The following is a 288,358-nucleotide window of genomic DNA, read 5'->3' as shown; positions in this document are numbered from 1 at the left end:
TTGTTATTTTCTTTTTTACATATATAATGGCCATGATAATGAATATGAGATGGTATCTCATTGTGATTTTGATTTGTACTTCCCTACTGATTAGTGATATTGAATATCTTTTCATGTGCTCTTTGGCCATTTGTATATCTACTTTGGAGAACTATCTAGTCAAAACCGCACAATATTTTTAATTGGTTTGAACTAGGAATCCTAGAGTAGGCTTAGGACAGAGACATCTACTAAGAGATCAGAGCTTCGACCCCAGGGCTTCGAAGATTATCAATTCTGGCAGGTTATGAGGGAGAGAGTCATCTGAGGAACCCACTGAGGGCCATGAGCCACCCTCCACCTCAGGTGGTCTGCAAATTTGAAAGGATTACTGTCTCAACTACCCCCTCGCCCTACCCTGAACTTCATGTATATCATCTCCATTCATTTTAAAAAACATTTTGGCCTAAGGCAAATGAGGACCTTGGAGAGCAGTTTGAGGATAATCTTTCAGAGCCCTGCCTAACCTAAAAGAAGCTATCAATATCTACCACCACATTTTTTTACATATATTTCCCTATTCCCTCCCACCAAGCTCAACCTCAATTCACTGGAGCTCAGTAGCATCTGTTCCTTTTGGAAGAGGCTTTTGTGCTCTACTTCAAGGCTCTGTCTACCAATCCCAATTGTATTCTCTACTGCTTGCCCTGTTATACTAAATTTGGTCTGTGTATTAGTCTCCTTGGGCTGCCATAATAACATACAAAAGTCTGGGTGTCTTAAAAAATAGATATGATTTTCTCACAACTGTGGAGCCTGGAAGTTCATGGTCAAGATGCTGACAAGTTCAGTTTCTGCTGAGGGCTCTCTTCCTGACTTGCAGACTGCCACCTTCTTGCTGTGTCTTCACATCACCTTTTTTCTTTGTATATGCAGATCTCTCTCTTTCTCTCTCTCTCTGTCTCTCTTCCTTATTCTATAAGGCTACTAGTCTTACCAGGTTAGGGTCCCATTCTTGTAACTTTTTTCACCTGAGTTACCTCTTAAAGATACTATTTTCAAACACAGTCACATGGGGATTTAAGGGAGTGAATTTTCAGGGAGCACAATTCAGTCCAAAACAGCCTGCATCCTAATTTATGTTTGCTGCCTAGCCTTCGTAGGCTATTAACTATATAACTTCTGAAATACAGAGTCCAATTTTACTACTTACGTTACTGTATATTACACTTGTGAATCACCCATTTACTAGCTGTGACAACTTAATTTCTTTGCCTACCCATTTGGTTACCTTTTATCGTTTGCTGCTGCTCATCAGTATCTATGATTCACTTCCTTTAGTCATCTCCTATGTTTTCAATAATAAACTACTGGTTATGTTTTCAATCTCTTCATTTCTGTTTAGGTGAGCCTCGGAGAAAATCCTAAAAAATTTAAGGATCTTTAGCCATAAACTCCAAAACTCAGCATACACATCTTTATGTCCACCTATCCAGTTTCAATAAATGTGCTAATGCTTTGTCCCTAATATCGGATACACATCTTTACTCTAATCAGAACGAGATCTCTACCTTGGCCTTTGCACTCACATCCTCATCTTGGAAAATATCTCAGTATTCCGGCACTTCTAGAACTAGAACTCTGCTTGCCTGTCTAAGTTGCCAGTAGCTAGGGCCTTATTCCCTGTTAATAGACTTTCTGGTTGCTTGCCCTCTGCTGGCCCAATTCCTAAGCCCTACAAGGCCAGGAACTGCGTTGTGTCTGCCCTTGTCTCACTAATGCTTCAGTCCCTGGAGTATAGTGGTCCTCAATATCTGTTTGATTAATTGTCTCTTGGATTTCTGAATATCATCAGTTTTTTATTCCCCTGTTGGGATACCTAGTTATTAAACACTGAACTGCAGACCAACTCATGTGTAAAACTACCACCTGTTATCTGTTGGCTTACTTTCTGGTTATCATTACCTGTTCTATCTTCTGGACTTCCTACCAGCATCTGTAGCAATGATTCCTGGGTCTATTCCAGTTGGACGATTTCATTTGCAGAAACTGGGTTATTCTTTAATGGATCCAAAGCATGACACTAGCCACAGTGTGACTGTAGCAATTTATTTGATCTCTCTAGATCCTGGCTTCTTCATCTTTTGAGGGAAAATGTGAGACGAGGTGATCTCTATATTGCCTCCTCCTCTTCAGTCTGCGCTCAAGGACTGTTTTGACCAACAGAATATGACAAAGGTGACAATGTGCAGACCTTTAGACTTAGAAATTGGTAGCTTCCACTTCTGACTCTAGGAGCATTTACTCTTTGAGCCCTGAGTGATGATGTTAAGAAGTACAGTGATTCTGCTGGAGAGATCATAATGGTGGGCTGTGAGACTATAGACAGATAGAACAGAACAAATCAACTGAGATCAGACTTTCAGCTGTCCCTGCCAAGGCACCAGAAATGTGAGTGAAACCCTCTTGGACCCTCCAAACCAGGCAAGCCTCCAGCTGAAAAACACAAGTGAACAAGCTGATACCATATAGAGCAGAAGAATTACTCAGCTGAGCCCTGTCCAAATTCTTAACCCACAGATCATAAACATAATTAATTGATTGTTCTTACAAACCCTAAGTTTGTAATATTCATTATGCAGAGATAGATAACCAGAAAAGGTGTATAGAATTTTAGAAATTTAAAATGGAAACTCTGCTTCTAGAAATATTACAGTCTACATATCCTCAAAACCTTTCCATTATAAAACACTTTAAAACACTGTATAAACATTTTTTCACAATTATTTTAAATGCATAGTTAAGCTCACAAGAGAATAAGAAAGTATTCAGAAGTGAAGGATCCCAGAATGAATCTAGACTGGTAAGCAGGCGCCAAAGCTGGCAGCCAGCCCAAGGGCATTGGCTGACCTCCAAAAAGCAAGAGCCTTGGGTTTTAATAGCTGAAAGTCTTAAGCCTTCACAAAATAGGGAATTGAAGTTGAAATGCTGAATAAAGCCAAGAGCCTAAAGGGCTACACTCTGAATGGGAGGCTGAATAGAAAAATATCAGCCTTGCAAAAGGATATAACTGGGAACTATTTTTGGCCTTGAGTGAAGGAAAATACAAAAAGAACTTCTCCTTTGAGAATCTGTTAACAGAAGCAGTCCTCCCACAATGTATACATGTATCAAAATATAACATTTTAACCTATAAATATATGCAATTAGTTATGACTGTCAGTTTAAAAAAATAAAAACATAACAAAAAAGAAGCATTCCTCAAATAAATTTGTGGATCCAACTCAAAACTATCTACATGCTCCAAAAAAGCTAAGAAATTAATATAAAGTGGCCTGACATTGGGAACAGTTTCAGGTGCTCAACAAAAGCAAAGTCAAATTCCCTATAAAGAATGGATTCTCAATCCTAATGTAGTAGGATTTCTACAGATAAAGGTTGTGGTGGGCTGGAGCTGTCTCTTGCAGACCTACTTGAGAAAGCCAATTGTGTGCACCTGTTTTCAACTTCACATTCAGTGATGTCAAACTAGCAGTACTAACTGGCACATAGTATCAAAATTGACTATATGGGAACATTTATACCATATAAATTGGCAAACAAATTTGGCTTTTTATAATGGGAACCAGTTTATTAGCACAACACTAGGTAAAGGCACTGTATGTATATAATAAGCTTACTACTAGAAACAACACAAAAAAGAGACGTTAGAAAGATTTTTTAAAAACGGCATAATTAAACCCCTAAAAGATTCCTATGTTAAATTATAAGATAAAGAATATAAAGTAGGAGGCCAGACATGGTGGCTCACGCCTGTAATCCTATCACTTTGGGAGACTGAGGCAGGTGGATCACTTGAGGTCAGGAGTCCAAAACCAGCCTGGTAAACATGGTGAAACCCTGTCTTTACTAAAAATGCAAAAAAATTAGACAGGTGTGGTGGTGGGCACTTGTAATCCCAGCTACTTGGGAGGCTGAGGCAGAATTGCTTGAACCCAGGAGGCAGAGGTTTCAGTGAGCCAAGATCGTGCCATTGCACTCCACCTTGGGCGACAGAGCAAGACTCTGTCTAAAAAAATATATATATACATATATATGTATATATATGATGTGTATATATGTACATATGTATATACACATATGTACATATATACACATATATACATATATACATATATATTTTTTAGACATATATATGTATATATACACACATATATGTATATATATAGTAGTAATCTTAGATATGCTTACACAAAAGAGAAAAACATAGACATGGACAAAGAATAAGAGATGACATATAGTGGTACTCAAATACCTGTTTATTTGATCTGTTTATTTGGTACTCAAATATCTGTTCCAGAGAAGTGACTAGAAACACCTAAAGCAAAGAAGGAGAAGGAAGCAAGGCAGCCTGATCATCTGGGATCTGCTGGGAGCCTAGGGAGGCTCCCTCATGCAGGTAAAGAGTGAGTGGCCCTCGGCAATCCACATTCCCACCGTGGACTCCTGTAATCCTAGCCATAGGAGAGCTTCTAGATACTAGCAGGCCCCAAAACTTACCTAGGCAGCTGCCTGGAGACTGCATGAAGGCATTGTTCCTGAGAGGGAGCTCATGCTGGGTCCCACACACCCCTGAACCCTAAGCAGCTACAGTAAGACACCCTATTGAGAACCCAATCCCCACCAGACTACATCCTGGCTGAAGAGCCCAACAGCTACTGCATCTCCACATTGCTGGAGCTCCATTGACATTCCGGGCCTGCAGCCACTGCCATGGCCGAAGTGTGAGCCACTGACAATTCCCTGCTGCCCCCGTAGCAAAGCAACTGTGCATTTTACATGTTCCAAGGAAATACTCCCCTACCAACAGCAACTGCCACTGTGGCCTACCACCACCTTGAAAAAACAAGAGAAAACAAGTATTCCCCATGCACCTAAATATAGCTGCTGCCAATGAAAGCAGTCCCAGTCTTGCAAGCAGCAAGACTAGAGTACAATCACTGCCACTCAACCCAAGCATTTTGTCAGAGACCTGGAGATCTCCTCCTGACTACCACAGTCAGTACCTGCATACACCATCATAGGGCTTAAGAACAGTCTTCCCGGCTCAGCTTTGATTTTCCAGTGCCTAAGCATACCATTCGGGGGCCTGGGGACCACACAGATCAATCCATCATCATTAGCACCTGAGCATTCCTTTTGAAGGTCTGAAGTTTGTCCCACCCAACCTGCTGCTACCACCACAACTGGCATCCACTCACACACGCCCCCAAGCCTGGGAATTGGCTCACCCAGCCCATCACAGTCACCACCAACACCAGCACAAATTGCTTGGGAGCCAGAGAATTATCCCACCACTGCTACTAACATCACCAAGACCACACCTGCTGTCCAGTGGCCCAAGAACCTGCCTACCCTCCTAGCCCAGGACTGCTACCACTGGCACCCAAGTAAGACTCCTTGAGGCCCAAGAATCAGTTTGAACTTAGAACACTAGTGGCAGTATACAATACACTTGGACCCAAAGACAAGAATGTGTGGCCCACTGCTACCACCACTGGGGCCCAAGGAGAGGCCCACCTGGTGTCCAAGTCCCCAGCAAAACTTCACCACAGCCTCCACTAACCACCGCACTCTAAGCCGCTGAGGAAATTACAGACATTATTGATGCTTTTTACAACTAAGAAATCATATGGAGACTACATCACTGTGCATATCCAGAACTGAAGCCAAGTACCCTACCCAATCAACACCAGAGATATATCTTCAGGAAAAAAGTCCTGCCCTATGATAGCAAAATCAGAAAATTGAAAGAAGCAACTGTTACACCAAATGTGCAGATATCAATGTAGGGACACAGAAAATATTTTTAAAACAAAGAAATAAGATGCCTCCAAAGGAACACAGTAATTCTTCAGCAACAGGACCCAATCAAAAAACAATTTTGAAATCCCAGAAGAATTCAAAATAATATTAGAGAAGCTCAGTGAAATCCAAGAGAATTCAGAAAAACGATACAAAGAAATAAGAAAAATAATTCAGGAAATGAATGAGAAAGTTACCAAAAAGATATATATTATTTTTAAAAACTAGAAAAAAAATTGGAACTGAAGAATTTATTAAGTGATATACAAAATACATTCAAAAGTTCCAATAATAGGGTGAATCAAGCAGAAGAAAACATTTCAGAACTTGAAGACAGGTCTTCTGAAATAGCATAGTCAGACAAAAATTTTAAAAAACTAGAAAGAATGAACAAAGCCTATAGGAGATATGGGATATCATAAAATAAGCAAATGTTCAAATTTCCAGAGTCCAAGAAGGCAAAAAGGAAACAGACGGGATAGAAAAATTATTTAATGTGTTAATAGCTGAAAACTTTCTAAGTCTAGCAAGAAATTTGGATATCCAGATACAAGAAGCTCAGAGATCTCCAAACGGATACAATTCAGAAAGATCTTATTCATGGCACATTATAGTCAAAGACAAGAGAATTCTAAAAACAATAAGAGAAAGTTATCTACTTACTTGTAAGGAAACCACCATCGGTCTAACAGCAGATTTCTCGGCAGAAACCTTACAAGCCAGGATAAAATGGTGTGTTGCATTCAACGTGCTGAAAGGAAAAAAAAAACACCTGTCAGTCAAGGATAATATACCCAGCAAAGTTATAATTTATGAATAAAGGAGAAATAAAATCCTTCTTTCCCAAAAAAAGTAAAAGCTGTAGGAATTCATTACCACTAGACTGGTCCTATAACAAATGTTTAAGGGAGTTCTACGCCTATAAACAAAAATACAATATCTATTATCATGAAAACACACAAAAGTAAAAAGCCCATCACAGAGCAAACACAAAAATAGAAAGAGAAAGGACTCAAATGCTACCAGTATGGAAAACCACCAAACAACAATATTAAACACTTGTCTATAAAAGGATTTAAATGCTATCACTACAGAATACCAGCAGTAATGTTAAACAATAAATTCAAATTGTCCCTTTTTGCAGCTGACATAATCTTTTATCTAGAAAAAACTAAAGATCCAACCAAAAAACTCTTAGACAAAACACATAAACTTAGTAAGTTTTCAGGATACAAAATCAACATACAAAAATCAGTATTTCTATACACAAATAATGAACTGGCTGAGAAAGAAATTAAGAAGGCAGGCTGGGTGCAGTGGCTCACTCCTGTAATCCCAACACTTTGGGAGGCAAAGGCAGGTGGATCACCTGAGGTCAGGAGTTTGAGACTAGCTTGGCCAACATAGTGAAGCCCCATCTTTACTAAAAATACAAAAAATTAGTCGGGCATGGTGGCAGGCGCCTGTAATCCCAGCTACTCAGGAGCCTGAGGCAGGAGAATTGCTTGAACCTGGGAGGTGGGGGTTCCAGTGAGCTAAGATTGTGCCCCTGCACTCCAGCCTGGGCAACAAGAGCAAATCTCGGTCTCAGAAAAAGAAAAAGAAAAAAACGGAAATTAAGAAGGCAATGTTACTTATGATAGCTATAAAAATAAAAATAAAATACCTGGGAATAAATTTAACCAAGGAGGTGAAAGACCTTTCTACAAGGAAAACTACAAAATACTAACAAAATAAATTGAAGAGAACACAAACAAATGGAAAGACATCCCATGCTCATGAATCCGGGGAGTTAAAATCATTAAAATGACCACACTACCCAAGGGAATTATTATATTTTATCATTATTTTTCATAGAAATAGAAAAAAACAGTCCTGAAATTTGTGTGGAACCACAAAAGAGCCCAAATGGTCAAAGCAATCCAGAGCATGAAGAACAAAGCTGAAGGCATCAAACTACCTGACTTCAAAATATATAAAAGGCTATAATAACCAAAACAGCATGGTATTGGTATAAAAACAGACACAGAGACCATGAAACAGAACTGAGAACCCAGAAATAAATCTACATATTTACAGCCAACAAATTTTCAACAAAAGTGCCAAGAACATATACTGAGGAAATGATACCTTTTCAATCAATGGTGCTGGGAAAATTGGATATCTATATGCAAAAGAATGAAAGTCTACTCCCGTCTCTCACCATACACAAAAATCTACTGAAGATGGATTAAATACTTAAATGTAAACCCCAAAATTTTAAGTCTATAAGAAGAAAGTATGAGAGAAACACTTAAGGACATTGGTCTAGGTAACTATTTATAGCTAAAACCTCAAAAGCACAGGCAACAAAAGCAAAATAGGCAAATGGGAGTATATTAAACTAAAAAACTTCTGCATCGCAAAGGATATCCAGAATATACAAGGAACTCAAACAACTCAACAGTAAATAATAATAATAATATTCCCATTAAAAAGTGAGCAAAGGACATGAATAGCATATTGCTCCTAGGCTATAAACCTGTACAACATGTTACTGTACTGAATACTGTAAGCAATTATATTTCAATGATACGTATTTGTTTATCTAAACACAGCTAAACACAAAGGTATGACTTGAGCTATGATGTTATGACCGCTATGATATCTCACGAGGCGACAGTAATTTTTAATTTTCATTATTATTATTATTATTATTATTTGAGACGAAGTCTAGCTCTGTTGCCCAGGCTGGAGTGCAGTGGCACGATCTCAACTCACTGAAACCTGCGCCTACCAGGTTCAAGCCATTTTCATCCCTCAGCCTCCTGAGTAGCTGGGACTACAGGCACCTACCACCATGCCTGGCTAATTTTTTGTATTTTTAGTAGAGACAGGGTTTCACTATGTTGGCCAGGCTGGTCTCGAACTCCTGACCTTGTGAGCCACTCACCTAAGCCTCCCAAAGTGCTGGGATTACAGGCGTGAGCCACCACGCCTGGCCTCAGTTTCATTATTATCTTATGAGACCAGTATCATATATGCAGTCCACTGATCAAGATGTTATTATGCAGCACATGACTGTCTATGCATTGGAAATATTTTCTGCCAGTTCATGGCCTTTTATTTTCTTAACGTTATCTTTCAAAGAACAAAATATTTCATTTTTATGAAGCCAAATTAATTTCCCAGGTATTTTTTCTTCTGTAATTCATGATTTTTGTGGCCTACCTAAAATATTTTGCCTATACCAAGACCAGGAAGTTTTTATCCTATGATTTTAGTTTTATAGCTTTATATGTAAATGTTCACTTTATTTATATTGATAACTTTATATTTTATGTTTCATTTCAAGTAAATTTTTGTGTATGGTATGATATAAAGGTTGTGTTTCATTTCTTTTCTTATGGATATCTGGTTATTTTAGCACCATTTGTTGAGAAGACTATTCCTCCCCCTTAATTCCTTGGCACCTCATTGAAAATTGATTAAACTTGTGTGTGTATGTGTGTGTGTGTGTGTGTGTGTGTGTGTTTACATATTTCTGAACTCTCTATTCTATTCAATTAACGTATTTTTACATTCTAATGTTAGAACCACATTGCCTTGATTACTATAGTAAATCTTGACATTGGATAATGTTAAGTCCTACAATGTTGTTCCTTCTCAAAATGCTTTTTGGCTACTCTAACTTCTTTGCATATACGCTTTTTTCTTTTTCTTTTTTTTTTTGAGAAAGGGTCTTATTCCATCGCCTAGGCTGGAGTGTATTGGCACAATCTCAGCTCACTGTAGCCTCAACATCCTGGGCTTTAGCGATTTTCCCACCTTACCCTCCTTAGTAACTGGGACTACAGGCACACACCACCACGTCCAGCTAATTTTTGGGTTTTTTGTAGAGATGGGTTTTTGTCATGTTGTGCAGGCTGGTCTTGAACTCCTGAGCTCAAGTAATCCTCCTGCCTGCGTCTCCCAAAGTGCTGGGATTATAGGCATGAGTCACCATGCCAGTCACAATTTTTAATACATTTTTTTCATTTCACTAAAAAATTTTCTGATTTTTCTTATGATTTATTATTTAACCCATGGGCTGAATTTCCATATTTGGGGATTTTCCCGATGTCTTCTGTTATTGGCTTCTAATTTAATTTTGTGTGGTCAGGGAAGATAATATGTATGAACTCTTTTACTCACGATACTTCTGACACTGAATATCTGCCCCACACCAACCAATTCTCCAACTCTCTAGGCACCAACTAGGTATCCTACAATTTAATTCAGTTCCGACTTTATACACCCAGAGTTAAGGCAGACCCCACAAGGCTGCCCCCACTACAGACACCAGTTGAAATCCTGATCCTCCTATACTTTTGAGCAGCCAGCTATAAATCAGGGGGTCCTATGAACCCCTCTTTGGATTTGATAATTTATTTGGACAGCTCACAGACTTCAAGAAAACACTTCACTTAGTATTACCAGTTTATTGTAAAGAATATAACTCAGAAAGGGCAAAATGGAAGACATGCATAGGACAATGTATAGAGGGTGTGGGGTGTGGCCCAGAGCTTCCATGCCCTCTCTGGGCATGCCACCATCCCAGCACCGGGATAAGTTCACCAACCTGGATGCTCTCAAAACCACATCACTTAGGGGTTTTGTGGAGGTTTCATTACGTAGGCATGATTGGTTAAATCATTGAATATTGATGATTAACTCAACCTGCAAGCCATCTCCCTTCCCTGATGTCAGGGTGTGGAGCTGAAAGTTCCAACTCTCTAATCATGCCTTGGTCTTTCTGGTGACCCGCCACCATCCTGGAGCTATCTAGGTGTTCCCAACCACCAATCATCTCATTCACATACTAAAGACACTCTTATCATTCTAAAGATTCCAAAGGATTTTAGGAGCCATGTGCCAGGAACTGAGGACAATGACTAAATATTTATTTTCCATTATGTTACAATGTATAATTTCAGTTCTTTAAGATGTATTCACACCTGCTTTATGAACCAGCTTATGACGCATTTTAGTGACTGTTTTGTGTGTATTCAAAAAACATTTGTGTTTTGATTTTGTTGGATGAAGTCTTCCACAAATGTCCACTAGTTTAATTTGGTCAACAGTAGTTAACAATTGAAGTCTTCTCTATCCTTCCTGATTTTCTGCCTTCTTGCTCCATCAACTAGTAGAAGTAGATCCTTGGAACCTCCAGTTATAATTGTGGATTTCTCTATTTCTCTTTTCACTTCTGATAGTTATTACTGTATGAAATTTAAAGCTCCCTTATTGATATATATTCATTGAGGATTTTTATGTCTTTTTGATGGATTAATCCATGTATTATCATTATAAACTGTCACTCTTCATGCCTGGTAGTATTCCTTGTTCTGAAATCTATTTTATGTGCTATTCACATACACGCTTCTGTTTTCTAATCTTAGTGTTTGCATGGCATATCTTTTGTTCATCTGTTTCCTTTAAATTTATATATGTTTTATATGGAAACTGAGTTTCTCATAGACACCATATAATCAGGTCTTGTTTTCTTCATCTAGTCTGATAATTGATATCTTATAGTTGGAGTGTATTGAAGATTTACATATAATGTAAGTATTCATATGGTTTGGTTTATATTTACTACTTTTTTATTTGTGTTTTCTTTTATTCATCTGTTTTTTACTCATTTTATCCTTTTTCCCTAACTTCATTTGATATTTTGTATATTTTCTTTTTTTATTATGTACATATTTTTTTCTTTATTTCTTCTAAAAAAAAATGGGATACATGTGCAGAGTGTGCAGGCTTGTTACATAGGTATATGTGTGCCAAAATGGTTTGCTGTACCTATTGACTTGTCCTCTAAGTTCCCTCCCCTCACCCTCCACCCCCTCAACTGTGTCCATGTGTTCTCAATGTGTCCATGTGTGTTCTCAATGTGTCCATGTGTTCTCAACTGTGTCCATGTGTGTACTGTTCCCCTCTCTGTGTCCATGTGTTCTCAATGTTCAACTCCCACTTATGAGTGAGAACATGTGGTGTTTGGTTTTCTGTTCCTGTGTTAGTTTTCTGAGGATGATGGCTTACAGCTTCATCTATGTCCCTGCAAAGGACATGGTCTCTTTCCTTTTTATGGCTGCATAGTATTCCGTGGTGTATATGGACCACATTTTCTTTATCCAGTCTATCATTGATGGGTGTTTGGGTTGGTTCCACGTCTTTGCTATTGTAAATAGTGCTGCAGTAAACATACATGTGCATGTGTCTTTATAGTAGAATAATTTATAATCCTTTGTGTATGTACCTAGTAATGGGATTGCTGGGTCAAATGGTATTTCCGGCTCCAGATCTTTGAGGAATCACCATACTGTCTCCCACAATGGTTGAACTAATTTACATCCCCACCAAAAGTGTAAAAGTGTTCCTATTTCTCCACAGCCTTGCCAGCATCTATTGTTTCCTTACTTTTTAATAATCGCCGTTCTAACTGGTGTGAGATGGTATCTCATTGTGGTTTTGATTTGCATTTCTCTGATAATCAGTGATGTTGAGCTTTTTTTGTATGTTTATTGGCTGTATAACTGTCATCTTTTGAGAAGTGTCTGTTCATATACTTTGCCCACTTTTTGATGGGTTTTTTTCTCTTAAATATGTGTAAGTTTCATGTAAATTCTGGATATTAGACCTTTGTCAGATGGGTAGATTGTAAAAATTTTCTCCCATGTTTTCATATTCCATTTTATCCCCACTGTAGGCTTTTTAATAACTATCTCCTTGTTTTATTTTTTAATGGTTGCTATAGGGTTTTAAATAAACATGTTTATTGAAACTCAACTTCAAATAATACTATATTACTCTCACATATAGTGAAAGACTCTTAAAACGATATACTTCTATTTCCCCCAGTTCTACATTTTGTGCTATTGTTGTCATACCTTAGTCATGTATTAAAATCTATATACATTTTTGAATGTTGTGCTATGTACAGAAAAATAATAATTCTACATACATTCTATACCCCATAATATGTTGTTACCCTTTAAATAATTGATTATATTTTACAGAAATTTTAAAATTAGAAAAAGTATTTGTTTACTTGCATATTTATCACTTTCAGTGCTGTTTATTTCTCTGTGTAGATCCTAATTTCTATCAGATACCATTTTTTTCTTTCACCTAAAAAAATGGGTAATTTAATATTTCTTTTAGTGCAGATTTGTCTGTAATGAATTCTTTCAGCTTTGCTTATTCAAAAATAATTTTATTTGCCTTCACTTTTGAAGGATATTTTCATTAAATATAGACTTCTAGTTTGAAATTTTCTGTCAATGCTTTAAAGATGCCAATTTATTTTCTTCTACCTTGCACAGTTTCTGATGATAAAACTTTAATAACTCTTATTTTTGCTCTATTGAATAGACTGTGTCTTTTATGCTTGCACTGCTTTTCGGATTTTCCCTTTACCGCTAGTTTTCAGCAATTTGAATATGATATGCCTTGGTATAAGGGAGTTGATGGAGTGTTTTTATGTTCTTGGGGATCACTGAGTCTTTTGTAGCTGTGTGGTTATACTATTCATCATATTTAGACTATTTCAGCCATTATTTCTTCAAATATGTTTTCTGTCACCTCCTCCTTGTAAGATTCCAATTAATAAAGGTTAGACCGGTTGACCCTGTGCATATATATATATATATATAAAGTGTCCCTGTATTAGTTTCCTAAGGCTGCCATAATAAAATACCATAGGCTGGATAGCTTAAACAACAGACATTTATTTTCTCACAGTTCCAGAGGCTAGAAATTCAAGATCAAGATGTTAGCAGGTTTCGGCTGAGCATGATGGCTCATACCTGTAATCCCAGCACTTTGGAAGGCTAAGGTGGGTGGATCACTTGAGGTCAGGAATTCAAGTCCAGCCTGACCAACATGGTAAAACCCCATCTCTACTAAAAATATAAAAATTAGCTAGGCATGGTGGCAGGTGCCTGTAATCTACTTGAACCCAGGAGGTGGAGAGGAGGTCATGCCACTGCACTCCAGCCTGGACAACAGAGCAAGACTCCATCTCAAAAACAAACAAACAAACAAAAACCTGTTAGCAGGTTTGGTTTCTCCTAAGACTCTCTCCCTGGCTTGCAGATCACCACCTTCTGACTGTGTCCTCACATGGCTTTTTTTCTGTGTATACACATATCTAGGACCTTTTTAAGGCCATCAGTAATATTGCATTAGGGCCCCAGACTTATGACGTTATTGAACTTTAACTACCACTCTAAAGGCTGTAACTCCAAATACAGTTCCACTGGAGTTCAGGACTTTAACATATAGAGATGGAAATCTAAGCTCAGAAAGCTGGGTTTATGATGCCAGAGCAAAACAAATTTCCAAACTCACGGAAAAAATAGCCCCCCCAAAAATCCCTAATTCAGATGTCAATGCTAGAGTAGCTAATTCTTGTTATATAAAAGAAAATATTATAAGCATACAATAAATATGCACTAAAACAATGTTTGGGGTCCATCAGAATATATGAAAAGCATCCTTGCTCTATTTACAACATTGTGTTCTTATGCAGATGAAAAATAATCAGCTAATACATATTGAATATCGTATGTCTTCCTTCATCTTTCATTCTCCAGCAGGAAGCACTGATTTCTAACTAGACACTCTGCTGTGTGTACAAGAAGAAAAAAAAAGAAAAGAAAAAAATTAATTTCATGGTCTACAAGATTTATTGCACTAAAAATTTAAGTCAAATTGTAAGCTTAAAAGATATAATAAGGTTCATAAACCTGTTATTACCCTGAGTTATTGCCCTGAAGCCTCAAATTTTACTATATAAAAATCTGTGAGGAATGAGGAATATTTTCAAAAACAACCTTAATTTGTTTATAATTTTTAATGTATATGTTGTATATATCCTAGATTTACTCATTGTTTTGCAAATTATCCATTTATGCATTCCTAATATGTGCAAGCCCTGAAGGCTGATATTAGCTCTCTGATCTTTGTGAACCTCTGAAAATGTCATTTTCAATGGAGATTTTCTTTTAAATAAATGTATAATTTCTGTTATGACCAGGTAATGCCATTGCTTAAGAGTGACAAGATAAAAACAACTTTTAATGTATCTATTAAAAGCAAAGCTTGGGAATACATTATTTCAAAGTCATTTCAAGAAGCTACTAACTACAATTTTTAAATTAAGTAAATTTACATAGTCTAACATATTTCATTTCTTAAAAGAGTTATATTTTTAAAAATGGACTCTGGAGAATATCAGGCTTTGGACAACCATTTAAATTAATGTTCCATAAATCACAATTAATCTTATTTAGAGGATTAGCTCATATAATTAGTTTACATACACATTATTAGAACAATAAAAGGCTCTCAGTTATGTAGTTGTTCATAATTAGAATATTAAGTTACTGCCCTAGTTTTTTAAATTTCCAAACAAGTTGTCTAATAATTATTTGGTATTTACTCAGCTTATGTTTGCATTGCAAAACTTGGATTTCTACTTGCAAAGCTCAAACATGATTTGTTTAATGGGAGGAAGAAGATAAAACATTTAGGTAAATGTCAGTATAGTTGAATATGTAAATTTTGGAAGTAGATGCAAAAGATTTGAATCCTCTGACAGCACCCTAAAACATAAAATGGAAAAAAAATCATATCATCTTAACAGCATTATCCATGCAGAACAGAGACTTATTAGAGTTTTGTTTGAATCTGACTTTAAAATCTATGGTAATTCTAAACCATTTGTCTCTGACAGTCATATCACCAGTGAAGAATTAATCTATCAGAGTTGCTGTCTCTTTCTCTTCTTTCTCTACTTTGTCTACTGCTCTCGTTCATTCTGTCTCTCCCACTTTTTCACTTTCCTTTCCTTTTTCTTTCTTTCTCTCCCAATACAACAAAAGTTTACTTACTCAAACCACAGCTAGTACACCTGACATCCCCTAGAATTCCATTATTATAAGCGTTTTCTTCATAGAATTATCTGTTCTAACCATCATAAAGAATAATGGGTGTTAGAATATATGGCAGTTAGTTCTTATCTAGACTGTTTCTAGCATCAAACAAAAAATTTCAAATATGCAAAAATTAGTATTTTACCTTATTCCATGAATAAGAATTAAATACTGTAAATATGGAAATATCATTTTCAAGTTTGTTATTTTAAAGCTTCTTTCAAGGGTTTACCTGGAAGCTACAGAAAATAATTTGATTCACTTCTCAAAGGATACCTGTTTGGGTTGAATTCATATGTTGAAGTCCTAACCTTGAGGAACTCAGAAAGTGGCCTTATTTGAAGACAGAGTCTTTATGGAGATAATCAAGTTAAAACAAAGTCATTAAACTGAGCTCTAATCCAACATCTTCTGGTGTCCTCATAAAAAGGAGAATTTGGGCACAGAAAACACCATGTGAAGCTTCTGTAAGCTGAAGAATACCAAAGATAGCCAGCAAACCACCAGCAGATAAGGAAGAGGCATGGAACAGATTCTTTCTCACAACCCTGAGAAGGAAACTACCCTGTTAACATCTTGATCTCAGACTTTTGACCTCCAGAAATATGAGACAATACACTTCTTTTGTTTAAGCCACTCAGTTTGTGGTACTTTGCTACAGCAGCCTTAGCAAACTAATGCTGTGGGCCAACTTTTGTGTGATTTCTATTTTTAACTTTGGGGCTTATAATTCTCATCATATTTTCATTTGAGTTGAAAATTTCATTGCTACATGAGTAAAAGAAAATGAAAATGGGAACACAAGTAGGAAAATAAATCTCAATTCACAGTTGAAATATTAAGGTATATCCAGTCTTCAGATTGAAAAACCTCAAAAATCCAAGCATCATAGAGTTGGTTCCACCATGTTATAACAAGCTATCTGGCATTATTAATATATTTCAGCATTATGTGTCAAAAGAGCACTGACTCAGAATTTTAAAACAAGATTTGCCTCAGAATGCAAAGTTAACGCAACATCCAAAAGTTAATGAACGTACTACACCATCCACATGAATACAATAAAGGACAAGATTATCTCCACAGATGTAGGAAAAGCATTGACAAAACCAACAACATTTTGATAAAAAGTATCCACAAACTAGGAATAGAGAAAAACCTTCTCAACTTAAAGGGCATCTACAAAAAAACGCAGCTACCATCATACTTAGTGTTGGAGGATTGAATGCTCACACTCACACTTCCCAAATTCAAACTTACTACAAAGCTATAGTCATCGAGATGGTGTGGTAATATAACAGTAGACACATAAGTTCTTGGAATAGAATAGAGAGTCCAGAAATAAATACCCATATTTATGGTCAATTGATTTTTGTCAAGGGTGCCAAGACAATTCAATGGGCAGTAAGAAGTGTTATGAATCAATGATGCTGGTAAAACTAAATATCTACATATAAAGAATAAAGTTGGAATCATTTCTCACAGTATACACAAAAATTAGTTCAAAAAGGATCATAATCCTAATATAAGAGCTAAAACTATAAAACACTTAGAAGAACATATAGGCATTAATCTTCATGACTGTGGGTTATGCAAAGCCTGTTAGATATGACACCAAAATTATAAATAACAAAAGAAAAAATAAGTTATATTGTATAAGTCAGGGTTCTCCAAAGAACCAGAACCAACAGGATGCATATAGAAAGAGATTAATTATAGTGAATTGGCCGACATGATTATGGAAGCTGAGAAGTTTCAAGATCTGCAGTTCCCAAGCTGAAAACCCAGGAGAGTCATTGGTATAAATTCCAGTCTGAAAACCAGCAAGCTTGAGTCTCAAGAAAGCTGATGTTCCAGTTCAAGTGCAAAGGCAGGAAAAGACCAACATCATTGCTCAATCAGCCAGGGAGGAGAGGTGGGTCCCCTCTTAGAATCAGCCAGTTTGTTTTAGTTTGGCCTTCAGCTGATTGAGCGAGGGTCCCCCCACATTAGGGAGGGCAATCTGTTTTACTCGGTATATCAATTCAAATATAAATCTCATCCAAAAACATTCTCACAGATACACCCAGAATAATGTTTGACCAAATAATGGCACCCTGTAACCCGGTAAAATTGACATATAAAATTAACCACCATATAAACTTTAACAAAATTAAAAACTGTTGTACCAGAAACATTATAATCAGGAAAGTGAAAGACAACCCAGAAAATGGGAGAAAATATATGCAAATCATATGCCTGAGAAAGAACTCATATCCAGTAAAGAACTCTTAGAACTCAATAATAAAAAGATAAATAACCCAATTTAAAAATGAGAAAAAGATCTGAATAGGCTTTTTCCCAAGGAAGATATGCAAGTGGCCAATAAGCATATGAAAAAAATGATCATCATCTTAGCTTATTTTATGTTTCTATAATAAAATGCCACAGACTAGCTAATTTAAAAGGAAGAGAAATGTATTTACCTAATAGTTCTGGAGGCTGAGAAGTCCAAGAGCATGGCACCAGCATCTGGTGCGGGCCTTTGTGCTGCATCATTCTGTGGCAGAAGGTGGAAGAGCAAGACAGCAAGAAAGCAAGCAAGCAAGAGGGGGCCAAACACACTTTTATAAAAACCTACTCTCAAAATAAGAAACTCACTCCCATGATAAGGGCAGAGCTCTCCTGGACTAATGGGGAGATAATGGTCCCACCACTTAATACTATGACAAAGGCAATTAAATTTCAACATGAGTTTTGAAGGGGACATTCAAGTCATATCATTCTGCCCCCAGACTTCTAAAACTCATGTCTTTCTCACATAAAAAAAATACACTCATCGCATCCCAATAACCCTAAAAGTCTTAACTTTGTTCAAACATCAGCTTAAAAGTTCAAAGTCTAGAGTCTCATCTAAATCAGATATGGATGAAACTCAAGACACAATTCATTCTGAGGCAGATTTCTCTTCTGCTGTGAGCCTGTGAAATTAGCATATTACATGTTTCCGAATTACAGTGGTGGGACAGGCATAGGACAGACATTCCCATTGAAAAAGAAAGATACAGGCAATTTAAGGAGTAACCAGGAGGCTGAGGCATAAGAATCGCTTGAACTGGGGAGGTGGAGGTTGCAGTCAGCCATGATTGCGCCACTGCACTCCAGCCTGGGCAACAGAGCGAGACTGTCTCAAAAAAAAAAAAAAAAAAGGAGTAACAGGCCCCAAATGAGTTCCAAATCCCCAATAAGGAAAATGGCATTAAACTTAAGAACTCCAGAATGATTTTTCTTGGACTCTGTGTCCTGCCTTCTGGGTTCATTAAGTTGAAAGTTGGGCCCCTATGGCCTCAAGCAACCGTATCCCTATGGTTTTGTGCACAGTGCACCCAGCAACTCCCACAGGTTGGAGTCTCTGTCTGCAGCTCTCCTAGGCAAGTGTTGCATGGCGATAGCTCTACAGTTCTGTGGTCTTGGGGGCTGCCCTGGCACTGCTCCAGGGCTCCACTAGGCATTGTCCTAGTGTGGGCTTTCTGCAGTGGCTCTATCTTTGTGGCAAGTCTCTGCCTGGGCCCCCAAGCTGTCCTTAATATTCTCTGAAATCTAGGTGGAGGCTGTTGTGGTACCACAGCTCATGAACTCTGTGTGTCTTTAGAGTCAGCACCATATGGACACTGCCAAGGTTTATAGCCTGAAGCCTTTGGAGCTGTGGCACGAACCATACCTGGGCATGGTTGAGCCATCTCCAAACCAGCCCTGGGAAGCAAATGCTGAAGTCCAACCTGACCTCTCTAGAAACCTTGCCCTCAAGGTTCTAACCTGCCTCCAAGATCTCTGAAATGCCTTCAGAGTCATTTTTCTATTATTTTATGAGTAGTAATTGGCTCTCTTCTATCCTTACTAATCTCTGTAGAAAACAGTCACTTGGCCACACCTTTGGTTTGCTCTCATAAACACACCTTTTTACTCTTTACATGGCTAGGCTGTGAATTTTCTAAATCTTTCTGTTCTGCTTCTCTTTTAATTACAAATTCCATCTTTAAATAATTTTTCTCTGCTTGCATCTTACTATATGCAGTCAAAATGCGTGCAGCTCCTTCAATATTTTGCTTAAATATTTCTTCTGCCAGATATCCCAGTTTATCACTTTTTAATTCTATCTACCATAAAGCCCTCAAGCATGGAAACAATTCAACCAAGTCCTATGAGACTTTATAATAAAGACAGCCTTATTCAGTTTTTGATTCCTCATTTCTCCCTGAGACCTCATCAGACTGACCTTTACTGTCCATATTTTTATCAATATTCTCATCATGACCAGTTAACTGATCTTTAAAAGGTTTCAAATGTTTCCTAAGCCTTTCTTTTCCTCTAAGCCCTCACCAGAATTGCTCTTAATGCTCCATTTATAGCAATCTATGCTTTTTCTAGTCTGCTCCTTCAAATTCTTTCAGCCTCTACCTGTTACCCAGTTCCAAAGCCCTTTCTACATTTTGGGGTATTTGTTATAGCAACGCCCACCCTTTGGTACCAATTTTCTGTCTCTGTCCATTTTGTATTCCTATAACAGAATACTACAGGTTGGGTAATTTACTTTTTTAAAATTACTTTCGACAGTTCTGGAAGAACTAAGTCCAATATCCGGATGCCAGCATGTGGTGAGAGCCTTCTTGCTGCATCATCCATGGCAGAAGTTTGAAAGGCAAAAGAGTGTGCAAGAGCAAGAGAGAGCTGAACCTGCTTTTATAACAACCCACTCTCATAATAACAAACCCACTCCCTCAATATTAACATTAATCCATTCAGAGCCCTCAAAGTCTAAAAATCTCTTAAGAGTTCCACCTCTTAATACCTTCATAATGGCAATTAAATTTCCACATGAGTTTGGCGAAAATATTCAAACCACAGCAACATCATTAACCATTAGGAAAATGCTAATCAAAATCGTCTCCTACACACAAAGATGGCTATAATAAAAACAAAAGACAATAACAAGTGTTAGAGATGTGAAGATATTGTAACCCTCACACATTGCTGTTGAGAATGCCTAAAGGTGCCATTCCTTTAGAAAACAGTTTGGTACTCCTCAAAATTTTCAACATAGAGTTACCACATGACCTAGCAGTTCTACTCCTTTGTACATTCATACAAAAATTTGTACACAAGTGTTCATAGCAGTATTACTCATAATAGCCAGAAATGAAAACAATAAAATTTACATCAACTGATGAATGTATAAGTGTATCCATACAATAGAATATTATTCAACAATAAATGGAAATGGATTTGTACATGCTACAACATAGAGGAATCTTGTAAACATGGTAAATGAAATAAACCAGACACAAAAAGTCATGTATTGTCTAATTCTAGTCATGTGAAATGTCCAGAATAGATAAATCTGTAAGGACAGAAAATGAACTATGTTTTTAGGGCTGGGGTGAATTGGAGCAGGGGAATGGGGAGTGATTGTTATTGTGTAAAGGTTTTCTTTGGGGGCATTGAAAGCATTGATAATGTTTCAGAGTGCAGGAAGGATTTGAACAGCGGAAATGCTTTATGAGCATCAACAAATTAATCTACCAGATCCTTTCTCTCAGGTAACATAAATGCCACAGACTCAGGCTTAAGTATCTTTTACTGTCAGTATGTCAAGATGTGGCTCAGGAGGTATTCAGGAATTCATTAGCATGATATTTACAATATTGCACATGGCAGTTGGTGGATATTTTGTAATAGTTATTAATATTATCTCAAATTTGTATTACGTTATCTTAGACATAACATGTGTGAAGCTTAATGACAACCTTTAATTAGCAATTTGATGGACGAGGAATACAAGGAATGTGAATAGTTTCATTTTTGTAACTGTATTTAAAAATAAATGAATTTCAGGTTTAATGAGTAATTTTGAATTAAAATTTTTATGTCTGTTATTCATATTTATATTTTGAGTAATCTAAGATAGAAATAAGTTTTTGAAAATATTTAGACTTGAAGATATTTTGAAAATATCTTACATTTAATTTGTATTTTAATGAAAACATATTGAACTGCATTTATTTAGAATAAAATGGAAATTTTTACTCTTTTAGATAATTGCTATCAATGGAGTATAAAATGGGAAAATATTCACTGTAATATAATTGTTGATACTCCTGAAATGGAGAAAATAAAAAAAATTTAGGAAACATATACATAAAAATTTACAAATTTATATTTTATCACTCATCCTAACATTGTTATTTTATCAAGAAGACACTGAGGCATATGCAATTAATAATTAAATTCAGTCATCTTCATTATTTTGCTACCAATCATATAAAAACCATAGTTTTACACATATGTTCATGTTTTCTATTGTAAAGGTGTATTTTTCAAAGCAGGCAATTGGTATATCTTTTATATAACAGTTTGTTAATTTGTATTTATAACTTTCAGATATTTAGGCCTATGGTAAATAGACCTCCATTTGCACTGTTCTCCAGAGCCCACAAATGTTAGGGGTAAGCCTATTTCCTTCTAGTTTGGACAACTTGAAGGTCATATTTGATTTGTACCTTGTTTTGGTGGTGATTGTAACGTGATTGGACTCATTGACCATGAGTCTCTGGCTCATTATGCAGAGCAGACATTGAATGAGCTGTGTTTATCTAAGATAATGGGCTGTTGTACCATACAGCTATGGAGGTTCATAGGCTGAGCCAGCTGGGTGCAAGGCAGGTATTTCATTGGAATTCCTTTACATAGACTCTGGCTGCAGATATGTATTGATATAAAGTCTTCTTGGCTGCCCTACACCCATGATGAAAATGAACTTGGATTGGCACTGCATCTTTGACAGTGACAACAACCTGTCTGCCAGGTGTTGGAGAGAAACAGTGGAAATAGCAACTGCAACCTTCATGGCCCATCTAGTAATAATTCCATATGTTCTAAGCCCCATAGTTCTTTGAATTACAGTTCCCATGTTCACTGTGTTAATTGAAAGTGCCTCAGTCCTCTTATAGTCTGTTTTCTTGCAAAGGTACTGTGGTACTTTCCTAAGGTTACTGTAACAAATTAGCACAGACAGTGGCTTCAAACCACAGGAATTGATTATCTTTGATTTTACAGTGCTCTTTTGGGGGGCTACAAATTCCTTTTAAATTTATAATATATAACATTTTCTTCCCATGTTAATAGCTCATGCTCTGGATTCTTATACCAAGATTTTCAGTATATAAATTTAAGTGATCCTCTGCTGCGGTCAAAATGTTTGTGTACCCCTTCACCAAAACTCATATGTTGAAATCCTACATTTGAAGGTAGGGCCTTTGGGAGGTGGTTAGGTCGTGGGAGAAGAGACCTCATGATGAGGTTAGCGTCCTTACAAAAGATTTCCCAGAGAGACTTTGAGGAACTAACAGAGCTGGAATTCACTCATTACCACAAGGGGACCTCACTCATGTGAGGTCACTGTGAGAAGGTGCTATCTATAAGCCAGGAAGTCAACCCTCACCAGAGAGTTGACAGTAACTTGATCTGACAGTACCTTGATCTTGGACTTCCCAGACTCCAGAACTGTAAGAAATAAATTTTGGTTATTTATAAGCCACTCAGCTTAAGGTATTTTGTTACAGCAGTCCAAACAGACTAAGATATCCTCTTAATTAGTATTATCTTGCTCAAGAAGAGTGTGCTAGATTTAAATATTTCTACAAAGGCTTCAATTCTTCTTTCTTTGAAAGTTGGAGTTTAATTCCCTTCTACTTGTGGAAGCCTGACCTTAGTGACTAACTTCTAGCAAGTAGAATACTGTGGAATGATGCTGTGTGACTTCCAAGACTAGACTACACTTCCAAGGCATTGTGGCTTTCTGCCTGCTCTGTCTTGGACCACATGCTCTGAAGGATGTTAACTGACATGTTGAGCTGATACTCAAGCAATCCTATGGAGAGGTTCTCATGGCCCTGAGACCTCCTGCCATCAGCCCTGAAGAACAAGGCATCCAACCAACAGCTTCTTGAGTGAGCTGCTTGGAAGTGGATCTTCCAGCTTCTGTCAAACCTACAGATGACCCTAGGTCTGATATGTTAGTAGTGAAATGAGTAACTCTGAGCCAAAACCACCCACCTAAGCTGATCCCAGATTTCTGACTCTCAGAAACTGTGTGAGATAACAAATGTTTGTTATCTTTAGGCCTAATATCTGGAGTAATTTGTTATGCAACCATAAGTAATAAAACCAATTAAAATCTTCAAAATTTTCTGAGGGGAAATCAGTGATGTACCTTGCATCTTATAATTGCATATGATTAACAGGAAATAATTCATGTAAATAAATGTGAGCTGTTAAGACTTTGCCCGAAATATTGTGTGACTCAGAATCAAATATAAGATTTAATTTATATAATCAGTATCCTTATTTTAATTATAAATAAATCAAATATAGAATTAAGAAGCCACTGAATATATACAAATATTATTTTTATGTCATACAAATTCATATTTGCCACTAAAATAATGTTATAATGTTAGATAATATTAACCACACTATATCAGAACAAAACACAACCCCTCAGATATCATCGTTTCATTCAACAACATTTCATTTTAACACAGATTAAAAAAAAAATCTCTTCCTAGCCATGCCCACTGTCTATATGTAGTCTGCAGATTCTCCCTACGTTTGTGGGTTTTCTCCAGTCACTCTGGTTTCCTCCCACATCTCAACGCTGTGAACATTGGGTAACTTGGCATGTCTAAATGGTTCCAGTCTGAGTGAGGGTAAATGTGGGTGTGTGTGAGTGTGCCCTGTGATGGGATGGTGTCCTGTCCAGGGCTGGTTCCTGCCTTGTACTCTGAGCTGCCTAGACAGGCTCCAAGAACCAGCAGCCCTAATCTGAGATAAAAATTGGGTAAATAATAATCATACTTGTTTTTATTAATCTTTCTTAAGTATGTATATAGCACATATTTATTTTAATGTTTACTATTAGAAGTCTTTTGGTCTTTATTTAGGACTTTGGTGATGTTTTTGTGACCAGAAATATGCCATAAAAGCTTAATCACCTTGCCTATAGCAAAACTGGCTTTGTGATACGTCATTTTGCTTAAACTCACTGTTCCCAAGATCCCATTGATGACTTTAAGTGATTTACTGTACAATTAAATTTTTGAAAACTGAATATTATGTGAGAAATTATACTTCCATACAATCCTGTTACGTGCACCATTTTGCCCCACTCCTTCCCCAAAATTCGCATGTTGAGGCATGAACTCCCAGAACCTCAGAATGTGACTGTATTTGGAGATATAGCTTTAAAGAGATATTGAAGGTTAAATGAGGTCATGAGGGTGGACCCTAATACTATCTGACCAATGTCCTTGTCTGAAGAGCAAATCTGGACATAAAAAAAGAGAAACTAGAGATGCACGTGCACAGAGAAAAGGCCATGTGAGGAATAGAGAGAAGGTGGCTGTCTGCAAGCCAAGGAGAGAGGCCTCAGAAGAAGCCAAACCTGCTAATTCTTTGATCTTGGACTTCCAGCCTCCAGAACAGTGAGAAAATTAATTTATGTTATCTAAGCCACCCAGTTTGTGGCATTTTGCTATGGCAGCATCAACAAACTAATATACCAAACCAAGAAAGGTCAAGAGGATACATCTCTGTACAGTATTCATTTTTCCAGATTACTTGGGTGCTGCCCAAAATATTCTACATAAAGAATTAATTTTAGGGCAAAATTTTCAAATATTTCATGGACTCAAATATACAGCGTCCCAATACACAGCATCACATTTTGTAATAACTGTACTTACCACTATAGAACTGATGAATTTCCCAACTTTTAAAATCACATTTTGAAACGTAAAAAAAATTATTTAAAAAAATCTCTACTGTGAGAAGGAGAGATGTAAACAGAAATTAGTTCTGAGGGCCCAGGAGAAAGAGAAATTAGCTTTAGCTAAATATATATAAGCCACACAGAGGAAGAACCATTTGAATTAGATCTTAGGTCGAACGTGGTGGAGCATGCCTGTAATCCCAGCACTTTGGGAGACCAAGGCGGGTGGATGACCTGAGGTCAGGAGTTCGAGACCAGCCTGGCCAAAATGGTGAAACCCCATCTCTACTAAAAATACAAAATTAGCCAGGTGTAGTGGCACATCCCTGTAATCCCAGCTACTCAGGAGGCTGGGGCAGGAGAATCGCTTAAACCCGGGAGGTGGAGGTTGCAGTGAGCCAGGATCATGCCACTGCACTCCAAACTGGGAGACAGGGCGATAGTCCATCTCAAAAAATAAAATAAAATAAAATTAAATTAAATTAAAAATAAATTAGACCTTAAAGCCTGAGAAAGGCTTTTATAGTTAGAGGAGAGGGCAGAGCATTTTAGAAAAACGATCAAAGTCAGGCAATGAAAAAAAGTTTGAAATTTCTGGAACAAAGGATGCATGGTGGCTTCTGAACTTGGATTTGGGTAGAATTTGAAAAGGATCTTAAATGTGAAAATAAAATATTAAATTAAGTCTTGCACCTGATTTTGTATGCAGTGAGAGTAAAAAAAAAAAAAAAAAAAAAAGCTGTATAAGAAATGGAATGGGCCGTGCACAGTGGCTCACGCCTGTAATCCCAGAACTTTAGGAGGCTGAGGCAGGCAGATAACTTGAGGTCAGGAGTTCGAGACCAGCCTGACCAACATGGAGAAACCCCATCTCTCTTAAAAATACAAAATTAGCTGGGCCTGGTGGTACATGCCTGTAAACCCAGCTACTTGGGAGTCTGAGGCAGGAGAATCGCTTGAATGCAGGAGGTGGAGGTTGCAGTGAGCCGAGATCACACCATTGCACTCCAGCCTGGGCAACAAGAGTGAAATCCATCTCAAAAAACAAAACAAAACAATAAAAGAAATGGAATGGTATAATCATTTTTGTTTTTTGGAAGGATGACTCTGATATGACCCTTTAACTACAAACTGCAATAAGAATGGAGACCAGATAGGACAAAATTTTAATAGTCCAGGTGAGAAATAATCAAGTTCTGGATTAAGTTCTTGACAACACATTAGAAAAGGAGAGATTGAAATGCAGAGATGCTTCTGAATATAGAACTGACAAGATTAATAAATGATTGAAGAAGCAACATTGAAAAGTAGAAAGAGTGCTGAATTTGTAGCCTGGAAGAGTTAGCTCAACTCTAGGTTTTGTCATTAATTTGCTTTTTGATCTTGGACAAATTATTTCCCCCTTCTTATTAATAAGATATAATAATAGCTATACAATGAGGTTATTGTGACAATTAGATATAATATTTATAAATCTCCTTTATGTCATTAATTTTATTGTCATTAACATTCAGAGCGTGAGAGAGAAGGAAATCTTGGGACGCCCCCTAAATTTTTGACTTAGGAAGCTACATAGATGATGAGGCCATAAACTTAAAGGGACAGAATAGGTTCTTGGAAATCAGCATGAATTCACTTCCAATCTATCTAGGACTCTAGGTCAAGATGGCCAGAGGACAGGTAAAATTAAGGAACAGAAACTTGTGGAAAGAAGTTTGAAGTGTAAAATACAGATTTTGGAGCTTGTCAGTATATAAATGACTTTTGAGGTAAAAATAATAAATGAGATTCATCAACGAGTGAAGAAAGAGCTAGAAAAATGTATTCCAGGAACTGAAACTTGCCTTTAAAAACTGAATTATCTGCTGGGCATGGAGGCTCGCGCCTGTAATCCCAGCACTTTGGGAGGCTGAGGCAGGCGAATCACCTGAGGTTGGGAGCTTGAGACCAGCCTGACCAACATGGAGAAACCCCATCTCTACTAAAAATACAAAATTAGCCGGGCGTGGTGATGCATGCCTGTAATCTCAGCTACTCGGGAGGCTGAGGCAAGAGAATCGCTTGAACCTGGGAGGCAGAGGTTGCTGTGAGCCAAGATCATGCCATTGCACTCCAGCCTGGGAAACAAGAGTGAAACTCTCTCTCAAAAAAAAAAAAAAAAAAAGAAAAAAAAGATTTATCTGTGAAGTTCTTTTAAGAAAGACCTGTAATTGCAGAAGTTTCACTTTGTATTAACATACGCTTGCTTTTGCCTTTAAGCAATCCAAATTCTTGGTTTGGATAAATATTGACTAGAAAAAAATGGAAAGGCAGTACAAAGATTCCTAAGTCTGGCAAGAGGTTTTGCATAAACCCAGCTCCCAAGGTATGAATCCAGTGAGACAGAATACTTACACATGTCAGGAAAAGCAAATGTATTACTCACAAATAGGCAACAAGAATAAACAGAAGCCTAGGATCTATGGCAAGCCCATTCCCCAAGGCTCCAGAAAGCTGCATAGGTTTGGATGGAGTCTTGTCTGCGCATGACTTATAGCTAAGGATCCCCACAAGCACTCTGCTCTGGGTTTTACACCCTGGGCAGTACAGGGATGATGGAGCACAAGAATTGCAGAACATTCCATTCTGGAAAGAATCAGAACACAGCCCAGATTGTTCTAGACATTTTTTTCTTATCTCAGGATGTTGCATTCTCAGTATATTCTGCACAAGATTGCAAGCAAGAGGGGAAACAGTGGAGTGGTCAAGATTATTTAAAGATTTGTCCTCCTGTAGTTGGAGCCAGAATTTTGTTCTGGAAGGTCAGGACTATAAGAAACTTAACTGATTTGCATAACGCAAAAAGTTGTTCTTGTTAGAGATGAAAAGGTGGCTGCTCTCTTAGTCTATTCTATGTGCTACAATAAAATAGCATAAACTAGGTAGCTTATAAATAGCAGAAATTTATTTATCACAATTTTGGAGGCTTAGCAAATCAAAAACCAAGGTGCCAATAGATTAGGTATCTGGTGAGGATCACCTTCTCATAGATGGTGTCTTTTTGCTGTCTCTTCACATGGCGGAAGGGGCAAACAAGCTCCCTCAGGTCTCTTTTATAAGAACACTAATCCCATTCATTAGGGCTCCACTCTTATTATCTAAACTCCCTCTAAAGGCCCTACATTTCAAGATCATCACCTTGGAATTTGAAACTTGAATTTTGGCGATAAAATGGTTTAGCTCTGTGTCCCCACCCAAATGTCATCCTGAATTGTATAACAACCCCACAATCCCCACTTGTGGAGGGAGGGACCAGATGGGAGGTTGTTAGATCATGGGGGTGGTTTTCTCTTTGCTGTTCTAGTGATAGTGAGTGAGTTCTCATGAAATTGATGGTTTTATAAGGCAGTTTTCCCTGCGGTTGCTTGCCTTCTCTTGCCTGCCACTGTGTAAGACATGCTTCTTCTCCTTCCGCCGTGATTGTAAGTTTCTTGAAGCCTCATCAGCCATGCAGGACTGTGTGTCAATGAAGCCTATAAATTACCCAGTCTTGGGTATGTCTTTGTAGCAGTGTGAAAATGAACTAATACAGTACATTGGTACCAAGAGTGGGGTACTGCTATAAAGATATGTGAAAATGTGGACATAACATTGGAACTGAGTAACAGGCAGAGGTTGGAACAGTTTGGAGGGCTCAGAAAAAGAGAGGAAGATGTGGGAAAGTTTGAAACTTCCTAGAGAGTTGTTGAATAGTTTTGACCAAAATGCTCATGGTGATATAGACAATGAAGTCAAGGCTGAGATGGTCTCAGATCATGATGAAGAACTTGTTGGGAACCGGAGCAAAGGTCACTCTTGCTATCTTTAACAAAGAGATTGCCAGCATTTTGCCCCTGTCCTAGAAATCTGTGGAACTTTCAACTTGAGATGATCTGAAATTTAAACTTAAGTTTAAAAGGGAAGAGGAGGATAAAAGTTTGAAATATTTGCAGCCTGACGATGTCATAGAAAAGAGAAACACATTTCCTAGGAGGAATTCAGGCCAGCTACAGAAATTTGCATAAGTTACGAGGAGCAGAATGTTAATCACCAAGACAATGGGGAAAATGTCTCAAGGGCATGTCAGAGACCTTCACAGCACACCATCCCATCACAGACCTGAAGGGATAGGAGGAAAAAATGGTTTCATGGGCCCAGACCCAGGGCCCCATTGCTGCTCTGTGCAGCCTTGGGACTTGGCACCCTGCATAACAGCCATGGCTAAAAGAGGTCAAAGTACCACTCAGGCCATTGCTTCAGAGTGTGAAAGTCCCAAGTCTTGGTGGCTTCCATGTAGTGTTAGGCCTGCCGGTGCATAGAAGTCAGAATTGAGGTTTGGAAACCTCCACCTAGATTTCAGAGGATGTATGGAAATGCCTGGATGTCCAGGCAGAAGTTTGCTGCAAGGGTGGAGCCCTCATGGAGAACCCCTGCTAGGGCAGTGTGGAAGGGAAATGTGGGGTTGGAGCCCCCCACAGTGTCCCAACTGGGGCACTTTCTAGTGCAGCTGTCAGAAGAGGGCCACTGTCCTCCAGACCCCAGAATGCACATGGAAAAATTGGAGGCACAACACCAGCCAGGAGAGGGCTGTACCCTGCAAAGCCACAGCGGGGGAACTGCCCAAGACTGTGGGAGCCCACCTCTGGCATCAATGTGACCTGGATGTGAGGCATGGACTCAAAGGAGATTATTTAGGAGCTGTAAGATTTAATGACTGTGCCACTGGATTTTGGACTTGCATGGGGCTTGTAGCCCCTTTGTTTTAGACCATTCCTCCCATTTGGAATGGGAGCATTTATCCAATGCCTCTACCCCCACTGTATCTTGGAATTAACTAACTTGCTTTTGATTTTACAGGCTCCTAGGCAGAAAGGACTTGCTTTCTCTCAGATGAGACTTTGGACTGTGGACTTCTGAGTTAATGCTGAAATGAGTTAAGACTTTGGAGGACAGTTGAGAAGACATAATTGTGTTTTGAAATGTGAGGATGTGAAATTTTGGAGAAATGAGGAGTGGAGTAATATGGTTTGTCTCTGTGTCCCCACTTAAATCTCATCTAGAATTGAAATCCCCATCATCCCCATATGTCAAGGGAGGGACCAAATGGGCGGTGATTGGATCATGAGAGTGGTTCCCTATGCTGTTCTAGTGATAGCGAGTGAGTTCTCACAAGATCCAAGAGTTTTATAAGGCTGGTTTCCCTGCTTTTGCTCATTCTCTCTCATGTGCCACCATGTAAGATGTGCCTCTTCCCCTTCCACCATGATTATAAGTTTCTTGAGGCCTCCCCAGCCATGCAGAACTGTGAGTCAATTAAACCTCTTTTCTTTATAAATTACCCAGTCTGAGGTATGTCTTTATAGCAGTGTGAAAATGTACTAATACAGGAGGGGACATAAATAATTAAACTATACAGGTTTAACTGGTCTTCAGCCATGAATCTCTCACAAAAATATTCTTTTTCATTTTACCACAGTCTCTAGAAGTTCTGGCATACACTGTGATTCAATCTAGCATAATGGCATTAAATGCAATATAAATAATAATGATTCTCAAATTTTTATTTATAGCCAAACCTTTTACCTTAGACTTAGGCTTATATATCCAAGCACCAAGTCATCTCCTCTACTTGGGGATCAAAAATGCATCTCAAAGTCAACATGTTAAAACCTAAGACTTGATTCCTTCCTATCCTTGACAAAATATTTTCCTGCAAGTTTTTGCCATTTCAGAAAACAGCAATTTCATTCTTCCAGTGGCGTATACAGAATGCCATAGTTACTCTTGCGTCTATTCTTCTTCTCACATCTATATCCCATACCTCACTAAATATTATTAGTTTGAACTTCAAAATACATCCAGAATCTGCACAGGAAGCAGAGCTTTTGGAACAATTTAGCCACTAGCATTCCACATATACAAAGCCAAGGAAACATCAATATCTCTAACAGTATATTAGTAACACTCTAAATTGTTTCCTTGTGTCTTTCCTTGCCTCCTTGCTTCTGACACGGATCCCAATAATTCTGCCTCCTGGTACCCGTGCCTTTATATAATCTCCTCCTCTTGAATGTAGGCTGGACATAATGATTTGCTTTTTTAAAAAAAGCATATATTTAAGATGGACAATATGATGTTTTGATATATACATATATATACATAGAAAAATGATTGCTATAGTCAAGCAAATCAACCTCTCTCTCATCTCACATAGTTAAATTTCCTTTGTGTGTGTCATAAGCATCTAAAATCCACACAGCAAATATCCCAAATACAACATTAACTATAGTCCCCAGGTTGTACATTAGATCTCTAGATTTGCTTATCCTATATATTTACAACATTCTATCCTTTTACCTATATCTCCATATCTCCCCATTTCCTCTCCACTCCCACCACCCATAGCAAACACTCTATCTCTGTGGTTTTAACCACTTTTTTTTTTAGATTCTGTGTATAAGTGAGATAATGTAGTATTAGTATTTTTCTTTTTGTGTCTGGCTTAATTCACTTAGTGTAATATCCTCCAGTTCCATCCATGTTGTGGCAAATGGAAGAATCTTGTTCTTTTTTCTCTCTTTTTAAAAAATTTTATTTGTATCAATGTAAGGGGACAAATGCAGTTTTGTTATGTGGATATGTTGTGTAGTAATGTAGTCTAGGCTTTTAATGTAACCATCACCAGAATACTGTACCTTGCACCTATTAATTAATTTCTCATTCATCACCACCCCCTCACCCTCCCATCCTTCAGAGTCTGCAATGCCTATTATTCCACTCTATGTCCAATTATACACGTTATTTGGCTCCCACATACAAGAGAGAAGATGTGATATTTGACTTTATGTTTCTGAGTTGTTTCACTTAAAATAATGGCCTCCAGTTCCATTCATATTGCTGCAAAAACTATGATATCATTCTTTTTTACTCCTTTTTTATTTTTTTATTTTTATTTTTATGAGATGGAGTTTCCTTCTTGTTGCCCAGGCTACAGTGCAACGGCATGATCTTGGCTCACTGCAACCTCCGCCTCCCAGGTTCAAGTGATTCTCTTGCCTCAGCCTACTCCTTCTTTTTAAAGACTGATAATATTCCATTGTATATGTATACCACAGCTCTTTATTCATTCATCCATCAATGGACAATTCAGTTGTTTCCATAATTGGTTTTTAATGAAACAAACACAGTAGAAGTGACAGAATGTTATTTATATGATTAGGTTACAAAATACACTGACTTTTATCTTACTGAGATTTCATCTCTGGCTCTTCATACTTGCTTGTCCTGATGAAGAGGACTACTGGGTAAGAATTGAGAGTGGCCTCTGGCCATTAGCCAACAAGGAGCTAAGGCCCTCAGCCCCACAACCCTTGAAGAACTGAACCTTGCTGACAACTGAATGAGGTTGGTGGCAAATTCTGCCCCAGTTGAGCCTTGGCATTTCTGAGGCCCCAGTCAACACCTTGATTACAAATTTGTGAAGACCCCACAAAAATGGATGTTGTGTTAAGTTGCTGAATACTGATGCAATTTGTTACATAGTAATAGTTAACTAATGTATCTCGCTAAAGTCTAACCTTAAATGCAGCCAAAAGGACTGTAAAAGTCAGATCAAGCTGCTCCTCTACCTAAAATCAACCAACAGTTTTCAATCTCACTTGGGGTAAAAGCCAAAATCCTGTGCTAGGCATTGAGGTCATATTTGATCAGGCCGCCATTAGTTCTCCGACTTGATCTCCTGTGATTCTCACTCTTGTGTTTTTGTTTCACATGGACCTTTTGGATGTTCTTGAACCTGTAAGCATGCTCCCTTATTTAGAATCTTTGTACTTGCTTTTTCTTCTGCTTGAAAACTTTTCTGTCTATATCCACATGGTTTGTTCCTTCACTCTTTGATCTCTGCTCAAATGTCTCCTTATCAGTAAGACCTTCCCTAATCACCTTATAAAGTATAAACAATTTTCCTCCCTGGCCCTTTTACCTTCCCTTATATATTCTTCTCTCTATTTATTATATCTACTTATGCCTTTACCTATATACATATATATTATAAGTAATTATGTGTATTATTTTCCCCCTAACAAAATAAAAGCTCAAGGAAGGAAAAGACTGATGTGTTTGCTGCTGTATCCCTAGTGCTAGAACAGAGCTTAACATGTAAATGTTCAATAAACATTTGTTGAATAAATAAATGAACTACTGTTTCTTTAGCAGTGAAATTGGTAAATTTGACAGTTGTAAACATTTAAGGAGAGAAAAATGAGGACGGGACGGGGCTCTATTCAGGAGCTGTCTTAGCAAACAGCACATAAATAGTCATAAGAATATAAATTGCTATTAACAACCTATCATTGGCTAGAATACGGAGCAAAATCATAATTTAATGGTATTATAAACTAGTAATTTTTCACATAAAGAAAAAATCTGTTTCATAATCACAGAATGTACCCCTAATCTTGGCTAATCATCTTGCAAATGCCTGCGATTAGTCACAATGGCTAATGTGAAAAGGAGTGCCAGTGGCTCAGGCAGCACAATCCATCACCAACACAGGGGAAATAACTCAAATTTTGTATCCTACTAATGGTGGGTCAGTAGCTTTAATTTTGTATTTGAAGGGCAATCTAAACCAAATTCCCTAAAACACACCAAATTTTTTATAACTGGTCTTTGCTAAAACTAGCATTATCTAGAAATACAACAGATTCCACATTTTAAAAAAATTTGTAGCAATTGGGAAAGCAAGAGAATTAAAAGTATATTAAAAAAAAACCTTGTAAGATAATCTTGTTGGTTGTTTTAATAGAACTTCTAAATGTATGGCTATCGAAAAGGACATAATTTTATCGAAATGTCAGAATATCTTACTCATTTTTAAAATGGAACCTAACAATTTGATTCAAATTGCCTTTCAATACCAATACTATGTATTGAGAACAGATTGAAAGGTATGCTATATGGCCCTATAGGGGATTACTGTTGCATCCATCCTATGATGTAATGTCTTAACACTTGAAGCTGAATATAAGAGAGTAATAGGAACCTCTAACAATACCTAGAAAGGCAAAAAGCTAAGTGAATTAGGTACTAAAGACATTAAAGATGATAAGGATTTTTCAACTGTTTGGAGCAAGAAAATAAATCATGGAATAGGCCTACTTTTCAAGGATAACAATGGACCCAGCATGGTGGCTCACGCCTGTAATCCCAACACTTTGGGAGGGCGAGGCAGGCAGATCACCTGAGGTCAGGAGTTCGAGACCAGCCTGGCCAACATGGTGAAACCTAGTCTCTAATAAAAATACAAAAATTAGCCGGGTGTGGTGGCAGGTGCCTGTAATCCCAGCTACTCAGGAGGCTGAGGCAAGAGAATCACTTGAACCCAGGAGGCAGAGGTTGCAGTGAGCTGAGGTCACGCCATTGCATTCCAGCCTGGGCGACAAAGCGAGACTCCATCTCAAAAAAAAAAAAAATGTTAACAGGTGAGAGAATACTAAAATATTTCTATTTAGTCTCCTTCAAGTTAGAAAGGTCCAATTTAAGAAAAAAAAAAAAAAAGGAATCCTAGCCCAAGATAGCTGAAAATATAGTAAAAAGAGAACTTAGCCACTCTGAATTTAAGTCTCTAAGACCAAGCAAATTACATCCTCAGAAGCTGAAGGAATTTGTAGATGGAATCTCGCACTGCTATTTGGTATGAAGAGTAGTGTAGAAGTCAGAAAATTAAAGGTAGCTCTATGTTGCTCTGTTTTTTAAAAAATAAAATATAGATTTTTTTTAAAGCAACAACCATAGATCTCAGATAAAAATCCAAGAGAGGATCTATTAAGCAAATACATTGTAAACATCTAGAAAATAAAGTACTGATAGTTCTCCATCAATCTGGGCTCACAAACACAAGGTCTAAATTGAATTCATTGCCTTTGCTGTTGGTTTGCATTTGGTTTGTTGTTTGTTTTATTTTCAGAAGGCACAGGTTTGGCAGCAAGAGCTCCCTGAGCTTTGGAGTCAAGGAACTGAACATGGATTTGAATCCTGGCTCTAATACTTTCTTCCTGGGCAACAACCTTGGAGAAGATACATCACTCCCTCTCTAAGGCTGTTTATTCATAAGTCTGCCTCAAAGGACTGTTGTAAAGATCCCACAGGCTAATCAAAATAAAGCTCCTTGCACCATTCCCAGCACATCGTTGACTTAATATTAGAGACCGGTGGAAATTCTCCATTTCTCTATCTCTGTATTCTCTTGGAGAGTGACTTTAGCTATAGTAACACACATGAATTCTCTTCCTACTCCTCTTATTTATCTTATTTGTAAACATGGGAGAAGAAAGTTGGGTCTGTCCAGCTCAGACCCTTTTCTCTTTCCTTTTGGAGCCAGCTTACAGGAAGGATACATGCATTCATGTCACCTTTTTTTTGCCACGCACAAAGCTTATTGTGTCAGATTTGATTCATGCAAAAGGGAGGAACATGGTTGTCCAACACTGCCTATGACTGAGTAGGTAAAATCATCTAATGTAGGAGGATATCTGACAACCCTGGTGGCCATGGATTAAACCACATTCCTCAGTTCTGTTTTATCAGGACTAAAGCTGATATCCTAATTTCCATCTAAGCCTGACTCCTGTGTCTTTATTAGGGGTCAATTTTGGAGACAGAAGTAGAGAAAAAGTATTATCAGGTAGATCAACTAGAACCTCAACAAGGTGACAATGACAATGGTGGTGGTGATAAAACCAGTGTATTGGGATAATTCTGCATAGATATTTTACACTTGAATCTCAGTTTCTTAAATGTCAAAAGATCTTAGTGCTGTCTGCTAAGAAAACGGTAAAACGCATGTAACTATATAAGTAATAAATTACATAGTACCCAAAAAAGCATTGACTAATAATAGCTAATAATTCTTGTCACCAACCACTTAGCTAAGTGCTTCACATGCACCATCTTACATATTCTTCTCAACAGCCATATGAGGCAGATATTATAATTCCCCACTTTATAAGTGAAAAAACTAGAGTTCAAAGTGATCAAGTGACTTGCCTAAGATCACATAGCTAACAAATAGGAAAGTCAGGATACAAACACAGTTCTGTTTGATTCCACATTCCATACTCTGATAAAATAACCGAAAAACTTCATGTGGCTTGTTGCCCATTTTTATGAATACAGTTTCATCGGAACACAGCCAGGCTCATTTACTTACTTATTGTCTATTGCTACTTTTGTGCTCTAATGGAAGAACTGAGCAGTTGCAACAGAAACCATATGGTTTGCAAAGCTGAAAATATTGAATATCTGGGCCTTTTCAGAAAAAAATTGCATACCTCTGCTTTACTATAAACTATTATGTAATGTTCTTTCAGTTGAACATCTTGAGGGATTCCATCTCATGCTATAAAAATGAATCAAAACTAGTTCTTCGCCTAATACTGGGAGACTAGATAAAATCTTGAAATCTTTGAGGTATATTCATTCCTTTTTCATAAATTGAAATTTAGCAAAATACTTTGACAGCCCCACAATGTTCTCTTTTGTTACTTACTTTTCTTCCTAGAGCTTCAGCACTGATTTCAAATCATTCCAAGCTCCCTAATGGTGTTTTGTTTTCCTTTGTTTTGTTTTTGTTTTAAGGTCTCACTTTGTCACCAGGCTAGAATGGAGTGGTGTGATCTTGGCTCACTGCAACCTCTGCCTCCTGAGCTCAAACGATCCTCCCACCCCAGCCTCCCTATTAGCTGGGAATACATGCATGCACTACCGTCCGTGGCTGATTTTTTAGGAACCTTTTTGTAGAAATGGGTTTTTACCATGTTGCCCAGGCTGGTCTCAAACTCCTGGACTCAAGAGATCCACCCCGCCTCCGCCTCCCAAAGTGCTGGGATTATAGGCATGAGCCACCATGCTGGGCCTATATCTCTTGACTATAACAGATTTGACCCTTTGAAAGAACCAAAAAGATTGCTAACAAATACAACTGTTAGAACCCACTTCCAAACTGAATATGTGGAGTTTTTTCCACTTTATATTATGAAAAATTTCAAACATATGCAAAAGTAGAGTGAACAATGTACTAAAACCCTATCCATCCATCACCTGGCTTCAAAATTATCTACCTCAAGGCTAATCTTGTTTCATCTATAAATCTTCTTCCCCTAACCCCCACCAGACTGTTTGAAATAAATTGCAGACAATATATGATTTCAGTTCTAAATATTACAGGTGCTTTTAACACAGAGTTAGGGCACATAAACCAATAGGATATGAGCTCCTATATACTATGAGTACATAGAAGCTGCATACTCTTTAGTACTGGCAAACCTGTAATTAGGCTCAAACTCAGATATTTATACTAATTCTCTGCTTGTAGCAATGACATTGTATAATACATTTTCTGTCAAAGGAAGGATTACTTTAAGAGAATATGCTGTTCAAAAGCCATTAGGAAAGGAGTTCAGGCACTGTCATAGCAGTGCACGTCATGTGGTATCAGGTGATCTCCATTCTTCACCCAGCAGCAAATCCCCTGAGGGCCAGGAGTAAGACAGAGTCCACATAATACATTATATGAGGGCAAGAAAGAAGACAACCTCAGTCATGATGTGCCAACAAAAATAATAAATATCCCACCTGCCATATCTCCTTGCAAGATTTTATAGCAAAGTTACTAAGACCATTATATACTTCTCAAGATTACCATGATAATATAGCAATTGCTGTTGAAAGCTGTCTTCTAAATAAAGTTACAATTTATCTTTTAAAGAGGACAGCACAAATTGGCCATTTATAAATGTTCTTGAAAGCTAGATGTGTAATTCTGCTCTGTGCAAAACAACTAAAAAAGATCTTGTAGAAAGCCAGCTATTCAAATATTACATAATCTTTTGATAAGATGAAGCTAAGCAAATTGTTCACTATATTAAGGGAGAATACCTTTCTGCATAGCTTTGGTAATGTCTCAGTAGGGAAGCAAAGTCAGAATTTATTGAGAATCAGTTTAGTTCAAGGTAGGTCTTTCAGTGCAAGGAAGCTTGGTTAGAATTGTGTAAAGATTAAGATACAAAAGCCCAGGATTGCTGAAAACAGCAAGGTGAGACATTCAAAGAATCATAGAGTGCAAACCATCTGTTGATGATTTTCAGTGAAGAATTGATGGGTAATTGGGGAATGAAGACACACCAATGAAGACAATGGGAAAATAAAGTCATGTTAAGATAAACAGTTAACTGTAGGGGGAGTGAGAGGAGCAGGCATTTCTGCTCCTCAGTGTCCAAGCTGTGAGGGAGGGCTGGTGGGTTCAGTTCTTGACCTTTGTATTCAAATCGGAAAAGTTGTCATTGAATAATCTGCAGATAGGTAGATAAATTATATAACATAGACAAGGTATATACATATGTTTATAGATAATCTCTCTATACATTTATTTTTAAAGTGATGTAGCATAGACAGTGTTTAGATGATCCAGCAGGTTTGTGATTAAGATGCTAGTAAAGCATCTCTGAGCTGGACATAGGGGCTCATGCTGTAATACCAGCACTTCAGGAGGCTAAGGTGGGAGGATCACTTGAATCCAGGAGTACAAGACCAATCTGAGCAACACAGTGAGATTCTATCTCTTCAAAACAGAAAAAAAAAATTAGCCAGGTGTGATGGCCCAAGCCTATAGTACCAGCTACTCCAGAGGCTGATGTGAGGTGATCACTTGAGCCCAGGAAGTCGAGGCTGCAGTGAACCATGATTGCACCACTGCACTCCAACCTAGGGGACAGAGCCGGACCCTATCTCGAAAAAAAAAAAAAAAAAAAGCGTCTCTAAAAATGATCCATTGGATATCTTTTCTCTTCTTCATTTATGAGTTCTGCCAATCTTCTTTCTTGTATCTTCTGAGGTGTGGCCCTACTTCATTCTCTCATCATTAATCAGAGGCTTATTACCAGCTTCAGAGAACTTTCAGTCTTGTAGAGAATTATTTCCAGTCTCTGCATCTGTAATTGTTCGAAGTTTACATTATTGATGCAGACACATCATCATCTCCAGTAAAAATGGAAGGTCTTTCATCTATTCTTTCCACATAATGTGTACTCCTAGTTACTTAGAACTCAGGAATTTCTTTTCTTTCTCTGTATTTTGAGGTAATTCTAAATTGTGTTGTGGATATTAACACTATTAAACATCCTCCCTGAGAGCAAGAGTTTAGAAGGCTTAGAGTTTAATGCTTCTGCTTCTTAACTTTATTTATTTTATTTATTTATTTACTTTTGAGACAGAGTCTCACTATGTTGCCCAGGCTGGAGTGCAGTGGTATGATCTCAGCTCACTGCAAACTCTCCCTCCTGGGTTCAAGTGATTCTCCTGCCTAAGCCTCCTAAGTAGCTGGGATTACAGGCATGCACCACCACACCTGGCTAATTTTTGTATTTTTAGTAGAGACAGTGTTTCACCATGTTGGCCAAGCTGGCGTGGAACTCCTGACCTTGTGATCCTCCCACCTTGGCCTCCCAAAGTGCTGGGATTACAGGCGTGAGCCAACACACCTGGCCTGCTTCTTAGCTTTAAGTCCATATGTCTACACTGTATTTATGTTATTGGTAGAAGATGAATTACAGAGACATTTGGGAGGTCCTAAATCATTGTAATATACTAGTTATATAAGTGAGGGGAAAAACCAAAGAGTTGAATTTCCAATATTACTTTCTTATTTCATTATATCTTATGTCATTATATGGCTAGTGTTCACCCCTACTCAAAAGAAGGCTCACAAACTACATGTCCTACCTGCCTGTGAAGTGAGAGAAAATGTTATGCTTTCTTTAAGTTGTTAGTGTTTCAGCTTAGAAATTGTCAATTCAGGAAGAATATCTGGTGAAAGAGATAGTCAGACCTCAAAGACCTTGGTCTTGTATTAAGAGATTTTTCACTAATTTTCTCTGCTACCTAGAGAGGGTGTGGCTCCCTCCTTGACGTTTTCTTCTAGGAAGGAACACAGGACTCTCCTCTTAATTCTTCATGGTGCAGCTGGAACCAGACTGAAAGACTGAAAGTAATTTACTGAGTACTGAAGGCTAAAAGGTACAAAAAGGGAAAGAAATACCAAAAGTAACTTGCTACAAAATGATGAACTTTATGTTATTTTCTTAGTCCATTTGTGCTCAAAATATCTGAAACTGAGTAATTTATAAAGAACATAAATTCGTTGTTCACTGTGACTGAGGTTGGAAAGTCCAAGATCATGGTTTGATATCTAGTGAGGATCCAGTCTTTGCTTCCAGGATGATGCACTGAATATTTTGTCCTCACTTGGCAGAAGGCAAAGGGGTCCTGAGCTAGTTCCCTCCAGCACTTTTATAAGGCACTTATATATTCATGAGAGTAAAGCTCTTGTGACATAATCACTTCCCTAAGGTCTACCTGTTAATACTACCACAAAGGGGATTAAGTTTCAACATGAATTTTGGAGCGGACACATTCAAACCATAGCAATTATATAATTTATTTATCTTCCATGAGGAGGTCCTTGTAGAACTTCTTTCTTACTAGTCCCATACCTAGTTCCAGATCTGCCTCAATCAAGCTAAGGTAATTCTTCTCACTACCTAGAAATATACTCTTACACATGACTGGACTTGTTGGAGACCAAACCCAGTAAAGTAATTCCAAAAGGAAGATGGAAATGTCCCTTTCTACCTGCCTTAGATCTGTCAAAGACACAAGCTGATCAAGTAAGGAGATTGATTTTATTCTTACTGTTGCAATAGGGAGTACACCCTAGATCTCAAGATCAGAGTTTCTCAGCAGGGTGGTTTTCCCTTAGGCTTTTATGGGGGTCATAGACAAGGTACAAGTAACCTACAGTTGAAATTGTTTTGCAATCAGGAGAGGCTTAGTTAACTAGCTAAAGAGGACACTTTTATCTCTGTGGTTAATTTCAGGACAGATACAGTTTTAATCTTAGCTAATCACTCATGAGACAAAGAATGAGAAGCTGGCTAAGGGGAAAAGGTGAAGGGTACATGTCTGGCCTTGTCAGCAGGTTGAGAAAATGGGAGAAAGTTATATGTTTGGCCTCACGTTTGGCCTTGTGTATTAGTCAGGGTTCTCCAAAGAAACAGAACCAATAGAATAGAACAGAAGAGAGAGAGAGAGACAAAAAGAGATATTTACTGGGCTTGTCTCATGTCATTATGAAAGCTGAGAAGTCCCATGATCTATTTTCTGCAAGCCAGATCTGTTCTCCTTCTGTGACATTACCCAGTTCCAATCCAAGCCTGAAAAGCTGAGAACCAGGTATCTGAGGGCAAGAGAAGATGGATGGACTAGCTCAAGTTGGGAGAGCAAATTTGTCCTTCTTCTGTCTTTTTTTGTTCTCTTTGGGCCTGCAACAGATTGGATGATATTCACCAACATGGGTGGGGGTGATCTTCTTTACTTAATCTATCAGTTCAAATGCCAGCCTCTTCTGGAAACACCCTCACAGACATACTGAGAAATAATGTTTTACCAGCAATCTGGGCATTCGTAACCCAGTTACCCAGTTACAATGACACATAAAATTAACCATCACACCTTATCACACCTCCCTCCCTCTTGTTTAAGACAACCATAAAGCCGGGCACAGTGGCTCATGCTTGTAATCCCAGCACTTTGGGAGAACGAGGCAGGCAGATCACCTGAGGTCAGGAGTTTGAGATCAGCCTGGCCAACATGGCGAAACCCCGTCTCTACTAAAAATACCAAAAAATTAGCTGGGCATGGTGGTGCCTTCTTGTAATCCCAGCTACTAGGAGGGCTGAGGCAGGAGGATCGCTTGAACCTGGGAGGCAGAGGTTGCAGTGAGCCAAGATGGTGCCACTGCACTCCAGCCTGGGCAACAGAGAGAGACTTTGTCTCCAAAAAAAAAGAAAGAAAGAAAGAAAAAAAGACAACCATAAGCTTATTCTTAAATAACTACACAGGGCAATGAGGAATGTCCAAATTTATACCATTGTCAAATCAGTTTCAGTTTTGGTGTTTAAATCTATCCAAGATTGTATTCTTTATAGCTTTGCAGCAGTGTTGGTGGTTAGGAGGGCAGAGTTAGGTCCTTTCAACCTGGATTCAGGATTTTTTTTTCTTCCAGAAGACTAGGTCTCTAACCTAAAATTCATGTAAGGGCTGTGGTGGGATGTCTAGGGGAAAGACATAATTGACCTGCGGGTGATAAACAAAAGTGGATTTAATAAAACCTGGCAATACTTACGTATATTGGATGGAATCAAATAAGAGTCTCATAAAATCAAAAACAGTATAGATCCCCCCTGGCCTGCCAGTAATTATTTCATAAGAGGATAATCAATGTTGACTGTAGAGGCAGGAATGAGGGATCATCAGGGCTCAAGTCAAGACTCTGAGTAGGCAGTTAACGTTCCTAGGTGAATCTAGGTGGTTTGGCTGGTTGGCTCACTCTGTTTTTCCAGAGGATTAAAGAGGGTACAGATGATGCAATTTTTGTGACTAAATGCACTTGTTGAATGTGTTGGATAACTTTACTGGTAAAATGAGTGTCCCTATTACTAGAGAGGAACAAATCATTGCCCTAGTGCTATCTCTTAGCAACAATGGTTGTGGCAGCCTGTTTGCAAGGAAAAACTTCTAAAAATTCTGAACACATGCAGACTCTTGTTGGAATATATTCCTGTTATGAAACTTTAAGATGTGAATTAAATCCATTTGCCAATGGAGAAAGACTCACAAGGGAGTTGGTTCTCATCCTTATCTTTACATTTTTACCAGAATTGTGTTTCTTGTAGATGGTGCAATTGAGGTTACTTGTTCAATATGAGGGCTTGAGGCATTCCCACCAATATTTAAATTTATGACAGTCAGCCAGGAACAAATACAGAGAGTGAAATAACTGTAAAAAAGTTGTATCACATTCTATCCTACTAAACATTATTGGCCCAAGGTCATTTCAGGCTAAGGGCTCCTGAGCATTCAAAATGAATTTCAAGAATTCATATTGATTTTACAGGCTGATACCAAAAGAAGAACTTCTTGGGTTAGATTCCCTCTCAAAATGGCTCTAAGTGCTTTTAATTACATTTCAAACATCTGCAGCAACAATCACAGCTCTGTCCTAGTTTTTGCAGCCCAAAGATTGACAGACACCATCTTTACTGACAACAGTTCTGATTCAACCTCAGCTTGAGTTGTGAGAATTTGTAGTTGGGAGCTTTATCTGAGCTGTCACCATTACGTCTTATCAACCACAAGCAAATGGCTATCCTCGGATGGTGCAGACTACTAAGATTGCCTTAAATAAGAATGCTGGAGAAACTGAACTCTAATATTGCTAGGGATTTTTTTATCCCTAAGGTTTAACATTTTCATTTTCAACAACTGGAATTGAATTTTCTGAATTACTTATTAGGGGAGGGAAGCAGGTGGTGACAACTCAGGAGAAAAGCTGCCATGATGGTCTTCCTCTAGGGCAGGGGTCAATCCACCATCTGTTTTTATGAAGTCCACAAGTTCCAATGGTTTATGTATTTTTTAAGTGCATAGGGAGTAAATCAAAAGAATAACAACATGAAAATCATATAAAATTATAATTTCACATGAAAATTATATGAAACTCCAATTTCCATGGCTATAAATAAGGTTTAATTGAAACACAGTTGCATTCATTCATGTATTGTCTATTGCTGCTTTCACCATAGTAGTTGCAACTGAGACTGTTGTGTTAGCCAGCAAAAGCTAATGTATTTACCATCCGGTCCTTTACAGAAAAAGATTACCAACCTCTACTCTAATGTTCTGGAGACAAAGAAAAATTCTCTCTAAAAGTCTGCCCTAATACTTTTATCTATTTTTGCCCAAAGAGGAAGCTTTTGCTGGAGACCTTGTAAAAATTAGACTAAATATTTATCTTTAAGGGCCACAAATGGGCAAAAGTTGGCCCTGATTCAATGATTAACTTCTCAGGCATCCCGCATTATAACTTGATGACAGTAAAAATCCTCAGAAGTGCATCCTCAGGTGCCATCTGGCAAGAAATTTTCAGTTCTGTCTCCTGAGAACTGAGCAGAGACACAAAGAAAATAATTATTCTCTTTTGACTCTTGTAACAGCTGAAGAGGAGTCAGCTGGAATTCCAATAGTTACTAGTAAAACTCAGAGGCAATCGCACAAAAAGCTGCGCCACCAATGGTAAAAGGATATGTTTGCTCAGGGATGGGGATGGAGGTGGGGAGGACAGAGTGTAGCTGGGCATGGCATGGAGGACAGCGGATTTTGTGCTTTTCGTTTTGGTCTTTTCTTCCCCTTTTGTGTTTAAATTGGTGTTTAACTCCTTTGGTGTTTCTGAAGGCAATTTAAGCGGGGTTAATTTAAAATACATAGTGTTCTTGATAAACAAAGGTTTTTTAAAATCTTGCTTGACAGTAAGTGATCTCATTAACTTGGCAAGGGAAGAAAACATCAAATGATCACAGGGATTTATCACTAGTTTCTGATTATGTTATTCGTAAGGAAATGCCACACTTAGGTTTCATTCTGTATTCTCTTGTCATTCTTTCTCTGCTGTCAACACCTTCTCTTATTCCATCTCTGCATTTCCTTCTCCTCTCCCAGCATTTAAAAGTGGGCTTTCTTGGCAGGGTGCAGTGGATCATGCCTGTAATCCCAGCATTTTGGGAGGCCAAGGCCGGAGATCACTTGAGGCCAGGAGTTTGAGACCAGCCTGGGTAATATGGCGAAACCTAAAAATATAAAAATTAGCCGGGCGTGGTGGCGGGCGCCTGTAATCCCAGTTACTCGGGGGGCTGAGGCAGGAGAATTGCTTGAACTGGGAAGGCGGAGGTTGCAGTGAGCTGAGATCACACCATTGCACTCCAGCCTGGGTGACAGAGTGAGAGATTCCATCTCAAAAAAATAATAAAAATAAAAATAAAAAAGTGGGCTTTCTTTAGGATAAATGCTACCTTATCCTTTTTCCTTTCTCTTCTAATTTTTCTACCTAGGGAATCCCATCCACACATATGGTTTCAAATAAAGTTTATGTGCTCTAACTAAAAATAATAATAATCTCTCACCGTTGCTGAAAACTCCAGACTATTTATAACACTGCCTATTCAACATTGCCTCTTGAATGTTTAAAATGGACCTCAGACTCAACATCTCCCAACAGCATCATACTGTGGTGAATGAATGGCATCCACATCCACTCAGGGAAAAAAACGGAGTAATTTTTCACATTTTCCCTCCCTTATGTCTTCTATCCAAACGATCATGAAAATGAGTCTTGTTTCTTAAATACCGTGTCATCACTTTCACTTCTTTTCATCTTCATTCCCATCTTTCTAGTTGAAGGTGCTTGAATCTCTGATCTATAGCTACAAACTCCTAATGGTTTCCCAGAATATATTATTGTGCAATCTCTCATCACCTTCCAATCTCAACACAGGAGTCGAAAGAGGCATATAAAAATGCAACTTTTATTGTCTTTCTTTTGCTTTAAATCCTTCAATGGCTTTCAACCTTCACTAAAGTGAAAAATATTCTTTGTTTTTTTTTTTTTTTTGAGATGTAGTCTTGCTCTGTCGCCCAGGCTGGAGTGCAATGGCATGATCTCAGCTCACTGCAACCTCCACCTCCCGGGTTCAAGCCATTCTCCTGCCTCAGCCTCTCAAGTAGCTGGGAATTACAGGCGCATGCCACCATGCCTGGCCATTTTTTGTATTTTTAGTAGAGACGGGGTTTCACCATGTTAGCCAGGCTGGTCTCAACCTCCTGACCTCAGGTGATCCACCAGCCTCAGCCTCCCAAAGTGCTGGGATTACAGGCATAAGTCACCATGCCTGGCCAAAAACATCATTCTTAATAAACAAAGCCACAAGCCTCCCTGGATCTTAGCTTTTTCTATATCACCAGTCTTATTGGATAGCACTCTTTCCCTCTGCTTCACTGCCCTGGTCTTTTCTCATTTTCCCAAATATGCCATTTTCTTTCCAGCTACAAGATCCTTCCACCAGCTGTTCCCTCTCCCAGAGTGCAGCTAAAATGTTATTTACTCACAATAGAACTACCTCAAGACTACTTAAGAGAGACATAATGCTACTGTATGTCAAAAGGGTCTTGGTGTTCAGAGTCTCCATCCCTTCTACCAAGAATCTCCTTTGCCCCTATAAGTTTACTCACATGACACTTCCCCTACCCCTTTCACTATGATAGAAAATCCTGGAGGAAGACTGCTTTACAGGTTAGGATCGTGATGCTATTGGGAGACATTGAGTCTGAGGACCATTTTAAACATTTAAGAGGCAATGTTGAATAGGCAATATTATAAATAGTCTGGAATTTTCAGCAAGGGTATGAGATTATTATTATTTTTTAGTTAGAGCATATGACTGTGCTAAAGTTAAAAAGATGTTTAAAAGAACAGTTTTAGGCTGGGCAGGGTGGCTCATACCTGTAATCCCAGCACTTTGGGAGGCTAAGGTGGGTGGATCACCTGAGGTCAGGAGTTTGAGGTTGGCCTGACCAACATGGCAAAACCCCGTTTTTACTAAAAATACAAAAATTAGCTGGGCATGGTGGTGCATTCCTGTAATCCCAGCTGCTTGGGAGGCTGAGGCAGGAGAATTGCTTGAACCTGGGAGGCGGAGGCTGCAGTGAGCCGAGATCGCGCCACTGCACTCCAGCCTGGGTGACAGAGCAAGACACTGTCTCAAAAAAAAAAAAAACAGTTTTAGTCAACCTATTAAAAAAAAAAAAGATCCTCTCAAGGCAATGGGTACCTTCTTGCTTTATATTTTTTATGCTTACATAATTAAGAGGTTTCCTTCAAATTGATGAATGGAGAAATACTATCCATTCTTTTGCTTATTCACTCTTTCAGTAAATATTTATGGAGTGTCTATTGCATGCCAGGCACTATTCAAAGTGCTGAAAATACAGTAATAAGACAAAAGCTTTCCTCTCTCATGCAACATACATTCAGAAGCTTTTACTGAGCTGAACTTAGAATGTATGTATATTAATCTGCAGAAGGATGGATATTCACTTACAAAGGGATGAGGATAATCGAGGTACTTCATTGGACAAACAGGACTGTAAAAGTCAGGCAATGTGAAGAATATGGGCTTGCCTTCTCCTGACTTTTCTGTATGATTGACTCAATTCTCCATTTTGCCTTGCTGGTGGAATTGTTGTCTAAGAATGTTCACAGCACTCACATTGTTGGGATTTAGAGATCTAGAGATGAAAAAACTGATATATGTAATTGCAATGTAGTGTTACTAAAGATTAAATGCTTTTCAAATTTATGTTTATAATGATACGGCTACATAGAATGTTTTTCCCTGTGGTTTCTCCCATGCGTTATCTCTTCACCTTTCTAATATTGCTGGAATGTAGGGAGACAATTATTACCCTTCAATTTTGCAGGTAGGGAAACAGAAATTTAGTGAGTGACTTATCTAAATCATAATGTTTTACTAGATTTATAGGAAAATCTGATGACAGGTTAATAAGGGAATGGAATTATGCCAAAACCCAGAGTTGTGGTTCAAATTTTACATGAACCAAGGATATAACCTTAGACACATTCATTTTACCTCTCTCGGTTTCGATTTCTTCATCTGGAATATGAGGCAATGGGCTAGATTCATATTCAGCCAATCTTTATTAGGCATCTGTTATGTGAAAGTCATGATTTCAAAGTTACATTCAATTAGGTCAGGTACAGTGGCTCACAGTGGCATGTAATCTCAGCACTTTGGGAGGCTGAGGCAGGAGGATCACATGAGCCCAGGCGTTGGAGATCAGCCTGGGTAACAAAGTGAGACCCCATCTCTACAAAAAATAAGAAATTAGGCATGGTGGTGCACACCTGCAGTCCCAGCTACTCAGGAGGCTGAGGTGGGAGGATCACTTGAGCCTAGGAAGTACAGGCTGTAATGAGCTATGATCATGCCACTGCACCCCAGCCTGGCTGACAGAGTGAGACCTATCTCTTAAAAATTGTTTTTAATTTAATTTAATTGAACCCTCACAGAAAATGAAGAAAATTAGGTATCAAGAAGTTAAGTAATTTGCCCAAGGTAAGCCAGCTAAAGCTGGAGTCTATATGTTAATCCAGATTTCCTGACTTCAAAATCAATTGTTTTTCCTGTCTATGTAGTGAACAGATGAAAATGGTGGAACAAATGAGAAAATTACTTATATGTAGTAAAGAATAGGAGGACTGAATATATACCAAATATTTATGATTCACTAAATATATATGAGGCACTCAATGCTTATTGAGTACTTTCCTTTAAACTTAGCATTCTTGGAGTTATACAAAAATATAAATGTGTTTTGATTTATTGACATGTCAACTAAAATAATCATATTACCAAAGTACTAAAAATGTTCATGTAATGAGTAAAGTAATGTATTTACGTTAAATTTTTTTTTTTTTTTAGACGGAGTCTCACTCTGTCACCCAGGCTGGAGTGCAGTGGCGCGATCTTGGCTCCCTGCAACCACCACCTCACGGGTTCAAGCAATTCTCCGCCTCAGCCTCCCGAGTAGCTGGGATTACAGGCGCCCACAACCACGCCCGGCTAATTTTTTGTATTTTTAGTAGAGATGAGGTTTCACCATCTTGGCCAGGCTGGTTTTGAACTCCTGACCTCAGGTGATCCACCTGCCTTGGCCTCCCAAAGTGTTGGGATTACAGGCATGAGCCACTGCGCCCAGCCTTAAATTAAAATTTTTTATATTTCACTAATTTATACAACCAAATTATTTATAATGTAATAATGTTTGAGGCCTCTAAGTGATATAACAAAGTATTAAAAAATAAATGTATAAGTCCAAATAACAGGAAGTTATTTGTGTTATCAACATACTGGTTCAGAGGTAGATTCAAGACTACCACTGTAATTACTTTGTTAAGAAAGACATAATTTCAAATATCCCTTCTCATTCTGCTTGGCTCAACAAATGGATTTTGGCATGTTAACTGACACAAAGGAAGTAGAATTTTTTTCCTTTGCTTAAGAAAAAAGATTTTGATGAAATTTCACGATTGGCAAATCTGCTACTGAGCCTATCATTAACAGTTATTAGTTGGCTGACAGATGATCGTCATTATAGTTGGTATTATCAGGACAAAATCTGATAATAACATAGATAGCCAAAATGAAAAGGCAGATTGCAATTATCTTTGGGCAATAGATACTCAGAAAATAATGTTTTGGGGGGAAACTAGCTATATTTCTAGTATGGGCTATATTTTTAAATTTCTCCCTAACTCTGTTCTTTCTTCTTTCATGTAATATGTTATCAGTATTATTTAGGAATATTTAATTCTGCTACGGAAAATAAGGGGGGAAAGCAAGGAGAATATATAATACTAAGTACAGAAGCCAATAGCTTATGACACATAGAAAAAGTAAGTTGAGTACTTATGTGGTAAACTGGCAAAAACAGTGGAACAAATAAGAAAAGTACTTAAACATAGTAAAGAATAGAAGGACTGAGTATGCACCAAATATTCATTGATTCATGAAATATGCATATGAGGCATATGAGGCACTCAATATTTATTGCACTGAAAATAAGCCACCCATTGGTGACATACAGTCTGGCCCCATATATCCTCTGTCCAAGAGGAATAATAAAGTACATAAATACTTACTGGGCTATTTGGCAAGTTATAATTGTGGCCCGGCATCATTGCCCCTGCATCTCTCTAATAAAGCAACTGGCCCCATGTATTTTACATCTGTTGGGCCACTTTGTTCTCAGACCTCAACTCTGGTTTTTGCAATCACACCGTCAGTGGGGAAAGCTGATGTGGCTGAGTTTGGCAAGAGAAAGACAAAAATGTGAATTAATCCAGACAGTTCATGTGAGCGTTGTGTGATATTCAGGTGATGTGACCTTTCATCTGTTTGTACCCTATCCTTCATGGATTAATCTACCCTCTTTCCTTTGCTTCTCACTGTATGTTTTAGATTGATCTAAACATAGATAGAATAAACTGTGTGATTTGAGCATCTTAATTTGAACTGTGAGCCTTCCTATTCAATGACATCTGTGCTCACCTGCCTGGTTGTATACTTGGAAACTACCATTGCATGAAAGTAATTCCCCACATGGCACTGCTGGTCAATTTTTGCCTTATATTTCTTCCTTATATTTACAATTGATGGTAATTACACTGGAGTGGGTAAAGAATATACCATTTCAGAAAGGTATTTGATCATCTAAAGAGAGCATTTAACTGTCACAGGAATACACTCCAATAATAGTCTGGCTGCAGCAGACAAACAAAAGAAGAATTCATGGTTCAGCAGGATAAAAATCATAGCACTTTAAAACTGATTCCAGTTCAAGCTTTCATTTTGAAAGATGAGATATAGCGACTTGCCAAACATCAGTATTTCTAGCAACTAGTAAGACAGAACAGGAGCCAATGCTATCTAAAGAAGCTGGAGGTTATTTGAGATACTACTGCTGTTCCTATCTGGATCCTGAATAATGACCAAGCTCATACGATAGCACATGCTATGTAATGCCCAAAAATATAAACTACAGCTGTCAAAATTAACAAATTAACATTAAATGATGCAAAAATAAACAGAGAATGTCTGTTGTTAACAGGGCTTAAAGAGGTGTCATTGAGACATTTCAAGTGCTAAAAATTGCTGTTCTGCTGTTAATTTCATCATAACATTACAGATTTCCATTTGACTAGAGAAGACTGAACTTTAGTCAATCATCTCAAGTTATTTGACTTTAGCTGGGAGTCTATGCCTAGTTATTCAAAATATTTATTTCTAACAAAACTTTTAGTCCTTAGCCAATATACACAAGGAACCATGATGTTTAGAATATAAAAATGAATAAAATTTAACTACGTGAATCAGCAAGTGTTTTTGAGTTCACTCTATGTGTCAGGCACTGTTCTTGGCCCTAGAAAACCATAATAGGAGTGGCTTAAACCTGGGAATACTCATTATTGATAAATAAATCCAGAGAGTTGACTGGCAGTTCAACTATGACCTCAGGGACCTAAATGGTTTCTGTCCTTCCATTACCTTTTATTATGTTGGAATTTTCCTTTAGGCTCTTTGTCTGGTGGTCACAAAATACCTGCTTCAGCTCCAGGCCTCACAGGACAATGTTCTCACAAGGCCATGTCCAAAGCATGAAGAATGGGTGTGGTGAGAGAGAGGTCTTCTCATGGAAGCCTCTTTTCATCTCACACACACACACACACACACACACACACACACACATCACTCTATCCTGCAGCTTCTCAGTCAACTTCCCCTCACATTGGTGTTGACCAGAATAACTTTCTAAGATGTTGGAACTATGCTATAGTCTGTGTTGTCCAAAATGGTATCCACCGGTGGCATGTAGCTTGTGAGCACTTGAGGTATGGCTAGACTGCCTAAAGAACTGAATGTTTAGTTTTATTTCATTTTAATTAATTAAAATTAAAATTTATACCTAGGCGCAGTGGCTCAAGCCTGTAATCCCAGCACTTTGGAAGGCTGATGCAGGAGGATTGCTTGAGTTCAGGAGTTTGAGACCATCGTGGGCAACATAAGACCCCATCCCTTAAGAAAAAAGAAAATTAGCTGGTCATGGTGGTGTGTGCCCATTTTCCTAGCCACTCAGGAGGCTGAGGTGGGAGGACTGCTTGAGCCCAGAAGTTCAAGGCCACAGTGAGTTATGATCCCACCACTTCACTCCAGCCAGGGTGACAGATCGAAATCCTGTCCCAAAAATAAATACATAAATAAATTTGGTTACCCACATGTGTCTAGAGGCTATGTGAAAGGAAAATAAATCTTGGGACCCCAGAATCACTAAGCTAAAGGGAAAAGTCAAGCTGGAAACTGCTTAGGGCAAACCTGCCTTCCAGTCTATTCAAAGTCTTCGCTCTGCTCACCAAGATAAATGCATATCTGATTGCCTCCTCTGGAGAAGCTAATCAGAAACTCAAGAGAATGCAACCATTTGTCTCTCACCTACCTGTGACCTGGAAGTCCCTTCCCTGCTTAAAATGTATAAAGCCAAGCTGTGCCCTGACCACCTTGGGCACGTGTCATCAGAACCTCCTGAGGCTGTGTCACAGGCACATGTCCTCAACCTTGGCAAAATAAACTTTCTAAATTAACTGAGACCTGTCTCAGATATTCCGGGTTCACACCTACCATATTGAATAGCATAGCCTTTAATTCTTCTTGGCTACGACTGGGCCATATGACCACTAACAGAGGCTAGGAAAGTGATTACCTAGCTCTAAGGGAGAAAAAGTTTGAGAATGGCTCTGTGGCAGCAACCAACAGTATGTGTCATAAAAAGTAAATAAGAGCATCATAGAGCTGATATTAGTGGGGGAGGCTAACAACATAAAAATGTAAACAAATAAGAAAATAAGCTATGTGCAGGTTTGGAAAAGCTGTGAAGATTATCAAGATTCCATCTAGATAACAAGTCTAGATTCTAGAGTAATGTAATAGGCAATAATGGAAGGTGGGACGGAGTGATTTAAGAAGCAGGTAAAGAAAAGCTCTCAGAAGCTCAGTCTGGTAGACAAGAAAGACATGAAAAAAATCATTAATGATACATATGGATACACACATATTTTATATAAACATGTATACTTACATATATACATACTCATTGTTTACACATATAAATATATATACTTACACACATACCTACACAGAGTTAATACAGTTTCTCTATTAAGAAGAAAAACAAAGCATATTTGTGTATTTCTCTTGACTCTCCTACGAGCCTCACATAACACAGTAAGACAGGATTCGCCACACAGAATCATTGGAATGTGGTCCATCTACCATCCTTAAAGCAACAGTTGATGCAATACAGTTCTGCTGGACAATATATGCCCGAGTATGGTTAACAAGTGATTTCTATAGCACATTCTAAAGTAGAACAATTACAAACACAGTGAGAACTTTCAAAGGACCTATTAATTTCTTCAGCTGCAAATAGTGTGATGCTCTTGAGGCCTGAGGGAGGATCAGCAGTAGATAGACCTGTTTGGCAAGAGGCTGTCCATGCTAGGGTAGCTTAATTCAAGCTTAGATTCCAGTGTGACTGAGGGGTAAGAGACAATTTCAGAAAGTGTCATCCTCTGAGACCTTTGTAAGTGTAGAAAGGATTGTTTGTCATGTCCTCATAAACCCACGCTGGGATATAATAATAATTCAGGGCTCTGGGCATTCGAATGACTACAGTGCTGAAAAATATACTTTCTCAAGTTAGTTCCAGCTTTAATATACTAGTGTATGTGATCTATAAAGACCTGTTGTTTTTTTCAAAGATAGTATGAGTGATTTCTGTGCAACAGTGGCTGAAATTATCCCTGTAATAAAAACATTTTCTCCATATTAATCCTTGGATTCAAGGTACCACTTGGATATCTCTTTTTTTCTGAAAATTCTGTACTTTTTAATAACTTTTTCAATTACAATGAAGTAAAAAGAGGATATATACCAAATTGATATTAGTATTAGTGGTAAACATTTCAAAATAGACACATTTACTTACTTCAACTATAGACTTCAAAATATTCCCATACTTTAACTTCACATGACTATTTCTGGCTACATCAATATAAATGGTTTTTATGGTTATTAAAATCTATCGTATTGCTATATAGGTTGCACATCTTATCTCAAATGCTTGGGATCAAAAGTTTTGTTTTGTTTTGTTTTTGAGACATGGTCTTGCTTTTTCAACAGGCTGGAGCACAGTGGTGATGTCATAGCTCACTGCAGCCTTGAACTTCTGGCCTCAAAGAGACCCTCCTACCTTGACCTCCCAAAGTGCTGGGATTACAGAAATGAGCCACCATAACTGGCCAGAAGTGTTTTTATGTTGGATTTTGGAATATTTGCATATATATAATGAGATATTCTGGGGATGGGACCCAGGTCTAAAAACAAAATTTATTTATGTTTCATATACACCTTATTCACATAGCCTGAAGGTAATTTTATACAATATTTTAAATAATTTTATGCAGGAAACAAAGTTTGTGTTTATCAAACCATCAGAGAGCAAAGGTGTCCCTAGCTCAGCCACCCACGTGGATAATCCATGGTTGTTTGGCATCACCATCATTCCTGACTCTGAATGTATACGCTACTGATAAATAATCATTTTCTTACATTTATTCACACATAAGTACTTAACAGTAGAAAACATGACATACCATTAATGCAGTGAAAAAATAAAGTGTTCAGGGTAACTAAGCAGCAGAGTAGCACCCCCAGAATACCTCCATCAGCTGTTAAACAATAACAACAACAAGCAACAGCCATGTTCGGTCTCCACCTACGATGCTGTGTTTTAATTATATAGTTACTGTACACTGTATTTTATTTTTTTAGATAAGAAGAAATCTTAGAAATAGTTGAAGGACTAGAAAGTGGGTCCTCTGAGGCATTCAGCTGGATGCCTTTTTAAAATGTTTTCTCCAGTCATCTGCCCCATTACCAACTGTTTTTATCTTAGAAGTCCCTCTTTGATTATATAAACCAACATGATTTCTTGTTCTGTTATGAATGAACATTGCTTTAGGCCTTCAGTAAGCCCATCACAAATTTTCACCATGTCATTTATAGGCACTTTCTCTGTAGTGTTAACATCATCTTCATTGTCACTGATTATCATGATCAACTTGATTCAAAACCATTTCAGCTACTTCATCATTGGTCAGCGAATGAACAACTGGAGCCTCATTATCCATGACAAACATTGTTTGATATTCACTTCTTCCAGCTTACAGACAGACAGACATTGGGGGTATATTTTTTGCATGTGTAAGTAGATCAGCCGTTATTTTTTTTCTCACTTGACATACACAATCCTTCAAAGTCACTACCTTGTTTATCATCACTGAACATAGTTGCAGGCCAGAGAGTGTGCCAGGCATGCACAACTCTGTCTATAGTCACTATGTTCCAAGCATAGGCAACAGTATATATGGCATCCTGCAGACTAAATTTTTTTTTTTTTTTTGAGATGGTGTTTCGCTCTTGTCACCCAGGCCAGAGTGCAATGGTGCGATCTCAGCTTACTGCAACCTCCGCCTTCCAGGTTCAAGCAATTCTCCTGTCTCAGCTTCCTGAGTAGCTGGGATTACAGGTGCCCGCCACCAGGCCTGGCTAATTTTTGTATTTTTTAGTACAGACAGGATTTCACCATGTTAGCCAGGCTGGTCCTGAACTCCTGACCTCAGGTGATCCACCTGCCTCGGCCTCCCAAAGTGCTGGGATTACAGGCATGAGCCACTGCATCCGGCCTCATACTAAACTTTTTTTGAAAACCTCCACACCCATTCTTCTGTTTATTGCTGCTAGCATGCTGTTCAAGAAAGTATTTTTATATTTATCCTTCAATGCTTTAAGGATACCCTGGTCACATAGCTGAATCAATAAAGTCACATTTGTGGGGAAATATATGGCATAAACATGATTTTTGATAAGAATTTCAGCTGGAGAATAAGCAGAACAGTTGTCAAGGAATCTAAAATCTTGTAGTCGTCATCCAGTTCAGCTTTCCTGCAGTGACTGTATGCCTCTGGTACAAAATGTTTGTGAAATCAATCAGAAAAGATGTCCTTGGTCGTTCATGCCTTTTTGTTAGCAGAATAATGGACTGGTAAGAAATTCACTCCTTGAAAAAAAGAGAGGACAAACCTTTGCCTATCACAGCAAGTTTACACTTATGCCTGCCTGCAACATTAGCACATCCCAGCACAGCTATTCTGTCCTTGGCATTTTTAATTCCTATAGAGGCTGTCTCATCTGCCACCGTCAGTGTCTTTCTGGGGCAATGATGCCAAAATAGTGATGTTTCGTCAGCATTATAGACGTGTTCCGGTATCCAGTTTTCATCAGCGATGATATGGGCAAACTCATTAATGACTTTTTCCACAGCTTTCTGATCAGCAGATGCTTTATCACCACAAATCCTTAAACATTTAATGCTGTGTCTTTGCTTAAATATCTGCAACCAGCCTGTTGAATAGTCACAGTTCCTTTCAGTTTCAAATTCATTGTGATAGATCTTTGTTTCATGATCAGCATACCATTAAGTGGCATGTGGTCACTGTGATGCTGATGGATCCACTTTTTCAGTGCACAATTGAGATCTTCATATTTTGCATCATACAATGTTTTCCTATTTTTCATTTACTTGTGTTTATCACTTTTAGCATAGATCTTCAACAATTTATCCTTCTGTTTCTTCAGATGATACATGGCGGTCACTCTGTCACCATACTTTTCTGTAAGAAATTTCATACCTATACCACTGTCCAGTTTCTCTAACAGCTGGACGCTCTGTTGCATAAACATAATAAATGCTTCCTCTTTTTCTTATCACTGATAACCACAGATTAACTGCAGGCTTTTTTGATATTTCTTTTTTTTTTTTTTTTTTGGAGATGGAGTCTTGCACTGTCACACAGGCTGGAGTGCAGTGGCACGATCTCGGCTCACTGCAACCTCCACCTCCCGGGTTCAAGCGATTTTCCTGCCTCAGCCTCCCAAGTAGCTGGGATTACAGGTGCCCGCCACCACACCTGGCTAATTTTTTGTATTTTTAGTAGAGACGGGGTTTCACTATGTTGGCCAGGCTGGTCTCAAACTCCTGACCTTGTGATCCGCCCGCCTTGGCCTCCCAAAATGCTGGAATTACAGGCGTGAACCACTGCACCTGGCCTGATATTTCTTTATATCAACAATAGCTTTACACCACAGAGCAAAGAAAAGGAAAACAAAAACCAAAAAACAACAAAAAAGCAAACCCACAGTGAGTAATGCACGTAGATGAAGGCCCAGTGTGGGCATTGTGGGGAACTTGTCCTTGGCGAATCCAGCCTGCACACATGCCATTTGATTACCTTTGGGGGGCACGCTTGCATGGGGGAATCTGGGCATGCCCTGAAAAGATACATAGCAGCAGAAAAGGGCTGGGAGGGGCTTTTTTCCCTTGGGGATGCTAGTAAACTGCATAGTGTGTCTGCATTTTGATGGTGACCCATCACATGCAGTCAGGTGTAGAATTTTGCACTTGAGGTATTACTTGTTGGAACTCAAAAAGTTTTGGATTTTGGAGCATTTCAGGTTTTGGATTTTTGGATTAGGGATGCTCAATGCTCAATCTGTAGTAAAGTTTTATCTTAATCAAAAAACAGATCATGATTTTGTTAGGGAATAATAATTCTTCAGATAAATTCAAGAGAAATATGATCCATTTCACCCACCTCAACACAGAGGCACCAGTTTGCCTGCTAAGGTTATTTATAGATCCGAAGTCACTTAATGGTGCAGATAATCTCCCACTTTTTCTTTCCATCATAGAGTCTGGGCTTATGTTGTTCAACACCAACAGGGTAGCCACTGGGCATTTAAATTCAAATGTAAATTAATTAAAATGAAATGAAAAATTTAATTCTTATTGCACACTATCTACATTCCACACACTATGTAGCCACAGTTGGCCACCATATTAGACAGCAAAGAACTAGAACAGCTATACAATCACAGAATGTATTATTAGACAGCACTGGACATGGTTGGGTTGGTCAAATGAACTGCTATTCAAATTTAATACAACACTGTATGATAAATGGAGACCATTTATTTACTTCCCATTGAGAAAGCTCTAGCCAGATAAATAGATTCCTGCAAATTGGTCTCTAAGATAAATTTTGTAGGGGCCAGAGGCAGTAGTGTCCTTAGACCCAAGCAAGAAAAACTGTGTTCTACGCCCTCCATTTTAGAGGACACCAACCTGACTCTTCTTATGGGGTGAAAAATCTCCAGGCCAGCACCTATAGACTGGGTACCCACTATGTCCCCAAAACCCAGGACCCTGGAATTCCCTGACTGGTATTACCAAAGCCACTTCTTGGCCCTGAGCTAGCTTCTTCTGAGAACTGTCCTCCCGATGAAGGACCCAACAACTGGTATAGGCACACCTGAGATTGAAACGCAGACAGAGGGTGGCTGTTAGAAAGTGTGAACAGAACTTGGTTTTGTGGGCTGCGGTGTTCACACACAGGTACAAAAAATCCCCTCTTGTCCTTGAAGATAGCTGGGCACAGGAAGCAAAGGCGGTGAGGTTGTACAGGCCAAAGATTTGGATCTGACTCTTTCCCACCTGCCATGTTTCAGGGAGAAACTCCAAGGTGTCTGAGAATCCTGCTTACAAACCTTCCAGGTTGTCATGAAGGTAATTTCTCAAGGCAGGAGCACAGAATATATTTTATTAGCATGATACAGTCCTTGTAAAATTTTAAACATAGGGTAGGTAAGCCCTGGGCTTGCAAATGTTAGGGCGAGGCTGGAAGTCAGAGTAATCAATTCTGCTGGGGTTTCTTGGAGGGTTTGCTCATTATTGCTCGAACTGGTGAACATCTCAAGCATCTTTGCTTGTCAAATTTCTTTCAAAAGGCTGCCTTTCTAGTGAGGTCCAGATGCATCCTCTAGAGACCATCGCTGTTGTTGCTGAAGGCCAGAAACAGCTTCAGATTGTTCACTGTATTGAAGAGGAACCTGTTTCCTGGCTCCAGTGTATTTGGGACAAATAAGACTACCATAATGAGGTGAGAAGGCGATTCCTTCCGAAACACTTGGTTTTGGGTACTTTTCCCATAGGGTTGGTCAGGGAAATTCCCTACTCTCGTCCCTACTCCATCCTCCGGGGCCAGGCTCCTTGGGCCACATGGGCAGTCTCCAGGAGCGCACAAGACGGCTTTGTCCTGTGACCGAGGTGCGAGCGCGGTGGCGGCGAAGGGAAACGAGCAGGAGAGTGGCCACTGCGGGTGGAGTTTGGTCTCGAACTTTCCTCCGTTCTCTCTACGAGTTACCGCCTTCCCGCGGGCTCCCCACAACTCCTGCCCGGAGGCCGAGGCCCGGGCGCGCACCGGGTCGGAGTCGGGCTCGGCAGGTCCCGGGAGTGCGCGCCTCCTCCCCGAAGTCCCGGGCAGCTGCAGACACGGAGAGCAGGAGAGCCGGGAAGGAGGAGGGGAGGGGGCGGGGGCGGGGGCGGCCGGCGGCGGCGGGCGGGGAGGAGCCGCCGCGGGTCCTGGCCAGGGGAGGAGGCAGCGGCAAAAGCGGCGGCGGCGGCGGAGGAGGAGGCGGTGCTCGCGCCGGGCGGTAGAGCGGCACTGGGACCCGTGCGGCCGTGACCCCCGGCTCCCTCGAGGCCCAGCGCAGCCGCAGCGGACAAAGGAGCATGTCGGCGCCGGGGAAGGCCAGTCGTCCGGCCGCCATGAGGCTCCGGTCGCCGCTGGGCCCGCGCCGCGCTCCTGCCCGCCTGGGCTCCGGGGCGGCCCGCTAGGCCAGTGCGCCGCCGCTCGCCCCGCAGGCCCCGGCCCGCAGCATGGAGCCACCCGGACGCCGGCGGGGCGGCGCGCAGCCGCCGCTGTTGCTGCCGCTCCCGCTGTTAGCGCTGCTCGCGCTGCTGGGAGGCGGCGGCGGCGGCGGCGCCGTGGCGCTGCCCGCCGGCTGCAAGCACGATGGGCGGCCCCGAGGGGCTGGCAGGGCGGCGGGCGCCGCCGAGGGCAAGGTGGTGTGCAGCAGCCTGGAGCTCGCGCAGGTCGTGCCCCCAGATACTCTGCCCAACCGCACGGTCACCCTGTGAGTATCTACCGCGACGCCCGATCCTCCCCCGCTCGGCTCTTTCTTATCTCTCCGCTCAACTTTGGAGCGGGGGCCAGCCGGCACCCACGCGCCTTTGTGTGGAGCTGTAGGCAGGGGGTGGTGCTAGGAAAGACCTCGTGTGCTTGGCATGGGTGCAGTTCAGGGAAAGGCAAGGGAATCTGCGTCCGAGCTGCCTCCCAGCTCCACTAGTTTGCAAAGTAAAGTTTTCGGGTTCTTAGACGCTCCCCGCGCTGTCCCCGGCGCAGCGCTTTTGGGCTGCGCGGTGCCACGTGAGGATGCAAGTAAACACGCAGTCGACAGAGTTAAAGCTCATTCATCCTGGGCTTGGGTTTCCAGAAAACACAGTGCTTGATTACAAGCGCCAGTCCTTCTACTTCTTTGCAAATTAAGTTACACTTACGTGGTAGAGTTTGCAAAACACAAGGACTGTGTGCGAGCCCAAACCCCAAGACGCTTCCTTTGCCTTTTGCTATCTTAGTTTTATTACAGTTAAAGAGCACCTTTTAAGATAGAGTTGTTATTAAGGGCTGGAAACCTTTCAGATCAATCTGTTTATGTACCTTGCAGTCCCGTTTTCGTGTCTGTGAGGGCTCATATTTAAAAGCCAGGAACATTGGAACTGAAAACTGTGGGTTTGTTGAGCCTTCCAACTCGAGGGATTTTTGATTTTCGGATTGAGTTTCCACCTGGAAGGAAAAATTTTGGTAACTCACTTGTGCTGGGATTCACGGTTCAGTTTTGCAAACGTAGTTTTGCCAATTCTAGCTGAACAGTTGGCCCCAGTGACTGTCGAGTTTGTTTGCAGAAGGATGAATTGGTTTGGAAAGTTTTGAGTCTAAGTGTTTCTCATGGGTATTTTGTTCAACTGAAATGTGAGTCCCTTGGCTCGGGGTTCCTCTATGTTGTTTTGGTTGGTTTCCTAAAAAAAGAATCAAGGCAGCCACTATACAAACATGAATGCAAGGGCCGCAGCATGATCTATGAAAACACTTAAAGTATGGTTTTAAATGTAACCCAAATTCAGCAGGAGTATATACAGGTAGGCCAGGTATACATTTCATTACTAACACCTTTGTTTACCGTTCATTTCCATTTTTTCAATTAGGAAACATTTAACCATGAAAACTGTGTCTATGTGTCTATTTATGGAGGCATGAAGATGGGTGAAAGAGTTTTTGTTTTGTTTGACTCCGTTACTAACACGTTACCATTTGGTGGTGGCAGCAGTTATATTTATTTATTTCTTAGCCAGATTCTTTGAAGTGGAAATTTTCGGTATGGGACTTTAATTACAGTCCAAGTGGAGAAGATCCCAATGTTGGAGGAGATTTTCTTTGTTACTCTGCAAAAATTAGTCATCATGCAGTTATGTTATAAACATTTAGGTTTTGGGTCAATGAGTGGCATTTACGTTGACTCATGTTTAGGTCCAGTTTTTCTGACTTAAAAGTGTCCACAATTTCAGCTGGATTAGGTCAACTACTAGTAAATTGTTGATTTTGCTTTGCAGAAAAAAATAGGGGATATGGTGGTGAATTGATTTTGAGCATATTATCAGTTAAACGATTTTACTACATTTTTTAGGAACTGGTTAAAATATAAGTAACTATGAAATGTCATTTTAATCCAGTTTTTTTGTTTTTTTGTTTTTTTTTGCCTGAAAGCTTTTTAGATGAAAATAAAGTTAAGGTTGGGCATGGTGGGCTCACACCTGTAATCCCAGCGCTTTGTGAGGCCAAAGCGGGTGGATCCCTTGAGGTCAGGAGTTCAAGACCAGCCTGGCCAACATGACAAAACCCTGTCTCTACTAAAAATACAAAAATTAGCCAGGCATAGTGGCGTATGCCTGTCATTCCAGCTACTTGGAAGGCTGAGGCAGGAGAATCACTTGAACCCGAGAGGTAGAGATTGCAGTGAGCCGATCGCACCACTGCACTCCAGCCTATGTAACAGAGTGAGACTCCGATTCAAAAAAAAATAATAAAATTTGTTTAGTGAATGGGAAGAAGATACAATTAAGGATCAATTAAAGCTGTTCTGCCAGTCGTGGTGGCTCACGCCTGTAATCCTAGCACTTTGAGAGGTGGAAGTGGGTGGATCACCTGAGGTCAGGAGTTCGAGACCATCCTGGCCAACATGCTTAAAACCCCATCTCTACTAAAAATACAAACAATTAGCTGGGCATGGTGGCGGGCACCTGTAATCCCAGCTACTCAGGAGGCTGAGGCAGGAGAATTGCTTGAACCCAGGAGGTGGAGTTTGCAGTGAGACGAGAAGGCACCATTGCGGTTCAGCCTGGGTAACAAGAATGAAACTCCATCTCAAAAAAAAAAAAAGAGAAAAGTTGTTCTGGCTGAAGAGGGTTCAAGGTATATGAGGCCCCCCATAGAGGGGTCTTATGGGCCAGTTTCCTCATTTTACTGGGGAAAGAGTTAGAGTTACTGTAGATAAGGGACTCGCTCACTAGAATTCTCATAGTAGCATCTCAGTCCACGTCCCATATTCCCATCCTGCAGTTCCGATGCTTTCTCATTCCTCACCTTGCCTTCATCTTAGTTGAGCACAGTTTTTGTTGAGTGGCCCCTAGGTAGTAGGTCGCGTGTTGAAGTTTGGACTGTGTGGTAGTGCCTAGGGCTGCTGCAGATTACTACAGGCTTGGTGGCTTGAAACAACAAATTTATTCGCTCGTAGTTCTGGAGGCCACAAGCCCCAAATCAATCTATTAGCAGGGCTGTGCTCTCTATGAGGACTTTAGGAAGAATTTATGCTTGCATCTCTCATCTTCTGGTTTTCCTTGGCTTGGAGCAGCATCACTTAAGTCTCTGCATCTGTCTTCCATTGGCCTCCCTGTGTGTCTGTGTGTCTGTGTGTCTCAAGTCCTCTCCTTTCTCTTTTAAGGATACCAGTTATTGAATTTAGGGTCCACCCTAGGTCCAGGATGATCTCATCCCAAGATCCTTTAATTAAATACATCTGCAAAGACCCTGTTTACAAGTAAGATCACGTTAAAAGGTCAGGACTTGGACGTTTCTTTCTATGAAACACTGTGCAGCTCACGACAGAATACAAATAAAAACATGGTCTTTCTTCTCCAGGAAATTACAGATATTTGGGGAGAAAAATTCATGACTAAGTCTCAGAACAGTATGGTCGATGCTCTATTACCAGGGTGCACATGCAGCAAAAGAAACCCAGAGGAGGGCAACCAAGGCCTCCTTCTCCCTCAATCCTAGTGGGATTGAGGATCCTGAGCCAATTCTGGAAAGAGGAAAAAGAGCACTGTGGGGCGGGCGCAGTGGCTCACACCTGTAATCGCAGTACTTTGGGAGGTTGAGATGGGCAGATCACTTGAGGCTGGGAGTTCGAGACCAGCCTGACCAACATGATGAAACCCCATCTCTACTAAAAATACAAATATTAGCCAGACGTGGTGGCTTGCACCTGTAATCCCAGCTACTAGGGAGGCTGAGGCAGGCAGGAGAATCGCTTGAACCGGGAGGCGGAGGTTGCAGTGAGTGAAGATCGTGCCACTGCACTTCAGCCTGGGTGACAGAGTGAGACTCTGTCTTAAAAAAAAAAAAAAAAAAAAGAAAGAAAAAGATAACTGTGAAGAAAACGGTGAGGGAACAAGGGGAGGAAATGATGGGTTGGAAGTGGGGGACCCCAGGTGCCCACGGGTTTGGAGAGGACAGTATCTGGTTATGCTGCTGTGCAGTTGCTGTTGCTGGAATGTCAAAGGTGTCTAGTGCCCAGGGTGGTCAGAGCGGAGTCTGTAGCGGCCGAGTCGAGGACAGCCAGGCTCCCTGTTTTGAGCCTTTATCACTTAGGTGTGGCCAGGTGTTTTCAGCTGAGTTGTGATGTGGCCACAGAGAGGAAAATTAACTGATGGGAACTGGGAGAATGGCAAAGATGGGATTTAATTTTTTTTTAATCATGAAAAATAAAGCTATTTCTATTTAGTGGATGAACTGGTCTTCATCATAGCCTGAAAGTCAGATCCTTTGACAGTATTGATGAACACCACTTGTTTCTGTAGCTATGCTTAAAGAAAGGTCTGGCAGAAATCCTAGGCTTAACTGTGTGTTCCCCGTGTCTCAGGTAGACTTTTGTATTGAGGGATTAAACTGCTTCTATTATTACAACACAGAAATTGAATAAAAATTTACCTACATTTAATGTTTTTGTTGAAAATATACTTACTTACTATATTTCTGTGATTTATATTAAATCTTGCTCAATAATGTAAGTTTTGAAAGTTCTGAGGATTTCATTGATGGAAAGTTTTACAGATTTATCACTGCCTTTCTAAATGCAGGTTCCTCGTGATGCTACATGGTGACTCTAGACAAATAAAAATATAAAACAAAAATTACTTGTAATTTGTCAGATAACCTCCAGGTTTTTCTCAGACTAACACACAAAAATAGTGTTAGAGTTTTGGTTCTTCATGTTTGTTATCAAAGAACTAATAGTTATTTTGGACATCACCAGTGTGGCTCAGTACAAAGTACAAGAAAAGAAATGCTCGTATTGTTCAGAGACTTAAATCTAGTTAGGAGGAAGGATTTGCACAATAGGAAGCAGACATTTAGGGAACAATTAAAAGACTATCCCTCATTAAGTAATAAATCCTGTGCTGGAGACTGTTTCAGTGCTTCAGGAAGCCCAAACGGGAGAGATCAGTGTGGCTGGGGAGTCCTTGGAAGGTATTTTATTTTCCTGGAGAAGTTAGGACTTGAGCATGGGCTAAAGGAAGGGAAGGATTGGATTGAGTGGGGAGAAGGCATTCGGGAGGAAGGGTGGCAGGTGGTGGCTGGCCCACTTGAAGTGGAGAGACTGTATCGGGCGAATAGTGGAGAGAGCTTTTGGAACCATCGGCTCGTATGTGGTATTTCAAACACAGGCCTGGGTGGGGTCAGTTAGGAGAGAGTGCACAGAGGGGAGAGGAGGTAGCCCAGGCAGAATCACACTGGAACGTGGAGGAACATGAACAGGAGGCTGAGAAGGAGCCTCTGCAGAGGCTGTGGGGAGCACCAGGGGAGAATCTCATCCTGGAAGCTAAGAGAAGTTTATGTGTCAAGGCTGGAATGGCCTTCCCAGTTGAGGTGTTGAGAGATTAAGCCAGAAAGACCAAGGAATAAACACCACTGGATTTGATGGCCTGGAGTCTGGTGCCCTCCGTGAGCAGTGTCCATGCATCACAGGTGAATAAGCCAATTTGGGTGGCCTGAAAAGAGAAGTGGGATGGGAGCACAGATGAAGGGTTTGGCTTTTGATGGCACCTGGGAAGTTCATTCTCCACATGTGTAGTCAGTGCACCAGATAGCAATAACTTAAGTATAGCCTGAGAATGACTGTATGGCAGACGCATCTGAATGTGGTTTGGAGTTCCAAGCTTGGGAGCCTGGGAGTGGCCCACCCGGAAAATCATTTCTTATCTATGAGGAACACGTGAGTCTCCATCTTATCCCATGGAACATGGGCCATATGGGGGATCAAGGCCCTTTAGGGTTAATTGAAGGTTGCCAGGTGGAGACTGTTGCGGGGAAGGTGCTAAGTGAAGATGCTGAGTGAACTGCATGCTTTTTTTTTCTTCGAGATGGAGTCTCGCCCTGTTGCCCAGGCTGGAGTGCAGTGGGGCGATCTTGACTCACTGCAGCCTCTGCCTCCTGGGTTCAAGCGATTCTCCTGCCTCAGCCCCCCGAGTAGCTGGGATTACAGGTGCACGCCACCAAGCCCAGCTAATTTTTTTGAATATTTAGTAGAGACAGGGTTTCACCATGTTGGCTAGGCTGGTCTTGAACTGCTGACCTCGTGATCTGCCCGCCTCGGCCTCCCAAAGTGCTGGGACTACAGGCGTGAGCCACCACTCCCGGCTGTGAACTGCATGCTTTTTGCAAGTTGAGAGTTTCTCTGCTCAGCCTGTAGCCACTGGGGCATGCAGTTCTCCTGTCCAGCCCACCAGCACTGAACTCTCTCCCCTGCATGTAAGCCCTCAGTGAAACTCCATGTTCTGTTCACTAGCTCTGGGTTTCTTCTTGAACCTGGCGCAATCCCTTCTGGAGTGGGTAGGGGTTCAGCAGAATACCTTGTCTTGGGAGAAAGGGTGGAACATGGGTGTCAAGGCAGGCGGGAGGGCAGTGGGGTGCAGGTGGGACGAAGAGGGAATTCTGGCCCCGTTGCTTCTATTTTCTCAAAGACATCTAGGCAGGGCGAGGGAAAAAGGGGCCAAGAGGAAGGGGAAAGAGAAGAGAAATGTTCTTTTGGAATGTGAACCTACTGGGGATTGCAGGAAAGTCAGCAGGGAGGATCTTTTCCCAGTTTTGCCTTCTGATCAGATTCAAAGGGAGATGGTCAGTGCAATTGTTTTTCTCCACCTGGATTCAGCCTAGTGATGGGAATCCTTGGGTGTGGCCAGGTTGCTTCTTTGCCAGGTGAGTGCAGCCAGGGGAGAGAGGAGCAAAGTGATTATAATCTGTAGCCCAGCAAGACGTCACGGCCTGAATTCTCACCAGCAGAGCCACTGGATCAAGAGTAAGATTGTTATCTATGAATGCAAAATCTTATATACGTCTGCAGCCTGATTTCTCAATACCCAGCACAGATTACTTTTTCCATGGACATCGGTTGAGGCGGTGTTATGTTGTAAACACAGTGGCCAGTGGTTCAGGGTTAAAATAAGACGTGATGCTTTCATCCAAGGGTCAGTCTTTTATACAAATTATTTGCTCTTCACCAAGGTGTACCTCTCAATGTCCCCTGAGAATTTATATTTTGCTTCCTGTGTACCTTTGCTGACACCCTTACCTTGGAACCCCTGTCTGGGAAATTCTGGGATATTCTTTAATACCCAACTCAGCTGCTACGAACTCTTCACTGTTGTGGCATTTTGATCCTTCCATCCCTGAACCCAGGTAGCTATTAGTGTTTGTGCTCTTGTGTCACTTTCTATGATACTGGTGCTTCTCTCAGAATGCATATACCCTTGAAAGCAAGGACTCTGACTTGTCTTCGCACAGCGCCTCGAGTATGGGTGGGTACGTAATTGTTCTTTATGGGCAAGAGTAATGCTAACAGAGATACGACTACGTGGTGGAAAAGCAGGAAAAGTGGGGGATAGAAGACGGATGCAAATTCATGTTTACCTTATTAAAGCAAATGAGAACATGTGTTTATTTAGTTTATTAGGTTCATAGCTGTGGGATCCCTGATTCAAGGATGGGTATGTTAAATCTATCTGCAGTCACATGTGATCTACTTGATCTTGTGTGTGTGGCAAGCACACACATAAAGACTGTGTTGGAAAGTGGCTCGAATTCCTACCGGGAATATTGCTCAGAAATCTTGCAGGATTGAGGGCACAGTTTGGCATTTGGTCCATGAATGCAAGTCGTAAGCTTTTCTGATATGATGACAGGGTTGCGTATCACCCAGACTCAAAATCCTGTTGTTTCTTGCCTGCTTGGAGTCCTCCAGCACCAGGAGAGCACATGAGAGAAGTTGGTGGGTTTGGCAAGATACCAAGTCCCAAAACAAACGAATATGGTAATGTTTTGGTGAGGTTGCTCCCAGTGCAGCTCCAGCTTCTGTTCCCAGGAGCCTGTAAAGATGGTTTAAAAAACAAAGACAGAAGTAAAAACTCCTGAAAGTAACTCAGAAAATGACACGGGATGAAGTTTCTTGGAAGACTATTCAATGACTTATTTTTCCATTCAGCTGCTTCTCAGGAGGCAGTAGTTTACTGGCTTGATGCTATGGAGGAATCTTAACTCTAGAGAACATAGCTAATTTATTGTGTCAACATTTTTCTTATAAACAAAGATCAGAATACAGAGTTCTTTGAGTATTAGTAGCTTATTTTATTTATTTTATTTTTTTGAGACGGAATCTCGCTCTGTCGCCCAGGCTGGAGTGCAGTGGCGCGATCTCTGCTCACTGCAAGTTCCACCTCCTGGGTTCACACTATTCCCCTGCCTCAGCCTCCTGAGTAGCTGGGACTATAGGCACCCGCCACCACGCCTGGCTAATTTTTTTTTTTTATTTTTAGTAGAGATGGGGTTTCACCGTGTTAGCAAGGATAGTCTCGAGCTCCTGACCTCATGATCCGCCCACCTCGGCCTCCCAAAGTGCTGGGATTACAGTTGTGAGCCACCGCGCCCAGCCGAGTATTAGTAGCTTATTAACTCAGTTTTTGCAAAGATTAGGAAGCTATAGATGCAAACTTGCTCAATAAGTTTTTAATGTAAAACAATATAATTTTAATGCTTGATGTACAGTTTAGCTTGCATTTATGTTCAAATACAATTTTAGTCTGAAGAGGGAGCTTTACAGAAGTACACTATTCCTCCCAAGGATTTTTTTTTTTCTGTCTTGACTAAAGTTTCAGAAATGTTGCATGTCTAGTAAGGGAATTACTTATGTGTAGCGGGTAGAGTGGGACAGAGATGAGGTAGGTGCCTCCCAGAAGGCACATGTCTGTCTTGGCCACTTTTAGTACCACACTGAGCACATTGCAGATACTAAGCTTTGCTTTTGCCTTGGTTTGTTTGTTTGTTTGTTCGTTTTTGAGATAGGGTCTCACTCTGTCACCCAGTCTGGAGTGCAGTGGTGCGATCTTGGCTCAGTGTAACCTCTGCCTCCCCGTCTCAAGTGATTCTTGTGCCTCAGCTTCCCGAGTAGCTGGGACTACAGACGCGCCACCATGCCTGGCTGTTTTGTATTTTTGCTAGAGTTGGGGTTTCTCCACATTGGCCAGGTTGGTCTCGAACTCCTGACTTCAAGTGATTTGTGCACCTTGGTCTCCCAAAGTGCTGGGATTACAGGCATGAGCCACTGTGCCCGGCCTTATTTTGCTTTTCATCCAGCAAAGCATTTCTTGTCCTCAGATCTTTCCTGTTCGGGGCCTGAAGGGTAAAAATGGAAGGTTTAAGAGGTTGGTAGAAAAATACTCCAGCACCTTCCTACTTCTCCCCCCATCTTCAACACCCCTGGTTGTTTTGTTCTTTTTTGTCTGCAGGTGGTGAGTCCCAGGGTAAATCTATGCCTTCCTGTGCCTTCCTGCATACAGTGTGGGCTGGCCAAAGACCAAAACTTTCACTTTTGGTATTTACTCTTCTCCAGTTGCATTCTTGGTAATTTGTGCCCTAGTTTCCTAAATTTGTATCCTAAACTTGCTTTTGCATTCATTTAGCAAATATTCAGTGCCACCCCAGCTTGTGGATGTATGTGACTTCTTACCTCTGGGCTTGACTTTTCTTTTGGTCTACTAGACCAGTTTTATCTTAGTCTTGTACCTCTTCCTAGAGCTTCACCTCTTGCCTTGTAGCTATTTAATATCTGTCATACCTCCCCTCGGTTAGATGTGACCCTGTAGCTGTTTTTGATGTGATTTAATCTGCATCTTCCTCTGTTGTTATACTCTGCTAAAACAGCAGGGGGATGACCGTGGAATTTTAGAAATTCTTTTTTTTGAGACAGAGTCTCGCTCTGTCATCCAGCTTGGAGTGCAGTGGTGCGATGTCTGCTCACTGCAACCTCTGTCTCCCGGGCTCAAGCCGTTCTCTTGCCTTAGCCTCCCGAGTAGCTGGGATTACAGGCGCCCACCACCATGCCTAGCTAATTTTTGTATTTTTAGTAGAGATGTGGTTTCATCATCTTGGCCAGGTTGGTTTCACTCAAATGATCCGCCCACCTCAGCCTCCCAAAGCACTGGGATTACAGGCATGAGCCACTGTGCCTGGCCAGAATTTCAGAAATTCTAAATGGGCAACAGGAGTTTCTAAAGGAGAATTTGCAAGACGGTTTTAAGAACAACCTTGCCAAAGGGACTGATGGATCTTTTTGCTCTGTGACCATCATTGCTTTTTTTCCCATGTCCCACTGCTGGGCACAAAACCTTTTTTCCACCTAGAATGTCTTAGACTTGCTAAGTGACTCACACAGTCACCTGCATTATTTATGGCAGTTCTAGCCAAGATTTTTCATGCCATGACACAGATAGACAATGATGATGTGTGCACTGGAGTGAAATGGTGAAGGATGCTCTTGGCCAGAGCCCTTTGCACTAGGCTTGCATCCATCCAGGTCCCAGCATCAGAGGAGTAGTTATCCCTACCTTCCTGTAACCTGGTTGGTCAGTTTGTGGTTGAGGTTTTCAACCTTGCATTTGAATCAACAGAAAGCATTAAAAGTTCAGATTCTTGGGCCACAGACTTCATGTTCTGATGTATTGTTCAGGGATGGGGCCTGGACGTTGGTATTTTTCAGAGCCCCGTGGGGTGGTTCTGATAACACCTGGGTTGAGAACCTGCTGCTTAGTAGCCCAGCGACCTGAAGGGTTAACCCTAGTCATCTGCCACAACAAAAGAAGGTAGAAGAAAGAGCACAGGAGCCAATTGAGGGCAGCTGCCTCATGTGGGAGGGAGGGGCTGGTCCAAGCAGAGCAGAGACGATGAAATCAAGAGACATTTCTAGGACAGAGAGCTGAGACCTTCAGGACAGCGCCTTATTCATAGGAGCCAGGAAAAACGACTATTGGTAAAGCAGAGAGTGGTGTGCTGAAGCCAAGGGTAAGGACAACAAGGTTTTAGAGATGTACTGTGGAGTTAAATGAAGAAAATGAGAGGGCTAACAGCAGCAAGCATCTGTCCAACAGTATTTGAGGGCCTGCTGTTGACAGGCACCTTGGAGAGACACGAGATTTTCTTTTTCAGGACACATAGCTTTGTTGTCAGGCTGCGAAACTGAACCAACTCGGGTATTAGGCATTTGGTAGTTTCTTTTAGTGCCTCATTTCAGATGACTGACATTCTTGGTTCTTAATTTAAATAAAGTTTTTCAAACTTACATTTTTTTGTCTTTTTTTTTTCTTTCCCCTATTTTGCCTTCTGAAGTTTAAATTGCATAATGTTTGAATTGTGCACATTTGCAATCTTTTGTTCTTGAGTACTCACCATGATTGGGGGCAGGTATGTAGAATTGGGTATCACACACACGGCTAAATTATCCATCACCCTCACCATGGACAATTCAGGCTTCACTCTATTTAGAATTTTTATTAAGCCCTTTTTATAATTCTGTCTGAAGACAGTGCTATGATAAGCGTGAAAAAATCTTTTGTGAAAATTGCTAACTCTGTATGTAAAAGTGCTGCACCCCACGTATTCAAGAATTGTTCTTGAAGGCTGAGATGTCTCCACACAGGAAGAATAAATGTGCCCCTACCAAGACTAGGGGGACGTAGAGGTTCCCTTAAGTTGTCTAAGCTCCCCAGTCTCAGTGCCATTCTCTACCCTCTCCCCAAGTACTGTATACATCATACACAGTATGTGATTAGTAAATGCGATCGGTAAATGTTCGTGAATTAAATTCACTCCCAATATGAGGACGTTGCTCAGTTAGAATACATGATTCCAAGTATGTGACCTGGTCCTATCTAGAATGTCAGTTCTATTGAGGTGTCAGAGACTTCGTTTCCTCATGTATCCGTAGCACCTAGTATAGTGACAGGCATTTAACAGCCAGTGCTACCATGGCCTTGTATTGTGGGTGGAATAGTAGAAAGCAGGTTGTGCCTCCTTCTAGTTAATTGAAAGAAAGTTAGAGCAACTATGGAGATATAACTGTAATGCAGGTTCTTTAACATAGTTGTTGAAATGTTCTTTCTTTAAGCCTGCTTGGATCTAAGTAATTAATTCATTTCCCATCAAGATAAGACTTAAAAACATTCTTTGTTTTATTGTGCAATTCTTCCTGATTCTTTTCTTATGAGAAAGGCAAAGAGAGATTGACTACTGGTGTATTCATCTCCAGGGCAGTGTTTAAGATGGATATCCTTTCTATTAGATTTATTATTATTTTTAACCTGTTTATTTGTTTTAAATGAGACCAAATGCAAACTCTTCCTTTGTGACTAAGATGCAGTTGGAATTCTAAAGTCTTTCCAGTAACCTGGAAGTGCAGTCTACCCCAGTGGACAGTGTTAGGCTGGCTCTTCCATTCCTTGGGACCATCTCTTACCTCCTGTTCGCTTGCATTATGACAGCTGTCATACTGTTTTGGAATTATTTATTTACAACCCTAGTTCTCCTACCAGATTGTAGACTCTTGATGGCCATGTTTATCTCTGCATCCCTAGAGTCTAGCATGTAAGCACTCAGTAAATCTTTGTACAAAGAGGTCTCATTTTTCTTACTGTTTTTTTTTTTTCCTTAAGTAGGACTGGTCAGAATCTTGCATTAGTCTTATGCAGGATGAATCTGTCATGGATAAACTTGAGACTCTTCAAAGCAACATAACCAACATACAAGGTCAAGGCTTAAACTCCCACTCTTCATCTGATAGTAAAAAGTGTCTTTCACCCAGATTTTTTTTTTTTCATTTCTTGATCCAGTTCCCACCTACCTCTTGAGAAGCCATTGCTTTTCTTTTTTCTGTTTTGAAGTTCTCTCCCAGTTTGTGATGTTTCTCCTTGTTGCACATAGCCACTTCCTTTCCTCCTCTGTTAAAAAAGCTCCTCTCCCCAGAATACTCCTTTGTAGCACCATGCTTGAGTGACCACTCTTTCTTAAGTGAACTTCTTGAAAACTAGCTTGAGTCCATCCTCTTCATTTCCTTACAAACTCTTATTTCAGTTTCAGCCTATTGCTGTCTAGCATATGATATATCTGCCATTCTGCATGTGATATATCTCAATGCCTGTCCTAATTTCCAGCATTCCACCCTATATGTGGCCTATATACCACCATCTTCTGTCCCATGCTCTTGCTGAAGTCTGCCTAGATTAGACCATTTTAAAGTTCATCACTACATACTTCTTCCTCTTCTGGTCCTTTAGCTTGATGGACACACCTGGTTTCATACTTACTAATTATTGCATTCGGCAACTGTATTTACTACTTAAACCATTCTTTCACCCTCACCTGGTTTGGGTTGGTTGTCGATCTCAGGAGGACCTGGCTATCTTGGCTGAGTGGTTTCCCTTCCAAAATAGTTACAGGAAGGGGGTAGTACCTCCTAGGGGATGCTATGCTTTTTGAGATAAGGCTCCTGGGAATAGGTGTCTTCCAGTCTGAACCTATGAGAAATAGAGATTGCTTGAGATTATTGCCCACTTAAGGAACCTTAGTGAACTGTTCTACTAGGATTTGACTTTTCAGAGCTCCTTGATGGGAAAAAAAAAAATTACACATTCGAGTTCTTCCCTCAGGGATAAAGTTGAAAAACTTGTCCATCAGCTTAGCTAGAAGTTAGCAACCACAGACAGAAACTTTGTAAGACTTTTTTTTTTTTTTTTAAGTTTTATAATATTCTTAGTTCTCGTATTAGTTTTTTTTTCATCTTTTCCCATTTTTTTGTGATTATAAAACTTTTTACATTGGCATTGTTCTGTTACTGTGTGGAGCAAAAAATGGGAGAGGAAATTGTTTAGACCTTTTATACTAAGTCTTAGTATATCCAGAGGGAGTGTAGGTGGTGGCAGCTTTACAATGGAAAGGAAACGTGGGGAGTCCCCAGGACCTGCAGTCAATGAATAACAGGCTCCCTCGGTGACTGGTAAGAGAGTTCTGGGAGGTGAGCATAACATGACTCATTCAGATTCTTTCTTGCTCTTTAATTTCTGTGTTATTTTGCTGGTCTATGAAGCTGATAAGCCTTAATGGTTGCAGTTTATTCTGACCCAAAGTTTATTTTCTAGTGATGCCTTTATTTTTTTGTTGGGATGTTGCTGGATAGTAAAGGAAAACTGAAGATCCTGGCCTTTCTCATTTTCTCCTTCAAGAAAATGGGATTTCAGAAAACACTTCTCTTTAGCCTTCTCATGAAATTAATTTCATAGACCTGTTTCTCGTTTTGATGGAACCCCTGTAGAGTTACCTAATATAAAGGTATATTAAGATTTTCTAGAGAAACAGAACCCATAGGCTAGATGAAGAGATAGATTTAAGAGGAGAGTTGTTGTAGGTGTTGGCTCACATGGTTATAAGGAAGTCCCATGATCTGTAGCCTGGAGAACCAGGACAGCTGGTGATGTGTTTCAGTCCAGGTTCAAAGGTCTGAGAGTCTGAGAATCAGGTGGACGGGAGGGTGTGAGTCCTGGGCTGGGTCTGAAAACTTAAGAACTTAAGGCCGGATGTCTGGGGGCAGGAGACAAGTGTCTCAGCTCTAGCACAGAGCGAATTTGCCCTGCTGCCTCTTTGCTTATTCAGGCCCTCAGTGTATTGGAAGATGCCCACTTAAAGTAGGCGGTCTACTTAAAGAGGACCAGTCTACTTTGGTCTTCCCCAAAGTGGATTAGGGAGGATCATCTACTTTACTCAATTATCAATTTAAGTGCTAATCTCTTCTGGAAATGCCCTCATAGACACGCCCTGAAATAATGGTTTACCAGCTATCTGGGCACCTCTTAGTTTACATTCACAAGTAAAATTAACCATCACAACAGAGTAAAAAAACCTGTTGTTGTTATTGTCTTGCTTTTTTAAAGGAGAGATTTATTTCTACTGCTAGTTTAACTTCCTCCTAAAACTGGTTTGGTAATATTCGTGAACTACTGTGACTAGAGAAACTTCAGGTGTCTGTAGAGCTCTTTGACTTTCAGAACTTTGTTGTAAGTGTCCTTAACTGATTTGAAAGTTCTAATAACAACCAACATTGGAATATTTATCGTGTTCTAGGTGCTGTGCCAAATGCTCCCCGTACAACCTCTCACTTGGTTGCTAAAACAGCTTTATGAGCTCGGTATTGTCTACATTTTACAGGAGTGCCAACTGAAGCGTGGACAAGTAAATTGATCTTCTCAGGTTACACATAGGCTGCTGGGCCTGGCTTCTGGCCTTCAATTCTGAGTACTGTTGTTTTCATGAAAGTCACACCTTAAGTGCTTTCTTTGGTAGTGTTGTTGGGGTAAGCCTTTTGTAGAACAGGTTACAGAAAACTTGTTTACATGGAAGCATTCCTTTAGCGATGGCTGACAGACGGGAAAGCAAAGTGCAGGTCGACCATCTCAAATATGAAAATGGGAAATCCAAAATGCTCCAAAATCCAAAACTTCTTGGGGTTGACATGATGCTCATAGGAAATGCTCTTTGGAGCATTTTGGATTTCAGATTTTTGAGTTCAGGATGCTCAACCAGTAAGTGTAATGCAAATATTCCAAATTCTGAAAAAACGTGAAATCAAAAACACTCTTGGTCCCAGACATTTAGAATGAGGGCTATACAACCTGTAACTGAGAATTTTCACCTAGTGCATATTTTGTCCAAGTAACTAACAACTGTTGAAGGAAAGAATTTTAACATCCTATTTTACTGTGATTAAGTGGTTGTGGAGATGACCAATGGCATTTATACTTAGGTTTGTAGCATCATCCATTTATTATACAATCAGTCTTTCTTTGCTTATCTGCTGCATTCTTGAGATTGAAAATTTTATCGTGGAATAATAAATGACCCTATCTCAAACAGCTGCCATGTTAAGATGAATAAGAACATCATAGGGGGAGTAGATGCATTTTTGGGAGGCCTCCATCTGAAGTGACATGAATTCGTAACACTCTAGTTCTCTTTACATGTCATGCTTTTGCTGGGTGAGCAGGGAACAGTCATTCCTATACCTTATTTAATAAAGTTGATCAGAATGGAGGATAAAGGGAAATAGTATGAGACTGTGAATGGATGTGAGGATTCGCATTGGTTTTTCTACCAAATAGAATTGTGTCGCCTAGCAAATCACATTTCTGGCCTTCACTTTCCTGACTAGTAAAATAAGGTTTTTGAACTAGGCTATCTTTATTGATTCTTTAACTGCTAAAGTTCTGTGATTTTACATACGAAACCAAACCTAACAACATTGCTAACGTGTATTTTTTAAAGCCACAGAAGTTACATGCACATTTAATGAAGTTCCAGTCGCTTTATTAGAATTGGCTGATTGTACCATTATATTGCATTATAATAGTAAGGGTGAGGGTTGTTTACTTGTTCGGGGAAGGGGGGCATTGGGGCTACTTGTACTTAAGCCTCAGGCCTGCCTGCTTCCGGATCTTTGCTTGCCTTTTCTCACTACTAATTGCCCTCACAAGCTGAGACCTGCCCTCTTTCCCCTAGGGCTAATGCCTGTGTTGGGATCTTGAGCTCTCTTTTTGTTAACTGGTTTTCTGTGTTTTTTTTTTTTTTTTTTTTTTTTGAGATGGAGTCGCTGTGTCACCCAAGCTGGAACGCAGTGGTGTGATCTCTGCTCACTGAAACCTCTGCCTCCCGGGTTCAAGCAATTCTCCTGCCTCAGCCTCCTGAGTGGCTGGGATTAGAGGCATGCGCCACCACGCCTGGCTAATTTTTGTATTTTTAGTAGAGACGGGGTTTCACCGTGTTGGTCAGGCTGGTCTCAAACTCCTGACCTTGTGATCCGCCCACCTTGGCCTCCCAAAGTGCTGGGATTACAGGCGTGAGCCACCGCGCCTGGCCCTCCTTTTTTCTTTTTTGGGACGGAGTGTGGCTCATTGCTTAGGCTGGATTGCAGTGGCACAATCTCGGCTTACTACAACCTCTGCCTGCCTGGTTCAAGTGATTCTTCTGCCTCAGCTTCCCGAGTAGCTAGGATTACAGGCATGCACCACCATGCCCTGCTAATTTTGTATTTTTAGTAGAGGCGAGGTGTCACCAAGTTGATCTGGCTGGTCTTGAACTCCTGACCTCAGGTGATCCACCCAACTTGGCCTCCCAAAGTGCTGGGATTACAGGTGTGAGCCACTGCACCCGGCCTTGTTAACTGGTTTTCTTTTTTTGTCCCTGAGTTCCTGTCTTTAAGATCTGAACACTTGATTTGTATTTATTTTTGTTTTTTTTTTTGGTTTGTGAAACTCGTTTCGCTTTTGTTGCCCAGGCTGGGGTGCAATGGCACGATCTCGGCTCACTGTGCAACCTCCGCCTCCTGGGTTCAAGCAATTCTCCTGCCCCAGCCTCTTGAGTATCTGGGATTACAGGCTCCCGCCAGCACCCCCGACTAATTTTTGTATTTTTTAGTAGAGACGGGGTTCACCATTTTGGCCAGGCTGGTCTTGAACTCCCGACCTCAGATGATCTGCTTGCCTCGGCCTGCCAAAGTGTTGGGATTACAGGTGTGAGCCACTGTCCTTGGCCTTTTTTTTTTTTTTTTTTTTTAAGACTGGGTCTTGTTCTGTTGCCCAGGCTAGAGTGCAGTGGTTTGATCATAGCTCACTGTAGCCTTGAACTCTTGGGCTCAAACAATACCCCCACCTCAGCCTCCCAAAGGGCTGGGATTACAGGCATGAGCTACCACACCCAGCCTGAACACTTGATCCCTTTTTTTTTTTTTTGAGACAGAGTTTTGCTCTTGCCACCCAGGCTGGAGAGCAATGATGCGATTTTGGCTCACTGCAACCTACGCCTCAAGTAGCTGGGATTATAGGCGCCCGCCACCATGTCTGGCCAATTTTTTTGGATTTTTAGTAGAGGCAGGGTTTCACCATGTTGGCCAGGTTGGTCTGGAATTCCTGACCTCAGGTGATCTTCCCATCTTGGCTTCCGAAAATGCTGGGGTTACTGGCGTGAGCCACCGTGCCCGGCCTCACTGGAGCTCTTTTAATAGGTGAACTCTGGTTGCCCCTTTGCATGTCTCTTGTTCCTCTCTCTGCTATAGGAATATAGGCTTTTGAACCCCAACTCCATGAGTAGACCAGCCTGCTTCTCTGAATTTCTGAGTACCAGATGAACCTGCAGGGTGTCATGTCAGAAACAGAGACTTTTTTTTATAGTGAAGATGTCCTTGATGACTGTGTATACAAATACACACACATACGCACACTTTTTTTAAAAAAAGTTAATTTCCAGACTTTATGGACATCGTGCAGGTTCTTTATCACATCACAGTGTTATTTTTCTTGCCTGCATTTCCCCCCACCTTTTATGACTTTGCCTGTATTACCACATATTTATTACAGAATCCTTTGACACCAGTGTTCTGGCCGATTCCCCGTCGACCTTCTGTTGTCTCCCTCTGTTCCCCACCTAACTCTCTCTAAGTGGGCAGGCTTGTTTTTGGTTATGATTCGCCCCAAAAGTTATAAAAGTACATTTGGATCATAGTTGCCTTTGATGGTTTCTGCGGTAGAACCAGTGGTGCCAGTTGATTTCTTGAATGGCTGCCCCCATAAATTGGGAATAGCTATTGGAAGTGCTTTGTGAGCTTATCAGGGAAATGACAGGACTGAATAATGATCTGTCATGGGTATGGTATGGGGGGTGGTGGCACATGTGCCATCATTTGCCAGTGGCCCCGGAAGCCCAAAACTCTGTTTATATACGTGCGTTAATTGTTTCTTTGGTTGTCCAGTATTGGACTCATAATGGCCTTTTGTATATATCAGGGTTCCTCACCGTTTGAAGTAGAGTTTCAATACCTACTTTAACAGTGGCTCAGCCACTTATATTTACAAAAGGTCTCAAGATTTCTTACTGGTAGAATTATTTAGGTTCTGTACTTAATATTAAGCAATTTCACTCTTGAATCATAATTTCCAAAGTGTGCTCTCCCAGTATATTCTAATAGAGAGAGGTTCCCAGGATTTGGACCACGGACTGTGGTGAGGAAAAATGCTGGTTGCTAGGTATTAAGAACTGATGTAAATTAGTAAGAAAAGACAGATGATCCATTGAAAATGTGGTAAAATAATAATAGGTAATGTTTTCCGAATGTGCCAGATCCTGTGGTAAGTGTTTTAAATGTTGTGTTGGTTGCTTTTCATAGTTCCCTAACGAGATCATTATGATTATCCTTATTTTGTGCTTGCGGAAATGAGGCATAGAAGCTCATTAAGTTCCCTGAGGTCACCCAGACGTAAGTGATGGAACCAGGACTTGGGCCGAGTCAGCCCGACTCCAGAGCCTGTCCTCATAACCAATGTGTTGTAAAGGTCAAAGGAGATTTCCGGATCTTCACAGAAAGGGAATGCAAATTCACATTGACAGATATAAATTATTTTGAGGTACCACTTTTCACTTCTGAGATTTAAGTGTGCCTCTGGCAAGAAGGTGATGTATATACTTACATTAATGGGATATAGAATATCTTTTTTTTTTTAAAAATGATGTTTAACAGCTGTTGGTATCATTGCCTAAATCAATTATAATTAGTGTTGCAGAATGATGATACTCTAATTGTATTATTATTTTTTCATGTATTAACTCTGAAACTTTTTTTTTTTTTTTTTTGAGACGGAGTCTCACTCTGTCCCCCAGGCTGCAGTGCAGTGGCGTGATCTCTGTTCACTGCAAACCCCACCTCCTGGGTTCATGCCATTCTCCTGCCTCAGCCTCCTGAGTAGCTGGGACTACAGGCGCCCACCACCACGCCTGGCTAATTTTTTAATATTTTTAGTAGAGACGGGGTTTCACCGTGTTAGCCAGGATGATCTCAATCTCCTGACCTCGTTATCCGCCCGCCTCGGCCTTCCAAAGTGCTGGGATTACAGGCGTGAGCCACCGCGCCCGACCTATAACTCTGATACTTTTATAAAAGAAATTTACTCCTGATCAATTACTTTGCTTTCTGGAAGTCACTTTATCCAGGAAGGCCAAGATAAGTCCTTGTTTGTTTTCCTTTTTTATCTATTTCCAAAATAGTAGTGCCCCACCTTATTCATGGTTTTGCTTTCTGTGGTTTCAGTTAAATGGAAAATTCCAGAAATAAATAGTTCATAAGTTTTACTTATTTATTTTATCTAGAGACGGGGTTTCACCAGGTTGCCCAGGCTGATCCCAGGCTCCTGGGCTCTGCGATCCACCTCTCAGTGTGCTGGGATTATAGGTGTGCACCACTGTGGGCAGCCATAAGTTTTAGATTGTGTACCATTCTGAGTAGTGGGAAGAAGTCTTGTGCTGTCCCACTTCATCCTGCCTGGAACTTGAATCAGACCTTTGTCCAAGGTATCCATGCTGTCTATGCTACCTGCCTGTTAGTCACTTAGTAGCTGGCTTGGTTATTAGATGGATGGATCATAAGAAGGGTGAAGAGTGTACGATAGGATATTTTGAGAGAGAGACAGAAACCACATTCACATAATTTTTATTACAGTACATTGTTATAATTGTTCTATTTTGTTATTTAGTTATTGTTTTTAATCTCCTGTACCTGATTTATATATTAAACTTTATTATAGGTATGCATGTATAGGAAAAAGCAGAGTGTATGTAGAGTTTGCTACTATCCACGGTTTTAAGTATCCACTAGGGGTCTTGGAAGTATGCCCCACATGAGGGGGTCTACTGAAATAAGTTGGTTCTCTTTGTATATAGTTTTCACCTTTGACTTCTGTAAATGTATTATTTAGTTAAAAATAACTAAAAATAATCTTTTAAGTTGAAAATGAAACACACAGAAGATTTAATTAGAATTGAAGATTTTGACTATATAACTTTAGTGTTCTAACAAAAAGAACTAAAAAAATGTAAAGCTCCACTCAGTTTATAGTAATTTGTAGTAGTTTTATTTAGGGTAATATGTGTAGTAGTTTTCTTGATTGTAGGATATAGCATATGTTACTCAGGAGGTTCTCAAATTGTTACAGGAAAGAGGTCCCAATCCGGACCCCAAGAGAGGGTTCATAGAGCTCGTGCAAGAAAAAATTTAGGGTGAGTCCATGGAGTAAAGTGAAAGCAAGTTTATTAAGAAAGTTAAGAAATAAAAAAGTGGCTACTCCATAGACAGAGCAGCTCCGAGGGCTGTCGGTTGCCCATTTTTATGGTTATTTCTTGATGATATGCTAAACAAGGGATGGATTATTCATGCCTCCCCTTTTTAGACCATATAGGATAACTTCCTGATGTTGCCATGGCATTTGTAAACTGTCATGGCGCTGGTGGGAGTGTAGCATTGAGGACGACCAGAGGTTACTCTTTTTTTTTTTTTTTGAGACAGAGTCTTGCTCTGTCGCCCAGGCTGGAATGCAGTGGTGCGATCTCGGCTCACTGCAACCTCCACCTCCCGGGTTCAAGCAGTTCTCCTGCCTCAGCCTCCTGAATAGTTGGGATTACAGGCACCCGCCCCCATGCCCAGCTAATTTTTTTGTATTTTTAGTAGGGACGGGATTTCACCATGTTGGTCAGGCTGGTCTTGAACCCCTGACCTTGTGATCCACCCGCCTCGGCCTCCCAAAGTGCTGGGATTATAGGCGTGAGCCACCGTGCCCGGCCCACCAGAGGTTACTCTTGTGGCCACCTTGGTTTTGATGGATTTTGGCCAGCTTCTTTACTGAAACCTGTTTTATTAGCGAGGTTTTTATGACCTGTATCTTATGCCGACCTCCTTTTTTATCCTATGACTTACAATGCCTAACTGTTTGGGAATGCAGCCCAGTAGATCTTAGCCTCTTTTTGCCTAGCTCCTATTTAAGATGGACTTGCCCTGGTTCATGTGCCTCTGACAAAATGAGTACATATTGAATCTTCCGGGAGGGCTTGTTAAAACAGATTGCTAGGCCCCACCTTCGGTACAAGTCCCAGTGCTTTACCAGACTGGTAACATAGTCCAATGCACAAAAAGGTTGGGAGTCTCTGCTTTGGATCTAATGCCAGTCTGCAGGAATTGCCAGAAGAGCAGAGAAACTATCAAAACAGCACCACAAAGACCCAACCAAACCAGTCATTATTATTTTTTTTTGTCTAACAAAAAAAGAGAGGTTGGATGGTGCTGTTATGTTGCAAGGGACACACTCAAGATACACATGTGGTCTTAGATACTGGTTTGGATAAACCATCTATGAAGGATCTTTTTGAAAGATCTTTGGAGGTCTTCTTTTAGAAACTTGATTATTGCCTGATAATCTCATCTAACACATGATTAACCCTATACATGTGTTAGATGAGATTAGAAAGATACTGAAATGGAAAGGTGGAGGCTGGGCACAGTGGCTCATGCCTGTAATCCCAGTGCTTTGGGAAGCTGAATCAGAAGGATCGCATGAGGCCAGGGGTTTGGGACCAGCCTGGGCAACATAGCAAGACCTCATCTCTACAAAGAAATACAAAAACTAGCTGTGCGTGGTGGTGTGCACTTGTGGTCCCAGCTACTTGAGATACTGGGATGGGAGGATTTCTTGAGCACAGGAATTGGAGGCTGCAGTGAGCTATGATTGTGCCTCTGCACTCCACCCTGGGTGACAGAGTGAAACCCTGTCTCTTAAAAAGAGAAAGGTGGAGATCAACAGCTTAAAAAGCTGGTAACAGTAGTATCTACAGTGTAATCTCATCTTGTGTATGCAAAATGCACACTTGTAAATATATGTGGGTGACAATGTTGGAAACGAGCTTTATTAAGGTGTTAAAATGGTCATCTCTAGATGGGGATATGCTTTTATTTTCTTGGTTTGGCTAGTCTTTGTTTTCTAATTCTTTACATTGCATGCCTACTGTTACTGTAAAATAAAAATCATTTAGAGAAAAGCCATCTTTTCAGTGAGAATGTCATTTACCACACTCTTTAAAAGAGAAATCCACCCAGCTACACCTCCACTGTTTCTTATGTTATGTCACTGTTTCTTATGTTATTTTTCTCCATAGAAATTTTCAACAGCTAACATATTCTATGTTTTGCTTATTTATTTTTTCTTCCACCCACTAGTACGTAAACTCCATAAGGGCAGGATTCTTTATTTTGTTCTGTTTTCCCCAGCACCCTGAATACTATCAAGCACATAGTAGGCACTCAGTAAATCTTTGTAATTAAATATATGAATGAATAATGTCCAATGTCTATGTATATTGGGTTATTGAAGGAAAACGGTGAGTTGCAGTCAAGTTTAAAAACCATTGTGCAAACTATTAAAAGTTACAACCCGGCCTAGATTTATCTAGCCAGTAGATTTCTGTTGTTTAAGATCTATTTCCAGTATTCTCTTTTTTTAATGGAACTAGTCTTAAGGAAATAGGAGGAGACAAAGGGCTGGATGGGATGGACTTTCTTCCTTGATGTGCTATTTCGCCTCCACATTCCTGCATTCCCTCCTGAGACACCAAATGCAGTTTTTCCAGTGCTACTGTGGTGCTGTAACATGGGCAGTGTATTGGAAGGAATACGTGTATTAGGATTTCTTAGCAATATTATTTTCTCTCCCTTGTGCATTCTAAAGAGCAAGGACCAAAAATCCCAACCCTGCCTGCTTTTATGTAGCTAAGAGTAGCTTTATGCATTTGCAGTTGATCTGATGATTGGGAACTCTGATTAAGTCAAATGTTATTCCCCCAACAAAAAGAAATCCATTCTTCTCATAGTTGACCAGTGTGTTAAAGAAAAAATTTTTCCAATACTTGTTAAAATGGTAAGAAAGACTTTGTTTAAGACTGTTGTGATGGGTTTCAAGACCGTCACAGTATGGGAGAAAGACTGGGCTCAACTCCAGATACAACAAGAACAAGTGGAGGTTTATAGCTGAAGAGGTTGGAGAGTCAGTGGATGGGAAATTGCTAAGAGGAGACATCAAGGGTAGCGAGATTCTCGCTTAAAGGACCCTGAGAGGATTCTTGTTGAAGGCAGGCCGGGATGATCAGATATCACTTGGCGGATGTTGGAAGAGAGGGGTTTGACCAGATATCGTGGGTGGGAGCATTCTCTCTAAACTGACTTTGGAGGATTCTTGCCAAAACTCTGCAGGGACAGACACTGAAGGCTAAAGTAGAGGCCCCCTCGAGAAGAGGGCTCAAAGGAACCTGACTAAAGGTTTGGTCGAGAGCATCTTTGCCAAGTATTAGAAAAAATTATACCCAATTGTTATATTTTGATTTTTGTCAATAAAAACTTGTGTAAGTATTTGTATCCTCTCATTATATAAGTACCTACATCATATTATGGATCTTACGTCTTGGCCTGCAAAGCCCAAAATATCTGCTGTCTGGCACCTGGCAAGTTTCTTGACTTCTGCCCTGGAGTTTTATTACTCTTCTCGTGAATTTTAACAGGCTTATATTTAAACAGAGTTTACCATTGATAGGAGGACCTTGTGCTCACTGCTCTGAGAGTGCTGGCTGCAGGCAGAAAGAGCTTATCTAATTTAGCACACATTGTTTTCCAGTTTTTTTCCTGGATGTTTTCAGCTGGACACCCAGAACATCTGCCTGCCTGTCTTTTTCTGACCACTTGTTTGCCTTCTCCCTCCCTCCTTTGACCCATTCATGAACTCAGGAACACCCTCACTTGGTATCTCGGTTCTCTGGGGCCATTTACACCTGACTAGAGGATCTGCTCACTCCCTGTGCCTGGACTTCCGACCTACAGAACTGTGAGCTAATAAACAGGTGTGGATTTATGCAGCTCAGTTAGTGGTAACTTGTTACACAGCAATAGAAAACAAATACAGATCTTTGCAAGGTTATCTCACTTTAAATGATTTTCCTCTTCTTTGTCTGCCTTTTAAATTTCCACTAGTTTTGTTTGTTTTTCTTTTTACAGTAAAGTTCAGAAATGTTTCCCCTAATCATCTTACTTTTCAGCAACACTGGAATTCTGTATTCCCTTGGAATCAGTTACATATCCCTCTTGTAGCACTTAACACTTAGTGTACACTTGTGTAATATTAGTCTTTGAGGTCTGTTTTTGTATTTCTGCTGTCACTCCCAGGACACAATAGTTGCTCAAATATATTCTGAAATAATGAGTAATAGGTCCGACATCAAGAATTTTGGCTGAAAAAAAGTCAGAGACTCAGACTCCTATGAGAACCTCAGGATTGTCCCAGTAGAAAGCTTTCAATTAGATTAAAATGCCAAATAAAACGGCTTTTATTATATTCATAAACATTAAGTGTCCAGTGTTCTTTATTGATATACAGACACCTTAAAAAATGGGTTGTCTTTTCTCTTGAAGCTAATGTGTTCATAAGATAAGATGAAGTGTTATTTAATAAACAGTTTTTCATTTTTAGGCATTTTTGAAAGATACCTACTATGGCATTAAAAACGCTTCAATTTTTCTTAACGAAATGCTATTTAATTTCATGTAAACTTACAGTTTAATGCTAAGGCAGAAAAATAGGTTATTTCCTTTTTATTTATGACACTGCTAAATAAAGAATTGAAAATAGAAAAAAAATCAGGCCTCCTTTATTTTTTAAAATGTCAGATCTTTGATAAGAATGCCTGGAAACTTGAATGGTTATTTATTCAACCATGTCAGGAGTTAAGGATAACCACGAGCCCAGGTTGGAATCTGTTGTCTCGGTGTAATTATTAATGGCAACTCTTTTTATCCTCAAGTGTGTTTGATGATAAATTGTATTGTGACCTTATAGTATATGCTACCTGTTGATATGTTTGACTGGCTGTCTCATTTTGAATAATTGTTTACCTTGCAGAGATTGAAGTTAGAAGTACTATTGTAGATGGTTTGGGAAGGCAGAATATACTGAACTCTCCTCCATTCACCAAATCTGTAGGAAAGATATTAAAACCGAGTGATGGAAATACCCACAAGTTTTCATGTCTGTTTGGAAACTTGAAGGATCATTTCTCTATTACGGAATTTGGAAATTTTAGTAGAATGTGTCCAGCTATGCATCTTTTCCATCAGTTTCCCTGGCTTGTAGTTAGTCTTACAAGTCTCTCTTCAAATGAAAGATATTTCCTTTTCATTATTTTTTTTGCTCATGTACGTATTTATATTTATACATTATGTTTTTGTTGTGGGGAAACATACATGTTTATCATTTTAACTATTAGTATACAATTTAGTGCCATTAAAGACATTTGCCTGTGGTGTAACCATCATGATCTATACCCAAAATATTTTCATCATTCCTGATATGGTTTGGCTATATTCCCACCCAAATCTCATCTTTAAGCATAGTTCCCATAATTTTCACGTGTTATAGGAGGGACCTGGTGGGAGATAATTAAATCATCAGCTGTTTCCTCCATACTGTTCTCATGGTAGTGAATAAGTCTCATGAGATCTGATGGTTTTATGAGGGGTTTCCCCTGTTGCTTGGCTCTCATTCTCTCTTGCCTGCTGCCATGTAGGATGTGCCTTTCACCTTCCACCATGATTATGAGGCCTCCCCAGCCATGTGGAACTGTGAGTCCATTAAATCTCTTTTCCTTTATAAATTACTCAGTCTCAAATATGTCTTTATCAGCAGCATGAAAATGGACTAACACAATTCCCAACATAAACTCTGTGCCTGTTAAATAATATCTCCCCAATTTCTCCCTCCCTCAGCCCCTGTAACCTCTATTCTACTTTCTATGGAGGCATTTCCTTTTATTTCTTTAATTATTGCCACTCTTCTCCTTTCTTTCTCCCAGGAGACTTATATTACTTGCATATACTATAGGGGTCTTCATGATTTGCTTCCCAGTAGTGGCTTTTGTTTACTGAATTAAAGTAAAATTATGTTTTCCCCAAATTTTTAATTTTCTGTGCTGTTATTGAATCTTCTTAGTTGACTCAGGTCTGTCTGCTTTTATATTTCTGTACTGTTACTTTCTGTCCCCTCTGATAGCCCCGTGTCCTTAAAAGCAGACTTCTGGATTGTTCCCACGTTTTCTCTGGCCTCTAGATCCCTGAAGTAGCCATGCTTTTCTCTGCCTCCCATGGTCCTCTTCACACTTGCGTTGGGTTAACCCCTTACAGCTCTTGTTAGCCTGCGAATTGTACGAGGCTCGGGGGTGGTCCCAGCCCCCTGAAGCCTGGTGCTGTAGGCACCAACTGAGCTCATCTGGGGAGTTAAATGATGTCACATCTCCACAGCCTAAGATTTTGTCTGTTGATCCAGGGGGTGCCAAGGCTTTGACTTTTTTTTTTTTTTTTTTTTAAAGCTTCATAAATTATTTTGATGTGCAGTCAGAGTTGAGAACCAATGTTCTGCACCAAGGGTAGGCAAACTCCTGCTGTCTAGGCCCGGCTAGTAAGTATTTTAGGTGTACAGTTTCTGTTGCAGCTACACAACCCTATACATGTGAAAGCAGCCATAAAACAATTCACAGATGAGTGAAGGTGGCTGGGTTCCAATAAAATGTTGTTTATAAAAGCAGTTTACAGGGTACAGTTTGCTGACCCCTGCTCTAAACAAATCAGCACCATTATTCCTGTCTATAGATTCCGACACTGAAGGTCAGAGCAGGGATCACTTGTCACTTAAGTTTACACTAGTGTCAGGTGGCAGCACGGATTCAGATCTAGGCATCCTGACATCCGGCACCCCAAGCTCTGGCTTCACCCGCCACACTTTTGCCTTTTGCTTCCCAGGCGCCTGGCAGCTGTAGTTCAACATTCTGTAAAGTGGGTTTGGCAGGCCATTGTAGTGTTATCACTTCAGAGAGTTTCTTGGTTAGATAAATTGGAGAAATATTTAACAACACAAATTCGAGTAAGTATCTTCAATTTAGAATGGTTTTATTTGGCAGGTAGTGCTTGCCAAATGCATTTGGCCAAAGAGCTTTTTGGAGAGGCTATGTATTCAAACTCTTGTCCTGCTCTGTGGCTCTCTTGTTGGTGAAAATGGTATAGTGTTTCCAACTTTAGATGAGTACAGTGTGCCGTCATCCTGCTTTGTCATTAGATACCACTTATACTGTTGTGTAGACCAAGGGTCACCAACCCCCAGACCTTGGACCAGTACTAGTCCATGGCTTGTTAGGAATGGGGGCTGTACAGCAGGAGGTGAGTGGCGGGTGAGCAAGCATTACTGCCTGAGCTCCACCTCCTGTCAGATCAGCTGAGCGTTAAGAATTCTCATAGGAGTATGAACCCTATTGTGAATTGCACATGCGAAGGAGCTAGATTGCATGCTCTTTGTGAGAATCTAATGCCTTTGAAATCATCCCTGTTTCCCCCATCCATGGAAAAATTGTCTTCTGTGAAACCAATTCCTGGAGCTAAAAAGGTTGAGGACCTCTGATTTAGAATATATTGTCTCAATTTAAATTTTGCTCATTTAAAAATACTTATCTAAACAATATCTGTGAAGTTGTAGGTTTGAGTTAGTTTATTTTACCTTGTTAGTGAAAACATGTTTAGAGGCATGTTCGTGAACCCCAGAGGTGTTAACAGTTGAGAGAGACTGGTGTGGTGGAGTAGATGCTGTTGACCTTCTCAGGAGAGAGCACAATAGCCCAGCCTGGTTGGTATTCAACCAGAAGATGCTGGTAATGAAAACGTCCACTATCAGCTTTATCATTCTCTAGCTGTGATGTCCAGTTGCTTGGATCTTAGAAAGCAGTCATAGGGCCTGCTTTAATTGCTTCACCGCACATTCTCATACATATTTACAAAAGCCTTGTATTGTCTCTTAGAAAGGCCTGGGATGATATACAGATGAGGCATTAAGTAACTGAGAGGTTAAGAACTTGTCCAAAGTCATGAAGCCAAATCCTGGTGTTAAGATTCAAATTCTAGTATTTTGTATTCCGGAGTTTGCCTTCTGCGATTACTATTAAATGCTCAGTAATTATTGAGGGAGGGTGGAGACTGGAAAAATGACCCTAAATACAAAATAGGTTAGAGTTGCCGGCCAGGGCACTGAACCACATCCTCACCCCTTGGAGGTTCCCCTGCATCTGCCTCCCTTTCTTTGAGTTGTTGGGGCAAGATGAGTATGGCACTTTAAGAAGGGTTGTGGTCAGGGACATCTGACTGTTTTACAGAGGACCTGGGACTTTAGATTTTAGTTGCTGTATGAGGTTTCCTTGTTTTACGCAGATACCCTTGTGATTAAAAGTAATAATGGTCAAGCTTTTTTCTATGAGTTGTAGCTTTCCCTGCACGACGGGGAAAAGATGGGCTAGAAACCAAACCGTTCATGAATCACTTAGCATCCAGAGAGGACATATAAAAGAGGATGGAGGCTCTACTTTGAGGAAATGACCCCTTTATGGCCCCCTAAGTGAATATACAGTGAGCCGCATCTGTTTACTTTTTCTTCTTTCCTTTCAAAATTCCGTTGAAAACAATAGAAGAAACAAAAATACGAAAAGATCCATAACAGGGCTGAAAAATGAGAAAGTTGCTCCAGAGACCCCGGAAGCATTGAGGACGTTGTGGAATAAATAAAGCAGATGGGATCAGATTGATGGCAAAACTCCACAGCAAAGGAACTAGGAACTTACAACCCAATAGAGACAGAAGTGGGAATAACTAGAAAAATGGATTTTCTTAACAGCATCCTGGATGATTCCCAAGAACTGAAACCGTAGGGGGTGGCAACAAAAGTGGCTAATGAGAGCGCCTGGCCAGGAATTAATAACCTGAAACAGCTGCTCCAGTTCTGCTCTCAGTCTGGCTCTGAGGGGTTAGTGGTCCAGTTTGCTTCTGCAACAAGGCCATTTAGCTTAGTTTTAAATAATCTGGGAGATTTGCCAAGGCAGAATATAGTGGGCGACTGTATAGCAGGAGGGAGAAGTTGTAGCAGGTGCCAGGTATCTTTTGTGTCTCCATCTCCATGGATATGAGGTTTCTGAACCTAGAAGTAAAGGCAGTTCATTCCCCATTATTTTCATGTGTGCTAAAGAAGCCCTCCGCAGCAACTAATAGTGAGCATTCTAGCCCCACGTTTGTAAATATGAGCCAGCAACCAAGAAAGATCATCAGACATTTGAGAAGAAATCAACAGAATGGAGAGGCCACCAAACCAGTCCCATGGAACCACTGGGGAAAAGTTAACACAGGAAAATTCTAATTCATAGTCTCAGATCCAAGAGCAGAGCAACTGATAAAGAAAAAAAAAAGCATCTCATGGAAAAGGTAGAGCAAAGGAGGAGTTCTTACAAGTTAAGTGTGGGATTATAATGTTAAAAAGCTCTGGTGTGGGCCGGGTATGGTGGCTCACACCTGTAATCCTGGCACTTTGGGAGGCCAAGGTGGGTGGATCACTTGAGGCCAGGAGTTCGAGACCAGCCTGGCCAACATAACAAAACTGTCAGGTACGGTGGCCTATGCCTGTGATCCCAGCTATTCAGGAGGCTGAGGCAGGAGAATTGCTTGAACCCAGGAGGTAGAGGTTTCAGTGAGCCGAGATGGCACCACTTCACTCCAGCGTGGGTGACAGAGCGAGACCCTGTCTCAAAAAAAAAAAAGTGCTGGTGTGGGGTCAGTAGGTGGGCTGAAGGGAGAAATGGAAACAACTAAGGACTTAAGAAAATTAGTCTTCTGGAAAATTAAGCCGAGGATTTATTCCAAAATTCAAAGCAGAACGTTATTAAGATGAGAATTTTGAAGCAGAATTAAGAAATGTGAAAGCTGGAACTAAGAGATGGAATATCCAGCTAAGAGCAGATAGAGAAAAAAAAGGCAGCCTAAACAATTCTTTGATTCAAGGATGCCATCAACAGTCAGATGCTTATTTCCAAACAACTTTTCAGCGAGGGAGCCAGAGATGTAATTATTCTTAAGAGCTGGTTTCTCTAAATGTGTACATATTTTTTTCCCAGCCAATGAAATGCCACTTCCTTAGCACCTCTGTCACCCCCAGCCTTCTCATGCTGAGTCACTTAACCATTTGTGTTCTGCATGGTGTCATTTTAATACAAAGCGGCTTACGCTTTTTTTTTTTTTTTTGGAAACATGGTCTCACTCTGTCGCCCAGGCTAGAGTACAGTGGCGTGATCTCAGCTCACTGCAACCTCCACCCGCTGGGCTCAAGCGATTCTCTCGCTTCAGCCTTCCTAGTAGCTGGGATTACAGGTGTGCACCACCACACCCAGATAATTTTTGTATTTTTAGTAGAGACGGGGTTTCACCGTGTTGGTCAGGCTGGTCTCGAACTCCTGACCTCAAGTGATCCACCCGCCTTGGCCTCCCAAAGTGCTGGGATTATAGGCATGAGCCACTGCGCCTGGCCTGCTTACACTTTTTATTTGAAAATAATTTCAAACTTACATGACTATTAATAAGAATAATGGATAGAACCTCTGTATTTTTTACCCAGATTTACCTGATTTTCCTATATTACTAGCATTTTACCCCTTTATTCTTTTTTCTTTTTATATATGCGTGGAAAATATATTTAAAATCATTTTAGGGTATATTGCCTGCATTGTAATTGCACAGTTTTTCATGAAAGTAATCTTGACTTTTTCTTTAGCATCTTTAGATTGTGATAATACAATTTGGATGCCTGTGTTAGGTTTTGCATTTTTTTACTTGGGGTTAATTTAACAAGCTTTAAAAAAATGTAATCATGCATCATTGGAAGTTTAACTGTTTTTCTTATAAGTTAGCCGGCAGCTTACCAGAGTTGTGAGCTGCTTGAATGATAGTTCTCTATGACACACGAATAAATTCCTCCATCCTCTCCTCAGCGTCAAATTCTGAGAGATTTGATATTTCTCTGCCTTTAATTATGCTGACTGTCATAGCATATGCAATCTTCTATTACACAACTGTTTATTTCAGTGCTGCATCATAGTGAAACCTTAATGTATAAACATTAAGCCATAATTAAGGATCCAGACTTAAAATTCAACCAGTTTGTGTGTGTGCCAACAATGACAACCACTGATAAATGCTTAACTTCCTCCTTTTCCTAACAGCTGGAAGATTCTTTTGCTATCAGTTTTAAGGTGGTTTTAAGTTTAGAAGGTCTAACATGTAGAAAAAGTATCTTAGGACACTTTTATTGCAGTATGAAGAGAAGAAAGAATACTAGACATACTCTGGTAGAATTTTTGATTTCCAAAAAGAATCCCATAAGACTTAAGAAGGAATAAGGCTGGGACTGAGATTTATATTTCTGATCTGTACCACTGCATGCCAGTAAATTATAGGTGCTATGTCATTATATCCTCAGGGAAGGATCTTTGAACATAGAAACTTAAGCCCAGTTTTATTTTTTACTTCATTCATTCATTGCACAGATGTTGTGGGACCTTGTCTGTTGGGTCTCCTGGGAAGCACATGCCAGAGTGGAGCTAGGAGTTTAAGATGTTTACTAGGGGGAATTACTATGAAAAATAAAGAGAGAAAACAGAAACAGGCATAAGAAGTCTTCAGATGGGAATTGCAGGTCTAGCACCTGTGAAAGGAGAGGGGAGGGAAAGTTCTGAGACTGTGTTACAGCTATGAGAAAGGCTTGGCCAGCCCTTTGCAAAACTCTGGTAGAGATTGCCCACCAGAAGTCTGCTGGGTAGAAATGCAGAGCCCCGCTACCACTGCTGTGCTCAGTCATGGGCTGGGGACTGCCTGCAAAGCGCATGACTCTGCTTGAAAATTGACGGAGGCAGATCCTCTAGACATCTGTGGCTGGGGACCCTCAGCTAACTGCTCTCTTGACCCAAGGCCCTCTTTTAGAAAGACAGCTGAGTAGGAGCATGTGGCTGCAACAGTCACTCGTACTTGACATTGCTGGAATGTTAACTCTGCCATTTAGTCTGCATGTGAACCTGAGCAAGTTAGCTAATTTCTTTTGCCTTGCAAATTTTTGGTAATTGTTTTGAAGAAAATAATAATATCTACATCATGGGTTTTGTTTTGTTTGAGACAGGGTCTTGCTCTGTCGCCCAGGCTGGAGTGCAGTGGAACTGTCATAGCTCACTGCAGCCTTGACCTCCTGGGCTTGAGCAATCCCCTCTACTCAGTCCTCCAAGGAGCCAGGACTACATGCTCACACCACCACGCCAGGCTATTGTCTTTACTTTTTTTTTAAGAGTTGGGGTCTCACTGTGTTGCCCAGGCTGGTCTCTAACTCCTGGGCTCAAGCAATCCTCCTGCCTCAGCCTTCCAAATTGCTGGAATTATAGGTGTAAGCCACCGGACCCAGTATATCACAGGGTTCTGGTGAAGAATGATTGAGTATATTCACTGCACAATATGATCACTCAGATATTCACCATTATGTTATTTTTTTGTGAGGATGCAATTATGGTCAAATTGGAAAATATTTTTGTGGTTTATGTATTTTACTTTGTTGTGAGAGAAATGGTAGATACACAAATGCCTGAACAGAGTGATTTCAAATAATGAGAAGTGTTAAAACAAGGTGAATAGAGTGAAGGTAAAACATTTCTTGACACACAAGAGCTAAAGCATACCAGCCAGAATTATTTTCTGCAAAAATGAATGAATGAGTCAGTGCATCCAACCAAAGGAAGAGACATTGATTAACCAAGTAACTAACCGTGCTTATGACAAAATATATTTAATCGCTGATGCCATGTGGAATTAAATATAATTTTAATATGAAGAATGATCAAATGGATGGAGAATTTTGAGATTCAGTAGATACTCTCATTTTTACTAGGAAGAGTTATTTTAGAAAATAGCATTTGATTTGCATTTATCTGAAAACAGAATAAGCTGAGACAGAGTAAAACAGGAGTTGGCAAACTTTTTCTGTAAAAGATCAATTAGTAAATATTTTAGGCTTTACAGACCAGAATGTCTGTTGCCACCACTCAACTCTGCTGTCCTAGCACATCCTCAATATTTGGTAACTCTTGGTCCTATTAAAATTATTGTAGGAGGTATCTTCTGAAAGGGAAAATTTAGGGGAAATCCTTTGTACAAGTCTGTTTTACTCTGTAAAACTTTCACAAAAACATACAAATAAAAATAAAAAGCAGCCATCAACAATATGTAAACAAATGGGCATGGTTGTTTTCAACAAACCTTTAAGAGCATTGAAATTTGAATTTCATACAAGTTTCATGTGTCATGAGGTATTGTTCTGATTGGTTTTTCATGCATTTAAAAATTTAAACACTGTTCTTAGAGGTCTTAGGCTTTAAAGAAAACCAGTTGCTGGTTGGGTTTTTTTGCTTCTGAACTAGAACTTTGAAGAATGTTGGGAGTCACCAGTTTTCATGACTGGGGTAAATGAAGGAAAGCACTGAAAATTTATTTTTGAGGCGTTAACATTCCTGATTTTTGCTTATCACAGGTGGCTCTAAAACTTTAGGATGTGTACCAATTGAAGTTAGTGACTCACCTGGCCCAAAATCTAGCCAACCTTCCTTTCTTATCTCTTTTTCTTGTACTTGATAAACAATGTTGTAGCAATAACACATATTATTATACAGGCTAAGTCTAACACAGTATCAATTTACATTAGTACAATTTGTAAAATGGAAAATCAGAAATGTCAAGGAGTGGAAATTTTTATTGTTTTGAGACTGGGTCTTGCTCTGTCACCCAGGCTGGAGTGCAGTAGCCAGATCATAGCTCACTCTAAACTCAAACTCCTGGGCTCAAGCGATCCTCCTCTTTGGCCTTCCAAAGCACTGGGATTACAGGCATACTAGGGCCTCAAAGAGTGGAAATTTTAAATATGTAAATATATGCCTTGATCTTTCTGTGTGAATACCTAAAGTGCTTCCTCTCCCTGAGTCCTACAACACTCCATCTTTCTGGTATTTCATTTTGTAGATAGACAAAAGAATTCCATAAAATCCCCTATTATTGGAACCAATGTAAGTATACAGCAATTAGCTTTTATGGACAGTAGTGCAATGAATAATTTTGTTGTATATAATTATATGAGATGTAATATGTAATATATTTTGTACAAGTGCAAGTATGTCTTTAGGGTAAATTTTCAGAAGAGGAATAAATGGATGAAATAGTGTATATATGTTTATACTTTTACCCTCCACAGTTTTGTTTTGATTTTTTTTGTTTTTTTTGTTTTTAAGTGACCAGGTCTTGCTATATATATCACCCACGCTGATCTTGAACTTCTGGGCTCAAGCAGTCTTCCCACCTTCGCCTCCTGAGTAGCTGGGACTACAGGAGTGAAGCTACCATGCCCAGCTGATTGTACTGATTTATAGCAAAATATGAGCGGCTGTGTCCCTCAGAATATAAAACGTGTGATCACGTTTTTTCCCCCACTGTGAAAAGTTATTTGTGACATCTTGTTTTAATTTGTATTTCTCTCATAACTAAGGTTGTCGTACATCCCTGTATTTGATTGTGATCCATTGGTGTTTATTTTTCCTGAACTATCTGTTCAAGGCTTTTGCCGATTTTTCTTTTTTCTTTGTTTGGCAAGAGATTTTTAAATACCTTAAGTTCTGAGATACATGTGCAGGACGTGCAGTTTTGTTACATAGGTATACATGTGCCATGGTGGTTTGCTGCACCCATCAACCTGTCATCTACATTAGGTATTTATCCTAATGCTCTCCCTTCCCTAGCCCTCCACCCCCCGACAGGCCCCTGTGTGTTATGTTCCCCTCCCTGTGTCCATGTGTTCTCATCGTTCAACTCCCACTTATGAGTGAGAACATGAGGTATTTGGTTTTCTGTTCCTGTGTTAGTTTGTTGGGAATGATGGTTTCCAGCTTCATCCATGTCCCTGCAAAGGACATGACCTCATCCTTTTTTATGGCTGCATAGTATTCCATGGTGTACATGTGCCACATTTTCTTTATCCAGTCTATCGTTGATGGGCATTTGGGTTGGTTCCAAATCTTTGCTGTTGTGAATAGTGCTGCAGTAAACATATGTGTGCATGTGTCTTTATAGTAGAATGATTTATAATTCTTTGGGTATATACCCAGTAATGGGATTGCTGGGTCAAATGGTATTTCTGGTTCTAGGTCCTTGAGGAATCGCCATGCTGTCTTCTACAATGGTTGAAGTAATTTACACTCCCTTCAACAGTGTAAAAGCATTCCTATTTCTTCACATCCTCTCTAGCATCTGTTGTTTCTTGACTTTTGTTTTTGTTTTTTTTATTTGAGACGGAGTCTCGCTCTGTCGCCCAGGCTGGAGTGCAGTGGCGTGATCCCGGCTCACTGCAAGCTCCGCCTCCCGGGTTCACGCCATTCCCTTGCCTCAGCCTCCCACGTAGCTGGGACTACAGGTGCCCGCCACCACGCCCAGCTAATTTTTTATATTTTTAGTAGAGATGGTGTTTCACTGTGTTAGCCAGGATGGTCTTCATCTCCTGACCTCATGATCCGCCCGCCTCGGCCTTCCAAAGTGCTGGGATTACAGGTGTGAGCCACTCTGCCCGGCCCCTGACTTTTTAATGATCACCATTCTAACTGGTGTGAGATGGTGTCTCATTGTGGTTTTGATTTGCATTTCTCTAATGACCATTGATGATGAGCTTTTTTTCATGTGTTTGTGGGCCACATCTATTGGGGAGGTTTTTTGTTTCTTAGTTTTTTTTTAAAGAATTCTTTGTATGTTTAGAAAATTAGTCCTTTGCCTTTAATAGGAATTATAAATATTTATTGTTTATCTTTTAACATTGCTTATGGATTTAAAAACAATCAAAAAGAAATTTTTAAAATGTGCTACATTTTCAAATTTCCTATTTGCTCTTTTCCTTAGTTCTGGGAAATCCTTAGTTATTATGGGTTGTAAATCTGCTTTTCTTAAACTTTTGTCTCTTTCTGAGGCTCATCTCTCTGCCTTCATCTTCATAGAGCCTTGAACTCTGTCTTCTCTTCTTACCTTTTAAGGACACTTGCATTGGATTTAGAGCCTACCCTAACTCAGGATGCTCTCCTCTCTAGAACCTTAACTTAATTACAACCACAAACACTTCTTTTCTAAACAAGGTCACATTCACACTTTCGCATTCAAAGGTTCCGGGAGATGCCTTTCAACCCGCTTCAGCCATTCAACCTGCTACAATAACCCTATTTGATTATCTGATTTTTCCCTATAACGGTTGATGCCCCAAATTATAGCTCCAACATATTTGATCTGAATATTTAGTACTCTTGAAATATATTTTTAAATTTCTCTCAAAAGGATAATTATTTTGTGCCTTCTGATATACAAGGTGTGAGTGTTGTCAACAGTTTTCCATGATTCACTCCATTCTGGGACTTGCAATAGCAAGCAACTGAGAACTTCTAATACTACTTAATTTTTATTTCTTCTGCTCTATAAACTTTTTGATTTTTTAAAAAAATATGTATAGTAAGTCTCACTCCTGTTTTTGTATTCCAGCATAAGCGATATACCAAACTAAAACTTGGTACTGTGTTAAATGGTAGCAATGGACATTAAGGACTTCCTTAACGGTGTTGAAATTCAAGAGGCGAGAGCTCCAAGTAGCATTCCTGAGCATTGTCTATAGATCATGTGGCGGTAACGTCATTAGTATAGAACAGAAATGGGTGTATATAAGCTTTCTGACTTCAGTCAAGTTTTATATTTTTCATTTACTTACCTCCTAGAAAGTTTGAAATTTCAAAGATGTCAGCAAAAATATTGATTATGAATGGGTTTTAGGTTTATAATGATACATGATATTATGCATTTGCTAGTTCCACAGTCCCCTATTTCAAAATTGAGTATAAAAGCTGTCTGCAGAGTAGATTTATTCATACTGATTCTGTTTACTTGCACAAAATCCTTAAACACATCAAATAATGTGTAGACTGAATATATTAACTTGAGGTTGTAAACTATATTTTTAAGGTTACAGTTATAACTTTTTAAGTGTGATGAAATGTCTTCCTTTTTACTTTCGTCAATAAAATCTATCATTTCTCGTACTAAAGCTTTTATGACTGAGGAAATGACAGTCCTTTGGCCGAAACATTCCGGAATTGCAGTGAGTGTAATTCAGCCACTCCCCTGGCCGTGTTTTATAAGCTACTCATGTTTGGGTTTCATTCTTTACTCAGAAACAGAACACTAATGTCACTGAGCTTGGTCGTTTGTGTAGTTTTCATTTCCCTGTTCTTTGGTTTATTTTAAATTCTTAGTGACTGCAAAGTTTGACAGCTTTGCTCATTAAAACATAGTAATTAAATATAGAAAATTAAAACTAGCTGGAAAGGATCTCGGTAATCATTCTAATTTTTTTTTTTGTCTTAAAAATGAAGTTGAAGTCTACCTAGAAAAGTGAAGTGACTGTCACACAAACTGAATCATTTATTCCTTGTGGGGTTGCAGTTAAAACCCTAGACTCTGAATACAGCACCATTGTTATTTGCACTACTTTTAGTGCCTGTGAAGTTTCTAACGTCAGTCACTATATAAACATTTATTGAATATAAATAAATAAATGTGACTCTTTAATCTCAAAGCATAAATTATTTACTTGTTTTTATTTCTAAGATAAACTCAACCTCAAGCTGTACTTAGCAATTAAGATTCTTATATTTATTACCAGGAGGAAAAATACTTAAAAAAAAGTCTTATTTTAGAGATTTCAAAAGATATTGCAGGATTATAAAGAATAAAAGATAAATTGGCCAGGTGTGGTGGCTCACACCTGTAAACCCAGCACTTTGGGAGGCCGAGGCGGGTGGATCATCTGAGGTCAGGAGTTCGAAACCAGCCTGGCCATCATGGTGAAACCCTGTCTCTACTAAAAATACAAAAATTAGCTGGGTATGGTGGTGGGCACTTATACTCCCAGCTACTTGGGAGGCTGAGGCACAAGAATCACTTGAACCCTGGAGGCGTAGGTTGTAGTGAATTGAGATCATGCCACTGTATTCCAACCTGGGTGGCAAGAGCAAGACTACGTCTGAAAAAAAAAACCCAAAACAGAAAAACCCAAAAAGAATAAATTAATAGAAACCTCATCACTAAAATAGCGATCATTTTGATAGGTTTTCTTCCCAATTATTATTATTTTTGACTATACAGAGTCAGAAATATCTTGTCAATCAAGGATATCGTTTTCATGTTTGCTTTTTAAAAGCTTGTATGCATTTTTCTCTTCATCAGGTTTCCTTTGAAAGAATCATTTTTATTGGAGGCATACAATTTTGTTGTTTGGATGTATTATAATTTGTTTAACTCTTCTTCTTATAACTGACCTCATTGGGAGTTTCTGATTTTTGTCTGTTTTACGTCATGCTGACATAAAGTCGCTGGAAATACCTTTTGTCAATTTGGTGAGTGCCGGCTCAGGATGGATACTGTTTGGGATAGCTAGGGTCATAGGCTCTTGGTATGCTCTGCCGGGCTGCTTGGGAAATCTTGCTCCAGAAGTGAGCTTTGAGTCCATATGTGAGTCTCAGTTCTGTTTTGCCTGTGCTAACTGCCTTTTAAAAACAACAACAACAAATCCTTTGTGGTTTTGATGAGAGGAAATTGTATTTTCATCGGAATGTTTTTGGTCACCATGTTTTCTTGATTCCAATGATTAAAGACTTATCCTTGCTTTAGTAACTTAACAAATAGCTTTGTCGGGTGGTGGAGGGACAGAATACAATCCAGTAATATACTTGGATTGTAAGATACATCTGGACTTCAGAAAACATTTTTTAAAAAATTAGTTTGTTTCAGTAGATTTTGGGGGAAGAGGTGGTGTTTGGTTACATGAATAAGGTCTTTAGTGTTGATTTCTGAGATTTTGGTGCACCCATCACCCGAGCAGTATACACTGCACCCAGTGTGTAGTCTTATCCCTCATCCGCATCCCACCCTTTCCTCAAAGTCCATTGTGTCATTCTTTTTTTTTTTTTTTCCGAGACGGAGTCTCGCTCTCTTGCCCAGGCTGGAGTGCAGTGGCACGATCTCGGCTCCCTGCAAGCTCCGCCTCCTGGGTTCACACCATTCTCCTGCCTCAGCCTCCCGAGTAGCTGGGAATATGGGCGCCCACCACTATGCCCGGCTAATTTTTTGTATATTTAGTAGAGACGGGGTTTCACCGTGTTAGCCAGGATGGCCTCAATCTCCTGACCTCGTGATCCACCCGCCTCGGCCTCCCAAAGTGCTGGGATTACAGGCGTGAGCCACCGCACCTGGCCTCATTGTGTCATTCTTATGCCTTTGCATTCTCGCAGCTTAACTCGCACTTGGGAGTGAGAACATACCATGTTTGGTTTTCCATTCTTGAGTTGACACGTCAGAAAACATTGAAATGAGGGAGGATCTGTGTCTTAGAACCAAGGAAACAGAATTTGAAACTTAATGGATACTCATTGAGTATGTCATGGTTTTTCTGATTCCTTCTACTGTTTGTGAGGTAGATTTTATTCTTCCCATTTTATCAATAATGGAACTCTGTTACTGAGGGGAGGTGTGACTCGCCTAAAATCAACATAACTTGAAAGGGATAGAGCTGGAGTCGAAACCCAGGTATGCTTCACTTTAGGAATTCCTAAAAGAAAAGGCTCTGATATGTTAATCTGCAGGGATTTTAAAATTTCACTTAGATAAAAGAAAATCAAATGTCAAATGGCTATTTTGTTTTAATACCAGGAATCCAAGTTTTTTTTAGACAAAATAATAATACCTAAAATCTTCTGACCCAGAGGTATGCTCCATTTACATTTGTATATACAAAGAAGTGCTGTGTTGCATTGTCTCAAGAAACACTAGCTCACACTGTACCCATTGTGAAGGGTGCCCCTGAAGGTTATGCAATGTTGTGTGTGATGGAGAATTTTCTGCCCCAGATGCCTGTAGTGTGCCTCGTGACCAACATTAGTGTATGTTGAAGAACTTGGCGTTTGGAGTAGGAACTCCTGGGTACAAAACCTGGGTCTGCCATTGGCTAGTGTAATCTTGGGCCCTTTACTTAACTCTTTTGTGCCTTGGTTTTCTCATTTTCCTTACCTTGATATTCCCACTCCCCAATTCAGATAACTAGCATTTTCACCTCATTCATGGATGCTCATTATTGATATTCAGGCTCCAAAAGCTACATAAAGTTACAAAGCCTAGAGAGAGTGCCAGATAATATGAAGTCTCTTAGGCAAGTCTGACCTTTGGGATAGGTGCAACTATGACTTCTTTGAGTCAGTTTTTGTTTTCAATTTATTTTTGATAAACATTGTCCTAAAGCATGAGATATATTATGATTCAGCTACCTGTGTTTGTCTGTGAGTGCATGTGAAAAGCATATTTTTACACAAATGGACAGTAGATTTGTATATTGTTAAATTACAAATAATATTCAGCCTTATTGAAATGATATCTAGAAGATACCTTATTTCTTTATAAAGTCAGTATTTTACAAGATCATAGGTTATGCATTTTTCTGCTAAGTTTCCAGTTTAAAAATGTGTATTCAACTTGCATAATTTGATTAATTATATAAATGTACATGGTATGGTATTCTTTATGTTGAACTTAGAGCTATTACGTATTGACTTTTCTCTCTTAAAGTTTTGATTATGTGTGATAGAAATAATTTAGATGTGACAAGCTGCATGAGTGAACTACTTTCAATAGTTGGTTTCTCAGAGAAAGGGGAAGACACTCACTTTTTTTCAGCCATCTCAAACATTCTGGCTAATACATGATGTCTTAGAATTCCTCATAGATTTAAACATAATAAGCGAAATTACTTTGATATTGGTAGTGTATATTAGGCAACTTATTTTTTTTTGGTGTTTTTTAGGATTCTGAGTAACAATAAGATATCCGCGCTGAAGAATGGCTCATTTTCTGGGTTAAGTCTCCTTGAAAGATTGTGAGTATTCTTTAATTATCATCTCATTATTATTTTGTTTAATGGATTTTCGTTGTAAATCTTCATTGTAAATCTGTGACTAAACTCCCAACTATTCAAAATAAAAATTGAGTATTTCTAACATTTTTTAATGAAAAATTTTAAGAATTTTATTTTAAAAAGCAAGTAACTATCTAAATTCTGTAAAGGGCCAGATAGTAAGTAAATTGGGTCTTCACAGCTGGCCACAAGTGACTCACCTCTGCCGTTGAAGTGTGAATGCAGCCTTAGATAATAAGCCAATGAGTATTGCATAAGACAATACTTAGGAATGGTAAATAAATCGATGTGGATGTCTTCCAGTAAATCTTTACTTATACTAGAGGTCATGGACCATACTTTGTTGACTTTAAGTATGCTAGCTTAAAGCATCGATGCTGTGTTGAAATTCTATATCCTGAAATATGTATGCCATGTTAGGCCATTCTTGTATTGCTGTAGAGAAATACCTGATACTGGGTAATTTGTAAAGAAAAGAAGTTTAATTGGTTTACGATTCTGCAGGCTGTATGGGAAGCATGGAGCTGGCATCTGTTCGGCTTCTAAGGAGGCCTCAGGAAGCTTACAATCATGGTGGAAGGCCAAACTTTCATGTCACATGGCGAAAACAGTAGCAAGGATGTGAAGTCAAGGGGAAAAATGCTTGTATAAACTTTGATATTTTATTCAGATGTCTTTGAATGTGATATATTTGTAAATATATATTTTTCTTAGAGATTAGGTCTAGTTTTGCTTATGATGTGTTACAGGTAGCACTCATTTTTGCTTTGGTGAGTTTCAGATAATGGACATTTAATTTACTTGTATTCTGAATGCTATTCCGGGATCACATTTCAAATTCCCTTGTTAACTCATGCATTTAGGATAAAATTTCACAATACATAAGGGAGCTACACTGTGAGATGTCCGTTTCTGTGGAATAACACACTGTCCTCATTTTTCTCAATTCTCTTTGCTCAGCTTCACTTTCTCCACTTCTCTGCATGGCCTTTTCTTGATTCTTTCACCTAGAGGCTTCTCCTGTGATTGAACTTGTGCAGGACTTCATTGCTTAGGTTCCTGATGTGTATGTAAATATATATGATCTAGTGTTCTTCATTTCTTTGTGCATGTCTCTGTTCTTTTCATTTAGATCACATGTCTTTAAGTTAGGTTATATACGTGTGTGTGTGTGTGTGTACATATATATATGTATATATACACACAGAAACACACAGGAATATTTTTAAATGTTCTTGGCACAGTAATAGCACTTTATTTCAATATTCCTATCATGTTCCATGTCGTCCATGTGCTTTAGAGTATGCTGATCACACCCTTGGCTCTAGGCCTGCCTAAGCTAAGGACGGTCCGTCATACACATTCCATGGTCACTACTGGTTCAGGAATGGACATTTGGGACTATCAGGAAAGCAGACAGGAAGCCTGGGAGGACCTGTCGAAGCAAGACTGCCTTGGATCATTGTGTGAGACAGTACATTCCTATTATGTTTTCTGTTCCCTGCAAAGAAAAGTTACTGGGTTGACAGATACCATTTGCATATAACACAGTGTCAGGCATTTAGTATGTGCTTAGTTGATAATGAAAGGCATTAGTGTGGTCTTCCCTTTCCAAAAGGAAGGATGGCAGGCACTCCTAGTTTATAAATAGTGTCTGTTGTGTTTAGAAACACATTTTATTTTTGGCACCTAAGATTGATGTGGCTGTTCATGCACACCATAAAAAGTATAGACAGCATAGCTAATGTTCTGTGCTGTGGTGTGAATTACTACCCTTTTTGCATCTGTTTCTTAATTTCCCTTGTCTTTGACCTTATTTTCAGCCATTTAAAGCTAACAAATCTCTGTACATGTTAGAAACAAATTAAGTAGCCATTTTGGGTGATACTAAGGTGCTGTGATTGTTTTCAGCCGGGTTCTGTTTGTTCACAAATCCCAAAATACTTCCTCACTCCTTTGTTGGGACCACAGAGGTAAATATATAGATAAGGGACTTTGAAAGACCAGTTTATTAGTGGGTACTTCAGTGTGAAAACCCAGTGTTGACCCTGAGACCTGGGCCTCTTGTGTTAGAGAACGTCTTTATCTACACTGGCTCTAAGCTCAGCATATCAGAAGTACACACACATCACGGTCCAGACCTGAGTCCTGGCCTCAGTCTGGCAGTGTTGGGGGGAACATGCATGCCCAGTTGGGACCTGCCTCCCATACTGTCTTTGTGGGAGAGCAGCCCACTTTAGAAAGAAAGAAAGAGTGATGAAAGGGCTGGGCTCTTTTTTTCCCATTTATACTTATTTTATTTTATTTTAAAGAGGTTTGTTACATGTCATGAGGGTTTGTTGTACCTATTATTTCATCACTCAGGTATTAAGCCCAGTACCCAAAAGTTATCTATTCTGCTTCTCTCCCTCCTCCCATCCTCCCCCGTCAAGTAGGCCCGAGCATCTGTTGTTTCCTTCTTTGTGTTCCTAAGTTCTTATCATTTAGCTCCCCCTTGTAAGTGGGAACATAAGGTATTTGGTTTTCTGTTCCTGTGTTAGTTTGCTAAGGATAATAAAGGCTGGGCTCTTAGCTGCTCTGCTCTGGCCCTGGGAAGGAGACACTCGGTGCTCCCTGCTCATCCAGAGGAGCAGACTTTATTCCTTCAGCACTGACTGTTCCTGTGCGTCTCTCCTTATGTCTTCCAAATGAAAGCCTGAGAACATTCTTGGCTCCGGTACTGGGGTGGAAGCCACCCCATCCACCCACTCCTGCTTTCAGCAACCCTCAACCAGCGACTGATAGCAGATGATGGATAACTACCCTGCCTGCCTCACCTGTCAGGTGGGGCTGCCCTGAGGTGCCTTCTCCACTGGCTTCAGAGTCCCCAGGGACTGAGTCTCAGCTACCTCAGTGGTAACGTCTTCAGCAGCTCACCTTGTTGGGCATCATTCTCTTGTCTCACTTCCCACTTTTCTACTGGTGCATTCTGGGGTCACCCCCTGAGCAAAGCCATTATTTTCACCCTTGTCTGGGAGAATTCCACCTAAGAGACACAACCGGCCAAATAACATGTTTGCCATTCAGATTTGCCTAGTTAGAGAGTCCTGAAGATGAGAACAGAATAACCGGACGACTTGAAAATACAGCAGATAGGATATGGTGTAAAAGATGGTTGGCAGAAGAAGGAATTACTCACACCAAGGTCAGAACTTCAAAGCTGTGGCCTTGAAATTACAGGAGCCAAGTCATACAGAATAAAGGTTAGGATTTTGTAGGGTAAGGTGGGGAGAGTGGGCTGAGATAGTAAGAGCTGGCTCCGTTGAACTAATGAACATGACACATCGTTTGTTTCTGATCTTGCCCCATGTAGGAAGATAGCAGTGTGTGTGTGTGTGCTTTATTTTCACAGGAATATTTAGGTTGAGTTTTTTTTTTTTTTAAATTTAGGAGCTTGGATTTGGGGTTTTATTTTTTATGACAAAGTAACTAAATCCTGATGGTGTCTTCGAAGCTAGTTTTCTAGTTTTGGTTCACCTTTTTGAAGGTAGTTTGCTTTATTTTAGAAGTCTATGCAGTAGATAACTGATGCATGTGTATTGTATCATATTAATTAAAATCATAAAAAGGTAGTTAGCTTAATATGAAGGTTTGGTACAAGTATTGCCTCAACAGGTAATGAGTCTTTTCCATGTAGCTGATTTAAATTTATTCAACAAACATTTAAGGTGCGCACACTGTGCTAGGCTTGCGGTTTATGGAACATATGCAGTAACAGGGAGAAACATAGGATGTACATAGTAAGCAAATCTCAAGTACTGTGGATAAAGAAAATGTGTGAGAGGATACCAAGTTTGGGAGTGCCAGCGCTGTGAATGTCTGCAAGTTTGTGGTGGAATGGGATGAAATTTAGAAAGACTTTGAAGAGAGAGCCTTGGTCATGCTGGATGAGATGATTTGGGATGGGGTGGAAGTAGGGAGCCGTGTCAGGTCTCAGGTAATTTAAAGCTCCTACTCTCTGTTTAGAGACCAGTGCCCTAGACTAGACCATGTTTATCAAACTTCATGTGCGTCAGAATCCCCTGGGGTTTTGTGAAGGCACAGATTACGGTATCCTATACCACACTGAATGTGGGATAGGTTGACTTTTGAGATGGCTGTTAGGCTTCCAGATGGAGACATTGAGAACTCAAAGAAGTGGTACATTTGGGCTAGAGTTACAAATTTGAGTCTAAGGGCTCGAAGCTGTAGGTGGCGATGAGATTGTCTAGGAGAAAGCATAGTGTGGGAAGAAGTGGGTGTGGGTCAGGCACCAGTTGGTCTGATAAATACAGTGAGGATTCATTCATTCAATGAAGTGATCGAGAGTTACTGTGTGTTGGACATTTTTCAAGTGAAAAAGACAAGTAGTGTACACTGTCTGCCTCATGTAACTTACAGTCTAGTGATTGAGAAAATAGACAATAAATAAAATGATTTGGACAAGTAAAGAAGATGATAGATTGTGGTAAGTGCCATGGAGCAAAACCAATTAGGAGGGGGCTCTCTGTGGGTTGAGGGTGTCTTTGGTTTTCAGTAGAGTGTGCGGGGACACCTCCTCCAGGAGGAAAGCACAGAACACAGGGAGGTGAGGGAGGGAAGTGAGCAGACATCTGCAGGAAGAGTACATAGGCCCTTCTGTCACATCAACCAAGGGGTCTTTTTTTTTCCCCAGGTAATTGATGTTTTGGATCCTTGATCTTATAGCCTCATGCTGTTAGGCTGCTAAACTTGCATAATAATAGTCCCTGTTGGCCTACTTGCTAAAAAACATTATTATTAGAAGATAGAATTATCTAAAATTTATACTTCCTATAAATTTTCCCCTTGGTTTTTTGGTAGATACCTTTTTTTAGATTGTTTTTAGCACTGAGACTTTTATATCCATCATCCATCCATTCACTAGTCTATAGCCTTCCTTCCTTCCTTCTTCCATCTCTGTCTTTTTTTTTTTTTTTTGAGACAGAGTCTTGCTCTATTGCCCAAGCTGGAGTGTGGTGGCATGATCTTGGCTTCCTGCAACTTCCACCTCCCAGGTTCAAGTGATTCTCCTGTCTCAGCCTCCCAAGCAGCTGGGATTACAGGTGTGTGCCACCACGCCCAGCTAATTTTTGTATTTTGGGTAGAGATGGGGTTTCACCATGTTGGCCAGGCTGGTCTCAAACTCCTGACCTTAAGTGATCTGTCCGCCTCAGCCTCCCAAAGTGCTGGGATTGCAGACATGAACCACCGCGCCGAGTCCCATCTCTGTCTTCGTTTTATGGAATTGACATTCTTGTATTGTGCTATATATTTAGTTACCAGTATTTAGTGACATGCCTCCCCCATATTCTCTTCACTGCTGACACTACAGTTGCCTACTGGTCAGTGTGTTTGACTTTCCAATGTTAATCCTACCCCTAGGCCGCTAAGGTAATTCAGTATCTCTTCCAGCTATTGACAGAGTCTGTCCTAGTCCATAAGAGATGAGGAGCAGAGCAGCCTGCTGTGGGGTTTGGAGAAAGATTTCCTGGCTTTTAAGGAGAGGTACGAGAAGAAAGTCTGTTCCTTTTTATGACTTTGTGGTTGGAGGTGATTTCTGAACCTGGGATACCATAGGCTCAGCCTGAAGGCACAGTTACATTCTGAGGATGGTGGATCTGAGAGATGCATGGAACCAACCACAAAGGCCCGACTTCTTGGTTTCCTGTAATGCCAGATAATTACTTTTGTGATTGTGGAAGCCATTTTGAGTTAAGGGTTCTGATACTTGTAGTTAAAGGCATCTTACCTGGTATACTTCATGTTCTTTCCTACAGGAGGTAGTTCTTTTACCAAGAACTTAAAATATTCCTTTAGTTCTATTTAAGCAGTTCTTGTGCTTTTTTTCATTTATGCTTTAATGATCCAGTGTATTCAGATTTAGCCATACATCCTGAAGTCAGACTCCTGTTTACTAGGGAAGCTGTGGGTTGGTGGGGTAAAAGGGGATGTTAAATGAGAGAATCTGACTATAAATATCTTTTGGCAATGCCTGATTAATATGGCTATTATCAAATGTTATATAATATGTCAAGAGTTTTTTATTTAAGAAAAAGTACATCTTTAAATCATATTACAGTACTCAGTTATTCATGAGAGGTATTTTGTAGAAACATGCAGTTCATCATTGACTCCAAATTGATGTACTGCCTTAGCTAACTCAGTTCCCGTTGTAGATGCTATTTAAAATCTGAAAAGGGAAACGTGTGTTTTAAAAAAATGGAACTGACATTATATATTTCTATTTACAGAGCTTTTTAGCTTATGCAAAACAAGTCAAAAACATACAGGTTGAATTTTTTCATAAAATAATCTTATCTTGTTGAAATGAGGGTCAGTTGGGGAGTTGCAGGGAGGGAGATAGGAACTAATAAGTCAGTCCTGATGATTAACTGTACCTCCTGGGACTTAAAATGCTGGGGATCAAACATTTGATTATGAAAATTTTTAAACATACGGAAGAATTGAAAGGGCAATGCCATGATCTTTCATATTACCAATTTACCTACCCAGATTCAACAATTCAGTAATTATCATTTTTTCTTCTGTATTGGAATATGCCTACATATGTTGGGTGAATTATTCGAAGGTCAACTGCAGACGTCATGACTGTCTACTTTCATGGAGAAATGGGAATGATTAGTAATGAGATACCGCATTCTCCATAATATCTGGCTTTATGAACAGCCTTGTAATTTTGTAGCCAACCATAACTTACTAAAAATATTTTTATAGAAAGGCTAATGTAATTCTGTCTCCTAGCCTTGGTGTGTTCTTTTGTCCATGAACATCTCCATCCACACACTCTATATTGCGTGTCTCCCCCTTGCTTAGTGGAGCAGAGCCTGCTCTTGTGGAACCTGTGGTCTCTCAGCGAAGACAGTTGAAATAACTGAGGTGCACTTGGTACAGCATGATAAGAGATGCCACAGGACAGGGCACAGAGCACTGTTGTTCACAGGTTTTTTTTCTTTTTTGAGACGGAGTCTTGATCTGTCGCTAAGCTGGAGTGCAGTGGTGTGATCTCGGCTGACTGCAGCCTCTACCTCCCGGGTTCAAGCCTCAGCCTCCTGAGTAGCTGGGACTACAGGCGTGCGCCACTACGCCTGGCTAATTTTTGTATTTTCAGTAGAGACGGGGTTTCACCATGTTGGCCGGGGTTTCACCATGTTGGCCAGACTGGTCTCGAACTCCTGATCTCAGGTGATCCACCTGCCTCGGCCTCCCAAAGTGCTGGGATTATAGGCGTGAGCCAGTGTACTCAGCATTCACAGGTATTTTTCTGGAGGAAGGAATGGAGTTTCACCCAAGGCCTCAAGGATACGTGGGTGAAGAGGGATGAGGTGAAGTTGTGAGTTGGAGATTGAGACGCGTTCGGGACAGGGAATCCCAGGTGCAGAGGTCTAGAGGTGAGAGGAAATACCCTTTCTAGAAATGTCTTGCAGTATGACTGGTATAAATGAAGAGAGACAGGGTGAGTGTTAAGGGAAGGTGTTGAGCAGATGAGAAGTGAGAGTTGGCGAAGGAAAGGTGGGCAAGGCTGGGACCACGGGTAGCCTTGGAAGTTACCTTAACGCACCTGAACTTCCTTCTGAGGGACTGTGGATCTTTTTGAGGTTTGAATCAGAGCAGAGACTTGATCAGGTCTGTGTTTAAAAAGATCACTTCAAATGGAGAATCGGACACAGGTGAGAACTTGTGTGGTTTACAACCTGGGCTAGGGTGATGATGATGACCAGGACAGAGAGGCAGTGACTTTGAGGCCTAATTGGAAGGGTGGAGGTTACCACATAAAATAACTTAGTTTTTCAAACATATGGAGAAGTTGAAAGAGTTATCTCCAGCAACTCAACTTGATCATGGCCAACTTTTCAGTGTGTTTGGTTTACCTATTTTCCTATTATTTTAGCTATAAATTTACTTGGTTCCTATAGTAAATCTCCACTGTGTCAGTTAGAAAGATACACTTAAATCCTGGCCACTTATTAAAATCAAGAACTTGGCCGAATTTCTTAATCTTTCTGTGCATGAGTTTCCTCATCTGAAACAATGACACTGCCTCCTAGGGTGATTTTAAGGTCTTAATGGTCTGATAAGTGATAGACACCAACTCACTATATTTAGTGGTTTGTGCATCCAAACAGCCCAGAGTTAGAGGTGGATTTCAGGCTTGGCTGGATCCAGGGGCTCACCATTTTTCTCGTTTCTCATCTGTTGGCTTCTTCGGATTGTAGCAACAGGGCCGTTAGCAGCTCCAGTCTCAGATCTTGACCTCTTATCACACCAGTGGGAATGTCTGTGCTCATCCCTCCCTCTCCCACAAGTCCTAGGTTTAGTTAGACCAAAGTCATATAATTGCTAAGGCCAGAGTATTTGAAAAATCTGCACAAGGTTGATCAGGTGTCATGCCTGAAGGGATGGTGTTGAAAATTTGGGGGTACTACCTGTACCATACGGAGAAGTAGAGGTGTTTCCATCTTAAAGCAATGGAGAAGGCTGTTCCCCCAACCAAAAAAAAAATTAAACATTAAATAATTGATAGCAATAATTATAGTGTTATTAAATTTTGGAATCCTTGATAGTTGCAAACCTTTCCCACCTTCACTCACTGTAGAAGTTTGGAATTTTTGAATGGATTCTGGTCTATACCTTTTGCTATTTGTCCTCAGAATGGAGTGGGCAGAGTTTCCTTAGGTCTCTGCTTGGCCTGGGTACTGGCTGGTTCACATTACCAGGCTGATTTCCCCAGAAGCAAGTCCCCAGGTGAGCTTTCAGTGTAGTGATTTGGTTGGGAGGTTTGCCCAACAGCCCTCATATTTGGTGCTGGACCATGAGAAGCAAGGGCAGCCGTTAGGGCAATGTCTTCCCAAGCAGCTCCTGCGGCAGGCAGCTGATACTGGGGACTGCTGGGAGCCAGCAAGGAGCACACTCAGACCCCCCAGCCCTCTGGGATATCCTATTTTCCTCCCGGGTGAGGACTCTTCCTGTGACCATTCATGCCCTTTACCTCTGACCTTCATGGGTTGACTCTCAGGAGGTGCCCAAGAGAAAGCTGCATGGGGAAGAGTTGCAGGTAGAGGGACTGCAGGCGTGAGCGCTGCCATGCCGTCAGTGTCTGCTGCAGCAGGTGCCTGGAGATAAGGGATGCTGGGGCCATGGCGTTCACAGCAGGGAACTTATCCTCTGCATAATATTCCTCTTTCTGTTGAAATTGCTACACCAGGGACCATCTTTTCACTCCAAGTTAAGAGGAGAACTTAAAAGCTGGTTGGAAGTCCAGAGAGAAGGATGGGATTTGTGAGTTTACCCGACTACTAAGACCTTTTCTGACCATTTAAATGTATTTCGTGAAGCTTCCTGACTTTTTCAGATCTTTTCAGATACTTTATTTAGAAAATGTCTTAGAGGCCAGGGTGCAAAAACCCAAAAAGTTAGGGTAGTTACCAGCATTGACAAAGCTGTTTTCTTCTTGTGGAATATGAAGTTTTCAGAATTCTGATAAATGAAATACCTATCCAGTGATGGTAATCAGAGCATGGATTTTATACTGATGTTTAATAATCATTTTGTTTTTTAAAATATTGTGAAGTATTGGGGGTGGTGGTTGCAGGGAGTTTGGTTTTATTTAGAAAAACCTGGTTCTCATTGTGGGGAGGCGGTACAATTGCAATCCCAACCTTAGCTACTGAGGAGTGCCTGTGTGTTAAAATGAGGATGAGATGCAAGACCATAGAATTTGCTGGAGGCCACAGTGATCCCAGGATTCACAGGTTGCATTTCCAGAGCAACGTTCTTGAGAATTTCTAGTCCAGTCTCTATCACCAGGTGTTAAACAGCACACATAGCTTGGAAGCCACAGTGCCACTGACACATCAAAAATGCTGGGCTTACGGTAAATGAATGACAACCCCTGCTGCTGCGCAAAGGGCCAACCTCCTCAGGATGCTTCTGTGAAATTTCTGGGGAATCCAGCTAGTAACCAGCTTTGTTGTTATAACTTTTGCTGTATTGCTAGAATGAGCCTGAGAGAAAACTCGCATGTTATGAGGCATGCCATGTACAGCAGTTCACTTTCATTAGCTGGTGGGACAGTAACATTGAATGTGCCTCTGATCGGATGGAAGAAAACATATGAATCTGTGCTCATTGCAGCCAGACTTCCTTGGAGCATAGGTAGAGAAGGGATGCCTGCTGCTTTCTGATTTGGAGAGGATGGAGAAGACAAACTGAAGATTTTCCTCTAAATAATTTAGATTGCCTGGGCACAGGTGAGCATGGCCATGACGGAGCAATTGTTATTAAAGAGCCTAGCACAGTGTTGTGCTGACAGGTGGCGCCAGCGGTTCCTTGTACATTTCAAGTAAGTAAGGGACTAAGGAACCCTGGAGGTACTGGTTACTTTGGCTTGTACTGAGCATTTCTCTACATGTCTGTTTTGTTTCACCAATGGCATGTGCATCCTTAAATGAAGAGTAGTGTTGGAAGTTTACACGTGGCTGTGTAAAGAATGGGCAAGGTTGCCAACTGTTATGTAAAGATGTCAGGAGAAGAAAAACTGAAAAGAGTTTCAGTTCTCCATATGGCTTCAGCTTCCCTGGGAGATGAGCAGAGGCCACTCTGGCTTCAGTAGACAAGGTTGTAGGTGAGTCTTGACAAACAGACCCAGCTGAGGGTGTCCCATAAAGCGGAAGTGTGGGCCAGCCACTGGCAAGAGTGTGGTCTAGGGAAAGGGACTGTATTTAGACTGTCAGCTCTCCACAGAGGTCTAGCCAAACACTTGTATAGGCAAATGGCGAGTCCCCAGCTGAGCCCAGCGACCAGGAGGGGAGCTGTAGCCATAGCGTGTCTGCAAAACCACACGAGTAGAGGGATGTAGCTGAGACACTCATTGCTGCCTCCCACCCCCAAGTGGTAGTGCTCTTGCATGGACGTGCCAGCATACTTGAGAAGAATAGGATAAATGGTGGTTGCTATCAAATACCACATGGTATGAAGCTTGTGCATCTTTGCTTTGAGCTATATATTGTGTTTTATCACACATTTATTTTATATCCTCACCTCATAGAAAACCTAACCATAGGCCGAGTGCAGTGGCTCACGCCTGTAATCCCAGCACTTTGAAAGACTGAGGCAGGCAGATTGCTTGAGGTCAGGAGTTCGAGACCAGCCTGGCCAACATGGCAAAACCGTGTCTCTACTAAAAATACAAAAAATTAGCCGGGTATGGTGACAGGCACCTGTAACCCCCTCTACTCAGGAGGCTGAGGCACGAGAATTGCTTGAGCCTGGGAGGTGGAGGTTGCAGTGAGTCAAGATCACGCCACTGCACTCCAGCCTGGGTGACAGAGCAAGACTCTGTCTCAAATGACAACAACAACAACAAAACCCCCCCCCCAAAAAACCTAAATATAGAAGGCCAGGGAAGGGAAAATATATGAACAACCAAAAGACATGAATTTTAGAGTGTCTATTTTTGAAGATGGTTTTTAAAAATTCAACTGAATGATGTTTGTCACAGTTGTAATTAGATTTACTTTGATATTCAAAGTATGGCATACTAAGGAAGAAATTATAGAAATAATGTATATGATTGTAGTTCAGTGATAATTGTGAAGTTAAATAATATTAGGTCACATATTTCTTTTATGATGTATATTTTTATTATTTTATTGACCAAACCAAAAGGCTGTGGAGCCAGATTTGTCAAATTTGCATTCTGACTCTCCCTTTTACTACTGGGTTGATCTTGGCTTAACCCTTTTGGCTTCAGTTTCCTCCTCTTATTATTATACTTTCGTTTTTTTTTGTATAGCAGGTAAGTGTATTGTGCCTGAATACTTGTTGCAGTGTTGATATGTGAATAGCTTTTATTTTATTTTTAACAGGGACCTCCGAAACAATCTTATTAGTAGTATAGATCCAGGTGCCTTCTGGGGACTGTCATCTCTAAAAAGATTGTAAGTGTTTGAATTGCTTGCTTATGAGTTTGAATTGTTGCTTGTATAAATAGCTGTCAACTTACTTTAACATGATGAAAAGTGGACATTTAATAATTTTTTTAGCTTTACCTGGCCAGGTCCCTGATGCAGAAACAGAAAGAGGCTGGGCGCAGTGGCTCATGCCTGTATTCCCAGCATTCTGGGAGGCTGAGGTGGGCAGATCACCTGAGGTCAGGAATCCGAGACCAGCCTGGCCAACATGGTGAAACCCCATCTCTACTAAAAATATGAAAATTAGCTGGCATGGTGGTGTGTGCCTGTAGTCCTAGCTACCTGGGAGACTGAGGCAGGAGAATCACTGGAACCTGGGAGTGGGAGACTACAATGAGCTGAGATTGTGCCACTGCATGACAGAGCAAGACTCTGCCTCAATAAAACAAAAAGAAAAACAAAGAATATTTTATATAAGTAGCTGAGAAGGTGGTTAATTTGCACAGTGTTTTGATTTGTTTGGTGGTGGATGGCTGTGTTACTCTTATGCTACTAAAATCATTACCATGTTGGCTTTGCCAGCGGACATAATCTGTAGACGATTTTCAAATTATGAATCCATTCAAACTGTGTCTGTTGTAAATGCCATATAAACAGAGGTTCCTTTTAAGTAATGATTTAGAGTCTTGCCATTTTCATGTGTATCTATATATTACGATTTTAAAACCTAAGGACCAGTTTTTATTGCTTCTGAAGCTAAACAACTCCCCTATCTCCTATATGAAGCTCCTTTCACAGTTGCTGTCTGAGCAGGCCCACATTTGAGAAGTGGCTCTACACAAAAGCCTTGAGGACTGTCTCTCCGTCCTTTATCCTTTCTGAAAGTGTTTACTGAGCACTTGCCACTTACCATGCCCTGACTTCTTCGGAAGATCTTGCAGACTCTTGGGGTGGGGAGGATAGATAATGTAGGGGAAGAAAAATATTTTTCCCTCTACCCTTCTAGTTTCTCAGCTTGGACCTCTAACAAAAGACAGATTAACAAGAGAAAAACAAGTTTATTGAGAAAACTCAGGAAAAGAGTAATTCTCAAAAGAGGTGGCTTAGGACTCTGGCTTATGTAGTATTTCAACAAGGAGGAATACATTTTTAGAGAAGTGACAAGACAAAGGAAAAGGACCTTGAGTCTCTTAAGGGAAAGCAAATTGTGGGAAGGCAAATATATTGGAGACTAATGGTAGATAAAGTCTAATTAGTAATGTTTGTTACGTAGATTCCTTTGGTGCCTTGTCTAAGGTGATAAGGGTCTAAAGCCCTCTCCTGGGAGGAACTTTTGTCCTTTCTGGTGGAGAGGGGAGGAGGGACACCTTTGTAAATTTATGTCCTGCTTTTAGTCAGATAGGGTAGAGCAGAGAGCTTTTCTTGTATCTATCTGCTTTTCAATAACTGTATCTGGAAATAGTCCTTATGCCAACATGACGTGTTTTGGGTGGCATGTTCTGCTACCCTTCAGTCGTTAGTGAAAATACATCTGAACGCACACACAGGTGCTGTAACAGGTAAAATCATAAACATAACCTGCTAGAGAAAGGAGAGACCACCTGCAATGGGAACAGCCTGCCATGAGAGCCACTGACTTGTTTAGATTTGAACTTGCTCCCAAGGAATGAATATGTATTAAAAAGGCCTTCCAAACAGAGTGGGTGCAGGTGTTTAAGAATGTATCTCTTGGGACAATAGTTTAGTTCTTTGATCAGACCAGAAAGTAGAAAGAGGGCAAAGAATATTGGGAGATCAGGCTGGTTAGGGACTGGGCTTTTGAAGACCTGCTATATTAAAAATGTTTAATCTGTTCTTTAGACAGTGGGGGGCTACCAGAACTTTTTGATTATGGAATTGACATGATCAGATTTGTATTTCAGAATATTTCTGATAGCAATAAGGAGAAACCACATAAATGTAGGGAGACCAGGGACAAAAGATCAGGGAGAGAGACCAGATCCATGGTTTTATTTTCCTTATAGTCATCCTTTTGGTGGGCTCTGTCTCTTGTTTTTTGGGGTTCTTATATACTTAAAGTTTACTTTTTTTTTCCCCCTCCAATGTGTGTGGGTATTTTTTTATGTCTTACTAGTTTTCTGTAGTATTTGCATAATAACACTGGGTATGACTGCTTTTAGTTTAATTATGCCATGACTTAAATGTTGACATTGACTCTCCATCCTAATACTTTTGACATCTTCTGTCTTATTTAGTCATTTAAAACCTATTTCTTTTTTTAACTTTTTAGTTCAGGGGTACAAGTGCAGGTTTGTTGCATAGGTAAACTTGTGCCATGGGGGTTTGTTGTACAGATTATTTCATCACCCAGGTATTAAGCCTAGTACCCATTAGTTGTTTTTCTTGACCCTCTCCCTTCTTCCACCCTCCTCCCTCCAAAAGGCCCCAGTGTGTGTTGTTCCCTCTGTGTGTCCATGTGTTCTCATCATTTACCTCCCGTTTATAAGTGAGAACATTCAGTATTTGCAAAACCCGTTCCTTTTTATTGTCAAATCCAATTGTAAAAATTGGTCATGCTCTTTTTTGCAAAAGATTTTTTTATTGCTTTTGCAAGTAAAATATCTTTCATCTAAAAACCTATCGTCTGTAGCTTTCCTCCTATTTTTCTCTCTTAGGCAGTCTTAAGGGTCAGAATTCTGTAAGATTAAGAAAGGTGGGAGTTAAAGGATTTTCTCTTTGTCTTTTAAAATTAGTTACAATTTGAATCAGCAGGGAATTTCATGCCCAGTGTTTCCTGGGGGCGAGTGGTGTTCCCCTGTGTTTATCAGTCTGTCTGCGCTCATTAGAAACTCAGGGCCATCTGGAGGAGATCTTGCTACTAATCAGTTTTCTTCTCTTCTGCCCATTCTGTACTTTATTATTTTCTAGTGAAGGCTTTTAATGGAACAAGTTAGAAAAACTGGCTGGTCTGGGGTAGGTGGTAGTGGAGATTGGAGTTCTAGGTAAGGAAGGTAAGCATTATAGGAGGGTAGACATTAGGCATCAGATTGCATGGGACTAAGCCAGGTTTAGAGTTCAGTAAAAGGACTATCAAACAGGTGTAGCAGCGTAATCAAAGTGATAAGGTGGTGATTGGCGTCAGTTCAGTTCAACAAAAATTCATGAAGTTCATCCTGTGAGCCCAGCTGTGAGCAAGGGTCTGGAGACACACAGGTAAATCAGGAAGCTCTCGAGGAGTTTGCAGTCTAATGGAATTACGAACACCGGCCAAGAGTCTGCACATGGAATTGAAATACGTTTACAAAGAGATGAAGCAGTAGCTAGAGTTTAGCTGCTAAGAGTCTTGGAAGTTGTTAGGACTCAGCTATCCAGACACGGGCAGGGGATATGGAGCATGACCGTAGACAGGCTGCACCTCGAGACACAGGTCATTAGGGAGTTGCGGGGCAGCAGCAGGTGAGTGTGATTTATAGCAGTGACTCACTTTCTTTGTGCTTCTGTCTGTGCCAGAGTCAGTTTTGCCCCCATGCCTAGGAACGTGAGTCCTCAAGTAGAAAGCAAAAGTGTAGGGGCTAAGATCTACCCTATCAGAAACTCTGGTGCTGATGCTGAATGATTTTTATTTCAACCATCCCTCCTAGTGATGCTGATGTGAAAGTATGAGAACTTTTAGAATATTTTTCCCTCCAATCTATTTTTTCCCCTCAATGGGAGGAATGTGAAATTATACTGTCAGGTCCTTTTCTTATCCCCTCCCTCTGTGTTCCACACTGTTGTAGTCACAGCTTTTAGGAAATAAAAATATTAATGCTGATTGTATCTCTATGCTGAGATATAGGTTGAAGAAAACCTATTGTTAATAAAAAGCAGTTTCTTCAGTATGTTTTAGATACTGCAGACTATCTTAGATTCTCCATCTAGTTATTTATCTTTCAGTAAATAATCTCTCAAGCACTGCCATCCAAAATGAATTTTAAAAATTCTCGTTCAGGAGTATTTAATGTAATTACTGATATTGTACCAGGCATTGCCTTAGTAGTCTTTCACTGTGTTACACGTTAAGTAGTCTCTTGTGTTCTTAGGAAGGTAATTGCCATTTATAATATTCTTCCCACTAGAAGATACATTCTTAATTCCAAACAGATGACTTATAATTAACTTAGGGTACACAACTTGCAAGCTGAAGAAGTCCTGTATGTAAACTCAACGGAATATAAAGATATTTGACAGTAGTAATGTTTGCTAGTTGCTCATAGATACAGACTGTTTTTCTTATGGGTTCTTAAGTCATTAATTTCAATTGTGCATCTCCCTTAACAAGAACACATAAAGTATTTTTGTTACTATACCATGCCTTTGCCTTTAGTTTATAAATAATTTGAATCAGGAAGTTGAAGTGGCTTTCTGAAGAATATACTATCAGAAGTAGGTGAACCCTAGATCCATCAGTTTCTCTTGTGTTTTATCAACGAATTTAAGTTGATTCTCAATCCAAATAAAAACCCATTATCAATATCTAAATACCATTTTAAGTAGGTATAGCTGTAATGAAATTGTTTCCCAGAGAATCAATGGAAATAGCACCATTTAAAGCTCAGAATTGAGACAAGATTATAAATAGAGCCTAGATATGCTTGTTTACGCAACAATTTACAAGAAGATGCCTAATTTTTGTTAACAGTGAAACCCAGAATTAAAAGGAAAATCAACTGGGATTTGAAAGAAAAAGTCCGACGTGATTAAATACTTAGGAGCTACAGAAAAACGAGTACAGATAAAGACTTGTATTGCTTAAGATTCTTTTATCAAATGTTGCCATAAGAGAGGGAAGGCAGAACTATGAAATTATTGAAGACCAGGATTACCTAAGGTGCTGTATTAGGCCTCTCCAGAGAGAGAGGACCAGTAGGATGTATGAGAGGGGATTTATTAGGGGGAATTGGCTCACATGATCACAGAGGGAGAGAGGTCCCACAATAGGGTTTCTGTAAGCTGGAGGGCCTATGAATTATGTAGCATAGCTCAATCCAAGTCTGGAAGCCTCAGAACTGGAGAAGCTGACCTTGCAGTCCCCAGTCCAAGGCCGAAGGCCTGAAAGCCCCAGGAAGCCCACTGATGCAAGTTCCAGAGTCCAAAAGACAACCTGTAGCCTGATGTCCAACAACAGGAGGAGAAGACATCCTGCTATGGAAGGGGAAAGAGAGCAGAGAGAGACAAGCCCTCTCTTTTGCCTGTTTGTCCCAGCGGGGCCCCAGCTGATTGGATGGTGCCCACCCATATTGAGGGCAGGTCCTTCCTCTCTCTGTCCACTGACTCCCGCACCAATCTCCCCTGGAAACGCCCTCACAGACACACCCAAACCAATGCTTCACCAGCCATTGAGGCCTCTCAATCCAGCCAAGTTGACACCTAAAATTAAACCATCTCATTTTAACTTTTGAAATAGTCAAGGAAAAAAAACAAATGAGTTAGGTACCTGATTCAAATATTATGTTCTTAGAATTTCTGGTGAGACTACTACATGACCAAGTACACAGTTTGGAATCCAATACTTTTAGTTTGAAATGGATGGTGCAGATCGCCTTACTGAAGAGTAACTCAAAGAATGCGTACCTCTCTGACAGAGAATAATAGGGACATTGGAGGCAATATGATGAAAATATTTTTGAAAGTTTGACTTAGGGAGCTTATTCTAATTATTTTGTCAGAATTCAACGTGTGATGAATTATTCCAAGTCTAGCAACTAAGAAAACTTAAGATTCATTGTTTTAGGGTTTTCTTGCATAGGGCTTACTAAATCCACTGAAAACAGTGATGCGAGTCATGCCATCCCAGGTGTAAGTTACAGATATTGTCAGTGGTTGTCTCCCAACATAAAGTTTTTACTTTTAAACCAGCGCGGGTCTCTGATTAAATGTAAAAATAAAATTATGTTCATTGTCCTTGATGTGAAGCAAAGTAAATAAAGAGGGATAGAACAAAATATTAACTAAAACTTTTACATAGGTAAAAAGAAAAAGGTTTCATTGAGGAGAAGTAAAAAATATTTAGAGGTAACATTTAATAGGAAATAGAAATGAGGAGTGATTGCAAAAATAATTGGGCCATATCATAGATATTGTTAAAGTAATTTGGCTAGGAGTCTGAATGATAGATCTGTAAACTAAAAGCTAACACAGTTGTTTTTTTTTCATTATAGTTGAAACTTCTGAGTATTTAAGGAATGAAGTCAGAAAGTGGTATTTTCAGATGTTCCTGAGGAAATGAAAGTTCCATCATTGTAGTATTTTGCCCTTTTATCCATTATCTGTCATTTACTGCCTGAGTTTGGACTCAGTTCTCCAACTGCCCCAGCATAATTAACTGTGTAGGTCATCTAAGGAATTGTATTGCAGGCAGCAAGATAGTTTCAGTCTCATTTTTACTACTCCAGTTTTATCTTGAGTAATTTTGCAAGAGTAAGTGCTTGAAATATAGAGGGCACTATAATTGAGCAGCATTGAGTCTGTGCGTGCCAGCAGTAAGTGAAAGCAAGGATGATTTTCGGCCTCACTGCTATCTTTATCTCATTTGAGTAGAGTAAATATCTCAAAGATGCTAGAATAAAGGTCTTGTGTGATACCTGGGTGCTGTTCTTGAATACTGAATGCATGAGACCTTCATTAACCAAGAGAACTAATTGAAGACACTTTTCCACCCTTCTCCTTAGGGATCTGACAAACAATCGAATAGGATGTCTGAATGCAGACATATTTCGAGGACTCACCAATCTGGTTCGGCTGTAAGTATATCTTTTCTTTCCCATTAGAAGATAAGGAAACATTTGAGCCAGTACCTAAATATGTATGAAACTTATGATGTATTTAATTATAAGTAGCAACTGTAGGGGTTTTAGAAGCCATAGGGGACAAGGAGCTCACAATTTAATCATGGGGATGTAATCTCCTCAGAATATAATGCTACCTTACCACACCACACACATGGACACATGTGCATGTACACCACACACACACACACACACACCACATAACACAGTGTAGTACATGCAACAGAGAGCACGTTCATGCTGAGCGGTATGATCAAAAGCTTTGATAGTCTGGGGAAATTTCTAGGAAATAGTAAAATGTGAACTGATGGCCCAGAAGATTTGCAGAGCTCTGGATAGTGAGAAAGGAAAAGAAGCCAAACTAATGATACATGAAGGTGGAAATGAGAACAAGGCCATTTGTCAAGGGGAAGGCTGGTGGACTTGGAGTAAAATAACCATTTGAATTGTGCCTCTGACCATGTGATCTGGGGTGAATTGTTTGACTTTTCTGAACTTTTCTGTTTTTCAGCTACAAAGTAGGATTAATAGTAGCTCAACGTTATAATGATTATTTAAAATTTAAGTTATCTATATCTGTTTATTATAATTTATATAGAATATAAATGTAAAAGAACTTTGTATGAGCCATCAAGTATGTTTATATCTTTTTTAAAAATATAAAGAAGTTTTAAGCCAGGAACAGTGGCTCATGCCTGTAATCCCAGCACTTTGGGAGGCCGAGGCAGACAGATAACTTGAGGTCAGGAGTTTGAGACCAGCCTGGCCAACATGGTAAAACCCCATCTCTACTAAAAATACAAAAATTAGCCGGGCGTGGTGGCACATGCCTGTAGTGCCAGCTACTCGGGAAGCTGAGGCACGAGAATTGCTTGAACCCAGGAGGCAGACGTTGCAGTGAGTCAAGATTGCGCCACTGCATTCCAGCTGTGGGTGACAGAGCAAGACTCTGTCTCAAAAAAATAAAAGTAATAAAGAAGTTCTGTTTGAGAGTAATTAGACATAAGGCTGATTATTTATAATAGAGCTTTATTTTGAAATGTATGAAAAGCAGATAGGGGCTTAGAACTGACTAAACAATAGGAAGCCACTGAAAGACATTTATATTGGAAAATGGAGTGAAATCATGTTTTAGAGACAAGCAGTCTGGGAATAGGGTTCCACATGAAATGCTAGATGTAGAGTGGAAGGTCAGTGTAAGCGTTGTCTACTTGCGGTTCTTTCTTCCTGTAGCTTTCTAGAATGTTTCCTGTATTTCAAGTTACTTTTGAAAAACCAATTAGGGGCTTAAATGATGAGATTCTTTCATCTATACAGTAAGGGAAGAGACTTCAAATCAATTATTAGAGTAGAACAGAATGTTCGTGCTGCATAGGAAATTTGTAGCTGTTTTCAGTGTGTCCTTTTGTTTTCAGGGAAAGGTATGTGGCCTGATTTTTGTTTTTAAATAAAAGACTGATTTGGTGTGCAGCTTTACTCATGACTTGAAGTTAGTTAAATTAACTGCTTCTTAACTCCTTTGTAACTGCCCTGCAAACATTTCTATCTCAGTGTTTTTTAAAATCTCTTCTTGAGATTTTTGTATTTTTACTTTTTTTTTTTTTTTTTTTTTTTTGAGATGGGGTCTCCCTCTGTCGCCCAGGCTGGAGTGCAGTAGCACAATCTTGGCTCACTGCAACCTCCATCTCCCAGGTTCACGCCATTCTCTGCCTCAGCCTTGCGAGTAGCTGGGATTACAGGTGCCTGCCACCACACCCGGCTAATTTTTTTTTGTATTTTTAGTAGAGATGGGGTTTTGCCATCTTGGCCAGGCTGGTCTTAGACTCCTGACCTTGTGATCCACCCACCCCAAACTCCCAGAGTGCTGGGATTACAGGCGTGAGCCACCGCGCCTGGCTGTATTTTTACTTTTGAGGACTGCATTAGAATTGACAAAACCATACATCTGTGAAGGAGGCTTTTGTTATGTTTTTGGACAGCTATGACTGAAGTAATGAAAAACAAAATAGTAAACTGGAGCCTACTATTTTGTTGATTTTAGTTTTAGATTGATTTCTAACTTTGGCCTAGGGATTTGACACATCAGCAAATGTTCTTTAGGCAAAAGAGCTGGGTGAGACAGAGCTTCTGTTAGGGCAGGTTGCTATTGTCTTATTATTTCCTTTGCCTCCTTCATCAAGAACTAAAATGTTTGGTAGGTTTAGAACTTGGGTTGTCTCTTACATTTTTACCAGTTATCTTATACCTGTTGTGAGAATTTATACATCATGGAACATAATGAACATCATCCAAGTAAAACATGAAAACATAAAAATAATATTGCCAAGCTTCCCACTTTGAGATTTGATTGAGATGATCTTATAGTTCATGTAATAATAGATTATAGTGGCCTTTAAATTTGATTTATTTTTATTTTTATATAGATTTCTGGGGTACAGGTGCAGTTTTGTTACAGGCATAGATTGCATGGTGGTCAAGTCAGGGCTTTTAGGTATCCATCACCTGAATTATGTACATTATACCCATTAAGTAATTTCTCATCATCCACCCTCCTCCTACCCGCTCATGCATGTGATTCTCCACTGTCTATCATTCCTATTGTGGATTTTCTAAATGGAACAGTCTGTGGCATATATAGCAGTATACCTGGCCTACATCTTTTAAATACTTTTTAAAGACAACATGGCAATTAAGGAAACTTCTTACCATTCAACATTGTGTTGCAGTGACATTGCTTATCGTAATTTGGGTTGGCACAGGTCTAGAGCTGTGGATCAGGAAACTTAAAATGTTTTGCATGGGCTGCTACTGTCCCCAGATTTTTGAGCTCTTGAGCCAGGCCATATGCTGGTTGTGAAGGATGATAACAGCTCATATTTCAGATGTGGAGAATAGCATTTTCTCAGTCCAATGAGTAGAAAAGAGAATATGATTAGGAATGGAGCATGCAATACATTTCTTAGATTAGGAATCAGAGATCTTCCTGTTACTGTTTCCCACCCGAAAGAGAAGGTATACAAAAAGAAGGAATTCTAGAGTGGATCACTGTTCTAGCCGTTTCCTCTGGTAACTCTTCAAATGGGGACCTCAAACTTCCTTGGCTAAGGGATGATGAGACCTTGGCGGACAGCCTAGGCGTTCTCAGCCAGATTTCTCGTCATTTTTGATTAAGTCTTGGCTTTGGAAATTTAAGTTAAGAATTTTTTTTTTTTTTTTTTTTAAAAACAAACCTTTCTTTAAGTATGTCAGAGGCCTTAGTAGACATGGGTGGGGTGGGGGTGTAAAATTGATTAATTCTATATATTAATCTCTGCCTTTGCTGATGGAGAAGTTCTCTTGAACTATCTCGGGGAAGTATAGTCCTACTTGTGAAGGTTCTCACTCTGTCCCACTGTAACAGTGGACATAACTGGCAGACCAAACGGGGAGCCAGTAATGGACTTCTGTGAAGCCTGTGTCCTTCACTTAGGAAGTTAATTTACAGAGAAATGTCAGGAGATCTACAGACCAAAATCTCTGTCAGGAGATCTACAGACCAAAATTTTTTCAAATTATTCTTTTTGGTCAATCTAATACCTGTATTTTTTCCTCAAGAGTTATATCTGTAATATTTCCCTATCAGAAATATATGTATTTCTAAGAACTTCCCTTTACAATTTCCTTTATATGAAAACATGTGTTGTGTGTGTATTTGTATATAAATACATACATACAACTTATATATATATGTTTGTATAAAGAACTTCCTTTATACAAAAAAGGTGGTTGTTACTGAGTAATAAAATCATATGAAGGAAAAATTAGATTTCCCTTCATCATTTCAGTCACATTATCCTGAGATAACTTGTATTAATGATCTGGTATATATATATATATATATATATTTTTTTTTTTCTGTTATACCCAGAAATGCATAGACACACATGCAGAGCTTTAAAAATGCTCTGTACCTGGCAACTCAGTTTAAAAATAATTTACCAACATATTAACATGTTTTTAATAGAGTACAGGTTGATTTAGTTCATGCTTGTCAGTGGCTACAGAATATTCTAGGTATAGAACAGATTGTAACTTAGTTATTCCTCTGTAGATGGAGATTGCATTTAATTGCATTTTCCCTTCCTTTACCTAATCTGCCCTGATAAAGGCTTCTGTATAATAAATGATGCATCATATACACATGCAACTCTTAGGAATTCAAATGTATCTATTTAGCATAAAATAAGCAAATAAAGTCAAATTAAGTGAGAGTAAGAAACAACAGTGGCCGGGCATAGTGGCTCATGCCCGTAATCCCAGCACTTTGGGAGGCCGAGGTGAGTGGATCACTTGAGGTCAGGAGTTCGAGACCAGCCTGGCCAACATGATGAAGCCTCGTCCCTACTAAAAATACAAAAATTAGCCAGGCCTGGTGGCATGTACCTGTAATCCCAGCTACTCCGGAGGCTGAGGCATGAGAATCACTTGAACCTGGGAGGCAGAGGTTGCAGTGAGCCACTGCACTCCATCCACTGCTCTCCAGCCTGGGCAACAGAGTGAGACTTGTCTCAAAAAAAAAAAAAAAAAAACATAAAGGGTGGGGGTGGGCGGGTAACTCACCTGCTGCTCCGTTCTATGAGCTTATTGTGATACAGGAGCAGTGACTTTGCTCTTGTCATTCTCAACTCCCTCTTAGTTTTATTTATTTACGTATTTATTTAGTGAGCATCTCAGAGCTAGATTGCGATTGTAATGTCGTAAAATATGTGTCATTGCTTATGGCCCCCAAATCCAAGCTAATTACTTCACTTATGTTCAGCCATACAAATGGCAGTCTGTTTCAACACTCAAGGAAAAATTGGTTTGCGTTGGGATTTACTGAGAAGATGGCATGTCCTTCTCTAATGTGATCCCTTCCTTTGTGATTTCCAAGGGAAATATCTAATAATATGCATATTAGAACCTAGTGGTTGCTGTAAGATGCAATTCTTTTTTTTTTTTTTTTTCTTTTGGAGACAGAGTTTCACTGTTACCCGGGCTGGAGTGCAGTGGTATCATCTTGGTTCACTGTCACCTTTGCCTCCCAGGTTCAAGCAATTCTCCCACCTTAGCCTCCCAAGTAGCAGGGACTATAGGCACACACCATCACACCTGGCTAATTTTTATATTTTTATTAGAGATGGGGTTTCACCATGTTGGCCAGGCTGGTCTCAAACTTCTGACCTCAGGCAATCTGCCCGCCTTGGCCTCCCAAAGTGCTGGATTGCAAGTGTGGGCCACTGCACCTGGCCCAATTCTTTTCTTTATACTTAAGTCCTACATTTGAAGGATAGATATTTATTTCTAACTTACTGTTACGGAATCTTGCAAACATTTAAAGAAAATCGGAGACAATTGTACATATAAGGAATGTGTGTGTACCCATTGCCCTGTCTCAGCACTTCAGTTTTACCTACCATGTCTTGTCTTCTAGCATTCATTATTTTAAGCATATTTCAGTAATCATATAATTAAAATGGGATAGCTTCATAACATACATAGTTGTTGATTGTAATTGCATCTAGGTTACTTTCTTAAAAAAAATTTTTTTTATTTTTTTGAGACGGAGTCTCACTCTGTTGCTCAGGTTGGAGTGCAGTGCTGCAATCCCGGCTCACTGCAGCCTCTGCCTTCCGGGTTCAAGTCATTCTCGTGTCTCAGCCTCCTCAGTAGCTGGGATTACAAGCACACGCCACCACACCCAGCTAATTTTGTAGTTTTAGTAGAGACGGGGTTTCACCATTTTGGCCAGGCTGGTCTCAAACTCCCGACCTCAGGTGATCCACCCACCTCGGCCCTCCCAAATTGCTGAGGTTATAGGTGTGAGCCACTGCACCCGGCCAAAATGATTTTTATCTTTTTTATTTTCTTAAAATGTTATCGTGATGTATACTGCCATGAGCACACCTTTCTCACAATTCACATTTGATATCTGCTCTGATAGGCCAAAAAAAAAAAAAAGACATCCCTTTCCTCCTTTCAATTTGCAAATACTCTTTTCTGTTTAAGTTCCTAGGTACTTATTCTGTGAGAATCACTGAATCCAGCCTTTTTCTTACAAAAAAAATTATAAAATATAAAAACCAATCCAGTGTTGTTCTTGCTGAAGGTCATTGGAGGTTAATTTGTAAAGTGTTGGCCATTGTGTGATATCAGGTCTTCCCATCCAGGAATATGTTGCTACAGGTGTCCCAGGAACAGCTGACCTCTTCCTGATCAGTTCTCTTCTCCAACTCCACTTGGAAATCCATCTGCCCGATGGTCACTCTCTCTCACATGTGAAGGATTCAGCCCAGATTCCAGAGGAGAAGTTGCAGGACTAAGTAGCAGGACTCTGGATTTCTATCCCATCCTCTGCTGTGTTCCACCCCCACCTCATTTCTAGAACTTAAGGTCTAAATTCTGCCTGTTCTTGATACCATAACAGGCATAGAACAGATCTTGTGGAGGTTGAGCATATGCGATTTTTCCAGAGCCACTCAGTCTCATTTTAGCATTAGAAGTCCCCTGAAGGTGAGGTGTCCATCCTGAGCAATGAGCAATTATTGAGCACCATTTATACTCCAGCATGTTACTGGCTGTACACGGAAGTGCATACACACACAGGCCCTCCTCCCCCTAGCTCTAGAGCTCATCGTCCGGTATGAAAGAAGTAATTCGGTCAAATCATTTTGGGTATAACAAACCACTCACATTGTAGAATAGGGGTTTCTGAGTTCCATTCATTCAAAACGCTGCAAGACTCAGGTTATGTGTTGAAGCCCGCTAACACAGGATAGACTAGAGAACTGATGTGCCCAAGAGCAACATGGAATTATATCCCCAGTCTCTCATTTTAAGCCCTGAACTCATCCCGCTCTCCTCATATTTTCAGTCATGTTTAGTACGCTACTGCTGCTGATCGAGGCCATCCTTTTCCTTTTGTTATTTTTTAAAGTTTTAATTATTTATTTTCTATTTGTTTTTACATTTTTATTTACTGCTTTCTTAAATTAGATGCGAGTGAACACTTAGAGTAATTCTAGTGGGAATTCAGTTAGGGTACCTTTTAGGTTCACCTGATATTTGACAGAAAAATTCTTATCTAGCATTAATATGCTTTTAATAATTGTATTTACTACTTTGTATAAGGTGAAGCATAATTTTCTTCTTCACCCTTGGAGGAAGTATTTTCTAATCACTCCCTCTTTATAAGCATTGAAACTTTCATGACTTCTTTACAACATTATTTAATGACTGTAGGATGCTTTAGAAAATACGAAATAGGATAAAATGATAGATAGTTGTATTTTTAAAAGTGAAATTGTTTTCTGTCTTTCAGAAACCTTTCGGGGAATTTGTTTTCTTCATTATCTCAAGGAACTTTTGATTATCTTGCCTCATTACGGTCTTTGTAAGTAATAATTTTTTTCTCTTTTTTTTTGATTTTCATGTCTTTTTGAAAATTAAAAACATTTATTATGTGGTTTCAGAGACTTTGTGAGGACAATCTTGTCAAGGTAGACTCTCACTTGAGAGCTTGCATTCACATTGAAAAACATACAGTAAGCCTGAATAATGTTTAGACTAGGACAACTGTTTTCTCCTTAGGATACCATATTACTCTAATCTATATTTAGAGTAAGTAAACTGGTAATTGTTTCTTTTTGACTTATTTTTCAAATCATAAAATGTTGCCTTGTTTGACTAATTAAATTTCCAAAGTATAAAGTATCCCTTCCTATGAAGAATTTGTAAGAATATTTTATACTTTAGGAATTTAATTTTATCCTGTAAACCCACCCCCCACTTAAAATCAGATTTACAGCTTATTACTGATGTTTCTAGGGATATTTATTTAGAATGCCTACTTTATGAAATCAGTTTAAGTTCTGATTTACAGTTTCTTGTAGCTTTAGAATTGGTTGATTTTTTTTCCCCCAGTTTTGTTAACTGAGAGATTGCATAGAAGTTATTTTGAAAGTAACTATTTTCAGATAAACCTTAACATATCTCAGACTATAAATTATCCTAAGCTTATTGGAATTACAGTTAAATATAATGTTTTTCAGGTTTTCATTGTGAGTAATTTATGGGATTGAGTGTCTTTCTTCCAGGCAAAGAGTTTTTCTCTCCTGATTCCTCTCTTCGATGTACTCTGACTTCTCCTCTCATCTCTGTTCCTTTCCTGCACCTGTCATTTAAATCTCATTTAGGAGTCTTCCTTGGGATGTAGCTAATAGCTATTAGGAGCCCCAACCAGCTCCTCACCATCATAGCAGGCATGTGTATGTACTTCTGGAGTCACTTTGGCTCATACTCCATACTCCATCTTGTTTGTCTTTTTGGCACCCTTACCATTCTTATCCAGAAGACTACCTTTGAGCAGAAACATCTCCTTTTGGCATATTTAGTGGGCTCAGGTCAGCCATTTCTGCAAAGATTAGGAAATAAAAAAGACAAAAGCTAGTCTGGCTTTTGAGACCCTGGGTAGCAGGAACGTGGGAAGTATTTTCATCCCCCAAATGGGGGAAATTGCCAGTGTTTTTACCTGGTAGTGTTAGGAACTGACCATAAAGTGGTGCTTAGGAATTAGGAGTCTGTCATGTCCTCCTTCTGGTATTGTTTAAATTTATTTTCTATGCTGTATTACATCCGATCCCTTTTCTTTTTTCCTTATTCTTTTTTGCCGAAACTACTGAGGTGAACCCTGGGCCAACAGTCTAGCTGTGTTAGAAGCACACACACTTAAACATTATTGCACTTTGTGGATTTATTTTTATAGAACATGTTGCATTCTATTTTAGTTATGTTTACATTTTGATTCTTCTATTATATGATGCCCTCCATATTGGCAGGAACAGGGTCCTGCATTTATTGTTACTAGCTGGACTTAGCAAATGTGTGGCACATGAATAGTCAGTGCTTAGTAATTATAGTATTTAAGAGATTTTGTGCTTATATCTCAGCTTTGTTTATCCTTTCTTCTTCTTGCATCCAAGTGCCAAATTATAAAGCTTTTTGCCTCATATAAAGACATTTCTGTACTATCTGTTATATCAAAGCTGAGGTATTCTTATTTGTATGCTTTTGATTTGTTGGGTCTTTATCTCTTTCATTTGTAAATATCTATAGTGTCACTTGGCGCATAGCAGGAAGGGGTCAGAAACAGTCCCTACCCTAGGGAAGTTCACAGTCTAGTTAGACATACAGAATATAGCCACGGAAAACAATCTGTATTGCTTTAGGTTGCTGTTTGATTGCCAGAATCAACAGAGTTGGTAGGCATTTAGGCCAAGAATGTGGCAATGATGGTGAAAAATTGGGGGTGCCTTCAAGATTCAATATTAATACCACACACTGCATGATAAATGGGTAGAAGCTTGACAGACAAAAAGGAATGGGATTTGGTATTCTAGAACTCTGGCGTTCAGTGGCTTGTTGCATTGAAGAGGGATATCTGCCAAAGAGTCTTTGTTTGCCTACCAAATTTCATCCAAAGCAGAAATCGGGGATCAGCAAGAACAGTGTTGGGGTCCAACACTCTGCAATTCAGCTCCTTGGAGAGAAACTGTAGCTAGTTGATGAAATGTACTTTAGGCGTGGTATGGGTGAACAGTATTGTGCTTGCCACCAGAAATGTAACCCAATATAAAACAAAAGTGCTATTTAATTTTATTCACTGTAATCTCTAAGTTGTATTTGCATGTTACAGGGAATTCCAGACTGAGTATCTTTTGTGTGACTGTAACATACTGTGGATGCATCGCTGGGTAAAGGAGAGGAACATCACGGTACGGGATACCAGGTGTGTTTATCCTAAGTCACTGCAGGCCCAACCAGTCACAGGCGTGAAGCAGGAGCTGTTGACATGCGGTAAGGGAGAAATCCAAACTGAGAAAGCATTTACCATATTTTGACTTGCTACCATGTTTTTCTTGACAAATTGTAAGATTCTCTTTATACTTGGACAGAACTAGTATGCAGCCAGTAATCATTATGGATTTGATAATATTTAGTTTATGCCAACAATTAAGTCAGCTAGATTAAATGACTTTTTTTTTTCAGTTGTCTTTAAGGTAGCTGTTTTAGGTTCACATCAGCTTTCTTTATGCAAACCAATTTCAAATAATAGATTTTCAGATTTTCTATCAGTTGGCAACTCGTGAATTTGTCTGTAGTAACACAATCTCAGGATGCACACATCCTGTGTGTGGATGGGAATGTGAATGATACAGCCTTTTTGAAGCAACATGTTTCAGTGTTCTTAAAAGACTGATACAGGCAGGGCGCGGTGGCTCACACCTGTAATCCCAGTGGATCACTTGAGGTCAGGAGTTTGAGACTAGCCTGGCCAAAATGGTGAAACCCTGTCTCTACTAAAAATACAAAAATTAGCTGAGCATGGTGGTAGGTGACTGTAATCCCAGCTACTCGAGAGGCTGAGGCAGGAGAATTGCTTAAACCCAGGAGGTGGAGGTTTCAGTGAGCCGAGATCGTGCCATTGCACTACAGCCTGGGTGACAAAAGTGAAACTCCATCTCAAAAAAAAAACTGATACAGTTAGATCTAGTAATTCTGTATCTTATAGTTAATTCTTAGGAAATGATCAGCTTTGTATGTAAATCTTCAGACTCTGTGTATAAGCATATCCTAAATTCTCAAAAATAGGGGATTGGTTTAATTACTTGTAACATATCCATTCAGTGAATGCAACTATCGAAAATCATGATTTTGAAGAATATCTGGGGAAATGAGGGAAATAATATGTTTGCCATGTGTTAAATGAAAAAGAAACAAAAACAAAAAAAAACTAAAAAGCACACCTACACACACAACCCCATGAAACAAAAACAGTCCTAAAGTGATGGGGGGAGGTCCCAGTTTAGTCATTCTTTGGAAATAATCTATCATTTTTTTTCCTTTTCTCTTTATTATTGTTGTTGTATCACAAGTAAAATATGCTCACTGAATGAAAATTAAGATTTGTGCAAAGAAATAAATTAAAAGAAGCAGAGAAACAAAGACCATGTTTATGTTCATGACTGAAAGATAGCTAGTGTTAAGACCTTTTTGTATCATCTTCTACGACTTTTTTCTATTTTTTAACCAAAATATCGTTACACTCTAATGATATTTTATAACCTTTTTTAAGTTGAATTAATGTAAACATATTTTCTCATTTAAAATAGATGCATATCAACCCATTGTATAGATGAAGCCATAGTTTAACAACTTCTCTATTACAGCATATTTAGCTCATTAATAATTTCTTCCTTCATAAATAATGGAAGGACTAATTTCTTTGTATGCATTTTTGCATATTTTCTATTATTCTTTAGGATACAGTACTACTAAAAGTAGAATTGTCATGTTAGAAAAATGGACTACATATTTAAAAGTCTTTTAATGAACTAATGTCATTTGTGTACATTTTTGTACATATATTTAAAATCTTTTATTTTTCTGACTGAAAGGAAAAAACTGATTAAAAACTGTTTATGGTATATGGGATCTTAAAATACTGTTTTTTTCTGTTTTCTTTAAATGTTCTGATTTTTCTGCAAAGAACATGCATTAGTTTTACAGCCAAAAACTCGTGTTGTAATCAAAGGTAATGCAGTCTCCAAAGTGTATTTTAAAGTTGTAAATATCAGCATTTACTTATCACTGATGCCGTTTTCTAGAGCACAGCTTGTTCTTTTAGTTCATTTCTGTAATCATCTGATACTCTTATGATACCACTGAAGAGGAATAACTGTAAATGTCAGAACTGATTATGAAATTTTCTTTTTAATTTTGTTGTTATCTGTTATCACTAAACTCAGTAGCAGCCTGGTTGACACTAACAGTAGCATGCTGGTTATTGAGGAATATTTGTTGTTCTGTTTTTATAATTTTACCTAGAATTTCTGTAACTTTTAATTATGGTGTTTGGAAATTATATTTGTTTACTGAATCTTTGTTTGACTGTCTCTAGACCCTCCGCTTGAATTGCCGTCTTTCTACATGACTCCATCTCATCGCCAAGTTGTGTTTGAAGGAGACAGCCTTCCTTTCCAGTGCATGGCTTCATATATTGATCAGGACATGCAAGTGTTGTGGTATCAGGATGGGAGAATAGTTGAAACCGATGAATCACAAGGTATTTTTGTTGAAAAGAACATGATTCACAACTGCTCCTTGATTGCAAGGTAAACTTTTTTTTTTTGAATGAAGAATTGTGCCTGTATATTTTATTTATCCTTTTGGAGGTGTAATGTTTAGCGGAATTTGAATTAATATTTCATCTTCTTGTATTTAAAAATGCAAACATCTGGCATTTCCTTTTCCTGGTTCTTATTCATCTTCTAAAATTAAATAGCCATCTTTTCATCCAGTTTTTAAAGAAAAGGCTTAATTTCAAAGAGAAACTTTAGAAATTGGAGACTTTTTAAAAGTTTTTGGAGGAAAAATGTAAACTTTTAGTGCTAAACCTAATTTCCAACTATTTCCTACTGCTAAGCTTATATTTTCTCTTTTAGTAATCACCTGATATTGACTCTAGTCAAAAAATTGACTGATACAATATTTTAAGGTACTTACCTTCTCCACCTACTAGTATAAAAGAATGTAACATCTGAACTATCAACCTCATGATTGGTGTGAATACCAAAATAATTAATTCAAATGAACTTTATAAAGTATAATAGACTAAGAATATATATGATATTATCACTTACCAGATATTTTACTTTGGTAAAATTTTTACCTCTAGACGTTGAGTTTTCCGCTCCCTTTCTTCTTTCTTTCTACTCACCTAGAACTTGGCTTGTATTTTTATTTCAGTAGAGCTGCAGTTTTCAAACTCTCTGCCAGGGCCTCCTAGGGTAACATCACAGCAAACTCACAGGGGTGCTATGAAAGATGACTGAAAAACTAAAGGTACTCAGTTGACATTCAAATCTCGAGTTCTCTGAGTTGAGATTCAAGACTTACGCAGTCGGCTATTTTATAATTTTTCTTGAGATTTCATGTCTACTAGAAGCATATTTTCATTTATATCTTCCAACATTTAGAGTAGATGCTTTTAAATCCTTTCCTGCTAATTCCAACATGTGGGCCATCTTGTGGTTATCGCTACTGGCTGCTTTTCTTTTAAATATGGCTCATATTTTCTTCTTTTTAAAAAATATTATTTATATGTCTGACAGTTTTTGGTTATAGACTGGACATTATGAATGATTTGCTGTGGAGGAGAAGTTGGCTAAGTACAGTCTGTGAACCAAATCTAGTCTACTGAGCCCGTAAACTAAGAATGTTATTTATATTTTTAAGTGGTTACATTTCAGATGGTTACATAATTCCCTACATAACATTCTTAATATTGCTTCCTAGCCAGCAAAGCCTAAAATATTTACCGTCTGGCCATTGAAGAAAAAGTCTGCTGACCTCTGACTCTGGATTCTGTTATATTCCCCTAAAGAGAGCTGACTTTGGTCAGGCAATTAGCTTGGCTGAACTAACTCCTAGCTCTGTCCTCTCTGGTAGGCAGAAGCTAAAGTCTTGGTTTCTGCTCTACCTGCAAGTGTAGTTCAGGATCAATAAGAGATCTTGGTGCATTTTATATATAGAAGTTTGGGCTTCCAGCCTGACTTCTTTCTACCTCTGTCTTCTGATTTTTTAAGCCAATAAGATTGTGAGTTTCTATTTGAGTGAGGCCTACCCTTGGGCAAAAGCCATTAAAAAAAAAATCCAGTTACTTCCCAGTGCCAAAAACCCTTGTTTTTCATATCAACTCCTCTTCATTTATTGCCTGCTTTTGATCAATCTACATGTGTTCAAATGATTGTCATTTTATAATTTGTCAGGGGCATATAATTGTTAGCTGTGGGAAGGGTGATTTAATATCTGAGCTGCTCAGTGATTGCTAGAAGCAGAATTCCCTTATTAAGGGATAAGATTAATCGTTGGAAATGATATATTCATTGTTACACTAGTTTTACTGTAGCGATAATTTCACATGCCTATACATATGTCAGAATTCATCACATTGTACACTAAGCAGTTTATTGTATAAACAGACAATAATTGATGTATAATTCAATAGTAAAGTTTTAAAAGTAGAACCATTTTCTATGTAAAAGAGCTTTGATTAATTTAGAACTCTAAATTATTTGACTATAAAGTAAGTAAATTTACTGTATAAGTCTTTCTGCAAGTCATGCTTAAATTTAAATTATATTTAGCAATGCAAAAAAAGTTAATTCTAAGGATAGCAAGTTAGCCTAACTTTTTTTTGGTAGGGACATTTGACTAACATGAAAATCTTTCATGTGAAGACTGAGACAGTTCTTTACCTAGATTTTGCCCCAGAAAAATAGAAGAAAGAAATATGTGGTTATTGCATTGGTTAATCTGAGATTCCTATTGATTTTTCATTGATCTCCCCATGTCTTTGATTCTTCATCAGTAAGAAACAGCATTTTTCTTAGGAGTTGAAATTGAAGCTACTTCTTTCTTTTTAAATCTCCAAATCTACTGCCTTGAGGATTCCTGGAAGTGTTATTCCGGTGCTTGGTTTTAGATATTAAAAGTATTGCTTAAAGTTATCCAGGAAACATTTGCAGATTGGGAGATTGAAGGGGAAAAAAGGAGTAAGAAAACTAGAAACACTCCATTATAGTGTCATACTTCGGGATGCTGAACTTTGGACAGTTACTGTGATGCAAAGCAAGTGCTATGTGTAAAAGTCATTGTAGAACAAGAAATGAGCATCATTGTCTGATCCGAATCTGAGGTTAGATTAATTTTAGAGTGCCCAGCAGGCACACATATCTCATTAAGAAGTAGTTGTTATTTCAGAATACAATAAAAATTTTATTTCAAATTTATGTGTGTTACTTTTTTCAAATGGCTACTAAAGTATTTGAATATAGATAGACATTTTGGGGATTTAATTTAGTAATAGAAACCACCATAGGTATTTTTTTGAGCTGGGGGGCGGTGCACCATGAAAAAGTTGCCATGTCAGTGAAGGTTCTGTGAAGTAAGACAGTCTTTGGGAACTTCTGGATTAAGGAATGATTTTCATTGCCAAAATATACTTCTTCCTAGTTCAGTAAAGACTTATAAAGTAGAGTGTTGGACAAAGTTAAATTTAATGTCAAACTCTTTTTTGTGTCACTCTATTTTAAAAATATTAATTACACTATGTTTATTTTTCTAACTTAGTAAAGACAACATTTTCTTTGATGATTCATAATATAAAAGTGTCTTGAGCCTTTATTAGAACATTTGCTGTAGCCGTCAATGATTTAGGAGATCGGACAAATGTGTATTTACTTCAAGACATAATTTTGTAAGTTAATTAAAATGATACATACTTTCTGTCTAATTATTTCTTACCATTTGTGTCTACATAACAGCAAGGCATACTGGATCCTGTGGGGGAAATAAAGGTTAATTGAAGGCTCTGACATTTGCTCCTTAATTAATAGGTTTTATATTAGAGAATTATGATTTCATCTTGGAGATTGGATTTACTGACAGCCATTTAGAAACACAGCTGTTTTATGAATTGAAATATACCTTAACATGGAAACCTTTTGTGAAAGTATTAATTGGTAATTTACTAAATCTTTTTAGGGAGGTAACTGGTTTGTTTCTAGTGTAACCCTTTATATTTTACCTTAAACATTTTCTTAATTATGTAAATTCATAATAATCTTTTTTCATGTTTGAATATTTTCTTCAGAATCTGTGAGAAGGGAGATGTGACTTGGAAACTTCTCCAAGTTTTGCTAAAGAATGTACGACGATATTTCTGCCTTTGGGCTTGCCATTCCTGTTCTTTTTTTGTGTGTATGAAACAGAGACTTGCTCTGTCACCCAGGCTGGAGTGCAGTGGTGCTCTCTTGGCTCACTGCAACCTCCGCCTCCTGGGTTCAAGCCATCCTCCAGCCTCACTCAGCCTCCCAAGCAGCTGGGATTACAAGCGTGTGCCACAACACCCGGCTAACTTTTTAAAATATTTTTAGTGTAGACGGGGTTTTGCCAGGCTGATCTTGAAGGCCAGGCTGGTCTTGAACTCCTGCCACCCGCCTCTGCCTCCCAGAGTGCTGGGATTACTTGCCATTCCTGTTCTGTGAAGTGTTCTGCTCTCCCTATTTCTGCAAGGAGAATTCTCATGCGTCGTATAGCATTGCATTTGATTCATGTGTCTCTTATTGCCCTGATTGTGTATTTTAAAGATCTCTTTCCTTTTTTGCCTTGAGATTGAAGGATTTAAAGGAAGGAGTCATTTTTTAAATTCATTTTTATATAGCAAGTGCTTACCCCACAATATGCATTCAGAAATATTTGCTAAATGAATGATTGAGACCCATTATTGTCTCCTTTTTTGCCTAATCATATTTTCTCTCTTTTTAAAATCTTTCTTTATGCAGTGCCCTAACCATTTCTAATATTCAGGCTGGATCTACTGGAAATTGGGGCTGTCATGTCCAGACCAAACGTGGGAATAATACGAGGACTGTGGATATTGTGGTATTAGAGAGTTCTGCACAGTACTGTCCTCCAGAGAGGGTGGTAAACAACAAAGGTGATTTCAGGTCAGTGTCGTGGAAAATACTGGGAAAAGTTTAATTTGCCCCAGATCCTTCCATTGTCTAAGACACATTATTGGTTTCCTGTCCTGAGTAACAAAGTTTGAGACCTGCGCATGTCTGAGGACTACCCTTTAGAATAATGATTTCAGAATCACTTATGGAGATGAACAAAAGGGGTGCTTGAACTTTATCTCAGACCTGTTGATTGAAGAATCTCTGAAAGTAGAGTCATTTTTAACAAATGTTTTTGTTGTATAAGAGCCATTGCCTTAGGGAAACATTTGAGATATTCTGGTAAAAGAGTACAAAATTCAAACAGGTTAAGTAAGGTATTTTCTGTGTTTTCCCCCCACCCAATGGCTCTTTTATAGATGAACCTTGGAAGGTTTTATATTGCTAAGGTACTTTTCACTACTGGCAGTTCAGTAGGCGTCAGAATTAGAAGAAACACCTATCTAATTTTCTCCCCTTGTTCAGTTCTTCTGGAAATCAAGCAAGAAGGACTTTGGGAAATGAAAGCTGTTGGGTAGCCTGAAACCTGGGGAGCCGTGGAATCCCAGGTGGGATTTGTTGAGCTCTGTTAGTTTAAGCAAAGGGAGTTATTTATTTATTTATTTTAGTAGAAAGTTTAGGATTTGCAAGAGATGACAGCTTTTACCTTAAACTCTCTTTACTTTCAAAGATGCTTTAAAACATCTTTAAATATCTTATTTACTTGATCTTATTTATGTTCAGGGATTTAAAAAATTAGTTTATAGTTGATATGAACAAAGGGAAATATGTTATTCTTTGAAGCAGCATAAAAATCATTTATTACCCAGTTTGCATTGTCTCTAATGGGTTCAGTTGTTACCTCCTGGCTCTAACCTCAGTGTTTCAAGGGTGGGAGAACCCTTTGGTGTTAATCTTTTAAATCCAAAGTAAAGAAGCAATAATAACATGTTTATACTCAGCTAGTTCGCCATTGCTCTTTTTAAAAAAGTTATTCTTGACATCAATATATGGAAATCAACATTTATTATTGCCAATGGATAAGTCTTTTATGTAGATTAAGTATTGATCTATAATATTTAGTACATGCTTTTAAGTGAAATATATGATATTTGGTAATTTTGTTATATTCAACATCTTTTATCAAATAATCATAATATGATATTTACTATTTATGGTAGATTTTCTATTTTCTCATAGTTTTGAGTGCTTTACATTTTTAAAAATAGAGCAATTAAGTGTTTATAGATCAATGAATTATTTATCTTTGACATTGCTTAAGATATTATGCAATTAAATTCCCACTGCATTAATAGAATTTAGTTTAGTGTTGCTTGATCTATTTATGTGGTTTTTGTAATGAATTCTATTTTGGTGTGACTGACTGTAATTTAGTGGTTCCTGTGATAAGTATCAATGGTAACCTGTATTAAACATGTTGAATTTCATTCTCAGTTTTGGGGACATAGAGCTCAAATAACAAAGGTTTCTCCCAGCCCAGTTTTGATGACCCGTGTCAGGGTTGTATTGACATGACACGTCCTCATCTTTGATTTTTTTCTCCGCTATTGTTATTCTTGATGTACCTGTGTCATTTAGATTTTCTTGTACTATTTTGTCTTCATCTCTAGATGGCCCAGAACATTGGCGGGCATTACTGCATATCTGCAGTGTACGCGGAACACCCATGGCAGTGGGATATATCCTGGAAACCCACAGGATGAGAGAAAAGCTTGGCGCAGATGTGATAGAGGTGGCTTTTGGGCAGATGATGATTATTCTCGCTGTCAGTATGCAAATGATGTCACTAGAGTTCTTTATATGTTTAATCAGGTAACTAGAAAGTCTTCAAGTTTACTTGTGTTGTGGAGAAAACATGGTATTCAAACCAAATACATAAGTTTTTTTTTTTTTTAATACTAGGTAAAACATAAGGATTTGGTGTTTTTACTTTAGTTGACTTAACTGTCTTCAGGATCAGGTCCATATTAATCACTAGTCAAGGCCCTCTATAGAATCCTTCCTTTCCAGTCACCGTCTCCCTTTGTGCCGTTGTTTGAATATCTTTTTAAATCTGTATCCACCGGACAGAATCCTAACCTTCCTTTGAGTTCACATTGAAAGCCACCTCTTGGATTCCTTTTATAATCACTTTGTTGAAAGCGATTGCTTAGAATACTTGAACTACTCATGTGCTTTTTGTTATCTTTGCTTCTATGCATCTTTTTAAACCTTACCAGACTATAAGCAAGTGGAAGATGGCTTGTGTGTCATGTATTTTCTTTTGCCCCTTAGCCCCTGGTAAAAATCCTTTTGCAATGTTAGGTGCTAAATCCGTGTTAGAGTCAGTAGATAAACAAATATAAAACATTACTGGCAGTGCATGGCAATAAAGATAAGTGCCAAATAAGTAGTTTGTACTCTTGTGCAGTAGGAGCTCCAAGGGAGGTATTGATCACTCCCAGCAGGAATACTCAGGAAAGGCTTTATTAAGCAATTGGGATTGAGGTATGTGTAGAATTTGGATAGGCAGAGAAGAGATAGATGGTGCAACATGTTAACCTCATGTATTTTTATGTATTATTGTCTTTCACTCCAAGCTTGAAAAAATTTCCCTGCAGTGAGTTTCCATTAAAATTCCAGTTTTCTTGGGTTTGTAAAGCATTTTAAGAAGGCCATGATGAGTAAATAATAAAGTTTTTTAATTCATTGCTGTTTTGAAACACAAAGTGAAAATGTCAGGATTGTGTTGATCATTTTGCTAATGACTGTTTTGTTGATCATTTTTGCCTTTGAAATGTAGATGCCCCTCAATCTTACCAATGCCGTGGCAACAGCTCGACAGTTACTGGCTTACACTGTGGAAGCAGCCAACTTTTCTGACAAAATGGATGTAATATTTGTGGCGGAAATGATTGAAAAATTTGGAAGATTTACCAAAGAGGAAAAATCTAAAGAGGTACTTTTCTAAATTCAGATTTGTAGCATACGGTGTCAACAAATGGTAGGGTGACAGAGTTCAGTCTGTATATTTTAAGGCCGGTTTATGTTTTATCATATTTGAACTAAAAGCACGCTTTTCAATTTCCAGAATTTTGTTGAGATATTTCTGCTTCTTCTCTTATGACCTGGTTGTTACTGGGATTGGGAGAGGTGAAGTCTCAGTTCTTGGACATTAAGGTCCAGAGATATAGCAGAGGTCACTGGTGAGAAAGCAGTAAAAGCAGTGTTCTGCCTCCACGTTGCGGCTTAGGCAGGGCTGCTTAGCTCAGCCCGCTGGATTTCTCTTCCCCACATACCCTTGCGCTCATGTTTCGTAATGAGAGTTTTAGTCACCCAGATCTTGTAGTAAATACCTTTTAATTGTCCTTGTAATGTCCTAGAGAAATGAGAGGCTATTTAGGCACTTTTCTGAAATTCAAAATGATTGGACTATACAAGTTTTAAAAATGCAGTGAATTCTAAAAGTGGCGTATTTTAACGGGACCACATTGAAACCATGATATGCTTGTCCACATGATGTCTTTTAGGGGAAAAAAATTGACAAGCACAGTTTACAGAATGAATGAGCAGCAAATTAATGTTTTGAGTAATTTTCAAGGGGCAGAATTATTGTGTTCTTAAGCTTTACGTTTAAAGCTTCATGAGAACTTTATATGTACAATTTCTTTTGTGATATAACTTATAAAAAAATGAATTATAGAGGTAGAGGGAACCTCAAGCAAGTTGTAAACTGAAGCCCACGCTTAGGTTAGGGCAGGCCTGAAAACAGAACCCAAGATCCCTGACTCATCCATAAGAGTTTTCTGTAGCATCACATTCAGCTTCTCATACAATGTGGCCCTGACTTGCAATTTTAAAAGTGCTCTGTACACAGCTGTGGGGAAAACACTGGGCTAAACAAAACCTGCATATTTCTTTATGTAGAACTTCTCAGATCCATTAATATTGCTAAAATGTAAATAATAAGCCTTATTTTCCTAAATCATTCTAATATATTTTTATATATCAATTATATATACACACACCTATATCACATATATATTCTAATATATCATATAATATATATTTAGATATATCTAATATGCATATTACATATTTATATATCTAATATAGATATATTGTTATATATTATATATATATATAACAATTAGTATCTTGCATTGTGGTAATAAGTTTTTGGAACCGTAGCCCTAGTGCATTAGGCACTTTACTTGATAGGATGTAGTTATTAAAGGAAGGAAAATAGATATAAGTATATAAACGGGACTTAGGCAAATAGGCCACCTCACTTGTCAGCGGGATAACATTTCATTTGTTTTCTGAACTTCAGGGGCCATGATTTCCTAATAATTGCTCCTGATACTTGATTATGTCTCCAGGGCACAGCCCACTTTCCTGCAGTGAATTTTCCTTGCACTGGGAGAGGCCGTTTGGATTCTGGCTCTGTGATTAATATCGTGCTCCATTGTTGCTTAAGATGACAGGTTAGCTGCCCACAGGATTAGCAGTCATTTCCGGGAGTGGGATGTTTCTAGTTACTAGAATAATTGTAATGACATTTGGAATGTGGACATGGAAGAACATTCGCCATTGAAGAATACATGTTTATGACGTGACCCTGTTTTGCTCACCTGTCAACTTGAGCAACGTGGTGTCCAGAGGTGTATGTTGAACTGTTTGCCAGCGTGTGGAAGAATGGTCAGCTGCGTTGACGGGTTCTTAGGTGGAAGCATCGTACTGAACTGGAAGTAGACATGGTTTCATTAGTTATTAATTAATAACTAATGGGCTTATTCTTCATTTTTCAAATGGGGATGCTGTTTTCTCTGTATAGTTTGAAAAGTGTATGTGCACAAATACAGCCGAACAATTTTGCAAAATAGTTGCAAAGCTTGGTTATTATTTTATTAGGTTAGGAAATAAAACATTTTTATGACCTCAGATGCTAAGAAGGACGTCCTTTTAAACAATTATGAGTGCATCAGTTACTTCTGTAAAAATCTAGTGTGAAGAAGATTGCTGTCATTTTTACTGGTTAACACAGGACAGAAAAGTTATGATTATCTTCGGAAGCAAGTGATGGCAACTTATTAACTGTCAGCACGAGAAACAGGAAAATATTCAGGATCGAATAATTGAGTTATAAATGTGATAATATTGCGTGTGATGCAGTGACTGACATACAGTTCTTTGGCAATTTGAACCACAGGCCATAGCTTTCACCATTTATTAGTGTAGTGAAAAAAAATTAGGAGGCTTAAGGGCTTCATTTTAAGTTAATTACCACAGCATAAAATTATGCCAAGTTATCCTAAAATGCACCTAGCTTTAGGTAGAGAAATAATTAATTAAATTGATTTTTGTATTATGTCTGAAAGTTATTCTTTTATGGGTGATTTCATAACTAAAGTATTGTGGGGGAATTGCTTTTTATTCTGTGATTGAGCCTGGCCAACACAAGCTGGCACTTTGTTGTCTCAGGATAGGCATTAAAAGCTCTCAAACTGCCAGATCTAAGTGATATATTTAGGGGATCCTTTTAAAAACAGTTAAAGGTTGTCTGTCAGGCAACAGACGTGTCTGTTATGTATTTACTAAAGTGATTTTTCTTATGAAAACAGTATGCGTATTTTATAAGATGGGAAAGTTAAATATAAAGATTAGATCTGGTAATGCTTTCTGGCACCCTTATTGTCTCTTATTTTAAAATATGTGAGTGCGATACGCACCTTACACTAGTTTATATATAGATTTTTACAAGTGTATGGCTTTTTCATTGATTTAAAGTGTCATCGCTTCTGTATTGACAATTATGATTATTTTGTATTCTTTTTTTTCTTGATCTTACTTGCCAGACTTTTCTGTATTATTAAGCTTTTCTAGGACTTTGTTCCTAAAACTTCACCAGACATCAGAATCACCTGCTGGATTTGTTATATGCAGTGATTGCTGCCTGAGTTCCCCCTCCCTGCCATTCCCAGTTGCCATTTCAGCAGGTCTGAAATGGGTTCAGAGAATTTGAATTTCTAGTCAGTTTCAGGTGATGTTTCAGGCAGCATGACTTTGACACTGGCTTTGAGAACCCCTGTAACAGCTCCGTTTTCTATTGTTGCTTTAGTTTTGTTTTAGGTGGGGGGGTTTAACTTTTTAAGAACTTTTTCTTGGAAAATTCAAAAGAATAGGAGAATATTATCATTAATACCTATGCTGTACCTCTGCTTGGCTTCAACAATTTTCAATACAGCAAGCCCTCACTTAAGGTCATCTATAGGTTCTTGGAAACTGCAACTTTAAATGAAATGATATATAATGAAACCAAATTGACTATATGCTAATTGATGTAAATAAGACTTATAAAATCCCTAGAGATCATTTCTGGTCACCAAAATATCACCAAACTTCCAAATAAAGACCCCAAACATTTCTAATATTAAACATTGAAATAAGTATGAGCCATACACATATTTAAGAAAGATTAATAAAAACAAGACAGTTATTTACCCATTATATTAGTTTTCACTCTGCTAATAATGACATACCCAAGAGTGGGTAATTTATAAAGGAAAGAGGTTTAATTGACTCACAGTTCAGCACATCTGGGGAGGCCTCACAATCATGGCAGAAGGCAAAGGAGGAGCAAAGTCATGTCTTACATGGCAGCAGGCAAAGAGAATGAGAGCCAAGTGAAAAGGGAAATTATAAAACCCCTTACAAAACCATCGGATCTTGTGAGACTTATTCACATGACAGCAGAGCAGTCAAATCTTAAAGCTCCAAAATGATCTCCTTTGACTCCATGTCTCACACCCAGGTCACACTGATGCAAGAGGTGGGTTCCCATGGTCTTGGGCACCTCTGCCGTTGTGGCTTTGCAGGGTACAGCTCCCTCCCAGCTGCTTTCACAGGCTGGCATTGAGTGTCTGTGGCTTTTCCAGGCACACAGTGCAAGCTGTTGGTGGATCTATCATTCTGGGGTCTGGAGGACAGTGGCCTTTTTCTCACAGCTCCACTAGTTGGTGCCCCAGTAGGGACTCTGTGTGGGTGCTCTGACCCCACATTTCCCTTCTGCACTGCCCTAGCAGAGGTTCTCCATGAGAGCCCTACCCTTGCAGCAAACTTCTGCCTGACATTCAGGAATTTCCATACATCCTCTGAAATCTAGGCAGAGGTTTCCAAACCTCAATTCTTGACTTCTGTGCACCCACAATCTCAACACCACGTGGAAGCTGCCAAGGCTTGGGGCTTGCCCCCTGTGAAGCAACAGCCCAAGCTGTACCTTGGCCCCTTTTAGTCATGGCTGGAGCAGCTGGGATACAGGACACCAAGTCCCTAGACTGCACACAGCACGTGGACCCTGGGCCCAGCCTATGAAACCATGTTTTCCTGAGAGGTCTCCAGGCCTGTGATGGGAGAGGCTGCCATGAAGACCTCTGACATGCCCTGGAGACATTTCACCATTGTCTTTGGGATTAACATTCAGCTCCTTGTTACTTATGCGAATTTCTGCAGCCAGCTGGAATTTCTCCATAGAAAATGGGATTTTTTTTTTCTATCACATTGTCAAGGTGCAAATTTTCCAAACTTCTATGCTCTGCTTTTCTTATAAAATGGAATGCCTTTTACGGCACTCAAGTCACCTCTTGAGTGCTTTGCTGCTTAGACATTTCTTCTGTCAGATACCCTAAATCATCTCTCTCAAGTTCAAAGTTCCACAAATCTCTAGAGCAGGGGCAGAATGCTGCCAGTCTCTTTGCTGAGATGAAACAAGAGTCACCTTTGCTCTAGTTCCCAACAAGTTCCTTATCTCTATCTCAGACCACCTCAGCCTGGACCTACAAGCCTCTAGGAAGTTCCAAAGTTTCCCACATTTTCCTGTCTTCTTCTTAGCCCTCAGACTGTTCCAACCCCTAGTTGTTACCAAGTTCCAAAGTTGCTTCCACATTTTTGGGTATCTTTTCAGCATCGCCCCACTCTATTGGTACCAATTTACTGTATTAGTCCATTTTCACGCTACTAATAAAGACATACTTGAGACTGGGAAGAAAAAGTGGTTTAATGGACTTACAGTTCCACATGGCTGGAGAGGCCTCACAATCATGGCAGAGGGCATGGAGGAGCAAGTCACGCCTTACGTGGATGGTGGCAGGCAAAGAGAGAGCGCTTGTGCAGGGAAGCGTTTCTTTATAATACCATCAGATATCGTGAGACTTACTATCACAAGAACAGCATGACAAAGACCTGCCCCATGATTCAATTATCTCCCACTGGGTCCCTCTCACAACACGTGGGAATTGTGGGAGTTACAATTCAAGATGAGATTTTGGGGGGGACACAGCCAAACCATATCAATAAGTGTTGGTTGATTGGGAGCATTAATGAGAAAGGTCTAATGTATCCTTAACCGTGATATTTGCTTGCTTCTGCCAAGTGCCAGTGTAGGGGGACTCACTTTAAAATTAATTTTTAGCTTGAGGTTTTTAAGAACATGAAAGTAGTATAAAGGACCTGTTTGAAGGTCGACTTGTGTTTCCAGATTGTCAGAGAATAATTTTTTTTTTTAACCTCCTTCTACCTCTTGCCCAGGTCAAAACAGGCACATTTCTTGGCTCTCCTTCCTTGAAGCTGAGTGATTGCTGGCTAGGCCTGATGCTGGAGGTGGTGTCCTTTGAGTTTCTAGCTTTGTAACAGGGAGTCTTTTCCTGGTACCCTGTGTTGGCATGGCCTAGGCCCTGTGTGGAAGTCAAAACATACCTCGTGGTCATCAGAGTTCAACCTCAGAGCTCTTCGGATTTCTGCTGTTCTTTGGCGACTGGGTTTTGGAGGAGGCTCCATTTTCCTACTTCTCAGTGATGCATTTACAAAGATAACTGTTTTCCTTTCAGCATTTTTCACTTTCTGCTGGAGTTCTCCAGAGTACGCAGTCCTCTGTACTTCTAGAAAAGGAAGTGCACATACGTGTTTGTAATCTCATTTATTTCAGTAACACCTTAGGGTAGAATCAGTATTTCGGGATGTTTTATCTTTTAATATATGAGATATTTACAGATTAGCACAATTACAACTAAATTTATTGTTCAGTTTTTTTTTAAAGTTTTGAATGTGTGGACTTTATGAGGATCAAGCATGAGACCTGATGGTAGACACATCATCTCTCCTGAAGAATTATGGTTATTACATGATCTGAGAACTCCTGCCATGCCTTATGTGCAATATTCTTCTCGACCTCTTTTCCCCTTCCACCCATTTCTTCAGTTCCTCCACTGTTACCCTCATCCTCATCATTCTCTTTACTCCTATACCTCAGTAAAATCAGAGCTTTAACCTTTGCCATAACCCTGATGATGATCACAGTTAGACTCTTGTTGAATAGCAAATGCTTACCTAAGCAACCTGCTGAGAAGCCTGCAGAGGTATCCCATGGCACGTAAGGTCAGATGTGAGTTAAGGGTGACAAATACACTTTTAAAACTTGACTTTCAGAATGCAACAGTTCCATCATTAATCAGTGTAATAACATACCTTGAAATAGGTATGATCTCAATAGTGTACTTAATTTGGAACCAGGAGAACATTGTGAAGACTACTTGAGCTTAATAGGATCAGCTGCTGCAATGATGATGATGGTGTCAAGTTTGAACTTCATTTCTTGTAGGTTCCTCTATTTGTCATCTCCAAAACCATTGCTCCACCTATGCATGTGTCTGTTAATTCTTGCTTTTCTGGTTATTAGAATGAACAAAAGTATTCCTTTGCTACTCGATGATTGAAAATGTAAATATGGGAGGGCCTAGATCACTTGGCCTTTCTCAAAAACTCCATGAATTGCTTAATTTATATTTTTACTGGGTATGTGAAGATATTCGTCTTCTGCTTTTTTTTTTTTCTTATTTTACCATGGAGTGAGATGTTCTGAGCACTTGTAGAGTTCTTGGTCCCATTTTACAAATGAGTAAGCTGAGTCTCACAGAGGCTGATTTGCTCAGGGACATCTAAACTTGTAAGTGACAGACTTGAGATCTCAACCTAGGAGTATTTAACTCCAGGCTCATAGATACTATGTCTTCAGTGTTAAAGACTATACATTAAATATCATCAAGTTTAGTTTATGTATTATCTTGTATATTAATATGATAACATCAGAAATTTATTAAACTAACATATTTTTGACCTAATTTTGATAAAACTTCCAAGCCATTTGTATATTAAGAACGTGAAATATCCTGTCTCTTACAACATTTGACATTGAGCACTTTCATTGCCATTAATGTGGTGCATTTGTTTCTTCCCCATTTTATCTTCGATAAAGTCCATTCGCTCATGTTTTCGGTTGGTTCTCCCACTTTAGTGTGACAGGTGCAAGAGCAGGTGGAGGAGTCCTTCTGACCCTTTTGTGGCTGGAGTGGCCTTCAGGGAATGAGGCCAAGGAGAAATCTGATGCGTTCTCCTTACACTGGTTGCAGTTTTTAAATGAGCTTTGTGTGTCAGATTTCAGGAATACTTATTTTAATCCAGTGTAATTTTTCATGCATTGTTACCCCTTTTGTGTCACTTTTTGCCACTGTGACATATTCAAAGCTACTTCTGTAACCAAGCTACAGAAGCATATAACATTTTCTGATTATCTGCTCTAGGGAATATTTTGGCAACAAATCCCTTTCCTCCATTCTTAGCCATTTGGAGTGAAATAATGAGAAAAATAGCTTGTTCTCAACTAAAGCAATTACTATTGTTAGTCCTGTACCTTCTTAGAGATATTTGTTGTTGTTGTTTTTTATAATTATTAACACAGGTTAATTTCTTTACTGGCATTATCTAGCAGGGCATAGCAGTAGTTCTTTGATTATGTAATAATGATGAATTTTTCAAGAAAGATGATGTGCCCATCAGATCTCATGTCAGGTCCCTATAAAATTCCTACATTTAAAACTTCAAAGAAGTATTAAACAATAAGTTTAGTTGTAACTTTGCCAATCTGTAAACACTGCCTATATTTCAGTGGTGCCTTACAATAAAATCAATATTTTTGTGTATTTTAAAGTTTTGCATCCAGTGGGAATTCTATTAATATTTTTGTTAGCCATAAAGCATATTTTACCATGTTATCTCTTTTACCTCTTTTATTTTTGTGTAAAATCTTCAAATAACAGTAAGTCAGAATAATAGACAAAATCTTGTTATTCCAACTACTATGAATTCCCATTAAGATTTTGGACTTATTAGTTTAGCGTCTGTATAAACAGCTGATTGACAGATTCAGTAACTGACATAGCAAGAGTCAATACCCTTCTTTATAACTCCAGAAGTAAGGGCTTCTAGTAGAATGACATTCACCCCCACACTTGTTTGTTAGTAGGAACATGAACTAGGATGCTAATGTTCCAATGAATCATAAAAAAATGAACCAACTGAGGATTCTGCAGAGCTTGATTACAGGCTCTTCTTAATTATTTGTCATTTGATCTTGTTAATATCTTTGGTTTGGGGGGAAGTACCCCTTGAGAATGTGTTAGTTCATTAAAATAGGGTGTTTGGATTAAATTTCATTATATCCTATATTTCTCTGCATATTTCCCTTGTAGCAGTTATCACAATCTAAATCACTTTTTAAAAATGGATTTATATGCTTGTTTTGCATTTTCTTCACCAGACTATAAGGTTGAAGATAGAGCTTGTTTCTTTCTTTTGCTGCTGTTGCACCAGTGTCTGGCTCACATTGGCCCTCAATAAATAGTCAGTGAACAGTAATCGTGAACGTTTAAAATGAATATTGATACATATCGGATACATGGACATTGATAACTGTTGGCTTCTACATCAGCTCTTGTACTAGTGAATAAGGATATAAACGTAAGACATTTTGTTGTCTCTACCCTCAAGATGTTTACATTGGAGGTAAAATAAGGAAAAAGTTGTGATACATTATGGTAAGGGCAATAAAAAGTCAGAAAACTTATTTTAATAGGATCAAGCTGGGGGAGAGTGGGACTTTACAGAGGGTCAAGTGGCAGTTTAGTTGGATGCGTTGGTCCTATTTTTATGTGAACACAGACATGCAAATACAACCCTCCTACTACTTCTAGAGTCTATATCATCTTAAAAGAGAGGCCAATTTTGGGATTAAAACAGTAAAAGTGCCAACATTTTTTGAGTGCTTGCCATGTGCCAGGCACGGTTTTAGGAACCTTGTATTTTTTATTGGAACTTAATCTCCACAACATTCAGAAAGATAGGACTATTATTATCTGTAGTTATGAAGAAAGGAAGTGGAGATACCAAGAGGTGAAGTGGTCAGGCTAGGTACTCATGGTCAGCACTTGAAGTCCTGTTCTCATCTGTGTATTTTCTGTGGTAGCTTCAGTCCACGGTTCCAGGGTTGGGATCTGGTGGATTTCCAAAGGCCTGACTTTTTTGTAAAGTGAATCAGGGTGGGATGGACTGAACTTCTTCCAAACCCTCTTCAGCCCCCATAATTATACATTGTGTGAAGTGTATTGGATGCAAAACGGGATTGAAATCTCAGTGGAGATCTTCTGGGATGATCAAAAGACATCTGTTAAGAGAGGCCTGGCTTTCTGGCTTTGCACTGGGGCTTAACGTGTTTTAATGCTTACTTGTTGATTAGAGGTCCAGCCAGCTTGCAAATTCTCTGATGCTACCTCTGGAATGTTTTTGTTGTTCTTTCTGCTGCATGTCTCCCTCTCCTGAACATTTTGCTCAATACAAAATCCTCTTGACACCAGTACGTCTCATTAGCCCTAGACGGTTCAATTTATTTCTCTCAGGTGAGACGTACAAGTTATGGTACACAATAGTCGGTTGACTTTTCAGTGGCATTTCCTGACAGTTGTTTACATCTGTAAGTTACGAAGTGAGCGAATAAAAAGAATCCAATAAATGAAACAAGTAAAACAAACAGTGGAAGAGTGCATTTATTTTATTGTATTAGATCTTAAAAGCATTCATTGCGTTGGGAGGAAGGGAAGATGCAGTTCATTCAAGGTATAGGAAACCACGTGTGCAAGGGGATGGGGGTGAGATCATACAACACATACAAGGACCTAGCAGTAGCTGGGCATCCCTACAGTGTTGAATATGAGCAGAGACTAAAGAGGTGGGTAGTATGTCTGCCTGCCTGCCTTTTTTTTTTTTTTTTTTAGAGCGTCTCACTCTGTTGCCCAGGCTAGAGTGCAGTGGCACGATCTCGGCTCACTGCAGTGTCCGCCTCCCAGCTTCAAGTGATTCTCCTACCTCAGCCTCCCGAGTAGCTGGGACTACAGGCATGGGCCACCACGCCCAGCTAATTCTTTTTGTATTTTTAGTAGATATGGGGTTTCACCATGTTGGTTAGGATGGTCTCGAACTCTTGACCTCAAATGATCCACCCACCTCGGCCTCCCAAAGTGCTGGGATTACAGGCATGAGCCACCACGCCCTGCTGGTGGTGTGTATTTCTTAATAATAATAGTTTGATTTAAGCTAATGCATGCACAAAAAGGAAGTGTTTATAAATGGTTTTCTAGATGAACAGTCAAGATCTTTTTATTCTGGTATTGTGTGACATCCTTTCCTTCTCTTTAATTAATCTAATTGCCTTTCTTTTCCTCCATTTGAGATAACACCTGGCAGTCTTTTCACCAGTGATGTGGTGGCCACTTACATATGCTCTTTTGAGCTAAATGTCACCAAATGGCTATACTTGAATGAACTGTTCATATCTGAAGATGTTTTCATGAGAAACAAGTAAAGTGCCTGTTGGGTTCTCTTGTGGAATTTGAGACTGAAGGCCAATCTCACTGTCCATTAGGATTTTGATTCTACGAAATAGTTTATGGTGGTTTTAAAGATCTTTCTTTTTTCTTCTGAACCCCTGCTAGCTAGGTGATGTGATGGTTGACATTGCAAGTAACATCATGTTGGCTGATGAACGTGTCCTGTGGCTGGCGCAGAGGGAAGCTAAAGCCTGCAGTAGGATTGTGCAGTGTCTTCAGCGCATTGCTACCTACCGGCTAGCCGGTGGAGCTCACGTTTATTCAACAGTAAGTGTAACATTATCATAGACTCCTGAGAAAAAAGTGCATTTCACACAGCTCTCACTCGAAAGAGATAGGTGTCTTCTCCATTATGGGGTGGATATCTTCTCTTACTGCTGATTATTACAGAATTTCTTCTTAACGTTTTATAAGTTATTACAGAGTTTCTTAACATTTTATAAGTTATAACATTTTATAAGTTATTACAGAATTTCGTCTTAACATTTTATGAGTTAATTTTGCTTTTGAGTAATGTTTTCTTGGGAACTGGAAAATACTTTCTTAATCTGTATTTTGAATGTTTATCACCATCTAATCCACCGAAAGTGTTTCTGCAATGGAAAATAAGAACACTATTATATTGCCCCACTGGCACATACCCATGGTCCATCTGAGCTGATACTCTGTTCTGGGCCCTGAAGGATATTTTGAGAGAATGCCTGATTGTTTGCCCAGGTTTCAATCTCAGAAGAGAACTGGGATGCCCTCCAACACTTGTGAAGCTATTGGCATTTTCAGTCAATCTCACTCTTGGGATAATGACTTATTAATAAATAATGATCACTCAATTACATAGTATTAAATTTTATTTATGCTAAATTGAACAGTTGTAAATTTCTTGATATACTGCTTACTTTTTTGTCCTAAAAAGGTGGTGAATACAGTAAATAATGTGATATTTCCTTAGCAATCATAGTTTGATCTGGTCCATAATTTTCATTTCCTAATTATTTTACTGAGCTGACATAGTGTAGAATATTCTAACTTCCTCCTGTGATTTTACACAATTCAAGATTGCTATTTTCCTGTTGATCTCTGAGACCTTTTTTTGATGTTACCATGTTTTATTGCTCCCTTTGCTCAATTAAGTTTAGTATTTTCTTTTTGGAATAATAAATAGAGTCTCAGCATGGCTACTGTCTCTGTTTTTTTGCTGCTGTGGTTTCTTTTTTTCTTTTTTTCAATATTTATTTATTTATTTTTTTGGGGATGGAGTCTTGCTTTGTCACCCAGGCTGGAGTGCAGTGGTATGATCTTGGCTCACTGCAGCCTCCGCCTCCCGTGTTCAAGCAGTACCATGCCTCAGCCTCCTAAGTAGTTGGGATTACAGGCAAGCACCACTATGTCTGGCTAATTTTTGTATTTTTAGTAGAGACGGGGTTACATTACGTTGGCCCCGTCTCAAATTCCTGATCTCAAGCTATCCACCTGTCTCAGCCTCCCAAAAGTGCTGGGATTACAGGCATGAGCCACCGCGCCTGGCTAGGTCACTGTGTTTGTAATGTAAGTCAGTGGAGTTTCCCTCTCAGATTCATGACCTCAGTTGAGACTAGCTTGTCATATTTATGTCCACCTCGGCCATTTAGATCCATTTTAAATCTTATCCTTTAGCCATGCTTGTTAATCAGCTGGAAGAACTTCCCCCCTGTCTCTGAACTGCATTTGTTTTTCTGAGAACCCAAGGGTACAATAAAGGTCATAGTAGGAATTTGCATACCATCTCAATGTGTAAACAAAGTTTCAGGAGATGATACATCTACGTATAATAAGTAAAATGATATGGCTTCACAGGTGCCTCAAAATGACAGATTTCTTTCTTTCAACCAAGGTTTCATGTGTTGGGCTGAATGATGCTGCTTGTCAGAAGATCTGGTGGTTGTTTACATGTGTCTTTGACTAGTAAAAAATTAGAATACACATTATTAACAAATAAGTTGAATTAAAAAGACTTTTCACTATGTTTACATTGTGAGGCAAAAACTAATACAAAGATTCTTTATGCTTGAAAAGTTTGGGAACCACTAATTATTTTCTATCACATGCATAAGACTTGCCAAATTTTACTTTACTTTTTATATTTTTAAATTTGTATCTTATTTCCTAATAGATTGTAAGCATCGTGCACCAAAATTTCATGCTTTAAAGAAAAAGACATCTATATGTGGTACTTAGAATGGTGCCACAGTATATGCCTGTGGGATAGGCATATACTTAATCATCCTTAAAGGAGAGAGATGCCATGTTGTCCCTAGAATTTATGGTAAATCCTGTCACTCTGCTGGATGTGAAGATGTGGCTCCTTGTCACTTCTCACGCCCACTCTGTCCTCCAGCAAGTGGGCCTGGTGGCTGTCTGTATTGACAGGTCGTATGTTTTGGTGGTTCCCCTTGGTTCACTCTTGTTCCTGAATTCCTTTAAAACTCTAGGGCAGGTGCCATATTTTTCAGATGAATTTTCTGACCTAATTTGCCTTTTTTTTTTTTTTGGAGACTGAGTCTTGATCTGTTGTCCAGGCTGGAGTGCTGTGGCACAGTCTCAGCTCACTGCAACCTCTGCCTCCCAAGTTCAAGCAATTCTTTTCCCACAGCCTCCTGAGTAGCTAGGACTACAGGCATGTGCCACCACACCTGGCTGATTTTTTGTATTTTTAGTACAGATGGAGTTTCGCCATGTTGACCAGGCTAATTTGATTTTTAAATCTGTTCATTTCCTACTATTTAAATTAATGTCTCTCTTCCTTTTCTGAAGAAACAGCTTTGGAGAGTGTGTAAAGCTTTTATTGGTGAAACTTCATGCAAAGAGTTAATGATCTTCCTGTAAAAGAAATAAGTAAATATGGCCAGATGTGTCGAGTGCATTTCCCAAACTCTAATATTTAGCTCTCATTTTTCCTGTAAGATGAGCATTTAGAGGTTCCATTGATTTCTCTAGCTGAATTTTTTTTTCAGGATGCTTCCATTTTTAGCTTGTTGTTTCCTTCGAAGTGCTCTTTAGATTATTTTTAATTGACTTCTTAGACCTGATCTTCCGTACTTCATGACTTCTTCTTTTCCTTTTTTTTTTGGTCTCCCTTCCATTTTAGGACATCCTTTTCATTCCAGGGTCTTTTTTTTTTTTTTTTTTTTTTTTTTTTTATTCTGCCAGTTACCTACACAGTGATTTTGTTTAGGAAGAACCTGGGCTTTCTGGTTTGGCTAATGCATAGTGTTTTGTGTTTGAAAAGTCTTTGAAAGTGCTTTTCCTTTGTACTATAAATCGTTCATAACTCCTGTTTGATTGACTTTTCAAGTATTCACCCAATATTGCTCTGGAAGCTTATGTCATCAAGTCTACTGGCTTCACGGGGATGACCTGTACCGTGTTCCAGAAAGTGGCAGCCTCTGATCGTACAGGACTTTCGGATTATGGGAGGCGGGATCCAGATGGAAACCTGGATAAGCAGCTGAGCTTTAAGTGCAATGTTTCAAATACATTTTCGAGTCTGGCACTAAAGGTATGTTACATTCTGCAATCATTTAAGACTATTTACAGTTAAATTAGAATGCTCCAAATGTTCTGCTTTGCAAAATAACCTTATTAAAAGATTTTTTTTTTCAGGGAGATAGGTATTATTGCTTTTGCTACTGTTTTAAAGAAAACTCTAACCAGGAAGAACTGCATTACGACTTTCATGGGCCCTAGGCATTTTTGCCTTTGATTCCCTTTCTCTACATAAAAATATCAGAAATTACATTTTATAACTGCAATGGTATAAATGCAAATATACTAATGTTACATGTTAAAAAATTTTATTTGACTTAAAAGTTTATTTATTTGTTTTTTTTGCTCCTGATTTTAAGACAATAAGATGTTTTCATGGGCCCCTAAAAGTATCATGAGCCTTTGGCACTGTGCTTGCCAAGCCTAGTGGAGAAGTCAACCCTGAGACCAGGTGTTTAATCAAGCAAGCTGTATATCAAAATTTTTGGCAGAAAACACAAATATGTCATATATCTTTTTTTAAAAAAAGTGTTTCATTGAAGCAAGCAAAATGAAAGCATTTTTACCGATTTTTAAAATTGGTGGTTTAGATATATTTGACTACACTGTATTGAAGCAAATAGAGGAGGCACAACTCCAGCACCCTAATGGAACCACATTTTTTTCACTTAGCTTTCTGTGGGCATGTGTAATTATATTCTCTGCGGTTTTTAATCTCACAGTACTTTATTTCTGTCTTGTCCCTCAATAATATCACAAACAATATTCCAGTCATTTTAATGGCTGCATAATAACTGATCCAACAGGTGTTAGGTGTTCTGGTTTAGTGTGAGCACTCAATAAATATTGAATGAGTGAACGAATTAGTGTATTTTTGTATACTTTTTCTTGGTGACCACCATTAAAGAGAGCCAATTTGCTAAATTTAGAAAATCCCAACTGCCCAAGAAAATCTCAACTAGGTCGAAATGTCTGATAATAATATATTTACTTGATACCCTGTACTCAGAGGAAAATTGGCAAGATATGCCTGTTAATATTGGCGCTAAGAGAGTATTTGATGCACTGTGCCACACTCCTTTGGACCTGCTCAACTTTCCTTATTGTGTCTTATATTGGGAAAAAACAAAACAAAACAAAAAAACCACAGACATACTATAAAAGACTAGAAACAGCAACACAGAGAAGCCCATGAGAGAAAGGTGTATTTTTTGAGGAATACTTAAAATTGATGAACACTTCTGTCTTAGATGATCACAGTTGGTAGAAAGGGATTAAAAATGATGAAACCCTACATTTCATCAATTTCACAACCTACCCCTCTGGGTAAGGAGAGTTTCTACTTGCTAAAGTAGAAGGCTCTAGATGGACACTCAGATTTGTCAGTTTCATGCTATTCGATCCTTTTAAGATCATCCTGTGGCCAGAGAGCAAGGACACATTACACTATTATTCGTGCTTCATAGGTGGACATGATTAAACTGAATGAAAAAGGAACATATCCCTCATGACAGAAAATTAGTTAAAAATTCTAATGTTAATGGCATAAAATGTGCTTAAGCTTTAGCACTTGAACAGAAAACTTAACTTTATATTTTATACTAGGGCAGTTTTTGCCCTTTCTTTGCATCCTTTTTTTTTTTAATCCCTTGAATATACTAACTAGAAAACCTGAACATCCAGAAACTGATTGCACTGCCTTTAAATGGGAGCATATGCTGGTATGTGAAATTAAACCCATGAAGAGGCAGTCATTACTTAGCAGTAGGTGCCTCCTTGATTTGCTTCCTGCATATTTCAGAATCTCTGTCCTTCCCTCTATACTCCCTCCTCAGCCTGCTTCGGACTCCCATCCTGTATTGCACAAACCGTGGTAACTTCCTAGTTAGTCTCTGTGTCTCTAGGCTGTCTCTTCAGCTAACATGTATCAGTACAACGGTGCCACTTAGTAAAATATTGAAATACTTCCTTACTATTTAGCAAATAGCTGCTGTCCCAGTTCTCTGAGTGCTTCCTCAGCCCTCCTGCTTCTTCTGTTGGGAACACCACCCAGACCTCTCTTTTCACCATTTCACACCTGAAGGCCTGGCGCCTGCAAAACAGGAGGCCTCTGGGAGCCTTCCCTTCTGTGCAGGCTGTTCTGATTGTCAATGCCTCTGCCATTTCAGGTTGTTAATGTTGTGAGCATTCTACCTGGATCCTCCCCGAATGGAAATTGACCTTGTGCACCCCTTCATAAATGTCTCATGTCTCTCCAGAGACTGTTCAGTAGCTTTATCATTTGACGTCTTCCCTGTCTCCCCACAGTACTTCCCATCTCTCCCTTTAATCCAGCAACAGCAAACTTTCCTTGGTTCCTCTCCCTACTACCTGGTCATTCTCAAGCAGGCTTGTGCTAATTCTCCTACTTGAATCCCTACTCCTCCCCTCCCTTCCCAGCTCCTTGGTGATAACACCCAGCAGAAATGTCACTGCAAGAAATTTTGCCTAATCTCATCCAGTTCTCCACTCCCACCCTTGTCTCCTTTATTTTTCTTCCTCGTTTTTCCCATAATGCCTTGTTCATCTCTCTCTCATTGCCTGTCACACGTGGGAGCCTGAGAACCAAGATGGGTTTCTTGGTTGTCTGAGGGCGAGCCTAATGCTGGAATCATCAGTGACTTCATACCTGGCTTCAGTTGGTCACCAGTTGGTGACAGAGTTGCCTAATACTTGCCTCTTACTGACAGCATCTATCAAATCTCTTCCAATTTTTTGTCAATGAAATGTTTCCTTTCACTGTGGATACCATAACTCAGATATGTTAGCATAACAAAATAGTGTCTGTTTTCAGTAAACTACTTTACTTTTACTGAGGGCTTTGGAAATAAGCTGGTGTTTTGAGTTCAGCTGTAATGTAGCCAAAAAGGAGAAATAATTAGTTCTTTATACTTCACCTGACTAGAATTTAGAAATCAGTTTTTCTTTACACATCCCAGATATCTAGAGCTTCAGTCCAGCTGAAGTCTCTTGAATTTTTCAGGCCAGTCATTATGCATCTTCTTGCTTCCTGCCTTCGTTTTTGCACTTTTCCAGTCCATCCCTGTTTGGTGAAATTCCTGCTATTCTCCCTCTAAAACTGCCTTTGGATTCTTCCTTCTCTTCTTCAGACAGAATTAACCATTGCCTGTTAATCCCGTTGTGCTTTGTTCATTCTTCAGAATAATTATAAGGTGATACAGTGGTGGAGCGAGCTGCAGTGAGAGGCCATATGCTAAGACTGTGGTCTCTCTGTAGCCAGACAGTCTGGGTTCAGGTTCTCTCCCCAACTTAACAGCTGTGCAAATGTGGGCAACTACCTTAACCTTTCTGAATGTCAGTTTCTCGGCTGTTATGCAGATCATGAAATGGTACTTAACTCGAAGGGTTGTTGAGAGGGTTAAGTGAGGTAAATATGTAGACATTTCACCACAGTGCCTGGCACAGAGTAAGCACTCAGTAAGTATTAGCTCTTATTGTTTTGTTGCTGTTGTTATCTCTCCTTTGTTAGATTATGAATTTTGGGGGACAGGGACCACAGTGTATTTATTGCATTATATGTCTCCAGGCTCTGCATAGTTCCAAGCCCAGAGTAACTAAACATTCAATAAATGTTGAATAAAATTAACAGCCAAACTTAATTAGCAAACAAAGTCAGTTAAAAAATTAATTCTAAAGTCAAATGTAATTGCTGTTAATCTTCAGTGAGAAACTCAAAAGGTGGTATGCAGTTAATAATTATATACAAGAAAATAATTAGGAGATATAGCATCTGTCTGTTTAAAGTCAAGTAAGTGGTCAAGAAAACATAGATAAATTAGTATTTTATTGTTTCGAATCAGATGTTTCTTTGGCTCATTCTGATTTTCATGTTAGAATTCTGTAGATTTTAACCTATAAAGATTTCTGAACATTTTATTAACTTCATAGTGGAGGAAGTCCAGATTTTTTGATAAGGAAAGATGTTACGATCTAGTGAAAATATTTGAGTTAACCTCCATTATGCTTATCATTTTCCTTTTAGCTTAATGTCATTGTAAATAGTGAAATATAGATGAATTTAGCAAAAAAAAAAAAAGCAGCTGTGTGGTAACAATCATTTCATGTGTGTTCGTATTTCATCAATTTTTAATGTTAAAATGAACACTGAAACTGAATGGTAGAAGTCAAAACATGATGACGTTCTAGATTATTCTTGGCAATTTAGTTAGGGCATTTCCTCTGCCCCAGTCCCCAGATAACCATCTTCCATGGTGCTGCAGTAACAACAGTAAAAAATACCACCGACAGTTCCCTAGCCTTTTGTGCTTGACATGGTCATGATTCCATCTGGTCTTCACAACCATTTGTTTACAAAGATGATTAGCTGTGTTTGACAGATGAGACTCAGAGAGGTTAAACAAAGTTGTGCAGTGTTAACCAGCTGCTGAGTGGTGAGGCTGGAACCCAAATCCTTTCTTATTTCAGATCTCATGTTCTCTACTTGGTGTATGATTTTTCAATAGTAAATATTGGAAACCGAAAACTTGTTTTTCCCAAAGGATTTTAAGAGGGAGTTTTCTACTTTATTACCTCTCATTCGTGTGTTCGTTATCTTTTTCCATTGCTGTAATCCATATATTTTAAAATAAATGTATGGTTAAATGAACTCACAAACTTCGTGCTTGCCATCCTCAGGCCAGGTGGAAGAAGGTATAATCATGATAAATGCACCAAATTAAGTAAATGTTTTGTGGTGACTAATAGATTTACAATCTTTCTGTAAATAATGATCAACATTTCTTTTAAAGAAATTAAATACACAAGTATTCCATTGTTACTATAAAAATCTAAATATTATTGATACGGCTGAAGTTTGCCTTATTGGCACCCCTAGGCCACTCTCTACATCCCAGGGAACCTGCAGTTATTATTTAGTAATGTTTGTATTGGACTTGGAAGGATATTTTAGAAGCCTTAAATATGTAACAGCCATGAGTATATAGCTCTGGTCACCCAGTAATATGTCCATACTCCTGGTTTTTTGTACATTTTTTTTTTTAAATTGGTTCTACAGATTTAAACTTGTGTAGGAGACCTTTTCTAACTTCTAGAAAGTATAGATGTTATTCCCTATTTTAACTTTCTTTTAAAAAATTTAAGTGATTTCTTTTAAATCAATTTGATTTATCATTACTAATACTTCCCCAAAGAGCTATGCTTTGTTTTCAAGTCATTTTGTGTGTATAACAATATTATTTTATGAATTTTATACTATTTGAGTTTTAATAAATGTGCATTATGTAATACTTTATCACGATTTGGAACTTTTAACTAATCTGTTTTCTCTCTTTGCATGTGTCATTATGTACTTAGGAGAAATTTGTGTACTTAATAGAAATCTAGATTAGTGAATAAATTTATAATTTTTTTCACATTAGATTATATTTGTGAGTGAGAATAGCCAGAACCTTTTTATGCATCTTCTCAAACAAAATATTTCTGCTAAATATTTTCTTGGCATCTTCAATTTAAAAGTAATATACAAACTTCTAAAATATTTACATTGAAAAGATATTTATGGGTATCTGCTGTGATCTAACATTGTTAATTCTAAAGTCAATCATTTGCTTAAGTAGAATTGTTTTTAAAATAAACATGCCATACAGACATTGTTCATTTCATAAACAGTGGGCTATTTTGATCAAATGCAAGTGCTAGGAACTATTAACCTAGAGGTTTCAAAAAGTGAGTGAGATTGACTGCACCCCAAATCCTCATACTCTGGTTTGAGGAGCAGACAGTGAGCTACACCATGGGGCTGCAAGTGTGTGTCATGACTAATGTGTGCAGAGTGTTGTGTGAGTCCAGAAGAGGGAACAGCTAATCTGGAGATGCAATATACTGAGGAGATGTAATTAACTGTCCAAAAAAGCCCTATTTCAAGGACTCTGTATAAAGTCTTCCCCCTGGCTGCCAACGTTTTTCATTCTAATCCACTTTCCGTTACACCAATTCAAAAGTTTGTGAGACAAAAGAATAGTGGAGCATTTCAGGTAGAGATGCTGGTCTGTGCAGTGAGCATGGTGGCATAAAAAGAATATAGGAGAACTTAAATTGATAACTCAGTGTAGCTGTGTGTTAGGTTGTGCTATAGGAACATTCAGGGGATACATCTGAGCAATAGATTTTCATCAAATTATATGGTGAACTTAGGATTTGGGCTTAGTATTATTTGAACATTGCAGAACCAAGGTGTTATTTAAACTGGAATAACATGGTTCGATTTGTTTCTTAAGGGGAAATTCTGGTGAATATGGAATTAGAAGAAGAGAGGTTAGAGGCCAAGATAAAGATTGTATAATAAATTTTTTAACTATGGAATGTTTTTAGATGGTTAATTGTTCACTTCTTTGGTATATATATTTTTTTACTGAATGCTGAATAATTTATTATTTAAAAATCCTCAATGAAGAAATCTGAAAAACATTCAGTGATCAGTCAGGATTTTCAGTTGTTCCTATGTGTTATTTTTTTTTTTCTAAATGTGTTTCCTAGTCTCAAGGAAATTTCTGCTAAGTGTACTGAATCTAAACCTCTATTATGTTTGTATAATTTCATTCTTTTGTTATGTGGCAGTTTGAATTCATCATAAATCACCTTAAAGTTCCATAAGCCCAAATTAATTATACTCACATTTGTGATATGCTACATTTATGCTTCTTTATCATATTTTATCATTGTAAAATTGATACAGCCTGATCATTGAGATCCTTGATCTGTTTAATGCTATCTACTTCAACATATAATATCATGGGAAAATTAACTTTGTAATTTGAAACACTTTTCTTGTTTACTTATTTAACTCTTTAAAGTTTGCATTTCTGTTTTATACTTCTTTTAATCTATGTTATGTGGTGTTGACATTTTGCTTGACTGATTTTTTTTAACTATTAAATTTTGCATATACAATTTAAAAAATGAAGTCAACCTAATTATACCACTTTTGTAACTATCTGACATATTTTTTTCTGGTTTCTATGTACTAATGTAGTGAGCTTTTTTTTATGTATATATATTTTTTCAGAATACTATTGTGGAGGCTTCTATTCAGCTTCCTCCTTCCCTTTTCTCACCAAAGCAAAAAAGAGAACTCAGGCCAACTGATGACTCTCTTTACAAGCTTCAACTCATTGCATTCCGCAATGGAAAGCTTTTTCCAGCCACTGGAAATTCAACAAATTTGGCTGATGATGGAAAACGACGTACTGTGGTTACCCCTGTGATTCTCACCAAAATAGGTTTGTATTTGGCATATGTTATCCTGTAGTCAGTGGACAATGAGGCCTTGCAGTTGACTGTTCCTAAAAATGCTTATTTTAGTGTTTTCTCGTTTTAATGAGTCACTAGCGAAAAAAGATCTTGCAGAGTACCCATTACTGTAGAAGTTGACATTTGTTAATTGTTTATGAAGTTTGTTTCAGAAATATTTTTATTTCCCATTTTCTCCAGATGGTGTGAATGTAGATACCCACCACATCCCTGTTAATGTGACACTGCGTCGAATTGCACATGGAGCAGATGCTGTTGCAGCCCGGTGGGATTTCGATTTGCTGAACGGACAAGGAGGCTGGAAGTCAGATGGGTGCCATATACTCTATTCAGATGAAAATATCACTACGATTCAGTGCTACTCCCTTAGTAACTATGCAGTTTTAATGGTATGGCAGTTGTTAACTTTATGCATAAACACTATTCTAAATTTTTGCTATGCATAATTAAGCTCAAATGAAGTGTTTTGTTTTGTTTTGTTTTGTTTTACTTTTAACATAATTTGCTCCCTTTGATTATATGAGATGATAGGAGTTCTAATTTTGATTTTAAAGGGAAATTAAGTTACTACCAAGTGAAATGTATGGGATTGAGTTTGGTATATAGGAATTTTAAATCAACTTTCTAAGTCAATCAGTTCAGTTAGTCCTTGACCTTAAAACTTGGACAGACTGTTGATACAGTCAGATTCCCTCTGCCCAGAAAGAGTGATTTCATTTGCCGAAGGATACACAGTGAGTAGCGAAAGAACATTTTCCTACTTTGCAATCTAGCGCTGTTTCCCACTACATGTCGTAATTGTTAGACTCTATTTGAATTTAGAATTAATCATGATAATTTCATTTTTGTCATTGCAAGTGACAGTATTGACACAAAGAATGTCTTTTCAGTTTTAATGCCATTCTAGTGTTGTTTTCTGCTATTTGCCATTGTTAACACTTATTACAGGTTGAGTCTTATCTCTTATCTGAAATGCTTGGGACTAAAAATGTTTTGGATTTTGGATTTTTTCAGATTTTGGAATATTTGCATTATACTTACCAGTTCATCATTCCTAATCCAAAAATCTGAAATCCTCCAAGGAGTATTTTCTTTGAAAAGTTTTAGATTTTGGAGCATTTTGGATTTAGGATTCTCGGGTTAGGGATACTCAACCTGTAATTTTTTGGGAGTAAAATAACAGTTGTTAATGTACAGGAGCAAGTGTTTTTATTAATGAGGTCTTTAAATGAATCTGACTCCTGAGCAGATAATTATGAAATAAACCATGCTAGTTCTTATTTTATATTGTGATTATTATAAATACTGACATCATGGAGTATGTTTACAGTGTAGTGGAAGGAATTACTGATGAGTGTGAAAGACATTTCCCAGAAATGGTTTGAGGTTACTCTGGGTGTGAGGAACTTCTATGTTATTTCTGATTCCAGCTGTAAATCTATTTTCTAGAAAATGTTTTATCAAAGTGCTAAATACCTTGAAACATGATATATTTTATATTTCATGAATTTTTCTTTTCTTAAAAAAATAGCATTTAGCACTAGAAATGATCTTGAAGTAAGCCTGGATTATAAATAATTTTCTTTGACTCTTATGTGTTTTTATTTATTTATTTATTTATTTTTTCAATTCAACTTATACCTTACCTGGTAAACAGGTCAAGCAAGCAGAAAGGTGAATAGATTATTTATCAGAGTAAAGGGATTATCTTTTCGTTGACATAATTGAGCATTTTATACAAGTGCAAGCAACATATTTAAACATGTATGTTTATAGACTCGGCTATATTTGTATATTTGTATATATAAAGGCCCTTTATTCAATTGGGATTAACTTTAGTGTTGACAGTTTATGATTCTGATTCTCTTTGTAAATGGAAGATGTCTTGATTTCTGTAAGCATGAGTCTGGTTTCTGTAAGTTCACATTTTATTATTGTGTAGTCACCTTTTATTTATTTTTTATTTTTTTGAGACAGTCTCACTCCGGTTGCCCAGGCTGGAGTGCAGTGGTGCAATCTCGCCTCACTGCAGCCTCTACCTCCCAGGCTCAGGTGATTCTCTTACCTTAGCCTCCTGAGTAGCTGGGATTACAGGCAGGCACCACGATGCCTGGCTAATTTTTGTATTTTTAGTAGAGACTGGGTTTCGCCATGTTTCCCAGGCTGGTCTTGATCTCCTGGACTCAAGTGATCCGCCTGCCTCAAGCTCGGAAAGTGCTGGGATTACAGGCATGAGCCACTGCCACCTTTTAAATTAAAGCATGAAGCGTTAAAGTATGTGGCATTTTCTCTTCCATTTTGAAAGTGTTTTTCTCATTCAGATTTTGAGTATAAAATAAACTGTGATGTACTGATGAGAAATAATATTCAACATTGTCAGAAATTTATATAATAGTTAACAAGAAAAAATTGAGCAAAATAAATGAAACGCAAAATATACACAAAAATGCATTTTATAAGCCTTCGCTATGATATTGCACCATGTGAAACTTTTAGTTTTATTTAATCTAATACCAGTTTAAAGCATCTATCTGTGAATTTCCTAGCTGTTCTTCAAAACTATTAAATTAGTATAATCCTTTTCTGGAAGGAATAAGCTATTCTTTTATCTTTCAGACTTTTAATCTCTTAAAAAATGTAATACACAATTCTTTAAAGCTAAAATACAGTAGTACTAAGATTTTTTTCTTTTTCAGACTTTTTCCTTTTCTTAAATGTAATTGTGCCATCTAGAGGCAGCAAAGAGAAATGTATTTGAAATTGTTGACAAAATTAAAGTTACTGCATGGGAGTTAGTTGCTAATTAAACATAAAGAAAAAGTTAATGAAATTATACCCACTTTTAGGTAGTTAAAGTTATGTTTAGGATTGAAGAAATTGTTTTTAAAAAATTAGAAAGCAAATTAGAAAGCAGCATCTTTTTTCCTTATATTAAGCTTTTAAAAATTGATAAAATCCTATTTTTCTTGAATATGATCTTAATATATCATTTTATGTAGTAAGTCTAAATTCCTATCTTGGGATATAGTCCGTAAAACTTTCCTTTATCTGATTTTAAGAGTTTTGAATTTTTAAAAAATGCGACATAAAGAATGTACTTGTTCATAAATCTGTGTATACATCCTGCTATACCAATTATTTACTAAGGTCTCACTGGGGGCCAGAAAAAAAATTAAGTGGAAATTAGATTTGCTTGAATGATATGATCTGAAATAGCCAGGTGGGGCAGGAAGATTCACAGGAGCTGGTGTCTGCAGGAAAAAACAAAGAAAGAAAACTGAATAGAAAGTAGGGTTATGATTAGGTTCAAACTATGTAGTACTTAATACTTTAATCACTAGTGGTGAAGATAAGCTAATTTATATACATTGATTCCTCTTTTGTTATTGTGTTCACCTAAAAATATGAAACTAGAGAGCATTCATTAATTTTCTTTTTCTAGTGATTCTTTTACATTTGTTTATATAAAACATGCTGAATACCATCTTAATGTGTCATTTTATAGATTAAAATGGTATTCAAAGCAACTTTGATATCATTTACTCTATAATTGAACATAAATGCTAGTGATGTTTTTGTTTAAATAATTTTAAAATAAGTACTATACTCACATGGATGTAATGTTTTATTTATTTCTACACATTAAAATACAGTGAAAGCTGGAAGTCCTACCCATCTCTCGCATCACACTGATAAGTAACTACTGTTTGTTTCTTGCATATTGTTGAGGAGACCCTCGTGTTTATGGAAACAAAAATGAATATATGTTTCTATTTTTTTGCATTTTTGCACAAAGGTTGCATGCTACACACACTGTTCTAAACCGTGCTTTTTTCTATAGAGCAACATATCTTAACTATGATGGTGATGATGTGTCTTAAAGAGGAGGATGGTGATGGTGGTAGTGGTGGCCAATCTTTATTGAGTACTTATGTGTCAGCCATTCCTCTGATGTCTTTATATACATTCAGTTACTCAGCTCTTATAACAGCCTCATGACATATAGTACTGTCATCACCCCCACTGTACAGATGTGGAAACTGAGGCAGAGAGAGGTTAAATGCCATGCTCACAAAGCTAGTGCTGGTATTGGGATTTGAATTCACAGTCTCATTTTGGAATCTGTGTTAATGATCCCTCTGCTAAGTCTTCTTTCTGAAATCCTCTCAAATCAATATACGAGTTTCCTCATTCTTTCTTATCTCTGATTATTATGTTTCTACCATAATTTATTTAGATATTTCTCTGTTGTGTTTGTTTCTAGTGGTTTGTGCAGTGTCATTTTACACATTTAGTTGAGCATCTGTGAGACAAATTCTCCAAAGTGGAATTGATAATCAAAGGGACCAACTGGTGTTCCTTTTTCATTAAATTGAGGTATTGAGCAAAGTGCACAAATATTGATTATATTTTTACAAAAGAATATATAAGAACAAGATTTGTACTAGAGTGCTGGACAGTGCTCCTGTGTTTCTCTCTAGTCAGTTCCTGCCACCATCTCCAGGTACCACCCTTTTGATGTCTCTCACCATAAGTTTGGCCTGTTTTTAGACTTTAGTTGTGTAGTATGTACACTTGTGTCTGGTTTCTTTCCTGTCATTACATGGATGGAATTTATCTTCGTTTTTGCATTTAGCTCTTTTCCATTGCTGTGTAGTAGTCCATTGTCTCAATATGCCAAAGTTTGTTCATTTTATCATTGATAGCCATTTCTGTTTCTAGGTTAGGTGTCAAGAAAAAGCTGCTGTGAGTACTCATGTATTGTTTTATGAGGGACATGTACACTCAGGAGTGAAATTGCTAGGTTGCAGGCTTTCCATTTGTTTAGCTTTAGGTAGCTAAAGCCATGCAATTGACCAAAGTGGTTATATTGGTTTATGGTCTCAACAGTAATGAGAGTTCCAGGTGCTCTACATTTTTGCCATGCTTGAAATTGTCAATCTTCCATTTTAGTCTTCTGGTGGTAGTATTGTGATGTATCATTCTAGTTTTAATTTGCATTTCTCTAGTGACCATTGATGATGAGCACTTCTTTAGCTTTTTATTGGCAGTTTGGGTATCCCCTTTTCCTGACGTTCCTGCTCAGGTCTTGCCTATTTTTAATTTTTTTGGCTTTCGTTTTATTTATTATTTATAGAACTTCTTAATATGGGTTCTGAATATGAGCTCCCTGTTGGATTTATGTGTTGCATACATCTTCTCCCAGTTCATGCCTTTTTTTTCCTCAATATGTCTTTTTATGAAGAGAGTTTCTTAATTTTTCTGAAGTGTAATTTCTTAGTTGTTGTTGTTGTTTTAGTTAATGCTGTTTAAGAAATTTTTCTACCCCAAGATTATGAAGATCTTCTCTTTTGTTCTCTTCAAGAAGCTTTAATACGTTTTACCTTTTATATTTAGTTCCGTAATTTGACTGGAATTGATTTTTTGTTGATGATGTGAGGTAGGGAGAATAAAATCTTTAAATTTGTATTCTTTGTTCCTTAGTGGGTGGGGAAAAAGCAACATAGAAGTAAGTCATAGTCCTCTTTTTAAATTTTTGGTTTTTTACATTTCTGATTTCAGGTCTATTTAAAAATTTTAATGGTAAACTCTTATTATAATTCTTTATACCCTGACACACAGGATGCCCTGATATATTTTCTTTGGATTCCTTTCCATTACTCAGATCCTGGTGAATTTAGACGATTACTTATTTTAATTATTCTTATTGATACAGTGATAATTATGGAAAACTTCCACTGATTTTATATTCAGTAATTCTGAGGCCTGAAGTAACACTTGTAAATATATGAATCTCTGACAAGTAAACAGTTTTAAAAACTTTTTCCATTGATTTGAGTCCTTAGTAATGCTCATCTTTGTGATTTTTTAACACACATTTGATGTTTAATTTCTCTGTATTAGTTCAGCTAACTTCTCTGGAGAACTTTAGTTTTCATTTCCTGGCTTAGTTATTAAAGTTTGTACTGAGTAGAAGAGTAACTAAGATTACTATTTAGTGATGGACTGTGGTCACGTGGTTGCCGGAGGGCAGAGTCATTTTCTATTTTATTTATTACTGTGTTGCAAATGTGAGCAACAATTTTACTTTTTTTACTCAGAGGTGTCTCATACTACCATTTTTATATAGTGTGTTTAGTAATGTTTTTGTTATCATAAAGCCTATATTTATTTACTACCATAATTGAAAATAATTTGATTCAGGTTTCTGCTTTCTCTCTCTCATTGTAGAGCTTTAACTTGTTTACTATCCTGGTGTTCTAAAATTCTCAATTGCCATAAATATTTTTATGTTCTTTTTCTTTTTGAGGCGGAGTCTTGCTCTGTCGTCCAGGCTGGAGGGCAGTGGCTTGATCTCGGCTCACTGCAAGCTCCGCCTCCCAGGTTCACGCCATTCTTCTGCCTCAGCCTCCTACGTAGCTGGGACTACAGGTGCCCGCCACCACGCCTGGCTAATTTTTTGTATTTTTAGTAGAGACGGGGTTTCACTGTGTTAGCTAGGATGGTCTCAATCTCCTGACCTTGTGATCCGCCCGCCTCGGCCTCCCAAAGTGCTGGGATTACAGGCGTGAGCCACCGCGCCCGGCCTTATATTATTTTGTATTGCCCAATCTAGCCAGATTTTTTTAAAGGTGAGAAAGCTAATAATGGCTTTTAATTTTCCTGGTAGTTCTGTTTTACATGGTTAATATTACCTGCATAACAGCTTTGATTTGCCTCTTGGCCCCCAAAGTCTACAATATTTACTATCTGGCCCTTTATACTATACTTCTCCCTAGGTTCATGTTTTAGCAGGAGACCTCTTTGCATGTGGGCAGGTCAAAAATGCTTTTGTGGGATTAATAACAGAATAATAAGGAACTGAACTCAACATAAAAAAAATTTTTGATTTAAGAAATGGGCAAATGATCGGACTAGGTATTCTGAAAAGAAGACATACAAATGACCAACAGGTATGTGAAAAAATCTCACCGTCACTAGTCATCAGGAAAATGCAAATCAAAACCACAATAAGATACCTTACCACAGATAAGTGGTTTGTATCAAAAAGACAAAAAATAATAGAATGTGGAAAAGAGAATTCTCGTACATTGTTGGTGGGAATGTAAATTAGTACAATTATAGAAAGTAGTTTGTAAGTTTCTTAAAAAACTAAAAATAGAGCTACCGTATGATCCAGCAATTTCACTGCTGAGTATATATTCAAAAGAAAGGAAATCAGTGTATTGAAGAGATACCTGCGCTCACATTTACTGCAGCACTATTCACGATAGCCAAGATATACAATCAGCGTAAGTGTCCATCAGTCCATCGACAGAGGAATGGGTAAAGAAAATATGGTATATATACACCAAGGAGTACTATTCAGTCATAAAAAAAAGAATGAAATCTTGTCATTTGCAGCAACATGGATGAGCCTGGAAGTTATTTTGTTAAGTGAAATAAGCCAGGTACAGAATGACAAATAGTGCATGTTTTCACTCATATGTGGGAGCTGAAAAAGTTGATCTCATGGAGGTAGAAAGGAGAATGGAAAATACCAGAGGCTGGGAAGGGAAGGGTCTAGGAAGAGAGAGTGAAGTAAGGTTGGTTAATGAGTACAACCAAGTACAGATAGAAGGAATAAATTCTGGTGTTTGATAGCATGGCAGGGTGACTATAGTTATCAATAATCTATTGCATATTTATTGCATATTTCATATTTCCCAATTTGATTTGGTCATTACACTTATATATATGGATCAAAATATTACATGTATCCCATAAATATATACAATTATTATGTGTCAATAAAAACATGTTGACAAAAAAATGCCCGTGTGGAAGCAATGCCCTGTGTGACCAGTGACAGAGGTACTCATGCCTTTGTTCAGTCATTGTTGACCTCTGTTTCAACATCTAGTTTCTTTTTCATTCTGTGTCACATTTGTTTGACTTTTGAAAAGTAGCAATTTCTTTTTTTAATTTTATTTTTTATTTTTTTTTAGAAATAGGGTTTTGCTCTGTCGCCCAGGCTGGAGGGCAGTGGCACAATCTCAGCTCACTGCAGCCTCAAACTCCCTGGCTCAAGTGATCCTCCCACTTCAGCCTCCCAAGTAGCTGGGGTTACAGGCGCGCACCATCATGCCCCATTAATGTTTTCATTTTTATTTTTGGCAGAAATGGGATCTCACTATGTTGCTCAGGCTGGTTTCAAGCTCCTGGCCTCAAGCAATCCTCCTGCCTTGGGCCTCCCAAAACTCTGAAATTCTAGGAATGAGTCACTGTACCTGGCCAAAAATAACTGATTTCTTTTAAACTTGAATGCCATATAGAGTATATTTTGAGAAATAAATTGGCTTTTCGTCGAATGTTTTATTTGATGGTATCCAGCTCCCCCGTTGTTACTCTCTGCCAAGGGCTATGGAAGGCACTTTTACCGCCTTTCTTCTACCCCTTCTCCAAACCTCCTAAGATGATTAGAGGAGTCTCCATTTTATAGTGAGGTAACTGCCCCAAGTCTTATAGCTGGTAAGTGGCAACGTGTTATTGAACATTTCCTGCAGTAATCTAAAGCAGGCACTGCACAAAAGGAGTTGAGAAGCTAAACTAGATATTGAAAGTTTATCCTCAGTATTAGTTCTGTACTGGAATAGAAGCTTTTCATTGAAATTGGAGGAAAATGTGTCTGTTCTCACTAGCATCTAACTGGTTTTCATTATCCCAACATTTCTTTGAATTTCCCTACTAATATTCTGGACTTTTAACAGAGTGCAACTATTTTGAGGCCATGTATTACAGGCTAGTGTTATGGGCATCTCACAAAGGCAAATTGCTCAGAATTGGTCCCGACACGCTTTTCTCTGGTCTTTTACCTTTTGTGTACTTAATTTACAGACTGCAGGGCCTCCAAGGGTTGGAACTGTGTTCTGTCTTTCCCTGTATATCCATTACTTGGTACTGTGCCTGGCCGTGGCCAGCACTCAATATTTCTCAAGTAAATGGGTGAATTGTAAGTTAGAGGCTCATCATAGTGTAGTTGAGTAGTCTAGCTGGAATTCAGTTTCCTGTGTTCTCATCTCTGCTTCCCACTTACTGTGGTTTTTGTCATTAACTGTTCAGCATTTGATAAGGTGAGGGGTTTGTTAGGCATCCTGATAACCATCTTTTTAGATCTATAATTGTAGATTGTGAACTTATGATTCTTTCTTGGGAAAATTTGCCCCTTCCCTTCCTACTCTATTGAGGTCATCTTCTATTTCCTTGTCTGGTTGTCACTTATTCTCTTCCTTTTTTTTTTTTTTTTTTTAATGTAGCTTTTCTTGTTTCAGATATTTTATTAATAACAGCTTCCTAATTGGAGGTATATCCACTGTGGGCTCCTTCGCTTATTCAGTAGTCACTTTTTAGCTTTAAGAGTCAGTGCAGAAAGAGAATTTAGTGAAGGGATCTGGTAAACCTACTGCTTTGACTCTTACAACCCCGGTTATCTGGCGTGGTGGCCAGGGTGGAGGTGTCTTTCCAACTTGCTTTGGTTAAATGGGGCTAACCTCATACAGTTACGGTGCTGGACACAGACAATGCCTAGATTGTTCACAGTCAATGCCTGTAAGTGTTCTATAAGTGACGTGCTGTTATTGCTTATTTATTTTTTTTAATTATTTTTCTTTGAAGAAAGGGTCTCACTATGTGGCCCAGGCTGGAGTGCAGTGGTGCTATCTTGGCTAACTGCAGCCTTGACCTCCTGGACTCAAGTGATCCTCCCACCTCAGCCTACCGAGTAGCTGGAACTACAGGTGCACACCACCAGGCCTGGCTAATTTTTTAAAATATATCTTTTGTAGAGATGCGATCTCCCTGTGTTGCCTAGGGTGGTCTCAAACTCCTGAGCTCAAGCCTTCTGCCCACCTCAGCCTCCTAAAGTGCTGGGATTACAGGTGCGAGCCACTGTGCTCAGCCATTTATTGATTTTTGAGCTCTTACAGGGCTCTTCCTCTTTGCTGCCATAATTGTGCTTTACTTATCTTCATCAAACATTGTTATGATCTAATTGTACATGTGTCTCCCCTGTGATTTTCACCTCTTCAGGGACAGGAGCCATGTCTTACTGCTATGTCTTCAATGCCCTATGCAGTGTTTGGTCCGTTTGTATTTGAGGAACTTGAAGTTGAAGTTGACTACAGATAGTTAGAGAGGTGTCTTTGGGCTTTGTAGCCTCAGAGATACTGCTCTCATTGTGTCTGATCAGCTAGTGAATATGCAGAGTGATAACTGGGCTTAAAGGGCATTGAAAAGGATGAATTCTGGTTATGCTTTCTGAATTGCCTAAATGTAGGGGGCTGATTTCTCTTTTACCCTCATAGCAGAGTCAATATTTCAATTTATAAAAAAGATGGTCCAGTGTAAAATGAGGGTATGCCATAAGCAATTGACACCATAGAAGTTAGGAAAGCAAAGTAACATGTTAGGAAAATAGCGTGAAACATTAGTCTAAATAAAATAAAGAGACATAAGGGCCAGAGTTTTTGTTTATTGATGTGTTTTCATCACTCAAAAAAATCTCAGTAGTTAAATGTGGAGAGAAGTGCTGCTAGAATGAATCTTTCTTTTTGCCCTCAGGATTTGACAGGATCTGAACTATACACCCAGGCAGCCAGCCTCCTGCACCCTGTGGTTTATACTACCGCTATCATTCTCCTCTTATGTCTCTTAGCCGTCATTGTCAGTTACATATACCATCACAGGTAAGAAATACATCTCGACAAAATAGATCTGCGGACTTTAATTTGAAGGACTTTATTTCACATTTAATTAGGACAAAATTGAGTTTGTTATCATCCTGTATTTCCAAAGTAAGGATGATTACTTTAGAATATATACATGCCTTCTTCATTTCATGCCATTAGAGACATAAAAAATTAGTATTTGGGATGTTAAATTCAGTTTTTACAGCAACCAGTCAGTTTGCTGGGTTTGTATCTAGAAAAGAATATGGGAAATATGTACTGGAGACTGTGGGGCGGGTCACAGGTGCAATAGGAGGTAAAGTGAGGCAGAAGTTTCTTACCTGCAGAGGTACCTAAAGGGGTATCTCTAGGTATCAGACTGTATTATTGCTCTTATTTTATGACTTTTTGCCTATTATGATATTCTTTATTTTATAGATGACATTTTTAAGAAAATTTGTGGCATTTAAGCATGGGATACGTTTTTTGTTAATTGGAGGCAAAGCTATAGAAACTTTTATTTTGTGGTAGGAAATAATGAACTAAAAGGATTCGCTAAGCAGAAATTCACTTTACAAAACGTTCTGCTAGAATGTATTTTCCTGTTTAAGCTAGATGTATATGGCATTTCTTGACATTTAGTTAAGAAACAAAAGGAGATTTTGATATATATTTAAAAAAAAGAAAGACTTCAACATTTTATTATGGAAGTCCAGGAAGAAATGCATTGAGTGTTTAGACCTGCACCAGTGGGTCAAAAAAAGACCCATTGGCATGTTGCAGAAATCTCTAGGTGGCCAAGCAGATAATCCAGTCGTCTTAAGACATCCTAGTAACAAAAGCCCATGCATTTCTTATTGTGGAGAATTTCTTTAGCATTTAGTGGGTGCAGTGGTTCTATAAATGGCTTTTTAAGTGCATAAAGTTAAATGTTAAGAAACTAGATCGAGTTAAATGATGTCTCAGATCTGTGCGTGTGTGTATTTGTGTGTGTCTGGTAGTATATGTTTGTTAAATGTTTAAATATCAAATATTTAACTTTTGCCTTTGATGAAGTTGGAATTAACTTAAGATGAACATCATAGTTTTCTTCTTCTTATGTACTAGACTGAATATTAACATTTTCTCTCTTCTTTAAACAGTTTGATTAGAATCAGCCTCAAGAGCTGGCACATGCTTGTGAACTTGTGCTTTCATATTTTCCTAACCTGTGTGGTCTTTGTGGGAGGAATAACCCAGACCAGGAATGCCAGCGTCTGCCAAGCAGTAAGTCAGAGTGAAAAAATGAAATGGAAAAAATTACTGGTGTTAGAAAATAATTTCATTAACTATAAAAAGAAAAAATCATTCTTTAATACCTTTTCTTTAACTGATTAAAGTTAAATTTATTGTCTGTCACTTAAACAATCTGCCAGTTTACTTCCTGTTCTAAATTACCATTTTGCAACTGAGTATATAACTTAAACAGCTCATCCCTTTATCATTGGGAATTTAGTGTTACATCTTATGGCTATTATTACAATGCCTATTACTTATTTTTAAAATGTATGAAATTCTGACTTTGGCTGAAAGAGAAGTGACATTTTCTGATAGAATTTTAAAAATTATTTTATGTGTTGATGAAAACAAAAATTAGAAAAAGAGTTAATCATAAAGATATAAAAATGACACTAGGTTAGATAAATATGAAGAATTTAAAAATATCTTACTCTTAATTTCCAATAAATTATTACATATGTAGCCTTAGTGAACAGTTTTCTTGCAGCATAAATATAAAAATGGAAATTCTTCAATCTATGAATAGAAAATATGTAACATTTTATTTCTTTGTTTGTATATTGTTTTTCACATGCATGATAGCAAGAAGTAGAATGTAGTAATTGAAAGTTCAGGCTGCCTGGATTTGGATTTCAGTTTACCATTTATCGGCTGTGTTTCTATGGGCGATCTGTTTAACCTTTTTTTTTCTTTTGTTTGCTTTTAAAACTGTAATTAAAAAAATATATAACATGTGATCTCTGTAAACAAATTGTTCACTGTACAGTACAGTATTGTTCCCTGGAAGCACAACATTGTACAGCAGATACCTAGAACTTTTCATCTTGTATAATTGAAACTCGGTATGCATTGAACAATGACCCCTTTCTTCTTCTCCCCCAATCTTATGGCAGTCACCATTCTCTTCTTGGCTTCTATGAGTTAGGACTACTTCAGATACCTCATATAAGTGGAATCATGCAGTATTTGTCCTTCATTGACTTACTTATTTCATTTAGCATAATGTTTCAAGGTTCATCTATGTTGGTGAATATGATTTTCCTCTTTTTTATGGCTGAATAATATTCCATTGTATGTAGAGACCACATTTTCTTTATCTGTTTGTCGTTGATGGACATACAAGTTGTTTCTATCTCTTGGCTACTGTGAGTAATGCTTCAGGGAACACAAGAGTGCAGGTATCTTTTTGAGATTTTGATTTTAATGTGTAATCCTTCTGTGTCTCAGTTTTCTCACCTATAAATTGGGAATGATAATCGAGTTGTTGGATGATGTGATTATTTATATTAAAAAACTGAAGTAATTTACACAAATTATTAGAATTAATAGGAACGTTTAGCAAAGAGCGACTGCTAGTGTGCAGAAATACAACTATGAGAAAGCATAATGAGAAGGTAGCATTTACATAGTGTCAAAGACGATCAAGTATCTAGAAATAATGAAAAATGTTCAAGATTTACGGGTAAAATTAAAATATGTACTAGAGAAGACCTAAATAAATGGTAAGATATAATAGGTCAAAGGATAGGAAGACTTAATATTAGCCAGATGGCAATTCCTTTTAAGATTAATTTGTAGAATTTTTTATGAAACTCAATAAGATGATTTTTAAATTTATGTGAAAATAAATGACCAAAGAAAGACAAGACACTAATAAAAAAGAGGAGCAGAGCCGGAAGACTGTCTTCTAGTCATCAGGGTTTATGAGGCTATGGAAGTGAAACCAGTGTGGTATTAGCAGTAGGCAGAGATAAATTGGCCAATGGGATAGAATAGAGAGTCCAGAGGCAGACCCGTGGGAACTTTGACATACAACAGAGGGGATGTGCCTTGTCAGCTGGGGAAGAGAGACCACCATTCAGTAAACGGAGCTGGAGAAAATCCATTTGGAAAAAGATTAAACTGGGTCTATACCTCATGCCACATAAAAAAAAAAAAAAAAGTCAACTCTAGGTGGTTTAAATACTTACATATCCAAACCGAAATCTTAAAACCCTTTAAAAAAAAGTTGGAGACCTTAAGATAAGGAAGTCCAATAAGACAGTGAAAGGCATCCACTAGAAAAAAGTAATTTTGACTAAAAATAAGAACTTGTTTATCAAGAGCCCTTAAAGAAGCTGAAAAGATAAGTTACAAATTGGAGGAATCTGTTTACAATCCATACAACTAACAGCATTCGAGTAAAAAATATATCAGTAACTAATCAGTGAGAACATCACAACAAGTCAGAAGAAAAAGTAGGAGAATGGATGAGCATGTTGTAGAAGAGCGAACACACAGATTCAGCACATGTGTGCAGAAATGTTCAACAGCATGGGGGTCATGGAGATGCCAATGAAAATGATTAGTTACCATTTTATGCCTTTTCCGTCAGCAGAAGTTAAGCCTGATAATGCCAAGTCTTGATGAACATGTGGACTCACAGGATCCTTTTACATAGTTGGTGGGAATGTAAGTGGACGTCCCCTGAGAGGCATTGCCTTCTATAGTTACGTGTTCACGTACCCTGGAACCCAGCAGCCCCACTCCTGTACTCAGAGTAACCTTGCCTGTGTGCACATGAATATGAGCATGGATATGAATATTCATTGAAGCACTATATGCAATATCAAAAACCTGGAAGCAACCCAAATGCCCAACACAGAGAGAGTGAACAAACAAACCCTGTGGTATTATACAAGAGTCAGAACCAATGAATTATAGCAATGCAGAGCACAAATTAGTTTTAAGTGAAAAGTTGAAAAGTAAGTCCTATAAATTAACATTCACCATTTGTTTTTTTTTAATGAAGGTAGAAATCACTAAAATAGCCCACTTTAACAAAAAATAGGTGCAATAAAACTATAAAAGAGAAAGCAAGGGAGTGATGAACAGAGGATATAGGGTGATGATACAGAGGATATAATAGGGTGATAGTTACCTGTGATGAGGGAGTCATATGATTAGTTAACAGGTTATTGACAAGGTCCTACCTTGTGTCTTGCTGGTAGATTCTTATGTACTTATCATACTATTAACAATAACTAACTGAATAAAGGCAGGTTGTGCTGGGCCCACTCATTAGACTGTGTCATGATACTGTGGCTTATGATTAATCCAATATTGTATACCTGAGATCCAATTTAAAATGTGTATGTGTAACAGTTGTTGAGAGGATTAAATGACTCAAGCTTCTCAAGAGTACCAGGCATATACTGTTTAATAAATGTTACCTGTTACCACTATTATATTAGTATTGTTGATAAAATTATGTCTTATCTGTGTGATATATTTTTGTTTTAGGCTGTTACTACACATCTGTAAACAAACTGCCTACAAGAAGTCAGATGATGGGTCTCAGATCAGCTACATCCATGTGTAGAAGATAGCTCCTCTGTGTTCTCAGTCTTTCTCCCCTTCTTCATGTGGCTGACTCCCACTTATCTTGCAGGTCTTACTTTATCATTACTGTTTCAGAGATTCTGTTCCTGTATCCCCCAGTGTTATTTTGTGGACCTGTATTATTCTGTTTTCATGCTGCTAATAAAGACATACCCGAGACTGGGTAATTTATAAAGGAAAGAGGTTTAATTGATCCACAGTTCCACATGGCTGGGGAGGCCTCACAATCATGGTGGAAGGCAAAGGAAGAGCAAAATCATGTCTTTTGTGGCAGCAGGCAAGAGAGAGCATGTGCAGGGGAAATCCCCTTTATAAAACCATCAGATCTCATGAAAGTTATTCACTATCGCAAGAACAGCTCAGGAAAGACCCACCCTCATGATTCAGTTACCTCCCACTGGGTCCTTCCCACGACAGATGAGAATTATGGGAGCTACAATTCAAGATTTGGGTGGGGACACAACTAAACCGTATCAGGTCCTTACTAAAATTCCATGCTGCCTATGAAACTTTATGATTTACTATTTACTATCTCTGAACTCTAAGCTCTCCCTGGACTCCAAGCTCTACAAGCATAAGAATTATAGTAGTTGAACTTTGGGAGGCTGAGGCAGGTGGATTACGAGGTCAAGAGATCGAGACCATTCTGGCCAACATGGTGAAACCCCATCTCCGCTAAAAGTACAAACATTAGCTGGGCATAGTGGCGCTCGCCTGTAGTCCCAGCTACTCGGGAGGCTGAGGAAGGAGAATTGCTTGAACCTGGGAGGCGGAGGTTGCAGTGAGCTGAGATTGCACCACGGCACTCCTGCCTGGTGACAGAGAGAGACTCCATCTCAAAAAAAAAAAAAAAAAAAAAAAGAATTACAGTAGTTGATTCACTGGTGCTTATCCAGGGACCAGCACAAGGCCTGACCCATAGTAGGTGCTGAGCAAATGTTTACTGGGTGAATGAACAAAAAGAAGCCTCTGTCTGCGCATTAGAATGCATTCAAACCTGGAGCCATTTTGACTCTATTAGGACAGTACTCAGCACACATTGGCAATAAAGGTCTTCATTGTATCTAAAAGTATTCATTGATTTCTTGAAGCAGACACATAAATTTATTTCACTAAGGAAATGAATGGAGAGATGCCATTGTAAAGATGACTGCCTTTCATTATCCTGAGTGGAATTTTCTACCATTTCTAAATGGAAAAAGAGAGGAATTGCAATGGGTTTTTAGGGCTTCAAGAACAAATGCCGTTAAAGGTTTACAAAAGAAAAGGGAAAGGCAAGTCTAGATGTTTCACTGTCGTTCTCTTCTATGTTTATAAGGTGTTTCCCTTTGATGAAAGACATAGCATCATTCTTATATTTCTGACTCAGACATTCCTTGCTTCACTTTGTCACTGTAATACTCAATTCAGGTAATCACTGGCCGAGAGCAGAGTCGTAGAATGCAAAAAGGACTAACCTAGAATTCCAGATCCTAGTAGCTAGGTTCTAATTTTGTGTCTGCCAGAACAGCTTATGTGAATAGTCCCTTAACCTAGTAGGGCTTAATGTTTCTTCTATAAAATGGGTCAGGCTAGTTAAGTTAAATGATTGTTAAGGTTCTTCCCTCTCAAAACCTGAGCCCTCACGTGTACATGTTTTTATGTGCAGTTTGTCTTTATTATCTCCCTTTGTGAGCTTACATAGTTTATGAACAGTATAAATGGGTTGTAATGTAGTTTCTTCCCACACAGTGATTGGTTGAGGTTATTAAAGGTGCTACCAGCCAGGTACTTCTCACTTTGGTCCCTAAATTCATTTCAGGTAGGACCTTAGGTGCTTTCTACGGCCTTTAACTCTCTTTTGCTAAAGGTGCGGAAGGAGAAATAAGAAGTTGAGTGACGAAGTGCAAGGGCCATTGACTCAAGTGTGGAAGGGATCTGTGTTCTGGTTCATGATACACTGCCAAATAATTGGTCATTAATTTTTTGGTCCTTGGTTTTCTTAGCTATGCTGTAAAAGGATTCAGCTGGATCTTAGCTAAGATACCTTGTTGCTCCACCACTGCATGATTGAATTTATTAAATATAGTGCCAGCTGCCCTTGTTAGGTGGCCTTGAGAGCTGTTATGTAGAGGATTGCTGCAATGGCACAAGAGATGTATTTGGAAAAATCTAATCAGTGAATATTAAGACCATTCTACTTGTCAACTACTGTGCATGTTTTATGTCTCAACTTTCATATTAACCCTAGGAGGTAGTTTTTCTTTGTGTATTTTATAACTATATAAACTGAATCATAGACAACTGAAATAACTTTTCCTAAGTCACTAGGACCATTAGGTGGCAGAGGCATGATTCAAATGCTAGTCCGTTTGATTCCAAGTGCCTCTCAGCCCCCATCACTCTGCTTTAGTACTTAGTAGTGGGCAGCGTAGGAGAGTAGAACGGGCAAGGGCTTTGGAACCATCTAACTTCAGTTTGAATCACAGCCGTGCTACTGACCGTGTAATCTCTGGTGGATGACTTCTCTCAGTCTTAGCCTCTGTTTTCATATCTCAAGGTTAACACTGACCTAATGGTGATGATAAAAGGATAAAGTGAAATCACATGCAAGAATATGTTTTTGGATACATAGCAGGCATTTATTAATGGAAGCTGTTAACATTTTAATTGTTTACATATTCATCATCTATATGCTTCATCATAAAGTTTATTTTTTGGCACAGTTGTTATGCATGATGCACTGCTGTAGGCATATTGGTGGTTAAGTGAACTCTAGTATGTGAGAGTTTACAGTTAGATAACAAATACATAGAGTGGAACTTTTTAGGATAATTATTTTATACCCATTTTACAAGTTTGGAAATTAATGTCCCGAGGTAAGGTGGCTTTCTTGAGTAATAATCTACTTCATTTAACATTAGTTAATAATAGTAATTATTTACATGCCTTATGAATTAGATTACTTCTAGACAGTATACAGAATTGCCATGTACATCTCTGATTTATTTGGAAGAAAATGTGATAGCAAGGTTGTATTTCATGTAGACGAAGTGTCAGATGGAGAATACAATAGGAAGTACTACATTCCAAAAGATTAAAAAATCTTTCCTACTAGATTTTAATCACTCATTTTTTCTGAAATTTGTAGACTATTTAGTGATTTGCTTTCCTGTGTTAGCAGATGTCATCATACCCCTGAAATTCCACTATTGGTAATAATCATGCTTCAGTATCTTTAAGAGTAAACCTCCTCTGGAAATTTAGAAATGCCATGGAAAACACTTCAGTGCCTAGAGATGTGTTTTGTTCCCTGTAGAAAATTTTTTGTTTGACACCTCCTATGTGGGAGTTACTTTTAACCTATATTTTTACTTTTGTATTTTAGAGCCCTACCTCATTCTTTTGACCTTTGTGTTAGAGACACCTCCAGCAATAGTAGAGTTGACCATTTTGAGTTAGCATCTGATTTGTTTTGAATTTATTGGTTTCTATGCATCAAATTCATTTGTACTATTTTTACTTACAATATTTGGTATGACTTTAGATAGCTCAAAGGGTTATTTTATGCTTTCTGTTCCACTTCTGTCTATAAATTTTGCTTTCACAGCACAGTCAGCAAAACTAATGGGAACCATGCAGCCACTTTTCTCTTTAAGATCATTTTTGACGTTTGTAGTTGGGCCAAACGTGATCCCCCCTCCCAGCACCTCAGAGCCATCGCAAGGTTTATCTGGAGAGGGACCACCCTGGCTTTCTCCTGCAAAATAAGATTTGGGCTTTCAGGTCACCAAGTGATTGCTGCAGATTGGTTCTCATTAAAATAAACTCTGGACAGTGGTCCATGTTTTTATTATCGACCTTTGATTTTCTTGAGGTTGGAGAGGCATCCCTTTAGAATGACAGATTTTTTCTTGGAATTTCATTAATAGAATCTTAGCTGTAATAATTATATAAAAAAGCAGTGATTAAAAAAAAGAGCAAGTTACTGGTTAAGAAAGCTGGATTATGTCCTTGATACTCCAGTGACATATGACATTTACTTTTCTTAAACTAAAATTTCAGCCTCTCTCATTTCCTCACATCTTCATCTAGAATTTCATCCTCAACTAGAGTTGCTTCATATACAGGTCATGTGATAAATAGAAACTTAAGTGTATATCATTTGCATATATTGCGGTTATCCTATACTTACTGAGCACCTATTATATCCCTTGTATTGTGTCCATTCAATTCCTACGAAACCCCTAGAGGTGGCGATTGATAATTTTCCACTATTAAATTGAGGAAAGTTAATTTCAGAGAGGTCGCATTATTTCCTCAAAATCACATTCTTAATAAGTAATAATATAGTTATTTCTGCTAATTGCTTGTCACATACTGGGCGATTTGCTAAATGCTTAATGTGGACCATCTTACTTAACCTTACAGTACTTTTATATTATTCTCGGTTCCCAAGTGAGGAAGCCAGCACTTTAGGTCTTACGTGACTTTGCTCAGGTCACCCAGCAGGTAAGAGGTGAATACCAGTTTAAAAATCAAGGAAAATTTCATTTCTGAGTTCACCCTCTTAACCATCAATATATTATTATATTGCTTTGTGACTGCTACAATGTGTAGAAGCTCTGAATTATATCTCAGGTCTCTTACTCTGGAACTTTTTCTGTGTGTGCGGTGGCCTTCACCCTGTAGTTAACCTGTGCCCTCTATATATTCCTCCTTAAAAAGAGTGTTAGAAAATAGACTCTAGGCCGGGCGTGGTGGCTTATGCCTGTAATCCCAGCACTTTTGGAGGCTGAAGCAGATGGATCACCTGAGGTCAGGAGTTTGAGACCAGCCTGGCCAACATGGCAAAACCCTCTCTCTACTAAAAATACAAAAATTAGCCAGGCATGGTGGTGTGTACCTGTAATCCCAGCTACTCAGGAGGCTGAGGCAGGAGAATTGCTTGAACCCAGGAGGCAGAGGTTGCAGTGAGCTGAGATCACACTGCAGCACTCTAGCCTGGGTGACAGAGCAAGGCTCTGTCTCAAAAAAAAAAAAAAAAAAAAAAAGAAAAAATGAACTCTAATGTATAATGTCGCATCTATGAAAAACACACTTTTGGTTTAATGTCCAGGAGCCAGTTCTGTCCTGTATTAAAGGTCATCTTTGGTATAAATGGTAGTTTGTGGGCTTCCTAGAGCCAATTGTTGGTTTTGTGTTATTTGAGAAACGTGATTCCCTGTCACGTGTCTGTTAGAACGCGGTGTTGCCTTAGCAGGCAACAGAGTTGATTATTAGGATAGGCCTTCCTGCTGTTTTCAAATCAGACTTCTGAGTTACTTACCAATTTTGAGATAAGCCTTAGTAGGAACATTTTTTTTTCTTTTATTTATTCTTTGATCTTCCTTGTAGGTTGGGATAATTCTTCACTATTCCACCCTTGCCACAGTCCTATGGGTAGGAGTGACGGCTCGAAATATCTACAAACAAGTCACTAAAAAAGCTAAAAGATGCCAGGATCCTGATGAACCACCACCTCCACCAAGACCAATGCTCAGGTATCTCATATCTTTGTTGTATTATCTTAAAGGTTAATTGTTTTGTTTGCTTTCATTGAAGCATAATCATAAATTATAACAAAATTGCTGAGTGAATTTTGGGAAGTAAAAGGACGGACTTGTACGCAGGACTGCCTGGTTTTGAAAATGGCTTAGGCATCCTTCCCGCTGCGAGTCCTCAGACAACTTCCGTACCCTCTCTGAGCCTTCCAAGATCATCTCAAAAGTGGGGCTGATTCTCCCATCCTCTAGTTGTGAGGAATAAATGAGTAAATGGGCAAATCACTTAAGAGGGGATTGACCATATAATCGGCTCTATGAAACTGTCAGCTGTTTTTATTTCCTTGAGGTCTTATGTCATACTCAAGTATGTATCAGTTTAATTATTCTGTGCAAAGGACAAAAAGACTTGTATGTCTTTCCTATCCATTATAATATGAAAAATGGTAAATGGATTATCATGCTGGATGAATAAAATCTATCAGTGATGACCAAGCTTGTTGAATGCCTGATATGTCACTGGCTCTGGGCCAGGGATTTAGAGAAGACTTCCTTGCCCTTTGGGACTTTATAGTCTGCAGGAGGAGACAGGCATGAGCACTGACTGCGCTGTGTGAGAAGCATAGTGGAGATGGGTTCTTTGAAAATGTAAAGAAAGAAGCCATTAATTTTGGGGGTGGGGAGTTGTTAGGAAATGCTGGACCACTGGCATGAGCTTTACTGTGATCAGGACAAAGTGTAAAAGTGAAGAGTGAGCTGAGGAAACCTTGAGGAATGGTTTGGCTGGAGCTTCAGATGTTTGGTGTCAAGTAGCAGGAATTCAGGATGAAAGCTGGCTTTGAGGCCTTTGTGGGTCCTATTTAAAATGTGGGCAACCACTGAAGATTTTTAACTAAGGGAGTGGCCTGACATGGTGTCATTTTAGAAGGATAGCTATGGCTCTATTATGGAGTATAAATCAGAATTCCCAAGAATAAGGAATTCTGCTGAGGTTATTGAACAGTGTCAGGGAGAACAGAGAGGAGGACATAAGTTTGAGAGGCTTGAGGCAGTTCCTCTAGGATTGATGTCCAGCTGGATTTAAGAGTTGTGTGAGGGAGAGAAATTTGAAGATGGCTGCAAGTTGTCTATTCTAGCTAGCTAGCGTGCCTTGACAGAGGGTGTTTCCATCCACTGAGAAATAAGATAGGAAAAGCAGAAACGGCAGGTGGGCGGGGTAGACATGGAGAGGGGAAACGGGGTGGCAGGCTCATCAGTACTTTCTTGTGGAATGTTTACATTTTTTAGAAGTCCAGGGCTCAGCAGAGAGGACAAGCTAGAGATTGTCTAGGAGGAGCAGGAGACATTTCCTTATGTGGTCATTGAAGCCATGATAATGAATAGGATCTCCCAGGGAGAAGTTAGTTAAGAAAAGAATGATACTTGGACCTTATTAATGTTTAATAGATGGGGCATGGAAAAAGTCACTGGATTTTTGGCTGCAGAAAGAGAACACCCGAGAACATGGAAGATTTGCGGGAGAGTGGTTCTGTGTTTGACAAGGAGCAGCAGGGGTGCTCTGTGGCCCCAGAGTTATGTTGTAGGATGAGATTTGACACCTCCCTCACTTCTATTAAGAGAAATGAGAGATGATGGTGTTTGGCTCAGAAACGTGGGAATCTTAACCTTAAGCAGCTGTTCATTCCTATAAGGTTCTGAGAAGAGAGATAAAGAGTTAAGGAAAAGGCAGCTGGTGCTTCAAACACCCTGCAGTCCCCAAATGACACACAAGTATCCTCTTTGCATTAGACAGCTCAAGCTCTGCCCTCTAGCCCTGCTTCCCCCATATCCTTGAGCTTAAGGAAGCCTGAGCAACACTGCTGCCTGCCTGGAGGGTGGGACATGAGATTTGCCCATGAGACTCTTCTGACCCCAGAGAGGACATTTTTAGCATCATGGTGGTAAGTGGGTACAGCTGACAATAAGGTGATAAAGGCAAGGAAGTCGTGGTACCAGTGTTTGCAGAAGGAAGAGAGAAAAGTAGTGATAGTTCCAGGAAAGTTTTAGAAGATGGGGAAACTTGAATGAATATATATATACACATATATATATGTGTATATATATACATATATGTATATACACACGTGTGTATATGTGTGTGTATATATATAAGCAGTAGAGAAGCATGTATATATATATAAGCAGTATATATATAAGCAGTAGAGAAGCATGCTAGAAATAAGCAGTAGAGAAGATTTTAAAGATGCAAAATAGGGTTATTTGATAACAAGAATGGGGGTAGGGGGCGTTGAAAGAAGACAGAGAGGGTGATAGGACCCAAGATTAATTTTGGAAATAATGCTTTCTTTTCAGGTAAGAAGCAGATGTGAATTAGTATAGCAGGAAGAAGGGGAAGGTCACATATTATTGGCATCTTTCTAATCTGTGGAATAGAAGGCAGAGTTATAGTTTTATAGGGTAATTTTCAGCAGTACTAACATCATGTTAAAGGATTTTAGTAACTAGGTACGATAAAGAAACAATATATGGACAAATGTATCACAGATATTGCGTTTATCCACCCAGTGCAAGATTTGGGGCAATGTCTCAGGAAGGAGCAAACACAAAATTAAGATTCTGACTCACCCAGGATGGAAATTTCTTTTCAGAGAGATGAAGGAGCTCAGAGATGAGCACAGAGTTTTTCTTTGTAGGACCAGTCACTGCTCTGTTTCAATCAGTTTTATTGCACCATCATTTCCCTTGCTGTCCCCACCTCTCTTTGGAAAAGGGGTCAAGTAGGGCCTCTGCACTCTGTGAAGTTGCTGGGATCCAGATACCCTCCTTACCTCAATTTCAGTGGACTGGGGATGAGATACACAGCAGTGGGCAGTCCTGGGACATGCAGGCTGAGCTGAACATTAGTCAGTAATTACTATGTCATTACATTTTTTGTGTGAACTAAGGCATTTTTCAGTTCACCAGCTGAATCTAAAAGAAGCCAGTTCCTGCTACAAAAAAAAAAAAGTAAGCTGAAGTAAGCTGAAATCCTACCAGCAGGCGCAGAGTGTTGCTTTGCCTGTCCACAAGGTGGCAGAAGCTGATCAGCTTTCATCTACTGGGAAACTTACTAGACCTTGTGCTTTAAAACAAGAAATCTAAAAAACGAAACAAAAACACATTACTGCTAATAAATCAGCCTCCCGAACTTAACTCTCAGCTTATTACTGGAATAAAGATAATAATTAATCTTCAGGGAATGACTTTTGAAATACTGAGATATTATGAGAGACGCATGTTAAGAAATGGAATGATGAGTGGTTTTTCCTGATTCCTCCTTCTAGATTTTACCTGATTGGTGGTGGTATCCCCATCATTGTTTGCGGCATAACTGCAGCAGCGAACATTAAGAATTATGGCAGTCGGCCAAATGCACCCTAGTGAGTATTTTATATTCTCTGTGTACTTCACCCAGTTGTTTCTCTTTTAAGTATTTTCTAGGCATTACAGGTGATTGCAATTTCTTAAATAATTTGTTGAAACATATAGCATCGATCTGGTTTACCATTTTCTTTTCCAGTTGCTGGATGGCATGGGAACCCTCCTTGGGAGCCTTCTATGGGCCAGCCAGCTTCATCACTTTTGTAAACTGCATGTACTTTCTGAGCATATTTATTCAGTTGAAAAGACATCCTGAGCGCAAATATGAGCTTAAGGAGCCCACGGAGGAGCAACAGAGATTGGCAGCCAATGAAAATGGTGAAATAAATCATCAGGATTCAATGTCTTTGTCTCTGATTTCTACATCAGCCTTGGAAAATGAGCACACTTTTCATTCTCAGCTTTTGGGGGCCAGCCTTACTTTGCTCTTATATGTTGCACTGTGGATGTTTGGGGCTTTGGCTATTTCTTTGTATTACCCTTTGGACTTGGTTTTTAGCTTCGTTTTTGGAGCCACATGTTTAAGCTTCAGTGCATTCTTCATGGTCCACCATTGTGTTAATAGGGAGGATGTTAGACTTGCATGGATCATGACTTGCTGCCCAGGACGGAGCTCGTATTCAGTGCAAGTCAATGTCCAGCCCCCCAACTCTAGTGGGACAAATGGAGAGGCACCCAAGTGCCCCAATAGCAGTGCGGAGTCTTCATGCACAAACAAAAGTGCTTCAAGCTTCAAAAATTCCTCCCAGGGCTGCAAATTAACAAACTTGCAGGCGGCTGCAGCTCAGTGCCATGCCAATTCTTTACCTTTGAACTCCACCCCTCAGCTTGATAATAGTCTGACAGAACATTCGATGGACAATGATATTAAAATGCACGTGGCACCTTTAGAAGTTCAGTTTCGAACAAATGTGCACTCAAGCCGCCACCATAAAAACAGAAGTAAAGGACACCGGGCAAGCCGACTTACAGTCCTGAGAGAATATGCCTATGATGTCCCAACGAGCGTGGAAGGAAGCGTGCAGAACGGCTTACCTAAAAGCCGGCTGGGCAATAACGAAGGACACTCAAGGAGCCGAAGAGCTTATTTAGCCTACAGAGAGAGACAGTACAACCCACCCCAGCAAGACAGCAGCGATGCTTGTAGCACACTTCCCAAAAGCAGCAGAAATTTTGAAAAGCCAGTTTCAACCAGTAGTAAAAAAGATGCGTTAAGGAAGCCAGCTGTGGTTGAACTTGAAAATCAGCAGAAATCTTATGGCCTTAACTTGGCCATTCAGAATGGACCAATTAAAAGCAATGGGCAGGAGGGACCCTTGCTCGGTACCGATAGCACTGGCAATGTTAGGACTGGATTATGGAAACATGAAACTACTGTGTAACATTGCTGGGCTTCCTAGGCAGAAATTCATATAAACTGTGATATTCACATTCCTTGAAGCTATGAACATTTAAAAACTGATTACAGCCACCATAGGGATTCAAAAGAATTTGGAATAAACTTTGAAGTTTTGGATTTTACTTATTTTTATCCCCAAGTTGTTGCTATTTTTTAGGATCTGAAATAAAATCTTTCTAAAACATTGTTTTAGTTGTCAAAGCACCAACAGGACATTTTGGGATGTGAAATGTAATTTCTTGGAATCTGTAATTTGTACTTAACATTTCAGGCTTGTATTTAATATAATAAATAGGTGTTTGTTATTGTGTCAATCTGTTATTTTTATATTTTACAATACAAGCATTTAGTTCTATTTTAATGAAATTAGTGGTTTGGGGTATGTTAATTACACATAAGTCAGTTATATATATATTGCATGGTTAAGTGTATTGATTTTGGCACATAAATCAAAGTGATTTTTGGGTTGCTGTATTTTATAAGTCTAGTTTTAAATGCTACCAGGTTTTAAAAGGATCTCTCAGGATGTTTTTTGAAAATGGAAATGCCTGAAAAACTTCTTACATTGCCTTACTTTTGCGTTATTCCTTGGATCCTAGTAATGCTATTTTCAACATGGCTGTGGCCTTTTCATTGCTTTATGTTCGAGCTTAAGTTTCTTACTCTTTTTGGTGCGGCCAGGTGGGGGTGATTGCTGCACGAAAATTATTCTTGAATGCAAATGAAGAGCTACCATTTAAGGTTCACATTCTTCAATATTGGCTCTTACGTTGACTTTTATTTTGTACTTAAACAGGTAAAGTTCCTTAGATTCATGCTGAAGTACTGATTAAATCCCATTCCAGAATTCTAAAAACAGCTCTGCCGCAAAAGTTCTCACTCACTGGTCTTCGCTACACTGCAGTCTAACTCATCTCCAGTCCTGAGTCTCGCTGTGGTTCTCAGTTCCCTCGTATGCAAGACAATGTCTGCAAAATTGACACAACTTTGATCTCTTTTCAGCGGAAGTCTAAAGGTTTGAATCAGATTGGATTCAAAAGTACATATTCAAGAAATGCTAAAAAGAATCAAGCCATTTAGCTTAATAAACTTCAAATTCTGAGAGCTTAACTGCTTACGTACAGAGAACAATTCTCTGAGCCATCCTGAGATTACCCATTCTAGTGTAAACGTTCACTTTTCACTGGGTTACTGCATTAGAAATGTTATTTTGCTTGACAATATTAAAACTGATAGTTCTACTTAATTAAGCCTTTTAGGTTTGAGTTTTAGAGACGTTATTTTATGGTGGGGGAAATAAAGCAGCCAGTGGATAGATTTGGATATAATTCCTGGTTTATGGTCTCCTGATAAATTGATATATTATGTTCAAGATGGTGTTTGGAAATGACAAAGATAAGCTAATAAGAAATGGAGTGAATAATTCTTATTTATCACTATTTTTTTGTTAGCTCAGTGTTTAACCTGTTTGACCTGCTGGTCAGCTGTACCTAGGGAGATAACTTTCTTGTTCTTCTTTTTCCTGCCTCTGCATAGGAAGTGAGGAATTTTCCTTCCTGGAAGATGTTGCCCATTCAGCAAGCATTTATTCATTTAAACATGCCTTATTTTAGGTAGCAGAACAGGTGCTGGCAGTAGGGAAGGACTGGAAAAGAAACCAAACACTTGGAAGAAGATGGAGATTCTGCTAAAAATGTTCAAGGGGATTTTGTTACTCATAGCGTGGAGAGTGATGAGCGATCACTTACTCATCCTTAGTATTTCAATTAGAGTTTTGATATTTGTATATAGGAAGTGAGTAATATGTTGTATTCCCTCCACCTTTGTCATTTAAGATTTATAGCTGAGATTCTCTATTTTTCATAGAATTGTAAACTGCTAACAGATGTTTCAGTTTTCTTAGAGATCAGCATGATCATTTTCCTAATTTAAAAAATTTGACAACTAAGATCCAAAGAATTTCTGGCTTGCTGGACATGCTGGCAGGTTATACCATGCCCACAGCTAGAACCATGTTTGCCAATGCTGAGGCCACCGTGCTTGGCAACACATTTCATTGCTTTTACAGTGTTTATTATCTATAAAATTGTATCAGACTTTATTCTTATCCTAGTTGTTTTAAGTTTTAGTTTCATAATAAGGTGTAGTTGGTTATATTCTGCTTAAGGAAACAGTTATGATTCTTTTATTTCATGACAGTTTTTTTGTTTTGTTTTGTTTTTAGAGTTGAGGTCTCACGCTGTTGCCCAGGCTGAAGTGCAGTGGGGATCATAGTTCACTGTAACCTCGAGCTCTTGGGGTCAAGCGATCCTCCCACCTCAGCCTCCTGAGTAGCTGGAACTACAGGAACAAGCCAGTAGCCCGGCTATTTTTCTTTTTATTTTTGTAGAGATGGGTCTCGCTGTGTTGCCCTGACTGGTCTCAAACTCCTGGCCTCAAGTGATTCTCCCACCCTTGCTTCCCAAAGTGTTGAGATTATAGATATGAGCCACTGAGCCCAGCCAAAAGTTATTTTCTTAATGTAAACATTATATCTACAGATTACATATATGATGTTATATACTAACCTGCTTTTTGGGTAACAATGAGAAATTAGATTTGTGTATGACTATTTTTGTGACTAGATTTATATACTAATGTAAATGTATATTAATATTTCAGGTCATTAATAGATGGCAACTGATTTTTAAATCTCAAGATATTTTGGATAAATTTAACAATGTAACTATATCTATGTTCAATATATTTATATTAGTAATATATACAGATGGCAACTTAGGTTTAGGTGCTGATTGGAATCTATACATAGGTCTCATTATAGAGAAGCAACAGTGTTAGAACAGACTTACATGTTTCAAGTATTGAGTTCAGAATGCCCAAACTAAAGTTGGTTGAGAACATACAAAATTAGGAAGTAAAAACATTAACTGAAAACATCTGATACAGGAATTAAACTAAATCATCAAGGTAAGTGAGGCATACAACAGCAATCCAAAATTTAAAACAAATCTTAATTCTGTTTTTATTTTTGGATTCCAGTAATCATTTAGTTATTTTAGTATTGACTCCAGTGCTTTTATCTGAGAGGTGATTTGATTGTTCGTAATCACTTAATGATGTTTTCCAAACTTGAGTCATTCCATCACTTTTGCTAATTTTGTTATATTTTTCCTAACACTTGTATTAATGCTGTCACATGGATTATTGCTTATATTGAAATATAAGCAATAATTATATTTATTATAATATATTATTGAACATATTGAATGTTTACATATATTGAATAATATATAATATTCAATATATTATGTTGAAATATAAGCAATAATAAATTCAAAATAAAATCAGTAGATTTATTTGTATAAACAAGGCAAACTCCTGAAGGAGAAATTTTTCATTGTTTGTATTCTGCCAGTGCTAAAAATGTGACTGCGTGTTGCTAGGTCTTAGACAAAGGTGAGATTGTAACCAATAAAATTCTGCGTTTTGTTTGTTTGTTTAGTTTTGGTATGAACTCTCTTGAATCCTTCTGACCTACTCAGATCATTTCACAGCCATGTCTTTTATTGGCCATTAGAAGCTCCTAAGCAGTGGTCGTAACTGGGCTGTGGGAGATATTGATTGATGAACATGTACAGTGTGTGTTAGCTTAGTTGTTGTAGGCTGATAAACATGGTCTTTCCACCTTTTTTGTAGACCCAATCCAGCTTTGTATTATGTGAGGCCCCAGGTAGCCTTTGGATAAAGCTTTTTTTTCAGCCTCCTTTCACTGGGGATGCCAGAGGCTTAGAAGTAGATACTGAATGTGAATTTACAGGACCATAGTATTAAGAAGCTTACATTTATAGAGTCATTGATGGAGGTTGACCACTACCTTCTCTCATAAAGTTGAATGCTTAGAATTACTTCCTGGCCCAAATCTCACTAGACTTCTGTTCAACAAACTTGTTTCATGCTGCCTAAAACACATACTGACTTAATTGCATCATATTTACAAAATGGTAGGAGAAAAGAGAGTGTGTGTATGTACGTATATTTAATCCATTATTTGCTGCGGCCATCTGCTTTAAGAAGATACTGATGAAGACCTTTATCAGGTATTTTCAAAAAATTCAAAATGTTTTCAGAAGACTCTTCAGATGCATTCCAAAGAATCCAGCTAATCACATCTTCAATTTTGTAATCATTGTGTTCACCCTGTTTTGCAATATAATACTAATGAAGGCTTGTTTCTATGGATAAATTTTGATTGTTCTAATCAGGACCTATATTTGCAAGACATGATTGCTTGCAAAGCTGGATTTGGTCATGAGTACTGTGAAAGGAAATTGATCTCAGGACCCCCAATTCACTAAGCCAAAGGGAAAGGTCAAGCTGGAAACTGCATTGGGCAAACCTGACTCCCATTCTGTTCCTAAAATAAGATAGCTATGAAGATAAAAAAAGCTACATACTTCCCTCACAATGTGCCCACAAAGAAATTCCTTGTGGACTAAGGACAGACAGAACTCAAAGTCATCCCTTGGCTCATGTGAGACAAATGCATATCTGATTGCTTCCTTTGCCCTGTTGTTTCACTAAGCCAGACTAAGGCATAAGTGACTATAAATTGTGTATTCAATGAAAAGCTAATCAGAAATTCAAAAGAGTGCAATAGTTTCTCTCTTATCTACCTATGATCTGGAAGCCCCCTCCTGGCTTTCCAGACCGAGTTGTACCACCTTTTCAGACCAAACCAGTGTACATCTTACACATACTGATTGATGTTTCATATCTCCCTAAAGTGTAAAAATCCAAGCTGTACCCCTACCACCTTGGGCACGTGTCATCAGGACCTCCTGAGGCTGTGTTATGGGCACGTCCTTAACCTTGGCAAAATAAACTTTCTAAATTGACTGAGACTTGTCTCAGATATTTTGAGTTCACAGTGTTACCGGAAAGGGGTCCCGATCCAGACCCCAAGAGAGGGTTCTTGGATCTCGTGCAAGAAAGAATTCAGGGCAAGTCCACCGTGCAAAGTGAAAGCAACTTTATTAAGAAAGTAAATAAAAGAATTGGCTACTCCATAGAGCAGCCCTGAGGGCTGCTGGTGCCCATTTTTATGGTTATTTTTTGATGGTATGCTAAACAAGGGGTGTATTATTGATGCCTCCCCTTTTTAGACCATATAGGGTAACTTCCTGACATTGCCGTGGCATTTGTAAACTTGTTATGGTGCTGGTGGGAGTGTAGCAGTGAGGACAACCAGAAGTCACTCTTATGGCCATTTTGGTTTTGGTGGATTTTGGCTGGCTCCTTTACTGCAAACTGTTTATCAGCAAGGTCTTTTTGACCTGTGTTTTGTGCTGACCTCCTGTCTCATCCTGTGACTTAGAATACCTTAACCGTCTGGGAATGCAGCCCAGTAGGTTTCAGCCTCATTTCACCCAGCTCCTATTTGAGTTGGAGTTGCTCTGGTTTACATGGCTCTGACATTTCCACCCTCCCTTTTATAACAGAACCCTTAATCCTAAGGGTTGCAGAGGGACAAAGATTCATCTTCTGTAACTTCTTCAGGCTGAATAGGAATGATGATATTCCTGCCTAACTGTTAGGGTCTCTCGTGTTCAGGGTAGACAGGAGCTCAATCAGAAAGCATCAGTATGGCGAGGGCCGTTTATGACTCGAGTTTCGACAAGAGGTGATATCTGGCAGATTAATAAGTGTTCAATTTAAAACATTGAGTAAGCTTGTCCTGTATTCCTACACGAAGAGTAGAACAGCAATATATTCCATAAAAGTAAAGCAAAATAAAGTTATTCCAAGTAAACTAAATTAGAAGGCTTTTTATAAACTGGGCAACTGTTGGAACTAAGCTGGTATGGGGTTGTTAGCTGGTTGTAATGTGCCCAGAATTAGAATACTAATCCAGATTTTTATATTACCCATCCCTCTTGTTTCTTCTGAGCAGCAGTCAGAGATCACTGGTTGGTTCACAGGAATAAGCAGGATTAGCCTAAATTGCAGAAACAAAACAACAGATGAGACTAGAATTTAATAACAAGTTTACCATAGTTCTTGAAACATACTATTTCTCTCTCCAATTTCCTATTTTTACTAAAGACAAATTATGGTAAGACTGATTTGCTTTATTATAATTGGCCTGATTATTTGTATAAAGTACAGCAAGAATAATTATTTTTCACATAGGCTTTTTAATTGGCTTTAAAGGAACTCTGTTTCATAAGGAATCTCAGGTAAGACTTTTTTAAAGCTGAGCCCCTCGATGAGTTTATATCTTCAAATACCTATAAGTTAGGTAAATTCCTTTCTTTTTGAGGTCCCAAGATAACTTTGGGCTCCTAGGCCTGTGAGAAATAGACATTCTTTACCATAGTTCAGAAACCCTATACAGGGACTGTAAAGGCAAGGTATGAGGCCAGTTCCCCAGAGGGCTTTTATTGGCTCTACAAGTCAGGTTTGATTCCTTAAAGGAAAACACACCATTCCAGTTGAAGCCTTGGTAAAATAACCAATTTCTCCAGTTGTGTCTCGTTACAAAAGAAAACAGATTGTTATTGCACTTATGCAAATAACTAGCCATAAATTAAGAATTCTCACAGTTTCCAAATTTTGTAGAAATCAGGTAGAGAGAAATATGTTCCAAATTTTGTTCACAGGAGGATATTTTACTCAATTGCTAAAAGCTGTAAATAGCTCGAAAGAAAAGTATTCTTAACTCTGAAAAGCAAAACAAAGGTTCAGCAGCATTTTAAGCAAAGTTAAAAAGATTACACTTCTTCAGTTTAGTCCATGTAGTTAACTTCTATTTGATAGTTATGAACATTTCAGCTCTCTGTGAGAGTTCTGAAAGCTTTTTCCTTTATTCTGATGTCACAATCTACAAAGTTATCAGAAAAACCTGCATTTAAGAACACCTGCTAGAGTTCTATAGTTGATTATAAACCACCTTCTAAAGAGATTGAAACACAACAATTGTCTGTGAACGATTCTGGAAGTTTTAGGACAGCCACTGTTAAAGCCACAGTTGATAAGGAAATTTGGACACACAAAATTTTACATAACAATTATTAACCCGTTAAACCATATTAGAATTACAGGAGTTTCCCATAACTTTGGAACATATACCAATAACACATTTATGTAACTATAGTCCGAAGAAAGCAAAGCACTATTTCACATTTGATAATGCTTCCTGTATGATTTTTGTACCAAATAAGCCAAATTTTACCTTTACATTAACGTACTATTAATTTGAAACCCAAGTTTTAATAAAATCATATGGACTTGTTTACCCAATTTTAATGTTTAACTGTAAGATAAGATTCTTATAAAACTTTTATAACCCTTTATTTTTGTGAAAGAGCAGATTAGTGCTCTAAGAAAAACCTGTGGTGCTTTTATTCCAATGTTTAATTTTTGGAAAAACTAAATAATACCCCTTTAACTTTAGCCAATATGTTTGCACACAGAATCTCTCACAATTAATTTTTTCAAACCTTCCACAACTGTTCAAACCTTTAGCTTTATTCTAACTTAAAACAATTATTTAACCCTTTAGGCAAAAAATCCACATTCTCATGCCTTATAATATTTACCAAAAGTACATTTTACTTTCCTTAAGACACCTTGCATGTAAAACTGTTTCTTCAGTAGTCTCAATTATATGTTACAATGTTAACTTTTAGCAACTTTTACTTTTGGTGAAAACTCTGGTTAGTAAGAAATTGTAATTGTGTACTAGGTGTGGTGTCTAGCCTAGGACACACCAGGCAGAACTGCAGATAAGAGCTGATGCTCCAGCATAGCTAGGGGACGTGGCTAAGTCCACATGTCCCCAGGCCTTATCTGGAATCTAATGGCTTTAAAGTAGGTAAATTGTTACGATTTCCATTCTTTCGCATTTGCTGAGGAGTATTTTACTTCCAATTATATGGTCAATTTTAGAATAAGTATGATGCGGTGGTGAGAAGAATGTATATTCTGTTTATTTGGGGTGGAGAGTTCTGTAAATGTCTATTAGGTCTGCTTGGTCCAGAGCTGAGTTCAAGTCCTGAATATCCTTGTCAAATTTCTGTCTCTTTGATCTGCCTGATATTGAGGGTGGGATGTTAAAGTCTCCCACTATTATTGTGTGGGAGTCTAAGTCTCTTTGTAGGTCTCTAAGAACAGTGCAATCAAATTAGAACTCAGGATTAAGAAATTTACTCAAAACTGCACAACTACGTGGAAACTGAACAACCTGCTCCTGAATGACTACTGGCTAAATAACAAAATTAAGGCAGAAATAAATAAATTCTTTTAAACCAATAAGAACAAAGACACAATGTACCAGAATCTCTGGGACACAACTAAAGCAGTGTTTAGAGGGAAATTTGTAGTACTAAATGCCCACAGGAGAAAGCCGGAAAGATCTAAAATCAACACCCTAACATCACGATTAAAAAAACTAGAGAAGAAGAGCAAACAAATTCAAAAGCTAGCAGAAGACAAGAAATAACTAAGATCAGAGCAGAACTGAAGGAGATACAGACCTGAAAAACCCTTCAAAAATCAATGAATCCAGTAGCTGTTTTTTTGAAAAGATTAACAAAATAGATAGACTGATAGCCAGACTAATAATGAAGAAAAGAGAGAAGAATCAAATAGACACAATAAAACATGATGAAGGGGAGATCACCACTGATCCCACTGAAATACAAACTACAATCAGAGAATACTATAAACACCTCTACACAAATGAACTAGAAGATCTAGAAGAAATGGATAAATTCAAACCCTCCCAAGACTGAACCAGGAGGAAGTCGAATCCCTGAATAGACCAATAACAAGTTCTAAAATTGAGGCGGTAATTAATAGCCTACCAACCAAAAATAGCCCAGGACCAGATGGATTCACAGCCAAATTCTACCAGAGGTACAAAGAGATGCTGGTACTATTCTTTCTGAAACTATTCCAAACAATAGAAAAGAAGAACTCCTCCCTAACATATTTTATGAGGCCACCATCATCCTGACACCAAAACCTGGCAGACACAACAAAAAAAGAAAATTTCAGGCGAATATCCCTGATGAACATCAATGCAAAAATCTTCAATAAAATACTGGCAAACCTAATCCAGCAGCACATCAAAAAGCTTATCCACCACGATCAACTCAGCTTCATCCCTGGGATGAAGCCTTGTTCAACATACGCAAATCAGTCAACGTAATGCATCACATAAATAGAACCAATGACAGAAACCACATGATTATCTCAATAGATGCAGAAAAGGCCTTTGATAAAATTAAACACTCCATGCTAAAAACTCTCAATAAACTAGGTATTGATGGAATGTATCTCAAAATAAGAACTGTTTGTGACAAACCCACAGCCAATATTATACTGAATGGGCAAAAGCTGGAAGCATTCCCTTGGAAAACCGTCACAAGGCAAGGATGCCCTCTCTCACCACTCCTATTCAACATAATGCTGGAAATTCTGGCCAGGACAGTCAGGCAAGAGAAAGAAATAAAGTGTATTTAAATAGGAAGACAGGAAGTCAAATTTTCTCTGTTTGCAGATGACATGATTGTATATTTAGAAGACCCCATTGTTTCTCAAGCTAATAAGCAACTTCAGCAAAGCCTCAGCATACAGAACCAATGTGCAAAAATCACAAGCATTCCTATACACCAATAACAGACAAACAGAGAACCAAATCATGAGTGAACTCCCATTCACAATTGCTACAAAGTGAATAAAATACCTAGGAATCCAACTTACAAGGGATATGAAGGACCTCTTCAAGGAGAACAACAAACCACTGCTCAAGCAAATAAGAGGACACAAACAAATGGAAAAAACATGGATAGGAAGAATCAATATCGTGAAAATGACCATACTGCCTAAAGTAATTTATAGATTCAATGCTATTCCCATCAAGCTACCATTGACTTTCTTCAGAGAATTAGAAAAAACTACTTTAAACTTCATATGGAACCAAAAAATGCCCCTATAGCCAAGACAGTCCTAAGCAAAAAGATCAAAGCTGGAGGCATCACACTACCTGACTACAAACTATACTACAAGGCTACAGTAACCAAAATAGCATGATGCTGGTACCAAAACAGATATATAGACCAATGGAAAAGAATAGTTACCTCAGAAATAATGCCACACATTTGCAACCATCTGATCTTCGACAAACCTGATAAAAACAAGCAATGGGGAAAGGATTCCCTATTTAATAAATGATGTTGGGAAAACTAGCTAGCCATATGCAGAAAACTGAAACTGGACCCCTTCCTTACACCTTATACAAAAATTAACTCAAGATGGTCAAACCCAGTTTGACCTTAAAGCATTTAACAAATCTGATATTTGGCCTTAATTTAGACCAAATGTCTACATTTTCAAGTCATTTTATTTTACCAATAATATTTAAAACTGTCTATTTTTCAAAAGATTACTAAAGTCCTATGAACAAAAAGGCATTAAAGTTTCTTTTTTTCTGACAAAATATTTAAGTGCTTATTTTTAAAGCCAATTAATTAGAGCCCTTTTACATATAAACATACAACACATAAATAGAAGATTTACCACTTGTAAGATTCTTTATTTGCCAGTTTCTTAATTGTATCACTGGCTTCAGAGTGGAGCCCTTGGAGCAACAGGGCCAGGAAAGCATGTGTTTCTAGGGCCAAATAAGCAGCAAATAAGCAGCTGAAGGCAAAGACAGATCCCCAAAATTAAGGGTGCCATTTTACACTGGATCCTGGATCCCCAAAAGGAGAGAATACTATGGGGGAAGACAGTGCAGTGCTTCTACCCTGCATTTCATTGCAAGGCAACCCAAAGCTAATCAGCCCCTTTTGTAATCAGCCCATCCCTCATGGGAGTCTCATCTCCCAGCAGGGGGTGGGGATGTTTGCTTATCTTCCAGATGGCCAAGAGCATGCTTCTCTGATCCAAGTGTGCAAAGAGTCAAGTATTCCTCCATAACTACTATTAGTCATCCCTTATATTTCCTACCTAGTTGTTACACACCAAAGCTCTCTCATAACGCAAAGTAATTTCTGATACCCCCAAAACTCAAAACCGTCAGATAACACAATGCAAAACAGAACACAGCCTTTGATTTTGAGAGGGAGCTATCTGTTTTTAATTCCTGGGGTTTCATGAGGAAAACAAGTTTGTTGTTGTTGTTGTTGTTGTTTTGTTGTTTTTTTTCTCAAAATGGGGTCTGTGGTGCTGTGGTGCCTCCTCTGTTTTTCCCAAGGAATCCCAGGTTACCAGAAGTTACCTTAGAGCCTCTCATGTATGCATTGAGTGGCAAGACAAAACCAACAAACAAAAAAAAAAAGAAAAACCATTCAGTCGACTGAGAAGAAAAAAACCTTTTTACAGGAAAACGAGTTCCAAGAAGAGGAAAACATAAAGGCCTTTTAAATGTATCTATAGTTTATCCACTTTTAATTAAGCTAACTTTTAACCATAGTGCTCTTTAAAAAAGAAATTGTTTCAGATCTCTTATTACCCGACTTTAGCCTTGCCAAGTGGCCAATATTTCTAGCTTCTGAACTTTACCAAAAATAACCTCCTAGGTGCTTAGAGCAAGGAAAATTTAAGACAGTCCGCAGAGGAAAAGAGAATAGACAAAGTCACACAGATAGTAAACCAGAAATGACTTACTTTCTAGGTAGGGAATTGAACCCTGACCGCCACTGTTACAGTGCAAAACCCTAGCTACTGAACTACAGGACGGGGTAGTCTCTATTCCCTTTCCCAGAAGAAGTCTAGGGTAGTTAATTTTGAGCTAGCAAAGACTTTTTAACTGTTTAATATGATTTTTAGAGCTAACTATGACATAAACCCTAAAATTTCTGTTTCCTAGAAGGCGAAGACCAAGAGAATGTACTTCCACATGGTTGAAAGGTCAAGCTCCCAAGGACTTAAAAGAAGGTGGAGACTTCATCCAGTTCTTTTTTTTTTTTTTTTTTTTTTTGAGACGGAGTCTCACTCTGTTGTCCAAGCTGGAGTGCAGTAGTGTGGTCTCAGCTCACTGCAACCTCCACGTCCCAGGTTCAAGCAATTCTCCTGCCTCAGCCTCCCAAGTAGCTGGGATTACAGGTGCCCGCTACCACACCCAGCTAATTTTTGTATTTTTAGTAGAGATGGGGTTTCACTATGTTGGCCAGGCTGGTCTCGAACTCCTGACCTCATGATCCACCCGTCTCGGCCTCCCAAAGCGCTGGGATTACAGGCGTGAGCCACCGCGTCCGCCCTCATTTAGTTTTTTATTTGTTTCAGGGACCTGCAGCCAAGTTTGTTACTGATGAGCTTGCTGGGTCGTCTTGAAAAGCAGGCTTACAGGTATTCTAAGCCCATGTTTTATCCTGAAGTACCCCTCAACACAGAAAAACGAATTCATAGCACAAAATACACCAGCTTAAGACTGGCCTTAGAATTCTTTTTCACAATTACAAACTTCACAGAGGAGATAAACTCTGAATTTTTTTTTTTTCTATTCATTCAATCATTTGCATAGAGAGATAGAAGCCAGAAATCTGGTAAGAAATTCTTACCCTTTTGCCGGCATGCCAGGCTTCTGGGTTCCCTTTCCTGACCAGCACTAATGATCCGGCTTGTGGCACCATCGCCTTGGGGGCCAAGCCACATCCTAAAGGAAAATCATTTTTTTTTTTGTTCTGGCCAGAGCAAAATACGTGTGATAAAACATAGACGTTAGCCACTGTGCTTAGTACCCAATATCAAACTGGCAAGGCTTACATTTGCCCCACATGGGCCCCTTCATCTTTAATCCAACCTCCGACTTGGAGTTTCAACATGTAGTCTCTAGGCAGGATGGTTGCCCTGAGTAACAGAAAAGATAGGAAAGGAGAGAGAGAAAAGTATTGCCTCTAGCAGAGTGGGGCAGGTGAAATGCTCAGGGAGGCCAGAGAAAGACCCACCCATTGCAGCGACACTGAAAAGTTCAGGTGGCTGCTTCTTGGTAGCAAAGGGATCTTTTCCAGCAATCCTATTAGCTCTCAACTTTCCCCTTTTAGGGAGGAAAAAGCTTCCCATGTCCCAGGATCCTGTACATGCCTAACCCTGTCAACCACAGCCATTAGCAAAGAGTACAAGGCAGATGAATCCAAAGAGAATAGCAGTTAACATCTGGTAGTGCCAAACCTGTTCTTAACTAAGGTGGACTTTACTGAGAGGGGCCTCTAACCCCCTAAATCTTAGAAGAGACTCTAACCCTCCAAAGTCAGGCCTCTAACCCAAGGTTGGTCAAGCGTCCTTGCCTTTTATTAAGAGGAGCATTTAACCCACTCTGTCTTAGGAGAGTCTCTAACTTCCCTAAGTTGGGCCTCTAACCCAATCCCATTCTTTACCCGGGTACCCAACCACTTACCCAAAGTCATCCAATTAGTGCTGCAGTCTACTTCCTTTGGGTCAGGGGTCTCCTTAGTATCGTCTCTCCTGTGGTTCACCAGAAATATGTTACAGGACCCCAACACTTACCCAAAAGGAGCTGTTGGGTCAGGGTTTCTGCACTGTAGTCCCTTCTGTGGTTACCAGAAATATGTTACCAGAAAGGAGTCCTGATCCAGACCCCAAGAGAGGGTTCTAGGATCTCACACAAGAAAGAATTCAGGGCAAGTCTGCAGTTCAAAGTGAAGGCAAGTTTATTAAGAAAGTAAAGGAATAAAAGAATGTTGCTCCATAGACAGAGCAGTCCTGAGGGGTGCTGGTTGCCCGTTTTTTATGGTTATTTTCTGATAATAAACTGAACAAAAGGTGGATTATTCATGCCTCCTCTTTGTAGACCATATAGGGTAACTTCCTGACATTGCCATGGCATTTGTAAACTGTCAGGGCTCTGGTGGGATTGTAGCAGTGAAGACAACCAGGGATCACTCTCGTACCATTTTGGTTTTGGTGGATTTTGGCTGGCTTCTTTACGCAAACTGTTTTATCAGCAAGGTCTTTTTGACCTGTGTTTTGTGCTGACCTCCTATCTCATCCTGTGACTTAGAATGCCTTAACCATCTGGTAATGCAGCCCAGTAGGTTTCAGCCTCATTTTACCCAGCTCCTCTTTAAGATGGAGTTGCTCTGGTTTACACGCCTCTGACAACAGTACCAAGTTAGGTTGAAGACTATGTTGAGGAACAGATTCAGCAGGAAAACTGCGAGCTTCAGTACTAAATAGGATATTTTGTTACCAACATCCACTCCTTTATACAACTGAATAAAGATGTTAATTTAGTGGTCAACCATGATTGACAATTTTTACTGCTATAGAAAAAACTTTCATGTTGAGTCTGGGTAAACTACTATTTAAAAAAAAATGCAGTATTTCTGGAGCTTAACACGAAAGTTTCTCACTGAATAATCATCTGGCATGTATGTTACTAAGCTGGCAGCTCTCCTCAGGGGCTCTCCTCACACAGGCGTCCGCCATTATGTGGCTCTGTCCTCTAGGTCGTTACTCAGACAATAGAGGTTAGCACATGGGAGGGTTTTATGGATCACGCCTGGAGATGGCTTTTGTCATTTGTATCCACAGTCCATTGGCTAGAATGCAGTTGTGGCCATGCCTAATTGCAAAGGAAGCTAGGAAATATAGTCTAGCTGTGTGTATAGGAAAGAAAGGGAGATAGTTCAGTCCATAAATAAACAAGACTGCCACAGGATAGATTCCCAGTACGTACAATAGTGAGCTTTATTCCTATCTAGTCTGTCACTATGAATAATGTACTTGTAAGCACAGATCGATTGTTGGTTCTAACCAGAAATGTTAGATTTCAAGTCAGTTTGAAAATTATATGATGGTCAATGTCTTAGTCACCTGGGCGGCTATAACAAAAGTGACATAGACTCATTATTACACTCATCACTACTACTCATTATGACACCACCAGCTTTTCTGGGTTTCTGGCTTACAGAGGGCAGATTGTAGGACTTCTCAGGCTTCATAGTCATATGCGCTACATTCTTATAATCTCTTCTATGTCTCCATCGATGTATCTGTATCTAACTGCTATTCTGTTTCTCCAGAGAACCCTAACACAGTCAACATTAAAAAAATTGACACATACTAATTGTATACATTTATGGGGTGCATAATGATGTTTTGATGCATACAGTATTCATCACCTCAAACATTTATCAAATCAAAGTAATTTAGCACATCCATCACCTCAAACATTTATCATTTATTTATTTTGGGAAACATTCAAAATCTTGTTTTCTAGCTATTTGAAAAATATATAATACATTATTGTTAACTATAGTCACCCTACAGTGGTATAGAACAGCACAACTTATTTCTTCTATGTAGCTATAATTTTGTATCTTTTAACCAGTATTTCCCTGTTCCCCCACCCCGACCCTTCCCATCCTCTAGTAATTACTATTCTATACTCTACTTCTTTGAGATCAACTTTCCTAGTTATGGCATATGAGTGACAACATGAGATATTGATCTTTCTGTTCCTGGCTTATTTTACTCAACATAATGTCCTCCAGTCTCATCTATATTGCTGTGAATGACATGATTTCATTCTTTTTTATGGCTGAATAGTGTTCCATGTGTATATATTTTATTGATTTATATGTTAATGAGCACTTAGGTTGATTTCATATTTTGGCTATTGTGAGTAGTGCTACAATAAACATGGGGTTGCAGATATTTCTTCGATATACTCATTTCCTTTCTTTTGGATATGCATGAGTTCGTTCTCACATTGCTATAAAAAACTGTCTGAGGCTGGGTAGTTTATAAAGAAAAGAGGTTTAATTGACTCACAGTTCCAAAGGTTGTACAGAAAGCATTGCTGGGGAGACCTCAGGAAACTAACAATCATGGTAAAAAGGTAAGAGGAAGGAGGCACGTCTTCACCTGGCCAGAGCAGGAGGAAGAGAGAGAAGGGGGAGGTGCTACAAACTTTTTTAAACAGGGAAATACAGATCTCATGAGAACTCACTATCATGAGAATAACAAGGGGGAAATCCTCCCCCATGATCCAATCACCTCCCACACAAGGCCCCTCCTCCAACACTAGAGATTACAATTTGACGTGAGATTTGGGAGGGAACACAAATCCAAATTAGGATATATACCCAGTAGTGGGATTGCTGGCTCATATGGTACTTCTATTTGTAGTTTTTTGAGGAATCTTTATGCTATTCTCCATAATAGCTGTACTAGTTTACACTCCCACCAACATTTTATAAGAGTTCCCTTTTCTTGGCATCCTTGCCAGCATTTGTTATGTTTTGTCTTTTTGATAATAACCATTCTAAGGTGAAATACTTCATTGTGGTTTTGATTTTCATTGCCCTAATTAGTGATGTTGATGTTGAGCATTTTTTCATATGCTTGTTAGTCGTTTCTATATCTTCTTCTAAGAAATAGCTATTCAGTTCATTTCTCCAGTTTTTTGAATCAGATTCTTTTTTGAGTTTCTTATATATTCTTAGATATTCTAGATATTAACTCCTTGTCAGATGAGTAGTTTGCGAATATTTTCTTCCATTCTGTAGTTTGCCTTTTCACTCTGTTGGTTGTTTCCTTTGATGTGTAAAAGCTTTCAGTTTGATTTAATCCCATTTGTCTATTTTTGCTTCTTTTGCCTGTGCTTTTGAAGTCTTATTTATAATGTCTTATCTCAGACCAATGTCCTGAAGTGTTTCCTCTAAGTTTTCTTATAATAGATTCATAGTTTGGGGTCTTACATTTAAATCTTTAATCCATTTTGAGTTGATTTTTGTATTAATGGGAGAGATAGGGACCTAGTTTCATTCTTGTGCATATGTATACAAGTTTTATCAGAACCACATATTGAGGAGACTGTCCTTTCCTCAATAAATGTTTTTGGCACATTTGTCAAATATCAGTTGACTGTAAATAAATAAATTTATTTCTGGAAGCTCTATTCTGTTTCATTGGTCTATGTGTCTAATTTTATACCAATACTATGTTGTTTTGATTACTATAATCTTGTAATATATTTTGAGGTCAGGTAGTGTGACACCTCCAGCTTTGTTCTGTTTACTCAGGATTGCTTTGGTTATTTGGGCTTTTTGGTTCCATACAAATTTTAGGATTTAAAAAAAATTTTCTGTGAAGAGTGTTATTGGTATTTTGATAGGGATGGGATTGAATCTGTAGATCGCTTTGGGTAGCATTGAAGCAGGATATTTCCCTGACCCCCTCGTAGGTGGGACCTGGAGTGCACAGGTGCTGGAACTAGCTGGGCACATTGGCACCAGCAGGGGTGAGCTCCACTCACTGGCTGCTTCACCCCTTGCTAGGGGGGAGTGCTGGTGAGTGAGTGCAGGGGCTGGGGTGAGGGCTTTGGGTGCCAGCAAGAGCGGACCCTGTACTGGCCCTGCGGCAGTGCCTGGGGGCAGTGCTTTTGACCCCTGAAGCCCCAGAGGAAGTGTTAGGGTACCCTTTTAGTTCTGCCATCTGTGGACAGCTTAAGTGTTAACAGCTCAGTGGAGGATTAGTGTGATAGCCTTTTGCACCTGCACTCAGGGTACCTGAGTTTTTGTCAGGTGGCCAGGAGGAATGAGGTTGCAAGAACAAATTGAAGATGGTAAATGCGAGGGATTTTATTGCTGTTGAAAGTGGCTCTTTCAGCGGGAAGGGGAGCCAAAAAGGGGATGGAGCAGGAAGATAATCTTCCCCTGAAGTCTGGCGGTCCTGGCTGGACTCCTTTCTGAAGCTACGCCATCAAGCTGTCCTGAAGGGAAGCTGCTTCTCTCTGACGTCCAACCATAGACTCTGACATTCTGCTGCTTCTCCTCACTGCTGGCTGAGTTCTGGGGATTTTCTAGGCACAGGATGGGGGACAGGGTGGTCCATGGATGGTTTTTGAAAAGGTAACATTCAAGCGGTAAAGGAGGGATGTACATTTTCACTTTGGGCTGCGGTTCCAGGTTTTTCAGCTTGAGGTTAGGGCCCTCACTGGGGACTTGCCCTCTTCTGCCCAGAATTTTCCTGCCTCCTGTCCTATCAGTATGGTCATTTTAATTAATTTTTTCAGTCCAAGAACATAGCATGCCTTCCAATTTTTTTTGTGTGATGTGTCCTTTTCAATTTCTTTCATCAGTATTTTATAGTTTTTCTTGTAGAGATATTTTACCTCCTTAGTTAAATTTATTCCTAGGTATTTATTTTTTGTGGCCACTAACAGAGTCAACATTTTGATGTATATTTGCAAAGAATTCAGTAAGTAAATAAAAAATTGGTATCTATTATAATGGCCTATAATACTTATATTAGAAATGATTGTATTGGAATGCTCATTTTCTAAAAGTTTGACTTGGTCATAGTAATGTTGCAGCATTGAACTTATAATTACAATTTATTAAATTTGTAGCAAATAAATTACCTTGGAGCTGTTTCTTAAAATTGTTTTTCATTATTTAATGTACAATAAAATGCACATATGTTATGTGTATGGCTTGCTGAACTGTCACATATGTAAACAATCATTTAAGTAGCACCTATATCAGGTGTAGAGTATCGCCAGTGCTCCAGCAAGCTCCCTTGTGACCCCCTCTAGTCAATATGTTCCCCAAAGGTCACCACCATTCTAACCTCCATCACCATATATTAGCTTACTTTTTGTTTGCACACTTTACAGGTAGAATAGTACTCTGTATATCTTATATCTTTTTTGTGTTTGTTTTCTTTTGTTCAACACTATGATACTTATCCATACTGTGTTTAGCAGGAATTCATTCTTTTTCTATTGTGGTATCCTAATATTTGACTATCATAACTTCCATTCTTGTATATTGAACATTCTTACATTTGTCTGTTGGTGGACATAAGGACTCATTTCTCTTGGATATATGCTGAGATCATAGAACATCTACTTATTTAAAATAAGTAGAACATCTACTTATTTAAACCACTCACATCAGCAATGCATGAATTCTAGCTACTCCACATCGTCACCAGTATCAGCCATCTGGTAGAGGCAGAATAACATCTCATTGGTTGTAACGTGCATTTTCCTGATGGTTAATGATGTTGTATACCTTTTCATATGCTTATTGGTCATTTGGATATTTTGTTTGGTGCTTGTTCAAGACTTGTTCAAAAAATTGAGTTGTCTTTTTTCTTATAAAAGGCCTTTGTCAGATATATCAATTTTAAATATTCTCAGTCTTGCCTTTTGAATCTCTTAATGTATTTTGTTGAATAAAAGTTCTTAATTTTAATGAAGTTCAGCTTATCAATCTTTTATCTTATGGTTAGCATTTAATGTCTTATGTTTAAAAAATCATTGCCTATCACAAGGTTATGATGTTATTCTCTGTATTTTATTCTAGAAGCTTGATTGTTTTAGCACTCACATTTAGAACTTTAATCTGCCTTAAATTATTTTTTGTAGTTTGACTGAAGTAAGAAATAAAGTTCTATGTCTGACTCTCTGGCAGTATCACATTATTTTGATTACTGTAGTATTGTAATAAGTTTTGAAATAAGAAAGTGTGAGACCTCCAACTTTGTTCTTCTTTTTCAAGATTGCTATATTAGTTTGCTAAGGCTGCCATAACAAAATATCACAGACTCAGTGGCTTAACCCGCAGACATTTATTTTCTCAGCTCAGGCCAGAAGTTTAAGTTCAAGGTGGGCAGGCTTGTTTGCTGCAGAGGCCTCTGTCTTTACTTGCAAATGACCACCTTCTTGCTTTGTTCTCACATGGCCTTTCCTCTGTGGACTCACATCTCTGGTGTCCTTCAATGTATCAAATTTTTATCTTTTTATAAGGACACAATTCTGATTGTATTAGAGCCCACACTAAAGGCATCATTTTAACTTAATCACACTTTTAAAGTTTCTATCTCCAAATACAGTCATATTCTGAGGTACTGATTAGGGCTTTAATATACAAATTGTGGGTGGTCACAGTTCAGCAAGTAACAATCACTTTGGCTATTTGGAGTCCCTTCAGATTCCATATGAATTTTAGGAAGGGTTTTTCTCTTTTTTGTAAAAAGTGCTGCTGGGATTTTGATATGAATTACATTCAGTCTAGAGATCACTTTGGGTAACAATGACATCTTAACAATGTTAAGTCTTCCAATCCCTTAACAGGGATGTCTTTCCATTTTTATCTGTGTCATCTTTAGTTTCTTTCATCAATGTGTTATAGTTTTCAGTGTACAAATCTTTCACTTCCTTGGTTAAATTTATTTCTAATTATTTTATTCTTTCTGATGTTAGTATAAATGGGATTGCTTTCTTAATTTTCTCTTCAGAAAGATAGATAGATAGATAGAAATGCAACTGATCTTTGCATGTTGAATTTGTACCTTGCAGCTTTGCTGATTTCATTTAGAGTTTTCCCCATGTACAGTCATGTCATCTTTGAATAGAGGTAATTTTACTTGCTTTCCAATTTGTATACCTTTTATTTCTTGCCTAACTGCTCTGGTTAGGACTGCCAGTATTATGTTGAATAGAAGTGGTAAAAGCAAGAATCTTTGTCTTATTCCTGATCTTAGAGTAAAAGTTTTTAATTTTTTTACAATTCACCATGATGTTAGCTGCGGGCTTTGCACATATGGTCTTTATTATGTTGAGATACTTTCCTTCTGTTCTTAGTATGTTGATAGTATATATCATGAAAAAGTGCTGAATTTTGTTAAATACTTTTTTGTATCAATTGAGATGACAACATTATTTTCTTTCATTCTGTTACTATGACATTAATTTGCATATGTTGAACCATCCTTGTATTACAGGAATAAATCTCAGTTGTTTGTGGTGTCAAATCAGTTCAATATGCTTTAACTGGTATTTTGATCAAGATTTTTGCATCAATAGTCATCCTTTATTTCTCCTTTTAATATATTAGAGTTAGGTGTTTTATAGATACCTTTTACGATATTAGAAAAATTTTCTTATCCTTAGTTTGCTTAGTTTTTACTATGAATGGAATTTAGATTTTATTAAGTGCCTTTTCTGTATTTATTAAAATGTGTTTTTTTTCCTATTTTACTGTTACTATTGTCAAGCACATTGAGTGAAAGTTGAATGTTTAACTAACCTTGCATTCCTGGAATAAACAGTTTGATCATAAAATATTATCCTTCCTGTATATCACTGGATTTGATTTGCTTGTGTATTTTAAAAATTTTTTATTTACATTTATGGAAGAAGTTTGTCTATAATTTTCTTTTAATTCCTTATTAGGTTTTAGGTCAATTAATATACTGACTCCATTAAATAAATTGTGATGCTTTAGTAATTCTCTATTCTCAGGAGGAGTGTTTGTAAGATTGGTATTATTTATTCCTTAAGTATTTGGAAAAGTTTTAAGTGAAGTCATCTGGGCCTCAAGTTTTCTTTCATGGCTACTTTTCACTTAAAGCCTCAATTTCCTCATAGATACTGAGCTATTAAATATTTTCTATATTTTGTTGTTCAGTCATGGAAAGTTATATTATTTTCTTAAGAAATATGTTTTATCCAAGTTAATTTATTGTTGTAAAATTATTTATAATATTCTCTCTTCTTTTAAAAGTGTGTGACAATGTCACTTTTTTCATCCCTGATAATGCTGTTTTGTTCTGTTCTTCATTTAAAAAATTCAATATTGTTAAGGAATTGTTACTTTTATTAACCTTTTTAGAAAAGCAATGCTGGCATTGTTGATGGCCTTTATGGAATGCTTGCTTTCTACTATTACTGCCTTTTGCTCTTATTCCTTCTTTCCATGTTTTTGGAGTTTAAATTTTTGTTTTTTTCTAACTTCTTAAAGTGGGTTTTTAATTATTTTCCTTTGTAAGTATATATACAATATTATTTTCCTTTTCAGATATATATATCTAAAGCTATATGTTGCCCTCTGAACATTGTTTAGACTACTTCTGTTTACCTTAAAGTTCAGTGAGAAACCATTTTTTAAATTAGTTCATAATTTCTGTTTTTACTCATCTTCCAAAGATTCCTTTACCATCTATATATTTTATTTATATATATATATAGTGTGTGTACGTATTTGCACATATTATTTTTTGAGACAGGGTCTTGCTCTGTCACCCAGGCTGGAGTGCAGTGGTGTGATCACAACTCACTGCAGCCTCAACATCCTGGGCTCAAGTGATCCTCCCACCTTAGCCTCCTGAGTAGTTGGGACTACAGGCATATGCTACTGCCCCTGGGTAATTTTTAAATTTTTTTGTAGAGATAGGGTCTTGCTATGTTGCCTGGGTTGGTCTCGAACTCCATGCCTCTAGTAATCGTCCTGCCTTGGACTCCCAAAATTCTGGGATTACAGTCATGAGCCACCATGCTGGCTTTTGCTTATATGTTATAACTCCTCATTCTGGTAGTTTTTTCTTTTTATTTCATGACATTAGTGATTTTGGAAGTGAATCCCATTTGGTGAAGATTCTTGAATGTGCTCTCATTTGAGTATACATTATAATGTACATTTGTCTCAGTGTAGGCAAAAATCCTAGGGGAATATCTTACTGTAAAACAGTCCTAGCCATGTTCCTGAAGACATGAGATTTAGATTATCTCCTCACATAGAGCAATCCCTGAAATAGTTTAGCTTCATGAAAAGCCGAAGAAAACCCTGTATCTTTAGAATGATTATAACCAACAAGTAAAAACAGAATAAAAGGTTAAAATGATTTGAGAGTTTATTACAATTTAAAGTTCCCGACATTAAATGCAAACCGTATTTAATAAGTGGTGTTTATATGAGATTTCCATACACTTTATTGACTTCAGGTTTAAACTGATAAGTTGGCACCATGGTAACCTGGAGGGTTTTGTGAACTAAAGGCCTTGTCTCTTAATGACCATACAGGACAGGCCAAAGGATGCATACAGAAGCGAAGAGTTGCAGCTGAGATGAGTAAATAAAGCTGAGTCCCTCAAATGGCCACATCCACAGGAAAAAATTAACCCAGGTTTAGGGGTAGAGCCCTGGGTAGTTTATAAGTCATGACTCGGGCTCTGGTTTGTCTCTTCTGTAAGTTTACGACCACTTGGATTTGGTGGTTAACCTTGTACTGCCTGCATTTTCTGGTTTTTACAACCAGATATGATAATATAAAAAGTGACCTTTCTAGGTGCCACTTTTGGACATAGAAGAAGCAAACATAATACAACCCTGAAAATAGACACTTTCAATGACCTCTGTGGTATTTATATGCCCGGAGGTGAACAGCCTGTTAGGTATTCAGCACTGGTCTATCCAAACACTTTTTTGGAATGGCCTGCTATAGTTGTCTCTCTTGTACCCTTTCACCTTACAGCAGGATACAGCATGGATACAGCAGGAGTAACCATCATGCAGTGTGATCACTTGGCCATGGTCAGCTATCCAGGAATGGGTACCTGACTCCAACCAGGGTAGGTAGTCTCTTCCCTGGGAACTTGAACTAAGAAAAAGTTGTTTTTTTCTATTGGCTGAATTGGTAATTTAGGAATTCTTCTTGGTGAATTAAACCATTTACCAGTATGTAATGGCAGTCTTTTTTGATCTTTGTTGGTTTAAAGCCTGTTTTGTCAGAAACTAAAATAGAACTCCTGCTTTTTTCTGCTTTCCATTTGCTTCGTAGATTTTTCTCCCTCCCCTTATTTTGAGCCTGTGTGTGTCATTGCATGTGAGACTTGGAAAGGTTTGGCAGTGATAAATTCTCCTATGTAACACTGCAGCCAGAGAGGATGATAGAGAAAAACAGAGGGTAAAGAGACAAAAAAAGTCCCAAGGTCTTTTAGTGCTTAGGTTTAACATTCTCTCATTGAATCCCTTCCTCCCACTCCGCCTTTTTTTGTTTTGTTGTGGAAGCTAGAGTTGATTTCTGTTACCTGCATCCAAAAAGAATTTAAACTAATATACTAAGAGAGCCTCCATTTCATTTTTTGCATGTTCTCAGAGATGTTTAATTTCAATGTTTGATGGAAGAAATACTCCAGATCTGATCATGAAATGCCGTAATTCTATAATTTAGATAAACACTCTAATTCATTCTTGCCATTGGAATAAAAATGTGAATACAATTTATTTCATCATAAATTTATAGATTTTAAAAGTTATTTTAACCATCCATTATACTAGTAGAGAGACATTTAAGATTGAAGTAATACATTTCTTTCAGCAAAATAGAGTATGCCAGTCTCACATATCTGCATTTAACATTTTGTAGGTGAGGTTTGCTCTCCAGCTAAAATTATTCTCTTTCATATGAACAGGAGATTGGTTGAGTGATAGTTCTTAATTCAAGAAGGAGCAGTGTAACTGTGACTGAAAAGCTATTCAGAAGCAAAAATATTCTTCTAAAAATAGTTTTGTGTTCTATAGAACGTTACTCATTTAATAGTCACCTTTGAATATTGAAATTCCTTTTGACTCATCAGATACATTCTGTCATGACATAGAAGACATGCTTTAAGAATTTAGCAATTCATGAAGAACCATTTATAATTTCATATTTCTACTTTAGGGAAATAGTTATGGGCAGAATGTTGGAATGCAACTCTCCCTGCTTCAGTGTCAACTGAGGTATCAATTCAGTGAATATCAGGGCACCAAATGGTGTGAAAGCATCACATGCAAATTTTATGAAAAAAAAAAAGTGGAACTGTTCCAAAATACTAGATACATCTGACATGCTAAGGATAAAAGAAGAGGTCACAGACTTTTGAGAAGAGGACTGGGGAAGACAGATCTTTGCAGAAGCTATTGCCATATTTGGAGAAGGAGAAGGAAGTGCTGCCTTCTGTGCCTCCAACCTAGTGGGAGGGATTTCTATGAGGAGACCTAGAAAGGCTGCTATGTTTTTCTTTTTTTTTGAAACTGAGACATAATAAGTAATATATAACTTAATAAGTAATAACTTACCTACTCCAAGAAACGTACAGAGAGACAGGATGTGGTGGGCATAATGCCAGTCCCCCAAAGATACCTATGTCTTAATCCACAGAATCAGTGAATATGTTACCTCACGTGGCAAACGGGACTTTGCAAATGTGATTCAGTTAAGGACCTTGATATGGGGAGATTATCCTGGATAATTCAGGTGGGCCTGATATAATTGCTGGGGTCTTTTTGAAAGGGAGGGAGGAGGGTCAGAGTCAGAGAAGGAGATGTGGCTTTGGAAGCAGTGGTCATTGTGACGTGGCGGGAATGAAGGAATGCAGACAGTCTCTAGAAGCTGGAAAAGGTAGGAAACAGGCTCTCTCCGTTTCACCAGAGCCTTCTGAAGTAGGTAACTGATTTCATGTATCTGACCTCCAGAACTGTGATAATGAATGTGTGATATGATAATTTGTTACTGAAGTAACTAAGAAAGAATACATAGGCTGATGCTTTGTTGGCAGAATTCAGAGATGAAGGCCAACAATAGCCTTGTCTATGTCAAGGGAAATGGAGCAGAGTGGGTCCCAGAAAGCTCAAGGCCAACTTAATGATACCTCCACTCATTTTTCCAACATGTAAGTCCTCACAGAGGATAAAGCTACCTTTAGATTGATATGGAAGATAAGGTGTAGAAATGGAGAAACTGACTATTACCTCATTTATATTCCAGGCTTTGAATCATAGCAGTTCCAACAATCTGGAAGATAGGAGAAGACTTGATATTAAAGCAAACTTACAACTGTATTATCTTGAACTGGACTTTCTAATTACTTAAGATCATGTATAAAGGGATCATGGAGCTTTCCAGAATTTTCTTCTAGGGAGAATTTTTGTCTCTTACTGCATAAACAAGAGTAGAAGATAAAATATGGTTATGCTTTTAAATTGTAAGAATGTTTTCAAATGTCTAAAAAATTAGACCAGGACAATGAATTTTCTTCTACTATGGACTTAATTGTGTCTCCCCCAGACTCATATGTTGAAGTCATAACCCACTATGTGATGTTTTTGGAGTTAGGGCTTTTAGGAGGTAATTAAAGATGATGGGTTCATTAGGGTAGGGTCCTAATCTAATAGGATTTGTGGCCTTATAAGAAAAAGAGAGAGCGAGAGACAGAGAGAAGGAGAGAGAGAGAGAGAGACACTGAGATTTCTGTCTCTCCAATTTACACACAAGAGGAAAAGCCTTGTGAGCACACAGAAGTTGGCCACCTACCTGCAAGGTGCCCTCACCAGACCTACCCATTCTAGCACCCTGATCTCATACTTCCAGCCTCCAGAACTGTGAGAAAATAAATTTTTGTTGCTTAAGCCACCCAGTCTATGGTATTTTGCTATGGCAGCCTGAACAGACAAATACACCATCTATTAATATTCTATATTATCAACATTGTGTCCTACTTTCTCTATTTTCTCCCTTCCTTCCTCTTTTTCTTTCTTTCTTCCTTCTTCCTTTCCTTTATTCTTGTAAAGGTCATTTTAAATTAAACTTAGACATAATGTGATTTTCACTTCTAATTTTATCCATCGATGTCTTTAAAAAATAAAGATGACTTACAACTTAACTATTGGGACAAATATCATTACTATTTATTAGCATCTAACTTCCCAAACCTGCTGGGTCCATGAGACTTTGAAGTGAGTTATGTGCATGTGAATTGCTCTCAGTACTGAAATGAAAGCAGAAGGAACATCTATCAGTTAGCTATTACTGTGTGCTAACCCCTACCACGATTTAGTGGCTTAAAATAAGAATTTCTCGCTGTTCTCTTAATCAGGTGGACATTTCTTCTGGTCTGAGATGGTGTGGCTGAAGTCTAGGGTTAGCTGGCTTATTTCTTGGTTGTGGCTGGAGAGTCTAGGAGAGCTTCAGCTGAGATGCTATCTTTGCTCCACGTGTTCTCTTATCGGCAGGCTGGTTTTGAATTTTTTCCTATGGTAGTCCCAGGCTTCCAAAGACCATCCAGAGAGTAAACTCCAATGCACAGCATTTTTCAAGCATTTGCTCCTGACACATTGCTAATGTCTCATCCACTGAAGTAAGTCACATAGCTAAGCCCAAATTCAAGGAGTAAAGACTAGACTGCATCTCTTGATGGGAAGAACTGTAAAGTCATAAATGAGTGTGCATACAGGATGAGAAGACTTTATGATGTGTCCGTTTTTACAATTTGCTGTGGGTTTCTGAGTTACGATTAACTGAAGGCTCTGTTTTCAATATGGTGCATGAGGAGGCTGGATAACAAATTAACACTTGGGAACTGGAAGTGGAAGAAAGTAGAACAGGATTAACAAGAAAAGAAAAGCAACAGGATAAAATACAGGAAAACAATAAATTTACATAAATATTGATTGCCCTGCAAATTTACTTAACTATTATCATAAATTTCTTGTACATTCTTTTCTATGTACATGATCATGTTGCCTACAAATAATGACAGTTTTAAATTGTTCTTTTTAGATGCTCTTTATCAAGTTGAAGCCATTTCATTCTATTCTTTTTTTAATGTGTGTGTATATTTATATATATGATAGATTTTTTTTAAATTTCAGCTTTGATTTTTGATACAGGAAGTACATGTGAAGGATTGTTACATGCATATATTACACCCAGATAGTGAACATAATACCAGGTAGGTAGTTTTTCAACCCACAGCCATCCTCCCTCCCTCTCTACTCTAGTAATCTGTAATGTCTATTGCTGTCATGTTTATGTCCTTGGAAAATCAATGTTTAGCTCCCAATAAGCGAGAAGATGCATTTGGTTTCCTGTTCCTGCATTAATTCCTTTAGGATTATGCCCTCCAGCTCCATCTATGTTGCTGCAATGGACATGATTTCATTCTTTTTTATGGCTGTGTAGTATTTCATGGTATATATGTTCCACATTTTCTTAATACAGTCCACCATTGATGGGCACCTAGGTCTATTCCATGTTTTTTTCTGTAGTGAATAGCATAGTGATGAACATATGAATGCATGTGTCATTTTGGTATAATGATCTAAATTCTTTTGGCTATATTCCCAGTAATGAGATTGCTAGGTCGAATGGCAACTCTGTTTTAAATTCTTTGAGAAATCTCTGAACTGCTTTCCACAGTGGCTGAACTCATTTGCGTTTTCACCAACAGTGTATAAGCATTCTCTTTTCTCCTCAGCCTCAGCATCTGTTACTTTTTGCGATTTTTTTTTTAAATAACAGCCATTCTGGCTGGTATGAGAAGGTATCTGATAGTGGTTTTGATTTGCATTTCTCTGATTAGTGATGATGAGCATTTTTCATATGTTTGTTGGCTGCTTGTATATCTCTTCTTTTGAAAAGTGTCTGTTCATGTTATTTGCCCATTTTTTAATGGGGTTATTTGTTTTTTGCTTGTTGATTTAAGTTCCTTACAGATTCTGGATAGAGCTTTGTCAGATGCATAGTTTGTGAATGTTTTCTCATAATTTGTAGGTTGTCTACTTCCTCCGTAGGTAGTTTCTTTCACTGTGTAGAAACTCTTTAGTTTTTGCTCTTCTCAAGGAGTATCTTTGTAGTGTTCTCTGTATTTTCTGAATTTGAATGTTGGCCTGTCTTGCTAGATTGGGGAAGTTCTCCTGGATAATATCTTGAAGAGTGTTTTCCAGCTTGGTTCCATTCTCCCCGTCACTTTCTGGTATACCAATCAAACACAGGTTTGGTCTTTTCACAGAGTCCCATATTTCTTGGATGCTTTCTTCATTCCTTTTCATTCTTTTTTCTCTCATCTTTTCTTCACACTTTATTTCATTAAGTTGATCTTCAATCTCTGATATATATATATATATATATTTTTTTTTCTGCTTGTTCCATTCAGCTATTGATACTTTGTGTATGCTTCACGAAGCTCTTGTGCTGTGTTTTTCAGTTCCATCAGGTCATTTATGTTCTTCTCTAAACTGGTTATTCTAGTTAGCAATTCTAACATTTTTTCAAAGTTCTTAGTTTTCTTGCATTGGGTTAGAACATGCTCCTTTAGCTTGGAGGAATTTGTTATTGCCCACCTTCTGAAGCCTACTTTCGTCAATTCGTCAAACTCATTCTCCATCCAGTTTTGTTTCCTTGCTGGCGAGGAGTTGTGATCCTTTGGAGGAGAAGAGGCATTCTGGTTTTTGGAATTTTCAGCCTTTTGTGCTGGTTTTTCCTCATCTTCGTGGATTTATCTACCTTTGGTCTTTGATGTTGGTAACTTTCAGATGAGGTTTTTGTGCTGATGTCCTTTTTGTTGATGTTGATGCTATTCCTTTCTGTTTGTTAATTTTCCTTCTAATAGGCTTCTCTTCTGCAGGTCTGCTGGAGTTTGCTGGAGGTCCACTCCAGACCCTTTTCACCTGGGTATCACCAGCCGAGACTGCAGAACAGCAAATATTGCTGCCTGTTCCTTCCGCTGGAAGCTTCCTCCTAGAGGGGCACCCGCCAGATGCCAGCCGGAGCTCTCCTATATGAGGTGTCTGTTGACCCCTGCTGGGAAGTGTCTCCCAGTCAGGAGGCATGGGGGTCAGGGACACACTTGAGGAGGCAGTCTTTCCCTTAGCAGAGCTCCAGCGTTGTGCTGGGAGATCTGCTGCTCTATTCAGAGTCAGCAGGCAGGAATGTTTGAGTCAGCTGAAGCTGTGCCCACAGCTGCCCCTTCCCCCAGGTACTCTGTCCTAGGGAGATGGGAGTTTTATCTATAAGCGCCTGACTGGGGCTAATGCCTTTCTTTCAGAGATGCCCTGCCCAGAGAGGAGGAATCTAGAGAGGCAGTTGGCTAAAGCGGCTTTGCCGAGCTGCTGTGAGCTCTGCCCAGTTCGAACTTTCGGGCAGCTTTGTTTGCACTGTTACGGGAAAACTGCTAGCTCAGTGTCTGCCCAAATGGCTTCCCAGTTTTGTGCTTGAAACCCAGGGCCCTGGTGGCATACGCACCTGAGGGAATCTCCTGGTCTGTGGGTTGCGAAGACTATGATGAAAGCATGGTATCTGGGCTGGAATGCATTGTTCCTCCTAGCACAGTCCTTCACGGCTTCCCTTAGCTAGGGGAGGGAGTTCCCCCACCCCTTGCACTTCCCGAGTGAGGGAAGCCCTCACCCTGCTTCGGCTTGCCCTCTGTGGGCTGCACCGTCTAACCAGTCCCAATGAGATGAGCCCGGTACCTCAGCTGGAAATGCAGAAATCTCCCACCTTCTGCATTGATCTTGCTGGGAACTGCAGATTGGAGCAGTTTCTATTCGGCCATCTTGCCAGCCACCTGGGTGGGTGAATTCGTGAGCTTCGTTTCATAGGCATAGTTTTTGGTATTACAGTTTAGGCTGTTATCCAGTAGATGGCGCTTAAGAGCAATGGCTGGTAGCTAGGTTAATACCCAGCCGTGTAGCTTTTATACTTCCTCTTGTTTTCAGTCCTGCTCTGTGGTAGGCAGAGGAGAGAGATGGCCTCCTCACCAGGTCCTTTCTGGGCTCTGGGGAAGTCCCCACCGATCAATGGTGCTGCGCCTGCATTTCTTTTCTTAGGTGTTCCAGGCTGCAGTATCCCCTCAGGCAGAGGCTGGCAGGGATACATTCCACATCTTTCTGGACTGGCCCTGCAGAGGATGGCATGCACCGCTACTGCCCCCACCTAGGAACACATGTTTCTCACCCCTCTCACTGCTCTGATGGTGGGGGCTGCTTCTCTGTTTGAGGGCTGGCCACAGATCTCAGCTTCATACTCCCGAGCTACATGTTGCAGCCCTGGGGCACTGGGATGTCCTGCAGCTCGGGTTGGGATTCTGGATCTGATGTATTCCTGGGTTGCCAGGAAAGTGCTCAGATGCAGCAGTGCTGGGCTGCCGGGGCTGCGCTTTGCACCAGCTTATGCAGGGCAGCTTGGTATGGACCCTGGGAGGGGCCAGCAAGCAGGAGGGCCTGTAGAGCAGGCATACTTCAGTCCCATGGGGAAACTGCCCACTCTCTCCTAGCTGGAAGGTCAGCTGGGGCCGGTGCCTCCTGGAGGGGTATGGGGATCCCTGGGGGATGAGTGTCTAGGGCCACATTCAACCAGAACTACCCAGCACACAAAAGCTCCTATGCTTTGTGCCATCTGAAGGCCTGCCTGTCTTTGCTTGCTCCCCGAGGACATCCCCTGCCAGTGCATGCATCCACGGGGACATGAGGTCGCCTGTAGCTAGGATCCCAGAGGTCCATTCTGAGACTGAGCCATTCCTGAATTCCCTCACTCACCCCTTTCCCAGTGGACAAAGTCAGGAACCAATCCCTGGGTTAAAGTATCCCGTGCAGGGTTCCCCGTGACCTCCCTCTTCAGCCTTGGCTTTAGTCTTGCCTCTCCACCCATTTTTGGCATTTTCTTTCTGAAGATCTGCCCAAATTATTGTGGTTTACTTAATAATCTGATCCCTCTGGGTGGGAGTGGAACTTTTTGGCTGCATCCAGTCAGCCGTCTTGTCCCCCTCCTCTTTCTATTCTTAAGGTGGAAACTTTGTTCATTGATATTGGATCTTTCTTTTTACCTAGCTTAAGCATTAAGAGCTATACATTGTCTTCAAAATTCTGTGTTAGCTTCATCCCTAAAATTTTAAAAAATTGTCAGCCATTTTGAAATATTTTCTAATTTCCCTTGTCATTTCTTCTCTGATCCTTGCATTGCCTAGAAGTGTCTTAGGAGATTTTCTAGATATGACTATTGTTATTAAATTCTAATTTAGTTCCTTTCGCATTGGAGAACATACTTTGTATGCCTTTAATCCTGTCAAATTTGAAACTTATTTTATGCTGAGCATGTGACCTACCTTGAATATTTTATAAGCATGGTAGAGAATGTGCATTATACTGTTGCTGGATGTGGTGTTCTATAAAGGTAAATTGGGTTAGATTTTCAGTGTTGTTCAAGATGTCTGTATCCTTGTTGGTTTCTGTCTACTTTTTCTCTCAGTTGCTAAGAGAAAACTTTAACCAAAATTTTCTATCTGTCTACTTCTCCTTTCTGTTATGTTGTTTTCCTTACTAATGTATTTGAAATCTTGCAGCTAGATGCATGCAAACTTAGGACTGTTAGGTCTGTTATGAATTAATAATTTTATTATTTAAAAATATTTGACTTCATTATTGGTAATATTTCTTGTCTCAAAGTCTATTTGACTTCTATTAATACAGTCTTTCCAGTTTTCTTTTCTTTTCTTTTTTTTTTTTGACAGAGTTCTCTCTGTCACCCAGGCTGGAGTGAAGTGGTAGGATCTTGGCTCACTGCAGCCTCTGCCTCCCGGATTCAAGCGATTCTCCTGCCTCACCCTCCTAAGTAGCTGAGACTATAGGCGCGTGCCACCATGTCCGGCTAATTTTTATATTTTTAGTAGAGACGCGGTTTCACAGTGTTGGCCAGGATGGTCTCAATCTCCTGACCTCGTGATCTGCTCGCCTCGGCCTCCTAAAGAGCTGGGATTACAGGTGTGAGCCACTGCACCCGGCCCCAGTTTTCTTATTATTAAATCTTTCATATATCCTTTTTCCATCTTTTTATTTTAACCCATCTTTGTGTATTTAAAATGAATTCTTTAAATATATCACATATAGTTGAATCTTGCTTTATAAAAAATACAGTCTGAAAATCACTGCCTTTTGTTGGAGTATTTAGCTTATAATTTAATATTATTAATATTGCTGGGTCAAAATCTTACTGTTTGTTTTCTGTTGTCCCATTTCTACTTTGTTCCTTCTTACCATTATTCCTGGCTCTTTTTTTGATAGGGTATTTTTAATATTTCTTTTTATCTTCACTATTGGCCTGTTTGATCTTTTTTCTTTTTCTAGTGGATATCTCAGGGTTTGCAAAATACATATCTAATTTCTTTTTTTTTTAACTTTTATTTTAGGTTTGAGAGTATTTGTTATATAGGTAAACTCATGTCACAGGGGTTTGCTGTACAGACTATTTCATCACCCAGGTATTAAGCCTAGTACCCATTAGTTATTTTTTCTGCTTCTCTCCCTTCAGCCACCCTCCACTCTTAAGTAGACCCCAGTGTCTGTTGTTCTCTTCTTTGTGTTCACAAGTTCTCATCATTTAGCTCCGACTTATAAGTGAGAACATGTGGTATGTGGTTTTCTGTTCCTGTGTTAGCTTGCTAAGGATGATAGCCTCCAGCTCCATCCATGTTCACACAAAAGACAAGATCTTGTTTTTTTTTATGACTGCATAGTATTCCATGGTGTATATGCACCACAGTTGCTTTATCTGATCTGTCATTGTTGGGCATTTAGGTTGATTTCATGTCTTTGCTATTGTGAATAGTGCTGCAATGAACATTTGAGTGCATGTGTTTTTAATGGCAGAATGATTTATATTCCTCTGGGTATGTAGACTTTCTTTCCAGTACCACCATTGGTTAGTTATTGGTACTCCGATACAAATCTGGAACTCTCACTCTACCAGTCACCCTGACCTGTATTCTAATTGAATATCACAGAGTATTTTAAAACTGTGGTTTCTGGAGCTGATTAGAGCCAGCCAGACAGAGAAGTTTGTACCCAGTGATGGGATTGCTTGGTCAAATGGTAGTTCTCCTTTAGCACTTTGAGGAATTGCCAAACTGCTTTCTGCAATGGTTGAATAATTTATACTCCCATCAACAGTGTATAAGCGTTCCCTTTTCTCCCCAACTTCACCAGCATTTTTTATTATTCATTGGTGTAAGATGGTATCTCATTGTGGTTTTGATTTGCATTTCTCTAATGATCACTGGTATTGTTAATTTTATGCCTCGATGATCTGTCTAATACTGTCAGTGGCGGTTGAAGCATCCCATTATTATTTTGTGGGAGTCTATGTCTCTTTGCAAGACTCTAAGAATTTGCTTTATGAATCTGGGTGCTTTCATGTTGGATGCATATATATTTAAGGTAGTTATGTCTTGTCGAATTGAACTCTTTATCATTATGTAATGCCCTTCTTTGTCTTTTTTGATATTTGTTGGTTTAAAGTCTGTTTTGTTACAAATTAGGATTGTAACCCCTGCTTTTTTCTGTTTTTCATTTGCTTGGTAGATTTTCCTCCATTCCTTTATTTTGAACATATTTGTGTCATGAGTTTCTTGAAGACAGCATAGCATTGGGTCTTGCATATTTTTTACTCCAACCTGCCACCCTGTGCCTTTTTCATGGGGTATTTAGCCCGCTTAAATATAAGGTTAGTATTGATATGTGTGGATTTAATGCTGTCATTGTCTTGTTAGCTAATTATTGTGCTGGCTTGTTTGTGTGGTTGCTCTATAGTGTCACTGGTCTTTGCATTTAAGTGTAATTTTGTATTACCTGATCATGATTTTTCTTTCTATATTTAATCCTCCTTTCAAGATCTCTTGTAAGGCAGATTTGGTGGTAATAAACTCCCTCAACATTTGCTTATCTGAAACAGTTCTTATTTCTCCTTTGCTTTTGAAACTTAGTTTGGCTGGATAAGAAATTCTTGGTTGAAGTTTTTTCCTGTAAGAATGTGAAATGTAGTTCTCCAGTCTCCTCTGGCTTGTAGAGTTTCAGCTGAGAGGTCCACTGCTAGCCTGATGGGGTTCCCTTTATAGGGGACCTGCTCTTTTTCTTTCATTTCAACCTTAGAAAATCTGATGATTATGTTTCTTCAAGACTATCTTCTTGTGTAGAACCTTGCAGGAGTTCTCTGTATTTTCTTAATTTGATTATTGGTCTCTCTGACAAAGTTGGGAATATGTTCATGGACAATATATTGAAATGCGTTTTCCAAGTTTTTTGCTTTTTTCCTATCCCTTCCAGGGATGTCAGTGACTCATAGATTTGGCCTCTTTACATAGTCCCATAATTCTTGGTGGTTTTATTCAATCCTCTCCATTATTTTTTATTTATTTTTGTTTTACTGTCTTATTTCAGAGAGCCAGGCTTTAAGTTCTGAGATTTTTTTCCTCACCTTGGTCTATTCTACTGTTAGTACTTATGATTGCATTGTGAAATTCTTGTATTGTGTTTTTCAGCTTTGCCAGATTCACTAGGTTCCTTTTCATACTGGCTGTTTCATCTTCCAGCTGTGGTAGTGTTTATTGTGATTCTTAGTTTTCTTGATTTCGGTTTTGCCATACTCATAAACCTCAATGATCTTTGTTTCTATTCATATTCCGAATTCTGTTTCTGTCATTTCAACCAGCTAAGCCTGGTCAAGAACTCTTGTTGGAGAACCAGTAAGGTTGTTTGGAGGACATATGACACTCTGGCCATTTGAGTTATTAGCGTTCTTGCATTGGTTGAGTACAGTCAATGAACTTCTTTACTGGATGTTTTCTCAGTACCGTGCTTTGTGCAGAGTCTTTATTTGAAGCAGACTTCTTGTCTTTGGTCTCACAAGGGGGTATGTTAGCAAGGTATTTTGGTGTTGAAGCTTTGGGGTGTGATCCAATAGATGGTACTTAGGCTTATTGGTCACTTGGTAGACTCTTGTTTGGTTGTGTGGCTCCCCTATGTTTCCTCACAGTTGCAACTGGGTTCCCTCTCAATGCTCTGAAAGTTTAGGCTTCTCTCCCCATTGGGTGCTGGCTGTAGATTGCAGCTTGTCACTCCTGCACTGCCCACTGCAGCACTAAGGCCATCTCAGGGTTTATGTTTCTCCCCCTACTTGGAGGCAACAGAGGAAGGGACCTTAGTAGTCCTTGTGGCCAAGGGTCTTTTGCTTGTCTCCTGAGGGCTCCACCCCAGAAAGATGCAGGTCAACAATTGCTCAGTGCAATCATCCCAGGATGGAGGATCTGTGTGTGGGCCCAAGCCAAGGGTTCCTTGTCTGGTTATGAGCAAGCTGGGGTGGGGGTGTGCAGAACCTGTGGGAGATGGACTGGTTTCCTCTGCTTGGGTCAACTGCAGCTTGTTGAAGGTATGGACAAGGCACTTAGGGTCTTTGCTTCTTCATTAGTCCTAGGGTAGTAAATGCAGTTCCACTGCAGAGGGCAGAGAGGCTTTCAGTTGCCCCCAGTGGCTCTGTCCAGATTGTTGCATAGCTGCTACTGGCTCAATAGCCTGGCAGTGGGTGGTTGGAGGCCTAGGCTTGGAGGACCTGCCTGGTGAGGAGCTATGGGGACAAGCACCTATATAACAGTCTGGTCACTTTTCCGAGGAGCTACTGTAGTATGCTGGGGGTCTACTCCGGTCTCTAGTCACCTCGGATTTTCCAGTACCTGGAGTTATCAACAGTAAAGACTATGAAACAACAAAGATGGTGGCCTGCCCCTCCGTCTGGGAGCTCTGTCCCAGGGAGGTTTCAAAACTCTGTCTGCTGGAGAACACTGATGAGGGTAGCTGGAGACCCCAGTTGGAAGGTCCTGCCCAGTGAAGAGGAACAGGGCTGGAGACTTGCTTAAAAAAAAGCAGTCTGGCCACGTTTGCATATAGCCGCTGTGCTGTGCTGGGGGCCCACTTCAGGCCCCGGTCACCTCAGACTCTCCAAAGCCTGAAGGCTAAAATGGCGAAGTCAGCCAAACAGCAAAGGTAGTGGCTGGCCTTGCTGCTGGGAGCTCTTCTTCAGGGAAGTGTAACACTGCTACCAGTGGCTGGATGGAGTTCCAAGCCAGTGGCTCTTATCCTGTGAGGTGCCATGGAAGCAGGGCCCATAGACTGTTGCTTCTCAGCCCACTGGATTCTGCCCCTTTTCTAGTGGTATGTATGGAGGCCTGACCTGCTTTGCCAGAGTTTCAGCTGGTTTTGCGAGGAAGCCCGGAAAGCCCAGGTATCTAAGGCTCCCAGGTCTCTGCATGTGACTGAGCAGAGATTCCATTATCTGCTGGGATTCCATGTAGGTCTGTGTGTCAGACTGAAGGTCTGGTGGAATGGGTTCATGAGGGTATCTACTCACCTGAGGGTTGCAAAGATCTGTGGGAGAAGCATGGGTTCCTGGGGTTGCATATTTACTCACCGCTTCCCTGGATTGGGGAGGTTCCCCTGTGTTGAGGAGGTTCCATTCCTCTCCATGACAGCAGTGTACACTAGCTGCTTTTAGTTGGCCATCTCAGCTACCCCCTCTAATTTCTTATGGCATTCTAATGACATAACACTGCTTCATGGACAATGGAGGAACCTTGCAACAATATTCTATTCCATTACCCACTTCTATATTTGGTTCTATTTCTAGATATACTTCACTTCTCTCTATATTATAAACCACACAGTTCGTTGCTGTTTTTTCCTTACAAAACAAAATATATTTTAAACAAATTTAAAAACAAGAAAAAGTTTCAAATTTGACCCAGATATTAACCATTTTCAGCACTCTTTATTCCTTTATGTAGATCCAGGTTTCTATCTAGTATTCTTCTCCAACCTGAAAACCTTTTAATATTTTTTATAGTTCCAGCAAAAACCCTTAGAATTTAATTCTTTTACTGATTTCTTTGAAAAAGTATTTTGTCTTTAGTTTTGAAGGACATTTTTATTTGATATAAATTTCTAGGTTAACTTTTTTCCTAGGACTTAAATGATTTTGCTACATTGTCTTATGGCTTGCACTTTTCTGATGAGAACACTAATAATTCTCTACATTTTTCTACTATATCTGATGTCTCTTTTTTCCTCTCTGATTACTTTAAAAATTTTCTTTTTATTCTTGGTCTTCATTAATTTTATTATAATGTGTTTGGTGTGCTTTTCTTCGTGGTTTTTTTTTATGGGAGGAGGGATTTGTATGTTGTTTTCATCAAATTTATAAAATATACAACCTTATTCCTTTGAATATTTTTCTTTTTCTTATAAGTGAAGCCTAATATTGTCCAAAAACCACTGAAGTTTTTTTTTTTTTGTCTATTTGTTTCTTTTGTATTTTGAGACAGAGTCTCACTTTGTCACCTAGGCTGGAGTGCAGTGGAGAGATCTTGGTTCACTGCAACCTCTGCCACCTGGGCTCAAGAGATCCTCCCACCTCAGCCTCCTGTGTAGCAGAGTATAGACACATGCCACCTCACCTGGCTAATAGAGATGGGGTTTCACCATGTTGCTAAGGCTAGTCTCAAACTCCTGGGCTCAAGCAGTCTGCCTGGCTCAGCCTCCCAAAGTGTTAGGATTATAGGCAAGAGCCATCATGCCTGGCCTCTGTGTATTTTTCTTTTATCTATTTCTTTCTGTGCCTTAGTTTGTGTAGTTTCTATTACTCTATCTTCAAGTTTACAGATCTTCTGCAGTATCTAATTTATACTAAGTCAATCCAGGATAATTTTTATCTTAAGTACTGTATTTTTCATCTTTAATACTTGATTATCTTATTTGTATTTTGTATTATGTGTATGTTTTTATTTAAAATTAAATATTCATCATATTAACAATAGCTTTTTCAAATCCTTGTTTGATAGTTTCATCATAAAATTCATTTCTAGTTGTTTTTTTTTTTTTTTCAGGTCAGATGCCCGTTGTGCAGACATGGTAACAAGTTTCTTTTGTTGTTGTTGTTTTATAGTTTTTTTTTTCTTTTATTATTATTATACGTTAAGTTTTAGGGTACATGTGCACAATGTGCAGGTTAGTTACATATGTATACATGTGCCATGCTGGTGTGCTGCACCCATTAACTCGTCATTTAGCATTAGGTATATCTCCTAATGCTATCCCTCCCCACTCCCCCCACCCCACAAGAGTCCCCAGAGTGTGACGTTCCCCTTCCTGTGTCCATGTGTTCTCATTGTTCAATTCCCACCTATAAGTGAGAACATGCGGTGTTTGGTTTTTTGTCCTTGTGATAGTTTACTGAGAATGATGATTTCCAGTTTCATCCATGTCCCTACAAAGGACATGAACTCATCATTTTTTATGGCTGCATAGTATTCCGTGGTGTATATGTGCCACATTTTCTTAATCCAGTCTATCATTGTTGGACATTTGGGTTGGTTCCAAGTCTTTGCTATTGTGAATAGTGCCATAATAAACATACGTGTGTGTGTGTCTTTATAGCAGCATGATTTATAGTCCTTTGGGTATATACCCAGTAATGAGATGGCTGGGTCAAATGGTGTTTCTAGTTCTAGATCCCTGAGGAATCGCCACACTGACTTGCATAATGGTTGAACTAGTTACAGTCCCACCAACAGTGTAAAAGTGTTCCTATTTCTCCACATCCTCTCCAGCACCTGTTGTTTCCTGACTTTTTAATGATTGCCATTCTAACTGGTGTGAGATGGTATCTCATTGTGGTTTTGATTTGCATTTCTCTGATGGCCAGTGATGATGAGCATTTTTTCATGTGTTTTTTGGCTGCATAAATGTCTTCTTTTGAGAAGTGTCTGTTCATATCCTTCGCCCACTTTTTGATGGGGTTGTTTGTTTTTTTCTTGTAAATTTGTTTGAGTTCATTGTAGATTCTGGATATTAGCCCTTTGTCAGATGAGTAGGTTGCAAAAATTTTCTCCCATTTTGTAGGTTGCCTGTTCACTCTGATGGTAGTTTCTTTTGCTGTGCAGAAGCCCTTTAGTTTAATTAGATCCCATTTGTCCATTTTGGCTTTTGTTACCATTGCTTTTGGTGTTTTAGACATGAAGTCCTTGCCCATGCCTATGTCCTGAATGGTAATGCCTAGGTTTTCTTCTAGGGTTTTTATGGTTTTAGGTCTAACGTTTAAGTCTTTAATCCATCTTGAATTAATTTTTGTATAAGGTGTAAGGAAGGGATCCAGTTTCAGCTTTCTACATATGGCTAGCCAGTTTCCCAGCACCATTTATTAAATAGGGAATCCTTTCCCCATTTCTTGTGTTTCTCAGGTTTGTCAAAGATCAGATAGTTGTAGATATGTGGTGTTATTTCTGAGGGCTCTGTTCTGTTCCATTGGTCTATATCTCTGTTTTGGTGCCAGTACCATGCTGTTTTGGTTACTGTAGCCTTGTAGTATAGTTTGAAGTCAGGTAGCATGATGCCTTCAGCTTTGTTCTTTTGGCTTAGGATTGACTTGGCGATGCGGGCTCTTTTTTGGTTCCATACGAACTTTAAAGTAGTTTTTTTCCAATTCTGTGAAGAAGGTCATTGGTAGCTTGATGGGGATGGCATTGAATCTATAAATTACCTTGGGCAGTATGGCCATTTTCATGATATTGATTCTTCCTACCCATGAGCATGGAATGTTCTTCCATTTGTTTGTATCCTCTTTTATTTCGTTGAGCAGTGGTTTGTAGTTCTCCTTGAAGAGGTCCTTCATGTCCCTTGTAAGTTGGATTCCTAGGTATTTTATTTTCTTTGAAGCAATTGTGAATGGGAGTTCACTCATGATTTGGCTCTCTGTTTGTCTGTTATTGGTGTATAAGAATGCTTGTGATTTTTGTACATTGATTTTGTATCCTGAGACTTTGCTGAAGTTGCTTATCAGCTGAAGGAGATTTTGGGCTGAGACAGTGGGGTTTTCTAGATATACAATCATGTCATCTGCAAACAGGGACAATTTCACTTCCTCTTTTCCTAATTGAATACCTTTTATTTCCTTCTCCTGCCTAACTGCCCTGGCGAGAACTTCCAACACTATGTTGAATAGGAGTGGTGAGAGAGGGCATCCCTGTCTTGTGCCAGTTTTCAAAGGGAATGCTTCCAGTTTTTCCCCATTCAGTATGATATTGGCTGTGGGTTTGTCATAGATAGCTCTTATTATTTTGAGGTACTTCCCATCAATACCTAATTTACTGAGAGTTTTTAGCATGAAGAGTTGTTGAATTTTGTCAAAGGCCTTTTCTGCATCTATTGAGATAATCATGTAGTTTTTGTCTTTGGTTCTGTTTATATGCTGGATTACATTTATTGATTTGCATATATTGAACCAGCCTTGCATCCCAGGGATGAAGCCCACTTGATCATGGTGGATAAGCTTTTTGATGTGCTGCTGGATTCTGTTTGCCAGTATTTTATTGAGGATTTTTGCATCAATGTTCATCAAGGATATTGGTCGAAAATTCTCTTTTTTGGTTGTGTCTCTGCCAGGCTTTGGTATCAGGATGATGCTGGCCTCATAAAATGAGTTAGGGAGGATTCCCTGTTTTTCTATTGATTGGAATAGTTTCAGAAGGAATGGTACCAGTTCCTTCTTGTACCTCTGGTAGAATTCGGCTGTGAATCCATCTGGTCCTGGACTCTTTTTGGTTGGTAAGCTATTGATTATTGCCACAATTTCAGAGCCTGTTATTGGTCTATTCAGAGATTCAACTTCTTCCTGGTTTAGTCTTGGGAGGGTGTATGTGTCAAGGAATTTATCCATTTCTTCTAGATTTTCTAGTTTATTTGCGTAGAGGTGTTTGTAGTATTGTCTGATGGTAGTTTGTATTTCTGTGGGATCGGTGGTGATATCCCCTTCATCATTTTTTATTGCGTCTATTTGTTTCTTTTCTCTTTTCTTCTTTATTAGTCTTGCTAGCGGTCTATCAATTTTGTTGATCCTTTCAAAAAACCAGCTCCTGGATTCATTAATTTTTTGAAGGGTTTTTTGTGTCTCTATTTCCTTCAGTTTTGCTCTGATTTTAGTTATTTCTTGCCTTCTGCTAGCTTTTGAATGTGTTTGCTCTTGCTTTTCTAGTTCTTTTAATTGTGATGTTAGGGTGTCAACTTTGGATCTTTCCTGCTTTCTCTTGTGGGCATTTAGTGCTATAAATTTCCCTCTACACACTGCTTTGAATGTGTCCCAGAGATTCTGGTATGTTGTGTCTTTGTTCTCGTTGGTTTCAAAGAACATCTTTATTTCTGCCTTCATTTCGTTATGTACCCAGTAGTCATTCAGGAGCAGGTTGTTCATTTTCTATGTAGTTGAGCGGTTTTGAGTGAGTTTCTTAATCCTGAGTTCTAGTTTGATTGCACTGTGGTCTGAGAGACAGTTTGTTATAATTTCTGATCTTTTACATTTGCTGAGGAGAGCTTTACTTCCAACTATGTGGTCAATTTTGGAATAGGTGTGGTGTGGTGGTGAAAAAAATGTATATTCTATTGATTTGGGGTGGAGAGTTCTGTATATGTCTATTAGGTCCGCTTGGTGCAGAGCTGAGTTCAATTCCTGGGTATCCTTGTTAACTTTTTGTGTCGTTGATCTGTCTAATGTTGACAGTGGAGTGTTAAGGTAACAAGTTGCAAGTATGGCACATCTCACATATGTGCATGACATACCCAATCATCACGCTCATGAACTACCAGAGGATCATCATTTCTAGGTTTTAAAACTTTTTTATTCAGACGGTCACACAGGCTGGAGTGTAGTGGTGCAATCATGGCTCACGCTGCAACCTCTGCCTCCCGGGTTCAAGTGATTCTCATGCCTCAGCCTCCCAAGTAGCTGGGACTACAGGCATACACCCCCACATCTGGCTAATTTTTGTATTTTTTGTAGAGACAGTGTTTCACCATGTTGGTCAGGCTGGTCTCAAACTCCTGACCTCAGATTATCCACCTGCCTCAGCCTCCCAAAGTGCTGGGATTACTGGTGTGAGCCACAGCGCCCAGCCTAAAACATTTTTTAATGACTGTTTTTTTTCCCGGATACTGGGTTCCATTTTCCAGCTTCTCAGTCTATAATTATTGTTATTAGTTTACTTGATACCACATGTTTTGATTCTTGTTATTGAGTGTTGACTTTTATGTTGTTGAGTTTTCTTAAGGAGCACTGGCATTTTTTCTGGAAGGGAGTTAAATTACTTGCAGATTTACTTGATATTTTAAAGGCCTGTTTTAAAGGGCATGTCTAGTGTAGCCTTTAGTGCAAGGCTAGTTTATCATTTAGAAATGATACCTCTCAAGTCTCTACTCTTGGTAGGGAATGTCGCAGGTGGGCAATGCAGCCTCTCCAATAATAGTTTGTTAAAACTCAGAAGTCTCTCATTCCTTTGTGAGCTCTGAGAATTGTCTCATTTATAGTCTCTAATTGTCCTTTCCTGACATTGTGAAATTTTACCCCATGCAAGCACAGCTTAGCATTCAGTTATAGTTTGGAGCAGATCGCTGTCAGATTCCTGGAGCTCTTTCCTTGCACAGTCCCCTCATCTCTGGTTCTTTCCTACAAATTCCAACCACATGAGCATCCCTGAATTCCAATCTTCCCTTCACAAACTTAGTGACTCTCCTATGCTCTGCCCGGGTTCTTTCTTCCAGCATGGATTGTAAAGTACCAGCAGGAAGAAAGCCAGAGTGATTGTATTGTCCGTTTTGATTATTTATCTTATGTTAGGGATCATAGTTCTTTGATATATGTGCTCCAATTTCCAAAAACAGTTGTTTCACATATTTAGTCCATTTTTCTAGTTCTTTATGATGGGTGGACAAGTCTATCTTAGTTACTCCCTCACAACTGGGAGTAATGTCCTCCACTCCATTAGATTTTAAGATAACTTATAACATGGTTTATTAATTCCCCCAGAGGTAACCAAGGCATATAAAACTGTTTGCTCAAATATATTTTCCCTTAATAAGATAGAAATTTTATCACTCTTACAAATTAAAGGAACTGATTGCAAAAGATCTAGAGAACTGATGGTTGAAATAGAGGCTTCAGTAGCTAATAAGAATGTTTCTCAATTAGCAACATAAAACCATGTAATTAAGCATCATTTGATCAGTCAAGGAAGCATTGTTGTTGAGGATCTATGTAATTTCTTATTCTCTTCTGAATTTGGCAGGACATTTTTTCATTGTCCATACACGTTATAGTAATGTCATTGATTTTTATCATTTTCTAAAGACTGAGTCTGATTATATTTTGAGGAACTATTAATTCTTGGCTTACATGGCTTTTAGAAAACCTTTTTTTCTGATTCAATTTGTCCAATGCAAAATGATGTAAATTTCTTCTCTGTCCTCTCTTTAGCCCTAAAGAGTCTTGGGACATTACTTTGGAATTATTCATTCATTTAGAGAAATCAAAGAAAGCTAGCTAAGCATTTGGTTTCTTTTCATTTTCATTATAGAAATTCCATTTTCACAGATTTTGACAATATTGGGTTCCTACTAAGTAAATACTTAAAACATCAGAGTTATCGGATAAACAAAGAAGAATCTTTAGAGGTGAAGGGTCCCATATTACTACAGATGCGAATAAAACATATAAACACAAAAACAAAAAGGCTAATAAGTGTGCCAGATTCTATATTTCCTATCCTACCCATTCCTGACACCTCAAGCTCATCAGAAATTTCTTAATAAAATGACCATATTAAAACCCACCTTTTACACTGCTGCCACTGGTATGTGCACAATCAACCAGAAACCATCAGAATCAGAACCAGAAACAAAAACAAAGAGTCAGATTTAGTACTGGTCAATTGCTGAGTTACTTGATATGTGGTGCAATATACAGAGGCCTGTCTGAGATAATTGCAGATGTGGCTTTTGGAGTATAGAGTAAGCCCAAATAAGTTTCACAGGACACTCATATAATTTTAGGGAGAAGTATGCCAGTACAAGCACTGCCAGCTTGAACCAAAAGGGACAGAAACAGTGAAATGAAAAAAGGCCTTTGGGATCCCAACTTTCTATGATCAGGAGGAAGGCTGAGGAGCAGTCTGCTGTGAATGTGTGACATTTTTTATTGAAAAGAAAGAATGCTGCAAAGGGAGAAGACAAGAGCTCTGAGGGTGGGGCAGAGGGTAACCACTCCCAGGGAGAGGAACTGGGTCCTGATCATCACAATCAAGGAATATTTCCTGCTCCCTGATGACATATACTTGGCTAGATTTTGCAATTGATATAGACTGGTATATTAGACCATTCTTGCATTACTGTAAAGAAATACCTGAGACTATGTATTTTATAAAGAAAAGTATTTTAATTGGCTCATGGTTCTGCAGGCTGTACAGCAGTCATGATGGTGGCATCTGCTTGGCTTCTGAGGAGCCCTCAGGAAACTTACAATCATGGCAGAAGGTGAAGGAGAAGCAGGTATGTCACATGGCCAGAGCAGGTGCAAAAAAGGGGGATGGGGGAGGTGCTGCACACTATTAACCAGCCAAATCTCATGAGAATTAATTCACTAACATGATAATGGCACGAAGGAGATGGTGTTAAACCATTCGTGAGAAACCAGCCCCATGTGATTCAATCACCTTCCACCAGGCCCCATCTCCAACACTGGGGATTACAATTTAACATGAGGTCTGGTGGGGGCACAGGCCCAAGCCATATCAGCTGATGACTGCTATTTGCCTCCTGCCTTTCCTTTCTTTGAATGGGAGTATCCATTGTGGTTAACCTGTTTTTGTCTCACCAGTGTGTTTTTTGAAGGGACGTAGATAACTCATCTTTTCAGATCAAGAAGATCTGCTCTTGTTGATATTTGGCTAAGTAGCCCCATCTGCATCTGGGCTTGATACAGACTATGAGATTATGGGCATTGAGCCTGACATTATAATTGGACAAGATTTCTTGGGCCCTGGAAGTGGGTCTGCATATTTTCCATTTGGGATTATTTGAAGTGATTGTGGCTAGGAGGTGGACAGTCATTGTTTGCCAAAATAGTCATAATATTTTAAGCCCCTCCCCTCAAAAGTTGGGGTCTGCTTCTCTACCTCTTGAATTTAAGAATAATCATGTGACTTTCTTTTGCCAATGGGTCATTAGCAAAATTGATACAAGCAGAGGTTTGAAAGTTACTTGTTCATGGAGTTTACTCTTCCTTGCTTCTCTTTGGAACCCTGGACCACTATGGAGAGAAGCATATGAAACATGAGATCATGTGGATCAGAGGCAGCTGTCTCAGTGGGTGTCCTTATCGTACTAACTAGCCTGCCAACCACGAGATCTATGAATGAGTCCACTCTAGACCACCTAGCCCCAGCAGTGCTGGCACAGAACAGAGAAAGTCCTCAGCAAACTCAGAGAACCACAATAAATAATAAGCTATTAAGTTTTGAGATTTTCTTTATGCAGCAAAATTAATCAATACAAGCAACTGTGAAGAAGAGTGAATGTGGGGATATGGCTTTCTTGAACAATGAAGAGGTGGGCAGAGGTATTACTCTGAGACATTTGGGCCTTTTTTCTCCTTAGAGGAACATGATACTGTGCTCGTTGAAAACTTGGTTCAAGAAACAAGACACCTCGATATTTGTAAATCTTACTTAAATCGAATGAATAACAAATTGTTAGCATAAGGTTTGTGAGAATCATGATTATATTCTGACAGTAAGACTTATGAAGTTAGCATATATTTACCTATTTTCTCAACTCTTTCCTTCCTGGGTAGACAGTAACACTGAAAGAAACTAATTGGTGATTAGCTACAGATTAGTGATTGCTAATTAGAGATTTCTAATTGTCTTCCAGTGTCCATTCTCCTGTATGGTTTTGGGGGAGTATCGCTTCCTACCTACCACGGACCACCTGTCAACTCTGGGCTGTAACATGAGAGAATTGTGAACTTCTGTCTTGTTTGAGCCATGGTTTCATTCTCTTTTTTAGCCATGTAGCCTGTGCTGTAACTCAGTGCCACATTAGCAACAAGTAAAAGTCAATGTGGGTACATTTGTTATTCTTCAGGGTAGAACATTTCTTCCTTTTATTCTTGTGCTTTTGGCTAAATAAACTGGGAAATTATAGTAGATAGGTGTGTGGAGTCTCTTTGCTTAATTCTATAACCCATCTGGAGAGGTTATAAACTTGTAAAGAAATCCGTGATATGTAAACTCAGTTTGTGATTGTAATGTATATTATTTTTGAGTCAGGATTTCTCTGTAATTGGACAATGCTTGTAAATGTTTAGTTTATATGTGTTAATGGAATAGGGCCATGGCACAAATATCCTAAATTAAATTTAGCCAGTATTAATGGAATAAGTACTCAATTAATACTCAAAATGTGCCAGAAATGATCCTACATGGGATACAGAGTTATAAAATATGGTTCTTATCCTTAAGGAGTTAACATTTTGATGAGGGAGAAAGGAGATTCTTAATTATAATTTCCCTAAATGGCAATTTCAATAAGAGTAGTATAAATGGTGAATTTAATTTTAGAGGAAAAGGTGCGATGCTTTATGAAGCAAATAAAAAATAATGCAAAGTTTACTTCTATATGGCTTTGGAATGCATCAAATTATCTTTCACAGGATCACGTTGAAATTATTCCCTGCCCCCTGCCAGGCACATTCAGGTGGCAGAAGGAGAGGGATAGAAACGTGACCTTGAAGGCAGAGGGCTACTCTATGAGGTGTGAAAAGTTGCTATTAGATACTGTTGTAGTTTACAGAGTTAACTTTTTTGTTTCAATTATAGCTTTCCTTACCGAAGATTCGCTATTCTAGTACTAGTGGTAAGCCTTAATCAACCAGAAATTATATACAAAATAATTAGCTTAAAATAACAATGTTTTCTTTCCTATTTTATGAAGAAGAGAAAAATGATTCTTAATAGAATGATGCCTGGATTGGTGGAATCCTCACATTTCCTAAAATTCTTCAATACTAGAAAAGCTTATGCCAATCCACTTCCACTATAGTTTCATGTTGGTGGTGCACGGAAATTTTTCATTTTTGGCTTCGTCTCTAAACTCAAGTGATAACATTAAGTCAAATTTCATAAAATTTATAATAAATTTAAAATTAATATAATAACAACTTAAGTTCTGAGCTATTGAACACTAAACTTATGCTATTTAAAAAAAATTTGGCTACAACTGTTTAGTCTATACATTCTTCTTTTTCTTCTCTGAGATAATTCAGGTCAATAATTCCAATCAAAAAATGTTCATTGAGCTACTGCTAATATATAAGGCAATGTGCTACGTAGGCCCAAGAGTTAAAGGCAGTTTCAAGCTAGTGAATAAATGTGCATACTATATGATGGACATGTCAAGTCAAGTTTGAATCAAGTCCTGTGGGTCTACCACAGAGAGAGTGATTCATTCTAAGTTGATAAGTGTCCAGTAATATACTCATCAGGGATGTGGCATTTGAATTGGCCTTGAATGCTGTATTAGTTTCGTATATGGCTGACATAACAAAGTACCACAAACTTGATGGGTTAAAGCAACAGAAATTTATTCTCTCATTTTTCTCAAAGCTAGGTGTCTGAAATCAAGGTGTCATCAAGGCCATACTCCCTCTAAAGTCTTGAGGAGAGGATCTTTCCTTGCCTCCTTCAACTTCTGGTTGCCCGAGGCATCCCTTGGCTGTGACAGTATCACCACAGTCTCCGTCTCCATCTTCCCATGGCTGTCGTCCCGCTGTGCATCTCCATCTTCACACAGTGTTCTCCTCCCTATGTCTCTGCTTTCTCTTTTCATAAGGATACCAGTCATATTGGATTGGGAACCACCCTAATGTATTATGACCTCATCTTATCTTGATTACATGTGCAAAGACTCTTTTACATTTCCAGACAGGGTCTTGTCTTCAGGCAGGAGGGGTTAAGATTTTGTTTTTTTGGAGGACATAAGTCAAGCTCTAATATTGTAAAGGATAACGCCCTTAGTTCATGGATACATTTCTCATTCCCTTCCTCTATCTTCTGTCTTTGCTACCTGATTTCCCTAACAATTTGCATCCTCTGATCTGCTTTTGGTTAACCCCAATTTCAGGAAGCTCTTCATTAGTGTATCAGTTAAGGTTGTTTGGACTGATGACTTAGACTTCATAGGCTCAGAGATGACTGGATTGTGAACTGGAGTGTTGGGATCATGCCTTGTCCATCTTGTGATAATTAAAAGTATCTAACCTTTTGGAGTATCATTTTAATAATCTAAAAATGGACACAATAATAATGAAATATACCTCATAAGGCTGTTGTGAGGATCAAAAGCCTTCATATAGACAAAGAATGAAAACATATTTAAGACCTTTGATAAGTGTTAACCCTTTAGTAAGTGTCTGAGTGTCCCTGGTTAGTCAATATTTGGTAAGAGTCTAAATAAATGAATGAATGCATGCCTTGATGTAAAACAGAGTTATCCAACAGTCAGAGGCTGGGAATTTTAGAGTTAGAACTTTCATGCAGTGGACTAATGGCAGGTGAAGTCTGCATAGACAACATAGACTCTAACATGGAATGAACTTGGATAAGAGTGACACGTTCAGATGGATGAAAAGATTACAAGAAAGCAGCTGGCAACAACTGACTGTTGTAATTATAACCTTTTGGCTGCAGTGACTTGCAACCTAGGGTGCTAAGACAAATGGTGAATGAAACTGTCAAATGGCTGTGGACATTCTTTGAGGAATTCTGAGAAGTAGAAAAATTCAAGAAAAATCAGAGTCAGGTAAATTTCTTATTTTTTTTTTAAAGGAAAGTTCCACAAACTTTCAGACTCACCCACATTTACAAGATAAGGCAGAGACAAAGCCCAATGATTAACTAGAATTTGGATTTGGGCTTTTTTTATTATTATACTTTAGGTTCTGGGGTACATGTGCAGAACGTGCAGGTTTGTTACATAGGTATACACGTGCCATGGTGGTTTGCTGCACCCATCAACCTGTGATCTACATTAGGTATTTCTCCTAATGCTATCCCTCCCTCTGATATATCTCTCTCTCTCTCTCTCTCTCTCTCTCTCTCTCTCTCTCTCTCTCTCTCTCTCTCTCTCTCTCTCTCTCAGACTATTCTGTTTGCCGCTTTGCCTCTGCTGTCCATTACGGTAGCTATGCCCACCTTGCCTTTCATGGTTGAGTGCTGCCACTTGGCCCCTGCCACCCCAGGATCCAGTTATTCCCATTGCATTTAAATCTTGTAGTTGAGTGACTGCAGTTCCCACTATAAGATCTGGCATACAGAAAAGAGCAATCACAGAGCTCTTCAAGGATGCAAGTGCTTCCCTCACAAATCTATTTTGCAAAGTATTGGTGAAGGGTGTATCTTCTAGACCCTCCCAGTTGGGATGAGTAGACCTAAAGTGACTAATCCACTCCAGCACTTCACTCTCCCTAAGCCTTTGGATCCCTTCCTCTACATTAAACCGAGGGAGGTCAGGCATTTCCAGCTCACTCACAGTGGGCCATCTTTTGATCCATGTTTCAGCTAATCGAGCAAATCAACTATTGGAACCTTTTTTAACTCCCTGAGCTACAACATTAAATGCAGAATCCCTGTTTAGTAGGCCCGTATCAATAAATTCAGCCTGATCTAACTTTACGTCTTTCCACCATTATCCCACACCCTTAATATCCATTCCCATTCCTGTTCTCCAGATTTCTGCTTATATAAATTAGAAAACTCAAGCAGTTCTTTTGGCATGTAGCACACTGCCTCGTGGGTCACACTCTGAACCTCACCTCTGGGGGCCTGCCAGGACTTTAGTTATAGGTCTAGAAGCAAACAGGGGCGTTGGGGGTGGGTCTTGAGGAGAATCAACATTGTCTTGCCTGGCAACTGCCTCAGGGGAGGCCATCACTGTTGTGTCAGGAAGTGAAGGGTTTATCTCAGACAAAGGTGGCAAGGCTGGGTTAGGGAGGGGAGGGGAGGTGGTGTGGGTGGGAGGCTGTTTCCCTGGCAAAAAAAGGCTCATCAGAATTTAGGAGCTCAGTGCTTCTGGCCTCATCAGGGTCCTCCCACATGTCCTCATTCCAAGTTGCAGAGTCCCATTCTTTTTCAATCAATGCCCTCACCTTAACAGTAGACACCTGACAAGTCTGTGCATGCATCTTTTATTGCAGGTCAGCCATTCGCATGATAAGAGCTTGTTCTGATTTTCCACAATTTCAGCTCTTTCCCTACAGGAGATAAGACTCTCACTCAGGGCAGTATTAAAAGATTTGAGGGTCAGTATAGGCTTCTGGAGCTGAGAGACAGAATCTCTGAGTTAAATGTTTCCTTTCATCACTTTGTCTAGTGAACTTGGGAGCAACCAACCAACCAACTTCATTATATTCCTTGGTTCCCACATGTGGTCAAAGATATTATATATAGAATCACTAAATTCCTTGCCTGTTGTGAGTGGTGAATCAGAAGTATCAAATGCATTTATTTTGCTTAACTGTCTAAACAATTCATGCCAAAGACTCTCCATGTTCTCTATACTAGTAGAAGTAGAGTCCTTAGCATTTTGGGGTCTAGTCATATTAAGCAACCAACTCCAGAAACCCCCAAACCAACTAAAGAACTTCATCCTTAAAATTTTTTTCCTCTAGAACCACTCCCGATACCAAAATCTGTATTAATCAGGGTTCTCTAGAGGGACAGGACTAATAAGGTGAGTGTGTATATATATACATGATCCATGATGGATTATGTATACAGATCCTGTATATATATATATATGTATATATATATACAGGTTTGAACAGTGTGGATCCATTTTTATCTGGATTTTCTTCTGCCTCTGCCATCCCTGAGACAGCAAGACTATTCCCTCCTCCTCCTCGTTCTCCTCCTTCTCAGCCTCCTCAACATGAAGGCAGTGAGGATGAAGACCTTTGGGATGATCCACTTCCAATCTTCCAATTAATGAATAGTAAACATATTTATCTTCCTTATGATTTTTCTTAATAACACTTGCTTTTCTCTAGCTTACTTTATTGTAAGAACATAGCATATAATACATGTAACATACAAAATATGTGTAAATCAACTGTTTATGTTATCAGTAATGCTTCTGGTCAACAGTAGGCTATTAGTAGTTAAGTGTTGGGAAAGCCAAAAGTTACATGCAGATTTTTGACTGCATGGGGGGTTGGTGCCCCGAACCACCAAATTATTCAAGGGTCAACTGTATTTTTGTTGTTTAGGCCACACAGTCTTTGGTATTTTATTATGGCAGCTGTGGAGGAAAAGTTAAATATATTTGAACTTAATTGAATGTGGGCACAAACAACGGTCACCAAGTCCCGGAACAGGTTGTGTGAGCTTCTTGAGGCGTTTTTCCAGTGCTGTTTTGGAGAAATCTCTATTTCAATCTATTCTCATACTTTAGTTATTGAAAAACAATAGACACTGGCAAAAACAAGTTGACCTTTTTGTGTTCCTTGAGCCCAGTCATGAAGGGCCCTCATGACTGGGCCTCATGCCAAACAACTCGTTACAAAAACAGCTAGAGTCCCAGACTACGCCGAAGCTTCATGAGACCTTTCCTCATCTGCACGGATGAGTGGCCAACTCAGGAGCCCAGGCTGTTGCTTCCCAGTCTGGTGGTGAATCTTCCATAGTCTGGTGTGTGCAAATCTATCTATCTATCTATCTATCTATCTATCTATCTATCTATCTATCTGTTTTCCCTTCTCCCCTTCCCATTGCAATTTTCTTATTATATTAATTTGCTTATTCTATCATTTGATTATTATATCTGCATTGCCATTTACTTGGGATAAAGCTTGTTTACACTTAAAGGTATTGTGTGTCTTTTCTTCTCCCCTCATGCGTTTCCCGCATAGAACATTTTTGGCGTCACAAACAGGATTTCAAAGCAAAAGCATGACATTTTTTAGCCACAGGGTCTGGGCTGGGAACTCAGGGTCTTCCGCTATCCTGGGATGGGAACTCCCTCAGTTTTCCTTGTTGGTGATTGAATGGCCCAGGGGAACTGGCCTTTGTGATAACTGGTAATCTAAAGTAGTGCGATTTCAACATTTGGCTGCGTGAAGTGCTGCAGGGAATCCCAGTTGGTAAAGGGGATGCTGAGGGAATTTCCCGGCATAGATGGTGCTTGCTTACTGCTTATAATTTAATGTGTCAAGATAGGGACTGGTTGCTTCAAGAGAAATGTAAGCTGGAAAAGGAAAATGCTAATCTGACTTCCAGGCTGGCCCTGGCCCAATGCCAGGCCTATGTCTTGACTGATTAGGCTCAAAGCTATCAGCTTATTGCTGAAAAAAGCAGCTATCTGAATGGCATGGTTAGGGTAAAACTGAAGAACTAGTCAGCCAGGGTTTGGAGCAGGTAAAAATCCATCTCCTATCTGAAGGCCAGGAAATTAACCCTAGTAAAATTCAAGGACCTGCACAAACTGTAAAATTCCTTGGCATCCTATGGAATAAGGGAAATAGTCCATTTTAACAAAGGCTAAGGCTAAAATACTAGAATTTGCAACCCCTACCACTAAGAAGGCGGCCCAGAAATTTATTGACTTGTTTGGATTCTGGAGACATCATAGTCCCACTTGGGTAACATTTTAGAACCTCTGCATGCAGTCACTAGAAAACGCTATGACTTTCACTGGGGGGAGAAAGAGAGCATGGCTTTTGAACAAGCTAAACAAGCAGTGCAACTGGTCCTAAATCTACGGCCCATACGGGATGGGCCAGTAGAACTACAACAACATGCTAATTGGAGCCTTAGGCAGAAACAAGATGGGAAGAGGGTACCTTTGTGGTTTGGATCTGGAAACTGCCAGAGACTGGCAAAGCTTGTACCCCTTTCAAGAATCAACTGTTAGCTTGCTATTGGGCTTCGCTGGAAACGGAGCACATCTGCTTCAACCATGATGTCTTTATGATTATGATTTGGGTCATGAGTTCCCCCAAAACTCACTGGTTCTGATGAAGGAAGTGATGGGAGCAACCAGCTGGCTGAATTGGTAGCCATCCTCCAAGCTATTCAGGAGGAGGCCAGAGGGATTTGTCACCTGTATACCAACTCTTGGTCAGTAGCAAATGGTCTTACAAATGGTTAATTGGGAATGAAGAGGTTTGGGGAAAAGAATACTGGGGAGATATCTGAATCCTGGCACACACTACCATTAGCACTGTTTTCCATGTTGATGCTCATGCGTCTCTGCTTTCTCTTAACAGACCGTTTAATCAGCAAGCAGATCAACAGGCCAAAATTTCCACCGTAACTGCAAATTCAAATGCGGATAAATGGATTACAACATGTTCAAGCCTTGCAATGAGAGGCATTATAATCTATGGTGGTATAATTGATAGTGATTACCGGGGAGAGTTAAAGGTCATTTTATACACTACCACTCCGGATTCTTTTGCTATAAAATTGCAGCTGCGGGTTGTTTAATTGTTAGTGGTACCTTGTCAACCACTGAGAAAAGTTCTGCCCCAATAGAAACAACATATAGAACTGGAGAATTCAGGTCCACCAGAGAGGGCAACTTATAATCCTGGAGGCAAATATGGGTACAGTGTCCATCAGATTCTGCCCCTAAGGCTGGTGAACTTGTAGCTATGGGAGCAGAAAATGAAGGCATAGCACAATTTCCTAAAGATGAAAAACAGTATCATGTTCCCCTCTATTTTTGTTGTTACAGAGACTAACCTGTCTGCTAGTAATCAGTACTTGGGTCATCACGTCTAAGGCCGAGAATGAGTTCACCACCTGGGTAGCCACTGCGACAACACAAGCTGACTGCAGTCAGTGCTGGCTATGTGTCGAGTTGCCAGAGGCTGCCAGAAATGGGCTACCTTGGAGAATCATCCTTGCTAACATTTCCGAATGGATATGCCAATACCAATGGGGGTGGGATAATAACCTGGACTTCTTTTAACCAGACCAAACAGTCTATTTTTGCCCAAGCCCAAATGAAACACAGCACCTTTGTTACTTAAATTACACATTACAGCAATTCAATTATAGGAGAACTCTTCCCGTTCTCTGGGGAGCCCTCTGGGTATGTGGATTCTATGGGTGGTGATAGCTGCCCCCACATTGGAGGGGGAGATGCACTTGGGGGTGGCCATTAATTTCATTCACCATCGGGATGATATTCCCCTCCCCAGTAATCTAAATGCTTACAAACATCACTGGTTACAAATGTACCAGGCCCTCTGGTGGTGTACCCTATCACAGTGTTCTCCCCTGCCGCTGGTACGATCCTGCTACAGAAATAAATTAAAATATTAAGCTTACATGTAAAATAAAGCTCTTAATGACAGTAGCACTGAACTTAGGTTGTTAGCAGATAAATTTGCTCAGCTGCATACTGTTGTATTGAAAAATGGAATGGTATTAGCCCTTTGTCAGATAAGTAGATTGCAAAATTTTCTTCCCATTATGTAGGTTGCCTGTTCACTCTGACGGTAGTTTCTTTTGCTGTGCAGAAGCTCTTTAGTTTAATTAGATCCCATTTGTCAATTTTGGCTTTTGTTGCCATTGCTTTTGGTGTTTTAGACATGAAGTCGTTGCCCACGCCTATGTCCTGAATGGTATTGCCTAGGTTTTCTTCTAGGGTTTTTATGGTTTTAGGTCTAACCTTTAAGTCTTTAATCCATCTTGAATTAATTTTTGTATAAGGTGTACAAAGAACTCAAACAAATTTACAAGAAAAAACAAACAACCCCATCAAAAAGTGGGCAAAGGATATGAAGAGACACTTCTCAAAAGAAGACATTTATGCAGCCAACAGACACATGAAAAAATGCTCATCATCACTGGCCATTAAAGAAATGCAAATTAAAACCACAATGAGATACCATCTCACACCAGTTGGAATGGTGATCATTAAAAAGTCAGGAAACAACAGGTGCTGGAGAGGATGTGGAGAAATAAGAACACTTTTACACTGTTGGGACTGTAAACTAGTTCAACCATTGCAGAAGACAGTGTGGTGATTCCTCAAGGATCTAGAACTAGAAATACCATTTGACCCAGCCATCCCATTATTGGGTATATACCCAAAGGATTATAAATCATGCTGCTGTAAAGACACACACACACATATGTTTATTGCAGTGCTATTCACAATAGCAGACTTGGAACCAACCCAAATGTCCAACAATGATAGACTAGATTAAGAAAATGTGGCACATATACACCATGGAATACTATGCAGCCATAAAAAAGAATGAGTTCATGTCCTTTGTAGGGACATGGATGAAGCTGGAAACCATCATTCTCAGCAAACTATTGCAAGGACAAAAAACCAAACACCACATGTTCTCACTCATAGGTAGGAATTGAACAATGAGAACACTTGGACAGAGGAAGGGGAACATCACACACCAGGGCCTGTTGTGGGGTGGGGAGAAGGGAGAGGGATAGCATTAGGAGATATACCTAATGTAAATGACAAGTTAATGGGTGCAACACACCAACATGGCACATTAACAAACCTGCACGTTGTGCACATGTACCCTAGAATTTAAAGTATAATAATAATAAAAAATTTACTTGGAAAGAAAAGAAAAATGGAATGGCATTAGATATGCCCAATGAGGGGTTTGGGCTTTACTGCATATTGAATGTTATGTGTATGTCCGTGACAATTCTCACAATATGACTCTCCTTGCAAAACCATGGTGGGTGTGGTTTTTATTAGTTGTGCTTTTAATTCTCCTGTATCTGTAATCTATATCAACTGTGCCTTTCCCATGTATCTGTAAGGGTATTTTCCTACAATTGAGTATGAAATTGAGGCCAAATGTGGAGGAAAAGTTAAATATTAAATGTGAACTCAATTGAACGTGGCCACAAACAATGGTCACCAAGTCCCGGAACAGGCTGTGTGGACTCCTTGAGGCCTTCATCCAGCGCTGTTTTGGAGAAATGTCTATTTTAATCTATCCCTATATGTTAGTTATTGAAAAACAATAGACAATCGTAAAAACAAGTTGACCTTTTTGTGTTCCTTGAGCCTTGTCGTGAAGGGCCCTCATGACTGGGCCTCATGTCAAACAACTCATTACGAAAAGAGCTAGAGTCCAAGACTGCACGGATGCTTCATGAGACTTCTCCTCATCTGTGCATGGACGAGTGGCTGACTCTGGAGCCCAGGCTGTTGCTTCCCAGTCTGGTGGTGAATCCTTGATAGTCTGGTGAGTATAACTATATATATATATATCTTTTCCCTTATCCCCTTCCCATTGCAATTGGCTTATTATATTAATTTGTTTATTATATCATTTGCTTATTATAGCTGCATTGCCATTTAGTTGGGATAAAGCTTGTTTACCCTCAAAGGTATTGTGGATGTGTCTTTTCTTCTCCCCTCACACATTTCCCACACAGAACAGCAGCCTGAGCAAACTACTACAAGGAATTCGATTTGTTTTATATTTAACATGTATTGAGTAGAGAGTACAAAGATTGAAGAGTCCCAGTCCTTGAGGAGCTAAAGGCTTACTAGGAACCCAAGAATGTTTCTAAAATGGAATCCACACAGAGAGAGAGATTTGCACTTAAAAAAGGGGGTAACTTTCTCTTAGAGGAGTGTCCAAAATATATTTATTGGGTTTCCTTGGCTTAAAAATTTTTCTGATGAAATATAATTCAAGGGTATCTAGACTAGACAATCCTTATGGGTGATGTTGATGAAAACATTCTGACACTCAGCATTTGTTTAGACTAGATAATCTTCAAAGGTTCATGTAATTTTCACCTTATATCTCTGCTCTTTGTACCTTAAGCTTTAAATGTATATTTTTAAATGCAGTCATGCATTGCTTAATAACAGGGATATGTTCTGAGAAACTCATCATGAGGCAATTTGTGCAAACATCATTGTCATTGTGCAAACATCAGAGTTTACTCACACAAACCTAGATGTTACAGCCTACTACACACCTAAGCTGTGGTATAGCCTATTTGTCCTCAGCTACAAATCTGTACAGCACATTGCTATACCAAATACTGTAGCAATTGGAACACAATGGGAAGTGTGTGTGTATCTAAGCAGATCTAAACATAGAAAAGGTACAGTAAAAATATGGTATATAAGATAAAAAATGGCGTACTTGTATAGGGTACTTACCGTGAATGGAGCTTGCAAGACTGAACTGGCTCTGGGTCAGTGAGTGGTGAGTGGTGAATGAATGTGAACACCTAGGACATTACCATATACTACTGTAGATGTTATAAACACTATACACTTAGGCTACACTAAGTTTAATTGAACATGTTTTCTTTCTTTAACAATAAATTAACCTTAGCTTATGGTAACATTTGTATTTTATGAACTTTAAAATTTTCCAAAGCTTTTTGACACTTATAATAACACAACTTAAAACACAAACACATTGTACAGCTATACAAAAATATTTTCTCTTTACACCCTCATTCTATAAGCTTTTTTCTATTTCTAACTTTTAAAGTTTTTCTATAACTTTCAAACTTTTTTTGTTAAAAACTTAGACAAACACAGCATTAGCCTAGGCCATGTCAGGATCATCAATATCACTGTCTTTCACCTCCACATTTTGTCCCACTGGAAGGTCTTCAGGGGGCAATAACACTCATTGAGCTGTCACCTCCTAGGATAACAATGTCTTCTTCTGGAATACCTCCTGAAATACCTGCCTGAAGCTATTTTTTGGTTAACTTGAGAAATTAAGCAGAAGGAGTACACTCTAAAGTAATGGCAAATCATTATATTTGAATAATAGTAAATATATAAACCAATAACATAGTTGTTATAATTATCAAGTATTATGTACTGTATGTAATTGTATGTGCTATACTTTTATACGGCTAGCAGCCAGTAGGTTTGTTTACACCAGCATCACCACAAACATGGGAATAATGCATTATGCTACAACACTACTGTATTAGTTCATTCTTGCACTGCTATAAAGAAATACCTGAGACTGAGTAATTTATAAAGAAAAAAGGTTTCATTGGCTCACAGTTCCACAGGCTGTATAGGAAGCATGGCTAGAGAGGCCTCAGGAAACTTACAATTATGGCAGAAGGTGAAGGAGAAGCAGGCAGGAGCTGGAATCATGGTCAGAGGAAGAAGAGAGCAAAGGGCGAGGCAATGCACACTTTTAAACAACCAGATCGTGTGAGAACTCACTCAGCATCCTGAGAGTAGCAAGGGGGAAATCCACCCTATGATCCAGTCACCTCCTACCAGGCCCCTTTTCCAACATTGAGTATTACAAATTGACATGAGATTTGGGTGAGGACACAAATTCAAACCATATCAAGTACCATGGCTCTGACATCACTAGGCAATAGGACATTTTCAGCTCCATTATAATCTTACAGGACCACCTTCATATATGTGATACAGTCTTTCTGCTCCTTAGCTCAGCTAGGTTTGAGTTCTTGTCTCATGACCAGGAAGAATTAGGCTCATGGACACGGGAGTGTGAGTGAAGTAAAGTTTATTAAGCAAAAGGAAAACTCTCATTGGAGAGGGGATATAGTTGGGGAAGGGTGGTTCCCCTATCCAAAGCCAGGAAAACCCCCGCCATGTGGCTGGGCCTGGGGCATTTAATGGATTCAGAATGGGGAGTGCCTGCTGATTGGTTTGTGAGTATGTAAAAAAGGTTAAAGCAAAGACACCACTCCAAGGTGGGCATACAGTATAGAAAACCAATTAGGAAAGAGTAGATATATGTACAATAGGTGAAGGGAGGGGATCAAGCAGAGGAAAGCATGCCAAACAGGAAGACAAGTTTTCAATCTGGTCTGAGGATTTAGCTTGTAGCTAGTTTTTCAAGGCTTTAAACTGTCTTTGGCTTGGAGGTAGGGTTTCACCAGAGACCCTCTCCAATCTGCCTAGGTATTTGGCTGCCTCCTGTTCCTATAATTTGCAGTCTGCTGTTGACTGAAACATCATTATGCAGGTCATAACTGTAGTTTTATTATAATTACAAAGAAGTTGCAAGGATAGTATAGACAGTTCCTATATACATACCTCCAGATTTCCCTTGTCTTTAAAAAAATTATGTATTTATTCTAGAAACAGGGTCTCACTCTGTCACCCAGGCTGGAGTACAGTGGCATAATCTCAGCTAGTTGTACCCTTGAACTCCCAGGATCAAGCAATCCTTCTGCCTTAGCCTCCTGAGTAGTTGGGACTACAGGCATGCACCACCATGCCTGAGTATTTTTTCATTTTTAAATAAAGATTGGGTCTTGCTACATTACCCAGACTGGTCTCAAACTCCTGGCCTCAAGGTATTCCTCATGTTTTGGCTTCTTAGAGTGCTGGGGTTACAGGCATGAGCCACCATGCATGGCCCTTTTCCCTTTTGTTAATATCTTACATTTGTCACAACTAATGAACCAATATTCACTTGAGCTTTGGGACCTATTTATTTTAGAAAAAACTGCAACTTTATTTTGTTTTCAGTTTAATCACACTGATGTGTTTCCTTGCTTTGAAAGTAATCATCAAAAATACAAATGCTGGATGGTTCTTTTAACAAGAAATTTGGTTGGGACTTTGAGTAAAAATGTTGCAAGGAAAAAGCAAAAACTTACCCCTCCCCTGAAATATCACACAAATGGGTGAAAGAAAAGCTTTAAAATCTTGAGAAGTGTAAGATATTCCAAAATGGAGACTGTATAGGCAGAAAAAGCTTTAAAATCTTGAGAAGTGTTAGATATCTCAAAATGGAGACTGTGTAGGCTCTGATATATGAATTCTGATATATGTCTGAGAAAGAAAAGTAAAATACAGCTGCTTCTGGAGCTCTGTTATGAGAATGTAACTAGAATGAATTTACGTTAAAGCAGAAGGCAGAGAGTGGCTCTACTCTTTTGTTGTTGTTAAAATACATAGTCTTAAAGGCAAAGACAAGATTTTATTTTGTTTACTTTGCATTTAGGATAACAGATTTCTCTCATACTTTTTAATGTAGCTGAAATATGGATATTCTTTCTGATTGACTTCAGAAGCTTCCTACACCATACTTTTGGGTTGCAGATGTTTGACCTTGAATGCTTTTGGGTTTCCTGTGTGGACTCCAGTTCCCAGTGCTGCAGATTACTTCAGAGTTCGTATCTGTGCACTGGTTACCCGAGGTACCTTAGAGATCAGAGGTGCTTACTGCAGAAGCATAAGAGTAACTAACTCTTTCAATTAGCACTGTACTGTTTATGAATTAAAAATTTTTCAGATTAAAATCATACAATGAAGGATGTAAAGAAAAAATATATCATCATGCTATTTATCCCTTTTTCCTAGAAAATTAAATTATCCCTGAAAGAAGTAATTGGAAAAAAAATAATCAGTTGTCTCTGTACAGGTCTTGGTGTGTTGACAATTTATTCTTTTATGACAGTTTATTCCCACCTAAAAAAATCTAATTTGTGAAATTCCAAACTTTCCAAGAACACTATAAATGTCTTTCTTTTCCACCTTAAACTGCAACCCCAACAAGTAGATTTTGATGAAACTCTGTCTGTATCACAAAAGAACCAACAGAGTAACATTAACTAAGCTTGTGCAACCCACACAGAAGGGAGAATGAAGGGGGAGTCGTATGTTTAAATAGCAGCATCCTTGTGGGCATTGGATTATGTGACACGTGCTAAAAACAGTCAAACCTTCTTCCCATTTTTGGAAACTGTTTCAGACATCACTCCATTTGGCAGCCCTGCTCTTCCTGTGAAAAGGGAAGGCTGCCTCTATCATCCTCACTGGGTCACAACAAAGATGATATCCATCCCCATCTGTTGCAGCTGGACGTGGTCAACATATTAACCAAGTTGGAGGAAAAACAAGTTTTTAATTCCACACAGATATGTATAGTACCTAATAAAAATATGAGTAACCAAAGATATAGATGTATAATTGATGAAGATCTTTATGAACAATTAGAAATAGTCTAAAAATATTAAAATTAGCACAGTGTACCACGTGCCAGAATTGACATTCACATTTGTGAGGCAAGATAAGAGTCAGTAGATCCCATTAAGCCAAGTCAAATAAATGAGTCATGCAATAAGAGGACAAAAGCATTACCCCCACCTCATCTAGGCTAAAGCTTCTTTAGTCTTTTTGTGAAGAGGAATGAGAAATTAACAGCTTCTAAAAGTTTGCTGTATACATGTTTGTTTACACTAACTGTTGAGTAACTAATAAAAATATTTTATTCTACATTCCAGGTTGAGTCCTTTTCAACTAGTTTTTGTGTTTTTTGAAACCTCAAGTCATTGGCTCCTTCAGCAGTGGTTTAAGGAAGTATCTTAATTTTTAAATCACATTTTGACCATGCAGCCAATTGTTGGTCCATAGAGTGAACAAAGCCAGGTAAGTGGCCTTCTGTCCAGGTGCCACCTGAGCAAAGCATGCATGTCAAAAACAGCCACACATTTCCCTGACTTCATGTGCCTCTGATCTGTATTTTCTGGAGTGTGAGGGGCTAACCATCTGCATCAGAATTCCCACAGGAATTATTTAACATGCAGATTGGGACTGGTTAAAGAAAATGTGGTACATATATAGCATGGAATACTACACAGCCATGAAAAAGAAGGAAATCACGTCTTTTGCAGCAACATGGATGCAGCTGGAGGACATTATCCTAAGCAAATGAATGAAGGAACAGAAAACCAAATAACACATGTTCTCATTTATAAATGGGAACTAAACATTGAGTACACATGGACATAAAGATGGGAACAATAGACACTGGGGACTATTAGATAAGGGAGTGTTGGGGTGGGGCAAGGATTGAAAAACTACCCATTGGGTCCTATACTCACTACCTGAATGACGTGATCATTCATATTTCAAACTTCAGCGTCACGTAGTTTACCCAGGTAACAAACCTGCACATGCATCCACTGAACCTAAAATAAAATTTAAAAGAAAAAATCATCAAAATGTTATTCCTATCAATAAAATACCAAAATATCACACATATATATGTGTGTATACACACACACACACACACACACACACACACACACACACATACACATATATTTCAGACTTCGGGTCCTTTCCAGACCTAATGAATCAGAAGCCCTGGAGGTGTTTCAGAATCTACATTTTAAAGATGTAACTAGCTCCTTTGAATGAACAAACTAGAGATTGATAACTATTGCTTTAGATACTGCCGAGATAAGGGAGGAATTAATTCTCTATAGAAAGTCTATGGGAAACCAAAGGTAATTACTAGTTTGTTATTTTTCCTCTGTAACATTTCTATTTGTGTCCATAGATGATTCTCTCTGGAAAATTTCATTTGGATGTTGAGAATATTTATAGCAAGTTTACGGAGATAGCTATCATTACATACCTGAGAATTCGTATGAAATATATATGCTGTATATCTGTAGATGATTTTCAAATTAAGCAATGTATAAAGCACTTATTTAAAAACTTAATTGAAATCATACAACTGAGACAAATCTATTTTGGCAATTCCACATTTCTTCAGATATCTAACAACCACCTACATATTTTCATAGCAAGTTATATGCAGTTTTGTAAATCATCAATATAAATCAGGGCAATTAACTAGTTACTGAGTATCACTCCGCTGAGAGTCTAACAGAAAATATTCTCAATATGATTTCATTCTCACTAGACACTGGTAATTCTGCTTTGGTAGCTGGGCCAGTACAGGAGCCAAGGAATCTTGATTTTTAATTCCCTGACTTACATGAAATAGTCTTTCTCTACAAGGTAATCTTATCAAAATAATATTTATATTTGAAATAATATCCAGAAGTGTTGTTGTTATTGTTTTAATTAGGAGAAATAGTAATTCAGCAAAACTAAGAACATTATATCTTTAAAATGTGGAGTAGTGATCAAGAGTATAGAATTGGAACTGATCAGCTTAGACTCAAAATTCTAGTTTCACCAGTGTCACCTTGGTCAAAATACTTAACTTCTCTGCCCTTTGGTTTTCTTATCTGTAGAATGATAAAAATAATTGCACCTTTCTCATTGGGTTGTTGTGATGATTACATAAGTTATATGTTTGAAAACAAAAGTTATGTGTTTAAAGGCCACGTAGTAAGCACTAAATAGAGTGAAACCATTTTATTATTATTAATCTGTTCAATAATCTGGCAAGGGTGTGTCTCAGGCCATTAATGTTTGTTTTCTATGTATTTTCCTACCCTTTTTTTCCTCTCACTAGTATCTTGAGGGTTTTTTGCCTACTTCAGCCACACCAATGCTGAAAAAAAGACTCAAAGAAATCATTAACTTAAATGCTAAACAGATTTTTGGGTCATGTTTTGTTTTGTTTCTTTTCCCATAGACCACAAGATTGAGGGCTTGGAGCTGGAGAAAGGGAAAAGAAAAAGCAGAATGTGACTCTATGGGGAAAGAACTGAAAGATGACGCTAGGAATTCTCAAAGTGAGAGGAAAAGGAAAGGCCCTTTTTCGGAAATGACCTCTGATAAACATACCCTCCAGGGTTACACCTGCCACTGTGTCTTCCATGGACAGACAAGCTGCACTTTAGCAGTCCTGAATACCTAGAAACTTCCTTTAACAGAGAGTGGGGAATCTCGTCATCTTGCATGGGGATGGGAGCTTGAAGGGAGAACCTCAGCCTTCCAGAAGGTTATATAAAACCAGTTGAGAATTTCCCTAAGAGTGGAGCAGTGGACAAACAATAGTTGTTGTAATCCAAATACATGAGTCTACCTACATAATGGAGAGATGCTAACTTACAAAAAGGTCAGGTTGGTGTTTGAATGGTTTTAATTTCCTTTTATAAAATTACAGGAATTATACAATTACATTGATTAACTGTAATCAGTTTTGAGTCTAGCTAAAAAAAAAAAATCCGTTCCTTCTCAAATAATTCTTTCCTCCTGCATTTTAAATCTCTCTCTCTCTTTTTTTCTGAGACAGGGTCTCACTTTGTTACCCAGGCTGGAGTGCAGTGGCACGATCTTGAATTACTGCAACCTCTGCCTCCTGGGCTCAACTGATCCTCCTGCCTCAGCCTCCCAAGTAGCTGAGAGTACAGGCGCAAGCTACCGGGCTCAGCTAATTTTTGTATTTTTTGTGAAGATGGGATTTCACCATGTTTCCCAGGCTGGTATTGAACTCTTGAGCTCAAGCAATCCACCTGCCTCAGCCCTTCCAAAGTGCTAGGATTACAAATGTGCGCCACTGCACCTGACCTAAATATCTCTCTTAAATGAATCATTTCCCTCTGTCCCTTAACAAAAAATAACTTTTTAAAAATCTTGAAAATTACTTCCTCTTGACAAAACCTCCTCAATCTCATACACCAGCTTCCATGTCTCTCATAACTTATTTGTACTCTGAGCAACTAGTATACCACTCCTAGTTTTATATTTTCACTGTTTATTCTCTCATCTATCTTTCTATCATAATATATTTGTATAGTAAATAAGTATAGTATATTTGGAAAATCACATTTCCCAAAATAACCAATAACTTGTACAGGTCTCTTTCAATCATTATTTTCTTTGACTTGTCTGAAGTATGTGACATCAATTCTGATATGGTTTGGCTCTGTGCTTCTACCCAAATCTCATTTTGAATTGTAATCCCCAGAATCTCCATGTGTTGAGGGAGGGACCTGGTGGGAGGTGATTGGATCATGGGGGAAGTTTCCCCTCATGCTGTTTTTGTGATAGTGAGTGAGTTCTCATGATATCTGATGGGTTTAAAAGTGTTTGACAGTTCCTCCTACACACACACACACACACACACACACACACTCACTCTCTCTTTCTAGCCTGCCACCATGTAAGAAGTGTCTGTTTCTCCTTCCACCATGATTGTAGGTTGCCTGAGGCCTCCCCAGCCATGTGGAACTGTGAGTCAGTTAAATCTCTTTCCTTGATAAATTACCCAGTCTCAGGAATTTCTTTACAGCAGTGTGAAAATGGACTAATACAAATCCCCTTGTCTATTTCCTTGAAATTATCCTCCTTTCATTTCTATAATATTATAATTATGCTAATGTTTCTTCTTCCTTTATAAGTTCTTTCTGATATCTTAGAGGTCATCTCAGGCCTCAAGAAACTTCCAGTCTAATATAAAGACTGACATTTTGCATTTTGGGCCAGCCACTCTGTGCACAAACCTCTTCTTCCAAGCGATTTTTCCTCTAAACATTTGCTGTACCTGATTATGTGTAAAGCACATAATGTACCATATGAACATGGATGGGGAGAGGTAATTCGAATGAAAGAGATGGCGAGGTTTTGTACAAGAGGTGATGCTTGGGATGGACATCCAAGGATGGAAAACTTCAACAGTAAGAATTGGAGAAAACATATTCCACATTGAAGGGACTACTTGAGCAGTGACACTAAAGTAAAAAAAAAAATACTGCATATTCTGGATAGTTGTGGTGAAACATGAAGGGGGATGAAATAAAAGATGTGACTATAGTTACGTTGTGAGGTTTGGGGACCATGTAGGTCATGGGTGAATGCTTTGATGCCTAGACACTTTTATGTAGGTGAGAAAGGGCCATCAACAATTTACAGACAGAGGAGTCTCACTGTTAAAGCTATATTTTAGAAACAGAACACAGGTGTAACTGTGGAGAATATATTAGTGAGGAGGAGATTTTAGTGGTGGGGTATCTGTTTTTTTATGTGTATCATTCAGCATCAATTATACATTATTCTGTTGTATTACTTATTTATCTTTTCTATTGCTAAATATTTACTTAGGTGTTAACTTCTAAGATATTAAGCTCTGAGGCAGGGCAATCTTGTTTTCCTTTCAAGTATACTATTTCATACACAGAAGTTATCACTCTGACTCAAACATTATCATTATCATTATTGTTATTATATTAACTAACATGTATGGAACACTTACCATGTGCCAGGCACTGTGTAAAGTCAGTTACACGCATTATGTGGTTGAATCCTTAATATGATTGTTCCCATTTTACACTTGTATAAACAGAGACTTAGAGGACTTAGTCATTTTCTCTAAGTCATATTGTTGTTAAGCAGTGGAGCCAGGATTCAAAACAAGTTTTTTTGTGACACCAAAGATATTGACAACAGTGTCAAATAGACTCTCCATAGTGGTCAATCAATGAATACTTTTGAATGATTGGATAAATAAAAAATAGTGGATAAAAGAGTAAAGGCTTTTCAACTTGAGTTGATTCATATAGGCAAATTAAACTTACCTACTCATATTGGGATGATACCCTGTGTTTGAATTGTACATATATGTTTATCTAGATAAGAAAGGTAATAATACCTTTTAAGATAAGAAAGGTAATAATAATGGTATAGGGCATTATTTTTTTAAGATAAGAAAGGTAATAATAATGGTGTAGGGCATTATTTAGATAAATAAATGAACATCCTGTGTGTCCTCAGGCTTTAACATTCTTTTGTTCACGTCATTCATAAACTATAGCAATTTTTTGGAAGACTTTCTTCAGCCTACTGGAGCCTTTGACTGAACGCATGGGAATTTCCATCCTCCTGGTGTGACCCTTAGCCCATGACTATGTGGGAATTTGAAAGCCCAACTCTCTTGACACAAATTAGTACAACTCTGAGATGTAACTTACTCTCCAGAGCTCCCCTGTGGGATTAGGCTGAGGTTATCCTGTGTGGGAAAGGCTTGAGGTCACACTCTTATCTGGCTTCCTCACCTTCACTTTCCTGCTTACTTCACCCTTTTATTAGGATCACTAATAGGCATTTACTTGGTAAATCACTTGCCTATGAACCTTCATCTCAGGGTCTGCTTCTGGGAAAACTGACCTAGAAAAAAATTATACACCAAGGCCTGATGGGTGAGCTCATTTTTCCCTCTTAAATAAACATTAGTTTTTTTCAATATTTAACATGGCATGTGCACCTTCCTACTTTGTTTTGGGTGAAAAAAAAATCAGCAACCAACATTACATGACCTCTGTTATTATATAAGCTTTCATGAGTTATTATTTGACCTGTAATAATTTTTGTAGCAAGCCATACAGAAAAATTTTCTGGGTGTATTCATATATAAAAGTATATCATATATATTTATTATGTAAAAACTAAAAATTGCTTTAAAAATTCCACTAGTGAATTTCTGGGAGTTTGAAGTACTGTTCTTAAGTCATATTCTAAATATAGTAAATGTGTTTTTGTCATGCAAGTACTTTTTGAATTCATATGGTTCAGATAGTTCTATTTCTCCCAATATTATGGGCAAAACATTGATATGTTTTCTTCCTTTATTTCCCAAACTGAGCATTTTCTTTCCTCCAACAGGACTGTCGACCAGCAAATCATTCCAAATTTAGCACAGGGAAACATCTCATGTTTAAATCATAAGTGTTTTTATGGGTTTTGAGCCTTTTGCCAACTTCATCCTCCACTTTGTTTCAGATAACATTCTGAATGACGGCAGTTATTTCTGTATTGAGACTGGTGATGATGAGAAATTCTCACAACTGGCTGGGCCTTAATTAAATACATCTTGTATTCTTTAAATAGAAATCAATGGTCCTCAGGTCTTGAAAACTAGTTGGCCCTCTTTGCTTCCACCCACTTTCCTTAGATTGTAAGCAATTAATGTGACGCCATCAGCATCCTAATCCTACTCATGTGACTGAGTACCACTGACATGGAATGGAGCTACCAAACCTAGAAATTCTCCTTAAACTTACAGAAGAAACAGACATGAGGAGAGATTTTAGTTTAAGAGAAGATATATGTTCATTCTTAGTCCATTTCCAATACAAAGTACTAGCTACTTCCTGTGTCTTGGAAGCTACATTTTAAATCCTGATTAAGGTATGTCCTAAAGCTTTGCAGTAGAGTAGATGGTCTTTTCTTAGGTTGTTATGCAAAATTATGGCCCATTGTTTCGGACTGAGCCTCTGCACTAGGCCCGCAATAGACCAGACCAAGCTAAACTGGAGTCACTCATGCTAAATGCCACATCATCAAATTGAAACTTTAAGGAAGTACATAGATTCCCAAACAGACTGTTTGATTTTCCCTGAAAACAGAAGATTCCAGTCTACCTGAGCCAGGATAACAAGGAAGTCCCCTCTGCATTAACCCTTATCAAAAAAAGGAACTTGAAGTAACCTGATGTTAACCAATCAGTTTTTTCTATTGTTGTTTTCTTGTTCCCACCTTATAAATCCCACCGTTCTGCCATTTCCCAGTGGGCTCACTTATTCTGTTTTGTAGAATGGAGGGTGCGCTGATTCATGCATCACAAATAAAGTTAATTAGTTCTGAAACCAAATATATTGTAACTTTGTCTTTTGACAAGGGGTTAGTTGATCTACCCTCATGGGAGGGCAGGGTGTGGTAATTGAGGGAAACTAGCATAAGATAAGAGAAGCAGATGAGAGAAGCAGATAAAAGACGGAAGATTAATACCCAACAGTGACGGAGGAGAAATGCTGAGATTAAACTCTACCATTAAGTTTGACGGCCTATTGAATGCTGGGCATGAGAGATGAATATAAAAGGGCAGGAATTGATTAAGGCTGGGAATGGATGGAAAGGTGAAGGAAATAGCAAGAATGAGGCAGGAAGTTTTGGGACATTTATAGCATTGTGAACTGAGCTGACAGAGGCTGTCTCACTATGCTTTGGTCGTTTGGTCCCTGTTAACACTGTAGGATCAGAAAAACAAGTAACATATTAAAATCCTCTTATGTAATAGTTAAGAGTGATTCATTCTATAATTAAGGGGCACTGCAGTAGGCAGTGGGGTTATAACTAATAATGATCATAATCATCATTGTGATAATTATAATAATAAAAATAGCTCACACTTATATGGGGCTTACTTGTATGATGTATATTATGTACTGGATATTTTTCCAAGGGCTTTATATATATTAACTCCTTACAATTTCCCTGTGAGGTGTTACCATTATAATTCCCATTGTATAGATAATGGATCAGAAGCACAAAAAGGTGAAGTGCTTTGCTTAAGGTCACTTAGCAGGTAAGTGGTGGAGCCAGGATTCAAACCTCAGGAAGTCTGGCTGCAGATCTATAATAGACTGCCTTCCAATACTGACATTTAGATGAAGAGGCAGGAAATGTACATAACCATATGTATTAGCCTGTTCTCACACTGCTAATAAAGACATACCTGAGATTGGGTAATTTATAAAGGAAAGAGGTTTAATGGACTCACAGTTCCACATGGCTGGGGAGGCCTCACTATCATGATGGAAGGAGAATGAGGGGCAATATCATGTCTTACATGGCGGCAGGCAAGACAGCATGTGCAGGGGAATTCCCCTTTATAAAACCATCAGATCTCATGAGACTTACTCACTATCATGAGAACAGCATGGAAAAGACCTGCCCCCATGGTCCCGTTGCCTCCCCCTGGGTCCCTCTCATGCACATGGGAATTATGGGAGCTACAATTCAAGATGTGTTTTGGGTGGGGACACAGCCAAACCATATCACAATGGAAACGACCATTGAAGTCACTTTGCCATAAACACTGATTGAGTGCAATACACAGTAGATGCCTCAGAGGCATGTAAGTGGGAAGAATGTTGTGGGTGGTTATTTAAAAAGATGATGAGTCTTTAATGATTCAAAAATCAAACTCAAACTTCCAAAGAGAAAGGTATTCACTGGTGTTGTATCCGAAAACTAAGGAGTTCATCTTCTGGCATGGATGTATCTCAGGACTCAAATGACATTATCAAGAATGTTTCTCTTTTCTTATCCTGAATTGTCTTTCTTCTTTTGGCTTGTTATACGTGTTTTCCTCATTTGGGCCTCCTAGCAGCTTCAGAATTACATTCTACCAGTTTGTCACCGTCAGTAAGGAGCTTCTTCTACCCCATGTTTTCAGCAATAGTTCCAGGACTGATGCTTATTGATTATAATGTCCACAGCTATAAAGACATGTTTACCTTGGAGCCAACTACTGTATGTTGGCCTGGGCTACATGCCTGGGTCACTGAGGCATCCCATGCCTCAGAAATGTGTCTTTCCTAAAATTATACAAATTAAAAGCATAGAAGAGGCAGTTTTCCAAAAGAAAATCAAAGTTCAATGGCTGGAGAAAGAGAAGATGGACTTCCAGAATTGTGAGAAATAAATGTGTAAGCCACCCAGTCTATGGTCATTTGTAATAGCAGCTCAAACTGACTGAGACACCATCATATTTCTCTACTCTGGAGCCTTGTTCCATTAATAATTTTTTTTCCATTGCACCTTAATTCTCTCTATGCACTTCATCTCTTCAGCCTAAAAATATGCTCCTGTCTTTTCATACCTCTTTTTCTTTCCTTTTCTTTACTCTGGGACTTTATTATTTCTTAATTACTGACTCCACCATATCACCCCTAATACTTTTTGCACTTGGCCTGAAGTTACAAGATGAGGCAAATAAAAAAGAAGGGTGGAATTAAGGGCATTGATATTAATGAAAATAATATGATAAATAAAATGATAGGCCCTTCCCACTTACAAATTTAAGTGCTGAACTGCAAACAAACATTAAATCATGATTAAACAAGGGTTTACTGAGGAATTCAAATATGTGTAATAACAGAAATGCATTTCACTAATGGATTAAAGGAGAAAAATCACATTAACTGAATAGGTGCAGAAAATGCATTTGATGGTATCCAGTTTCCATTTATTATAAAAATTCTGGATAACTCTAAATAAATTGAAAATTACTTAATTGATAAAAGGCTTATGACAAACAGTACCTAATGCCACTTAATAATACAGGAGTCTGTACTCCCACCTTGTATTATCTACCTCATGGTATTGGAGATCCTGACACGATGCAATCAGCTAAAAAAAAAAGAACCATATTAATCAGAATGGGCTCACTTATGTTGCAGTTCATAAAACTCAAGCATTATACTTGTTTAAGAATCACAGGAATTTGTGTCTTGCTCATGCTAAATGATCTACATGATTGGCAGAAGGTCTGGGCTCATTATCACTAAGGTGAGGATGGCATAACCACAATCTTAAACATGCCAGTCTTTGGATCTAAGGGAAATAACAGCTTAGGTAGATGTAGCATCTACAATTAAATGCTCAAAACTTCATTGTTCAGAAATAGTCATGTAGCCCCACTGAGGAGCAGGGGAGCTACAAAGTAAAATCCTTATACAGATCAAGAAGGGGGAAGATATGAAAATATTGATGGATAGTACTAATCGCTATTACAGAGGGCTATCAACTGGAAAGGAAGACAACATATAAAACTGTCCTTCTTTGCAGACACATGAGTATCTACATAAATTAACAAGAACTACAAAAAATATGAAATTATTATACTGATAAGATCTTGTAGCAATGTTGCTGAATACATGATCATTTTACAGAACAGAGAAATATGGTATGTCATGGAGAGTGCTCCTATCCATTGCCTCATCTCCTATTATGGGTGAAATATATGTGCTCCTTGCCACTTCAGAACCAGATTCTGTCTCCTCTCACTTGCTAAAACATAATGCAATCTCCACTTCCTCTTGTGTACCATCCATTCTCCCTTCATTCTTGAATATTTCCCATTAGCACTCAAACATTCAAAGATCTTAAGAATAATTATTCTCACATCCTAAGAATAATCCTCTATTGATGACACATCTACCTTCAGCTCCCATTCCATTTTGTTGTCATTCCTTTTTTTAATATATTTCCCTTTTTTATATATACTTTAAGTTCTGAGATACATGTACAGAACGTGCAGGTTTGGTACATAGGTATACACGTGCCACGGTTGTTTGCTGCACCCATCAACTGGTCATCTACATTAGGTATTTCTCCTAATGCTATCCCTCACCTAGCCCTCCTCCCACTGACAGGCCCCAGTGTGTGATGTTCCCCTCCCTGTGTCCATGTGTTCTCATTGTTCAACTCCCACTTATGGGTGAGAACATGCGGTGTTTGGTTTTCTGTTCTGTGTTAGTTTGCTGAGAATGATGGTTTCCAGCTTCATCCATGTCCCTGCAAAGAACATGAACTCATCCTTTTTTATGGCTGCATAGTGTTCCATGGTGTATATGTGCCACATTTTCTTTATCCAGTCTATCATTGATGGGCATTTGGGTTGGTTCCAAGTCTTTGCTATTGTGAACAGCGCTGCAATAAACATACGTGTGCATGTGTTTTTATAGTAGAACGGTTTATAATCCTTTGGGTATATACCCAGTAATGGGATTGCTGGGTCAAACAATATTTCTGTTTCTAGATTTTCGAGGAATCGCCACACTGTCTTCCACAATGATTGAACTAATTTACACTCCCATCATCAGTGTAAAAGTCTCGCTTTCTCCATAGCCTTGTCAGCATCTGTTGTTTCTTGACTTTTTAATGATCGCCATTCTAACTGGTGTGAGATGGTATCTCATTGTGGTTTTGATTTGCGTTTCTCTAATGACCAGTGATGATGAGCTTTTTTTCATATGTTTGTTGGCCGCATAAATGTCTTCCTTTGAGAAGTGCCTAAGTAGCAAAAAGGGGCAACAATTTGCAAATCTTTATAAAGTACAGTTTCTAAAATTGCCACCATGATGTCTGAGATTTTTTGTGTCAGACATTAACCACAGTCTTTAGTCTTTGTCTTTCTTAAAATATAGCTACTATTGCTTGAGCTGTTACTATGAACTGTGAAACATAAGCTGATAGCTACATCTTCTGTTCATATTTCAATCAAACTAATGTAAACTGTTCCTAGATTGCTTGGTATACCCATCAGAAAATGTCTTTGCCAGTCTGATCCGTGATTTACCTTGTGTTTAAAAATTTAAATCTCCAGTTTTATAGGCAGCTCTCCAATTATAAACCAATTTTATTTAAAAAATTATTTTGTGACCTTATTGTTTGGAAAGGAGAATGTCTTTTTGCATAAAAAGAATATTATAAATGGTTGTAGTTTTCCAGGCCAACCCACTTTCCTGGGCACTGGGCCCACCCTAAGCAAAATTTTTGAAAAGTCTGACATTTATTCTTGGCAGTTTCCCTGTAATAGTTGTAGGTTGTTCTTCATATGCCTGGCATTCCTACACACAAGCACACACCTGCACACAAGGAAATTATGCTGATTTTTTAAAGTAAAGAGATAATGGGGAGGAATTGCAGGCAAAGCAATGAATAGTGATATATTGCTTCCCTAACTTAGTGGATCTCCCTCCTGTGTGGGTGTCAAAATCATCTCTACATGTTCTTCAGAGGAGGAAATAAGAATCCCTACAGGTAGGGTGCAGGTGCAGAAGTTACATAGGTGATTCTGCTGCACTGCAGCAATGCATATCAGCACCATGGTGATTCAAATTTTCTGTTCTTTCTTGAGCCCACTTGTGATATGAACCAATGCTGCAGGAACAGCAGGCAACACCAGGCATCCTTTGCTGTAAAAAGTGAATTTAAGATGGAAAGGTGACTTAGCGCCTACAGGTGACTTGAAGATCCTTGCTAGTTGGTGGAATTTATCTCATGCCCAGATGGACAATCCCTTATCCTTTTTTTTTTTTTTTTTTTTTTTTTTTTTGAGACGGAGTCACGCTTTTGTCCGGGCGCCGGACTGCAGTGGCGCTATCTTGGCTCACTGCAAGCTCCGCCTTCCAGGTTCACGCCATTCTCCTGTCTCAGCTTCCCGAGTAGCTGGGACTACAGGCGCCCGCCACCGCGCCTGGCTAATTTTTTGTATTTTTAGTAGAGACGGGGTTTCACCGTGTTCGCCAGGATGGTCTCGATCTCCTGACCTCGTGATCTGCCCGCCTCGGCCTCCCAAAGTGCTGGGATTACAGGCGTGAGCCACTGCGCCCGGCCGACAATCCCTTATTTTAGATGAAGCCTTACCTGGATCTATATAACTGTGAGATTCTCATGGAAATAATACACCTCCTTTTGTTTTTATAATGGATGAATAGAATTTTTACTTTTGCTTTCAACAAACACAATAAAAGAAAAGTCAAACCACATTGTCTGAAGGGAGAAGAAGCAGGTCAAATCCCGAAGCGTTTCCGTTGGCAGCCAGGCTGCAATTCATTCGTTCATTTGTTCTTGCATTCCATCCGCAAATGCTTCCTGGGACTCTGCTCTGACCCGGGCACTTCTCTAGGAATAGAGGCAAACAAAACAGATAGAAGTCCCCACTTCAGTGATGCGGACAGAAAGGAAGTAAGCAAAATGTGTAAAATGTATGTGAGATGACAATAAGTGATAAAGAAATAAGTAAGTTAGAAAAGAGGCCTAGGTGGGCGTGGTGGCTCACGTCTATAATCCCAGCACTTTGGGAGGCCAAGGCGGGCGGATCACGAAGTCAGAAGATGGATACCATCCTGGCCAACATGGTGAAACCCTGTCTCTACTAAAAATACAAAAATTAGCTGGGCGTGGTGGCACGTGCCTGTAATCCCAGCTGCTTGGGAGGCTGAGGCAGGAGAATCTCTTGAACCAGGGAGTCGGAGGTTGCAGTGAGCCGAGATCACGCCACTGCTCTCCAGCCTGAGACTCCGTCTCAAAAAAAAAAAAAAAGAAAAGAAAAGAGGCCTAGGGAATTTTCAGAGGTGGGCGTGGGGTGGGAAGGCCTCATAAGAAGGTGATTGAGTAAAGACTTGAAAAGGAGAGTATGTGCCATTTGGAGAAGCAGGTGACATGTTTGGGGCAGTGGAGAAATGGTAGAGATAAATAGCCTGGGTGGAGTGAAGGAAGGAGAATGTGAATAGAAATAACAAGAAATGGGAAATAAGATTTGTTTGATGTAAATAAAAAATTAAAAACCCTTTAGAGACAAAGAAAAGATACAATGTTCCCTCTCTCAATACCCTCCTTGGGTCTTAGAGGCTTCTCTTCAAGACTAAAATCGTCTAGGTTCTTATTTTCCCAAATCCCTTAATAAGGTAACATAGTAGTCTTACCCATGACTTCTCCAACTTCCTTCCTTAAATTGCTCATATTCTCTGGTTGTTTTCTTCTCTCCCCTCTTAAACAACATCCCGTCCTTCCATGAAGTGGAAAGTAGCAGTGTGTTAGGAAAAACCAACCTAATCTAGCTCTCACTAAGGTGCTTGCCAGTAAGAAGTAATCTCTTACTGAAATAACATCGAGTCCCGGGAGGAACAAAGCTTCTGAACTGTTGCTTTCACCTGGAAATTGGCTCTAAGGTCAGGGGCCTTGGTTGTGGTTTTTTTTTTTCATATTATTTTTTCTTCCTTACTCCGAGACTCACAGTCTCAAGTGTCAGGACCTCTGCTTGTTGGTTCTTTGGAAATAATGGCTCATGTCCTTCAGTGGGAAGGGCCAAACATGACTGGCCCTTGGACAGAAACCTCCTCTGTGAGTTGGCATTTGTGGTTTGTTATCTGCATCACTTGCTAAGCTGAAGACACCCCCTCAGTGAACTCATGAGCACAGCATGGCCTTCTGAAAGAAAGCGTCACAGAATGCCCTGAGCCTTTGCTGCTATGGCAAAGTGACTCAGGGAGCATGAGTTGGAGGAAGCAGCTGGAGAGAAAAGCAGAAGAGGATAAATTAGTCCATGAAACAGCAGGCCCTGACTTCCAGAGGAGCTGCTGTTCCTGCATGCTGCTTTGAAGTGAAAGAAAGCAAGCAGGCTAGAGTCAAACGGCTCAAAGGGAGTGAGAGGCGAGAGAAGAAATATTCTCTGAGCTCCGTCACCACCAAAATAGGTTTTAATTCAGGATGACCCAAAGTCTAAAAGATCAGACACACACACATTGTATCTATCTATCTATCTATCTATCTATCTATCTTCTATCTATCTATCTATCATCTATCTCTATCATCTATCAATTTATCTCACAAAAGGAAAAGTCAACCCACATTGTCTAGAAGGAGCAGATGTTTCCTTTGGCATCCAGGCTGTAATTAAGAGATAATTAAGAGATTCATTTACTCTCTCAAAAGGTATTTATTATCTGCTCTGTGTCATAAAACACACTCGCACGTGCACACACACATACACCCCTGTGAGGATACTTGTCACTTTTCTTTGGAATATCAGAGGAATATACACCCACAGATGCATAAAGCCCCAAGGTCACTCCCAAGACCCAAGTGAAAATTTAAAGTTTTAACTAATTTGGGTTTTTAACTCAAGGTTTCCAGTACAGGTTGACTGCAGGACTTCCAGGACAGTGCAAAAAAGTCGAGACTGAAACAGTGAACATCAGGGCCTGGGACAGCACTGAGGAATGAATATACCCCATGGCCTCATCTTCCAGCGACTGTTGTGAATTGTTAGCAGGAAAAAAAAACTGAACAGTACATTTTTAGAGAAATGACACGGCAAAGGAAAGGACTTTGAGTCTCTTGAGGTGGCAATTTGTGGAAAGGCAAATAAATGACAGATAAAGGCCAGTTAGGAAAGCCTGTCAATGTAGGTTCCCCTGTGCCATCCATAGCCTGGAAGGGTGTCAAGTTGTCTTCAGTGGTTAAACTTTGTTATCTCTGGTAGAATCGGCGTGTGGGGTAGGATACCTTTTGTCTTTGTAAATTTGTGTCCTGCTTTTAGGCAAGTAGGAAGGGTAGAGAGCTTTCCTGAATCTGCCGCTTTTCAATTACCTTCAACTCAAAACAATATTATGCAAAACAGGCATATTTTAGGGTGACATATTGTGGTTTCCCATACGAACTAAGGTAATTTGAGGAAAATGTATGAAATGTTTGGAGATATTTTTGATAATGTGATAGAATTTGTAAGATCATAGAAAAACATTCAATAGTAGTTTGCATTGTCCTTAAATTCTATTTTGCATAAACACTTTAAATTTAGATTATTCACAATAATGAATAAGAGATTGCAATACAAAATTTGGTTTGATTGATTTCCATAATATTTCTCCCCCCTCAATTCCCTCTTATATACCAGTTAAATAATATTGTGAAGTTAATAGAATTTTTTAAGTAGATGAACTTAGAGGTGTGTCTACACACAGTAAAGTCTTTGAATAGATTCCTATGTAGTAAATGAATGAAGCAAAGAAAAAATTTTGGATTAGAATAGTTTTTTAAAGCAAAGTCAGCAAAATTGAGAAAATGAAAAGAGAAAGGAAAAAGTTGCTTAGTTTAAATTGTGAAATTAAAAAGACATGGATATATAGCAAAAATAAAGTGCATACTCTTAGCTGTGGCAGATTGGGACCTAAAAATAAATACAAAGAGAAAAAAATATTTTATAGTGCATCTTATTATACATTTGGAGTTGACATTAGTTTTATAATTTGGTAAGGTTCAGTATATGGTGTGTATTTTTGGCTGATCATTTATTCCTGTGATAGAATATTGCAGCAAATCAGTTATCAGTTTAAAAAAGTGATCGTCTAAAGATTTGAGGGAAATTAAAATGTTATTTGGTAAAGTCCTGAAGGAGGAAACAAGTTGACCTCAAAATATAATTAACTGAAACAACAAACACGAGGTAATTAAAATTTTTTTTCTGCTGTAGCTTTAGTTATCCTGGTATGGAGAAATCCAAGTTGCTACTGCCAATCTTTCGAAAGCATAAACATTAGAAAACTGTTGATTAGCCTTTTTAGAACTGTTTACCCAAATCATCTTCCCTCCAGTCTTTCCCTGCCACTAGATTATCCTTCCAAAAAACACCAGTTGACAGTGAACTCTCTCTGCTCCAAAACATTCAATAGTTTTGTCTAATGCAGCATTTCCCAAAGTGTATACTCTATGGTACAGTAGTATTCCACAAGATGCTAAGAGATGTTTCTTTCAAAAAGGGCATTGTGATTCAATAGTATTGAGAACTGGTAAATTAAATGGATTTATTACTGAAGGATCTGTCGGTGTTTTAAAATTATTATAAACATTAAAAAGTCACAAAAAGAGTTATAATATGCAGTATTTTCTACATTATTTGGCCACGAAACACTTTTACTCTTTTATACTTTTAAACCTCATAAGTCATTAGCATTCTACAGAAGAGTTTTGAAATAAGGAATAAAGAATAAAAATAATAAATTCTAAGCTTCTAAGTCTGATATTTAGAGAGAGATCTCCAAGATTCAGCCTTACTTTTGCCTTCAAATATTTTTTTCTAAGGTAAGCAATTTTTACTCATTTATTAAGCATATTTTTAAAAATATCTACTAAATGCCAGGCACTGTTCTTGGTGCTGGAATTTCACAATCAACAAAAATAGATATAGTCTTGGCCCTAATGAAGTTTAAAATACAGTGGAAAAGGGAGACATTGCACCATAGTCACCCACATTAGTATGTAACTATAATTGTGACATAGTTATTGTGATAGACTGCTAGTTATTTCCAATGTCCATTCTTCTCTCCTTTGTAATAAAACCTTGATTTAAAAAAAAATCTGGGAAAAAAGCCCCCAAGAATAGTAACCATATTTCTCAGTCTCTGTTACAGCAAGGTGTGAGCAAATGACTAAGATCTGGCTAATAAGACATGAATAAAAGAGCTCTCTGCACTTTCTGCATCATTTTTTTTCTGTAAAGCTAAAACTGCTCTAAAAAATAGAGTCTATTAAAAGAAGAAAGAAAGATGGTGCAGCTTCCAGTTGTTAAGAGTGTGGCTGCGACAGTGAACTGTTCTGGACCATGTAGAATGGACAATATTCTAGAGCTGGAGGAAAAACAAGCAGAAAGGAGCTCTGGCTTCTGCTGGCTTAGCAGTTAGGAATTTTATATGCGAGACAAAAATAAAGTGGTATCTTGTTTAGGCCGTTGTTATTTTAGATCTCTGTGACTACAGCCAAACTACTGGCCCCCTTTATTCAAAATTCCACACTTCGGAGTCCTGGATTTAACAGAACCTAAAAATGTGATATTGGCTTAGCAACTGGTGGTGAGCAGCAGGGACTCAAATGTGCAGGTTGGACAGCTGGTGCCTCTTGTTATGTGTGTATGCTGTGGTAAAACAGTAACTTTTTTACTAGTGATGCTTTTGAAAACTGATCACATGCTGACTAAGCCTTTAGCTTTAGGGAAAAGGAAAATATTCAGAATGTTGGTATGTGTTCTCTTTGCTTTTTTGCTATCATCGTTTTTCTGACGATTTACATTTTTTCTTTTACTTTTAGTTGACAAATAATAATTGCATATACATGTTTAATTTCTTGTTGCTTTTTTCAGCCAAGTCCTATGTAAAAGATGAACTGAGGTCAGAGCTAGCCAATCTGCAATCAGAGAAGGAAGGGAACATAACTCTGCTCACAAGGCTGTCTTTCCACAGACTAAAATGTTAAATGACAGAGAATTAAGTCATTTGGGGTATGATAGAGTTCTGCACTCCACATGGAATCAGTTAACAGGTGGCTCCAAAGAGGCAACTTAGCAAGACTATGTTCTCAAACCTTTTCCCCAAACCTCCTGCTGTGATCTCTGGCAGGCAATATGAGACAGCCCTGTAGCAAAAGTCAGATTTAGGATGCTACCTTCTCACCCAATCTAGTTTTTCACATAGCCTTATGGTACCCACGTCAAAAGCTAGGGGTTGAGAGAACAGGTAGACCAGTTAATCAGAGGTAAGAGTTTACAGCTAAATGTGATAATTGACCATCTTCTCCATTTGAAGTCCAATTATTCTATTTTTGTCTTTTTAGTAGGTAGCTATTGCTAACTTTTTTTGGCTTCTGGGAGTTTGGGGTTGTCTCTCATCCCTTCCATCCACCAGGCTCATGTGTTTTCGTAGTTTGCATAATCACCTGTTTCAAAGACACCCCGATGGCCAGGCTAGCCTTCTTACCTAAGCACCATGCCCATGGTTTTAAATGACCACAGGACATTTCTATGCAGAAGCTGCACTACCCGATAAAGTTCAGTAAGCCTCACCTTAATCGAGATTGCCTCTGATATCCACTTATGTCTATCCTTCTTTCCCTCCTCTCCCTCATTCCCTCCCCCATATTTCGTCCCATCATGCCCTCATTTATTCCATTTATTAGCTAACACAGACTGCAGTATTATATCCTGGGTTAATCTGTTCTTCTAGTCCTGTTGGTTACACACTTGTACAGACATCACCACACCTTAACCAAGCCAATAATGCTCTTATCTGCCTCTCTGCTTCTTATTTCTTTGACCTTCAAATCCAGATATATTTCTCAAAGATAGTGTTTTCAGCATAAGAAGGATTAGAAAGGCATCCAAGAACAACTCTTCATTTACCATGAAAAGAGGAGCTTCACGTTATCTGTTGAATGTATGCATATGTAACTAACCTGCACATTGTGCACATGTACCATAAAACCTAAAGTATAATAATAAAAAAAAAGTAAAAAAAAAAAAAAAAGAAAAAAAAAGAATTCTCAATAGCTGATCTTAGTGTGTAAGGCTCCACCTCCTTTATTTCTGGTAAGCCTGCCATCTAGGTCATCCTGTCTTGTTGCTGTCCTCTCTCATTTTTTCAGGTGGCCCTCTGTCATTTTCACCCTGGATGGCTTCCTCTCTTTTAATCACTTATCCAAGGTTATTTTTCCTTCAAAGCACTTGTCAAATCTCATCTCCTCAGATAAATGTTCTCTGGCCATTCAACATCCATTTTTGTCTTTGGCAGTATAGTTTCATGCGTTGCTCTCTGTGCCTAGATCTTGTCTCCCTCATAAGAACATGGGTTCTGTAAGCCAGGGATGCTTGTGTCTGCTGCTGCTGCATCTTTCACAGAGCTAAGCACTTTTTTAATTTTAATTTTTATTTATTTATTGAGACGGAATCTCACTCTGTCACTCAGGCTGGAGTGCAGTGGTGTGATCTTGGCTCACTGAAATCTCTGCCTCCCAGGCTCAAGTGATTCTTCCTCCTCAGCCTCCCGAGTAGCTGGGGTTACAGGCTGGCACCACCACACCCAGCTAAATTTTTTGTATTTTTAGTAGAGACAGGGTTTTGCCATGTTGGCCAGGCTAGTCTCCAACTCCTGACCTCAAGTGATCCACCCGTCTTGGCCTCCCAAACTGCTGGGATTACAGGCACGAGCCACCATGCCCGGCCAAGCATTTTTTAAAAAACCTTAATAAATATTGAGCAATCAGTATTTATATATCAACAAAGAATCTGTCTAGTATATATGCTCCTTGAGGGAAGGACTCATGCCTGTTCTGTTCCCCAGCTTCACATCCAGTGAGTAACATAGTGCCTGGCACCTAATAGATATCATATATACATACATATATATATATATATATATATATATATATATATATATATATTTGGTTGAGAGAATTAATAAACAAGAACTAAGAGAATCTTGTAACAGTAAAACTCTCCCATGTCTATTTTCATAGGGCACATTTAAAAGCAAGGGTAATCAAGAGAAAGAAAGGTACCTAAGATAGAATCTCAAATCCAATGCCACCTAAAAATGGGTTGAAAATAGGAGTGATAGCACACATATGTGAAAAAACTGTCATAGGAAGAGACATCATGACGGTGAGAATCCACTTGTTGAACCCTGTTGCTTTGATATTTTGACAACCTTTGGTCAGGTCTGGCATGGAGGGCAGGGTGTCAGGGAGCAAGAATGTATAGTTGCTTCAGGCAGTTGGAAAGCAAGGTCAAGGCTGCGAGGAGTAGGTCACACTCCAGGAAGCAAGTGGAGCTGTCCAAAGAGGGATGTTCACTGCTCTGCCATATGTTCTCAAAGAACATAGTATTTTAGTTATCTTCTCCTCAGTTTTAGGGTTAGGTCTGCATGCTAGATGCTCTTATTTCATAATCTGTATTCTATACGAACATTAGCTACAGCTGCATTGACATGTTTTTTTGTTTGATGTATTGCTTATATCTGTTACCCTTGCAAGGTGGAAGCTCTAAGAAGGCTTCTTATATCTCCCATGCCTAGAATGGAGCATGGAAAATAGTAGGTGATCAATACATATTGGTTGAATGAATGAAAGAGGACTTCTAGATCTATACTTTAAGAAGTGTGTGCATGTGTATGCATGTGCATGTGTGTGGTTGTGTGAGTGTGTGTGTGTGTTTGTGTGTGTGTGTAACAGAGAGACAGAGGGAAAGAGAGGAAGTTCTGGGTAGACCTGAAGACTCTGAGAAGGTCTCACAGAAGCAGTCAAACCCATGAGGAAAGAGAAAATAAGTGCTAAGAGAAAAAAAAGTCAGAGTTGACGCGAAATTTAAAAACAACAATGTTATAGAATGAGGCAGCTCTGTGAAGCAAAAAGTGCCTATTCCTAGCTGTCTTATTTAATTTGTATCTGCAAAATGGGGATAATAGTAGTTTCCCCTGACATTAGGGTTAACTGGGGTTGTGTATGTGAAGCATTGAACCCAGTGCCTGGTTCCTACATGAATAATTGCTCACCCTCTTTACAATTTTAATTCATGATCTCATAGGCTATTTCTTTTGGGAATATAGTGAAACGAATTTCAGATAAAAAGAGCAAAACATACAAAACACAGTGGTAACAGAATGGATTGTGCATGTGCAAAACCATTAATCCCTTGCAAAAAGTAACTAGAAAATGTTTCCTCTGATTTCATCCCATCCTAACCACTATATTTGAGTGTGTATGTGTGTGTATCTATCTTCTATTTATCCCTAAAACTCAGACAGTATTCATCTATATATTTTAATTAGTAATAGATTCCTTAGTATCAGTATGTAAATGAGTTAAAAATGCAACTTTATAAAACAAATAAAAGATTGAAACCATCCTTCTTGTTCTTCTTTTTCAACTAAAGTAACTAGATCAAAATAAATACCAAAATCTTTTTTCCCCCATTACTTTTGAATACCTTATGCAGTTTTGACAAATGTAAAATTTTGCTTTAGGTACTAAGGGCAACAATTAAGTTTTTAAAATAAACACCAAGGTAAGTTCTGCTGACTTTTACCTCTGGTAGGTTAGGATGTTTTTCCTTATTAATAGGCTGGGCAATAATAATTTTTGTAAGGGAATTTCTCCATGACTTAAGTGCCCAGTATGGTTGTATTAGTGGGTTTTCATGGTGCTGATAAAGACATACCTGAGACTGGGCAATTTATAAAAGAAAGAGGTTTATTGGACTTACAGTTCCACCTGACTGGGGAGGCCTCACAATCATGGTGGAAGACAAAATGAGCAAGTCACATCTTACTTGGATGGCGGTAGGCAAAATGAGATTTGGGTGGGGACACAGCCAAACCATATCATTCTGCCCTGGCCCATCCCAAATCTCATATCTTCACATTTCAAAACCAATCATGCCTTGCCAACAGCGCCCCCAAATCTTAACTCATTTCAGTATTAACATAAAAGTCCACAGTCCAATGTCTCATCTGAGACAAGACAAGTGCTTTCTGCCTATAAGCCTGTACAATCAAAAGCAAGTTAGTTACTTCCTAGATACAATGCGGGTACAGGCATTAGGTAAATACAGTCATTCCAAATGGGATAAATTGACCAAAATAAACAGCTACAGACTCCATGCAAGTCTGAACTCCAGTGGGGGCAGTCAGATCTTAAAGCTCCAAAATGATTTCTTTTGACTCCATGTCTCACATCCAGGTCACATAGATTTTAGACGTGGGATCCAATGGCCTTGGGCAGCTCCACCCCTGTGGCTTTGCAGGGTATAGCCCCTCTCCTGGCTGCTTTCATGGGCTGACACTGAGTGTCTGTGGCTTTTCTAGTCACATGGTGAAAGCTATCAGTGGATCTACCATTCTAGGGTCTGGAGGATGGTGGCCCTCTTCCCACAGCTCCCTCAGTAGGGATTCTGTGTGGGGGCTACCACCCCACATTTCCTTTCTGCACTGCCCTAGCAGATGTTCTCCATGAGGGCCCCACCCCTGCAGCAGACTTCTGCCTGGGCATCCGGGCATTTCCATATATCCTCTAAAATCTAGGTGGAAGTTCCCAAACCTCAGTTGACTTCTGTGGAGCTGCAGGCTCAACACCATGTGGAGGGTGCCAAGGTTTGGTGGCTTCCACCCTCTGAAGCAACAGCCTGAGCTGTACCTTGGCCCCTTTTAGTCACAGCTGGAGCAGCTGGGATGCAGGACACCAATCCCTAAGCTGCACACAGCAGGGCGGCCCTGGGCCTGGCCCCCAAAACCATTTTTCCTCTTAGGCCTGTGATGAGAGGGGCTGCCTCAAAGGCCTCTGACATGCAATGGATACATTTTCCCCATTGACTTTAGGATTAACATTTGAGTCTTTGTTACTTCTGCAAACTTCTGTAGCTGGCTTGAATTTCTCCTCAGAAAATGGAATTTCTTTTCTGTTGCATTGTCAGGTTGCAAATTTTCCAAATTTTTATGCTCTGTTTTCCTTTTAAAACTGAATGCCTTTGACAGCACCCAAGTCACATCCTGAATGGTTTGCTGCTTAGAAATTTCTTCCGCCTGGTACCCTAAATCATCTCTCTCAAGTTCAAAGTTCCACGAATCTCTAGGGCAGGGGCAAAATGCCACCAGTTTCTTTGCTAAAACACAACAAGACTCACCTTTACTACAGTTCCCAACAAGTTCCTCATCTCCATCTGAGACCACCTCAGCCTGGACTTTATTGTCCAAATCATTATTAGCATTTTATTCAAAGCCATTCAACAAGTCTCTAGGAAGTTCCAAACTTTCCCACATTTTCTTGTCTTCTTCTGAGTCCTCCAAACTGTTCCAACCTCTGCCTGTTACCCAGTTCCAGTCTCTTCCACATTTTCAGGTATCTTTTCAGCAGTGCCCCACTGTACTGATACTGATTTACTGTATTAATCTGTTTTCACAGTGCTGATAAAGACATACCCAAGACTGGGCAATTTACAAAAGAAAGGTTTATTGGACTTACAGTTCCACATGGCTGGAGAGGCCTCACAATCATGGTGGAAGGCAAGAAGGAGCAAGTCACATCTTACATGGATGGCAATAGGCAAAAAAAAAAAAAAAAGAGCTTGTGCAGGGAAACTGCCAGTTTTAAAGCCATCAGATCTTGTGAGACTCATTTACTATCATGAGAACAGTGCAGGAAAGACCCGCCCCCATAATTCAATCACCTCTCACCAGGTTCCTCCCATGACACACGGGAATTATGGGAGTTACAATTCAAGATGAAATTTGTGTGGGGACATAGCCAAACCATATCAATAGTGGCATTAAAACATGTGTGGTTCTTAACTAACCACCTTCCAATGGGAAAGCTGATGGAATTAACACAATTGTGGGCTGGGATCTTTTCTGAAATATGTAGGAAGGAATTTGAGATCTCCTCATTGAAATTAAAATTACTTAAAAAATCATTTGAGATTAAAAATGATTTTGTTAATAGAATTGACTGCATCAGTCAAAACCCCTTCTCAACCAAAGCCCTGAATGAAGCTCCACTGTACTATCAAACAAACAAACAAACAAACAAACAAACTATGGTTAGAAGTGAGATTTAGGAGATGGGTGAAACATGAGCAAAAATTGTAAAATAAAACCATTTTCCTCTTAATAGTTTCTGTTAGTTTTTTGTCATTTAATGATGAGATAACTACTAATACCACATATTGGACATTTAACATGGGCCAGAAATTTTGCATATGTTACTTAATCTTAGCGGGAAGTTTGTGTCACAAACATTACTACTATTTTTGTAATTCCTCTTTTATAGATGAGCGGACAGAGACACAGAGAGATAAATGATCACACTCATGCCACACACCCAGAAAGTGGCCGAGCCAGGGTTTAAACCCAGGCAAATGAATTCCCAAGACCATACACTTAACCACTATGCAGTTGGGCTATTGTCGGCTCATCTCTACAACAATTGGAATCTGTCCTTAGATTAGGGTCCACCAGTGGCTGGCTTACATATGATTATTTTTTTAAATGATCCGAACAAAGAGCTATTTTCTTTTATTTACTTCTGGTGAAAAACAAGTGCATGTTTTCTGCCAAGAAATGAGGAACTTTGACCTCCATCAAGGTCTTAATACTTGGCATGACCTATGTGATAATTTACTTGATTTGTAGTTTGCCTGTTGCTGACCTACAACAGTAGCATCTGGCTTTGCTTACTGAAAAGCAGGGTCTCATGATTGACTGCCTTTGACTGCTCTTTCCCCAGAGCTATCTTCATCTGCTGTGTTTTACAACTGGAATTTTCAAACCGACTCCTCCTGACATGAGAATTCACTTACCTACAAACAAGGTTTTATTTCAAATAGGAAAATGAGTGGAGGTTATCATAATTCAGAGCTACATTCAAAGAAGCAGCGACCCAAATAACACATGGATTAAATCTGTTTAGATCAAGTTCTTAAAAAAAAAGGTAAGTTGACAGGTAAATTTACTTGCCCTTTCTGATTTCCCTGAATAGTTAACATCACTAACCACACTGTTAGAGTGTGTTTGAGCATGTGGGAGGGACCTGATGGAAGTCATGAACATTTTCCTGAAGGTTCTTAAAGAAAGAAGACTTGTCAAGGCTAGCATTTGGGAGGGACAATGTGTTTTAGGCAGAGGGGGGAACATGAGCAAAAGTACAGGGATGTGGGAGGAAACAGAGAAGTTTAACAAGGCTGGAAGACCAAGTGGGAGAGGCAGAGTGGCTAGCCAGATAGGTGGGAGGCAGATCTGGAAAAATCTTGTACATTATGCAAAGGAGTCTAATTGTGTTCTATAGGCAAGGAACCCATGAAAAAATGTTAAGCAGAGTCATGGCTTTATTAGTTTCAGATTTTAGAAAGTTCTCTGTGGAAGCATGGTAATTGTTGAATTAGAGAGAAGTAAGAATGGAGCCAGAGAGAACTAGTCAGGATGCTGTTGGAACGACCCTTGTAAGAAAAGATGTGGGCTTAAACTGAAGCAGGGGCTATGAAGTGGGACTGCGGGCAGGTGTAAGCTGTCCTTAGGAGTCTGACTCTCTGGTATGGTGACAGATTGTGGAGGTGGAGAAGAGGCAAGGATGACTACTAGGTTTCTGACTTGGGTACCAGGAGAATGAGAGAAACTCATATCTATTTGTCTGCTAAGAGCAAGGAACCAGGGATGGTAGAAAATATTACCTAGACGGGACCGATGGAAGCTGTTTGATGATGTGAGGTCTTGGAGACTCAAGAGGACATGGGATGCCTATGGGAGGAGAAATATCATGTTTTACAAGTTGAGAGAGTGGAGAATAAAGAGGGAAGAAGGTATAGATAAATCTGTGCTGACTCAGTAGTTGAGATTGCAATATTCCCAAAGTTGAGGGACTTGTTAAACTTTTCTGAGAGGTAAGAGACAAGATTTTGGCTGACTATGAAAGCTGAGGTGTTAGGGTTAACGACTTGAGGGTTGTGGTGAAGGTTTGAACTACTATGAACAATACAAAGAGATATTGCTTAGGAAGAGAGAGAAGGGTAGCTGGACAGGTGGGCAGCTTTGAATGAGCTGAAGGAAACTATAAACTTGTCGTGGCACCACTCTACTCATTCTTTGATGCATAGCTTCACCCTCCATTGTATTATAACTAACTATTCCCGAGACCACAGTGATGGCAAGGACCATATCTCATATAACCTGGAGAATCTTCAGTTTTCACAACAGGGCGTGACTCATATTAGATGCTCAATATATTTTTATTGACTTGAAATTTGTGGAGCTATAGAGCAGTAGACATGAAATACTGTTAGAAAACAGAAGTTTTTGTTGGTCTTTTTTTTTTTTTTAAATTCAAGTGCATTAAATGGCAGTACCTTGGAGAACACTGAAAAGTAGAAGAGTCAATATTTTAGGATGATTCTCCCAGGAGTGACTGTTTTCTGTGTGAACAGGTGTATTTGAAAAGACCAATTTGCTTCCAATAGTCACTTTTCTGCCATAGACTCAGGGTTTAATGATTTAAGGCAAGGCAGAGCACCTGGCATTGTTTACAGTGCTCTTTCTTCATAAAGTGACAATCTAAAAGAGTCTGCATTGTGGTTTCAGGGAGAAAAGTGAAGGGAACTGGAAAAAGGGATAAAAAGGGATAATGATGGAGAAGGGTGAGCTGCAGCTAACTGCCAATTGAAAGTTGTTGATTGACACTTAACAGCGTATGCAGTAAGGCAAAGAACATAGAGTTGGAGTGAAAGAAAACACTCAGGTTCTCAGTTTCAACTCAGCCTCTAACTTATTACATGACCTTCACATGTGATCTCCCAACACTTTTCTGAGACTCAAGTTATTTTCAAAGACAAATCATGCTCCTTGCCTCAGATGATTCCTTCAGTAAACATTTTGTTTATGTTTCAGCATTCTACAAATGTGTTTTTTTAAATATCGTTAAGGGCTACAGATAAGAACATTGGTCCAAGGAAAACTTGAGTTGCAGGCATGACGTTTCCATCTCTTTCCCAGCAGTATTTACCTTTGCTTCTGCCGACCCCACACCCAAGTTGTCTCTGGCTCTTTTTCGTCAATGTCTTCAGAACTTTATTTCCAGAAAAATCATTATATAGAAGTTGAAACTTAAATCTAATTCAGCATTTACTTCCCAAGATATCCTTTTCAGTTTATGATCATTGTTCCAGTCTCTGAAAATTTGTAAATATGGAGTTGTTTGCCAATGCAATCCAACAAATGCTTACTGAATTGCTATTATTTGCCAAATTCTGCTAGATGCATGAATACAGTGATGAGATATGATAAAGAAGGTGGATGCAACTGATTCTGTTTAAATAGATGCTAAATATTCTTATTAAAGTATAATATAAAATATTAATAGAAACTCAGAAAACAGAGTGATTATTTCTATCTGGGTAATTTAAGTAAATCTTCTGAGAGGCTGTGATATTTGATGTTGGCCATAAAGAATAAAAGCAAGTGATACAATTTCCACCAGACAGAGAAGGAGCAAAAGACATTTCAAGTAGAGGGAAGAGCATGGGCAGAGGCACAGAGCTAGACCAGACTGCAGTGTGTTGAGAGGAATGGCAAGTGCTCTGGTTGGTGAATCACTATTCTCCAATGTTAAGTTTTTATTAGTAGCACACAAAAAATCAAACATGGACACAAAGGCATCAAAAAGGGTTAGTCTCATTGCTTTCAGAGGGTTGTGGCTATCAGAGCATCAGGAAGTATTACGCAGAAGTGTAGTGATGCTCTCTGTTTAATATCCAACAAGAGCTATTACTAGGAGCAACACCTAGGACCAGTGGACTAAGCCCAATATTTCGTGGAAGGGCCCAAAGATGGCTAAATATTTGCTGTGACTTAGGAAAAAAGTAACAAAGGAGAAAAAAGGAGCAAGTGAGCTGATGTTTTACAGACACACACACACACACACACACACACACAGAGTCACCCTGTGATCACTTGAGATGTTGGGATACCTGTAATGTGTATGGATGCCTACTCCTTCCCCCTAAATTCATGGCAATTTCATAGCTATAGCTTGCTCATAAGAGCTTGAGGTGAAGCTATATTTAATCCCAGGCTCTGCTACTTGTTATATGTGGGAACATATCCAAATTATTTGACTTCGATCAACCTCATTTAGCTTATTTTTTAGAAAAGGTGGGAAGAAGAATACTTATCTTATAGGATGGTGGTGAGAATTCACAATGAGGTATGCAAAGCAACCTGCAGAATGCTTTACATTTGCAATGTGCTCAATGAATGGTTCCCATATTGCTCTTGTCTTATCATATTGCCTTTGCTCTATATTTAATAATCATGATAGTTTAATATGGCAAATTTCACCTCCAGATCTGAAACTGTATTTTAAACATCATTATTCCCAGGTAGCTGGCTTTCTTGGAGCCAGAGCTCCTGAATAGGAATTGATATGAGCAATAATTTTCTTGTGAGAAGAGAGGTAAAGAGTTGTGCTTTACCAGCTTTATAGATGCTGATACTGAGGCAGAAACCTTGGATGCACCCCAAGAAATTCAAACTCTGAACTAAAACTATAATTAAATGCCTTTACCTCCAAGCCTGCAGACTCTGTCATCTGCTTCTACAATCTTGTCCGTTCAACCGTATGTCACCACAGTGCTGAAAGGAACACTTACAAAGCTCTCTGTGTACCTCCACTAGCATTTCACAAAGAACAAGATTTTTAGAAAAATCCAATTTGAAAGGAGCAAGAACAATAACAAAACAAGGGATTATAATTTAATCATATCAAATCAAAGACTATATATATAAGGTATATATATATATATTTGGTAATGGTAAAATGAAAGAGTAATTCACTTTTGTGGTTCTAAAATTGGATTTTCCCAAAGATCAAAAGAAACTAGAGCTCAATTCTTTGGAATCACGTTGATGATTCTGTTGCTAACAGAGAATGCCTGGAGCAAGAACTGAAGGCACTGAATGTTGAATAGCTTCCCTCTAAATTTATTGTTCCATTTATGTATTTGAAAATCTGAACTGTAAAAGGAATGATATATGTCTCAGTTAGGTATGGCCTTATATAAGATTTTTCATTTTGGAAATTTATTAATATTCTTTGGCAATTCTTCCTTCATGAGAAAGGCAGTGGTGGCACAGCATTTAATAAGTTTGCAGTGACATTAAGCTCTATTGATCTGAATTAGTATGTCTGTCTTTTGCTTTGATAGTTTATTACTGTGATTCAAAGGTAGCAAGATGTACAGTCACCTAGTTTATGTTGAGTATGCTAGAAAACGTATTACATGTCATTGCATATATTGCAAGTCATAGGGATAATTTACACAGCAGTATTTTTTGTGTATATTAATTTTTTATCCTGGCACTAATGTCAGTGAATAAATACATAAAATAATGCTCAGTAAAAACTGAGTGAAGTAATGAATAAATGAATAAATATTTTGTATAAAATGAAAGAAAATAAGTGATGGATTCAATATTAAAGGTTTATGCTTGAGGCTGGGTGCTGTGGCTCACGCCTGTAATCCCAGCACCTTGGGAGGCCAAGGCAGGCGGATCACTTGAGGTTAGGAGTTGGAGACCAGTCTGGCCAACATGGTGAAACCCTGTCTCTACTAAAATATACAAAAAAATTAGCTGGTCTTGGTGGCACTTGCTTGTAGTCCCAGCTACTTGGGGGGCTGAGGCAGGAGAATTGCTTGAACCCAGTAGGTGTAGGTTGAAGTGAGCAGAGATCATGCCACAGCACTTCAGCCTGCATGACAGAGCGAGACTCCATCTCAAACAAACAAACAAACAAAAAACTCCAAAGGTTTATGCTTGAGAAAATTCAAGACCTTCTAATCAAGGAGAATCAAGCCAGTTGGTTAGGCCAAGGTTAAGCTCAATAGGTTGAGATTCAGATCTTGTACTATTTTGGCTGCATATTCTCCTTACACATGGTTTAAGTCAGGAGAGCCAAGAAAGTTGATTTGAGTCAGATTTCTTGAGGCAGCATTAGTAGCTAGAGATACCAACATGATAGAACATGAATATCAATAGGAAACTAGATTTACAAACTAGGACCCTGGTGGAACAGATTCAGGAACTGGTTGGCTATAATTGAGGGAATTCCTGGGAGATTGTTGTGAACATGGGTGTTTGTGGCTGGCTTTACTTGTTGATACGTATGTGGGTATGTTCTTTTGGCTCAAAGCTACCAGGTCAAGATGGATTAAAAGTATTATAGAATTTCGTTTTGAGAGATAATATGCCAGACATAGTGCTGAACTTTTCCATGGATTATCTTACTTAAACCTAATATTATTACCCTCTGTTTAAATGGGGGGCTGAGGCCTACAGAGTTTTGATAATGTGTACAAGGTCAAGAAAGTGGTAGAGTCAGAACTTGAAACTTGTATTTTTATTTTTAATTTTTTAAAATTTTACTTTAAGTTCTGGGATACACGTGCAGAATGTGTAGATTTGTTATATACACGTGCCATGTTGGTTTGCTGCACCTATCAACCTGTCATCTAGGTTTTAAGCCCCGCATGCATTAGGTATTTGTCTTAATGCTCTCCCTCCCCTGCCCCTCACATCCCTACAGGCCATAGTGTGTGATGTTTCCTTCCCTGTGTCCATGTATTCTTATTGTTCAACTCCCACTTATGAGTGAGAGCATGCAGTGTTTGGTTTTCTGTTCCTGTGTTAGTTTGCTGAGAATGATGGTTTCCAGCTTCATCCATGTCCCTGCAAAGGACATGAACTCATTCGTTTTTATGGCTGCATAGTATTCCATGGTGTACATGTGCCATATTTTCTTTATCCAGTCTATCTTTGATAGGCATTTGGGTTGGTTTCAAGTCTTTGCTATTGTGAATAGTGCTGCAATAAACGTATGTGTGCATATGTTTTTATAGTAGAATGATTGATAATCCTTTGGGTATGTACCCAGTAATGAGATTGCTGGGTCAAATGGTATTTCTGGTTCTAGATCCTTGAGGAATTGTCACACTGTCTTCCACAATGGTTGAACTAATTTACACTCCCACCAGCAGTGTAAAAGTGTCACTATTTCTCCACAGCCTTGCCAGCATCTGTTGTTTCCTGACTTTTTAATGATCGCCATTCTAACTGGCATGAGATGGTATCTCATTGTGGTTTTGATTTGCATTTCTCTAATGACCAGTGATGATGAGCATTTTTCATGTTTGTTGGCTGCATAAATGTCTTCTTTTGAGGAGTGAGTGTTCATATCCTTTGTCCACATTTTGATGGGGTTGCTTGTTTTTTCCCTTGTAAATTTGTTTAAGTTCTTTGTAGATTCTGGATATTAAACCTTTGTCAGATGGGTAGATTGCAAAAATGTTCTCCTATTCTGTAGGTTGCCTAGAACTTGAAACTTTGGAAGCTGACTCCAGCGCACAGTCTCTAAATAAGAACTCTCCAAAGGCAGGGCACAACCTAGCCATGCTGGGGAACATTTTTCTGATTTTTTCTGATCATATATCTAATCTGATTTTCTAATCTGGTTTTCTAGAAATTCCAACAGTGATTTCTGTGACAAGAAATAAATAAAAGATTTTACCCTAAACAAACAAGCCAACAGAAAGATCATCTTTGGAATACAATTCTACTTTTAAGTCACCACTTCCCTAAATTGGGATCTTCTGTATTTGGCATTTTGTGTGGAAGTCTGCATTTACTCACTGATTAAATATTTGTTGAGAGCTCACAATGTGCCAGATAGTGTTGGAGATGTTGAATTCTATGATGAATGAAACTGACAAAGATCCTTGGCCTCATGGATCTTACATTCTAGCAGGGGAGATAAGAAATAAAAAAAAAATAGAACGTATAAGTCAACCATAGGGCTTATCAGAAGCTGTTTGTAACTACAGATAGAATAAAAAGGAGAGTAAGGAATGTCAGATGTGCCTTGGTGGGAGGTTGATCATTTAAAATAGCATGACCAGCTCAAGTTTCATTGAGAAGGTGATAGTCAAACAAAGGCTTGAAGTAGGTGTCTAGGTGCAATAATGATCATTGTGACCAGGAAGCCGAGGGATCTTAGATACCTAACCTGGGAGACTAAGGGTATACCTGTGGCCATGGGCAAAGAGGGAGTTAAAAGTTCTACACGCAAATTGGTCCTATAACCTTGGCCTCATCAGACTTTTGAGAAAATTAAAGACATAATCTGACATTTATTAGCAACAGATTAGCTTTACCTTAGGGTGGTCACAAGCTTCTTCCAAAGAGCTCATACACCCTTCAGTCAGCATGAGCCATCAGTATGGGCCTTTCTCAAGAATGACATCCCAATTGCCTAATTTGGGGGTTCCCCATCTATGAGCCCTGGTATGGGGGGTCAGCACTCCAACCTCTAGGAAGAGTACAAGGTTTTCTTTCCCTACCACTTCTTTATCTCATCAACCTCTTCTCACCCCCAATAGTCTGACTGTCTCATCCTCTGAGATGTTAAGTCCTGGGACAGTATTAGACCTTTGTGCTAAGAGTTGGGGCTTTCTGAATATGAGTACATTAAGTCAGAATGGTAATACTGATGCATTCTTCTAATCAGAATCTCTGGCATTCACACGTGTTTGCAATAAATAAAAATGATGAGATGAATTATTACTTTGCAAATGCAAGGGCCAAATATTTCAAAAGCTGTGTTCTGAGGAGGGAATACCTGTTCACCAGATGAAGACAGCTCCCTTTTCAGTTTACTACTTGTATTACTGTTCTCTTTCTTCTCTCACTGCAGCTTTGGCCTTCAACTAGGATTGGCTATTTGACAGCTGAACCATGAAATCAGGATCAAAGTAACAACTGACAAGAAGATAGTCATAATCGGGTCACTGTCTTGTTGAGGCTGGGTTGGCAATCTAGGAGAAGAGATTTTTTTCTTTGCAGAAACTTTTACACCAAAACTGGTCTTCTTGACAGGGGGTTTGTTTAGCTACAAGCAGTTGTCAAATTCTGTGAAGTCTCTGAAGAATGCTGACACAGGCCTCTGTCCAGGGCCCTGTCAACACTTAGTGTCAAGCAGATGAAGACTGTTTTTTAATTATTCATAGAATCTTTGGTGAATAGATGTGTGCATGTGTGTGTGTGTGTGTGTGTGTGTGTGTGTGTGTGCATTTGTAGTATTTTGAGTTTGGATTTCTGATGAAATCTTATGTTAGATTAACTCTGGATAAAATGGAGAGTTCTCTATCCCTGATATGGTTGAAGAGATGCTTAGCATGGTTTAGTGCAAATGAGAGATTTTGGAGTCTAGCAAAGACTGGGTGGAAATGCACATCACATCTTATCTTTATAGATCACTTATTACCTTTATCTTTTTCACATCTGCTTTGTGATCATGGGCAAATTGCTTAATCATAGAAAGCCAGTTTCCTGATTTCTATGAATCAGTATTGAAACAGCTCCCACTTTGCAGGTTTCTTATGAAGGCTAAATGAGAGGAGATGTGCATGGCGAAGTGAAAAGCAATCCATGGCCTCATGCAAGGCCCTTGATTTCCATACAAGGAAACTGCAGTTGATTTCTTAACAAGGTGTAAACCCAGGACTCCATCTTCACATGCTTAACTTAGCACAGTGGTCTTTCTGTCACATATGCTGAGGAGAGAAAAGCACTTATAAAGGACACATGTTATGTAACTATACAAAGCTCAAAAGAATACACGTTATCTATTAGTTTTATCTAGGAAGCTGAATTCCAACAGGTTAAAAGGATGCAGGAAGTGGCTGCAGCTAGTTTGATTTCTAAATAGTGCATCATGGGTGAAGGGTGGTAGAGTGGGTTGAGTTGTGGCTTCCAAAAAGGTATGACCACGTTTAATCCCCAGAGTCTGTGAATGTGCCCTTATTTAGAAAAAGGGTCTTTGCAAATACAATCAAGTTAAGGATGTTGAGATGAAGTGATCGTCCTAAATTTTCTGGGCCCTAAATCTAATGGCAATAATCTTTACAAGAGAAACACAGAGGAAGACACACAGAGAAGAGGACGAGGCGGTGTGATCCTAGAGGCAGACATTAGAGTCCTGCAGCAACAAGCTCAGAGATGCCAGCAGCCACCAGAAGGTGGGCAAGACAAGAATGTCCCCTAGAGCCTCTGAAGAGATCACAGTTCTGCCAACACCTTGATTTTGGCCCTGTGATACTGATTTCAAACTTTTGTCCTCCAGAACTAAGTGAATACATTTCTAACACAAATTTACATCACCAAGTCTGTGGTAATTTTACGACATGTTATGGCACTCCTAGGAAACTAACAAGGGTGGTTAAAAAATCTGAGCAAAGAACTGAAAGTAGTTGTGTGCTAGCTAGAACGTCAGTCACACACAAGCATTGGCAGGTGGAGAGGGCAAAAGTGCCCTTTAAAAAAAATCTCTGCTTGCTTACATTCAACAGGCAGTTGGAATGCTTTATTGGAGCACTGTGTCTTCACACATTAATACAACAAATATTTGAGAAATATAGGACGCTCGCCTTCAAGTTACTTAAAATCCTTGACCAGTCAACAAATGAACAGAAAAATCAGTTGCAATACAACACACTAAGGCCAATGGTAGAAGGAGTGCATGAATGCTGTGAGTTGCAGAGAAAAAGGGAGCTCGAGCTCTTTTCAGGACCGGGGAGCCACCAGGACAACTTCAGAGAGGAAATGATGCCTGAGTTGGGACCTGAACTTGTGGACTTAGAGAGGGAAAGGTTTTCCTGAGAGGAGGAGCAGGATGTGCTATTTTCTCCACCCTTTACATGGAAATCCTGAAACCTAGAGGTTCTGTCTATTATCATGTATATTCCCTCTTTCCCATGACCTGACATGTCTATCTAAGAAACACTGTAGTTGTTTGCTGGATTGAGATAAATGTTAAACAAAGAAGTGTGCCTGACTAACATAGGTGAGCCAGGTGTTTTGGAAAGATAAGCTCAGAAGTGGGTAAGGGCAGAGTCATGGGGACGGACGACTGAGAGCTTTCGTTGTCCAGGCGGGAACATATCCAGCTAGACAGTTGTCAGTTTTGCCTGTGGCTTAATTGTTCCTTCCTCAGAGGCCCTGCCCACCCCTAACTCCAGCCTCTAGCTGCCCTTCATTTGATCACCCTAGCTTCCATTGTGGACAATGGAACTAAGCAGGAAAGAGAGGGAACAAATCTTTTTCTGCATGTGGCAGCATTATGCAAATTTATTTACACATGTAATCTGATTTCACCCTCAACACAGTCCTCTGGGACTATTTTTCTAGTTCTGTTTTTCAAATGAACTGAAAGGCATGGAAGTCCTTCAAAGATCTGGCTTCTATTTGCTTCTCCATCTCCCATACTCTCTTCCATATACTCTTTGCCTCCTGTAGCTCTATCAACCTGCTTCAACTTCTTCCTCCCATTCTTAGTTCAGTGTCTCTTAACTTGGGGTGATATTGTCCCACAGAATTAAAATTTAAGATGTCTGGAGACATTTATGATTGCTGCAGCTGAGGGAGGGAATGATACTGTTACCTAGTGAACAAGGATCAAGCCAAGCATGCTGCCAAACATCAGACAATGTAATGCCCTCTCACTCCAGCAAAGAATTATCTGGCCCAAAATGTGAGGAGTGCTGAGATTGAGAAACTCTGCATTTGAACATATTATTTCCTCTGTCTGGACTGTACCTGTCTCTTTTCCCTTCTCAGATGGATTCTCCTTTCCATTGGAAACCCGGCTGAGGTGTCACTCCTTCTAGGAGCCTGTTCTAATTTCTCCAGGCTGAGCTAGGTGCTCCAGCTGTGTGCCCTGACACACAGCCTACCTAGCATTGAACTTACTATTGGTGCTACACTGTTTTGCTCATAAATCTGAGGCTCCTACTAGGCAAGAAACCATATTCCATCCATCTTTATATCTTTAGACACTAATGCAGGGCCTGGCAGTTCCTGAAAGTGTATCTGTTGGATGAATGAAGTGGTAAGTTTGGATTTATATAGTACATAGAAGGAAACATGAAAGAATTGAGAGACTGGTTCTCAGTGCAGAGTGATTGGTGTGAAACAAGAATGGCAGGTAAAAACCATGTGATTTTCTCAATAGATGCAGAAAAAACCTTTGATAAAATTCAACATCCCTTCATGTTAAAAACTCAATGAACTAGGTATTAAAGGAAAATACCTCAAAGTAGTAAGAGCCATATATGACAAACTCACAGCCAATATAATATTGAATGGGCAAAAGCTGGAAGCATTCTCCTTGAAAACTGGCACAAGGCAAGGATCCCCTCTCTCACCACTCCTATTCAACATAGTATTGGAAGTTCTGGCCAGGACAATCAGGCAAGAGAAAGAAATAAAGGGTATTCAAATAAAAACAGAGAAAGTCACATTATCTTTGTTTGCAGATGACATTACCCTACCCCTAGAAACCCCACTGTCTCAACCCAAAAGCTTCTAAAGCTGATAAGCAACTTCAGCAAAGTCTCACGATACAAAATCAATGTGCAAAAATTGCTAGCATTCCTATTCACCAACAACAGGCAAGCAGAGAGCCAAATTATGAATGAACCCCAATTCGCAAATGCCACAAAGAGAATAAAATACCTAGGAATACAGCTAACAAGGGAAGTGAACGACCTCTTCAAGGAGTACTACTAACCACCACTCAAAGAAATCAGAGAGGATACAGACAAATGGAAAACCATCCCACAGTCATGGATAGGAAGAATCAGTATCATGAAAATGACCATACTGCCCAAAGTAATTTATAGATTCAATGGTATTCCCATTAAACTACCACTGACATTCTTTACAGAATTAAAAAACAACTATTTTAATTTCGTATGGAACCAAAAAAGAGACCGAATAGCCAATAGCCAAGACAACGCTAAGCAAAAAGAATAAAACTGGAGTCATCATGCTACCCAACTTCAAACTATACTACAATGCTACAGTAACCAAAACACAAGGGCAATGATACAAGAACAGACACATAGACCATTCAAACAGGTTAGAGAACTCAGAAATCAGACTGCACATTTACAATCATCTGATTTCCAACAAATGACAAAAACAAGCAAATGTTTGTTTATTGAATACATGAGGCTGGGAGTTCTGGCTAGCCATATGCAGAAAATTGAAACTGAACCCCTTCCTTACACCTTATACAAAAATTAATTCAAGATTGATTAAAGACTTACATGTAAAACCCGTAAGTATAAAAACCCTAGAAGAAAATTTAGGCAATACCATTTAGAACATAGGCACAGGCAAAGGTTTTATAACAAAAACGCCAAAAACAATCGAAATGAAAGCAAAAATTGACAAATGGAATCTAATTAAAGAGCTTCTGCACAGCAAAATAAACTATCATCAGAGTGAACAGACAACCTACAGAATGGGAGAAAATTTTTGCAATCTATTCATCTGACAAAGGGCTAAAACCCAGAGTCTACAAGGAACTTAAACAACTTTACAAGAAAAAAGCAAACAACCCTATTTAAAAGTAGGCAAAGAACATGAATGGACACTTCTCAAATGAAGACATTCATGCAGGCAACAAACATGTAACAAAAAGCTCAACATCACTAATCATTAGAGAAATGCAAATCAAATGAGATAACATCTGATGTCAGAATGGCTGTTACTAAAAAGCCAAAAAACAACAGGTCCTGGTGAGGTTGTGGAGAAAAAGAAATGCTTTTACACTGTTAGTGGGAGTGTAAATTATTTCAACCATGGTGGAAGACAGTGTGGTGATTCCTCAAAGACCTAGAGGCAGAAATACCATTTGACCCAGCAATACCATTACCAGGTATAAACCCAAAGGATTATAAATCATTCTATTATAAAGATACATGCATGTGTGTGTTCACTGCAGCACTATTCACAATAGCAAAGTCGTGTAATCAACTTAAAAGCCCATCAATGATAGACTGGATAAAGAAAATGTGGTAGATATACATGATGGAATACTATGCAGCCATATAAAAGAATTGGATCATGTCCTTTGCAGGGACATGGATGGAGCTGGAAGCCATTATCTTCAGCAAACTAATTCAGGAACAGAAAACCAAACACCACATGTTCTCACTTATAACTGGGAGCTGATTGATGAGAACACATGGATACATGGTGGGAAACAACACACACTGGGGCTTGTCAGTAGGGGGCAGAGGGGAGGGACGGTATCAGGAAGAATATCTAATGGCTGCTGGGCTTAATACCTAGGTGATGGGATGATCTGTGCAGCAAATCACCATGGCACACATTTACCTATGTAACAGACCTGCACATCCTGAACTTAAAATAAAAGTGGAAGAATACACATACACACACACACACACACACACAGAATGGCAGGCACCGCCACTGCAGGGATGCAGACTCATTTCTACTGTTTTTACTACTGGTTTCCTGAGCCTAGGAAGAGAATAAAGAGGGTCTCAGAGAAAATAAAATGTAATAGAATATGCTAGATGCATGTCCTTTTCTTCTTAACCTCCCATTTCCTCCTTATGTGTGATAATTGAAGGAATGAAAAAAACATCCTAACTTGAGCTGAAAAAAAAAAATGAGGGCTAGCTGTTGTAGCCTAAACAGCTCTCACACCCAGTGGAGGAAGTGTGGAGAAGTGACAGCGTTTGTGCAAGGACACCAAATTCAGGATAACCTAGTTGGCCCTTTCCTTGTCTCTGTTAGAGAAATTCAAGTGACAGTGTGCTTGTGCAAGCTGCCAAAGGAATTGGCTGAAAGTAGGAGATACTGGAGGCACCTGACATGCTATTTCTTTTAAGGAGAGCATCTGTGACAGCCTGTGAGCTCCCTGACTCCCTCTGGCACTTGGAAGCAATGGCAGTCAAAGGAACATTGAGGACCAGTCCTCATTGCTTTTCTTTTGCACAATATCAGAATTTAGAATACCACAGGCATAGAAAAAAAGGTGCCTGCAACTGTTTTAGTCAAGCTGTCCTACTTGTAGCAAATGAAGAGCCAAAGATGAGGAAATGGAACCTGGTTAAGTACAAACACCCAGGAGCCTCCACCGCTGTAGTCTAAATCCAGATCTGGCTCCAGAAATTCTTATAGGATTTTAAATATGTGAATCTTTGGATGCTATCTTCCACATTTTAAGTTCATTTCTGTTTATAAACAGGAGTATAAACTTTGAACATAAACTGATTATTGAAAACTCAATTAACTGTCATAGCAGCCTTGTAGGAAAGATGTGTGAAAATGGTCATCTTTTCTCCCACACTAATTTCTCCCTCTGATTCTAAATATCCATGCTTTCTAATAGTCATGCAAGTCTTTTTCTTTTTAAATAAAAAAATTCGTGGTTACAAAAATTATACAAGGACAGCCAAAGACTTTCTTTCATGGGTCAT

General features: G+C 38.9%; 1 protein-coding gene and 1 non-coding gene across 3 annotated transcripts; one reads left to right on the top strand and one right to left on the bottom strand.

Annotated features, from left to right (window-relative positions):
* The first annotated feature begins 59,774 nt into the window (after positions 1–59,774).
* ADGRA3 (adhesion G protein-coupled receptor A3) lies at positions 59,775–187,719 on the top strand. Of its 2 annotated transcripts, XM_002814636.4 has the most exons (19): positions 59,775–60,299; positions 101,593–101,664; positions 113,628–113,699; positions 120,383–120,454; positions 127,839–127,910; positions 130,212–130,372; positions 132,477–132,690; positions 136,924–137,088; positions 138,708–138,909; positions 139,880–140,035; positions 150,954–151,115; positions 154,180–154,383; positions 161,455–161,668; positions 161,880–162,088; positions 172,299–172,423; positions 173,548–173,671; positions 182,441–182,586; positions 185,910–186,005; positions 186,146–187,719. In XM_002814636.4, the coding sequence occupies exons 1-19, from the start codon at positions 60,043–60,045 to the stop codon at positions 187,386–187,388; spliced, it is 3,966 nt and encodes a 1,321-aa protein (XP_002814682.4). In that variant the 5' UTR covers positions 59,775–60,042; the 3' UTR covers positions 187,389–187,719. The 2 variants fall into 2 exon arrangements, with proteins under 2 accessions (XP_002814682.4, XP_063579410.1); XM_063723340.1 differs by lacking the exon at positions 127,839–127,910 and having other exon boundaries at positions 60,028–60,299.
* A 41,616-nt stretch (positions 187,720–229,335) lies between these two features.
* On the bottom strand, positions 229,336–229,442 carry LOC112133310 (small nucleolar RNA U13). The gene has a single exon (XR_002914977.3). It is a non-coding gene; the product is annotated as a small nucleolar RNA U13 (small nucleolar RNA).
* Between the last annotated feature and the right edge of the window lie 58,916 nt (positions 229,443–288,358).

Source organism: Pongo abelii, chromosome 3, assembly GCF_028885655.2.
Source record: "Pongo abelii isolate AG06213 chromosome 3, NHGRI_mPonAbe1-v2.0_pri, whole genome shotgun sequence".
Lineage (NCBI taxonomy): Eukaryota > Metazoa > Chordata > Mammalia > Primates > Hominidae > Pongo > Pongo abelii.
This window is presented reverse-complemented; position numbering and strand designations above follow the sequence as displayed.

What these genes read in the sequence shown, in the direction of transcription:
- ADGRA3 (XM_002814636.4), top strand. Translation starts at nt 60,043, where the DNA reads ATGGAGCCACCCGGACGCCGGCGGGGCGGCGCGCAGCCGCCGCTGTTG. An exon ending in CTGTCATCTCTAAAAAGATT is followed by an intron (nt 113,700 to 120,382) that starts GTAAGTGTTTGA and finishes CCTTCTCCTTAG; the next exon opens with GGATCTGACAAACAATCGAA. An exon ending in AGTCGGCCAAATGCACCCTA is followed by an intron (nt 186,006 to 186,145) that starts GTGAGTATTTTA and finishes TTTCTTTTCCAG; the next exon opens with TTGCTGGATGGCATGGGAAC.